The 288,358-nt window shown below is 42.3% G+C and overlaps 7 protein-coding genes across 15 annotated transcripts in view; 3 read left to right on the forward strand and 4 right to left on the reverse strand.

Moving 5' to 3' along the window:
- Positions 1-5,263: 5,263 nt before the first annotated feature.
- Positions 5,264-13,336, forward strand: hlfb (HLF transcription factor, PAR bZIP family member b). The gene is made up of 4 exons (XM_010899699.5): positions 5,264-6,236; positions 7,405-7,788; positions 9,495-9,706; positions 10,928-13,336. Exons 1-4 carry the CDS (start codon positions 6,104-6,106, stop codon positions 11,144-11,146), a joined length of 948 nt encoding a protein of 315 aa, XP_010898001.2. The 5' UTR covers positions 5,264-6,103; the 3' UTR covers positions 11,147-13,336.
- A 6,321-nt stretch (positions 13,337-19,657) lies between these two features.
- On the reverse strand, positions 19,658-28,182 carry si:ch73-256g18.2 (small integral membrane protein 36). 2 transcript variants are annotated; one of them, XM_034292575.1, is made up of 3 exons: positions 27,756-28,182; positions 23,249-23,959; positions 19,658-20,842 (listed from the first exon to the last, which is right to left on the reverse strand). In XM_034292575.1, exon 2 carries the CDS (start codon positions 23,818-23,820, stop codon positions 23,449-23,451), a length of 372 nt encoding a protein of 123 aa, XP_034148466.1. In that variant the 5' UTR covers positions 23,821-23,959; positions 27,756-28,182; the 3' UTR covers positions 19,658-20,842; positions 23,249-23,448. The 2 variants fall into 2 exon arrangements, with proteins under 2 accessions (XP_034148466.1, XP_034148467.1); XM_034292576.1 differs by lacking the exon at positions 27,756-28,182 and adding an exon at positions 26,247-26,375.
- Positions 28,183-36,877: 8,695 nt separating this feature from the next.
- On the reverse strand, positions 36,878-43,309 carry LOC105027562 (transmembrane protein 100). 2 transcript variants are annotated; one of them, XR_004575836.1, is made up of 3 exons: positions 42,965-43,309; positions 40,437-41,404; positions 36,878-40,373 (listed from the first exon to the last, which is right to left on the reverse strand). XR_004575836.1 is itself a non-coding variant. In XM_010899697.5 (2 exons), the coding sequence occupies exon 2, from the start codon at positions 41,365-41,367 to the stop codon at positions 40,900-40,902; it is 468 nt and encodes a 155-aa protein (XP_010897999.2). In that variant the 5' UTR covers positions 41,368-41,404; positions 42,965-43,309; the 3' UTR covers positions 36,878-40,899. The 2 variants fall into 2 exon arrangements, 1 of the variants encoding a protein (XP_010897999.2); XM_010899697.5 differs by having other exon boundaries at positions 36,878-41,404.
- An 8,590-nt stretch (positions 43,310-51,899) lies between these two features.
- ankfn1 (ankyrin repeat and fibronectin type III domain containing 1) lies at positions 51,900-232,637 on the forward strand. 4 transcript variants are annotated; one of them, XM_013132030.4, is made up of 25 exons: positions 51,900-52,247; positions 53,783-53,907; positions 54,083-54,244; positions 68,986-69,218; positions 86,499-86,758; positions 112,096-112,133; positions 150,941-151,063; positions 161,938-162,142; positions 165,619-165,829; positions 174,186-174,380; positions 181,204-181,317; positions 183,342-183,439; positions 186,869-186,959; positions 189,957-190,064; positions 198,223-198,322; positions 198,435-198,567; positions 198,762-198,878; positions 199,082-199,297; positions 200,104-200,270; positions 207,965-208,142; positions 209,083-209,251; positions 216,682-216,848; positions 229,605-229,821; positions 231,234-231,426; positions 231,544-232,637. In XM_013132030.4, the coding sequence occupies exons 1-25, from the start codon at positions 52,188-52,190 to the stop codon at positions 232,217-232,219; spliced, it is 4,356 nt and encodes a 1,451-aa protein (XP_012987484.3). In that variant the 5' UTR covers positions 51,900-52,187; the 3' UTR covers positions 232,220-232,637. The 4 variants fall into 4 exon arrangements, with proteins under 4 accessions (XP_012987484.3, XP_019899593.2, XP_028976449.2 ...); XM_020044034.3 differs by lacking the exon at positions 51,900-52,247 and adding an exon at positions 52,547-52,731; XM_029120616.2 differs by lacking the exons at positions 51,900-52,247; positions 53,783-53,907; positions 54,083-54,244; positions 68,986-69,218; positions 86,499-86,758 and adding an exon at positions 107,794-107,863.
- A 13,373-nt stretch (positions 232,638-246,010) lies between these two features.
- On the forward strand, positions 246,011-247,468 carry nog3 (noggin 3). The gene has a single exon (XM_010899695.2). The coding sequence runs from the start codon at positions 246,719-246,721 to the stop codon at positions 247,385-247,387; it is 669 nt and encodes a 222-aa protein (XP_010897997.1). The 5' UTR covers positions 246,011-246,718; the 3' UTR covers positions 247,388-247,468.
- A 22,005-nt stretch (positions 247,469-269,473) lies between these two features.
- On the reverse strand, positions 269,474-283,257 carry LOC105027558 (hormone-sensitive lipase). 4 transcript variants are annotated; one of them, XM_029120408.2, is made up of 16 exons: positions 282,511-283,253; positions 278,729-278,978; positions 277,913-278,197; positions 277,680-277,770; positions 277,258-277,403; positions 276,960-277,145; positions 276,716-276,871; positions 276,393-276,537; positions 275,998-276,225; positions 275,541-275,920; positions 275,095-275,274; positions 273,619-273,662; positions 272,817-272,882; positions 272,471-272,540; positions 271,654-272,233; positions 271,398-271,558 (listed from the first exon to the last, which is right to left on the reverse strand). In XM_029120408.2, the coding sequence occupies exons 2-16, from the start codon at positions 278,966-278,968 to the stop codon at positions 271,488-271,490; spliced, it is 2,868 nt and encodes a 955-aa protein (XP_028976241.2). In that variant the 5' UTR covers positions 278,969-278,978; positions 282,511-283,253; the 3' UTR covers positions 271,398-271,487. The 4 variants fall into 4 exon arrangements, with proteins under 4 accessions (XP_028976239.2, XP_028976238.2, XP_028976240.2 ...); XM_029120406.2 differs by having other exon boundaries at positions 269,474-272,233; positions 276,716-276,837; positions 276,929-277,145; positions 282,511-283,257; XM_029120405.2 differs by having other exon boundaries at positions 269,474-272,233; positions 282,511-283,256.
- Positions 283,258-286,380: 3,123 nt separating this feature from the next.
- LOC105027556 (ectonucleotide pyrophosphatase/phosphodiesterase family member 7) overlaps positions 286,381-288,358 on the reverse strand; it is a 9,980-nt gene continuing 8,002 nt past the window's right edge. Inside the window, exons 5-6 of the mRNA XM_034292597.1 lie at positions 287,862-287,973; positions 286,381-287,450 (exon numbers count right to left, since the gene is read on the reverse strand). Coding sequence (XP_034148488.1) covers positions 287,387-287,450; positions 287,862-287,973 — 176 coding nt within the window. The 3' untranslated portion in view covers positions 286,381-287,386. The remainder of the gene's footprint in view (positions 287,451-287,861; positions 287,974-288,358) is intronic.

The following is a 288,358-nucleotide window of genomic DNA, read 5'->3' on the forward strand; positions in this document are numbered from 1 at the left end:
TGTCATGTGACTCGTTAGTGTTACAAGGTCTCAGGTGTGAATGGGGAGCAGGTATGTTAAATTTGGTGTTATCGCTCTCACACTCCCTCATACTGGTCACTGGAAGTTCAAAATGGCACCTCATGGCAAAGAACTCGCTGAGTTAATTGTTGCTCTACATAAAGATGGCCTAGGCTATAAGAAGATTGCCAAGACCCTGAAACTGAGCTGCAGCACAATGGCCAAGACCATACAGCGGTTTAACAGGACAGGTTCCACTCAGAACAGGCCTCACCATGGTTGACCAAAGAAGTTAAGTGCACATGCTCATCGTCATATCCAGAGGTTGTCTTTGGGAAATAGACGTGAGTGCTACCAGCATTGTTGCAGAGGTTGAAGGGGTGGGGGGTCAGCCTGTCAGTGCTCAGACCATATGCCGCACACTGCATCAAATTGGTCTGCATGGCTGTCGTCCCAGAAGAAAGCCTCTTCTAAAGATGATGCACAAAAAAGCCCACAAACAGTTTGCTGAAGACAAGCAGACTAAGGACATGAATTACTGGAAGCATGTCCTGTGGTCTGATGAGACCAAGATAAACTTATTTGGTTCAGATGGTGTCAAGCGTGTTTTGCCGCAACCAGGTGAGGAGTACAAAGACAAGTGTGTCTTGCCTACAGTCAAGCATGGTGGTGGGAGTGTCATGGTCTGGGGCTGCATGAGTGCTGCCGGCACTGGGGAGCTACAGTTCATTGAGGGAACCATGAATGCCAACATGTACTGTGACATACTGAAGCAGAGCATGATCCCCTCCCTTCGGAGACTGGGCCGCAGGGCAGTATTCAAACATGATAATGACCCCAAACACTCCTCCAAGACGACCACTGCCTTGCTAAAGAAGCTGAGGGTGATGGACTGGCCAAGCATATCTCCAGACCTAAACCCTATTGAGCATCTGTGGGGCATCCTCAAACGGAAGGTGGAGGAGCGCAAGTTCTCTAACATCCACCAGCTCTGTGATGTCGTCATGGAGGAGTGGAAGAGGACTCCAGTGGCAACCTGTGAAGCTCTGGTGAACTCCATGCCCAATAGGTTTAAGGCAGTGCTAGAAAATAATGGTGGCCACATAAAATATTGACACTTGGGGCCCAATCTTGACATTTTCACTGAGGGCTGTACTCACTTTTGTTGCCAGTGGTTTGGCCATTAATGGCTGTGTTGTGTTATTTTGAGGGGACAGCAAATTTACAGTTATACAAGCTGTACACTCACTACTTTACATTGTAGCAAAGTGTCATTTCTTCAGTGTTGTCACATGAAAAGATTTATCAAATATTTACAAAAATGTGAGGGGTGTACTCACTTTTGTGAGATACTGTACATACAGTTAGGTCCGGAAACTATTTAGACCCATTCAGTTTCTCGATCAAAGAGTGTTTTGGGCATTCTTCTGCCAGGTTTGTGCACCTGAATTGGGGGAGTTTATTCCAATCCTTCCTTGTGGATCCTTTCTAGCTGTCAGATTGGATGGGGAGCATCAGGAACTGCAACCTTCAGGTGTCCCACAGATCAATCAATCAAATGTATTTATAAAGCCCTTTTTACATCGTCCAATCAACTTCATTGAATTTGTCCGAATCTGAGCAGACAATATATCCCTCTACACTTCAGAATTCATCCGGCTGCTTTTGTCTTCTGTCACATCTTCAATAAACACTAGTGACCTAGTGCTCACCAGTGTCTTCTTTTTTTCTCAGAATGTACCAAACTGTTGATTTGGCCACTCCTAATGTTCCTGTTATCTCTCTGATGTAGTTTTTTTGCAGCCTAAGGATGGCCTGTTTCACTTGCATTGAGAGCTCCTTTTGGTCCCTTGAAAAATAGGGGGCTACATATGAAAGAGCTGTAATTCCTAAACCCTTCCTCCAATTTGGATGTGATACCCTCAAAACTTAGAGACTGCACTTCAAGCCCATATTAATTATTTAACTGTAACTTGAATATATTTTGGTAAACAGACAAAATAACAAAATATATGTCAGTGTCCAATAATTTCCAGACCTAATTGTATATATGCACTGATGAGCCAAAACATTATGACCACTTACAGGTGAAGCGAATAACAACTGATCATCTCCTAACAAGGGCACATGTCAAGGTCTGTGTTGATTAGATGGTACGCAAACAATCAGATCACATAATCAATGTGTTGGATACAGGAGAAATGGGCAGGAGTAAACAGCTGAGAGACTTTGACAAGGGCGAAATTGTTATGGCCAGACAACTGGGTCAGAGCATGTCTGAAATGGCAGGGCTTGTGGGGTGCTCCCGGTCAGCAGTGGTGAGTACCCACCAACAGTGGTCTGAGCAGGGACAAACTACAAACTAGTGACAGGGTGTTGATGACTCATGGCTCATCGATGCGCAGGGGCAGTGAAGGGTATCCTGTCTGATCTGACCTGACAGAAGGTCTACTATGACACAAGTCACTGAAAATGTTAATGATTGTTACAGGAGGAATGTGTCACAACACACATTACAACTGCACCCTGATGCATAAGGGGATGCGTAGCCGCAGACGGGACAGAGTGCCCATGATGACCCCATGATGACCCCATGATGACCCCATGATGACCCCATGATGACCCCTGTCCACCGTTAATAGTGCCTTCAATGGCCACAAGAGAGTCGGAAATGGACCTTGGAGCAGTGGAAGAAGGTTGCCTGGTCCTGTGTGTCCCACGGCTGTGTATGGGAGTGCATTTACATGGAAGGTGATGGCACTTGTGATGTTCACAGTGCAACGCTCTGGGCAGTGTTTCTGCAGGGAAACCCTGGGTCTGGGCATTCATGTGGATGTTAATTTGACACATGCCACCTACTTTAACATCATTCCAGACCAGGTACACCCCTTCATGACAATGGTATACCCGATGGCAGTGGCCTCTCAGTGGGATAATGTGCCCTGCCACACTGCACACATGGTTCAGGAATGGTTTGAGGAACATGATGAAGAGTTCAAGGTGATGCCCTGGCCTCTAAATTCCTCAAATCTCAATCTGATTGAGCATCTGTGTGATGTGCTGGACCAACAAGTCTGATCCACGCTGGCTCCACCTTACAATTTACAGGACTTGAAGGATCTACTGCTAATGTTTTGGTACCAGATACCACAGCACATCTTCAGGGGTCTTGTAGAGTCCATGCCTCATCGGGTCGGTACTGTTTTTGCGGCACGCGGAGGACCAAAAGCAAAATAGGCAGGTGGTCAGAATGTTTTGGCTAATCAGTGTATATTAAACATTTATCAGCACTAAATACACTTTCAAATATAATTTGGTCTTCCATGTTCAATCGAAAGAGGTAAACAAGTTATAATATTAAGATTATAATCTTTATATTAAAATAATAAGGTTAGAGTAATATATTTACTCAATCAAACCTATAGAAATCATTGCGGCCAAAGCAATATTTTATAAATTAATCTCAAGGTCATGTAGCCTATTGAGTCTAAATAAGACCCAGTTAAAAGGCTACTTTTTTACAAGTCGTACAATCTATATAAGTCCTCTACATCTCAAGTCCATGAGAATCATGAATCAGAAGTGCAGACAGGCTTGCATGATGGATGGATGTGATGAGGAACATGCAGGAGATCTTCATGGTGGAGCGGCAGCTGGGGCTTTTTGTAGAATTAAATGTTCTCTAAAGTACCTGTGGATGGAAAAGGAGCACATGTGCAGCTGGTGGCTGGTTGGCCTGCAGGAGTAGGAACAGGAAGCAGGGCCATTGTGGAAGAGTCCATTAGGAGGAGGAGAGAAGAGGAGAGTTGAGGGTGAAGCCTGTCTTGGGTGGGGTGTTAGGAGTTCAGAGACTGATGCTGGGTAGCTGGCAGACCTAGGGAGGGAAGGAAAACCAATGGACAGGCATCAGTTGGGGTGACATTAAGCATACTAGATATCTAAAACCTAATTCATCCAATCTACATCTTTTAATACAACCTTAAATTTTATAATTTAAAAAACTGCCATAACAATCAAACACATGAATCAGTAATAAGGTCCTAGATTGTGTACTAGAGGTTCCTTGGAGTGGGTCAAACTCCAAAGCATCAGGAGAGCGGAAACAAAAATCAGGATATAAAAATCTTGATTATCTGCCTGTCTGTCCTGTGTCTATTTGAGTTTCTGAAGATTTTTGGGGGTACTTTATATTATAAGTAGGAAGTACATTTATAAGTAGGCAATTATAAGTAGGAAGTACATCTCAAGTCCATGAGAATCATGAATCAGAAGTGGGCATACTCTTTCGAAATAGAAGCAGCCTCATTTGTGCTGCCCTTGGTGGCATAATGGCATAGACACAATGACCAGAACTTTTTCTTTATGTGACAAATCTGTCAGAAGGTTGCACTTGAAGAGGTGGAGATTCAGGAAACCTTTTTTGGGTGCAATTTCACACAAGGATTTTAAGTGCTGCATATCTATTTTCAATAAAATAAATCAATTTTGTATAAAAATTTTTGTGTCATTCAAGTTCACTTGTTTGGTTAAAGTAATGTTTAGTTTTGGTTGGAGTTCTATTTGGACTCCCAATCGAAGTGTAGGTCAGGAGGCAATGTTGCCCTCTGGTCAAGAACAAGGAGGCAGTAAATGAAAGGCTGCTGGTTCTGAGATGACAGGAGGAAGAACCCATGTTGTTCTGTCACTGAGCAAGAAAGTTAAATTAAGTTAACTAAGTGCTTCCAAATCATTGCGTAAATAAGAACCTGTACTTAAAATACCTAACTGGTAAAATAACAGTTCTTATAGGTAAAAAAATGTGCACAAATCTGAAAGAGGGCAAATATGATCTCAAGTCAACGCCGGCCTAAACGCCTATGGCATTGTCCAAGGAATAGTAGACCCTTTCCCCCAGTGCCAATTGAGTTTGAGTTGTTTTCTCCCAGAGAAAGCACACGAGGTTCAATGTGAGAATCGCCCAGTAGGGGGTGAGCAGCGAGCACTGGAAATCTCGCTCTGCTATTGGACAAAAGTAGGTCAACCGCTCCCACTCACGTGACCCATCATTCCACTCAGCCAGGGTGAACAGGGTTCGTTCCAAGCTTGACAGACGAAAAAGCCCTAATAAAAAAAGCACTGTCATTTTTTTTTTGCATAGAACATGACGACGACGATTTAATTTAATTTGTCTCAGTAGGTCTATTCTCACATTTAACCTCGTATGTTGATGTTAATGTTTGCATTTTAGACTATTACAGTCATTTGTTATGTGTTTGTTTCCCATGGATGAGATTCACATATTGATCATTTACGATTTAACACGGATGCACCGTGTCCATATAAACAAGATCCAGTATTGGCTTAAACACTTTAGCCTCACAGTGTAATTGAACATGGATGTAATGCATTCGTGCAATGGCCTAAATGACCCACACTTTTTTGACTTACCCTTTCTACAGGATTTACATTTAAGTATCCACGTGTAACATATTACACTAACCATACTACGGGCTTTGTAATACTGTTTCCTTATTTGTCCTGTTTATTACAGCCCAAAGACCAGAATGGACTTCGGAGTTGTATTTCATCTCGAGAGGCTTCAATCATAGTAGCGTAACTATGAATTTTTCGGGAAACATGATAGGCCTAGCCTACTGTAAAGTGGACATGTTGTGGACTATCTATAATGTTTCTGTCCATAAAAGAATGTAGGCTGGGAGCGCGTGGTCTTTGCTTTAGTCAGCGACACGCACGCACGCTCGCACACGATAAAGAGCGAAAATAGGTGCGGTTTCTCATGGTTTGACGTCACACACATCAGTTCTCACACATGGTATGAATGGTTGAACAGGACTAGGCTATCTGTCTTCTACAGTAGACGACACCCCTGTTCGAATAGCCGGTGGCGCTGGGACCAGCTTTGCACGCAATCTTCCCACTGAGGTATTTTTTTCTCTCTACGGACATCGGCATATACCGGTAGGCTAATTTAACCGATCGAAACCGACATTTTCTTGTGTTTTCGATTTCTTGATAAATTTTTATGTTTGGTATATTTTATATTACCTGCGAGGAATAATAGCCCGACCCAGTCGTGGATAGTTTTTGACAGCTGAGAGAAGAGATGGAGAAAATAATGTACAGACACCTACCGATGAATCAAAGTTTTCTACCTACGTCTAATCACGGCGTACTTAAGTCTTTATTGGAGAACCCTATGAAACTACCTCTGCTTCAACGACATGAACATCATGACGGTAAGAAATAAACGTTTATTTTATTGTAAATTACATTTCAATTATTATATCTTATTCCCGTACACCATAGGGGGGAAGTACTTATCTCAAACTAAAATTGACACAATTGAAACTATTAGTTCATTTTTGTTTATACTTTGTAGCCAGTCAATAGTTTATAAGTTCAAATTTTTATGACGTCGATTATACAGGTAGTCTAAACCATGCATTGGAAATAACCGTCTAAGCCTGTATAGACCACATTCATTTGAGAAGCCAAAGTGATAATAACTGGATGTTCCTAAAACTTTACTTAATAATTTAACAACTTTTCAGAGTATGCAATTCATATTAATGCATGTGTGCGTGCGGGCATTACGCACAACAATAGCCAATAAATGTTTTCTGACAATAGTCATCATTTGACAAGTTCATTAGTAATTAACCAACACGTATTTTATTATTTCTAGTGAAGTATTCATTTAATACTGGTAACCAAAGTAAATTCCAGAAAAAGAATAAGGTGCCCCCCACGAGCTACTAAAAAGTGCTCGCTCCTCTGCTTATATTCTACAAGTGTCTGAACTTTATTAAAGAGTTGCGACTTTCTGGAGAACGTACATCATTTGGTGTTTTATTGATTCTGGTGGGAAACGTTATCTCAGGATCGCCTCCTCGTTGTCCGGTAAGTGTTCAGTTTGGTTGACATCTGGAAGAGACCACTCCCATCAAAATATACACTATTCACCATAACTTACCTGCCAAGCATATGGGGATGTTGTTGATGATGAAATTGCTTGTGTGAACGTAAATTAACGATGGGATGTTTATTGCTTAATTAACTCTGTGTGAATGCACCATCTTAATATACTTTCTCCCTAATTTACAAGTGTTTTTGGCTACTGTAACTGGTGGTGTTGAAAATGTTGAAAGGATGGATTAATTTGTCACTATGATTCTTCGGAGGAAAAGTAATGTAGTAGCAATACTGTCATTTCATATGAAGTAAATTTTTTTAAAGGAGGTATACAGTTTCATTTTTAAGATGGAAATTGTATGTTTTCACTCATAAAAACAGTTGCACATTAAATATTATAATCCATGTCTAATGATTAATGAACATTTATTTTTTAAGGTGTTTTTTAAATAATGACATTATACTACCTGTGGGCCCTAACATTCACTGTAGGTTTTGAGAAGGAGAGAGAGAAGGAGAAGAATTTGGATGAGGAGCGGAGCGCCCCACAGTTAGCTTTCCTGGGTCCCACACTGTGGAACAAGACTCTTCCCTACGATGGGGACAACTTCCAGCTGGAGTATATGGATCTGGACGAGTTCCTCTCGGAAAACGGCATTCCTTCTGACCTCCCTGCCTCCACCACCGTCCATCGTGACCAGCACCAGTCACACCAGTCACACCAGTCACAGGACAAGCACCAGACGTCAATCATGTCACAAGCCCCGCCCACACCATCAGCCTCTGTGATTGACCTCAGCAACCATGTCAGTGCATCATCGTCCGCACACACAACCATTGCAACACAGAACTGTCTCCCTGGCTTTGCCAGAGCAGGTGTGTAAAACACACGTTTGTTTTTTCATCCCCTACCCTAAACCTAAAAACCTAAACCTCAAACTAAACCCAGTTCTTTCACTGACCCCAACTTATATATTTACCCTAAACCAAACCCCTGTGCCGGAAATATCATTTTTCCTAGTGGGGAATGGCAAAGAAAAACTTGTCGGGAGAAAAGTTTCACATTTAGTTAAGGTTTTACCTGTAATTATTAATGACATGTCAAAATAACTTTTTTTTTTTTTATTAACCCTAAAAGTCACAATCAAAATGTTACTAGTTTAAAATTGAACAGCAACTACAGTGGTCATTCTTGAAATGATCTATTTTCTATTACATTGTGAGTCTTAATAATCGAATAAAAGCCCTTATGTTTATAAATAACAATTAATGCTTTATGAAATGATGCAAGTCTCTTAAAGTGTGCTCAACAACATGGAATCAATTCCTCTTCAATACTGTCTTGTTGGAAGCTGTTCTTCACTGTGTAGCATTTTTGTCAAAATTATTTTGTCAGTCTTTGTGCGATCATGCTGTAGGTGAGTTGTGTTTGATATATACCAGAGAATTAGCTTGTAGTTCATATCGAAAGTGGTCTTTCTTACTTGTAATTATTAAGGTGGTGGATAACTTTGATATCAATTAGTCAGAAAGTCCTTTTACTTGTAATTGAATTTAATCTAAGTGATGAGCATTAGTTGTAAGAGGATCCCTAGACGGTTCTAGCAAATGAGGTTACAGCAGCCTGTCATAGTAGAAATGCAAGAGGATATTGAATGACGGCAGATTACTTTCTCTGTGCCACATTGTCCTGTAACCTGCATAGAACAAAACACTGATGTCAAAGTCAGATTTGGAGCCACTTAGACCAATTATATGAAGCTACAATTGATGAACAGGAAAAAGGCACAAGGCTCACACTCACTGTTACCTATTGTTATCAGCCTCCATCATTAGTATTTGTGCCCCATAAAAAGGTAATTTCAATTCAAATTGTCTGTAGAACAGAATGGAAAGACACTTCCAGCTGAAATAATACTATAGCAGCCCACACTGTGAGCATAGAGGACCATTGGTTTGTCTTGACTGACAGCTTAATACTGTCCTGAAGGAATATGGAGGACTTGTCATGATCTCCAGCTCCTCCTAAATCAGATTGGAGCAGGTTGAGGGGAACATGTCGTTTCAGTGATGAGGAAGCAGGAGGTCTTATGCCATGATCTCTCCCCCATCTCCATCATCTCTCCCCGATCTCCACAATCTCTCCCCCATATCCCTCCCCCATTTCCCCAACATCTCTCCCCCATCTCTCCCCCACATCTCCCCCATCTCTCCCCCATCTCCCCCACGTCTCCCCATCTAACCCCATCTCCCCCACATCTGTCCCCATCTTTCACCATCTCCCCCACATCTCTCCCCATCTTTCACCATCTCCCCCATATCTCCCCATCAAACTTTAGTTTAGGTTTGTTTTCACATTGTGTCTGGTGCCCCCAAGTGGCTACCGTTTCTCACTACTCCTGGAACGTGTTTTAAGCAAATCTAACAATAGTAATAATAATGTTTAGTGTCCAGTTGAACTTTTATAATGCATTAATGTAACAAGACCAATGCCCAACCATCTTCCAAGGTCTTCTATAAAACCAATATTTATACTTCAATTTCTCCAACTGTGATATTATGCCCTTCTTTCCCCTGTCCAGCCCTGAATTCCAGAAACACTCCCAGTCCCATTGACCCAGAGTCCATCCACGTGCCTGTGAGCTATGAACCCGACCCTGCCGACTTGGCTTTGTCCAGCGTACCAGGACAGGAGATGTTCGACCCTCGCAAACACAAGTTTGCCCCAGAGGAGCTCAAACCACAACCCATGTTCAAGAAGGCTCGCAAAGTGTTGTTTCCTGACGACATGAAGGTGTGTGTGTGTCATGTTTCTCTCTATCTTGCAGATTATTTAGTGTTGCATTTTCCCTGATATTAAAACTTTTCTTTTGAGGAGTCGTTAGAAATGGTCAAATGTAAAACCTGAATCTGATATTTATCATATAAAATATATTTGGTATTGATCAGCATTGATAGAGCTTCCCCAATGTTGTGTTTTCACTGCGATGTAAAATTAGTTTTTTACACATATAATAATTTTTTTACCAAGTAAAAATAAAGCGTTACTGGGCGGAAAGCAATATAACTATGCTGTACTACCCTATACTCACATTAGCAATGTAACTACGCTGTACTCACGCTAGCAATATAACTATGCTGTACTACGCTGTACTCACGCTAGCAATATAACTACGCTGTACTCATGTTAGCAATATAACTTTGCTGTACTACACTGTACTCATGCTAGCTCGTGTGTGCATAGAGAGACAGTCCAAGAGAAGTGTGTGCATAGAGAGACAGTCCAACAATCACTTCTAGCAATTTGTCAACTTAGAGAAAGTGTAAATATTCATCGTCCTCCGTAGTTTTAAATGATTGGTCATCAGTAGTTTTAAATGATTGGTCATCAGTAGTTTTAAATGATTGGTCATCAGTAGTTTTAAATGATTGGTCATCAGTAGTTTTAAATGATTGGTCATCAGTAGTTTTAAATGATTGGTCATCAGTAGTTTTAAATGATTGGTCATCAGTAGTTTTAAATGATTGGTCATCAGTAGTTTTAAATGATTGGTCATCAGTAGTTTTAAATGATTGGTCATCAGTTGTTTTAAATGATTGGTCATCAGTAGTTTTAAATGATTGGTCATCAGTAGTTTTAAATGATTGGTCATCAGTAGTTTTAAATGATTGGTCATCAGTAGTTTTAAATGATTGGTCATCAGTTGTTTTAAATGATTGGTCATCAGTAGTTTTAAATGATTGGTCATCAGTAGTTTTAAATGATTGGTCATCAGTAGTTTTAAATGATTGGTCATCAGTAGTTTTAAATGATTGGTCATCAGTAGTTTTAAATGATTGGTCATCAGTAGTTTTAAATGATTGGTCATCAGTAGTTTTAAATGATTGGTCATCAGTAGTTTTAAATGATTGGTCATCAGTAGTTTTAAATGATTGGTCATCAGTAGTTTTAAATGATTGGTCATCAGTAGTTTTAAGTTTCTATCAACCCCATTCTTTCGTTTACCTGGTGCAGGATGACAGGTATTGGGTGAGGCGTAAGAAGAACAACGTGGCAGCCAAGAGGTCACGGGACGCCCGTCGGCTTAAAGAAAATCAGATTGCCATCCGAGCAGGTTTCCTGGAGAAGGAGAACTCAGCCCTGAGGATGGAAGTAGCCGACCTGAGGAGAGAGTTGGGACGGACCAAGAACATTGTGGCCAAGTACGAGGCTTCACACGGACCTCTGGAATGAGACAGAATACACACTCCGGCCGTTTGTGGTGCTGATTATTTATCACAAGACAGTAAAGAATGAGACTGAGAGTCTGATCTCAACCTGTCTGAGACCACCAACTGAACCATGTGTTCCACAACCTCCCGGTTCCCCACAGAACCTCAGAACTGCCTCTTACCGTCTCAGAATTGCCTCTTACCATCTCAGAACTGCCTCTTACCATCTCAGAACTGCCTCTTACCATCTCAGAACTGCCTCTTACCGTCTCAGAACTGCCTCTTACCATCTCAGAACTGCCCTGTACAAACAGGTTGAAAGACAGTACAACTCAGACTCAGAATGTACCACCCCATCTATCTGGGCTTTGTGTTATTAGTGCTTTTTATTAGTGTTTTTAATTTTGCTCTTCTATGTATCCACAAATACGTATATACACACACGCACATACACACACACACGCATATAAACACACACATACACACACACAGACATACATACATACACACACTCACACCCAAACACACACAGACATACATAAATACACACACACACAGACATACATAAAAAAAAATATATAAATTCATAACTAATGTCTTTGAAGTTTTTCTTTCCTTACTGATGGTTTGTACATAATGGCCATGCCTTTTACTGTGGCATTTTATTTGTCTCATGAATATGTACTGTTGAATGTTATGTTACCTGGCTACTCTCCATCCACTCTAAATCTGAATTTATCTGTAAATGATCTTAAAATCTGGATTTATCTGTAAATGATCTTAACATCTGGATTTATCAGTAAATTATCTTAACATCTGGATTTATCTGTAAATGATCGATAACATATGGATTTATCTGTAAATGATCGATAACATCTGGATTTATCAGTAAATGATCGATAACATCTGGATTTATCAGTAAATGGTCTATAACATCTGGATTTATCTGTAAATGATCTACAACATCTGGTATTGCCTGTAAATGTTATTGATATTGTGTCCATGGTTGCTATGGTTTTCAGTGGTTTCCTTACTGTACATATATTGTAGGTTATGTCACTTTACGTACAATTGGTTATGTCAGTTAACAGGTTATGTCAGATAACAGGTTATGTCAGTTGTGACGTTTCACTGTCCTCATTTCCGTTTTTGTTCCCATTTTTTCTTTTTCTCTGTCAGAAATGAAGTGCTTGGGATATGTAGTAGCAAAGGTGTAATGAAGTGCTTGGGATATGTAGTAGCAAAGGTGCAAAGAAGATCACTGATCAACTTTTCTAATTTCTCTTATTGTTAGCCTGGGTAAAGAACTGTCGATACATTCAGTAATGTTTCATCATTGCCTTAGTGTGGGACATGTCATCTGAGTCAGATAGATTTGCACCTAGGCTAGCAGGCTATAATGTCAACTTTCTCATTTGGTCTTATAGCACTGTTCCTTCAGTGGTAATGTGTATAACAAAGGTTGTTTCAAGTTACCTGTCAGAACATTGTATTATAACGCTGTTCTACAGAAGAATGGTCAGAAGCTAAGCTCTTGGTTTGCTCTGTAACAAACGTACTGTCACAGACACAAATGAAACTGCCATCCTTATTTCACCACATCTCATTTGCAATTACTTTATTTGATAATATTTAGCATATATACAGTATATCTTTTCATAAAAGTGTGCATGTTTCTATTTGCTCTTGATGCATTTAAATGTCAACATTATTACCATCCATACAATAGACAGTATCATTTTTCTCTTTCATTTTTCATGAGATTTCTCTGCTATTACCATCTGTACAGTAGATTTCAACACTAATACTATCCATACAATAGACAGTATTCTTTGTTTTCTTTTATTTTTCTCCAAGATTTCTCTGTTCTTGTAGAGGTGCAGTGGGTTCATATTAGGAAAGCCTCTCAGTCCAGCTGAGATGCAGGTAAACATTACAGGACACTATGTATATATATATATATATATATATGTGTGTGGGTGTGTGTGACTTCTTCTCCCTGTGAATTAATATAAGTCACAGGGAGAATAAGTCACACACACATATATATATATATATTCTGCCTGTGACTTAATGAGAAAAGAATGTAGCTCACAGTACAGTGATATATGCTGTCCTTCTAATCACTTTCCATATCTCTTTACTACAGACCAAAAGAAAACAGTAAACAAAGGATATATTGATATATTAAAGGTTTTATTGTTTATACAGAGCTATTCTTGTTTTTGTAAGATATTTTTTCATACATATGCTGGCTGCGTATTTTAATAATGGAGTATGTATTTTCAAAGCTCTAGCACTTCTACCAAATGCTGTTGTTCAGATAGTTTGCGTGGGCATTACTAATGACCAGCTGGCCTTCTTCCTAAATGGATGAAAAGGTAGCCCATCTCTCCAATCCAAAAAACCCTCAAAAACAGACAAACTCTGAACTGTTTGTTGTCTCAGTATTTGAAGTGTTTATCTTAAATGTTTTGTTGGATGATTTCTATCACAGAGTCAAATGTTTCAATTTGAAGGGAGGATTGATACTGGAATTACTTTAAATGTTTTTATCTACATAATGAATTATCCCAATGTCAAGCCTGTGTTGGCCTCATGCTCATATGTCCATTTTTGTGATTTCATTTTGTTATTTCCCAATGTTTTGGGGGTTCTCCAAAGCACTTCTTTGCTAATTTTTCTTAATCTTTGTTTTTCAAAACTATTTTCTTCTTGTAGTTTTGATCAAAATAAAACTGCTGAATTCTAAAATGTTAGTGTATGCGTGAGCGTTTGCATCATGCTGGTTTGGAATTGTATAAAATATAACTATTCTTCTTTCTGGAGCGTGCGTACATATTTGATATTTGCATTTGATTGGCTGTCTCTCTGCCTCTCTTGCCCTGCCCCTTTAATTTTCACTCCCGCTCTTTCATCCATTTTTGTCTGTGACTTCTCTCCCACTCTTCATGTCTGTAATAGGGTACACATAAATGAAGCCTACATGCATTCAAATTAAAATATCCATAGCAGTTTCCTGCAGCAATAGTGGAATGATAACAGTATTCGAACTGAAATTATTTTGGGTGCATACAAAACGGCAAATGCAAACATTCTTAGTAGTGTATGGAATCACTGTGTTATCTTGATATGACACACCTGTGAGGTGGATGGATTATCTCTGCAAAGGAGAAGTGCTCACTAACACAGATATGAGACGGATTTGTGAACAATATTTGAGAGAAATAGGCCTTTTGTGTACACAGAGGTCTTAGATCTTTGAGTTCAGCTCATGATAAATGGGGGCAAAAACCCAACGCAGTTCTACCTCATTGTCATGATCGAACATAATGTGATTTGTCTGCATCCCCTGGTTATCCTGAAATCTGGAAACGGTATGCTCACATTATGAGCCCTCCCTCCCTCCCTCCCTCCCTCCCTCCCTCCCTCCCTCCCTCCCTCCCTCCCTCCCTCCCTCCCTCCCTCCCTCCCTCCCTCCCTCCCTCCCTCTAAAGGTGTTGAGTAGAGTATTTTGGTTTGTGCTAGTAGATAGAACTCTTTGCATAGATTTATACCTACAACCGTATTGTCAGGACTCAGCCCTCCTGAGCTGTTTGTCTGTCATTACATCTCCCCGAGTACCAGTCTCCTTGTTCCCGGCTCTCCACGAAGGCACCCGTAATCACCACTGATCCTGAGCACCTGCACCAGTCTACACACCTGGGGGGCTGATTGCCACTCTCCCTATAAATAGGAGAGTTCTGCTTTCAGTCCCTGCCGGATTATTGTACAGCCACGTAATTATTACAGTGTTCTCTACCTAATTAATTAAAGCTATCCGAATTCCCAGAGTATCCTTTTTTTTGTTATCTTCTACTCACCGTGTCTTTTCCGTCGTTTCCAGACCCTTGTTCCGAGACCCGTCCTGCACCTCCCTCCCAACTACCTGGATCACCTATCTGCCTTCCGGTTATCGACCTTCCCCTGCATTGACTCCCCGCTCGGTTAACTGAACCCTGCCTGACCATTCGACCATTCTTGCCTCCCGGACTTCGTACCTCTGCTACCCACTATCCACCCTCCCACAATACATTCATACCCACCTACGTAATTCTTACGTATCTCCACTGTCATCTCAGACTACTACGATAAACATCATCATTGTCCTTTTACCCCGGTGTCTGTATCTGCTTCTGGATCCCACCTCTGTCCTGAGTCCCGGGAGTCCTGACACGTATGCTGTATGTAGAGTTTTTCATAAAAACCCCAGTATTTGGTTTTATCCAGAATCCTTTATGAAGGGTTCTGCCAAGAAGCCACTACAAGTGTTTCTACCAGGAACCCTTTATGTGTCTAAAGTTTACTCCTATAACTCTTAAATTATTAAAACATGTAATTAGGAATATTTTACTGTCCATCAATTAAAAAAATGTACATGTGTATGCTTCTTGAAGGTAGACATTGTTCATTTTTTTTGTTTAACTTCGAATGGTTTTTTTGAACTTCACAATGTGTAGTAACATGCAACTGACAAGAGACATACCTAAATAACCACTAGAGGGCAGTCTCCATCTATAGCTAAAATCAGTCCAATGGTCAAAGATTGTATCAGTCCAATGGTCAAATCAGTCCAATGGTCAAATTAACTATTTAATAAATTAAATAGTTAATTTGCATTCAGTAGATGAGGTGGCATGTCATCTCAGGGTGGAGGCAACAAGATGGAAAGCCCTTGACCATCCTTCACAGTTCTGAACATCTTGTTGCCTCCACCCTGAGATGGAAAGCCCTTAACCACCCTTCACAGTTCTGAACATCTTGTTGCCTCCACCCTGCATTGCATATGCAGTGCTGCTCTGGCCTTTTTAGGGGCCCTGAGAATAATTTGATTTGGGGCCCCCCCTCCCCTATGATGCCCCAGAGCGACACAAGACCAGAGGATTGGTGGTCCAGACAGAGGAGTGGTGGTCCAGACAGAGGAGTGGTGGTCTAAACAGAGGAGTGACGGTCCAGACAGAGGAATGGTGGTCCAGACAGAGGAGTGGTGGTCCAGACAGAGGAGTGGTGGTCCTGACAGAGGAGTGGTGGTCCAGACAGAGGAGTGGTGGTCCAGACAGAGAAGTGGTGGTCCAGACAGAGGAGTGGTGGTCCAGACAGAGGAGTGGCGGTCCAGACAGAGGAGTGATGGTCCAAACAGAGGAGTGGTGGTCCGGACAGAGGAGTGGTGGCCCAAACAGAGGAGTGGTGGTCCAAACAGAGGAGTGGTGGTCCAGACAGAGGAGTGGTGGTCCAAACAGAGGAGTGGTGGTCCAAACAGAGGAGTGGTGGTCCGGACAGAGGAGTGGTGGTCCGGACAGAGGAGTGGTGGTCCAGACAGAGGAGTGGTGGTCCAGACAGAGGAGTGGCGGTCCAGACAGAGGAGTGAAGGCCTGTGCCACGGTGGTTGTCACATTTCTATGTTAATTGTGTTGAAGTGTGTTTAGATGTGTTTAGATTTTTATCACTTGTGTTAATTAATTTCATCTGTCTTTAGTCTTCTCAACAAACAGTCTTGTTGTGTCCTCATCACCTCCCAGTTTAGTGTCTCCAGTTCCCTGCCCTTTATTGGTCATTGTGATATCTTCATGTTTTGAAGATATCACGTGAGTCTATGAATTAATACCTGTATTATGCTACTCAGTGACTGTGTCCTGCCTCATCCTTGGAAACGTTGAAATGTGTGTGTTTATGTTTGTGTGATTCCGTTTGTGGGTGTTATTTTATGTTTACACAATGGTGTGATTGTGTGTTGTGATGGTTCATTTTTTTTATGAATGCAGTTAGTAAATAAATATTTCTGTTCTCTATTTTCCCCTTTTTTCTCTGTTGTAGGGTAAATAAAAGCCTGTCCACAAACACATTAACTGCTTAATTTTTTTTTAATTAATCTTCTTTAATGCATTGTTATTTACAGGAATAGAGAAGAGTTGTAACTGGGCTGAGTGAGAGTTGTAACTGGGCTGAGTGAGAGTTGTAACTGGGCTGAGTGAGATTTGTGACTGGATTGAGTGAGTTGTGACTGGGTTGAGTGAGATTTGTGACTGGAATGAGTGAGAGTTGTGACTGGGCTGAGTGAGATTTGTGACTGGATTGAGTGAGAGTTGTGACTGGATTAAATGAGAGTTGTGACTGGGCTGAGTGAGAGTTCAGACTGGGCTGATTGAGAGTTCAGACTGGGCTTAATGAGATTCAAGTGGCCAAGACATTTGTGGCAGAATGAACTGCCTGGGTAGGGATGTAGAGTTTGAGCATTGCCTGTAGGTAGGGTGAGAGTATTTTCTTTGTCACCTTTCAATGTGTATGGTGTACTTACTGCTTCTGAGCTGAGTAGTTGTCCCATCCAGCTATCTTAAAATATATACACCAACTGTTGGCTAGCATCATAGTCTTGTTTTGGCTAGCATCATAGTCTTCTGTTGTTGCTAGCTTCAACTGGAAGTCTGTGGGCATTTCAAAGTACCATTGTCTTCTAACAATGAATCTTTGGATCAAAAATCTCCTGATGGAAACCTATCCCTCGACAAATAACGAATTTTGAACCTCTTTTTCAAAGACTGTGGCACCCCACTGCAAAATAAATCACTACAAACTAGGGTCAATTGTTTCTGATACATTATTGGGACCTAAAAAACTGACTTGGTGAACACCAGATCCGTAATTGCAAGTCTTTCACCCATTCACATTATTGGGCTTTACTACGTATTTGTGGACATATACACCTGTATAATTTAGTAGGAGGGCAAGTCAACACGTATCTGACAGGACGGGGTCTCAACAGGACGCAATGTGAGCAAACTTACAGTGGGGAGAACAAGTATGTGATACCCTGCCAATTTTCCAAGTTTCCCCACTTACAAAGCATGTAGAAATCTAAAACAAAAATCCAGAAAATCTCATTGTATGATTTTTAAGTAATTCATTAGCATTTTATTGCACAACATAAGTATTTCATCACCTACCAACCAGTAAGAATTCCGGCTCTCACAGACATTTTGTTTCATTTCTGTGACCTACAAGGCCCCCTCCTTTCCGCCTGAAAATGGGTACCTCATTTGCTCTCCAAGTGAATAGTACTCAACCTTATTGGGCTGTTCAGACACGACAATGGAGAAAACCAATCACAGACCGTGTTTTTTCAGAGTCATAGGTTACCAGAAAACCAATAGTACCACAGATACTAGAGAGACATTCTTTGTTGGCCAATCACAGATTATGTTTACTACACACGAATAGGTGGTCGCTAGTAATACAATTTTTTTTTTCTTCATACTGAAGCCTTGAGACCAGCGCGCGATCTCTCAGCAGAGAAATATATTTACGACTTAGCATTTGACTCAGAAAATAACATCTAAACATTCAGCAAAGCAAGCACTGGATTTCACAGATGTGGAGTCACCAATGCCATGTGCACTAATGCACCCCCATACCATCACAGATGCTTGCTTTTGGACAGTACATCGATAACAAGCCAGATGGTCCCTCTCCTCTTTAATCCAGAGGACAAATAATTTCAGATTTTGATTTGTCAGACCACAGGACAGTTTTCCACTTTGCCTCAGTCCATCTTAAATGAGCTTGGGCCCAGAGAAGGCGGCGGCGGTTCTGGATCTTGTTTATGTATGGTTTCTTCGCGTAGTAGAGTTTTAACTTGCATTTGTGGATGCAACGACGTGCTGTTTTCACAGACACTGGTTTTCCGAAGTGTTTATGAGCCCATTCAGTGATTTCCCCTACAGAATTATGTCTGTTTTAATGCAGTGCCCCCTGAGGATTTCTACGGATTGTCTGAATCTTTTAATGATATTATGCACCGTCGATGATGAGATCCCCAAACTCTTTGCAATTTTACATTGAGAAGCAATATTCTCAAATTGTTGCACTATTTGCCTGAATAGTATTTGACAGTGATTAACCCCTCCCCATCTTTACTTCTGAAAGACTCATCCTCTCAGGGATGCTCTTTTTAAACCCAATCATGTTACTGACCTGTTGCCAATTAACATAATTAGTTGTGAGATGTTCCATCAGTTTCTTTTTTAGCATTACACAATTTTTCCAGTCTTATGTTGCCTCTGTCCCAGCTTTTTTTAAACATGTTGCTGGCATCAAATTCAAAGTAGGCATATATTTTGAAGAAACAATAGACTTTCTCAGTTTCCACATTAGATATGTTTTCTTTTTACAATTTTCTACTGAATATAGGGTTTAAATGATTTGCACATCATTGCATTCTGTTTTTCTTTACATTTTACACAGCATCCCAACTTTTTTGGAAACAGTGTTGTAGTTAAGACATTCATATTCCTATGGCTCTAATCATCACTTAGTACAAATTATTTCTCCTCATAAAGAACCTCTGCCTTTCACAGTTGGTTCTTCAGATCAAAATGGTGGAACCCTATCCTGATGCCCATTATTTTTTCTAAGATTGTGCCACATCACACATAATATACTGTACATAATACATTTCTCTCATTTCAGATAATTCATGATATCAGATCGACCAGTTGACAGAATTGTGGTGCCATCTTTTATTACATACATCTGAAATGCTGGTGAAAATCTTGTTATCTTATTTTGATGATAATGTGATTAACTACAGTGAGCTAAGGAGGAACTATTTGACTATTTCATTTGTGTGAATTTTTTTTGAAGGAGAAATATGAAGTTTGAAATCAAGTAATTTGATCTTGTTAACAATCCTGTTGTTTATCATGAGCAGTTAAATGAGCTATCTTGGTGTGACTTTCCATCTTTGAGTGGACACAGTTCAGCCCTATAGACCCAGTGGTTACAGTGAAGCCTAAAGTTTCTCATCTGGAACTCCTAGTGAGATGGCTGGCGCTTCCTGACATCCACACTAGCAGATGTTTATTGATTTGACTCTATGAAGTTACACCTCCAAGACGTCAACAAAATAGCAGTCTAGTTGTTGGACACTCACCAGTTAATGCTTCAGCTGATTGAATCTGGCCTAAGTCCCTGAACTGATGTCTACTCCTCAGTAGTCCCGTTACCACTGACGTCAAACCCAGAATGTGACCACAATGTTTTTGGTCAGTTTACAAGCTAGCGTCTTATGCAACCCCCCAGTGGGAGCGAAGAAGGGCTGTCATCTGAAGTAATATATGACCCTTGTTCTCCCGTAATACTCTGTGGAGTTGAGTTGGACTTTAATCCCTCCAACATGAAAAATCCATTGGAAATATGATTTGTCTGCTACTCATATTGCAAATGGGGCTCTGTGATTGGTTGAATCATTGGTTGGTCTTAATGAGCACTGAGATGAGCAGGCGCTTGTCTTTTTAGATAAGAGGCTTTCGCATGTTGAATCCCCCGGTCGCTACGGCGACGACTATTGGTCCTTTCAAAGTTAGAGCAGATGACTTGTTGTGACTGAGCCTGGACGTAGAGGACAGTCACACGGTCTCCTGCTGGCCTAGAACAAAATATTCCCTATAATTCACATCACATTGCAAACACTGCTTTGTTTTTAATTACAGAAGAAAGGGGGTAAGATGGCATTGCGGGTATTGAAGTTCTCCATGAGTTCATTTTTCCTTCATCAAACATGATGGTGGTTGCTTTGTAGTGAGGTCTGACAGCTCATCATGGAGACACCCAGCAGCACAGAGAGGACTGTCTCCATGAAATGCAAGATCCTTTGGTTTCTGACGGATGTTGAACAGAGGCTGCCCTGGGGAAGATAGCCAGAGGTTACATTAACATCAGCACATTTGACCTAAACTCAACCAGATGTGTTTAGGTTAATAAAAGGACACAATTCACCTTGTTTATACTAACATTTATACACGAGTTCCAGTCAGATGGACCAGACAGTGCTCCTACAGCCTGGTGAGGGTTAACCAGGGGAACCAGGTTAACCAGGTTAACCAGGTTAAACTCCACAAGACAGGACATAGGCTTTATAGCTGACACTCTTTGATAGGCTTTCTCATGCCTCTGATCACTAAAACAGATGCTTCAAAATGTCTACATTCAGTTCCCCACCAGTGACCAATGAAAGTAATGTACTCCATTTGAAATATGGGGCCATTTAAAACACAAGCTGAGTCTGTTTATGTATATAAATGCACTTCTGTAAATCTTAATAATAATGTGCATCCGGCTTTAAATCTTTCACAATAGTAACCAATCTTTTACAGAGCTTTAACATTACACTAATATATATGTTTAGCCCAATATATATAACATGGATGGCGTGAGGCCGAACATCAAGTATTTCAATAGGAGGCTTTGTTCTGCTGAAGCACATCAATTTTGCTGATGGAGTTTGTGCTTGTGGGATAAAGCAGGATTTGGAAGGCCAAGCATGGATAGAGGTTTCAGTAGAAGAATAGAAGCTGCCAGAGTGGTGTGTATGTCTGTGTGTGTGTGTGTGTGTGTGTGTGTGTGTGTGTGTGTGTGTGTGCGTGTTGAGTTTCTGACATGCATGTGGGTGGTTCCTTAACTGGACCTTCCCTACTTACCATGTCCCACCTACAGGAAATAGACCAAATTAATATTTGCAAAGGTATTCCTGTTAGCTCTCTGTTGGCATTGCTAAAGGCATCTCCATTAAATAATTTTGCAGATGCTCTTACTGAGAACAACTTGCACAATTAATTGGATGTATGAGTTAATGTAATGAATGGATTTTCATAAATGTTTTAACTGTTTTGAACTGTTTTTCATGGTGGACAACCCAGCTCTGATGCTGATACTCAGTCTGATGATGATGATGATGACATCAGTCTCATTGACATCTCCATTAAGTCCATAATAACATATTTTGCAACTATACAAAGGCAATTTCTGGTTATTGATGCCAAGGCCTAAAGCAAGAACTTTACTGCATTTTTACATTCTCAAGATTTATACCCATGTCCAAATAGTGACAAAGCATTCCTTTTTGTGATGCCTTTTTGTGTGTTGTCTCTGAAGGCAAAGACTGTGAAACTGTTCTCCTCTCAGGTTGTCCCAAAAAAACATTAATAGATTAGAATTAATTCTGAAGGCATCAGTTAAAGTACTAACAAAGTAGGAGAGCTGAGAGCACACCATTTTTAAAAACTTGCACTGGCTGCCTGTTCATTTTTAGAATTTATTTTAAAATGTCTTCATTGACATGGAATTGATTTTAAACCGTCTTTGTTGACATGGAATTGATTTTAAACTGTCTTTGTTACTGTCTTTGTTGACATTGAATTGATTTTAAAATGTCTTTGTTAACATGGAATTGATTTTAAAATGTATTGTTACTGTCTTTGTTGACATGGAATTGATTTTAAACTGTCTTTGTTGACATGGAATTGATTTTAAAATGTCTTCATTGACATGGAATTGATTTTAAAATGTCTTGTTACTGTCTTTGTTGACATGGAATTGATTTTAAACTGTCTTTGTTGACATGGAATTGATTTTAAAATGTCTTCATTGACATGGAATTTATTTTAAAATGTCTTGTTACTGTCTTTGTTGACATGGAATAGATTTTAAACTGTCTTTGTTGACATGGAATAGATTTTAAACTGTCTTTGTTGACATGGAATTGATTTTAAAATTCTTAATTGATATGACTTTGTATCTGAATGTCTGCCATGATGAGGCCTTCCAGCCCATTTGGTCCTTGGAAAAGAAACTTTTTACATTAAAAAAGATATACCTTTTTTGTATTTCTTTTAAAATCTACTTTGTTTATTCTGGTCCCTTTCATTGTTTAAGACTTAGATGCATCAAACTCCCCCCTATGGGTTAGATTCTATAATTAAAGCTACATCTGACTACACATTCATTTTACCATTTTCTTTTCACATTAAATATACATTTGAATGCATTTTAATCAAGTTGGACATTTTCTTGTATGCAACCCACATTTTAAATATGCTTAATATATTGTTTCTCTATGTTATTTGGTTGTTTTTTCAAAAATCTCATAAAGGTATTAGACTTAATACAGAATGTATGCATAAAAACTATTATGTTCGACTAATCAGACAGATTGATGACTCATATCTTAATGCCTGGGACTGATTTGATTGTACAGGGAACCCAGTGCAAAACATTTACATAATATCAGCTCACAACCCCAGAACCTGCTTACCTTCTCAGCTTTCCCCCACAGTCACCAACATCACCATCCTCACCAACATCACCAATCAACCATCAAAATGTTAACATCTAAAACCATAGGAGGCCAGTCTCTGGGCTATAAAACCAAATCTCCACTCTGCTCATTTGTTGATTTTTCCTGTTCTTAGTTCCATCTATTCAGGGACCCTCCAGCTCACCCCTCTCCACTTGTTAGACCAGGGTGCTTCTCTTCTCCCTCGCCAGGTCCGGGGTGGGAGTCATTGTTGGAGGTTCGTAGTGGTTCCTACTGAGTTCCGGTTTCCTGCTGGGTTCCAGAGTGGTGGTGTTGTTCTGGGCGTGGCCGCTCTGCAGTTCATGGCGAGACGAGGTCGGTGAGTTCTGCATGACCACCAGGCGTATGGGCGACTGGCTGGGGGCGGGGGGTGGCTCAGGGGTGTACTCCTTGGTGGGATCTTTCCCCTGGCAGTCGTACAGGATGCAGGATATGAGGAAGACGAGGAGGAGAATGACGTAGCTGGCAACCAGGATGATGAGGTTCAGGGTCACAGGGTCAATCTCCAGGTAGAATTCCATGAAACCCATTGCGAAGCCTCATGTCCTGCTTTCACCCATGGAGAAAGACGGGCCACTGCCCAGAGAATCCTGAACAGGGGAAAGGACGCAGGACAAAGAGGGATGGACAGAACCAGAGATGGAGACAGCTATAACCAAAGCTGTTTCCCTGAGATCACGATTTATGGAGAGGAAGAGTGAGGAAGAGGAAGACAGTCAGATGGAGAGCAGATCGTCATCGTCATCAGACGGAAAGAGCAAATGACAGGAAAGTCCAGAGAGAGAGAAAGGGAGAGAAAGTGAGAAAGGGGGAGAGAGAGGGGAAGAGGGAGAGAGAGAGAGGAAGAGGGAGATTGTGAGTGACAGCAGGCTCAGACCCTCAGATCAGAGTGGATATGAAAGCTTTGTGCGTTGTGTTAATCCACACATCTCCACCAACCTTGAATCCTGCAGCCTATGATTAAAACTGCTCAGTTTAATAACTTAAGCCACCATTTTAATTTTGCTGACGGCACATGCAGTAACAGGACTGCAAGCCAAATTACACACAGGGTTAGAAGGAGATAATGATCTTTGAACTGCCAACATGCACACGCACGCTCATGTGTACTGGAATCTGTCAGCATGCCATGAACATGTCACTTTTAGGATTTTGGAAATCATGCAATATGTATTAAAAACTGAGTTATGGATTCATCATGTTGCTAGCAGTGATTAATATCTGGATATAGAAATTAGAATTAACTTAAAAGCACAAGAGGGCTACAGGCGTTGTATAACATTGCTTAAAAACAAATATCTAATTTTGTTAAAGGTCCATAACTGTCAACATGAAGCCTCCTGAAATGCCTCCTCTTTGGATCGAAGGTATATGGCCATCAAATCATAGTGATTTTCTTTTAATTCAATCAATTTATTTTAAATCTAACAAACTGTGAAAAAAGCTGTAGCATGTTGTCCTTTTCTGACCTCCAAAATAATATTCCCGCCTGAGTTGAAACGGTCTGCTAAAAGGTCTTTAGGTGTGTTTGGGGAACAGATGGGTTTGGTGTTAAAAGGAAGTGAAAGGGGAAAGTTCTTGCTGTAATCTGCAGACAGGCTTTATGTTCCAGTGACAGCTTCACACAAACGCACACACACACACATTTACTGGAAGAAGATTATGACTGGACACGGCCACCCCAACATATTGATTCTACACAAACACCAGCCAAAATGTTTATACACTGAGGAGTCCAGACATTTCAACATCATTTGGAAACTCTCCCACTGCCTGAGACATTATGTTTTATAGCTATGTTTAGGGATATCTTGGTTGCTCCTAGGAGCTGTAAAGCTTGGTTATATTAAAGAGCATTGTTGCATTATATGTTATGGTTTTGTGATTACATTAGTGTTCATATTTGTACATATTGCACTGTTTGGCACTTTGTGGCCAGATCAGTTCTAGAGCAGGACAGATGTGCTCCTACTTGTTAATACTGAAAATATTTGGGAATGTCTGAGTTTTATGACTGTCCTATTAGGCAAGCAGTGAGTCTTGCTTGCAGAGCTCTTTCTGTGTCTACACATAATATTTCTCTATGGGTTTGCAAAACAGGTGTAACTACTATCTATTCTGTTATGTAATTTATCTTGGACACATTTCTTATAGCCAACTATCAATTGTTTTATTAGTGACTAATAAAAGCATTTGTTGTTTAAAATACACTTGTAATAAAAGTGTATTTAAAATGCTTTTTGCTTTTGTAAAGTTTGTCCCGCTGCATATCCATTTGTTGAGCAAACTCTTTACTATTGTACTTGTAATGAAAAAACTCTGCTCGAAGTTCGGATCTGAATTTAAACAATCATGTTGAATGAACAATCTCTGCTGGAAGTGAGCTGAACTTGTTGGATTGAAACATGTTGAGTTTAAGTTTAGTGCTGTCAAAAGATATCAAAAGTATTTAATAACAATTAATGGCATCATTTTAGAACATGTTCAAATTTGGCAAAATAAATAAACCAATGCATTATGTTAAAATAATAAGATCTTGTGTTTTACATTATGGATATTGATTGACTTTATTTTGAATAACACCTAAGCCTTTCATGGCCTTTTGGTGTTTAGACTAAAACAAGGTTACAATGGAGTTCCGTTGGGGGCCTGCAAACATTTGAACATTTCTGATGGATGGTTGGCCACAACCAAACACTTGTTCTTTATTAAATAATTTAAAATTCAACCAATGCATTAGGTAGGGTACCTGGAAAATAGACAAAGGCATAGGTTTGGCAATGTGTCAAGAGATATTTATATATAACCATAAATCAGGAGATATTATTTATGTATGCAGAGCTTGGAAGTTGTTTGTTGATTCCTTTATATTATATGTTTTAGTGAAAAGTTTACTTCCGAAGACATTAAGGCTCAGCTTAGACTGATAATTTTTTTAATAATTATATAATCTTACCATGCTACAGTTAAGGTGTCCCAGTGTAAATTCTCACCCACACATCGTCTCGGGACCATTTGGAGAAGAAAGTCAGAGGGGAGGTGTTTGGAACTATATGCAGGCACTCTTGATGTCTTCCTCAATTACCTTGATATGATAGTTCAGTCCTCATGATGGCTCATCACTCTTTATTGGGTAACTTCAACTTTCCAACATCTGCCTTTGAGTAATTTCTTTCTCTTTTCCACATATTTCATTCTTTTTTCCCACTCTTTTGACTTCACCCTTCCCTTGTTAACTTCAACTCACAAAGCAGGCAATACACTTGATCTAATCTGTACTAGAGGGTGTGTGTCAACTAATCTGACCACTACACTGGTCCAGACAACTGACCACTTAACACTGTCAGCCCCTTCGATGTCTGACACCACTGTAGCACTCATTCACTTTCCCCAAGTGCTCTTTCCGCCTCAATCCTTTTATCCCTCCCATCTCCTAAATCCTTCTCCCTTCTATCTCCAGAGTCTCCCTCATCCACCCTGCACTCCGTGCTTTCTAAATCCTATGTCTCACATTCTCCCCTTTCCTCCTGTCCGACACGGCCATCACCTCCTGCTCTGTGGCTAAGTAACTCACTGCAAGCTCAGTGGGCTTCGGGGCAGCTGAGCAAAAATGTAGGAAAACAAATCTTCAGAATGACCTTCAGAATGACCTTCAGACTGACCTTCAGACTGATCTTCAGAATGACCTTCAGAATGACCTTCAGACTGACCTTCAGACTGATCTTCAGAATGACCTTCAGAATGACCTTCAGACTGACCTTCCAATCCATACTTGATACTTTTGTTGCTTGAAATTCCAGGCATCTTCCTCTAATCCCAGGAAATGTTTTCCTCCTCCTCCTTATTCCTTAACCCTCCACATCCTCCCTGGCCATCTCTGCAAAGGACTCTGTCATCCACTTTCAAAAGAATGTTGATGATATCCGTACCTAATTCACTCAGCCTTAACTGGTTGCTCATACGCTGAATTTGGCCACTCATTAACTGCCTTTTCCCTGCTCTTACCAGATGGTATCCTGCAGCTAGTGATGACTGGCCGCCCAACATCATGCCCTCTTGACCCAGTCCCCTCCTCCCTTCTCCAGAGCATCTCTGGAGACCTTCGCCCATTCCTCACCTCCCTCATTAACTCTTCAATGACCACTGGCTGTGTCCCAGCAGACTTCCAGATGGCCAGAGTGGCGCACCTCTTAAAGAAACCAACACTTGACCCCTCTGATTACAGAAAATACAGGTTGGTATCCCTCCTGTCTTTCCTTTCCAAGGCACTTAACCACACTGTCACCACCCAACTCTCTTCTTACCTGTCTAAGAACCATCTCCCTGTTCCTGAGCAGTCAGGATTTAAAACCTCTCTCCTCTGTGTAACAGAAGCTCTTCGTATATCCCCCTTCTACCCCCTGCCTTTGATACTGTGAACCACAGCATCCTACTTTCCGCTCTTATGACTTGGATTGCTCCTTACCTGGCAACCTGCTCCTACCAGGTGATGTGGAGAAGATCAGACAATCAGCTTATTTTCTCTCCCTTTCCCCCGACCCCCAGGTGACAGCATGCATCACTGTGTGCCTGGCTGACATCTCCACGTGGATGTCTGCCCACCACCTCAAGCTGAACCTTGACATGACTGAGCTATTCATCTTTTGTGGGAAACACAGTCCATCATGGTTGACAACTATGTTGTCTCCCCCTCCCAGGGTGCAAAGAAACCTGGCGTGACAATAAACAACAATCTGTCATTCTCTGCTTACATCAAGGCAATGATTCCCTCCTGCAGGTTCGTGTTCATCTACAGTCATACAATTTTAGCAAAGTCCAAAGATTATGGCAAAATGATTCTTCAGGAAAGGGTGACAGAAAAAAGCAGTCTGATATTCATTCTCAAAGCTGGTTCTAGAGACATGTGTATAATGCCTCTTTGGTGAAAAATGGACCAAATGTTGGATAGTGTTCCATTGGCTGAATTCCAGTACAAATAACCAACCACTCTGTAAACAACCTTGTGTTCTGCATGGACTCTATCGCTGTGTTTGCTAAAGAGCAACCCGTTGTCTTACAGCTGTATGTTGAATCAACACAGATGTTTATGACCTAGAAACATTACAAAAATAAAGCAGTTAAAATAGGTAAAAGGAATTATTTCTAATCTAAGCCATTTTTCTATATAACCACAGTTAGTTGCCATGACCAACCTTTTACTTCACTGCGCACACAAACACAGACAGTACACGTATGTGAACACACACAACCACGATGTGCTGTGTGGAGTGTACCACAAGGCTAGAATATTCAATAGTTTTGATGTTGAGCTGTAATGACGACCACAAAGGATTACAGAACAAAAATCATGTTGGTGATGGGGATCTCAGCTGATGGATGAAGGCCTGTTGGGGACAGAAAGTACAAACATCTGCTGGATCCTAATGATGGACCATACCTCACAGTGGAGGTTCCCATGAGACCTCATGTCGCCCTCTATTGGTCAGGAAGTGAAGTGTTACTGACGAAAGCAGTTGACGTGATCAACAGTTGTAGACTTCACACTGAATTGGTGCCCTGCATATTTTACACGGTCTGGTCTGGCTGCATACACCTGTTTCTTAATATTATTTAATTGGCCTCCATCAGAGGAAGCTACAGGGGAGGAGCTATGTTGCTGAAATTATTTTGTTGTGCAATTCTAGTTCTGCATGGTCCATACTAGTTCAGAATGAACCATACTAGTTCAGCATGCTCAATACTAGTTCAGCAGGATCCATAATAATTCAACATGGTCAGTACTAGTTCTGCATGATCAATATTAGTTCAGCATGATCCATTCTAGTTCATTATGATCCATACTAGTTCATTATGATCCATACTAGTTTATTATGGTCCATACTAGTTCAGCATGATCCATACTAGTTCAGCATGATCCATACTAGTTCATTATGATCCATACTAGTTCAGCATGATCCACACTAGTTCAGCATGATCCATACTAGTTCAGCATGATCCATTCTAGTTCAGCATGGTCCATAGAAGTTCTGCACAGTACATAAAAGTTCTGCACGGTCAGTAAATGTTCTACATGGTCCACAGTTGTCATGCAAAGTCCATATTGGTCCTGTATGGTCAGTATTAGCTCTGTATGAACAGTGACATTTCACAAATGAATGAACTGTTGTCTTTGGCAGAAGACCAGAATGTTCTACCTACACCTGAAGAACTGATGGTGATCACACAGTGTATACGCCATTCTTCCATAACACAATGTTTATTTCCTGACTCATTTGAATGCCAACCACTAACTCCACCCATCATACAGCAACACATACAATGAACCTTACAGGCCCCAGAGCTCATAAATATATCAACAGACTAATTTATTCAAAGGAAAGAAATAGATGAACAAAAATGATATGGTAAATGTTCGTATTGAAGGGAAAGGCCTCTCTCCTGTGAATAGGAGTTTCTACTGTGGCTCTAGGCCATTGTTGGGTTTGGATCTGAACACTTCCGTGATTTTAGATCAGATGTGTTCTGGGTGTGGTCCTCAGAATATGAATGCTGATGTAGGATCTCATTGGTAAGTAACTGAAAGGCCCCACAACAGACAGGTTGTGGATATGAGCCCAGGCCTTTTGCCTCCAAGCTTCAGTATGAAGAGTTATTCTTGGTTTAGTCTGGACAACTTTTGACAGGCTGACATTAGGCAATTAGAACTCTCCACACGCACTTGGAACTAGGAACAAAAGAAACCATTCCAACTCTGCCTCTTTTCTTCACGCCAAGGACGGATATCATTAACAAATGAGATGTGCAGCTTTACATGATTAGGCTAAACACAGATTGAAGAGAAAGCATTTGAAAAGGTATTTTTCTGTATGACTTCCAAGCTGTGGACATTCTTCAAATCCAATGTTAGAGGTATAAAGCTTGTTGGCCAGGATTCTCTGAGTCTCTGAGTAGATATGCTGATCCTACATCAGGATGGACGAAGAGCACCTGATCCAGAGCCATGGTCCTACTCTGACTCTGAAAACAGCTCCTGATACCTAAAGTATTACTCTTTCTATGTCATTGTGCTGTTTGTTTCTGAAGAGTTTAGTAACTCTGAATAAGAAAAGCTTTGCAGAAATGGTGTTTTAATATGGGATTTTAATAAAAGAGATGGACATGTCAGTGTGAATTCTGGCTGTCCCTCGTCCCAAACATTAAGAGGATTATTCCTGACCTAGACTGCTCGCTGACTAAATTAATAGAACCCACATACTGAAGTGCATTACAAATGGCACACTACCCCCTGCTAAAGTGTATTTCATTTGCACTGATGACTTCCCTCTAACAGCCATGACCTCCTCTCCCTCTTCCAAACCCCTCAATCCCTGCCTAAAACCTTTTTTTTTTTTTTTAAATGAACTCCCAACAAAATATACTTTTCAGCTAGAATGCAGATACAGAGACATATTGAAATGAAGTTATTGGGACACTCATTAAAAGTGCTTTCAAGTCCTCTCATGCTTCTTAAGTCCTCCAAATGTGGGTAGAGAGCCTTGACATCAACAGTCCTTAATCTATTTTAGGAACATTAATCCTCCCTTTCTCATAACTACCAGCTGACTGGCTAACCTCCTGTGATATAAACTCTGATCAACATCTGCTGAACTCTGAAACCTTAGAAAAGTACACAACACCAAACTTCTGCTATTCATCAGGATGTTGCTGCAAACCCATCCCTGCCCAAAAGTATATTTATCATACTGTATCTTTACTTTTGTTTTCTTAAATTAACTTAATCTGGGTGTTTTTCTCTTGTTTTGCCACTTAATGAATCAGGTTTTTAGAGAAACATAAGGGGTCTGAATCACCATGGTGACTGGAGTCTAAAAACAGGAACAGGAAGTTAATGAGAAGGACCTCTGATCTCTCAGGATGCACCCCAACTGATTCCGTGATAGGATGGATTACGATCAGCAGCCATTACAGTGAGCCACGGTCACACATACACACACACAGACATATATAATTGGCCAGTTAACTTACCAGACATTGTATGGACAGAAGAGGCTGATCAAAAGAAAGTGACTGACTCATTGCCTGGCAATGATCCTTCTTTATCCCTGTTTTCTGTTGCAAAAAATCAACCAACAGAACATAACAACACTACAGCTGCACCATCGCCGAAACCAATGTCAAATTTAGATTTTAGACATTTGTTGAATTGCAGATATCATGGTGTCATGGTTCTAGCCTTATATAACCAATGCTGACCTAGAATTGAGCTATTTTGGAGCCCATAGCACAGGTGTGAATTGATTTATTAAAGACAATATTAACTTCAATAAACAGACGGCTTCCCAGCCGCTCTGGGCGCTGACAATGGGCATCTGAGGGCCTTGGGGCGGAGCAGGGGGGCATTGTTTAAAGTTTTGGTAAAGGGTGTGTAGTCTTACAGTCTCACTAACCTTCTTCCTGTTCTTTCTCTGATCCCTCAGCCTTTTTAATAGTTAGTCCCCCATTATTCCCATTTCCATTTCCATCATGGTGTGCCAGGCCCTTTCCAAGCATGCGAGGTGTGTGTGTATGTATGTTTGTGTATTAATGTGTGTGTGTGTGTGTGTGTGTGTGTGTGTAAAACGGGTGGGGGACGATGGGGCACCTCTGGCTCCTGAATTTGACACCAACAAAGTTCTCTGGCAACACACACACACTTAGACACACACCCACACACACACACACACACACACACACAGACACACACCCACACACACACACACACACACAGACACACACACACACAGACACACACACACACAGACACACACCCACAGACACACAGACACACACACACACACACACACACACACTCATGTTCTTAAAAGTGATCTGCAAGACAATGGTTCAATAAGATTAACAACTCAAGTCAGTCAATAAATATGTCACTGATGTTGAGGAACTTCACACTACGGCTGTGGGGGGGGGGGGGCTTTTCCTGATGATGTGCACCAACTCTGTACTGAATAAGATGTGTGTAAGGGGACGCAGCATTGCATTTGTTAGAAGAGCCTCTGTTCAGCAGAATGCTAGCTTCTGAAGGTGTTGATATATTTTCAACATTTTCAATATATTTGGTATGGGACTGTATTACGGAAATCAAAATTCACCTTTGTAGTATAAAAAAATTAAATACAATTTCTAACTAATGTTTTAAATAAGTATTTCTGACTGCCTTGAAAACTAGAATACTACCATTTGTCCAAAATTTGTTAGCTAGCTAACGTTAGCTTATCTTGCTAACATAGCTGTGCTAGCTAATCAAAGTTAACATTGAAGAAAACATAAATTTGAGGCAGTATGAAATTTTATGAAAGAAAGTTGTTTGTGTCAGAAGAGGTATAGTTAGCTAGCTGACCTATCTAGTGAGTTAGCTTATGTCTGTAATGTCAGTAAAATGGGTCTGGAAACATCCTTGTCACTGCTCACATTATTATAATGCACATGATGTATTCACTCTGAGGGGTGACCAGTTCTCCTCTGGCTGTGCTGGGTGAACACTATAAGAGTACATGACATGTTTTTTCATGTTCAGATGACAATCAGGTCAATAAATCCATGTGGGTTGTGTCCAGACACTTAACAGTTTTATTTCGATTGCTAACAAGCATTGTTCAGTACTGTGGATACATGTGCAAAACTCCAAATACAGTTATCAAAACAATACTCTGGGACAACCTGTGGATACTTTGTTATTGCTTTGACACAAAATGTGTTCATTGACAACATCCTTCAAATTTCATAAAAACTATCTACAGACCATTTTGCAAATGTTAAGATGCCCTTATCAAAACTGTTTAACTTAAGTTCAAAAGCTACTCAAAATCGAATTTGATCACAATTTTAAATTTTCAGGAATCACCAGGCAGTAGCACAACCAGGAGGACTTTAGACAGGGACAGATAGGATTCTTCAAGGCAATATGGTCCTAAGGTGAGATCCAAAGGCTCATGGGCTACTTAGTTCGCCTAAGTTCAACAGAACACCAGGAAAGTTAATGAGAGCAATCTTTGGATTCCCAAGGATCCCTGTGCACACTTTCCAGACTGACACAGGTCCCCTGTCAAAATTACAACTAGAATGACTATAACGAGCATAATTGAACTTAGCTTTGGCTGGTCAGGGGTGAGTAGCTCCATTTATTATGTCCAAATAGAGTCCCGGTGTGGAAAAGTTACATTAGAAAAGTTGGATGAAGACGAAACTAACAAGTTGGTAAACTACTGAATTCAACCAAGCAAATAAAAAATAGACAAATGTTTGGCGGCTGGCCATGTAAATAAGACCAAGCTGGCCAGAGCATGTAGAAACACAGGGTGGCTCAACTAATCATTTAACACAGCCTTCTCTCACCTCCCTTTCAGTAACTGTGATGGTGCGAGAGCCAAGCATGCATACAAATGAGTGGAAAGAAAAAAAACCTGTAAAACGAAGACAATTCAGTACTTTGTTTTCTTATTTCTTACTCAAACAAACACAATATACACAACTAATGACTGAGTGAAAACAGGTGAACACAATATATGCACAACTAATGACTGAGTGAAAACAGGTGAACACAATATATACACAACTAATGACTGAGTGAAAACAATATATACACAACTATTGACTGAGTAAAACCAGGTGCGTCCTCAGGGTGCCCTGCTGCCATCACTCTCCAGCTGGTGGTTAGTACAGGTACCAGGTACTGGACCCGACCCCGCCATAGCAGAGAGTCCAGGATCGACTCCACTTAGTACGCCGGAACACCGACCAGAGGAGAGAGACAATGAAGGTGGGAGAGATGTTACAGAATGGAGGTCGCACGGAACGGCCCCACATACCAGATCTCAAGCTTACAGTAGGGCAGACTGAGACGAAGATCCCTCGTGCACAACCACACCTTGTCCCCTGGGCAGTACTCAGGGGTGGCACCCAGTCACCTGTCCGCTTGCTTTCTGATGTTGGATGGCCTCCTGCAGGCAGACGTGGGTGGCGAACCAGACCTTGTCGGACTTCCTGAGCCACTCCTCCATGGCCTGGATGTCATTGGAGATCCCCACCGAAGGGCACAGCAGAGGCTGGAACCCGAGCACCATCTGGAAGGAGGTCAGACCTGTGGAGGAATGGCACAGGGAGTTCTGAGCATACTCCGCCCAGGGGAGAAAGTGTGTCCACTCACCTGGATGGTCCATGCATTAGGACCGGAGGAACCTTCCCAGTTCCTGATTGGTACAATCTGCATGTCTCTGGGGAATTTGGCCCCCCAGTCGTGTTGACGGGGGAGCTGAAGAGGGTCCACTGGGCCTGGGGGTTTGAAGCGCAGCGCTGCCCTGCTGTACTCAAAGTTCTGGTGGATGGTCAGGAGCCCTCAAGCCTCCACTCCTCCAAGGCCAACTTCAACACCAGTAGCTCCCTGTCATCCACATCGTAGTTCCTCTCCGCAGCAGACAGTTCTTTGGAATAATAGGCGGTTGGGTGTAGCCGGGGGTGGGTTCCCGTGCTACTGGGAGAGGACCGCCCTCACCCCAACCTCGGATGCATCTACCTCGACCGTGATGGGCTTGAGGGGTCAGGGTGTTTGAGGAGAGGAGTGGTGGTGAACCAGTCCTTCAGGTTGAGAAACACCTTCTCCAGGTCCAGCAGAAACGTTGGCACAGTGATGGTGCTGAAGTCTCAGATGATCTGGCGGTAGAAGTTGGTAAACCTGATGAAGCTCTGGAGTTCCTTGATGTTCTTCGGGACTAGCCACAAACTCACCGCCTCCACCTTCAGCTCTTAGAATCCACACTCCCTCCGGAGCTGTATGGTATCCTAGGAAGGAGATGTTAGTGGTGTGGAATATACATTTCTCCCCTGTTTGCGTAACGGTGGTGTTTTTGGAGATGTTGCAGAACAGCACGGACATGGGCCACGTGATCCTGGTATGATGGGGAGTAAATCAGGATGTCATCAATGTAACCCACTACGTACTTCTCCAACATGTCCTGGAACACCTCATTTAGAAATGCCTGGAACACCGCAGGCATGTTGTCTAAACCGTACGGCATCACAACATATTCGTAGTGGCCCGACAACATGCTATGTTAGCTAGCAGTTAGATGACTTTTGCTAGCAAGCTACAGTAGCATCAACCAGTGTTTGCAGATGTTTGAATTTGTGTCAATGAGAGAAGCTTTCAATGCAATATATGTAGTTTCGTACCTGGCAAGGTGACATTGTTGGTGTCTACCGTCTGAAAGACACTCAATGCACATAGCTAACGTGAGGTTAATCCAGTAAGTTTGTTTTGTGTTTGTAGGATACACACACAATATCGGAATTTGCAGAGCTAGTGTGCAAACTGATGGCGCAAACTAAACAGTAATGTATTACAACACTACTATTGGTGTCTCCCTCAGGAATTGCTCTTGAGAAAGTTTGAAGGAATTGTCCTCCAAAGTTCAGATCAGATTTTCGCCTCTCCTCGCGGTACAGACATACAAACAATAGTCTGTGGTGCAGTGGAGAAACAAACGTAAATATACAACTAAATGGTGAATGGAAACAGGTGCGTCCTCAGGGAGCCCTGCTGCCATCACTCTCCAGCCAGTGGTTAGTACACCGTTGAGGTGGAGCACTGGAGAGGAGGGGGAGCTGCTGGGCCACGTGGAGCAGACGTCACAGTCTGGCCAGTTCTTTCTCTGACCTGATGCACTCTAGGTGTTAAGATCATGTCTCAGACTACACCCTACGCACCATCTAGTGCACTCCCCAATATGTAGGGCTCTATGGGAATAGGGTGCTGTTTGAGGTAGAGACACAGGGTTCACCCAGGCTGAAGGCCTGTCATCATGATTACTACCATATCATGTAACGTTTCATCACAGTCTGTTTTATGGTCCAGAGTTACATTAACCATGGGAACTGTTTAGGGGTTGTCTGTCATAGAATACTCCCCCAGTGCATTTACCCAGAACCCTTTTCAGTGCTGACTGTTGGATCTGTGGTTCCACTGTCAGGGTGATGCAACACTCCCTCTCACAGTCTCTTTCACTCTCTGCCCATCTCGTTGCTTCTCTATGTCTCTGTCTCCCTAAACCCCTTTATCTCTGCCACTCTCTCTCCTCTGCCTATACCCCTCTATACATGTATCTCTCTTTCTTTATATTTCTCTCAGTCCCACTCCCCCTCTGATCTCAGCCCCTCTCTTTCTCTCCTTCTACCTCTCTACTACTTCCTGTCTCCTCTGCTGTAGCTGCCTGTATGTCTCCCATGGCATTCCCCTCATGCTCCAGCTGAGGTAAAGTTAGCCCGGTTGGAGTGAAAACACGGTGGGTGTTGGCTCGACACTGATGTGACGGAGTGTATTATCCCCGCTGGTGCTGGGTGGTGCTAAGCAACATAAACACACTATAAACAACTCTCCACCCTTCTGCACAGACCTGGCACACACACACACACACACACACACACATACAGGACCTAGGAAGTAAAGGGAACGGCCTTGGTCTTAATAACTACTTCTTATATAGATTTACTGTATAAATAGTGTGACACTATGTCATTTGAATGGTTTATTAATTGATTTATTGGCAAATCCATTTAGCATTTACATTTTAGTGTTATTACAGTTTATTGTTGCTTTGGAACATTCACACAAGTATGTGGTAATATTTCACACTCATAATAAAAACTTTAAAAAAAGATCATCAAAAAATACGATTTTTTCAGTTCTAAGTATATTTAACATTGAAATTGAGAACAACAAACATCAGTGTGTCATCTAAAAAGATGTTTTTCACATTGAAATACATTATATTTGTACATGCATAACTTTTGATAAGACTTTCTTCTCTATTGTTAAAATACCTTTTAATATCACTATGCTCATTGTTCCTAATTGATCATCATTCAATTATTTTGGTGAATAAATAGTATGCATTTTACATTGTTTTGCCTACTACTTCCTGATTGAAAAGTACAGAGTCATCATCCCAAAACCATAGATTTGTATTTTGACCCACAACCTTGGTGTTGGTATTGTGGACCATAAAAGACCACTGGATTGCCTATGTACAACACCATACTGTCAACGACATGACTGCCATCCATAGTAGTAACCACAACTGGTAACCATATAACCATATAAACCATATAAACACTGTCAATGTCTTTCAACATGCAATATAATAGTCATCAAGGCAGAGGATTAAACCAGAGAGCCCCTGAACAGGATCTAAACTACAAACTGAGCAGCTGTGAACCATCACAAGTACATGTTTGTTGAAAAGCAGGCTTCTACCAGGACAAATGTCGACAATGTTGGTGCAATATCATTGGCCAATAAGCAACTGTCTTTCTTTCTTGCTTGGACGACGTGGGTGAAACACATCCGTGTGTGTAGTCATATCCAAAGATGGGATGGTGTGATACAAGCCCCTTCATGGGTCTCACAATGTTGGGGCTCCACAACTCATTCAAAGGTGATTCAGGAATGGTTTTGGGCCAATCCTTGATTCCTGAGCCTAGACCTGCCCCATAATCTCCTTTTCATAATGGAGGTGGAAGGTCTATGACTGCCATTGCTATGAGCATGTCACCCTCCTCCAGCTCATGGATAAGCCATGTCATGACATCACTGGTGACCAATGTTAGGGTTGGATTTGCCAAGCCGAAAGATTCTTACCGCAGTACATGAAAAATTAAGATATTCATAGTGATCCATGATTATAGAAGATGTCTTCATTGATCACACTTTTGATTATAGGATAGCAATCATGGAAATTACTTATGATCAGTTTGGAGTTTTGTACTAAGAGTTTTTAAAAACCACAACATAATATTGATAATTTCACCAAAGCAACTAAAACAGTTTTATATATCAATAGCTGTTTAATAATTTATATAGAATGAAAGTATAACAGATTACCTTTTATTAATATTTTATTCAGTTTTAGATGGGTGACAAAATGAATAACTGAGTGGAGGAACATAAAGAATGCAGATGCTTCCATACAGGTGTACTGCATGATACAAATTAAGCAATTACATCCAGTCATGCCATGTGGCATGTGATAAAATGTTGAGCAGGCCCAGTTGACCTTTATTTTGGATCAAGATGGCAAGAGGATAGGATGTAAGTTTTAGACAGCTCTCTCCCCAACCATCATCAAAAAACGTATTTGGATTAATGGTGTTCCATTCCTCCAGTAGAGATCCAGAGACTAGTAGAATCTATGCCAAGACATATTGAATCTGTTCTGGTGGCTCATGGACCAACACCTTACTGAGACTTTTCATGTTGGGATTTCCTTTAATTTGTCACCTGTCCATATATGACAATAAATACTGTATGTCATAAATATCAGGAAAATACAACTGAAACAGAGTGCAACCAAGCTACATGTCAAATCACAACTCATCACAGCTCTGGTTTTGAGTGATACTGGACTAGCAACTTCCCATTGAGCAGAATGTCAGAACATCAGCACAACATCCTTACAAGACAAGAACACATCAGCTCAACATCCTTACAAGACAAGAACACATCAGCTCAACATCCTTACAAGACAAGACAACATCAGCACAACATCCTTACAAGACAAGACAACATCCTCACAACATCCTTACAAGACAAGAACACATCAGCTCAACATCCTTACAAGACAAGACAACATCAGCACAACATCCTTACAAGACAAGACAACATCCTCACAACATTCTTACAAGACAAGACAACATCAGCACAACATCCTTACAAGACAAGACAACATCCTCACAATATCCTTACAAGACAAGAACACATCAGCTCAACATCCTTACAAGACAAGACAACATCAGCACAACATCCTTACAAGACAAGACAACATCCTTACAAGACAAGACAACATCAGAACAACATCCTTACAAGACAAGACAACATCAGCGCAACATCCTTACAAGACAAGACAACATCCTCACAACATTCTTACAAGACAAGACAACATCAGCACAACATCCTTACAAGACAAGACAACATCCTCACAATATCCTTACAAGACAAGAACACATCAGCTCAACATCCTTACAAGACAAGACAACATCAGCACAACATCCTTACAAGACAAGACAACATCCTTACAAGACAAGACAACATCAGAACAACATCCTTACAAGACAAGAACACATCAGCACAACATCCTTACAAGACAAGAACACATCAGCACAACATCCGCACGAGACAAGACAACATCAGCATAACATCATCAAAAGACAAGACAAGATCAGCAGAACATTCTTACACAACAAGACAATATCAGCACAACATCATCACAAGACAAGACACCATCAGCACAACATCAGTGTAATGTAATTAATCACTATTGTGCACTTGGCCGTTGCAAGACAATGTATTGTTATTTTAAATCACGTGTTTCAAAAAGAAGCTACTACCATGCGCATCAAACTTGGGATATACTGGGACTTTATTAGGAAAATATTTTCTATTTGTTTTATACTTTAAGGGAACTTGACTTTGTTTGGTCAACTAGTCAACTACTTATCTAAAACCTACCTTAATGTACCTATTAAATGTTCACTTGAAACTTCAACAGAGCAGCAACAGACACAATATACAGTGTGACCAGCATGGATGGATGGGACCCTCAACTGTCCTACTCTACTACAGACACAAGTGACAGTGTGACCAGCATGGATGGATGGGACCCTCTACTGTCCTACTCTACTACAGACACAATAAACAGTGTGACCAGCATGGATGGATGGGACCTTCTACTGTCCTACTCTACTACAGACACAAGTGACAGTGTGACCAGCATGGATGGATGGGATCCTCTACTGTCCTACTCTACTACAGACACAATAAACAGTGTGACCAGCATGGATGGATGGGACCTTCTACTGTCCTACTCTACTACAGACACAAGTGACAGTGTGACCAGCATGGATGGATGGGATCCTCTACTGTCCTACTCTACTACAGACACAATAAACAGTGTGACCAGCATGGATGGATGGGACCTTCTACTGTCCTACTCTACTACAGACACAAGTGACAGTGTGACCAGCATGGATGGATGGGATCCTCTACTGTCCTACTCTACTACAGACACAATAAACAGTGTGACCAGCATGGATGGATGGGAACCTCTACTGTCCTACTCTACTACAGACACAATAAACAGTGTGACCAGCATGGATGGATGGGACCCTCTACTGTTCTACTCAACTACAGACACAAGTGACAGCCGGTATGTTTGTTTAGCAATGTTTGACTTGACAATGACAGCATAAGACAAGATGAGAGAACAAATAAATCAAGGCAGAATCTGGGAGTTTCTCTCCATTCAGATAAACCACTGTTATGTCTCTGATCAGGCCTGATGTTTCCAAATGTACATGGAGACCAAGTCACCAGAACTCCTAATAGGATCTCCACTTCCTTACAGCAGGTCTTGCCACTCAAGTTGTTGTTAAACTATAGGCATCTGTTTTCCTTTTTAACCAACCATGCCAGTCAACCGTCTTTGTTCAAACTTCACATTTACCAAATCCACCACTGAGGCCACACAGGCAATGACTTCAAATCGTTCAAACTTCCTCTCTTCCCTTCAGGCCACACAGAGTCCATGGTTGGCCATAAGTGCTGTCTGGCTTTCCCTCCTCCGGTCCTTCTTCCTCCCCAGCCGAACTCTCCAGCAGACAGCGCTGGATCCCAGAAGGGCCAGACCGGACGACAGCAGAAACAGCCCCAGTACCGAAATTGTGGAGCCGTGGGAGTTGAAGGTGTATGCCACAGTCGTTACCACAATCCCTGCGATGAGCACCACCACACCAAACGGCACAGTGCATCGGTAGCATGAGATCTCCGCCCCTCCGGTCGCCGCCATCAGCTGCCCCTCATTTATTAATGGGCCTGTCGTCACAATGATGCTACGGTCTTTCTCTGTGTTGTTGTTGTTGGATTTCTCCAAGTTGGCAGTGGGCATTTTGAGAACGCTTTTGGGAACTTTTATGGCATTTTTGCTGGTTGGCTCGTCTGGAATGAAGACTTTGCTGGGTAGGAAAAGGTGGGCCATCTTAACTGTCAGTAGTCAACCTGTTCATCTGTGTGGCCTAAGGAAAGAGGACATTAACTTTAGTCATATTGAAAACAAAAACAAACATTGATTACACCTTATGGAACAACACAAGACAAGGAACACAGAGGTATGTCTCTGAATTGAAGTCTGTGACCACTGAAATGAATGAAGATCTCTTTTGCCTTGGCAGGAATATTTCCACTGGATGCATCACTGGCAGCTAGACACAAGGCCAAGACAGAGTCCAGCGTAACTGTTGAATTCCTGAGAGACCGGTGGGTAGTGTTTCAACACCTCAGAGAAACCCCAGACAATTTGATAAACAATCCGCTCTAAATGTTGAAATAGAAGATGTAGCCTAAAGCTATAAAAACTACTAGGACGTTGAATCTGTCATCAACACTTTAGGCAGGCTACTTCTCTGTCAATGTAACATTCAGACATCTAGACGCTAGATATTGCACTATTGCGCAATATGGAGATTATTATTTTGGATACAAACTCCTACCATTGGATGCTCACTGATTGTATAACCCATGCTTACATGGGTAGCTCTGCAGTAGTTTCTCTAGATAAAGGCTATGTAGATAATAAGGACTGATTGGAGATGTGTAATACATAAAGAGGCACCATTATTACGCACCAAAACATGATTCCATAGATTTTTTGATTTTACAGATTATCTGGAGCTTGCAAGCTAGCTAGTCTTTTTGAGATTGAGAAACAATGACTGCTTCTGATGACTGAAAATTGCTATGAAGTTGCTTAGGATTGTGAATATTATGGTTTCCTTACAACCAGGAAATGTAAATGGCTGATTCCAACCAGTGAAAGGCAGAAGTGTTGATGGCGCATGTGGTATGTTAACACTATTGTAATAGTGTGTAACGTCCCTTTAAAATGTTTTTTTACTAGTATAATTTGGGTTATGTGACTGGTGTTAGTGATTCTGATTCAAGCACTTGTCAAAAAGTAACGCTTCTAGAAATTGGAGCCCAATTCTCTCCAGTGGCAAACTGTTATCAGGGGACAGGTCAAATGTATAAATAAAAATAATCTCACCTTTTCAGTATGCCATTTTATAACTTCGTCTATGTAAATTTAAATGAAGTGAAATTATAATGTGAGCATAATGATTTAATCACATCACTTTAGTAAATCCGTTTTTAAGGGATCACAGATCTAAGGATGACTAGAACGTTGTTTCAGTTGGCCTACTGTATCCAGAATAAGATTTTGATATGAGTTTATTTAGAGCGTTTCGGAGCGTTTATTTGTATCAGATATTGTCATGCATTGCAGGAGCCATGCAAATGTGACAACCAATTTTCTCTTTAACAGAACACAATATAAAAAGTTGCGCTCAGGGGAAACAACACAAACATATAGGTCGACATGTAAACATACGTGCGAAAACCCTTACCTTAGTTGACTTGGGAGATTTGGGAAACGTACCCACATATTTTTATTTAAATCTAGTATTATATTTTTTTTCATGCCACCGTTATGTTACAGAATGAGACAAATTGTGATTTTCAATTCAAGAAATAATTGTGAATTTCCCAATAAGGTCAAATGAATCAGTTGGACTTACAATATTCTGGAGATGTCATTCTGTCACGTTCTCCACTACATCTTCGGAGAAGGCCTAGCGGCATGCAACCGCCAGCCTATTCACTCTCATCTCAATCTTTTTAAGTTGTCCGTCGTCCGTTCGTTATGTCCAATAACTGTTTTGTTTTTTTACTAATACCAACAGCAGCGTATGGAAACGTCTTAATATGCAGGGAGATTTATTCCAGAATTAGATGTTCAACTGTTTATTTCCATCATTCTATTGTAATACGATGTCCAGGCAGCCAGCGGGTGTTCTAAATGAGCGCATTCAGGTCTAGAATGCTGCTGCTCTTCGCCATGATCGGGTCTGCATCGTCTTGGGGAATCGGGCAGGGCGATATCAATAGGGGAGTGTCTGACACGACGCTCCTCTCCCCCTCACCTACTCCACAAGCAAGGAAACGTTTAACCCTTTCTACTCTAAGGACAGGGACAAGGTGGAACAGAAGATGCCAACACTAATCGATTACATACACCCACTATATAGCTTCAATTTTCCTTTTGAAAACACAATTTACCCTTCTATCGAAATACAAATACTGCAACTTCCAATATATCTTTGTGTGTGTTCAAGCATGCGAAAAAAATGTCAAAACAGCATTTGATGTTATGCGCTCTGATCTAGACCTACTTCGGCTTAACTTTCTTTGTAAAGGACACAACAACAGGTATTTGGTCTTGCCAACCTTTTTAGGTGGTGAGAAGTGCAATGTCCCTCACATCTTACATCTTAAATTATTCAGGTTCCTCAAACGTGTTTCCCATACTCTCAAACTCCATTCCAAATTAATAAGGGAACATATTTTTAATTAATCTTATGGGCAATTTTTGGCAACATATTTCAAATTAATGGATTGACCCCATTAGTAATACAATGTGATTTAACAAATGTCTGTTGTCTAATATATTGTGTTGTCAACCCTTAATCATAACTTTAACCAAAATATGTTTTCAATGATACCATGTTCGCTATTCTTAGTACAACACACTTTTTACAAAAATTGTTGATTCAATGTGTTACAAATCTGTACTTTTCATACAGCCCTTGAAGTGGCTGTATGAAACAGAACTAAACAGAACTAAAGTGGATACAACCCAGAATGGGACATGTTAATTGATATAGAAGTGCCAGGGGAGTTGACCAATCAAGTTCAATTGAATATTTGTGTGTATCCATCTATATCTCCTGTGAAAACAGGCTGTAAAAACCATTCAGTAATGGGATTACAGACTGTACCAACCATTCAGTAATGGGATTACAGACTGTACCAACCATTCAGTGATGGGATTAAAGACTGTACAAACCATTCAGTAATGGGATTACAGACTGTACAAACCATTCAGTAATGGGATTAAAGACTGTACCAACCATTCAGTAATGGGATTACAGACTGTACCAACCATTCAGTGATGGGATTAAAGACTGTACAAACCATTCAGTAATGGGATTACAGACTGTACAAACCATTCAGTAATGGGATTAAAGAATGTACCAACCATTCTGTAATGGGATTACAGACTGTACAAACCATTCAGTAATGGGATTAAGGGATTAGTATGCAAACTAAGGTGGTAGGCGCCTTCAAGAATGACCTTTTCATTTTTTGCATTTAAGGACTGGTAACTTTGGTAGAGTGTGTGTGTGTGTGTAATTGCTGTATTATTTTAATCCCTTGTTTCTGGGTCTTGTTCTCAGCCACATGGTCACACTCGATATGGGGAGTATTCCAGATCTCTTTCCTTCCTGGCCTCTATGCTTTCCTAACTGGTGTTGCATATTTCCACATAGGGATGTAAGTAACTCTTACCCTTCATTGTTGAACAATGTCATTACTTCATTGCTCCACTGGCTGTTTGGGATGTGCCTCACTTGTGACTCAAAGTGAAAAAAAATGTAAGTCATTTTCCCATCCCATACATTCCATACTTTACATTTCCACAAACTATCTTGATGCAGTCATAGATCAGATGCCAGAAAAACTGTAGATAATAATGCAAATAATATACATATTGGACACTCTACAATGAGGACCCATTTTAGTCCAGGAAAACGCAAAGGCTAACTTATTCTATTACCGGCATTATCATTTAAATCATTCTTACAACTACTCATGTGTAACACACTCAAAAAAACGTTGCAAAAGAGTTCTTTTGGGATGAGTTGGTTTCAACCATAATAATCTGAAGAACACTTCTTTAGACAATGTTGTTTTAAGCAAAGGGTTTTTTCAGGCAAGTCTGTAACCACCTAAAAGTCTTTCCATTGAAAGGCAAACTGATTTGACCCTTCCACAATCAAAATCACCTCTACACAGCATCAAAAAGGTTTGTATTAAAAAAATATCCTGTTTTCCATGCTGGTATTTCTCTAATTTGCAGAGCGTGAGAAGACGTGTCCAGCGCGACTTTGACATCTGCTGTGAGTTAGTTGGTTCAGCAGTGCTTCAATGTTGTGTTTATTGTCTTTTCCCTGTTTTCTGTCTAAAGTCAGTTTGGATTTGGAAACTCTCTCCAGTTCTAGGCTTCATACCAAATGGCACACTATTCCCTAAGTAGTACACTACCTTGCACCTGAACCCTACAGGATAAATGTTATGCTTTTTCCCATATAGTGCCCTTTTGACCAGAGTCCACAGGACCCAAAGACAAGGCACTCTAGGGTAATGGGTTAGAAGGCACAGTGTTTTCAGTGTGGGACTAGATGCTGTTGAATGAATGAGTTTGTCGTGTATTATGGTGCATAATGTTGTCTGAGCTCTACCCAGGGCCTTCTGCAGAACCCTAAACTGACCCAGCACATGGTGGTGGAGATGGGACCACCAGGGCCCAATGGGGGATGAGTGTTCCCGCAGCTGAGACCCAGCCTAGCAGCCCCACACAGCTACCCCCTCCCCCCACTCCCCTTTCATCCAGGGCAGAGGTTCCACCCCTGGGTCTTGATTCCACTGCCTGACCCTGTCCTGGGGCCTGGGACAGCCAGGAGCTACATGCCTTTCTGGAGCTGTGGATTCTTCTGAAGGGAGATGTGAGTCTTTGCTCTGTAACATCAATGTATGGATCCTGCAGTATGGAACTATTCAAGGGTATATATTATAGATTAGAAATGTTCCTCCTACTTCACTCCCAGGCATTCAGATTTCCTTAAAGATGTCCAAAAGGTTACCAAATGTATTGGTTCATCTTGAAGTAAAAAAAAAGATAAAAGCAAACAAGGTGCTTATTACACAGAACAAATATAACAGCTGTTTTTGTACTGACCAAGGAAATATTTAGCAATAGATAGGAACTTTACCTAACCACATTCATTTGGTTTGAATATGATTCTAAGATCATCTGGGTATTACCTCAGAGAGTGTTCTCAGAAAGCCACAATAACAAGCTGCTCAGAATCCAATTTATATTCAGAACAACAGACGGAGGAATCACATTGATTTAATTTCCTCCACTCAGCTCAAGCTTCCTTTCATATTTCCCTGAACGATTGTTCTAATTTGAAGTGAGGTACAACTCTCCAAACCAATAAACATGAAATGGGAAGTTAAAGAAATGGACCCGGTGTCACGTCTCCCCTGGATCTTCGTGTCAATTCTCCCTCTATAGGGCTGTGGGCCCTGGTCAGAAGTAATGACCATCATGTGAATATGGTTCAATTTGGGACTTTGAGACAGGGTTTTAACATTCACTGATTGATTTTCCTTTCCAGTGAGAAGGCATGAGGCACATGCTAACCCGGGGAATGTATGCTTAGTCATTACTGCCATCATCCTTGTCAATTTATCAGAGGATTTGGGGAGAGATTTCTTTTCTGTATTCGTAGCTGGGATACTCAATAATCAGTGAGGTATTTATCTGAGATATGTTGCTAAATGCATCATGTTATGGAGATAAATGTGCTAGTATCTATAATAAAATCAAAAGATCTAGCTGCAATTTGCAAAAGTACTTTCTAAATATCTTAAGGAGAAACATTTGCCTCATAGGAATGTTAGCTAAATGTTTTGGCCTTACTAGTTTACAGAATACCAAAAACTACCCTCAGTTGAGTTGAGCCATCAAGACAAGACACTTAACTTGGAGTGTTGAAACACATCATTCTGAGATGTTTTCAAACAGTAGATGGTGTGTTGCAACACAACTTAATAAGAGTTGTTCAGTACTCTGCCAGGGACTAGAAGCAATACTGGAGAAGTTTGAAAACACTATTTTGGTATTTGAAAACACTATTTAGTGGTTATGGTTTGATTCTTCAAGGGTACTTAATGTATAACATTGATTAACGTATCTGATCATAGCCTGTATGTCAAGGAGTAACAAACGCAATGCTCTGTTCAACAGTAATAAATCATCAAAATTATTGTACGACCAACTCATGTTTTCTCTCTCATAATGATCTTTTCAGTTTGACTTCAAGAATGATCAGTCAAATGTTCTCCCCTGTCATGTAGGCTCTTCAATCCATCAATGAATCAAATTAACAAATTAACTAAAAGCCCTTTTAACATCAGAGGTTATCATAATGTTATTATGCAGATACCCAGCTTAACCCCCAGTGCAAGCTACATGTTCACACAGCCAAAGTTCACACACCCATTACATCCTCTGTATCCACTGCTTAATCCACTGCCTTATCCACTGACTTATACACTGCTTTATTCACTGCCTTATCCACTGCTTTATTCACTGACTTATACCCTGCCTAATCCACTGCTTTATCCACTGCCTTATCCACTGCCTTATCCACTGACTTATACACTGACTTATACACTGCCTTATCCAGTAATTTCCCCTGGGGCTCAGTTCCAGGCCCTCTCTTCCCTCTGTAAGTAATATCTCCCAGGGCTCAGTTCCAGGCCCTCTCTTCCCTCTGTAAGTAATTTCCCCCAGGGCTCAGTTCCAGGCCATCTCTTCTCTTTCTAAGTCATTCCCCCCAGGGCTCAGTTCCAGCCCTACTCTTCTCATTCTAAGTCATTTCCCCCAGGGCTCAATTCCAGGCCCTCTCTTCCCTCTGTAAGTCATTTCTCCCAGGGCTCAGTTCCAGGCCCTCTCTTCGCTCTGTAAGTCATTTCCCCCAGGGCTCAGTTCCAGCCCTACTCTTCTCTTTCTAGGTCATTTCCCCCAGGGCTCAGTTCCCTCCCTCTCTTCTCTCTGTAAGTCATTTCCCCCAGGGCTCAGTTCCCTCCCTCTCTTCTCTCTGTAAGTCATTTCCCCCAGGGCTCAGTTCCCTCCCTCTCTTCTCTCTGTAAGTCATTTCCTCCAGGGCTCAGTTCCATATCAAATCACATCCTCACATGCTCTCTCTGATCATTGCAATGTGTATGACACTCAACTTCCTTTCTACTTTCCCCTTCTGACACCCAGGTGTTGACCTGCTTATCTGCATACCTGGCTGATATCTCTGCTTGTATGTTTGCCCCCCACCTCAAGCTCAACTCCGACAAGACGTAGTGGACGGAAATGGGTTTGGTGATTCTTCAGAAGGAAGATAATAATACAGGCATTTATCATCTCATGTCTGGACCTCTACAACTCTTTGGTGGTTGGGCTCCCTGCTTGTGCCATCAAAACCCTGCAACTGATCCTGAATGTGGCTGCCCGTCTGGTATTTGACCTTTCCAAGTTGTCTCATATCACGCTGCTCCTCTGCACACTCCACTGCCTTCCAGTTATAGCTGTCATCTAGCCCTGAGATGAGCAAGGGGAAACTGCCTCTCTACCTTCAAGCAATGATCAAGATTTACATACCTTTCCAAGCTCTGAAATGTAGCATCTCACTCCAGGGGTTTTCACTTCTGCCTTTCCCATTGTTAGCCCTACAGTGTCTTCCTGGTAATAATCTGTTTTAAATCTAAACATGGAAAAACATATCGAATAATTCAGACTGAAAATACCCTGTGCTTCCAAATGTGTCAATGTGGTTTTCGTAATATTTAGATCAGGTTTAAATTCAGTCTCCAGCTCACAGTTTTACTATTCATAGGTTGGACGAGTTGCATGTGGTTGTGTTGTCTAATCCAGTGTTTCTCAATCCAGCTCCTGGAGGGACCTCATCCTGCATGTTTTGGGTCTCTTCCTGCCCTAAGACACCTGATGTAGCTCATTAAGGACTTGATAATGAGCTGATCATTTGAATCAGTTGTGTTTGGGCAGGGATAGATCTTAGACATGCAGGGTGGGGTGCCTCCAGGAGCAGGGTTGAGAAACACCGGTCTAAACTATGAGCCAAACCCCTAAATGGACCCCTAGAAACAACTGCCTATGCGCTCGTATAGATCTAACAGGATCTGACTGGTCCTTCAAAGGGTAATAGCTTTTCTGACAGGCTAGGTGGCATGTTAACCATATTTGTTATATCAACCAAATTATTTCAGATCTCCACAAAATACCCAGTAAGTAGGGCACACATGTCAAACTCATTTCATTACGGAGAAATGATAAAAAAACAGACTTTCTCCTCTCCATGGAATATGTTTGACAGCTCTTAGTAGGGTAGGGGAAATTAGGCGCTAAGAGTCCAAGTCAGCCTACATATATGGAACATTTTATGGAGATAAATGTCATTTTTGAAAACCTGCAACATTAAGTAATGTAAATGTTTCTTAGTCCTGTTAGAAATTCATTTATTTGAATTATATATTTTTAGCAGCTCTATTCTTCATTGCACAGAGACACTTGGAGAGATCGAACCCATTCAACAGTGGTACATTAGAGGCAGCAGCTGAGACTACTATACCATCCCAGGCCATTGCTGATAGAAATTCTAGATAAATGCTTTTGCCTGGTGACCCATTAGATCACAAATGGTAACCTATTTCCTATTTTATGCACTACCTTGGAACAGGGCCCACAGGCTGCTGTAAGCAGGGGTCTACCTCTGTTCAGTGTCTCTTTGGCACAGTAACCTTTCACCCTGAACTCCTTCCTGTCTGTTCGCTGTCGGCCATGGTATATTTACTTTACATAGGCTAGGCAGGAAATGAGGTAATCCCATGTTGGCTGTGGTGGGATCCCCAATGGAAGCTATGAATTATGGGGACATTTCCTTTGCTGTCTTCACATCAGAGTTTTAAGGCTAGCTGTCTTCACCTCAAAGTTCTAAGGTTAGCTGTCTTCACCTCAGAATTCTAAGGCTGCTGTCGTTACCTCCGTGTTCTAAGGCTAGCTGTCTTCACCTCAGAGTTTTAAGGTTAGCTGTCTTCACCTCAGAGTTCTAAGGTTAGCTGTCTTCACCTCAGAGTTCTAAGGTTAGCTGTCTTCACCTCAGAGTTCTAAGGTTAGCTGTCTTCACCTCAGAGTTCTAAGGTTAGCTGTCTTCACCTCAGAGTTCTAAGGCTAGCTGTCTTTACCTCAAAGTTCTAAGCCTAGCTGTCTTTGCCTCACAGTTCTAAGGCTAGCAGTCCTTACCTCAGAGTTTACAGTTTCCTGGATACATATAGATAATATATTGAGGTTTAGGATCAGTTCCATTTCAATTCAGTCAATTCAGGAAGTAAGTTATTATTTTCTGGTATTAAATGGACTGTTATGAGGAGGGTGCAGACAGGTCTGCATTAACTATTTTTGAGGATCTGGAAATACAGGATCGGGAGATACAGGATCAGGAGAACCCGGATCAGGAGCTACTACAAGCAAGCTAAATTAATTAATGAATTGGTGGACAAAATGAGTCAAAGCAATAATATAGATATCCCCATATTCAGACCCAAGTCCTTTAATAAAATGTATACTTTTGCGATGTATGTGGTCAAAGAGCCCCTGTGTAAATTAAACTGAAGTTAGGTGTTGGCTCTCAAACATTCTGATCTGTAAATATCCATATTGTATATATATATAAAAGAAACCTATTCTGTTTACATTTCTAATTATAATTTAGTCTGTGGCTTATAATCAAATATATTTCAAACTAAAACAAAGGAATCAATGTATTACAGTTGATAATCTGGAGGGTGCACCCCACTACACACACACACACACACACACACACACACGCTCAAGTATGGCTATAGCACTCTCTTGTGGTCTTAATGGGAACTGACAGTATTAAAGCAAAACACCTCATTCAAAAGCAGAGGTCTCAAAAGACTTATTGCCAACCAAACATGTTTAAGAATGAATGACAGGTCACAGACATTGAAACATAAAACCATGTTAATCCAGGAAATTATGTCAAATATCTATATTGTTTCCTGAAGATAACATTTCCATAAAGTGAGTTTGAAAGCTCCCATAAAACCAACCGATACCCTATTTTTGTAGTGCACTCGCAAATCTGACTCTATTATTCTTGGGAATAGGCTTCAATTTGGGACAAGTACAAATCTCAACCGTTACTATTTGTTGAATGATAATGTTTAATAACCCTAAAACTGGAATGAATGATACACACACACAACCGCATGCACACACACAAACACACACACACACACACACATATGCACAAACACACACGCACACACACGTAGACAGATGCATACACACAAACCATTGTTATCACGTTCACCAGGCAACCTTGTCAGCCTACGGAGCAATATGTATCCTGGTCAGTAGTTTGTATTTATATGTTGCAATGCTAAACCTTTTATTATGTGCAAGACAAATCTTCTATATAGTAAGTGCAATTACAAGTTCCAACCACCCAGCGAGATGACAGGCCAACGATTCACACTTATGTGGTGGTTATTTAGAAAAGAAGACACTTTTTGTTGCAACCAACGATACCATGAAAGACGTTATCATCATCATAATTTCCATAGCTATGAATCTATTCCACGTTCCAGGCCAAGTTTAGGCCAGGTTTTTTTTATTAGACAGCATATTTTTATGTAGCTCGTTTATGTATGTGGTCACGTTGGTTACGTCAACAAGATGAGATGGACAGTTTGTCAAGATTGCTGCGATGGAGAGCCTAATTACAGTTCCCGAAATTTTGGGCGGATAGACTAACGACATAAATATTTCCTGCCCAAGTTATCTTTTTCCTCGTTCGGCTTTGAAGTGATGATGAAGGTCTCCACATAACTGTCTCAATCTATTTTGACATGAACTAAGAGCCAAGGGATGGTCAAAGTATTTTTGGAGCAGGACGTCGACTTGTGGCAACTAGCAAATTCTGAGTGAATAGTTTTCCTCTGCTATCGATTTGTATCCGCGGCTATCCGATGCTGTTACCCATCCTCATTCCGGGACGGTAGGCTAATTAACAGATGACTTCTGAGCGCTCTGCTATTCGACCTCCTCATGATGTCGAACTGGGCATTTGCGTGGTGAGTTATAGAAAATAAAGTATTTGCTGTGTTTTACTGTGGGCTATTTAGGTGTTTCATAGCATTGCTATACTAGGCAGCAAACTAAACACAATGGCAGAAAAAGAGGAAGACGGTGTTTGAGAGGAAGGAATGCTTCGGCAGAGCATATGACTTTGTTCCGAGAAACGCCGAACATACATTTTTTTTGGGGGGAAAAATCGGTTATATCCAACTTCAGGGTTTGGTGGAACGTTGAAGTTTAAACTTGACGGCGGCCTTTCGGTTACGCTACTGATTTCTGCTGCAACATTGTTTCATTCGAATTTAACGAGGCAAATCTAGCGTTCCTGCAAGAATGTGATGCTCTGGGGATTCACCATAGAAGCGGGATAGATGAAGACCGGGCTATTACGGTTATACAGAGATATTTGCTGGAATGTGCAGTATCTAATTAAAAATGGTCGAAATGAAGAAAGGAGAGGAATGGAGATCTACTATTGTGGTAGGCTGCTGCAGCTCAGACACTCAGATTTCGCTGAAAATATTTTTAGCCTTGTTAAATTCGCAACTGCTTTTGCAATTATTGTGCCCTTAACTTTTCTTTGACATAATATCAAGTAATTCAGGTATCTGTTTTTTATATGCTAGTACCAGGGTGTTGCCTATCTTACCGTAGCCCACAGGGTGACGCACAAGCCAAAACATTGGCCACGTGGAGGAAAATGACCATTGCTCTCACACATAATTCTGGTGTGAGCGTACACGTGTGTGCTTGTGCACGTTCATGTGTGCGTGTACTCGTAGTCCCTACGCTCTAGGTAAAGACGTATGGGAAAACATTTTGGTGGTTGTGCCATACCGGCAGAATATGGTTTCTCCGGGACCTCTGTGGAAATATTATATTGAAACTTCCGCATTTTCCCAAATAGGCTGCTTAAGACTATTTAACTATCAGGTTTGGCTACTTAAGGCTGCTTAACTATCATGTGTATCAGGCCACCCAATGCTCATCTGAAAAGGGTTAACAAAGAACCCATCTGTGACGGTTCAAACCGTAACCTATTGATAAAAAGGGTTACATTTGCGGAGTGAATGGGCGTGGCTTTATTGCTCTTTGATGACCCTAAATATAAATCATTTTATACAAATATTTATGCACATTGTACATTCTGATATAATTAAGAATTACGTTACTGTTTACTATAGTAATCAAGTGGTAACTATTCCAACTGTGAAATCTGCATAGATTGTTGAGAATTAATTTATGTATTGTATGGTTGTATACAACACTAAAGACTGTCTCAGCAGTTTAAAGAAGAACAGTGTGTTTTCCTCCCCTCTGTTTCTGTGAACAGCTGATGGATGGGGCTGGAGTTATGTAACCACTTTAAAATGCGTAACTACTCTAACCTCTAAGGCTAGCTGTCTTTACCCCCGAGTTATAAAGCAAGCTGTCTTTACCTCAGAGTAAAAAAAAAAAATGACCCCATAGTTTATCCACTACTGAATTAGACAATGAAACTAACTTGGCTCACTTCTAATCTTCCCTCCAGCTATGGCTGAAGATGTCTCTGGACTCTGATAAGGCATGTGGACTGCTGTCCCAGGAATCCAGGACATCCTGTGTCTTCCGAGCTGCAGACGAGAAGGATGACATTCCAGGGGTGGGGGAGGACAGGTACAGTTGAATAACATCTCCTTGTCTCCTTCACTCAGTGGGAAGTGAAGTGTTTTCTTCCCTTTCACTCCTATTCTTGTCCTTCTAACTGTCAATCTACATTGGCTTTTACACCAATTCTTGTCACATATTTTCATTTGAGTAGTTTATCTGTGTCTCTGTCTTTCCTCTGCAGTGTTCTGGAGATGCTCAGCTACTCCAAGTTCTCTGACCTGGAGACCTGGCTGTGCATGCCTTCTACTCTCCTCCCCAGGGCCCTAGAGACCCCCCGCTCCTCCCCCCCTACAACACGCCTCTCCACCTGCAGTGAAACTGGAGAGACAGACACAACACCCAGGTAACTACAGGTCACTATTTACAACACACATATGTCTATAGATAGCCCTTTTATCTACTCAGTTAATACTAACTCCATAGTCCAGTCCTCACTACTTACATAATACAGTCCTAACTATGTAGTTAATACAAAGTCTGTACTACCTAGTGTGATGGCAATTTCTAAAATTCCAAAGTTCTATGAAAATGGTAGGTAAGACAGGAGAAATCAATTGCGCAATAAACGGTTTTAATGAAACTTGCAAGGAGAAAGTATACAGGTTACAAAGTAACGGTGGATAGTTTCTAAATGAAAACAGGCAATCGACAGTATTTAAAGACAGGAGAGGGGTGTGACAAATCCTGGACATTCCAGATCAATCAGGACACATTCCCTTTGTTCTATAACACACGTCAAATGCTATCTTCCCCCACCTTATCCCTCCTGCCAGAATGTTTACTGTAGCGTTTACCCAAAGGTTCACACCAAGGACAGCTCTCCTTCCCGCCATAAATACCTTCTTCAACTTAAAGAGTTCTTACAGTATCTGGACAGACAATAGATGCCCTGGTGAGTTCAAACAGATAAGGAGATAAAGAGTAACCCTTTCATCAGCTGACACCAGTCAATGATGCCCCCTAAGCAAATGCCAGAACCCTCACATTCATCTATCTATCTAAACAGAGGGACTTAGTCCTTTAATCAGTAAAAAATACACTGTATTAAGAAATTTCCACAACAATCCGCCCTATATCATGAAAGATCATGTAGTTGTCACATGCAATTTTTAACCAATTTTATTCCTAAGACATAAATCATCAACTCATTAATCTTCAAACACAATCTTACACAACATGATTTTTTATGATATCATCATCCCAGTAGTTAGGGAACGGGAACACCTCCGAAATGTCTAACTCTCCATTAACACGTTCCTGGACCAATACCTGTGTGGCAAATTTAGAAACACATAGTTTGATTAAACAAGACAAGAATATACCACAAACAGCCAATAGGGCAATAGCGGCTAAGGCAGTAGTCAATAACTTGTATATTGTCATCCCCCAGGGACCAATCATAGAAGTCAACCCTGAGAATGGGTCCCATCCATGAACTGTATGAAGTATTTCTACACCTTCCTTAGTCTCTTGTACCAAATCATTTACCTTTTGTGATGCGTCTGAAATGTATGTACAACACTCGGATCCCACCACCTTACAGACACCGCCCTGAGAAGCCAAAATCAAATCTAATGCCATCCTATTCTGCAAAGCAACTGAGCGGGTTTCACTTAACTCCATGCCTATTGCTGCAATGGTATCACTGGTCAAATTCATGTGTTTCTCCAACACTTTGGACAGGGCCATTATCTCTGCCTGTGAGGTGTATGTGCCATATCCTGGGATCAATACACTGAATATACGTTGAGTTCTAGTAAGTGTTCGCTTACGGCGAGCTTGGGATAGATGTAAAGCTCCCATTTCCCCATGGTCAGCCCGCCTAATCAAAGGGACCAAGTACGCCATGTAACATACTCCACCTGTGTCCCTAGGAATGCAACTGTATGCATTCCCACCACAGACTATATAGACCTGCACCGGCAAAGCTCCTAGAGCCGTGAAGTTGGCTTGAGTCGTGGTGGGACAATCACTTTGTCCCAAACTCTGTGTGGCTCCTGGAGCTTCTGTAATACAGAGCGAGACATTATGCAATTCATAAACAGGTATTGATGGCCAAGTCTGGGCACAATCACGATACCTGAGCTTCTCGGATATCAAGGGAGCAGAACAGTCATGCAAATTGATGGTCATCGAATCTATATTCACGTATGTTTCCCATGGGATAGAGTTAACCACTGCATCAATACGAACAGAGAAACCTGAGGGTAAGGGAGTACAGGTCCTACCTGTTCTGATTCTATCCTCCTTAGTGCGACAGTCTGTCTGCACCAGGGTCATTTGTATCCTTACAATTAAGCCACCTTTTCCTATTCGCTCAGTGTAGGTTAACTTAAATAATTTGGAAATGTTTACCCCCATAGGACGACGGTGATTGTTAAATTCTGCTATCACCATATAGACCAAATCTAAATTAGCCCCACTCGGCTGGTCAGGAATGGCAGATGGGGTATAACAGTCCTTATCTGGTGGTATCATTTGGGCCGCCACATCCGCCCAACCATATTTCTGCCAGTCTGCTACTGAAAATGGGATAGGGGTTAACATAGGAGAACGTGAAGATGTTGGTATGTGTTGGCAAATCCAACAATTGGTCATGTTCTTGTGTTTTGCATAGTCAACCATTATCCTAAGGGCTATGTTGTCTGGCTCTAACAGTGCTCTCCTTACTCTACCTGGTTCAGAACAACATGGTGCAGGAGTAGGAACTACAATAGTACGTGCAACTGTTAAGGGACATATCATAGCGGGTCTACCTTTAGGGAAGTCAGGTGATCTGCAAGGGGTGGTACCCTCGATGGCACTGAAACACCAGTAATCCTGGATTACTCCTAGAGGTTTGGAAATGTTAACAGCACAATAATCACCATCATAACATCTCCACCTATTCACATCGTTGGGAAAATGGTGTGAGGGGAACATAGTGTTCCCTCCTGTATTCAGGTGAGTCCAATACCACTCATTATCCTTCAACACTGGGCTTGTCAGTACATAGCAATCCCCATCCGGGGGGCAGCTCATCATGTCACAAGAGATTAATAAAGTCTGTTCAAAATCAGACCCTGTCTGTATCTGTGGTTCGGGCCTCTTCTCATGGTGTACAAATGTCTCTTTCCTTGTTTCATTAGGTGTCATATTTACAATCTGTCCATGATCATCACAATGTGGTTTGGGAATCCACACTATCGGTATGACGATGATAATACTCAAAATCAGCAAGCACCCGATGGTGCATCTCATTCCTCCGAATCTCCTGAAGGGGTTCCATGGTCCTTGTCTCTCTGGCTCCATGGTTGCAGGATGTGTTGGAGTTGTTGGTTACTAGCACCACAACTCACGCCGCCCTTAGGTAACTTCAGTTTACCTATTCTTTCGCCGTATCTTCTAATGCTGGAGCCTTCTTACAGTGTGTGGAGTGGATCCAGGTACCTCGTTCAGCAACTTTGACCGCAGACTGGGTGACCAGTTGAACCTGGTATGGACCCAACCAGCGTGGCTTGCTCCAGCGCTTTCTCTTGCAGTCCTTGATGACTACCCAATCCCCAGGCTCGATGTCGTGCAGCGGGCCGTCAATGGGAGTTGGTAGAGCAGCTTTCACACTCCTGTGGATGTTGTTCAGAACCTTTGACAGATTAGTGCAGTATGTTAACATTGTATCATTCACATGTTCTGTGGTGAGGTCTATGTGAGTAGGGGCGCCTAGACCTGTGTTCATTGGTCTTCCAGTGATGACCTCATGAGGGGAGAGGCCTGTTTTCACCCTGGGCCTTCCTCTCATGTATGTAAGCACAAGGGGGAGTGCTTTAACCCAGTTCAACCCCGTCTCCTCACCCAACTTTGAGAGTTTCATTTTAATAGTCCCATTTTCTCTCTCCACTGCCCCCCCACTCTGCGGGTGGTAGGCACAGTGAGTCTTCAGATCAACTCCTAGATACTCAGACATCTTCTGAATGGCTTCGTTCACAAAGTGTGATCCATTGTCACTTGAAAGTTTCTTAGGAATGCCCCATCTGGGTACTATTTCAGTCAATAGTGCCTTAGCAACTGTTGTCGCGTCGGCCTTCCCAGCCGGGAAAGCCTCAACCCATTTGGAAAACATATCAACAAACACAACACAGTATTTCTTACCCTCGCAGGGGTTTAACTCAATGAAATCCATCATCAAATGGTCAAATGGGCCATCAGGGGGAGGATGGCTGGACTGGGGAACTGCTTGTCCCCGCCCTATATTAAACCTCAAACACACTAGGCATTTTGAACAAAAATGTTGAGCATAATTCGTAAAGCCCTGTGTGTACCAATACTTATTTACAATATTCACCATCCCCCCTTTTGAAGCGTGATCTCTGCCATGTGAGAGCACCGCATAGAAGTGGAAAAGACATTTAGGCAAACAGGGGTTACCGTTAGGACCAATCCAAACCGTATTTACATAAGACGCCCCCGCCTTTCTCCAGGCGGTTCTCTCCTTAGGTGAAGCCTGAGATTGCGCTTCAACAAGATCAGAGAGGGAAACCGTGGGGGTCAGATGGGTCATCTGCAGAGCAGAATGAGGAGGGGCCTGGGCAGCAGCTTTGGCAGCCGCATCTGCTCTGCGATTCCCAAGGGAAACAACATCTCTGCCAGTAGTATGGGCCTCACATTTACATATCGCCACTTCCCTAGGTAACAGGACAGCTTCTAACAGGTTACGAATAAGTTGCCCATGTTGGATCTGAGTACCAGTAGACGTAATAAACCCCCGCATTTTCCACAACGTACCGAAATCATGTACAACACCAAAGGCATATCTACTGTCCGTGTAAATGGTAACACTTAGACTCTCAGCCAGAATGCAAGCTCGAGTGAGAGCAAACAGCTCCGCTGCTTGAGCGGAGAGGTGATGTGGCAGTCTGTGACCCTCAATCACATCATGATCCGTGACAATGGCATAACCAACATGATTAACAGTGGAAATAGGAGATTTACTGGCAGACCCATCAACATAAAAAACAAGATCACAATTCGGCAGAGGTACATCAGACAAGTCATCACGAGGGGTACACTGTTGGTTAATAGCAGCAAGGCAGTCATGCGGCTCACCATCCACCTCCGTAGGGAGGAAAGTGGCCGGATTTAAAACAGGACTCCTTACAACAGTGAGATGGGGCAATGACAGCAAAATGTTATGGTAATGTAGAAACCTAGCCCCAGACAGATGACTAGTCTTGTGTTCCAACAAAATAGAGGCAACAGAATGAGGAACCCGTAGCTCAAGCGGCTGATAACACACCAGAGGTCGTGAACGTAGAACAGCATCAGCCGCCGCTGCCACAGCCTTCAGACAATAGGGAAGGCCTTGTGCTACAGCATCCAATTTAGAAGAAAAGTATGCAATTGGCCTCAGCTTATCCCCATGTTTCTGCATTAAGACAGAGGACATATAACCGTCCTTTTCACACACTGCTTGGATAAACTTCTTTTTAGGATCGGGGAGCCCTAAAGTAGGAGAGGTAGTTAGGGCCTGTTTCAGAGAAGTAAAGGAATCATCCCCCTCAGGAGTCCACACAACCCTATCATGTGAAGCAAGCTTCTGGCCATAGGCCATATCCTGCAAGGGCTGTACCAAACGGGCATATTCAGGAACCCATTGCCTACAGAAACCTGTCATGCCCAGAAAGGACAGGAGTTGAGTTTTAGTAAGAGGTTTTGGGATACCAACAATTGCTTCTATTCTATCTGTGCTGAGACATTTACCCTCCGGTGTAAGTTTATGGCCCAGAAAAATAACCTCCTTCTGGACAAACTGCAATTTATTCAAACTGGCTTTATGACCTTGCAAGGCCAAGTACTGTAACAACAGCACAGTGTCTTTTTCACACTTAACTTTATCTGGGGAACAGACAAGAAGATCATCAACGTATTGGATAAGGGTACTACCATGTTTAAATTGGAACCCCTCCAAGTTATCTTTTAGCGCGGCCGCAAACACGGCAGGAGATTCACAATAACCTTGAGGTAATCTCGTCCACGTGTATAATTGGCCTGAAAATTCAAATGCGAACCAAAATTGCGATTCCTTGTGCACAGGAATGCTAAAAAAAGCGTTAGCTAGGTCGACCACTGAGAAAAAATTACTATTGCTCGGAACCTGAGTCATAATCGTATATGGATCAGGTACAATCGGTGCGCGCGCATAAACTGCTTCATTAACTTTTTTAAGATCTTGTACAAATCGCCACGCCACAGGTTGTCCAGCAACCTTGGCTTTCTTAACTGGAAAAATAGGAGTGCGACAGGGGCTGCTTGGACATGAAACAATTATGCCTTTTTCTAACAATGCTTTAAACACGGGAGCTATCCCTTCAATAGCCTCCGCTTTCAGTGGATATTGAGCCTGGCATGGTCTATGGGGTCCTCTAGGTGTAACTACAAGAGGTTGTGCATTGTTAATTAACCCAACATCATATTTATGCTGTGCCCACAAGGAGGGTGGAACTTCCACTAACCTAGGATCTGTAGCAGCCACCTGGACTGCACAGACCTGGCGGACCCAGTCCTCATGCGGCATAAGATGTACTTCCCGTTTACCCAAAACGGTGCACCCAAACCTCTCTCTATAGGCCTGGGCTGCCGCGGAAAATTCCACTCCAACCATGTGACAAGGGACCCAGTCCACTACTGTATTGCACCCCTTCACCCAAGGACCCAGGCTATCCCATGTGCCAAACACAGGTTTAGCAAGGGGAACATGGGGGTCTGAACCCTCCATATCAAAAAAACGAGACACCTCTCTCGCATTCCGCACAGACCAGGCACAAAACCCCCCCAAAGACCAGTATACATATTCACCTGCCAAAAAATCACTTTTACCATTATCAAACCACACCTTCTCAAAACCAACATCCTGACTTTCTGAAACCTTCGCCGAGCAACGCAAGTCACTCACATCCATAAACAAAGCCAAACCAGTGTCTACTCTATTCATCGCCTTATTTACCAACTCATGTGAAACCGCTCTATGCCCTGTTCTTTCTAAATCCCATGAATAACAATAATCAACAGACTGAACACTATTTTGAACCGCTTGCAAAACAGTATGTTTAATTCGCATGCCTTTGTCTGAACATTCTAGTGTGATCCCTAACTGTGTCATCAAATCCCTAGCTAACAAATTAACTGGACAACAATTGGAAAACAGAAATGAATGTTTTGGATAATGCTTACCCTCGTCGTCTACAACCGACAGAGGGGTTGTAAATCGCTCAGTGGTCTGTCCCCCACTAGCCCCTACTGTAATTATAGTTCTACCACTTAATTTTGGAAGCGGGTCCCATTCCTGGGCTCTAAGGACAGAATATCCCGCTCCGGAGTCAACCAAAAATTCTATCTGTTTACCATTAATTGTTAGAAACATCGTGGGTTTAACCTGATACTCTACTTTCTCTCTAAAGGCTTGTACATTAAGTGTCTGCATAACATCAATATGTGCGGGGTCATGTAATGGGTCGATCTTACCGGCTGATGTGCTCTGGACCGCCCCGCCCGACCGTCAATACCCCTCACCCTGGTAATTTCCAGTCCTATGCGCTCTTGGGTTGTTCACCGTAAATCCACCGGAATTAAAATTGTCCCTATTCATTCGTCCATCCTCTCTTGGGTCTTTTTCAGGACAATCGCGAACCCAATGTTCAAGGGAACCGCAACGGAGGCAGGCATTGTCCGAATTTGAGCGGTTAACATAACCTCGTCCTCCGCCTCGAATCGGTGCCCGACCTCTAGCTCTACCACGTCCTCGGCCTCTCTGGTCATAGCCTTTGTAGAAACCTATTTGGGCCATCTGTAGTTTCGCTTCACGTTTCTCCCTGTCGTCTTTTTTCTTATCTTCTTGGTCCTCGTAGACTCTTTCGGCGTGCTTGATATACGGCCAAACGATTTCCATGCGGCCCTCGTCCAAGGCCACGCAGTGCTCCTTGACATGTTTCCGCAAATCTGGGAGCAACCCAGCCACCAGTCTTATCTTACACTGTTGTTCCCAGGGAGAATCATTAGCCCCGTCTGGTTTTTTGCCCATCCCGCTGTGAATTTCAAATTCTTTCTCAAGTCTATTACGATAGTCTGTGACTCTTTCCCCCAGCTTCTGTTTGCAGACAGAAATTTTCTCCCAGTTCATCCGTCTCGGGAAAAAGGCACCTATCCGTCCACACAGCGCCATGATGGTTATCCTGTATTGAGAACCAGCACCCCAATTATACGGGCCATTCTGCACGGGCCAGTCTCCTTTCACCCTTCCCCATCTGAGCTGTAAGGCTTTCATCATGACCATTTCGATTTCAACTATATTTGGTCTATATTGTTCAATCATCTGGAGAAAAACACGATTGAATTCTTCTCCTCCTTCCAATTCCGGGTTGGGTAGTGAGGCGGCCACGTCTTTAAGGTCGGCAGGCGACCATGGCCGGTAAACGAAAATAGTAGGGGGCCCCTGTACGTCACCTCCCACGGATGGATTAGCAACTTCTACCATCGGGAAGTGGCCTTCAGGCTTCCCAGACGACGTGACGCTCCTGGTTCTCCAGGCAATTGGGGATGTCGCACAAAAGTCGGCCGCGAGTGCAGGATAAGTCTCCCGAACAGGAGTGGGACTATCTCGCGACATTTCCGGCGACTTTTCTTCTTGTGGTTCAGGATCTGCTGTGGACCTTCGTGGTGAGGCAGCAGAATATGAAGGAGGGCGGCCAGACGGAGGGCAATCCAGATCCACATCAACCTTAGTAAGAGGAGCCAGAACACATTGATCAATAGTCCCTACACTACTCTGCCTAAATCTTTTATCAGTCTCTTCTTTCCACATACCATAAGCTTTCCAATCTACTTTCCGTCTCCCCTTCTGTATTTTCTTAATTTTCCCCAGCTCGTATTCCTCCAACTTCTCTTTCAACCCATGCAACTGTCTTTGGCTAAAGCTGCCATTCTTTGGAAAACCCAAAAACTCCCAGAGGTACAATTGTTCACATGTCCAAACACCATACTTATCCTTCATTACCTCAGCCGGGCCAACGTAACTATGAGGGACGTTCAATGGTTTACTGCCGCACTTTCCCATGTTCCCGATTTACCCAGTAAATCTAGTTTATCTCAACCGACCAGAAAGCGAAGTCAAGCTCGTCAGCCCACAAATGAGATATTATAAAAGGTCCAACCTTTTACTGCAGATTTTAAACTATAAAGTCCAACTTTAAGTTTTTAAACCGAATTGCGTTCTTACCTCCAAATATAATATCCGCAGGAAACCTGTACTGATCCGGCACGAGTCTCAGCTCCAGTCAGGTACTCTCTCTCAACTCCTCACAGGATAGCCTATTAGGAGGATAATAGAGTCCAGAGATTGTTCTCAGGCCGTGCACGGTAAACCTGCTGTGGAAAAAGACTCGAACCGATCAGGATTAGGATCCCGGACGAGCCCCCAAATTGTGATGGCAATTTCTAAAATTCCAAAGTTCTATGAAAATGGTAGGTAAGACAGGAGAAATCAATTGCGCAATAAACGGTTTTAATGAAACTTGCAAGGAGAAAGTATACAGGTTACAAAGTAACGGTGGATAGTTTCTAAATGAAAACAGGCAATCGACAGTATTTAAAGACAGGAGAGGGGTGTGACAAATCCTGGACATTCCAGATCAATCAGGACACATTCCCTTTGTTCTATAACACACGTCAAATGCTATCTTCCCCCACCTTATCCCTCCTGCCAGAATGTTTACTGTAGCGTTTACCCAAAGGTTCACACCAAGGACAGCTCTCCTTCCCGCCATAAATACCTTCTTCAACTTAAAGAGTTCTTACAGTATCTGGACAGACAATAGATGCCCTGGTGAGTTCAAACAGATAAGGAGATAAAGAGTAACCCTTTCATCAGCTGACACCAGTCAATGATGCCCCCTAAGCAAATGCCAGAACCCTCACATTCATCTATCTATCTAAACAGAGGGACTTAGTCCTTTAATCAGTAAAAAATACACTGTATTAAGAAATTTCCACAACACTAGTTAGTCCTGTCCTAACTTCCTAGTTAGTACAGACCCAGCTTCTTATTATGTCTAGTCCTAACTATCTTATAAATACAGAGTCCTTACTACTTAGTTAATACAGACCTAATTACCTAGTTAGTACAGTCCCAGCTTCCTATTTAGTCCAGCCTTAACCACCTAGTTAATTTAGTCATAACTACCTAGTTAATGTAGTCATAACTGCTTAGTTAATGTAATCACAACTAGTAGTCCTTACTACCTAGTTAATGTAGTTATAACTAGTCGTCCTTACTACTTAGTTAATGTAGTCATAACAGCTTAGTTAATGTATTCATAACTAGTAGTCCTTACTACCTAGTTAATACAGACACCTAACTAAATGCTCGAACCACCTGCCTCTTCATTTTCCACTTAGTGACATGAAGCACTTGATTCAACTAGTTCAGCTTGTTGAATGCAAATCATGTACTAGTGATGCGCACATGCACATGCACACACACTCAAAACACACACTCTCAAACACACACCCAGACCCACACAACCACACAAACACACACAATGGTAACTGTATGGTATACAGCCATTGGCCCTTGACTATGTGACTGACTAGCAACCTTTGTGGCACAAAGTGTGATATTTTGGCAGCCGACTTATTGTCCCACTGAGCTTTGACTGCCTATCAAGGAAGCCCATGAGAGTGGAGCAAAATGACCATGATCAAAAAGGACATTTATTGAAAAGTAGAGACGTTTTGACAATGTTCGATATTGTGTTATTGCGCTAAAGTTTTTTTGTGGAGAAGCCACAGTTACAATGTCACCAAAGTCAGGTACTGTCAAGGGAAAAACTAGGTAAAACATTAGTAACACAGACCTGCCAACATGCAAACATTTTCCATACCAACTATGCAATTCTCTGTCCATGTATGCAGGTACGAGATCCTAGTTAAAAGTATGCAAAGGGCCTAATTATTGTTATTGTTTTTACATTTTTATATAATCCGCTGAGTAAATCTAACATCCCGATTCTCGAGATGCAACACAGACGTGTACGGAGTTTGTGTCAATGAAATGAATGCATCATTATTCGACGTAGCCATGTCTGTCCCTCCTGTTTGTTGTGAGGCTGAGTTTGTCGACTGTTGGCGGTACTGTTGGTAAACACATGGATAAATCCCTTTTAGACTTGTATGTTTGAGGAAAGTTTGCATGTGCTTTAAACATTCGTTAACGTTGTGTATTTCTGGCTGACACGTGAGATAATTGTTTTTGTCTGCTTGTTGGCCATAAGTTAGGTAATTGTTTCCAGCTAACGGTAGCGAACATAAGTTGGACTTTCAGTGGGCTCTTAGATGCCAGGAGTTGACTCGCATTTGCTAGTTAAAGAAATGAAATGCAAATATGAAAAATAACAGTTTTTTTCCATTTGTGCTGACTGTGATACATTTATATTTTTCGCGTAACATTACGAGGACCACGCAACCTGATAGACTATAACTGTAATTTTGATCCACGTCACAAAACGTATAACATAAGTATAATCCAAAATAAATATGAACATCTTGGCATTAAATTGAGTCAGAGTTTAGAAGACTGTGTGATAAAGAATGAATAAGTGTCTGGTATTAGCTATAGAGGCAGTATTTTTAAAATGCCTTTGCACTAAATTAGAGATTTAATTAATCAATAAAAAAAATCTCAAATGATGTAATTGCTTCCAAGAAATACAATAGGCACCTTGACACAGGCTGAACCAGCGGACTCTTCAGATGTGTTCAGATTCCCTTTGTGGTAGCCTACAAAGCTTTGTGTCACTAGATTGCAGTCTGTGTCCATGCGATCATTCATTTTTATGTTTTCAAAATGATTTTACTTTTAGTATTGATTGGTTACCGTGTCTAAAAATTTACTACCTGTGATTGGCCCTGTTTGAGTGTTGACAAGCATTCATCTACTGTAGAGACTAAACCTGGGGGCATATCTTAAGAAAAACTTCATAGATAACTATCTCAATTATAAACTGTACATTAAATTGAATAAACATACAGGCAATCTGTGCTAATTTCACGAAAATGTATTTATATTATGTTTAGTAAATACCTTTACTGAGGACTGAACTGAACCAAATGTTATCCATAGTGTTTGTCAAAGCACATGTGCTCATAAAAGAAGTAAGCTTAGGTCCCATGCAAGAACAGAATTAGCAGCTAATCTTTGTTATTGCATCCAGTCAGTAGTGAGGAGACTGAGAGACTTTAATAAAAGACCAGGGATCTGGGTAGTTTTCAAAGTCTCCCTTTTTCAAAACACAAACCATATCAAAGTGGTTTATAATGTACAAAATTAATGGTATGTTGTGAAGGAAAACAGTTAGAGTGGGGGGGGGCAGTGTCTGGTAACCTGTTAATACTCAGATGGAGAACTACAACACATATTGTCATGTGCATGCTATTCCTATTGGCAGAGTAGACTTAGAGTTCTGTATTCCTTTGTACAGATTCTGCTGTAAAAAACCTGGAGCTGAGATTGTGCTTAATGTTTGAGGCTTTTATGGTATGTTTCATGGACGAAATTATTGGAAATGTATTACATTGTCTTCATTTTTCTCAAAGTTGATTTTCCATTCAGGAGACGTGTCATGCATGTTTTAGTTGACGCTAGTTGAGTACTTTATCTGCAGGTGTTCACATTGTCCCCCTGCCAATTCAAATTAGACACTATTAGTGTCACTCAAAAGCTCTTGTAGATACAGAGAACATTTAATGTATGACATATTCCACTAATTAGTGACATCATTATAATGGCACTTCAGGGAAAAAACAGTGTTTAACACAAGGTCAGTGTCTCAAATTGCTCCCTGTTCCCTGTAGTACACTCTTAGTACCTTATGTCCTGGTGGAAGGTAGTGCACAAAATATAGAATAGAGTGGCATTTATGAGCAACCAAATCAAGGCCATTGACAGTGTGACACCTCAGAGAATCAAGTGGAAGAGATGATTTAACGAAGTCATGCTGGGCTGGTTTATTGGAAGTTCTCATGTTTCATTCTAATTGCTGTTCAACTGCTCATAGAATTCCAGGGTTTTCTTGTCCACTGTTAAGGTTGAATATGTGCATTTATATTTTAGTGGATACATTTTTATAAAAGTACTACTTTTACTACCCTAACAGCATAATTAATTGTTTTAACATAGCTATTAGAAACAGTTTTGGAAACAGTTATATGATTACACTAAATATTTTGCCATTTGACTACTCACATAATGTTGCAAACACACCTGAACATGTTAAAGTAGGTAGACCAAATGGAAATCTAAATTATTTAGATGTATGTTTTTGCCGGACCGCAGAAGCGGAGCTGGCCAAGAAGAGCGAATGTCTCCTACTGAGTGGTGTTACTGAGTGAGTTAGTGACTGACTGACTACCCCTTGTTAAATAGCGTAGTGGTTAGAGATGATCGGTGTTGGAGCCTCGCCACAGTCAAAGCAAATTATGCATTAGGATTTGTTTAGAATAGATAATAACTTTGCAGGCTACAACCTACATTATACTAAGCCTAAAATTAAACTGTTTATGGTTATATTGCGACTATACACATCCGTGCATGCTTTATTGGGGTAATGTAGATCATAACCCCCTGTGCAGTAAATTGATAGTTATTGTATCAATGTCATCCAAGAATGAAAAAAACAACAACATTGTTGTGCCATGAAATTAAATAGCACAAAACAAATTATGCTTTAGGATTTGTTCAGGTTAGACAAAAACTAAGCTGACTACAATCCTCAGTAGCTACGTTATCGTAAGCCTAAAATAATACTTTTTACCATTTTATTGCGACTATTTCAGGTGGATTTTCAAAGTACGCATCTGTGCATGCTTTTTGGGGTAAGATCACAACCCCATGCGCAATAAACGAGGAAGGGTTTCCACGATTCCCTTGTCTTTTCACTTGATGGAAAAGTCAGTTATTGTCACCTATATTGATATTTATTGTATCAATGTCAATTATGAATGAAAGAAAAACAAACATTTTTGTGCCATGAAATGAAATAGCTTTGGCAGTGTCAAGTTCATCCTTCAGTCTTGCTAGCAATTGCTCAGTTCTTATAACTATTCCAAGTAGTAAGATAGTAAACTATATTAGAACCTTCCTACTGTTTACCTACTATATTAGAACCTTCCTACTGTTTACCTACTATATTAGAACCTTCCTACTGTTTACCTACTATATTAGAACCTTCCTACTATTTTCCTACTATATTAGAACCTTCCTACTGTTTACCTACTATATTAGAACCTTCCTACTGTTTACCTACTATATTAGAACCTTCCTACTGTTTACATACTATATTAGAACCTTCCTACTATTTTCCTACTATATTATAACCTTCTTACTGTTTACCTACTATATTAGAACCTTCCTACTGTTTACCTACTATATTAGAACCTTCCTACTGTTTACCTACTATATTAGAACCTTCCTACTATTTTCCTACTATATTAGAACCTTCCTACTGTTTACCTACTATATTAGAACCTTCCTACTGTTTACCTACTATATTAGAACCTTCCTACTGTTTACATACTATATTAGAACCTTCCTACTATTTTCCTACTATATTATAACCTTCTTACTGTTTACCTACTATATTAGAACCTTCCTACTGTTTACCTACTATATTAGAACCTTCCTACTATTTTCGTACAATATTAGAACCTTCCTACTGTTTACCTACTATATTAGAACCTTCCTACTATTTTCCTACTATATTAGAACCTTTCTACTGTTTTCCTTCTACTTTCCACTAGATTCCATCTGAGCTTAGGACACCACAAAAAAGGTCTAACTCAGATTTCATTGGGAAGTCCAGATGTAGACAAGTTTGAATTGGTCAGTACAGAAATAGACTAATTTTCAGATATATACCCATTTTAATTGGTCAGTTCAGAAATAGAGCCATTTTCCGAAATATACCCATTTTGATTGTTCAGTCCAAAGGTAAACCAGTGACATTTTAGAAACTGATCACTTTTAATTGATTGTTTCCTACTTCTTGTGTTGATTTATAGGCCTCTGGAGAAGGAAGCCATGACCCAGACCCTTGCTGTAGTACGGGAAACCCCATTCCTGGCCACACCCCTGACCCCCATCCTGTCCTCTACACCATGCAACCAAATCCCAGTTTCCCTAACAATGACTTCTGTGACCTCATCAGGAGACTCTGCCTCCCAGGGCGGGGTTAGTGTCAGGAAGCGCAGGCGGCTGGCTGCCAGTCCTGGGGGACTGCACTGGAATTCTAGAGGTACCCCTTTACTCATTCATCTATATCTTATCCCTCTGTAACTCATCCATTTATATTTTATTCCTCTGTAACTCATCCATTTACAGTCATATGAAAAAGTTTGGGCACCCCTGACAATTTCCATGATTTTCTTTTATAAATAATTGGGTGTTTGGATCAGCAATTTCATTGATCTGTCAAATAACTGATGGACACAGTAATATTTCAGTAGTGAAATTAGGTTTATTGGATGAACAGAACATTTGCAATATGCATCAAAATGAAATAAGACAGATTCATAAATCTGGGCATCCCAACTGAAAAATCACATCAATATTAAGTAGAGCCTCCTTTTGCAAAAATAACAGCCTCTAGACGCTTCCTATAGCCTCAAATGAGTGTCTGGATTCTGGATGAAGGTATTTTGGACCATTCCTCCTTACAACACATCTGCAGTTCAGTTAGGTTTGATGGTTGCTGAGCATTGACAGCCCGCTTCAAATCATCCCACAGATTCTCAATGGTATTCAGGTCTGGGGACTGGGATGGCCATTCCAGAACATTGTACTTGTTCCTCTGCATAAATGCCCGGGTAGATTTTGAGCAGTGTTTTGGGTCGTTGTCTTGTTGAAATATCCAGCCCCGGCATAACTTCAACTTAGTGACTGATTCTTCAACATTATTCTCAATAATCTGTTGATATTGAGTGGAATCCATGCAACCCTCAACTTTAACAAGATTCTCAGTACCGGCACTGGCTACACAGCCCCACAGCATGATGGAACCTCCACCAAATTTTACAGTGGGTGGCAAGTGTTTTTCTTGGAACTCTGTGTTCTTTTGCCGCAATGCATAACGCCCCTTGTTACGACCAAATAACTCAATCTTTGTTTCATCAGTCCACAGCACCTTGTTCCAAAATGAAGCTGGCTTGTCCAAATGTGCATTTACATACCTCAAGCAACTCTGTTTGTAGCGTGTGTGCAGAAAAGGCTTCTTCCGCATCACTCTCCCGTACAGCTTCTTGTGCAAAGTGCGCTGAATTGTAGAAGGATGCACAGTGACACCATCTGCAGCAAGATGATGTTGTAGGTCTTTGGAGGTGGTCTGTGGGCTGTTTTTGACCGTTCTCACCATCCTTCGCCTTTGCCTCTCCGATATTTTACTTGGCCTGCCACTTCTGGCCTTAACAAGAACGGTGCCTGTGGTCTTCCATTTCCTCACTATGTCCCTCACAGTGGACACTGACAGCTTACATCTCTGCGATAGCTTTCTGTAGACTTCCTCTAAACCATAATGTTGAATAATCTTTGTTTTCAGGTCATTTGAGAGTTATATTGAGGCCCCCATGTTGCCACGCTTCAGAGGAGAGTCAAAGAGAACAACAACTGGTAATTGGCCACCTTAAATACCTTTTCTCATGATTGGATGCACTTGAAGTTCTATGAAGTTCAAGGCTTAATGAGCTCACCAAACCAATTGTGTGTTCCAATTAATCAGTGCTCAGTAGTTAAAGGTATTCAAATCAACAAAATGACAAGGGTGCCCACATTTTTGCATAGCCTATTGTTCACATCTGATTTAATTTCATACAACTTAATATTGCTACACTAAAACTCTTTGTCTGGAAAATACCCCAGTACTCAGCTTTTATTAGAAAATGAATGGCATGCCACTGTAATAATTTTCTGTGACGTAAATTATTATGCAGCCTCAGAGGGGTGCCTAAAACTTTTTCATTCCACTGTATTCCTCTGTAACTCATCCATCTATATCTTATCCCTCTGTAACTCATCCAATTATATCTTATCCCTCTATAACTCATCCAGTTATATCTTATTCCTCTGTAACTCATCCATCTATATCTTATCCCTCTGGAACTCATCCATCGATATCTTATTCTACTGTAAATCATCCATATATATCTTGTACCTCTGTAACTCATCCATCGATATCTTATTCCTCTGTAACTCGTCCATTTATATACACTCACCTAAAAGATTATTAGGAACACCATACTAATACTGTGTTTGACCCCCTTTCGCCTTCAGAACTGCCTTAATTTTACGTGGCATTGATTCAACAAGGTGTTGAAAGCATTCTTTAGAAATGTTGGCCCATATTGATAGGATAGCATCTTGCAGTTCATGGAGACTTGTGGGATGCACATCCAGGGCACGAAGCTCCCGTTCCACCACATCCAAAAGATGCTCTATTGGGTTGAGATCTGGTGACTGTTGGGGCCATTTCAGTACAGTGAACTCATTGTCATGTTCAAGAAACGAATTTGAAATTATTCAAGCTTTGTGACATGGTGCATTATCCTGCTGGAAGTAGCCATCAGAGGATGGGTACATGGTGGTCATAAATGGATGGACACGGTCAGAAACAATGCTCAGGTAGGCCGTGGCATTTAAACAATGCCCAATTGGCACTAAGGGGCCTAAAGTGTGCCAAGAAAACATCCCCCATACCATTACACCACCACCACCAGCCTGCACAGTGGTAACAAGGCATGATGGATCCATGTTCTCATTCTGTTTACGCCAAATTCTGACTCTACCATCTGAATGTCTCAACAGAAATCGAGATTCATCAGACCAGGTAACATTCTTCCAGTCTTCAACTGTCCAATTGTTGTGAGCTCGTGCAAATTGTAGCCTCTTTTTTTCCTATTTGTAGTGGAGATGAGTGGTACCCGGTGGGGTATTCTGCTGTTGTAGCCCATCCGCCTCAAGGTTGTGCGTGTTGTGGCTTCACAAATGCTTTGCTGCATACCTCGGTTGTAACGAGTGGTTATTTCAGTCAAAGTTGCACTTCTATCAGCTTGAATCAGTCGGCCCATTCTCCTCTGACCTCTAGCATCAACAAGGCATTTTCGCCCACAGGACTGCCGCATACTGGATGTTTTTCCCTTTTCACACCATTCTTTGTAAACCCTAGAAATGGTTGTGCGTGAAAATCCCAGTAACTGAACAGATTGTGAAATACTCAGACCAGCCCGTCTGGCACCAACAACCAGGCCACGCTCAAAATTGCTTAAATCACCTTTCTTTCCCATTCTGACATTTAGTTTGGAGTTCAGGAGATTGTCTTGACCAGGACCACACCCCTAAATGCATTGAAGCAAATGCCATGTGATTGGTTGATTAGATAATTGCATTAATGAGAAATTGAACAGGTGTTAATAATCCTTTAGGTGAGTGTATTATACTTCTGGAACTCATCCATTTATATCTTATCCCTCTATAATTTGTCCATTTATATATTATACTTCTGTAACTCATCCATTTATATCTTATCCCTCTGTAAAACTGTCCCTAAACTGGTTAACTTAGCCAAACACAGCTGAGAACGTTTACCCTGTACTTTTTACACCTCTGCCTATCTCTCCATCTCTGCCTCTGTCACTACTCCCTCTCTCTCTCTCTCTCTCTCTCTCTGTCTCTCTATCTTTCCCTCAGTTTCTTTACAGTGTGTTACTTCCCAGCCTCTGTTTTGCATCTTTGGTGGAGAGAGTATGTGCTCATCTCAGTGACATATGTCTTTGGTAGTGGACGTGCTGATTGACCTCTCACACACACTGGTGGTCCTGCTGTACACTGCTATGTTTCCTATGTGTTTGTGTGTGTGTGTGATTGTGTGTCTGAGTTCCACCCTTCTTGAGAATGATAATTACTTCTTCCTGTTAGACAGATGAAACTCCTCTCCACTTCTCCCCCCTGCTCCCCAGTTAGCTGTCAGAAGTCTAACCGAAGTATTCTAACTACCAGTTTTCACTTTACGCCACTAGAGAGCGCTCTAGTCTATTACAAGATTTTTGTTACCCAGTAGGACCTAAGGAAACTGTCACCAGACAGTCCAACTACACTACACACATATAGTCCAGCTACACTACACACAAAACAGTCCAGCTACACTACACACTTACAGTCCAACTACACTACACATGAACAGTCCAGCTACACTACACACGAACAGTCCAGCTACACTACACACGAACAGTCCAGCTACACTACGCACTTACAGTCCAGCTACACTACACATGAACAGTCCAGCTACACTACACACGAACAGTCCAGCTACACAACACACATACAGTCCAGCTACACTACGCACATACAATCCAGCTACACTACACACATACAGTCCAGCTACACTGAACACGTACAGTCCAGCTACACTACACACAAACAGTCCAAATAATTTAAACCCTATATTCAATAAAAAGAATAGCACAAAGACAACATATCAAATGTTGTAACTGAAGATTTTTATTGTTCAGTTTATTGTTCTGAACAAGATATGCCTACTTTGAATTTGATGCCAGCAACATGTTTCAGAAAAGCAAGGACCGTGGGAACAAAAGACTGGAAAAGGTTTTTAATGCTAAAAAACCTGAACTAATTAGGTTGATTGGCAACAGATCAGTAACATAATTGGGTATAAAAAGAGCATCCCAGAGAGGATAGGTCTTTCAGAAGTAAAGATGGGGAGGTGTTCACCACTCTATGAAAGATCACGCATGCAAATAGTGCAACAATTTAAGAATAATGTTTCTCAATGTAAAATTGCCACGAGTTTGGGGATCTCATCTTCTACAGTGCATAACGTAATTACACAAATTAAAAAAATCTGTAGAAATCTCTGTTAACAAGGGACAAGGCCGAAACCCAATATTGGGTGGCCATGATCTTCGGGCCCTCAGACGGCACTGCATTGAAAACAGACACAATTATTTAGTGGAAATCACTGCATGTGCTCAGCAATGTTTCCGAAATCCATTGTCTGTCACAGTTGTCACAGTTTGGCACCATTAATGCTGAAAAATATATACAGGTTTTGGAGCAACATACGCTGCCATCCAGATTACTTTTTCAGGGAAGTCCTTGATTATTTCAGCAAGACAATGCCAAACCACATTCTGCACTTTTGCTAAACTGGCCTGCCTGCAATCCGGACCTGTCCAAACACAATGTGTTGTTAAAAGAAGAGGTGATGCAAAATAGTTATACACATGCCACTGTTCTTTTTCTAAATGTGTTGCAGACATTAAATTCAAAATAGGCATATATTTTTCCAATAACACTAACATTTCTTTGGTTCAACAATTGATATGTATGTCTCTGTCCTATTTTAAATCATTGCATTCTGTTTTCGTTTGCATTTTACGCAGCATCCCAACTTTTTTGGAAACAGTGTTGTATATTTGAAGGTCAAGAAATGCAATGGATATTGATTGAAATTCTTTAGATATGGAAATTATACACATACAGTGGTGAGAACAAGTATTTGATACACTGCCAATTTTGCAGGTTTTACCACATACAAAGCATGTAGAGGTCTGTAATTTTTATCATAGGTACACTTCAACTGTGAGAGACGGAATCTAAAACAAAAATCCAGAAAATCATATTGTAAAATGGTTCCCTTGGCAATTCTGCCATACATTTAAGATCCCCCTTTTCACTGACAAAGCCCTCTACAACTTCCCCTTTATATCTGTATGGTTTGGTCTAGTCTTTTTACTTATTGATCAATGTAGTGCAGTTTTCAGTCAATGTTCAGTGGTTATTGTAAAGTGGACTTAACTTTCTGGATCGTTCTGACCGCTATATGTGTGTGTTGTTTTGTGTGTGTGTGTTTATATATTTTTTAACACAACCCTTCTGTGATGTTAAAGCTAAACATGTTTAAAAGTAAAGACATTTTGGACTCAGTAGAAGCTTTATTGCAATATTGGAACCTAGGCCATCTGAGAGGAAAATAATCTGCAAAAGGTTTGCAGAAATTAAACAAAAATAAGCTATTAAATATCAGAATCATAACATGACTCATTTACTTCATGGGGCCAGCATTTGTTCTAGCTCTAATACAAGAAAATAAATGCTTTTTAATGACATTACAAACTTTATGAAGCCGATCTGAGCCAGAATATGTGCCGAGTGGATCTAGGGAGGAGCTAAGAGCAGAGTGAAGAGCAGAGGGAAGAGCAGAGGGAAGAGCAGAGGGAAATGCAGAGGGAAGAGCAGAGGGAAGAGCAGAGGGAAGAGCAGAGGGAAATGCAGAGGGAAGAGCAGAGGGAAGAGCAGAGGGAAGAGCAGAGGGAAGAGCAGAGGGAAGAGCAGAGGGAAATGCAGAGGGAAGAGCAGAGGGAAATGCAGAGGGAAATGCAGAGGGAAGAGCAGAGGGAAGAGCAGAGGGAAGAGCAGAGGGAAATGCAGAGGGAAGAGCAGAGGGAAGAGCAGAGGGAAGAGCAGAGGGAAATGCAGAGGGAAGAGCAGAGGGAAGAGCAGAGGGAAGGGCTGAAGGAAGGGCAGAGGGAAGGGTAGCATCTTTTGTTTGCTTCATAACCCTTCTTTAGCCATAGTCAATGACATGAGGTACGGAACATCTGTTGGATGGGGAACCCACAGGAAATGATATTAACCTAACCACACTTGGACTATGTGTCCACACTTGTTATCGCATACAGGTATTAGATTAGAAGGAGCTGAGTTCTAGAGCTTATTGACTGTAAACTTCTCATTATAAACCTGCTTATGTTTTAATTTCAGATCCCTCGCTTGATAAGTGTGTGTTTGTTTATTTGCTATTATTTTGAGGTATTCCTCTCACATCCTGTATGTGTGAATGTTTTTCAGATAAAGCTGTACACTAATAAGGAGATATGGCTGTTAGCTTCCTTCTCCCCTGGTGATGCCTCAAGCACAGGCCCATTACATTCTACTGCTGTGGCACTTAATGTCTGTCTTTCTGCACAGCAGGAGAGAAGGAAACGAGAGAGATGGAGGGAGGGAAAGAAGGGGGGATTGGGGGAAGAGTGGGTGCAGAGGGATGGAGGAGAGGAAGGATGTATAGAAGGAGAATGAGAAATACAAAAGAGACGGCAGACAGATGGAAGGGTTGCAGAGGAAGATGAGATTCAGGTGGAGTAGAGGAATGGTGTCAGAGATAAGAGGCCCAGAGAGATGCTGACTGTCCACCCATATCACCTCCCTCTTACTGCTGCACTTCTGTCATGTCACACTTTCAGTTCTCTATTGCCTGTCAGCAACTTGACTGTCTGTTTCTCCTCCTGTCAGCATCTTGACTGTCTGTGTCTCCTTCTGTCAGCATCTTGACTGTCTGTTTCTCCTCCTGTCAGCAACTTGATTGTCTGTTTCTCCTCTTCTGTCAGCATCTTGACTGTCTGTTTCTCCTCCTGTCAGCATCTTGACTGTCTGTTTCTCCTCCTGTCAGCATCTTGACTGTCTGTGTCTCCTTCTGTCAGCATCTTGACTGTCTGTTTCTCCTCCTGTCAGAAACTTGATTGTCTGTTTCTCCTCTCCTGTCAGCATCTTGATTGTCTGTTTCTCCTCCTGTCAGCATCTTGACTGTCTGTTTATCCTCCTGTCAGCATCTTGACTGTCTGTTTCTCCTCCTGTCAGCAACTTGATTGTCTGTTTCTCCTCTCCTGTTAGTAACTTGACTGTCTGTTCTCGTCTACTGTCAGCATTTGTACTGTCTGTTTCACCTCTCCTCTCAGCATCTTTACTGTCTGTTTCTCCTCTCCTGTTAGCATATTGACTGTCTGTTCTCGTCTCCTGTCAGCATCTTTACTGTCTGTTCCACCTCTCCTGTCAGCATCTCTTATTCCCTCTGCTCCTTATTCTTTTGTCAGCATTTGCCTTCTCACTCACCTCCCTCTCCTCGCACTCCTTTTTCATGTTTTATTTTTTAATCTCTGCTCCTTATCTCTGTTCCTCCTTCCTCTCTTCCCATTTTTTATCTACTCCTCGTTCTCCCCTGTCTCTCTCCCCTTTTTCTTCCCTATTAAGTGTGTTTCTAAGGGTTCTTCCTCCACCACATCCCTGTCTTCCCTGCCAAAACCCAGCTGTGATGGCTCCGGTGCGGCAACAGTTGTCATGGAAACTGTCCTCTTAGCTCGTTACAATGCAGCAGATTTTGTTTTTATTGTTTTTACTTCCTGTTTCACCCTAATTATACAGCAGTATATTAAGTGTTCTGGTGTTCTGGAACTGGGCTCCGTAATCTACTGCCAGGGACACATGATGTTATGTCAGATACATGCAGACGACAGCAGCATAACTGGTGATGCATAATTGGAAAAGCATTTTATCAGATTTAATTATAATTTAGACAAAAAAAAAATCTGAATGTCCTAAAGGTTTTCTTAACAATTTCATTGATAAATTAATATTATTTCCAATCTGAATTATTTCCAGGTTCCATTCACAATAAACATGAATACAAAGGAAGCGTACATACCTTAAGGTAGGCAGGTGAGGCAATCAGACATCACAGTCAGAGGTATTCAGAGGTTAGGGCTAAGTGATTTCATACACGTGTTTTAATAATGATTGGGGGACCCTAACCCGTAACCCTAACACTGTTACTTTATCATCTAAATGGTTACTCACAGTAGGACCCCTAACCCTAATCCCGATTCCTAACTCTGAACCCTAACCCCAAACTAACCCCTACCTCTTTTTGTATGTTGTACTCTGTGTTCTCTATGTGTCACTGTATGTTGTCTTGCACATCTTTGCTTTGTCTTGAATCCCAAACCCTGAACCTGAGCCCAAACTCTGAATCCCGAACCTTAACCCTGAACCCCTAACTCCAAACCCGTACCCTGAATCCCAAACTCTAACCCCTAACCCCAAACCACAACCCTGTTCCTGAACCCCTAACTCCAAACCCGTACCCTGAATCCCAAACTCTAACCCCTAACCCCAAACCACAACCCTAAATCCCAAACCCTGAACCTGAGCCCAAACTCTGAATCCCGAACCCTGAACCCCTAACCCCAAGCCCCAACCCTGAATCCCAAACTCTAACCCCGAACATGAACCTCTAAACCCAAACCACTAACCCTTTACCACTAACTCTGAACCCTAACCCCCTAACCATTTATCCCAAAACACTAACCCCAAACCACTAACTCTGAAACCTAACCCCTTAACCCTGAATCCCAAACTCTAACCCCGAACATGAACCTCTAAACCCAAACCACTAACCCTTTACCACTAACTCTGAACCCTAACCCCCTAACCCTTTATCCCAAAACACTAACCCCAAACCACTAACTCTGAAACCTAACTCCTTAACCCTGAATCCCAAACCACTAACCCCAAACCCTAATCACATCATCCATCACCTTATTGTAAGCAGCTCTTGCTAGGAGTATGGTTTCCTGTGATGATGAGTAAATGGAGGATATTGTGAATAATCTTGACGGCTCGTGTTTCTAGGGTTGGCGACGACCTTGTCCTGGAAAACCACAGAGTTGGATTTAACTAACTAACCAATGGTTTGACAGTTTAATTTAGTTAGACCAGGTGTGTTCATTGCTGTGCTGGAAAAAAAGCCTTGTGCACCTGAAGATACTTGTCATATGTGTGAAATTCTTCAGTCAGTCCCCTGTTCTCTGCATGGGTGGACTATGTTTTGTCCACAGCTGTGTACTTTATATGGAATCAGTGTCTCCAGACATTACCCTGACTTCTCATGCTGCCTGGCCTATTCTGAAACACAAGAATAGATCATCTGGGAATTGTTATGTGAGGACGTCTTGGGCCTTCTGATAAATGTCTTGCTTGCCAGTAGCAGTCTAGTCTGGAGAGATCTCTGAAAGCGAACGACGGATGTCTAAAACTAGCAGGGGGCCATGGTGGGTCATTGATCACCTGCTGTGCTTCAGAGTGCTGGTGAGTCACCTTCACTGTGCGTAAGTTAACTATAATGATTCTGTGATGACCACATGTTGCCTTTACCATTAGAAGTTTCAGTGTATTTTTTCCTTTTATGAACTTTGTTGTACTTCAGCATAAAGCACATGAAAGTCAGTATCCAGTAGAAACCTTGAGTATATATACTGTATTACCACCAGGATCAGTGTTGTCTTATTAACACTAGGACCGCTAAATGCCTACGCCAATTGCCTTTTGAGTTTGTAATTAAAATTAAACTGCCATTTTGAAAGCTGCACACTCCTTCTTCCATGACTTTTCCTAAATAGGCCTACATTACATTGTTTCGTTGTCAGAATTCTAAACTCACAAACGGAAATCTATTTAGAGACTATTTACCTGCTTTTATTTACCGTTTTCTGACTTTATCGGCCCACGCCCCTTAGAGTTGGTACCCAGGCAGCCACTAATAGTACCCAGGCGCTAATCATCCCTCACTGAATGCATGATACTCCCAGATGAATGATCAGACTTGGGTTGACTTTCAGTGCAATTTCAATTGAAACACAAGATTTGCATGACCATTCAACAATTAAATTTGAAACATAATACAAATTATATAGTCTACTTGACAATTCAACATACACCTCCTGAAAAAATTAAGAGACCACTGCACCTTTTTCTTTCCTTTCCAAAAAAAGGAAGGTTTTGAGTGAGGAACAGAAGGGTTAAAATTAAGAGACCACTGCAAATTGAACGCTTCTGTTCCTCTCTCAAAACTTTCCTTTTCAACTTTTTTGGAAAGGAAAGAAAAAGGTGCAGTGGTCGCGTTATTCTTTCCGGAGCTGTATGTATCACACATTACCATTTTTCAATGGGAGATTCAGCTTTTTGTGTGGGCTAATTCATCAAATTTAAATTTAAACTGTAAATCTAAATAATTATTCACGAAACGAAATAGCAGAAGTTCTTTACAAATCACCAATTACCTATTCAACAAACGTATTACGCTTTACTGTTTTTGCTGGACCGCGTAAGTGGAGGCGGCCTAGAAGAGCGAATGTCTCTTTCTGAGTGACTGACTGATCCTTGTTAAATAGCGTCGTGGTTAGAGACTCCGGAACAACAGGTCCGTAACAGTCTTAATGCATGATGCCTGAGGTTCAGGACAGACGAAAACTTTGCTGGCTACAACTTTACGTAGCTACTTAATAGGAAGCCTAAAATAAAACCGTTCTGGTGGATATTAGGATTTGTTCAGGATAGACAAACACTTTGCTGGCTTCACGATTCTCTCTCTTGTATCAATGTCATTCACTAATGGCTAATAAGCTGTTAAAACGGCCTGTGGCAAAAGCCATAAAGTTCATAGATGCTATTTGTGGTGGAGGTATATGTAATAAGAAACATTACTCATCATCATCATCATCTTCCGCTTATCCGGGGCCGGGTCGCGGGGGCAGCAGTTTAAGCAGGGATGCCCAGACTTCCCTCTCCCTAGACACTTCCTCCAGCTCTTCCTGGGGGACACTGAGGCGTTCCCAGGCCAGCCTCATAGTCCCTCCAGCGTGTCCTAGGTCTTCCCCGGGGTCTCCTCCCGGAGGGATGCTTGGGCATCCAAAACAGATGCCCAAGCCACCTCAGCTGACCCCTCTCGATGTGGAGGAGCAGCGGCTCTACTCTGAGCTCCTCCCGGGTGACCGAGCTTCTCACCCTATCTCTAAGGGATCGCCCAGCCACCCTGCGGAGAAAGCTTATTTCGGCCGCCTGTGTCCGGGATCTTGTCCTTTCGGTCATGACCCTAAGCTCATGACCATAGGTGAGAGTAGGAACTTAGATTGACCGGTAAATTGACCGGTAAATGCCTTCTCCAAATCCACAAAACACAGAACCCTCCAACATCCCATAGAGGGATTTTCTGATAGTCATTCAGCAGCAGTTCAATTTGATGAGAGAGGCTGTATAAAAATGGCAAGAATTGTGCAGGTTAACATTTGGCAACTCATTGGGTCAGTGGGGTGTGAACCTTCTCTTGGACCTAACAACTAGTTGGTCACAGATGAAATGTTGCCGCAGATTCCTGTCAGATAAAAACCAGAAGAGATTCCAGTGGGCAGATGATTACCAACGCTGGAAAACTGAGGGAGTGGAAAAACACTTCTTTATAGACACCAAGACAAAACTCAAAGACTTTCCATCAGTTAGGGTAGTGGTCCAAACAGTTTTACCTAATTCTGAATAAACCTGTCATAACATTTGGTAACTCATTGTGTTCGGGTCAGTGGTGTGTGAACTGTCTTTTGAACTTGACAACTAGTTGGTCATAGATGAAATGTTGCAGCAGATTCCTGTCAGATTAAAGCCAGCAGGTGGTCACCAGGGATCTAATTCCTTCTGGATGTGAGGGAGTCCCAGTTATCTGTGGTGTATAAAAAAGCGATAGGAATCTTCCCACCAACAATAGAGCACATGACAGACTAACTTCAGAAGATTCAATAAATTTACTGAAGCATGCATGTATAGATCATCTATATAGAACCCTTGGGACCACCTTTTCTGGACCTGAAAAAGAACCCTTGGGAACTTTGTGAAATGCTGTAACAAATTAAGATTCAACCCCATTTGTTACAGTCACTTGTTGAGAAAATTCTGAAATAACAAGCATGTGTCAATATCCAAGCACAATGAGGTCAACTTGAGTGATCACCTGTATTGAAGGCCTTTTTGCAGTCAGTGAATGTTTCAGAGGCCTACAGATGACCTGAGCAGCACTGTCCAGCAAACCTGGATCCAGTAATAGGTCCAGTAACAGGTCCAGTAATTGGTCCAGTATTAGGTCCAGTAATTGGTCCAGTATTAGGTCCAATAATTGGTCCAGTAATTGGTCCAGTAATAAGTCCAGTGACAGTTCTAGTAACAGGTCCAGCAATATGTCCAGTAATTGGTCCAGTAATATGTCCAGTAATTGGTCCAGTATTAGGTCCAATAATTGGTCCAGTAATTGGTCCAGTAATAAGTCCAGTGACAGGTCCAGTAGCAGGTCCAGCAATATGTCCAGTAATTGGTCCAGTAATATGTTCAGTAATTGGTCCAGTATTAGGTCCAATAATTGGTCCAGTAATTGGTCCAGTAATAAGTCCAGTGACAGGTCCAGTAGCAGGTCCAGCAATATGTCCAGTAATTGGTCCAGTAATATGTTCAGTAATTGGTCCAGTGACAGGTCCAGTGACAGGTCCAGTAACATGTCCAGCAATATGTCCAGTAATTGGTCAAGTAATAGGTCCAGTAATCGGTCCAGTAATTGGTCCTGTAATTGGTCCAGTAATCAGTCCAGTACTTGGTCCTGTAATTGGTCCAGTAATTGGTCCAGTAATTGGTCCAGTAATTGGTCCAGTAATTGGTTCAGTAATAGGTCCAGAGTCCAAAACCATATGTTGTGGCAGTGAAAGGGAGGCACTGGGTTTTTTTGTTTTCCAGAATTTGATTGGTTTTCTATTGCATGTTTATGTACATAGTAGTCAGATTTTACTTAAACTTTTTCATAGGTTTCTTAATTGCTTAAATGTCTGTCAGTCAGAATTAAAGCTGTGTTTGTAGCCTTAGCCCATACCACATTCTACATTATTTTTCTTCTGTATGGAGCATGTTGAGTGCAGGGTTACAAAACTCTTACCCTACGAGGTCCAGAGCCTACTGGTTTTTTGTTCTACCATGTCATTAATTGTAACCACCTAAATGACCTGCTAGTCATCTGAACATGCAAAAACATTGATGTGGCCCAAAAGTATGTATACTCTCATAATGAAGAGGACTGGCCACCTTTCAGAGCCTGGTTCCTTTCTAGGTTGCTTCCTAGTTTTTGAACATACAAGCGTCTGACTTCCTAACCACTGTGAATCAATTCTTGCTGTTGCTTGCTCATTTGGATTTCAGGCTGGGTATTTGTAAAAGCATTTTATGACAACTGCTGATATAAAATTAGCTGTATAAAATACACTTGATTGATTGATTCATGTGTCTGTTGGTTTTCATTCATATTATTGTCAATGGAGTATCTGTCTGTGGCCTGTCATTAAGTCTGTGCTGATATTGACTGTGAGCGATAGTGCTAATATTACTGAGCGGTATAAAGGCTGCTTGGGCCTTCATGCAGTTTTAATAGGCTTGCAGTTAGGCCTTCTGTCATTCCGCTGCTACAATGCTGCTCTCAGGTACTCAGCTACCCTGTAGGATGAACCTGATACATTGTAGCGGGGACACACAACACACACATACCTAGACACAACCACATGCACACACATCCCACCTCCTGACACACGCACACATCCCACCTCCTGACACACGCACACGCACACACACACACACACACACACACACACACACGCACACACACACACACATGCACACACATCCCACCAGCTGACCCACACACACATCCCACCTTCCTGACACACGCACACACACACACACACACATGCACACACATCCCACCAGCTGACACACACACACATCCCACCTGCAGACACACACGCGCACACACACACACACATACAGTGATCCGAAACATTACCAATGTGTGTTTCCTGTAGGTGTCTCCAATGTGTGTTTCCTGTAGGTGTCTCCAATGTGTGTTTCCTGTAGGTGTCTCCAATGTGTGTTTCCTGTAGGTGTCTCCAATGTGTACTTGCTGTAGGTGTTTCTTAGGTGACCGGAGAACAGTTCTTAAAGGATTGGGTGACAGTTGTTTCTTCACTTGGTGGATGGCACTAAAAGAGAGGATGAAATGACTATGTTTTCATGGTAGTGTCTACAAGTCTGGACTGACCATTGTTTTGGTAGTGAGTATTCTATAATATAATGGGTGTGTCAATTGTTTTGGTAGCAAATATTTTATAATGTAATGGGTGTCAATTGTTTTGGTAGCGAGTATTTTATAATATAATTGGTGTGTGAATTGTTTTGGTAGCGAGTATTCTGTAATATAATGAGTGTGTCAATAGTTTTTTCATACATACTGTATCAAATGATACATCTGATGCCATGAAATTGGTAGATGAGATATATATATATGTCAATATTTGTTCCCAATATTGACTTAGTTTCGACACAAATTAATTAACCTTTTGAATTCAAATTAATCTGGTTAATATTGCTAATTTGCCCCATGACTGTTTTATTTAATGGAAAACTAATTTGATGTTCCCCTTGCCCCTAATTTGGGTAAACAATTATGGCAGGAAGGAGAAGGAACAAATGTTGTCTTTAGAGAATTAATAAGTAGCCTTTTTAACTGTAATAAATACTGACTGTTCATGTATTTTCCTCAAAGGTTTATTTTGTAAGCTTTTGACGAGTCTCTCTATTTGCAAATAAACTGCTAATTATGCCTAGAGAATTTTGTCTCTGTATTTACTTCCATTAAGAGTTCCTATCTGTAACACTTGGTGGTGTAGTGTTGGAGGAACCAGGCGCAGGCAGAGATCACGTTCGTTGGTTTATTAAAACAACAAACAACAAACCGAACACGAACGGAAAACAATAACTACTCTACTGAATGAAAATAAAAGTGCGCAACAATGCGACTTAACAACTAACATACAAACAGTAGCACAAACAACACTCACCAGCATACAGACAGCAACAATGACAGCGACAGCAACAATGATCCACAATGTGGGGAGCAGAGGGGAAACATATATACACATACAAATGATACAAATTGGGACCTGGTGTGGAAGATTGGAAACATGTGACAGTCCGGGATGTGTTTGTGAGGTATGGGAACTCAGGAACTATGGCACGGTGGCGCTGCTGCTCACCGCACCATGACACTATCAATGGAATTACCATCACATGCTACATTCAGGATGAAGGACACTAAACAGGGATTCCTTTTCAATACAGCAAACGTGTCCATTTGTGTTGTATTACACCCAGGTGTCCTTTTTTTAGACATTGGATGTGCCTCTCTTGGTGTCGTCTGTGGGTTTCAGCATATATTATACAAAGTGATTGATTAATACAGTGTCTCTACAAGTTTTCATCCCCATGGACTTTTCCACATTTTCTTGTGTTAAAACATAGAATTAAAATGGACGTTGGTTTTGGATTCTGGTGTATTTGCCACTGATAAATACAAAAAGTCCATGATATCTAAGTGAAAAATGAAATATGTTCTAAATACAGTGGGGAGAAGTATTTGATACACTGCCGATTTTGCAGGTTTTCCTACTTACAAAGCATGTAGAGGTCTGTAATTGTTATCATAGGTACACTTCAACTGTAAGAGACGGAATCAGTCTGGGGCTCCCTGCAAGATCGCACCTCGTGGGGCATCAATGATCATGAGGAAGGTGAGGGATCAGCCCAGAACTACACGGCAGGACCTGGTCAATGACTTGAAGGGAGCTGGGACCACAGTCTTAAAGAAAACTATTAGTAACAAACTACGCTGTCATGGAATAAAATCCTGCAGCGCACGCAAGGTCCCCCTGCTCAAGCCAGCCCATGTCCAGGCCCGTCTGAAGTTGACCATCTGGATGATCCAGAGGAGGAATGAGAGAAGGTCATGTGGTCTGATGAGATAAAAATAGAGCTTTTTGGTCTAAACTCCACTCGCCGTGTTTGGAGGAGGAAGAAGGATGAGTACAACCCCAAGAACACCATCCTAACCGTGAAACATGGAGGTGGAAACATCATTCTTTGGGGATACTTTTCTGCAAAGAGAACAGGACGACTGCACCATATTGAGGGGAGGATGGATGGTGCCATGTATAGCGAGATCTTGGCCAACAACCTCCTTCCCTCAGTAAGAGCATTGAAGATGGGTCGTGGCTGGGTCTACCAGCATGACAACTACCCGAAACACACAGCCAGGGCAACTAAGGAGTTGCTCCGTAAGAAGCATCTCAAGGTCCTGGAGTGGCCTAACCAATCTCCAGACCTGAACCCAATAGAAAATCTTTGGAGGGAGCTGAAAGTCCTTATTGCCCAGCGACAGCCCCGAAACCTGAAGGATCTGGAGAAGGTCTGTATGGAGGAGTGGGCCAAAATCCCTGCTGCAGTGTGTGCAAACCTGGTCAAGAACTACAGGAAACGTATGATCTCTGTAATTGCAAACAAAGGTTTCTGTACCAAATAATAAGTTCTGCTTTTCTGATGTATCATATAATACTTATGTCATGCAATAAAATGCAAATTAATTACTTAAAAATCATACAATGTGATTTTCTGGATTTTGTTTTAGATTCCGTCTCTCACAGTTGAAGAGTACCTATGATACAAATTACAGACTTCTACATGCTTTGTAAGTGGGAAAACCTGCAAAATCGACAGTGTATCAAATACTTGTTCACCCCACTGTAGGTCATAGTTGTGTTTATGACCTGGGAAGCTTGAGAAATGATCCAGTCATTTGTGTGATTCCTTACATTTGCTGTCCATTTCTCTCTTTTCCTCTTTCTGTCTATTTTTCTTTGGATCCTGCTGTTCTATTAATCAGTTGTTTTAGTGTTTGTGTGTGCATGTGCATGTGGTTTTGATTGTGTTTATTGTATTTCTGATGGTATTGGATATCAGTGGTGTGTCTCTGGTTTCCCTTGTCCAGGCTCAGTGCAGCGAGACTTTGACAGAAAAGAGTCATCTCCCATATCATCAGCTGGAGGCCCCACGCCAGCAGGGGTGAGGAGCCTTTCCCTGGGAAACACAGCACCAGTGGGTGAGGTGGGGGGGGGGTGGCGCGAGCGGGAGGCTCTGAGGAAGATGGTATCTGTTGACGACCGTCTGATGCAGCCTTCGTCCAGAGAACAACATATCAGAGTTGTCAGCAGACTGGAGAGAAGCAAAAATAAACTCAGAAACATACATGTGAGTAGTAGATGGAATTCAGTGGAGATGTATGAGACGGTGTGTGTTTGTTTTATACTGAGTTTGTGTGTGTGTCAGCGTGTGTGTGTGTGTGTGTGTGTGAGATAGTGAGTGAGACAGGTGTACTTTGTAATGTATGTTTGGGAGTCTATTTATTAATGTCTGTAGTGTCTCTGTTTGTTTTGACATCCTTAAATTCATAATGATTATTTTAATTGAAAATGAATATGTTTCTACGCCATGTCTCTTTGGCATTACTCAGATACCTCTAGAGTTTGGTTCAAAGTGTTTTATATAACTCTGCTATTGAAAACCTCACTTCACCTTCTTCATATGCAGTGTTGGTTATGACTGTTCTGAGTAGTACATCCTGTATAACCTTCCCACGGTGCTATGAGTCAGTTAGTCAGTCATTCTGTCAGTCTGTCAACACTCATTCTGTCAGTCATTCTGTCAGTCATTCTGTCAGTCATTCTGTCAGTCAGTAAACACTCATTCCCAAAACTTCCTCTCATTAGGTGCTGGAAAAGAGGATGACTATTTGAAAACATTAACCCATACTACAGTAGTAGTTAATCATATAGTTGTGGTTGTTATGTGTTGTTAGTAGTGATGGGACACAGTAGTAGTTAGACATGTAGTTGTGGTTGCTATGTGTTGTTAGTAGTGATGGGACACAGTAGTAGTTAGACATGTAGTTGTGGTTGCTATGTGTTGGTTGTAGTGATGGGACACAGTAGTAGTTAGTCATGTAGTTGTGGTTGCTGTGTGTTGTTAGTAGTGATGGGACACAGTAGTAGTTAGACATGTAGTTGTGGTTGCTATGTGTTGTTAGTAGTGATGGGACACAGTAGTAGTTAGTCATGTAGTTGTGGTTGCTATGTGTTGGTTGTAGTGATGGGACACAGTAGTAGTTAATCATGTAGTTGTGGTTGCTATGTGTTGTTAGTAGTGATGGGACACAGTAGTAGTTAGTCATGTAGTTGTGGTTGCTATGTGTTGTTAGTAGTGATGGGACACAGTAGTAGTTAGACATGTAGTTGTGGTTGCTATGTGCTGTTAGTAGTGATGGGACACAGTAGTAGTTAATCATGTAGTTGTGGTTGCTATGTGTTGTTAGTAGTGATGGGACACAGTAGTAGTTAGTCATGTAGTTGTGGTTGCTATGTGTTGTTAGTAGTGATGGGACACAGTAGTAGTTAGTCATGTAGTTGTGGTTGCTATGTGTTGGTTGTAGTGATGGGACACAGTAGTAGTTAGTCATGTAGTTGTGGTTGCTGTGTGTTGTTAGTAGTGATGGGACACAGTAGTAGTTAGTCATGTAGTTGTGGTTGCTATGTGTTGTTAGTAGTGATGGGACACAGTAGTAGTTAGTCATGTAGTTGTGGTTGCTATGTGTTGTTAGTAGTGATGGGACACAATAGTAGTTAGTCATGTAGTTGTGGTTGCTATGTGTTGTTAGTAGTGATGGGACACAGTAGTAGTTAGTCATGTAGTTGTGGTTGCTATGTGTTGTTAGTAGTGATGGGACACAGTAGTAGTTAATCATGTAGTTGTGGTTGCTATGTGTTGTTAGTAGTGATGGGACACAGTAGTAGTTAGTCATGTAGTTGTGGTTGCTATGTGTTGTTAGTAGTGATGGGACACAGTAGTAGTTAGTCATGTAGTTGTGGTTGCTATGTGTTGTTAGTAGTGATGGGACACAGTAGTAGTTAGTCATGTAGTTGTGGTTGCTATGTGTTGTTAGTAGTGATGGGACACAGTAGTAGTTAGTCATGTAGTTGTGGTTGCTATGTGTTGTTAGTAGTGATGGGACACAGTAGTAGTTAGTCATGTAGTTGTGGTTGCTATGTGCTGTTAGTAGTGATGGGACACAGTAGTAGTTAGTCATGTAGTTGTGGTTGCTATGTGTTGTTTGTAGTGATGGGACACACATCCCCAACACTCCGAGGCTTGCATCGGTGTACAGATGTCGCTAATCTAATGACAGCCCTTTCTTCTTCCGTGGTAAGATCAGGTAGATTGCATCGACATGCAGAGCATTGCGTCAAGCTGTTATTGCACTATTCCAAAGCATGCAGGAGCTAGAATGCAGAAAATGCTATTATTTCTCGACCATTTTTTTCTGAACAATAGTTCCACACTATGTTTACATTGTTCCTAACATTACAGCTCCTAACATGACAGGTTTCATTTGAAAGTGACATTTTCCAGTTGCGTCTTCGTCACTCCTATAATTACTATGTGTTTTGGTAAAGAAACACTAATAGTCTACACAGAAATAAATACTAATTATTTATAGCTATTAGCTTAGATTATTGTTTTGAAGTAGAGTATGCTAGAAGAACGCATCTTATCACAATTGGCGAATTTACTTTACAACCGGCAGTAGGCTTCTAATTGGTCAGACTATCTTGCAATTTCTCCTCCAGTTTTTTCATTCTACAATACTGAATAAAGCTTAAAAATTAGAGTTCAGTTGTGGAGAAAATTTTGTGTTATATCCTTATTATGACTGGCTTTTCTCTGTTGACTTGGGCAACCTGTAAAACCCAGCACAAACTATAAATCCAAGCACAAACTATAGAACCAAATATATGATACTGCATTTTCTGCTTCAACACCTATACAACTATATTTTACTAAAAATGATGTCGACATAACCAACTCCAGGATTTACACTAGTCTAAAACCGCCAGGCCTTCTGACCCACTGTATCCGTGTGGTTTAACATAATTAGCATTCAGGAGTCTAAAAAATAATTAATTACAGGATTTATTTGTATTAAATGTAAAATTAGTTTTTCAGGTCTTATGATTGGAATACAATAAAAACAATAACTTCAAAGAACACACACTATAGCATGTTCAATCGTTTATTAGGCTCTAAAAATGAATTACATTAAAATACACCACACATAAATTATTCACATTAAATCCAATAGTGTTGTTTTTATTTTTAATTTATTTTGATGATGTGCACAGGAGGGGCTATCTTGAGGGATGGAGTTGCTGACATAAATGGATTTAAAGAGCACTGACGCGAGCTGTGCCATCTCCTGCTACTTCTATAGCAGATAATGAAACGAGATTTCACAATCTCAAACATCTAGGCCTCAGCAAGGACTCATGGACCATTGTCCGAAAATGCGGTTAAATGGCTTAACCGGTTTTTAGAGCCTGCACTCCACTCTAATTAACATCTATATAATCTATTCCATTACGAGAATTGTGAATGAATGTTTTATATTTCAGGAATTATGCAATACATCATGTGGAGTTTATTTAGGCTTAAGGTCAAATTGGCCAATTCATTTATTGAATAAAGGTCTGATAGTCATAAATGACTGCCTTATTGAACAACATAATAGCATACGGAGAACAGACTGTACATAAAGTAGACCTTTTCAACAACAAAAAATAACTACATTACATGAAGTCTAGGCCTATAATTTGTATATGTAAAATTATTTATTAAATACGAGAGCAAAATATAAAGCGTTTCCGGATACACATGGCCTATTGTCTGCCAAGAGAATTAAGTGCTCAGCATTTTTAGTGAACATTTTGCCTATAAAATGTATAAAATAAAATAGTAAATGTACTTGATTGGAATTAAGTTTAACAAAATAAGCCTTATCATCATGCAGCCAGAAATAAACAAAAAATGTATATTATTTCAATGTGCTACATTGCAAATATGGTGCTTTCAAATATTAGGTGCTCGGCTTTTAACCAACTAATACAATGCTCAAACAATGAAAGGCTGAAGATGAATAATGCAATTATATTGCCAGTTCTTTTCCATGTTGTTTTATTCATAGAAGGATGATGCGCTTGTTTTTGTGGTTCACATTGAACACATTTATTATTTTCTTGGTGTCCAAGACTTTGTAGAGTTCAGTGAATCATGAGCGCCAACTTTTTGTATTCAGCATTGTGGAAAACCCAACTTGGGTTGACCTGAGAACATTTAGTGCAAATTGTGCGAAGGAGGGTGCAACCATTTAGAAGAGCAAACCTATGTGTTCTATTAAAAATAATGCAATATTTTTTGTATTAAAATATGGAAAAATTAAAAAATAATAATAATTTTGACATGCTGCTGCCATATTTTTCATCATTACACCTCTTCATCCTCATGTTTGAATTAATTCCAATTCACCCTATGCTCTGATCTTTTATCTGGGAGTATCTCCCATTCATACATTGAAATAACAGATAAAAAGTCTCTAAAGGTTGTCAGTTTGTGAGTTTTGAAGTTTGTCTAAAAACCCGATTCCAAAAAAGTTGGGACACTGTACAAATTGTGAGTAAAAAAGGAATGGAATAATTTACAAATCTCATAAACTTATATTTAATTCACAATAGAATATAGATAACATATCAAATGTTGAAAGTGAGACATTTTGTAATGTCATGCCAAATATTGGCTCATTTTGGATTTCATGAGAGCTACACAGGTAGCAATAAGAGGCTGGAAAAGTTAAATGTACAGATAAGGAACAGCTGGAGGACCAATTTGCAACTTATTATGTCAATTGGCAACATGATTGGGTATAAAAAGAGCCTCTCAAAATGGCAGTGTCTCTCAGAAGTCAAGATGGGCAGAGGATTACCAATTCCCCCAATGCTGCGGCGAAAAATTGTGGAGCAATATCAGAAAGGAGTTTCTCAGAGAAAAATTGCAAAGAGTTTGAAGTTATCATCATCTACAGTACATAATATCATCCGAAGATTCAGATAATCTGGAACAATCTCTGTGCGTAAGGGTCAAGGCCGGAAAACCATACTGGATGCCCGTGATATTCGGGTCCTCAGACGGCACTGCATCACTTACAGGAATGTTACTATAATGGAAATCACAACATGGGCTCAGGAATACTTCCAGAAAACATTGTCGGTGAACACAATCCAGCGTGCCATTCGCCGTTGCCGGCTAAAACTCTATAGGTCAAAAAAGAAACCGTATCTAAACAGGATCCAGAAGCGCAGGCGTTTTCTCTGGGCCAAGGATCATAAAAAATGTGGTCCTGCTGCTCAAACTTTTGCCTCTTGCTGCTGGATGGCCAATCAGAGATTGTGTGTTTATCTCTGTCGCAACAATGGAGGATTTATTAATGCTGGTATCAGAGTACCCTGAGTTAAATTACACAGTGTACAAGAATTATAATGATTGTAACAAAACTAATTGGCCATAATTCCCTGAACGAAGCCACATGAAGGTTTGGCTTGTCGTTTGCATTTGTCATATTTACGATGCTGCATCAAGTCTGCTACACTACTTCGGTAGCTATCGTTATGGCTCCAAGTTCCATTCCGGGGGAAACTCATAGTTTACAATTTTAGTTCCACTCACAAAAAAGTTATGGGCGTGATTAAACTAGACTATATTCATTTGGATTACAACACGTACCAAACCGATGTTTTATATTCAGTTTAGTTTCAGTTGTACATATTACTAACTGAAATTATAATATTGACATACTTGGTGAACTGATAAGACAAGGCAGAGTAGATGTTAACCAAAACGTGAATGACTTCACAGTGACTCGAACCCCAGAAAAACGCTCAACATTTCTGCCCCTTTGCATGCCGCCCTAATTGCCGCCGATGATTAATAAAAACTAGGCGTTTTCGGACAGCGGTTGCCAGTTCCGGTGTGTTAGCCCCTAGAAAGAAAATCCATGTAATAAAGCAAGCTAATTCCAGCACAGATAAGAGGTTATAGAAGTCCCCTGTTTGAAGCAGTGCCAATTGTTGCTACATTGAAGGTTGTTGCTACATTGAAGGTTGTTGCTACATTGTCCTGTTACTCTGTTAATTTCATAATGATGTGGACTGTAACAGGAGCCCAAGGACAAGTGGATACACAACATCCTCATGACATCAGTATAGTATAGGTATGTGGTTATTTTCTTGTTATGCATCTTTCTTTCTAATCCAAATCTATCTGTGCCGGATCATTCAACAAATGTAAATGCCTTATGTTTGCTGAACAGATTTGGCACTTGGATTGGATGACATCAAAGTGTAGCTCTCCTTATCCCATTACTGACTGGCTACTAATGACAGATCTATTTGTCAGGATCAACCAGTGATTCATCTCAACACATCAATCTGACAATAAGATACCTACAGTGGGGAGAACAAGTATTTGATTTGACATCAGAAAAGCAGAACTTAATATTTGGTACAGAAACCTGTTTGCAATTACAGAGATCATACGTTTCCTGTAGTTCTTGACCAGGTTTGCACACACTGCAGCAGGGATTTTGGCCCACTCCTCCATACAGACCTTCACCAGATCGTTCAGGTTTTGGAGCTGTCGCGGGGCAATAAGGACTTTCAGCTCCCTCCAAAGATTTTCTATTGGGTTCAGGTCTGGAGACTGGCTAGGCCACTCCAGGACCTTGAGATGCTTCTTACGGAGCAACTCCTTAGTTGCCCTGGCTGTGTGTTTCGGGTCGTTGTCATGCTGGAAGACCCAGTCACGACCCATCTTCAATGCTCTTACTGAGAGAAGGAGGTTGTTGGCCAAGATCTCGCTATACATGGCCCCATCCATCCTCCCTTCAATACAGTGCAGTCGTCCTGTCCCCTTTGCAGAAAAGCATCCCCAAAGAATGATGTTTCCACCTGCATGCTTCACGGTTGGGATGGTGTTCTTGGGGTTGTACTCATCCTTCTTCCTTCAAACACGGCGAGTGGAGTTTAGACCAAAAAGCTCTATTTATGTCTCATCAGACCACATGACCTTCTCCCATTCCTCCTCTGGATCATCCAGACGGTCATTGGCAAACTTCAGATGGGCCTGGTCATGCGCTGGCTTGAGCAGGGGGACCTGGCGTGCGCTGCAGGATTTTAATCCATAACGTTTTTCATTGAGACTGTGGTCCCAGATCTCTTCAGGTCATTGACCAGGTCCTGCCGTGTAGTTCTGGGCTGATCCCTCACCTTCCTCATGATCATTGATGCCCCACGAGGGGAGATCTTGCATGGAGCCCCAGACCGAGGGAGATTGACCATCATCTTGAACTCCTTCCATTTTCTAATAATTGCACCAACAGTTGTTGGCTTCTCACCAAGCTGCTTGCCTATTGTCCTGTAGCCCATCCCAGCCTTGTGCAGGTCTACAATTTTATCCCTGATGTCCTTACACAGCTCTCTGGTCTTGGCCATTGTGGAAAGGTTGGAGTCTGTTTGACTGAGTGTGTGGACAGGTGTCTTTTATACAGGTAACGAGTTCAAACAGGTGCAGTTAATACAGGTATTGAGTGGAGAACAGTCCACATGTGTTTTGTGGATTTGGAGAAGGCATTCGACTGTGTCCCTCGCGGCGTCCTGTGGAGGGTGCTTCGGGAATATGGGGTCCTGGGTCCTTTGCTAAGGGCTGTCAGGTCCCTATACGACCGAAGCAGGAGCTTGGTCCGCATTGCCGGCAGTAAGTCAGACTTGTTCCCAGGGCATGTTGGACTCCGGCAGGGCTGCCCTTTGTCACTGGTTCTGTTCATAATTTTTATGGACATAATTTCTAGGCGCAGCCAGGGGCCGGAGGGTGTCAGGTTTGGGGACCACACAATTTCGTCTTTGCTCTTTGCGGATGATGTTGTGTTGGCCCCTTCAAACCAGGACCTTCAGCATGCGCTGGGACGGTTTGCAGCCGAGTGTGAAGCGGTGGGGATGAAAATCAGTACCTCCAAATCCGAGGCCATGGTCCTCAGTCGGAAAAGGGTGGCTTGCCCACTTCAGGTTGGTGGAGAGTGCTTGCCTCAAGTGGAGGAGTTTAAGTATCTAGGGATCTTGTTCACGAGTGAGGGAAGGATGGAACGGGAGATTGACAGACGGATCGGTGCAGCTTCTGCAGTAATGCGGTCGATGTATCGGTCTGTCGTGGTGAAGAAAGAGCTGAGCCTCAAGGCGAAGCTCTCATGCCCGAAAGGACAAGATCCCGGATACATGCGGCCGAAATGAGCTTTCTCCGCAGGGTGGCTGGGCGATCCCTTAGAGATAGGGTGAGAAGCTCGGTCACCCGGGAGGAGCTTGGAGTAGAGCCGCTGCTCCTCCACATCGAGAGGGGTCAGCTGAGGTGGCTTGGGCATCTGTTACGGATGCCTCCGGAACGCCTTCCTGGGAAGGTGTTCCGGTCCCGTCCCACCGGGAGGAGACCCCGGGGAAGACCTAGGACACGCTGGAGGGACTATGTCTCCCGGCTGGCCTGGGAACGCCTCGGTGTCCCCCCGGAAGAGCTGGAGGAAGTGTCTGGGGAGAGGGAAGTCTGGGCATCCCTGCTTAGACTGCTGCCCCCGCGACCCGGCCCCGGATGAAGCGGAAGAAGATGAATGAATGAAAAATCATACAATGTGATTTTCTGGACTATTGTCTTCCGTCTCTCACAGTTGAAGTGTACCTATGATACAAATTACAGACTTCTACATGCTTTGTAAATAGGAAAATCTGCAAAATCGGCAGTGTATCAAATACTTGTTCTCCCCACTATATATCTCTTGTCCTCTGACATTTCCATTTCCAGTGTTCTGACCTTCCCTCTGGACACACAAGCAGGATCAAACAGTTAGGATTAGGTTTGGTGTGTGTCAGGAAAGGGTTTGGCCTGTGACTGTGTGATTTAACACTGAAAATCCTTGATATCAGTTATCTGCTAAGTGTCAGTGGGTGAAAGGAAGAGAGAGTGGAGAGAGAGAACATTATTCCTATTGCTCTGCCTTGAGGAAGAGGTCCTGTGTGGGTGTAGATTCCAGACACATATGGTGACTTCTATGGGTGTAGGTTTCCACAATGGGCTTCAGTACATACTCAGTTTAGAGGAGTGTTATTCAAAAATATTTATTATTATTTTTTTCCCTCCAGAATTGTTGCCAACTCCATTGGGGGTGGGGGGCAATATCAAGAGTGATATTTTTATGCAGGTGAACTAGGGCTGCAACAACCTCTCAGTTAACATTCAATGCTGATAAAAACAATTCGCGATTAATTACGTCTACGCGAGACCAAGCTGACTAGGTTTTGGAGCTCAGCAAGGCAACCTAGTCTAAAACAAGTGTCTGCTTTTCAATAAGTGCTGTATTAGTTTGGCATCATGCGGTATGTTTCTTCTCGGATGCATTGTTTAGTAGTACATTAACATAACATTTGGATTAGCATCAAACTGGTGGGCTAGTTGTGTGGGTGGAGTTGGTTTACAGTTGAGCATGCATTACCCACATTACTGATGTAATGGATCATGCCATGAATGTCACAGTCACTTAGAGCAAATTGCATTCCCAGTCAACCTCCATTTATTTAATTATAGCAAAGTTTTCTGTGTACTTTGGGCTTTACTTCAGCTATTTTTAAAGCTGCCTCTTACAAGATACTCAGTAATGTCTCATCTTTCCTCCTAACTGCAATTCTGAATAATTTCCAACATATTGTTGTTTTTATTATTTATAATTTATCAAAGAAGTTTAGAATAGCATATTCCAAACGTAAGAGTAAATAGCTTTGTAAATATCTGTTGCTCATAAAACCTTTTATACTTGTTTCATTACGAGTAGCTAGTTGTTTTAAAGGGAACATTATGCAAGACCCATTTATTATATACTGCTCCAAAAAAATAAGGGAACTCTTAAAATTAAGGGAACCCATCGGGTCTCGATAAACAAAATATATTGAAGATTAAAATATTACTGTACATTGTGTAATTTGTTAAGAACAAAATTACGTAACAGCAGTCAATGGAAACCCAATTTGTCGATTGAGGGCTGGGTTCAAAGTAAACAATTTAAATCACAGGCTGTTCCAATTTGCGTGATTTTCATCATGGCAACTCCTAATGTGACTCAGTAGTGTGTATGGCCCTTACGTACCTGTAGGCACTCCGGACAACGTCTGGGCATGCTCCTGATGAAATGGCGGTTGGTGTCGTGGGGGATCTCCTCCCAGACCTGGATCAGGGAATCTGTGTTCTCCTGGACAGTCTGTGTTGCTACTTGGCAGCGTTGGATGCACCAATACATAACATCCCAGAGGTTCTAAATTGGATTCTGGTCTGGGGAACGTGAGGGCCTTCAATGGCATCAATATATTGCATTGAATAGATACTAGTTGTTATTCCGATCTTAGATATCAACTTTCTGCTGCTGACTAGTAACTTTTCCAAAAGCTACTAGTATCTATTCCTGTTTTACTAGTAACTATTCTCTTTGAATATTTACTAGTACCTATTTCACTTTTACTAGTAACTATTCTTTAGATACTAGTAACTATTTATTTATTTAGTAAATTTGTATTCTTACTAGTAACAATTGCTTTTTTACTCGTCATCGGTAATGACTAGTCAAAATGAAAACCTGATATTTGAATTAAAAAAGATACTAGTTACAATAAATCTTTTTCTAGTATTAATTGGGAAAGATACTAGTAACTAATGAATAAGTACTAGTAACTTTAAAATAGTTATTAGTTCATTTCTTGGATTAAATGTTAAAACTGCTTGCCATATATACCAAGTACCGATACCAAGTACTCAAAGCTGCACTAGGTAGAATTTTCTCAGTACAAAAACGAAGGTTTTGTCCCTATAAACATGTTGTTGACCGGGTTCTGGTGTTTCCATGGTTCTCTCGTCTTTTCACTGGATGAAAAAGTCAGTTATTGTCACCAATATTGATAGTTATTGTATGTTATTCACAAATGAAAGAAAAACAAACGTTGTTGTGCCATGAAATGAAATAGCTTTGTTAGTGTAAAGTTCATATTCAGTCTCGCTAGCAATTGCTCAATTCTCATGACTATTCCAAGTAGTAAGATAGTAGGCCTATTTCAGGCTAATATGCTGTTAAAACGAGCAGTGGCAAAAGTCATACAGTTCATAGATGCTATTTGTGGTGGATGTAAACTTGTCAGTAATGCCTAGTGGGGTCTAGCTAAATATTCCAACTTGGCTTGATGTTAATGCGTGACAAAATGATCTAATGTTGAGACACAATTTTATGACAAGTTAACATGTCTCAATCGGTCTCAATACTGGAGTACTAGCTTACTATACACTAAATAGTACATACTTCATCATTCACAAAGTATACTTGTAGTATGTAGTTTGCGATTTGGCTGATATATATAGCATTAGTACGCAATTGGGAGCAGGTAGAGACCAGGACGACAAACAGCCAATTATTCCCATGTCTATTACAGCATACAGGATGAAAACTGCAAAGAAGCAGAAGAAATAAACTATCTCTCTATAGCTAGCAACCAGAAACCCTAAGCTAAAATTAGCAAGGCTAAGAATAACATCGAACTTTGAGTTAACGCTGTTTTTTTGGAACATGTAATTCTATTTTTCATATTGTTATTATTCTGGACCTTATTCTCGATTGGAAATTGGTGCAGAACTTCATTCTCGACTAGGCATTGGTGCAGAACTGCTTTCTGAGCGGTGAGTAATTGCAAAATGCTGTTATTGGTTTTTACTGAATTTTTTTAAACAATTTTCCCTAAAATAATTATTATTACCGTAGAAATTCCACATTATCAACAACTGACAATGCCTGGTCATCAAGTGCAGCAAGAACCTCTGCTCCTTAATTTGTTTCTGCCCGCGGGATGTCTCTGGACAATTGATTTCGCTTCTCCAGTAGGGATGTCAATGATTAATTGAAGATCGCTTATTTTTATATGAATTTGATTGACACCCATTTATTTGATCGATATAGGCAATTTCAGTTTCGTATTAATTGAGAACACAATGTAAGTAGTTGGGCGGTGAACCCTCTGAATAATCTACAGCGGTATAATCCAATGAAAGATTAAGCGAGCAAAATTAAGTGTGGCTTGTGATCATTTCAATTAAAAAAGTTATTTTGTTCACTGCAAATACTACACTCATTCACTATTTCTTATGCTTCCTAACTGGACAGATTGATATCCCTTAAGGTTAATTGATTTGGTGTTATACTGTGATGATTAAATGTTCCTTTAATTTTTTGAGCAGTGTATAATATATTACACACTTTTATTTTGTTCTGGTATGTACTTTTATTCGCTTAATCAGTTATTTTAAAATGTACAGTTGTGGTCATAAGTTTGCATATCCTGGCAGAAATTGTGACATTTTGGCATTGATTTAAAAAAAAAAGACTGGTCATGCAAAAAATAAATTCGCAATTAAAGGAGAATTTCCCACACCTGTGGCTTTTTAAATTGCAATTAGTGTCTGTGTAGAAACAGTCAATTAGTTTGTTAGCTCTCACGTGGATGCACTGAGCAGGCTAGATACTGAGCCATGGGGATCAGAAAAGAACTGTCAAAAGACAGTTGACAATGACCCCTAAGCCCAAGGCCAAGTTGACCTTCCAGTGGTTACAGCAGAAAAAGGTGAAGGTTCTGGAGTGGCCATCACAGTCTTCTGACCTTAATATCAGAGTCACTCTGGGGAGATCTCAAATATCTGGTTCATGCAAGACAACCAAAGACTTTGCATGACCTGGAGTCATTTTGCCAAGATGAATGGGCAGCTTTAACACCTGCAAGAATTCTGGGGCCCATAGACAACTATTACAAAAGACTGCACGCTGTCATTGATGTTAAAGGGGGCAATGCACAGTATTAAGAACTAAGGGTATGCAGAATTTTGAACAGGGGTCAGGTCATTTTTTTTCTTTGTTGCTATGTTTTGTTTTATGATTGTGCCATTCTGTTATGACCTACAGTTGAATGTGAATCCCATAAGAAATAAAAGACATGTTTTTCTAGCTCGCTCATGTTTTTTTTTACAAATGTTACATATATCACCAGTTCTCCAAAGGTATGCAAACTTTTGAGCACAACTGTATATATTCACTAAATGTAAGTGTCTCTGTATAAGAGTGCTTAATGACTAACATGTTAATATTCACTGACCGATAAACTCTCGTATTCTGTTTCTGTGTCTTCAAAACATTGCTTCCAAATATTATTATCTGGTCAAAGTCTCTCAATGAATTTCTGACTCTCTGAGGATGTCGTAAAAAACAATTCCCACACAGCCCTTCGCAATTTCCCTAGTCATTAATTCTAGGAATAATATAATTCTTAGTTAATATTATTCATTCTCCTAAAGAATGTTGAAAACAATTGCTGTATTTGGAGGTAGAGAGTTTCATTTGAGTTAATGCCAGTTTTTCTTGCCTCTAGCTAGCTATAGCAGGGAGGTCATTCTGGATGAGTTAGTCAGGTAAAAATAAAGCTAATGGCTCCAAGGTAAGAAATGGAGAGAGAAAGAGAGAGAAAGACAGCTTAGTGACACATCTATTCCACAGTTTTCCTCCCAGCTCCATCACTTAGGCTCCCAATGGAAAATTCACAGCTCTGTTTGCCGTCGGTGTCATAAAAGAGGAACGAAGCAGCCTTTGTTTTCGTGGAAATTTTAGGTCAGTTCTGAGACAGTTGGCAGTTGAGTTGCTGAAATGGCCTTGAGGCTGTCTGACTGAAGCCTGTTTTGAGAAGCAAGTGAGCTAATTTGTAGATAGAACAAGGCAAGAAAAAGCGTGTCCCCCAAATATTAAGCTGTGCCACCCTGTGGTATTTTAGCCCAATTTTGTAAATAAGGGATCTCTTTTGCTAGACTTATTGTGCAGGTTAATTAGACACGTATCCTGGAGCATGTCTGCCAGATTTCTCCTGAGTCGAAACCTTAAGGTTGTGTTTAAACTTGTGATTACAGTGAACACTGAGACTGTACCCACTTGAAGTTAGTTTTAGACAGAAGCCAATATGCTTTTGTGGCTATTTGTGCATAATGAGGGCTTGTAGATCAGTTTGGAGTGGACGTCATGGTTACGTCACTGCAGTTTGGACTGGACTGATGAAATCAGCTCGTGTCTGCACTGTTCATTTCATATCAGGCAAAGTTTAGTCCACTGTTTATCACACACTGGCAAAATCACTGATGTAGTGATAATAATAACCATGAATTGGTAAGAGCAGCAACCACAAAGCTGGCATTCTCAGTAGGCGGTTTCATAATGGTAAACACAGTGTTTACACGCTAGCGTGTAAGCAGAATTAGCTTGCAAACCAAATTGCTTTGCTTACCTCTCCAAGTATTTATACAAGCATTTAATGAATTAATGGGATATACGGTAATATTATATTTGTGATATGACATTTTCTTTACATAATAATTGGAGACGGCGTAAGGGTGATCCATATTCCTATATGTTGTAAAGAGGTTACTGTCACTTTCTGCCACCAGTTTGGCTCCAGTTTGCATGTGTTCCACGTGTAAGACGTGGTGAAAGCTGACAGGAGGGTTTTTTTCAGGGGGCAACTACAAATGACTATTGGGTGAATAGAGAGTGCTTTAAAGCAAGTGTATTATATTACATTTTGCCCATATGTTTATGCAAATTAGTTGTTATTTTGATGAACATAATTGAGTACCTTTCTCCATTATGAAGATGTTACATCTATCTGAACTGTACTTTTTTCAATCTTAATTTGTTATAGTAACTGATGCTGAAGTACAGAGAGGAGAGGCTCTATGTTTCATTGGATCACTGGTTAAATGCAGTCTGCATAATGCACCTTTCATCCTCACACCTCCCCTCACACCTCCCTTCACACCTCCCCTCACACCTCTTCTCCCCTCTTCTCCCTTTCTCTTTTCTTTTCCCCTCTCATCCCCTTTTTTCCCCCCCTAAAATCCTCTTTTCTTCTCTCCTTTCTCATTCTGGCACTGAGGGTGAATTCCTCTGTGTCTGCCACAGCCGTCAGGAATCCAGGCCCAATGTCAGGCTGTCTGTTATTTAAACACCCCAGCAAGAAACACGCACACGCACACACACACACACACACACACACAGCCGTACACACACATTTTCTCCACAGACATCAGACTAGTTCTTTGCACGTATTTTCATTAGTCACCTTTTGGAAAGGTCTCAGTTTTAGTAATTTTAAGTATTTTTTAGAAAACCTGTTTCAAATATTATTTCTGGTGTTTCAATTACATTTGAAGAGAATAGTTGAATACTTCTATTGAATGTATTGATAGGTATTTAAGATAACTTCAGATACACCGTTCTTTTCAAATAAATATTTATTTTGAGTTGTTTAGGTGAACTTACTAACAATCAGCTTAACATGTATTGGTCTTATTTAGCTTTCTATTGCAATAATGAGCTCAGACTTTACATTGGCGTCTCACCAAAAAGGACAACCTGCAATGACATATACAAATGGAAAAATAAGGGTTTGAAAAGGTAAATTGACATTTAGCCATAGTCTGGTGTTAGGACACCCCTATTAAAGAGCAGATCACAGATTGAACTTGGGTATGTGTTCATCATGTTTTCCTGAATTAACGAAGATGATCAGTAGTTTGTGGAATGATGATTTCACTCTTAATTAGGTGACGATCAGTAGTTGGTGGAATGATGAGGTCATTATTAATTAGATGATGATCGGTAGTTGGTGGAATGATGATGTCATTCTTAATTAGGGGATGATCGGTAGTTGGTGGAATGATGACGTCACTCTTATTTTGATTTTGATCAGTAGTTGGTGGAATGATGATGTCATTCTTAATTAGTGATGAGGTCGGTTTGAACAGGACTGTCCATACAGACATAAGATTTTTACTTTTATGAATAGCTACTCAAATTCTCAAAATAAATATATTTTTTGGTGCATTTTAAAGTTTTAACATACTGAAATGCACATCAGAAAGTATTTTTAATAAAATTCTAAAATACATATGTATCGAATCACATTGAATTTTACTTTAATGTAGTAAAAAAAAATTCTCTACAGTTATGAAAAAATCTGCTCTTATGTCTGTTTGACCAAATTGTAAAACTTTTTCTCCTAAGGGCCAAAAGGGGGCAAGCTTGTCCTCCTCCTCTAAAATCTCCTTTAGGACCTGTTTTTTCTTCATGTTTTCTTGAGGTGACCGTGGTTACCAACGGTATTTACTGCTTCATCTCTAACACCATGTTTCTGTCGTTCTCTGTCACAATCACTATGACTGACTGTCTAGATAACAGAACCATGTTGCAGACTCTCTGCCTTCCTGCTGTTATGCAGTAGTTTAGACTTCGGAGACAAGCCTCTCAACATGTAACAGAACAAAATGCCTGTTGTTTGCAGCTTCCAGAGAGCTATACAATTGTTGAATCCTGTGAATAGTGTTACTGTTTACCGCAGGCAAGCTTGATGGTTAAGGTAAAAGACCATTGTTGCTACAGGTTGTGAAAACACTAGCAGCTTCAGAGGTCTGTTCAGGAGAACTCAGGAGAACAGTTCAGGAGGTTCTAGACTGCTGATGCAGTTGTTTATGTTTTGTATAATTATACGATTTGTATAATTGTAGTTGTATTTGTGTTTGTAATGATTTGTATGATTGTAGTTGTATTTGTGTTTGTAATGAGGTGTATAATTGTAGTTGTATTTGTGTTTGTAATGATTTGTATAATTGTATTTGTGTTTGTAATGAGTTGTATAATTGTAGTTGTATTTGTGTTTGTAATGAGTTGTAGCTCTCCTGCTGATTCAGCAGCAGGTGCACTTAATGGATAATTATGGGAAGATTACACACACACAGACATACACACACACACCGACACACACGACACACACACAGACACACACACACATAGACACACACACCCAGACACAGACAGACAGACACACAGACAGACATACACACACAGACATACACACACAGATACACACACAGACATACACACACAGACATACACACACATACACAGACAGACACACACACAGACAGACACACAGAGACATACACACACAGAAACCCACACACACACACAGACAGACACACACAGACACACACAAAGACACACACACACAGACAGACAAACACACACAGACACACACACACACACAGACACACTCATACACAGACAGACAGACACGTGTACACACACAGACACACACATACATACACACATACACACACACAGACACCCACACAGACACACATACACACACACAGGACACACAGACATATACACACACAGACACTTTTGATACCTGTGAGTCAGTAGTAATGCACTATATATAGAATAGGGTCTCATTTGCATGGCGTCTTCATGTTTTTTTCATTTTTAAAGACAACATGATTAGTGAATGTTCCCTACTTATGTTGTTCTTCATGTACTACATTATAAAGCCTACATAACCTATATATAAAACATCATATAACCTTCAATAACCTATGTACATTTATAGTTTTGGTATTGTTATTAATGATTGGCCACTATGTTTCTCTATAGGCAGTCATGTGGCCAGTCCCACACACACACACACACATGCGCACACACACGCGCACACGCCACACACACAGTTACACCCATGCCTGGCACAGTTCTGCACAGTAGAGAGGTTGTATGAAGCAGCTTATTCCCTGTGGGCTAATCATATGACGGCACCAGTCAAGCAGGCTGTTCAGAACATCCATTAAAGTGTTGTGCTGCTCCAAAGCCTTCATGCATTACCCATCAGGAAATATTGGCTGATGAATCCAAAGCCTTCATGCATTACCCAGCATGAAATATTGGCTGATGAATCCAAGGTCTTCATGCATTACCCAGCATGAAATATTAGCTTTAGGCATTCAAAGCCTTCATTCATTACCCTGCATGAAATATTACCAGATTAATTCAAAGCATTCATTCATTACCCAGCATGAAATATTACCTGATGAATCCAAGGTCTTCATGCATTACCCTGCATTAAATATTGTTGGATGAATCCAAGGTCTTCATGCATTACCCAGCATTAAATATTACCTGCTGAATTCAAGGTCTTCATACATTACCCAGCATGAAATATTACCTGGGACAGTACATGTTTGGGACAGTGCGTGTGGGTGGGACAGTGTGTGTGTGTGTGTGGGACAGTGCATGTATGTGGGACAGTGTGTGTGTGTGGGACAGTGCATGTGTGGGACAGTGCATGTGTGGGACAGTGCGTGCGTGTGGGACAGTGCATGTATGGGACAGTGCGTGTGTGGGACAGTGCATGTTCGGGACAGTGCGTGTGTGAGACAGTGCGTGTGTGGGACAGTGCGTGTGTGTGGGACAGTGCATGTTTGGAACAGTACGTGTGTGGGACAGTGCGTGTGTGTGAGAGTGCGTGTGTGTGGGACAGTGCGTGTGTGTTGGACAGTGCGTGTGTAGGACAGTGCGTGTGTGTGGGACAGTGCATGTTTGGGACAGTGCATGTTTGGGACAGTGCGTGTGTGTTGGACAGTGCATGTATGTGGGACAGTGCATGTTTGGGACAGTGCATGTGTGGGAGAGTGCGTGTGTGTTGGACAGTGCGTGTGTGTGGGACAGTGCATGTTTGGGACAGTGCATGTGTGGGACAGTGCATTTGTGTTGGACAGTGCGTGTGTGTGGGACAGTGCGTGCGTGTGGGACAGTGCATGTGTTTGGGACAATGCATGTTCGGGACAGTGTGTGTGTGGGACAGTGCATGTTCGGGACAGTGCGTGTGTGAGACAGTGCGTGTGTGTGAGACAGTGCGTGTGTGTGGGACAGTGCGTGTGTGTTGGACAGTGCGTGTGTGTGGGACAGTGCGTGTGTGTGGGACAGTGCATGTTTGGGACAGTGCGTGTGTGTGGGACAGTGCATGTTTGGGACAGTGCATGTTTGGGACAGTGCATGTGTGTGGGACAGTGCGTGTGTGTGGGACAGTGCAGGTGTATGGGACAGTGCGTGTGTGTTGGACAGTGTGTGTGTGTGGGACAGTGCATGTATGTGGGACAGTGCATGTTTGGGACAGTGCATGTGTGGGACAGTGCGTGTGTGTTGGACAGTGCGTGTGTGTGGGACAGTGCATGTGTGTTGGACAGTGCATGTTTGTGGGACAGTGCATGTTTGGGACAGTGCGTCTGTGGGACAGTGTGTGTGTTGGACAGTGCATGTTTGGGACAGTGCGTCTGTGGGACAGTGTGTGTGTGTGGGACAGTGCGTGTGTATGGGACATTGCGTGTGTGTTGGACAGTGTGTGTGCGTATGTGGGACAGTGCGTGTGTATGGGACATTGCGTGTGTGTTGGACAGTGTGTGTGCGTGTGTGGGACAGTGCATGTTTGGGACAGTGCGTGTGTGGGACAGTGCATGTGTGTGCTGTAGATATACCGCAGGTTCATATTCACAGATGTAAACATACACACAGACATGGAAATACACACGCACACACATGCTGCCCCTTTCCCAGACTACAGACTACTGTAATGCCTCAGCTCCCAGCAATGCACAAAAAAACAGACGAGTAACAGTATTCACTAGTGTGTGGGACATGGAGAATACATAATACAATAGACAATAGTATTCACTTGTGTGGTGAACATGTTCTGGAGTAATACAAAAATAAAGGCCACAGTATTCACTAGTGAATTGCCTCACACGCAAGCACACATACACCAATAGCAACGAACACACAAACCTCCGAACCCTGGACAGTCCATCCAGCAGGCAGACATGCAGGCAGGCAGACTGACAAACAGGCAGACAGACAGATAGACTGGCAGACAGAAAGACAGACAGACTGGCAGAGAGGCAAGCAGGGCCTTGGAGGTACCAGGAACTGGCTGCCAGGAGGGACAGTGTGGCCGCGGCCTTCCCCCGGAACGGGGCTCTGAGCTGGGCCATGAATGCCACTATTGGTCCCCTAATTAGCCCTGGGAGAGGCCTAACAACCCTGCTACAGTTCAGCTACTGACAAACAGCAAAATAAAGCCTTGTTCAAATTAGCAAAGGAAGAGTACTGCATGGAGGACTGACTGGGACACAGAGAGGGTGTTTGGGTGTGTGTGTGTGTGTGTGTTTGTGTTTGTGTGTGTGTTTGTGTGTGTGTGTGTGTGTGGGGGGGTGTGTGTGTGTGTGTGTGTGTGTGTGTGTGTGTGTGTGTGAGAGTCTGCAGAAACATTTCTTTCCTCTTGAGTGAAATGTTGTGTGTTTAGTCTGTGGGTGTTTATGTGCATGTTCACACACACACTCATGTTCACATGGTGTGTGTGTGTGATCAATTGGTCGTCCACATCATTTACTCTGCTGCATATAGTTTTAAATGTACAGGAAGTTGAATTGCAGTTGCAACCATCTATATGAAACAAAATTATTCTTGAAGTGTTATAGCAGGGGTTATGTAATATTTCAGTATGAAATCATCAAACAATGAAACTTTCAACTGAGTTACCCAACAGCTGAGACAGAAAGGTTTTACAGCTGCAGGAGAGGCAGTGGCATGTCAGAGTTCAAATGTGTTCTGTGTGTGTGTCTGTGTGTGTGTGTTGATTTGTGTGTAGATCTTGGTCCACATGTTTGTAGGGTACGTTACTGTATGAAGGAGATCCCAAAGGACAGCTTATTAGCCTGCAGGTAGCTTCTTTACCTACAGAGAGAACACTGTTTTAGCATTATGTAAGTGTACACTCATACGGCACACACACACACTCAAACACAGTTTAATGATAAATAAGGGTGTATTATGCTTGTTTATATAAATCCTACACTGCCTAGCGCTTTATAGAAACAGCTAGTGTTTCCCTGTCTGACAAAAACCTCTACTGGTCTGCACACACTTTTCTACTTATTATCTAAATCTCACTTTTCATATTATTTATATCCTCAATAAGATTATTGTTATTAATTTTATTTTTGGTATGTCATTTGTTAGTATTTAATTTCCTTCTAGTTCTTAAGATCCTGGTTTGACTGACCGGATGACCTTGATTGACCTCTGCTGAAGTAAAACCCTGCAGCTATGTGAACAAACATTACCCAACATTACCCAACATTACTTAGAATTACCCAACATACAAAACATTACTCAGAATAACTCAACATACAAAAAAATTCTCAGAATTACCCAACATACAAAACATTACTGTAATGAACACCAAGACCAGAGTAGTGTGGGTCCAATTGCAGAAGTGCAGTTGTGGATTTATTTTTCGTCAGACAAGGGAGTAGGCTAGCACAAGAACGATAAAGACAGGCAGATAGTTCGGTAACCGGGAGATCAGTCTTCGAAGGCAAAAGCACAGGCAGGAATGGACAGGGGCGAGGAACCCAGAAGCAGGCAAGCAGGTCAGTCCGCGGAGGCAACAGCACGCCATACAGAGCGAGCATGCAGCGCCATACAGAGCGACTGTCACAATTACTAAACATTACTCTACACAATATAACACAAATACGACTGGGGATGTTCTGTATCAGAGTGGTGAAGGGATGACGACTGGGGATGTTCTGTATCAGAGTGGGGAAGGGATGACGACTGGGGATGTTCTGTATCAGAGTGGTGAAGGGATGACGACTGGGGATGTTCTGTATCAGAGTGGTGAAGGGATGACGACTGGGGATGTTCTGTATCAGAGTGGTGAAGGGATGACGACTGGGGATGTTCTGTATCAGAGTGGGGAAGGGATGACGACTGGGGATGTTCTGTATCAGAGTGGTGAAGGGATGACGACTGGGGATGTTCTGTATCAGAGTGGGGAAGGGATGACGACTGGGGATGTTCTGTATCAGAGTGGTGAAGGGATGACGACTGGGGATGTTCTGTATCAGAGTGGGGAAGGGATGACGACTGGGGATGTTCTGTATCAGAGTGGTGAAGGGATGACGACTGGGGATGTTCTGTATCAGAGTGGTGAAGGGATGACGACTGGGGATGTTCTCTATCAGAGTGGTGAAGGGATGACGACTGGGGATGTTCTGTATCAGAGTGGTGAAGGGATGACGACTGGGGATGTTCTCTATCAGAGTGGTGAAGGGATGACGACTGGGGATGTTCTGTATCAGAGTGGTGAAGGGATGACGACTGGGGATGTTCTGTATCAGAGTGGTGAAGGGATGACGACTGGGGATGTTCTCTATCAGAGTGGTGAAGGGATGACGACTGGGGATGTTCTGTATCAGAGTGGTGAAGGGATGACGACTGGGGATTTAATCACCCACTTCTCCCCCTCACTCACTCCTAACCATGTCTCTCTCTATCTTTATCACCCACCTGTTTCTGTTTCCCACCCCTCACCCTCTCTCACCCCTCACCCTCTCTCACCCCTCACCCTCTCTCACCCCTCACCCTCTCTCTGTTTATCATCCTTCTCTCTCACTCCTGTTTCTCTTTCTCCCTCTCTAATTCTTAACCATTTATTTCACTCTCTCTCCCTTTAAAGGTCAGTGTTCTATCTCTGTTCAGTAATTACAGACCTGTAGGAGGTGAACCTGAAGCTGTCATTTCTGTCACACACACACTGTGGCTGAGATAGTAAACAGAGAGGTTCTCAGACATTGAAGTGACAGAGAGGAGCATTGTACCAAACAGCCCAGAGAGAATAACATTCACCAAATATCAATAGACTAGTCAAAAATCCCAGATTAAAATGACAGACCTGTACTGTGACTGATAGGCTGGGCTGTTTAATTGCTTTACATCATCTATAATGGGGGGAATTTCACTATGAATTAGTACTCAAAGTGATTTACTATTGAACAACTTAGGGGACTCTTGGGGTATTAAACGTACCCCTCACTTTTACGATGCAGTCCTTGATTTCTGGCCTGGTTGTAAAAGTGGAGCTGTCGAGCCCCAAAGGGTCCCCAGAAATGTTATACTACATCATATATGTGCCTTTGTTTGCCCCATGTCATTAATGTTACTGGTAGCCTCATGCCTCTGCTGGGACAGACAGACAGATGGACAACATTACAGTTAGGTTGCACTACCATCACCTGTCACCTGGTCTAACTGTTTAGCTTTAGCTACTCTGCGCAAAGGTCTGTAGGACAGACGGAGGCTGTCTGATACACTTCACACCTTCTTGATAAAGTGTGTCTAGATAAAATCAATATGTGAAATGGGAGATAAATAATTTGGGCTATGACCATGATAATGGGACAAACTTGGACAGGTAGAACAGTGAAGGTTGAGAGGAGTATTTGACCCCAGTTTGTGTTACTCCCTAAACCTCTCCAGGGAGATACTTCCTAAACAAGTGAGATGAAGATTTGTTCACCTTATTGACCTGGTTATGTAATTGTATAACAATACCATTTCATCTTAGTATAATGCCTCAAATGTATTTATTTGCTGTGTTTTTGGGGGTATTTATGGCTGTCTTTGTTTTCACTCTTACAGTACAGGGACATATGGCCAACAGTTAAGTGAGAGGGGCATTGAGTGTTTTCATGATTAGAGAGTCACGATTGTCTCCTGTGAGAGCTTTGTGTGCACGGGGGGGGGGGGGGGGGGGGGCTGTAGCGGCATGTAGCTGCTGGCTTGATGTTGGATTGTCAACAGTACTTTTTACTGCCGCTGCTCAAACACACTGATACAGCACACAGCATTATACTTCTACTGATCAAACACACTGATGCAGAACACTGCATTATACTTCTACTGTTCAAACACACTGATGCAGAACACTGCATTATACTTCTACTGATCAAACACACTGATGCAGAACACTGCATTATACTTCTACTGATCAAACACTGATGCAGAACACTGGATTATACTTCTACTGATCAAACACACTGATGCAGAACACTGCATTATACTTCTACTGTTCAAACACACTGATGCAGAACACTGCATTATACTAGTACGAGCCACTGATACAGAACACTGCATTATACTGCTACAATACAGTGATACAGAGCACTGAATTAGACTGCTACAATGCAGTGATACAGAGCACTGAATTATACTGCTACAAGCCACTGGTACAAGCAAGCAAGCAGGTTTATTTATATAGCACAATTCCTACAAAGAAGCAATTCAATGTGCTTTACAAAGAAAAAGATTAAAAAAAATACAAAAGCATAAAAACAAATACTCAAATGAAAACATCAAAACAACATAATAATTATAGAAAATAGAATAAGAAAATAAAAACGGGATAAAAACATAGGAAGCTATAAAAGCTGTAAGGCTGAACAGTGCGGTTAAGTTTAAGTGCTTAGTCATCGGCACGTGAAAAGAGAAATGTTTTTAACCTGGATTTTAAAATTGATACGTTTGGGGCACGTCTAAGATATTTTGGTAGTTTACTCCAGTTTTGTACAGCATAACTGCAAAACGCAGCTTCTCCATATTTAGTTTGGACTCTGGGCTCTATTAGCTGACCTTTGTTCATGGATCTAAGAGCCCTGCTCGGTTTATATTCTTCAAACATATCAGAAATATAAACCATTCAGAAATGTATGAACTAAAAGCACCACTTTAAAATATATTCTGTAAGTGACTGGAAGCCAATGCAAAGATTTAAGAACCGGAGTGATGTACTCTGTTCTCTTGGTCCTGGTTAACATTCTAGCAGCAGCATTCTAAATGAGCTGCAGTTGTTTTACAGTCTTTTTGGGGAGTCCAGTTAAGAGGCCATTACAGTATTCAACCCTACTAGAGATAAAAGCATGGATAAGCTTCTCTTGGTCTTCTCTTGGTATGATCATAAACATCCAGGTGTGTTGTGTGTTTTTATGTATGATCTAAAAACCTACTCCATCAAAAACATATTCCTTGCAAATAACTAATGATGAGAAAACAAAGGCTAGAATTAAGAAAGAAAATATTGGCCAACTGGATGAAATGTTGAAACAAGACAGAAAGATCTGACGAGAACCCATATAGTCTAAAGGACAGGCCAGATATTCTTGTTTTCAGATTTTACAAATATTCTAAGACAAGAAAATTTTTCTCACCCGCTGGGTTTTCATGGCTCAGGCATTTTGATTTTCAGTGTTTTTTGCAGTGCACAAGAAAAGGCGGTTTCAGCCTTAGGGGTTAAGTTTAGTGTAAATCTTTAACAATAATAATAATTGAGGTCAGCGTTCGAAATAGGGTTTGTTTTATGTAAGAAAAAAAATTGTGTACATTTTAAGATATGCCCCGAAAGAAGAAATTAATGTAATATATTGTTGGATAATGTTTAAGGTTAGGGTTATTTAAGGGTTAAGTTTAGGGTAAGAGTTAGGGTTAAAGTTAAGATTTAAGGTAAGAAAGTGTCTAATGTTCTCATAATCCCATTCGCAATGCAAAGTCTGTCCTCCTCCTGATTGAAATGCAAGTCGGTCAACCAATCACATGGCTTTCTTCCAGTACCTGAGTTTACTGGAAGCTGTCTTTTTGCCATTTTGTAGGTTGTACTCAGTGCATCTTTTCCTAATAACTAATTTAATAAAATCTCTTTTAATCTGTTTTCTTCTCTGTCAATCCCTTCTCTAGAGAAATAGTGAACATACTGTATCTTCTGGCTTTCCCTAAAGTGCCCCCAGCTCAAACATACACACTGATGATTTTCTCTCACCATCCACAGAGTCTTGGATTGACAGGCAGATACGAGCCCAGGAAGAAGTAAGTGCTCTTTTGTTTGTTTGTTCCGTCTCTCAGTTTGTAAGCTACACAACAGAGACACTATCCAAGGGGTACCTTATTCCTTGTGGTGTTTAAACCCTCCAGCCAACTGTCCAACCAACTCCGTCATTTTGACCCCAGAGCAGAGTTCAGCAGCGCTGGCGCTATGCAAAATGGTGGTTGTTATAGGGGGTTGATGGTTGTTATAGGGGGCAATGGAGACTAAGATCACTGTGATGATGGTTGTAATAGGGGGCAATGGTGACAAATATCACACTGATGGTTGTTATAGGGGGCAATGGTGACAAATATCACACTGATGGTTGTTATAGGGGGCAATGGTGACAAATATCACACTGATGGTTGTTATAGGGGGCAATGGTGACAAATATCACACTGATGGTTTTTATAGGGGGCAATGGTGACAAAGATCACTGTGATGGTATGTTATAGGGGGCAGTGGGGACAAATTACAGTGATGATGTGTTGTAGTGTGCAGTGGTGAAAAACGTCACAGTGATGGTTGTTGTAGGGGGCAATGGTGACAAAGATCACAAAGATGAGTGTTTTATGAGGCAATGGTGACAAAGATCACAGTAATGAGTGTTGTAGGGGGCAGTAGTGACAAAGATCACAGTGGTAGCTGTTGTAGAGGGCAATTGTGAGGAAGATCACAGTGATGGGTTTTGTAGGGGGCAATAGTGAAGAAGATCACAGTAATGACTTAAAGGTGGTAAGGTATTAAGGTATCAATTAAATGCAAGCCTATACATTACATTGCCTGTCCAAGACTGGTAGGATGGTCTTTTTTACAACAGTACCGTGTGTTTTGCAGTGTGGGTTAAATATATTATGATGTGAAATAGGAAAGACTTAAAGTTTCTGAAATACTGTAGGACTTAAAGATGAGTGAACAGTCTAACTGAATACCCAGATAATTGTTGGTATTTACATGTCCTAACACATACTTTTCTGTTTAACTTGTTTGCAGGGCAGTCAGGTAGATTTTCTGTTTGACATGTTTGAAGGGCAGCCAGGTAGAGGGAGTATCTGACTGAAGAGAATGCATTTTGTTTTGATGGATTATAGTAGTGCTTGGAGATCAAGGAAGGTGTGTTTTATTTTATTGAAGATATGTTGAAGGTTGATCTACACAGACTTCATGTGTAGATGACTACAGAGTCATCTGCATTAAAGTGGATAAAAGAGCACCCAGTGCAATGGTGTTGATGAATACAGAAGCCTGGCTTAGGGTTAGAGGTATGCTTAGGGTTAGAGGTAGGGCTAGGGTTAGAGGTATGCTTAGGGTTAGAGGTATGCTTAGGGTTAGAGGTATGCTTAGGGTTAGAGGTAGGGCTAGGGTTAGAGGTATGCTTAGGGTTAGAGGTATGCTTAGGGTTAGAGGTAGGGCTAGGGTTAGAGGTATGCTTAGGGTTAGAGGTATGCTTAGGGTTAGAGGTATGCTTAGGGTTAGAGGTAGGGTTAGGGTTAGAGGTAGGGCTAGGGTTAGAGGTAGGGTTAGGGTTAGAGGTAGGGCTAGGGTTAGAGGTAGGGTTAGGGTTAGAGGTATGCTTAGGGTTAGAGGTAGGGTTAGGGTTAGAGGTATGCTTAGGGTTAGAGGTAGGGTTAGGGTTAGAGGTAGGCTTAGGGTTAGAGGTAGGGTTAGGGTTAGAGGTAGGGTTAGGGTTAGGGTTAGGGTTAGGGTTAGAGGTATGCTTAGGGTTAGAGGTAGGGTTAGGGTTAGAGGTATGCTTAGGGTTAGAGGTAGGGTTAGGGTTAGAGGTAGGCTTAGGGTTAGAGGTAGGGTTAGGGTTAGAGGTAGGCTTAGGGTTAGAGGTAGGGTTAGGGTTAGAGGTAGGGCTAGGGTTAGAGGTATGCTTAGGGTTAGAGGTATGCTTAGGGTTAGAGGTATGCTTAGGGTTAGAGGTAGGGCTAGGGTTAGAGGTATGCTTAGGGTTAGAGGTATGCTTAGGGTTAGAGGTATGCTTAGGGTTAGAGGTAGGGCTAGGGTTAGAGGTATGCTTAGGGTTAGAGGTATGCTTAGGGTTAGAGGTAGGGCTAGGGTTAGAGGTAGGGTTAGGGTTAGAGGTAGGGCTAGGGTTAGAGGTAGGGTTAGGGTTAGAGGTAGGGCTAGGGTTAGAGGTAGGGTTAGGGTTAGAGGTATGCTTAGGGTTAGAGGTAGGGTTAGGGTTAGAGGTATGCTTAGGGTTAGAGGTAGGGTTAGGGTTAGAGGTAGGCTTAGGGTTAGAGGTAGGGTTAGGGTTAGAGGTAGGCTTAGGGTTAGAGGTAGGGTTAGGGTTAGAGGTAGGCTTAGGGTTAGAGGTAGGGTTAGGGTTAGAGGTATGCTTAGGGTTAGAGGTAGGGTTAGAGGTAGGCTTAGGGTTAGAGGTATGGGTAGGCTTAGGGTTAGAGGTAGGGTTAGAGGTAGGCTTAGGGTTAGAGGTATGGGTAGGCTTAGGGTTAGAGGTAGGGTTAGCGGTAGGTTTAGTGTTAGGGTTAGTGTTAGAGGTAGGTTTATTTTAGACAGTACACCTTCTGAATTACACAGTACATGGTCAGATAGCTCACCTTTCAACCTGGTTAGGAAGTTCTCTGAGAACCTGAGGTTGTTCAGTCTGTTGAATTGGATGAGTGCTGAGTAAAAGGCTTTTTTCGCAGACATACTTTTGGACCTTCTATGTGGCTCTGAAACCTGACTACACCTCAGAGAGAAGATGGTGGGTCATCTGTTGATTTATAAGACAGTTCAAACTTGAGATAGGATAGAAATCAGCCAATTTAACACTTTTATTTTAACTTGTTGTCCCCTTTGAAGTGAAACAGCCAAAGCTTTCCAGTCCCTGGGTATTTCAGAAGATACGAGAGCGAGTTGTACAGGCAGGCAATTTGGGCTGAAATAATAAAAACTATAATAATCTGGCTTCATGTACAGCATTTTGAAGGAACAGTACGGTAGAAACACAATGGGCTATTAGTTAGGTGAAGTAGGTATGGGATCTAAGTTAGGTGGAGTAGGTGTATGCTGTGAGTTAGATGGAGTAGGTATGGGATGTGAGTTAGGTGGAGTAGGTATGGGCTGTGAGTTAGATGGAGTAGGTATGGATCTAAGTTAAGTGGAGTAGGTATGGGCTGTGAGTTAGATGGAGTAGGTATTGGATCTAAGTTAAGTGGAGTAGGTATGGGCTGTGAGTTAAATGGAGTAGGTATGGATCTAAGTTAAGTGGAGTAGGTATGGGCTGTGAGTTAAATGGAGTAGGTATGGGATTTAAGTTAAGTGGAGTAGGTATGGGCTGTGAGTTAGAAGGAGTAAGTATGGGATGTAAGTTAAGTGGAGTAGGTATGAGCTGTGAGTTAGAAGGAGTAAGTATGGGATGTAAGTTAAGTGGAGTAGGTATGGGCTGTGGCTGTTTTTTTTAATTTACACTTAAGTAATTGAGCAGAGGTTAACATGCACTGCTCCAGTTTGGAAGTCAAACCCACAAACTTTGTTTCAAGTGACATTTTTTTATAAATAAATAGTTTTCTTTTCATTCTGAATTAGTTTTCTTCCATTCTGAATTAGTTTTGTCTCAAGAGACTTTGATTTGTATTTCAGTGCCCAAATTAGCATTGCCATTTGGTAGTTAATGAGTCTGTCGTGTTTGGGGATGGAGTTGTTATGTAACAGTCTCTGGCCTTGGTGGCTCACTGGTCTCTACCTAGGCCATGTTGTTAGAATATTAGAGTTCTGTGTTGGGATGCTCAAGGGCTTTCATTACCATGGAGATTAATTGAGTTATTATCAGGATGTCCTTGGATGTGGGATCCATTGTCGGTGGAGGTGGGGCTTCTGTGTATGAGCTGTGGGTCTGTATGTACGCATGCATGCCAGGGTCATGGAAGGGCTGCAGGTCTGTGCCAAAACCATTGGACTGGCTGGATTTATGTTAGTTATTTACTGGACGTCCTGTCTGAAGATGTCTTTTGGAAGTGTTTGGTTCAGATGTACCAGGTAGCCGCTCTACAGTTTGCTTTTAAATCAACTCTTTTCAGTGGCCAATAATTAAATTAGAAAACAATGTAGTACTGATTAGCTACATCTAGTTCACATGGCAGACCTAAAGACTTGGTCAGATTGAGCCCAGTATGGTTATCAGCTGTCACCACATGAACGGGAACATGGTTATCAGCTGTCATCACGTGAACTGAAACATGGTTATCAGCTGTCACCACGTGAACTGAAACATGGTTATCAGCTGTCACCACGTGAACTGAAACATGGTTATCAGCTGTCACCACGTGAATGGGAACATGGTTATCAGCTGTCACCACATGAACGGAAACATGGTTATCAGTTGTCACCACGTGAATGGGAACATGGTTATCAGCTGTGACCACGTGAACGGAAACATGGTTATCAGCTGTGACCACGTGAACAGGAACATGGTTATCAGCTGTCACCACGTGAATGGGAACATGGTTATCATCTGTCACCACGTGAACGGGAACATGGTTATCAGCTGTCACCATGTGAATGGGAACATGGTTATCATCTGTCACCACGTGAACGGGAACATGGTTATCATCTGTCACCACGTGAATGGGAACATGGTTATCAGCTGTCACCACATGAACGGAAACATGGTTATCAGCTGTCACCACGTGAACGGGAACATGGTTATCAGTTGTCACCACGTGAATGGGAACATGGTTATCAGCTGTGACCACGTGAACGGAAACATGGTTATCAGCTGTGACCACGTGAACGGGAACATGGTTATCAGCTGTCACCACGTGAATGGGAACATGGTTATCATCTGTCACCACGTGAACGGGAACATGGTTATCAGCTGTCACCACGTGAATGGGAACATGGTTATCATCTGTCACCGCGTGAATGGGAACATGGTTATCATCTGTCACCACGTGAATGGGAACATGGTTATCAGCTGTGACCACGTGAACGGGAACATGGTTATCAGCTGTGACCACGTGAACGGAAACATGGTTATCAGCTGTGACCACGTGAACAGGAACATGGTTATCAGCTGTCACCACGTGAATGGGAACATGGTTATCATCTGTCACCACGTGAACGGGAACATGGTTATCAGCTGTCACCACGTGAACGGGAACATGGTTATCATCTGTCACCGCGTGAACGGGAACATGGTTATCAGCTGTCACCACGTGAACGGGAACATGGTTATCAGCTGTCACCACGTGAATGGGAACATGGTTATCAGCTGTCACCTCGTGAACGGGAACATGGTTATCAGCTGTGACCACGTGAACAATTTCACATAAATGCGCATTCCTTCAGGAAAACCCTAAACTAGTCTTCTGCCTGAGAACAGTAAAACTTTCAAATGACTTTGCAAGACACAGATGGATTCTGGGTCAGGCCCGACTGAGCATGCTTAGACTCGCGTTTGAGCGGAGCGAAATTGGAGCGGGAAATAGGGCGCTCGCTCCGTCCTTTTAAAAATGCCGCTCTGCGCTCTGTCCAAAATCCACCCGCTCCCGCTCAACTCCGCTCACATGCTCTGGCTGTCACCACGTGAACGGAAACATGGTTATCAGCTGTCACCACGTGAACAATTTCACATAAATGCGCATTCCTTCAGGAAAACCCTAAACTAGTCTTCTACCTGAGAACAGTAAAATCCTAAACTAAACTGCTGTCTGAGTGGATATTTTGATTGGTGCTTTTTAGAATTATAGTGTATTTACATAAGAAAGAGATTCTACCGCTCTTAAAATCTGATGGATTTTTTAGCAAGGTCACTACAATGTGAACATGACCTTCCTCACTAACTGGATCAAGACACAGCTGTGCTTTATTTGGTTTATCATTCAACCATCACTCAGCGCCAACGAGCAGAGAATGGAATGCATTTAAACTGGCGACATCTGTGGGGACATCACAAAAGTAAATTGATATTTTCAGGGTTGAAAGTCGATATTTTATAATGAATAGTAAGAGCTATCCTGTCACGTTGTACTCGTCCTGTATTGTGTAGATCAAAAGACAGCCGACCAAGTTATTTGGCATATGCAAATTATGTTCTATTTGTCTGTTCTGTCTCACCCTAACCCTAACCCTAGCACTATTGTGTAAATAACACCTATGTTGCAAAGAAACCTGGCTTGGGCGTCAACCCAACTGATACATTGATTCAAACTCAGAATGCCTTGGAGTAGTTGAATACAATGTTAAACATCCACAGCCAAAGGCAGAGACCTCATTTTAGCTGTGTCCAAGCAAGGTTCTTATTACAAAATAAAAAACCAGACATTAGCAGACAGACATTTACAGCTTTTGGGAGAAATCTGAACAGCACCCTGGGGCTGAAATCCATGTGCCCGGGTGAACATAAACAAAACTATTAAGATAATAGGTGCTTTACATGGCTTGTCGTATGAAGAGAGAAAAGCGAATTCCATTCAAGTCATCAATGTTCTACTCAAATCATCCAATTGAAATTATTATTGCTGTTTTCAAAGGCATTTCCAGAGTGAAGCACAGAAACCACCATCCTCTTCTCTACATCTTGTCCTACTAGTGGTGGAACTATCACCTGATGGGGTTGGTGAAATAGGGGGTGGTTAAGAGGATGTGGAGGTCAGTGAGGATGGTGTTCGGGGGACTAAACTTGCCCTCAAAGTTAACATTGTGTCCACTGCCGGAAGAAGTGGCTTCAGGTAGGTCACATGACTGGAACTCCACAAAGCCCAGATATGCATCATGCTTAACCAGGCGTAGCCTGGATCTCCTCTTCCCCGAACCAGGGGGTTTCTTCTTCCCAACTTGCTGGGTCCAGAACAGTCAGCTGCTGAATGACCGTTAGGTATTCTTCCATGCTTCTCTCAGTCATTCCTCTGTTGGCCTTTTTGGACACAGTAGTGAATAATTTAAGCCCCAATGTTTCCACCATGACCTGATGAATGCAGAAGGGTTGATGTCGGAACTCCTTCACATTTCTCTCCATTCAGAGCTTCTAAATACTTTTATGGCCGGCAATGCTATTTTCACATGTTCTTCAGCTTGGTAAACATGTCGAGCATCCACCCTAAGTTGTTGACAAAGTTTCAAGAACAGAGTTTGGAGAACATTCCCTGGAACTTTGCCCTCTCTTTTCCCTCGCTGTATCCTGGGCGGCCTCTGCAATTTTCTTTGTGAGAGTGGGGAAGAATCTCCAGACTGTGCGCGCGGCTGTCCATAACGATGCCTCCCTACACGTGCTGAATACCCGTGCTCTGTTTTGGTTGATATCCGGTTCCTCTCCAATGGCAGCTGTCTCCCTGTTGTTTTGTGGGATTGAAGGTACATTTTATAAAGGGTTGTGGAGGAATGACTGGAAGTCACAGGTTCCCCCTGTACCCTCCAAGGCCTGGCCCTCTGCCAGCTCCAGCCTCTCGTTCAGACAGTGCCACTGGATGATGTGCAGGAAGTCAATTTGGAGGAGCTTCCCCAGCCGGCCTTCACACCCAGCATGTCGTTGGCTGCGTCATTACAGAATCCAACCAGCATCTCCCTCAATAACTCTTCATGGAAGCAATTGCACATTAGACAGGTGTCTATAGGGTCTTTGATGTGGGATGCGCTCATGTTCTGGAGCTCTACCAGGTCCAGGGAGGAAAGCAAGGGGCTCCATGATTCATCAATACTAGCTCTTAAGACCATGATAAGGGTGGACCCATCAGCTATCAAAGTGATCTTCAAATTATTCTGAATTATCTGCTGCTCTACTTCCTTTGTATATGATTTCCAGGAACCCTCGCTACAGCCCACACCACTGGGACTACTTGGCCATCCCGGTACTGGTTGTTGCCTCTTCAAACACTTAGGCCTTTTTGTTTGATGGAGGTGGCCCATCTCGCCCTCCTAGCTTCACCATATCGATAATGCTTCTTTGCATGTCTCCTCTCTGTAGCTATATATTAAAATGTGAAATTGTCAGCATTTGGGGTGTCGTGATATACCAGTATTGATGATAACCGTGATATTTAAAAAAAGAAATATTGACATTATGTTAATAATACACATAACGATAATATCGTATTCACTAGGCAAAACTGAAGTTCTATTTTTCTCGGTTTTTCTCGGTTTTTCGATACCTTATTCATGTCAGCTAGAAACAAACATGGTTAAACAAGGAGAAGGGACATATGCACTGGCGTTGAAATAAACTCGTTAGCCCCACTAGAACCCCTGGGAGAGATCCGGAAAGACGCACCGTTTAAGTATCCCATTCACATGTAAAAAGGACGTCATATTTCTCCAAAAACTCCACTCGGTTTTTCGATACCTTATTTATGTCACCTATAGACAAACAATGTATGTGCTTAAACAAGGACACTGGATCTAAGCCCCACTAGAAACCCTGGCAGAGATCCGCAAAGACACATTGTTTTTGCCTATTCACATGGAAAAAATTACGTGGTATTTTTCCAAAAACCCCTCTCTGTTTTTTCATAGCATGTTGATGGACAAATGATTAATTTTCTTAAACTATGAGGCTGGACCTATACACTGGATTTATACACTGGACCTATACACTGGAGCTATACACTGGATCTATACACTGGATCTATACACTAGTGTTTGAATTAACACCTTTTCATAACCCATTCATTTTTATTTTATTTTTTTCCTCGGTGTGAATCTTTTGTTTATCAGTTCATCTGGTTCCTTTTCACTATTAATTAAGTGTATTGTTCTTTTTGTATGCTTTTATTTTTTTATTTGTACAGTTTTTTATTTTTTATTTGTACAATATGGTTACAGACTCTCCACCTCCATGGACTCATATTTTGAGTGTAATACATATGCCAAAAAAAAAAAAAAAAAAACACATTGAAAAAAGTTGAAGATGTATTTTTTTTCTTCAGAATTTCTATACATACCGCGATAATATCGTTACCGTGAATTATGTTGCCCACGATAATCGTGTAGTGAAAATCTGATAGCATGACAGCCCTAGTTAGCATAACACCTCACCAGGCAAATGAAGCTAGCTAGCTGGCTAGTGCATGTTAGTCAACTGGACAGCACATTCTATTGGGGAATATTTTGGGCGAGACTTTGTGTGTGAAGTGACAGTGACCATGAGGACCGTGAAGCAAATTCACAACACCCATGAAAGGGTGCTCAGACGCTTTTATGACGTCAAGTATGAATACAATCCTTTGCTGTTGCAATCAGTTACTCTTGTTTAGTTTCATTGCTTGACCCCGAATCCCTTATGATTTTATTCTCACAGAGGCTGTCATACATAGTCAGGCTACACACCATCACCTACAGTTATGTGACATTTTGACATTTTTAGAAACCCTCTGGGAGAGAATTTATACCTGAACGTATCCTTAAGTGAGACCCAAAACCTTAGCAAATTGTCAGTCCAATTCAATCTTACAGCCGTCCATAACAACCATCTAACAGTCAACCTGTTTCAATCTAACATCAGTCCACAACACCCTAGATAACCGTCAATATATTTAAATCTAACATTCGTCCACAATACCCCAGCTAACCGTCAATCTATTTAAATCTAACATCCGTCCACAACACCCCAGCTAACCATCAATATATTTAAATCTAACATCCGTCCACAACACCCCAGCTAACCGTCAATCTATTTAAATCTAACATCCGTCCACAACAACCAAGCTAACCGTCAATCTATTTAAATCTAACATCCGTCCACAACACCCCAGCTAACCGTCAATATATTTAAATCTAACATCCGTCCACAACACCCCAGCTAACCGTCAATCTATTTAAATCTAACATCCGTCCACAACAACCAAGCTAACCGTCAATCTATTTAAATCTAACATCCGTCCACAACACCCCAGCTAACCGTCAATCTATTTAAATCTAACATCCGTCCACAACACCCCAGCTAACCGTCAATATATTTAAATCTAACATCCGTCCACAACAACCAAGCTAACCGTCAATCTATTTAAATCTAACATCCGTCCACAACACCCCAGCTAACCGTCAATATATTTAAATCTAACATCCGTCCACAACACCCCAGCTAACCGTCAATATATTTAAATCTAACATCCGTCCACAACACCCCAGCTAACCGTCAATATATTTAAATCTAACATCCGTCCACAACACCCTAGCTAACCGTCTTCGGTTCCTTTGCAAGGGCCACGATCCTAAACCTAGAGAAATTTGCTTTCATTTTTAATTTTTTACGCCTCAGGAGAAACACTTAATATTGACATGAGAATGTTAAAGAGAGTGTGTCTGTGTATGTGTGTATGTTATAGAGGGTTTTTCTTTCTGCCTGTTGACATTTCTGAATTTGTGTGTTGCAGTCAGCCAGAAGGCTTTAGCCGTCAGTCTTCTAGATTGGACACTGGGTCAATACCACCACCCACATTGACATCCTCACACTCACTCAGTCAGTCACACACATAAGAGCACACACATACACGCACACCCTCACCCTCACACACACAGAGACACACACATCCTTGTATTTCTATCCTTTTGGGTACCAGAACGCAATTTTTTTTCCATAACCTTAAAGCTTAACCCTAACCTTAACCTTACTTTTACCCTAACCTTAACCTATCTTTATCCTTAACCTTACTTTAACCTTAACCTAACTTTAACCCTAACCTTAACCTAACTTATCCTTAACCTAATTTGAACCCTAACCTTAACCTAACTTTATCCCTAATGCCTAAACTTAACTTAGACCTAATGCTAATATTAAACCTATGCCTAACCCATAATGCCTAAATATGTAACTGCAATTCCAGCACTATTGTAAGTGTGACCCTAAAATGTACTCCAAATCAAGGACTTTGTCTTTGTGGGGACCGACAGAAGCTCCTGTATTACTATCTTTGTGAGGACCTGATTTTATTTGTGAAACGAAAACAGGCACTCACACACATACACACACTTAGGCACAGACATTTCCAGTTTACCCCATTTCTCTGGACGTCCATCATGTCAATGAGCCAATATTCCTGTAGACTACAGGCATTCCTCACACTCTGGCCGACACATGATGGACTGACAGATTAACAGACACAGCCCTGTTCTCAGAGCTGCCCTGGAAAGGCATGTTGCTCCATCTCAGACGTTAGCTACTGCATCACCAAGGACAGACCAGTATGATCATATCACAGCATGTGTGTGAGTGGGTGTGACGTTCCACAGCGTCTGCAGTGACAGTCAGTGGGCCTACAGCGACCATTAAGAACAACTGTGGTTTCTGTCAATGGGTTTCCATGGTGACAGATCTAGTGGAGTAAGAGTGTCAGCACTAGGCAGACATAAGATATACAAAACTGATAGACATAAGATATATGTAACTATTAGACATAAGACATACATTACAAAGAAAAAGGAATCCTAGTTCTGCCGGCCCGGAATTAGAAGGGATGAATGTTGTTGTCATTTGTTGGATTTGATCTGTGGTTTCCTATGTGGAAGACTGTGTCTTTAACCATTACGGTATATTAACCTTGAACAAAATTATAAACGCAACACTTTTGTTTTTGCCCCCATTTATCATTAGCTGAACTCAAAGATCTAAGACCTTCTCTATGTACACAAAAGGCCTATTTCTCTCAATTATTGTTCACAAATCTGTCTAAATCTGTGTTAGTGAGCACTTCTCCTTGGCCGAGATAATCCATCCACCTCACAGGTGTGGCATATCAAGATGCTGATTAGACAGCATGATTATTGCACAGGTGTGCCTTAGGCTGGCCACAATAAAAGGCCACTCTAAAATGTGCAGTTTTACTGTATTGGGGGGGTCCGGGGGGGTCCGAAAACCAGTCAGTATCTGGTGTGACCACCATTTGCCTAATGCAGTGCAACACATCTCCTTCACATAGAGTTGATGAGGTTGTTGATTGTGGCCTGTGGAATGTTGGTCCACTCCTTCAATGGCTGTGCGAAGTTGCTGGATATTATATATAAACAACGTGATACGTCTGTAGAGATGTGGAGTCTTTAAGTCTGCATTGTTAAACAAATTAGTCGAAACTACCCTGTCCTCCAAACTAGTTACCTGCATTAGCTAACATCCAAACCAACAACAGGTATAAGAGGGTTGCTACACTACATTCAACACGTTACATTAGAAAGAGATTACTGTAGATGGCTAGCTAATAGCTATACAGTAATGAAAACAATGACTCCAATAACTCCATGGATGGTTCCACTACACTATGTGAACTACGCTATGTGAACTACGCTGTGTCAACTATGCTATGTTAATCAAAATCAAGACCAATATATTTCTTGACGGTGCAGTTCGTCCATCCCAGTTTTATTTTAGGGTTACTATAATGTAGCTACTGAAGCTTGTAGCCAGCAAAGATTTAGTCTATCCTGAACAAATCCTAATGCCTAATTTGGTTTGTGGCGAGGATTGAACACCTATGTCAAATAAATGTATTCATAAATCAAATCAAATTTATTTATAAAGCCCTTTATACATCAGCAGATGTCACAAAGTGCTTTTACAAAACACATTCCACTGCTATGTGGCAGTTCGTGTCTCTAACCACTACGCTATTTAACAATGGGTAATCAGTCAGTCAGTCACTCAGTAAGAGACATTTGCTCTTTATGGCCAGCTCCGCTTACGCGGTCTGGCAAAAATTAGATATAGATTAGATTAGATTCGACTTTATTGTCATTGAACAATACAAGTACAGTACAACGAAATGCAGTTAGCATCTAAACAGAAGTGCAAATAGAGGAGGGCAGAAATTACAGGTATTCACAAGAATTAAGTATATATTTATTACCAGTGGAATGTGTAGATTAGCAATACTAAATCTGCAATGAGGCAAATGGAGGAGGTCAGAACATTTATACATGTATTAGGTATAGTCCAGTTGGGTGCCGTCAGGGCCAGCAAGCCCTTCTCTGCTGGCCTATAGACTGTCAGAATCAGAAAATTATATTTTTGCCAGACCGTGTAAGCGTTGTCGGCCTAGAAGAGTGAATGTCTCTTACTGAGCCCAGCTGTCTGTCCCTGACTGACTGTCTGATTGACTACCCATTGTTAAGCGTGGTGGTTCGAGACACGTGCTACGGAACAACAGGTCCTGCGTTCCACTCCTGTAGCAGTCAGCACCCATGATGCCTGAGGTTCAGGACAGACAAAAACTTAACTGGCTATAACTTTATGTAGCTACGTAATAGGAAGCTTAAAATAAAACACTTCTTGTGGACATTAGGATTTGTTCAGGAAAGACAAACACTTCGCTGCCTACACGGTTCTCTCATCTTTTCTCTTGACATCACCTATATTGATAGATAATGTCATTCACAAATGGCTAATTAGCTGTTAAAACGGCCAGTGGTAAAAGAGAATTTGTTCAGAATAGACAATCACTTTGCAGGCTACAACTTTCTGTAGCTACGGGAAGCATAAAATGAAACTTTTTACTGTACTGATAGCCAAACGAGGCTTCATTAGCGTTATTTTAGCAGCATGATATTATGCTGGCAGCACTCAGATTTTCATTATCACAATAAAAGCCATCATTGACATTTAGAAGGCTGTATAGTTAACAATCTAGTATGTAAAAAAAGAACAGGCAAGAACAACATTGGAACGGACATTAAACATAAAATGACAGACTATATTGACAGAATAGATTGTTAACTATATCAATTTATATAATTCAATTATGGCTTTTATTTTGAAAAAGAAAATCTGAGTTAGCACTGCTAGCATAATATCCTGCTGTTTGAAGAATGGCCATCACTAGTTTACTTTAATATTTTGACTATTTCTGGTGGATTTTTGAATTATGTCTTAACGTTTCTTCAGGATAGTCAGACACTTCCCTGACTACATGATTCTCTCGTCTTTTCACTTGACGTAAAAGTCTGTTATCGTCACCTATATTGATACAGTAGTTATTGTATCAGTGTCATTCTTGTTTTTTGGTTTCTTGTTAATATTTAAAGTTTGTTTTCATTAACGGTATATGTATTTTACAAAGTTCATTCTCATCAGTCTATTAACGTAATTTCAATGCTGCTCTCTCCCTCAGCTTTTAGTGCAGCACATATAAATTAAAGCATCCAATCAGATTTTTCAACTGTGCTGTCTCCGGGTATACTGATTGTCATAATAATTAACCAATCAGATTTCAAGTTTGCCATGTTGGGTGTATTATTTGACACACAAGAGCCTACTAGCTGTGCTAGCTTTAAGTCAGCATTTTTCATCTTGCTGATAGGAGTTGCAGTTAGATAACTGAAGAAAACTAGCTGACACCTTAACTAGCATTATCTCCGGTTGTTTGAGACTTTATAGCTGCTTTAGAGTTGTTGTGAAGATCGAGGAGAATAAACAGATTTGGTGGGGAATTTTCAAATAAAATAGTATTTTTCATAAAAAGAAGGGAGGATGGAATTTGTCTTCATACAATAAGCAGCTTTGGTAAGTTTGATGGATTTTTAAGGATTTTTACTAGCAGGTGGGCGCCATGATGGGTCTCAATGGGGCTTAGTGTTTTTGTATTCAGTTGTATTTACGACTGAAACACAGCAGGAGCAGATCAATCCTGGCGCCGGGACTGTTAATAGCTAATTATTATTATTGCTTTAATTATTATTATTGCTTTAATTGTTATTATTGCTTTAAATATTATTATTGCTTTAGATCGTTGCTGCTGGTGTGAAGCATGTTCAGTTTCAGTTTCCTAGCTGGCAGTTCCTTTGCGTGGTGGCATAGATGTGCGTTTAGGTCCAGCAGCTTGGCTAAAATTTCTGGGAAAGCCTGTTGAATCCTGATTGTGTTGGTCCTCCTGCCATTTTTGCTTGCTTCTTTGTCATATGTGTAAGTGTGACTGGTTGTTTTGTGTTTGTTCTTGTTTATTTGGTGAGGACATTGATTTGCTCTATGTGATGGCTATGTGTGATGCAGCATCCTGTCATACTCAATTATACTGGTACATTCTTGATGGCTTGGATGCCCTGCCAGATGCATCTGTTAGTTATATACATGCCTAACAGACACAAGATGTACCCAATTAACACACATAAGATATACATAATGAATAGACATAAGATATATGTAGACATAAGATATACATAACAAACAGACATAAGATATACATAACTAACAGACAGAAGATATACTTAGCTAACAGACATAAGATATACATAACTAACAGACATATGATATATGTAACTAACAGACATAAGATATACATTACTAACAGACATAAGATATACATAACTTACACACATAATATGTATAGAACTAATTAAAATAAGATATACTTAACCAACACACATACGATATATATAACTAATAGACACAAGATATACATTGCTAATAGACATAAGATAGGTAACTAAGACATACGATATACGTAACTAATCAACATAACTAATAGATGTAACGTATGCGTAACTAATAGACAGTTTGGTAAAATCACAGAGAATTAGTTACATTACACACACACACATAAACAAAAACACACACAGACACATACACCGATCAGCCATTACATTATGACTACTGACAGGTGAAGTGAATAACACTGATACACCAATCAGCCATAACATTATGACTACTGACAGGTGAAGTGAATAACACTGATACACCGATCAGCCATAACATTATGACTACTGACAGGTGAAGTGAATAACACTGATACACCGATCAGCCATAGCATTATGACCCCTGACATGTGAATTGAATAACACTGATACTCTCGTTATCATGGCACCTGTCAGTGGGTGGGAAGTATTAGGCAGCAATGTGTTAGAAGCAGGAAAAACAGGCAAGCGTAAGTATCTGAGCGACTTTGTGATGGGTAGACGACTGGGTCAGCGCTTCTGCAGAAATGCAGCCTTTGTGAGGTGTTCCCAGTCTGCAGTGGCCAGCACCTATCAAAAGTGGTCCAAGGAAGGAAAAGCGGTTGCATATGGGGCTGCGTAGCCGCAGTCCAGTCAGGGTGCCCATGCTGACCCCAGTCCACTGCCCAAAGCGCCTACAATGGGCACCTGAGCATCAGAACTGGACCTTGGAGCAATGGAAGAAGGTGGCCTGGTCTGATGAATCACTTTTTCTTTTATATCAACTGGATGGCCGTGTGCATGTGCGTCGCTTACCTGTAGAACACATAGCACCAGAAAGCACTATGGGAAGGAGGCAAGCCAGTGGAGGCAGTGTGATGCTTTGGGCAATGTTCTGCTGGGAAACCTTGGGTCCTGCCATTCATGTGGATGTTACTTTGACACATATCACCTACCTACCATTGTTGCAGACCATGTGCACCCTTTCATGGCAACGGTATTTCCTGATGGCATTGGTCTCTTTCAGCAGGATAATGCGCCTGCCACAAAGCAAAAATGGTTGAGGGATGTTTTGATTAACACAACAATGAGTTCGAGGTGTTGACTTGGCCTCCAAATTCACCAGATCTCAATACAATCGAGCATCAGTGGGATGTGCTGGGCAAACAGATCAGATCCATGGAGTCCCAACCTCGCTACTTACAGGACTTAAAGGATCTGCTGCTAACGTCTTGGTGCCAGATACCACAGCACTCCTTAGAGGTCTAGTAGAGTCCATGCCTCGACGGGTCAGGGCTGTTATGGGGGTTAAAGGGGGACCTACACAACATTAGGCAGCTGGTCATAATGTTATGACAGATCAGTGTACTGTATAAGAACACACACGTTAACAAACACACACAGACACACGTATATGAACCCACACACATTAACAAACACACACAGACACACATATATGAACACACACACATTAACAAACACACACAGACACACATAGCAGTGGGGAGAACAAGTATTTGATACACTGCCGATTTTGCAGGTTTTCCCACTTACAAAGCATGTAGAAGTCTGTAATTTTTACCATAGGTACTCTTCAACTGTCAGTGACGGACTTTAAAACAAAAATCCAGAAAACGACACTGTATGATTTTTAAGTAATTAATTTGCATTTTTTTGCATGACATAAGTATTGGATACATCAGACAAGCAGAACTTAATATTTGGTACAGAAACCTTTGTTTGCAATTACAGAGATCATAGGTTTCCTGTAGTTCTTGACCAGGTTTGCACACACTGCAGCAGGGATTTTGGTCCACTCCTCCATACACACCTTCTCCAGATCCTTCAGGTTTCGGTGCTATCACTGGGCAATACAGACTTTCAGCTCCCTCCAAAGATTTTTATTGGGTTCAGGTCTGGAGACTGGCTAGGCCACTCCAGGACCTTGAGATGCTTCTTACGGAGCCACTCCTTAGTTGCCCTGGCTGTGTGTTTCGGGTCGTTTTCATGCTGGAAGACTTAGCTATGACCCATCTTCAATGCTCTTACTGAGGGAAGGAGGTTGTTGGCCAAGATACATGGCCCCATCCATCCTCCCCTCAATACAGTGCAGTCGTCCTGTCCCCCTTTGCAGAAAAGCATCCCCAAAGAATGATGTTTCCATCTCCATGTTTCACGGTTGGGATGGTGTTCTTGGGGTTGTACTCATCCTTCTTCTTCCTCCAAACACAGCGAGTGGAGTTTAGACCTAAAAGCAAAATTTTTGTCTCATCAGACCACATGACCTTTTCCCATTCCTCCTCTGGATCATCCAGATGGTCATTGGCAAACATCAGATGGGCCTGGACATGCGCTGGCTTGAGCAGGGGGACCTTGCGTGCGCTGCAGGATTTTAATCCATGACAGCGTAGTGTGTTACTAATGGTTTTCTTTGAGACTGTGGTCCCAGCTCTCTTCAGGTCATTGACCAGGTCCTGCCGTGTAGTTCTGGGCTGATCCCTCACCTTCCTCATGATCATAGATGGCCCACGAGGTGAGATCTTGCCTGGAGCCCCAGACCGAGGGAGATTTACCATAATCTTGAACTTCTTCCATTTTTTAATAATTGCGCCAACAATTTTTGCCTTCTCACCAAGCTGCTTGCTTATTGTCCTGTTGCCCATCCCAGCCTTGTGCAGGTCTACAATTTTATCCCTGATGTCCTTACACAGCTCTCTGGTCTTGGCCATTGTGGAGAGGTTGGAGTCTGTTTGATTGAGTGTGTGGACAGGTGTCTTTTATACAGGTAACAAGTTCAAACAGGTGCAGTTAATACCGGTAATGAGTGGCCCCGGTGGGGTCTTCTGCTGTTGTAGCACATCCGCCTCAATGTTGTGCGTGTTTTGGCTTCACAAATGCTTTGCTGCATACCTCGGTTGTAACGAGTGGTTATTTCAGTCAAAGTTGCTCTTCTATCAGCTTGAATCAGTCATACTGGATGTTTTTCCCTTTTCACACCATTCTTTGTAAACCCTAGAAATGGTTGTGCGTGAAAATCCCAGTAACTGAGCAGATTGTGAAATACTCAGAACGGCCCGTCTGGCACCAACAACCATGCCACGCTCAAAATTGCTTAAATCACCTTTCTTTCCCATTCTGACATTCAGTTTGGAGTTCAGGAGATTGTCTTTACCAGGACCACACCCCTAAATGCATTGAAGCAACAGCCATGTGATTGGTTGATTAGATAATTGCATTAATGAGAAATTGAACAGGTGTTCCTAATAATCCTTTAGGTGAGTGTATATGACACACATATAATGAACACACACCGACACACATATATGAGCACACACACATATAATGAACACACACAGACACACATATATGAACGCATACACATAATGAACACACACAGACACACATATATGAACACACACATAAAATGAACACACACAGACACCCACATATATGAACACACACACATAATGAACACACACATATATGAACACAAACACACATGTTATGAACACAGACACATATAACGAACACACACAGACACACATGTTTGAACACACACACATATAACGAACACACAAACATATAACGAACACACACACATATATGAACACAAACACATATTTTATGAACACACACACATATAACGAACACACACAGACACACATATATGAACACACACACATGGCATTTCTCTGTAGAAAACAGAAGTGGATGAGTTCTTGTCATGATGCAGTTGGAACGGGGGAGAGTGGTCCTCTCATCTGCTATCCGTTATCATCCAACTCTTTTCATCCTTGATCTTTCCCCTTCATCTTCTCCTCTCCTGTCTCCCTCCTTCATCCTCCTCTGTCCCAACCTTTCATTTTCCTTGTTTAATGTCTGGTTTGCCAATGTGACATCTCCTGACCTTGAACCGCAGTATGTTGAAGACTTGATTGTCTGACAAGGGGACAATTGAATGCCAGCTGGGGAAAAGGCTTTAACTGAGAACCTGAAAAAGGCCCACAACTCTGTGTGCGCGCGCGCACCTGTCTGTTGGTTTGTGTGTGTGTCTGTGTATTTTTGCCTGTGTCTATGTATGTTTGTGTGTATTTGTTGTGATCAGCACACTGATCAGTCTGACCAACCAAAGATATGCACAGTGATTAGTCTGACCAACCAGAGATCTGCACATTGATCAGGCTGACCAACCAGAGATCTGCACAGTGATTAGTCTGACCAACCAGAGATCTGCACAGTGATTAGTCTGACCAACCAGAGATCTGCACATTGATCAGGCTGACCAACCAGAGATCTGCACAGTGGTCAGTCTGACCAACCAGAGACGAGCACAGTGATCAGTCTGACCAACCAGAGACAAGCACAGTGATCAGTCTGCCCACCCAGAGACGAGCAGACTGATCATACTGACAAAACAGCTATTGTAAAACATCTTATTGTAAAATATATTCTTTATCCAAAATAAATATACAAAAATATAATACATACATATCAATAATGCACAATGTGTATTATTATAACTGTCTACAGTCTACCTAAATAAAACAAAGTAAAATATCTGGTCTGGTTCAGTGTCCATTGCTATCCCCTCCCACCCTGACTGTGTCCCTGCGTGTAGGTATACTGTACTGACACTCTAAATGCGGACATCCACTTTAAATCCATTTATATGTAAATACCACACATTTATATAAATACTTTTATTTTGGTTTTGTGTAGACTTTGTGTATTCTGTTTCAATGGTGTCTGCCTCTAGTAACACCATTACAGTGTAATGTTGATTACGTGCACCAGAGATGATTCCAAAAATTATTATTATTAATGTTCAATGAAAAGAGAACATTTTCCCACAATGTTCATTTTCTGTCGTTTTCTCTGAGTTTCTTTCCCGTCTCGTACACTCAAACACTTTCACTTTATTACTTTTTAAGATTTTTCTCTTAACCTAACCTCTCTGTTCAATCTTCTTTTTAAACCTTGCTCTCTCTCTCCGTTAGGAAATGCTGACACCTTTCTACATGTGTGACTGTACCCCTGCCCACTTCCATTCCCCATCCTCATTTGTCTTTCACCCCACTTTGACTGGTAGAAGTGCTTTACTCACAATACTCAGTTACACCACTGATTGTGTGATGTTCTCTATGTGGGCTTTCAGGTGTAATAGTATGGTTGTCAGTTATTATCTGGTGCATTGAAACCTCTTTCTGAAATTACCACAGGACACTCTGGGTCTTGGAAGTGGTCTGTGAATTCAGTGCTCTATCCTGTCTCTCCATTTAATTTTCAAAAAGACAGTCAACGAATGTGTTCTATCTTTCTTTTGCTCTTTCTGATGATTTCTTGAGAGATTTGATTTGTTGGCTACAAAGTGGATTTATTCTATGTATTTATTGTATTTATGTTCTCCATGTTACGGACTCCACGTACAGAAGATTATGCATTTTAAAGTGATTACGTAATTAATATTCATGAATGAATGCAAATAAATGCGTTAACATTGCTTCTGAAAAGATCATGGTAACTTTCTCCAGACTGAGTGAGATTGTAGAAGGTGTAATGATAGAGACACAAAGTGTGTGTCTGTGCAATTGTTTTATGTGCATGTCTTCTGCTAATCAATGGCAGTCATTCCTCTGCCTCCCAGAAAGACTCCATTAAATCCACCCACACATACAATGCCTGTATCACATTCTGGGAATCCAGTGTGTAGTTATACCACCCAAAACCTCAAAAAAACCAACAGAGAGAAACAAAGTTAGAAGAGTCTTAGATGAAAAGTTGGAAAGGTGAAAATATAGACAACATAGGAGCGGGAAGGAAATTCAGTGATAGAGACATAACCCATATTCATGGCTGAGACATAACCCATATTCATGACTGAGACATAACCCATATTCATGGCTGAGACATAACCCATATTCATGGCTGAGACATAACCCATATTCATGGCTGAGACATAACCCATATTCATGGCTGAGACATAACCCATATTCATAGCTGAGACATAACCCATATTCATGGCTGAGACATAACCCATATTCATAGCTGAGACATAACCCATATTCATGGCTAACACATGTTCTTTTTTTTTCGCTCGCCACTTGTTACTATTTGCACATTTATGCAATACTTTACCTAAAACATCACAATCATAATTTATTTCTCTCTTTTCAAACTTGTGTGTAATGTTTATTTAGCATTTCAGATTTACTGTATTTCATTTTATTTTTCATGTATGTTGTTATGCTATTTTTATTTCCCAATGACTTTGGCAATGTAAACACATAGAAAAGACGAGAACATGTGGGGAAGGTGAACTAGGATGAAAAAAGAACAGGACTTATCAGATTAGAAAGAATCAGAAAGAGTTACCATGATCTTTTCAGAAGCAATGTTAATGCATTTATTTGCATTCATTCATGAATATTAATTACGTAATCACTTTAAAATGCATAATCTTCTGTAAATTATATAACAAACAAGGAATTGTTCTGGTTGTTGTTCCAACAATCAATACAAAAGGAATAAGGGAATTAAAAACAAAGAAGAACAGTGGACTGAGCATAAAAATAGTAGACTGTGCATTAATAAATTACTAAAATAACTAAAAAGTATATGTAAGCTGCAAGATATTGTCCAGTTTAGAGTTGTTTTTTGTACAAACCCAATTCCAAAAATGTTGGGATACTGTACAATTGTGAATAAAAACAGAATGCAATGATGTGGAAGTTTCATATTTCAATATTTTATTCAGAATACAACATAGATGACATATCAAATGTTTAAACTGAGAACATTTATCACTTTAAGGAAAAAATAAGTTGATTTAAAATTTCATGGCATCAACACATCTCAAAAAAGTTGGGACAAGGCCATGTTTACCACTGTGTGGCATCCCCTCTTCTTTTTATAACAGACTGGGGACTGAGGAGACAAGTTTCTCAAGTTTATGAATAGGAATGTTGTCCCATTCTTGTCTAATACAGGCTTCTAGTTGCTCAACTGTCTTAGGTCTTCTTTGTCGTACCTTCCTCTTTATGATGCGACCAAATGTTTTCTATGGGTGAAAGATCTGGACTGTAAGCTGGCCATTTCAGTACCCGGATCCTTCTTCTATGCAGCCATGACATTGTAATTGCTGCAATATGTGGTCTGGCATTGTCATGTTGGAAAATGCAAGGTCTTCCCTGAAAGAGACAACGTCTGGATGGGAGCATATGTTGTTCTAGAACTTGGATATGTCAGCATTGATGGTGCCTTTCCAGATGTGTAGGCTGCCCATGCCACACGCACTCATGCAACCCCATACCATCAGAGATGCAGGCTTCTGAACTGAGCGCTGATAACAACTTGGGTTGTCCTTGTCCTCTTTAGTCCGGATGACATGTCGTCCCAGTTTTCCAAAATGAAATTCAAATTTTGATTAGTCTGACCACAGAACACTTTTCCACTTTGCCACAGTCCATTTTAAATTATCCTTGGCCCAGAGAAAACGCCTGCGCTTCTGGATCCTGTTTAGATATGGTTTATTTTTTGACCTATAGAGTTTTATCTGTTATTTCAATGTATGAATGGGAGATACTCCCAGATAAAAGTTCAGAGCATAGGGTGAATTGGAATAAATTCAAACGTGAGGATGAAGAGGTGTAATGATGAAAAATATGGCAGCATGTCACAATTATAATAATTTTTTAATGATTCCATATTTTAATTGAAAATATATTGCATTATTTTTAATAGAACACATAGGTTTGCACTTCTAAATGGTTGCACCCTCCTTCGCACAGTTTGCACTAAATGTTCTCAGGTCAACCCAAGTTGGGTTTCCCACAATGCTGAATAAAAAAAATTGGCGCTCATGATTCACTGAACTCTACAAAGTCTTGGACACCAAGGAAATAATAAATGTGTTCAATGTCAACCACAAAAACATGCGCATCATCCTTCTATGAATAAAACAACATGGAAAAGAACTGGCAATATAATTGCATTGTTAATCTTCAGCCTTTCATTGTTTGAGCATTGTATTAGTTGGTTAAAAGCCGAGCACCTAATATTTGAAAGCACCATATTTGCAATGTAACACATTGAAATAATATACATTTTTTGTTTATTTCTGGCTGCATGATGATAAGGCTTATTTTATTTTTTGGAATCGGGTTTGTATGTGGGGAGGGGTTATAGATTTTGGTCCTGATAGGAGAGCCCTGAATAGTCAATTTCCAGGGTGACAGAGATCAGCCCCAATTTTTGCCGCTTGCCTCTGTGTACTGGAGGTGTGTAGGTCTTGTAGAGACGGCAGATTGTAGCCAATCACCCTCTCTGCAGAGCAGATGATGCGTTGCAACCTGCCCTTGTCCTTGGCAGTGGCTGCAATGTACCAGACGGTGATGGAGGAGGTCAGGATGGACTCTATGATGGCAGTGTACCAGACGGTGATGGAGGAGGTCAGGATGGACTCTATGATGGCAGTGTACCAGACAGTGATGGAGGTCAGGATGGACTCTATGATGGCAGTGTACCAGACAGTGATGGAGGTCAGGATGGACTCTATGATGGCAGTGTACCAGACGGTGATGGAGGTCAGGATGGACTCTATGATGGCAGTGTACCAGACAGTGATGGAGGTCAGGATGGACTCTATGATGGCAGTGTACCAGACGGTGATGGAGGAGGTCAGGATGGACTCTATGATGGCAGTGTACCAGACGGTGATGGAGGTCAGGATGGACTCTATGATGGCAGTGTACCAGACGGTGATGGAGGTCAGGATGGACTCTATGATGGCAGTGTACCAGACGGTGATGGAGGTCAGGATGGACTCTATGATGGCAGTGTACCAGACGGTGATGGAGGAGGTCAGGATGGACTCTATGATGGCAGTGTACCAGACAGTGATGGAGGAGGTCAGGATGGACTCTATGATGGCAGTGTACCAGACTGTGATGGAGGAGGTCAGGATGGACTCTATGATGGCAGTGTACCAGACAGTGATGGAGGAGGTCAGGATGGACTCTATGATGGCAGTGTACCAGACGGTGATGGAGGAGGTCAGGATGGACTCTATGATGGCAGTGTACCAGACAGTGATGGAGGAGGTCAGGATGGACTCTATGATGGCAGTGTACCAGACGGTGATGGAGGAGGTCAGGATGGACTCTATGATGGCAGTGTAGAAGTGCACCATCATGTTCTTTGGCAGATTTAACTTTTTCAGCTGCGACAGGAAGTACATCCTCTGCTGGGCACTTCCTGGGCAATGATGGTGTCCAGAAAGTAAAAGGACTCTACAGAGTTGACTGGGGAGCCACCCACGGTGATGGGGGGAAGGACAGCTGGGCTTCTCCTGAACTCCACTATCATCTCCAATGTTTTTAGGGCATTGAGCTCCAAGTTTTTCTGACTGCACCAGGACACCAGAGTGTCAATCTCCCACCTGTAGGAAGACTTGTCTTCATCAGAAATACTGTAAGTCTGATGAGCGTGGTGTCATACGCAACTTCAGGAGCTTGACAGAGTGGTGACTGGAGGTTCAGCTGTTGGTGTACAGGGAGTAGAGTAGGGGGGACAGGACACAGCCTTGAGGGGAGCCAGTGTTGATGGTCAGGGGGTCGGATAGGTGCTTCCCCAGCCTCACATGCTGCTTCCTGTTGGACAGGAATTCTGTGATCCACTTGCTTGTGAACACGGGCACTCCCAGTTGAAATAGCTTGTCTTGGAGAAAAAGGGAAATGATGGTGTTGAAAGCGGATCTGAAGTCCACAAACAGGATTCTGGTGTAGGTTCCAGTGGAGTCCAGATGCTGGAGGATGGAGTGAAGAGCCATGTTGATCGCGTTGTCCACAGACCTGTTGGCTCTGTAGGCAAACTGCAGTGGGTCTAGTAGAGGGTTGTGATGGTCTTGAGGTGGGACAGTGCAAGGCCCTCAGATGACTTCATAACCATTGAAGTCAGCCTGACGGGTCGGTAGTTGTTAAGTCCTGTGATCCTTGGCTTCTTGGGGACTAGGATGATGATGGAGGACCTAAAACATGCCGATGTGCTGCATGTCTCCAGTGAGGTGTTGAAGATGTCAGTAAACATAGCTGAAAGCTGATCTGCACAGTGCCTAAAGGTGGATGGGGAGACACTGTCAGGCCCTGCTGCTTTGCAGGGGTTCTGTCTCTTGAATAGTCCTTTTCAGGGGTTCTGTCTCTTGAATAGTCCTTTTCATGGGTTCTGTCTCTTGAATAGTCCTTTCCGGGGGTTCTGTCTCTTGAATTGTCATGAATGTACTATAACTAAAATTAGACGTGAATATTGCTGAAAGGTCTCACCTTCCATAATATCAAATTATTTACTGTTATCTTATCAGAAAAGTCAAGTAAGAACACATTCTTATTTACAACAGTGATCTGGGAGAGTTTTGGGTTAAATGTCTAACTCTCATCTTGTCAGCGCTGGGATTGGAACCAGAAGCCTTGTGTTGCCTGTCCTGTGTTAATGCAATTTAGTACAATACCAACCTTTACCATCACATGATGTGGCTACAATTAGAATCAGGTGCCACAAAACAGGTGAAAAGTACAAAAAAATCATTACAATGTAACTTAAGGATAAGTAACTTGGTCTGGTTTGGTCTTAACCATATGTGTGTGTGTGTGGTGACATCATCCCAAGATCCTATTACAGAGGACCTCAGAAGAAAGATTGTGGGTGCCCGGGAGTCATTGCAAAGCCATATTCCAGCATTGAATTGAATCATTCCACTGATCATCTATAAATGGAGAAAAGATGCCCATAGAATTCTCTAAGAACCTCAGGGTATCATCAGGGATCTACAGGACTCTTTTGCCACAATCACTGTCAAAGTGCATGAGTCAACTGTCAGAAAGAGACTGCACGTACTTAGCCTATATGTTTGAGGTCAGGAAGGAATAAATCTCTGCAATGAAAGTTAAATATCAAGACACAACTGACGTCTGTTTGAAAGCACCTGTCTCAATGTCAAAAACAGCCTTTAAACAGAAAATCCTCATACCAACCTTAAATCATGGAGGCATGGCATTTTAGTTTGGGGCTGCTTTGATACCTCATGCTGCCAACTTGCCATCATTGAGGCAACCAAGAATTCCATATTACACCAGATCATTCTTGAGGAGAATGTGAGGGCATCTGTCAAAAAGCTGAAGCTGAAACAAAGCACACAAGCAAAGCTACAACAGAATGGACCAAAACGAAGAAATTGAGGGTTATGTAATGGCCGAGTCAAAGCCAGACCTCAATCCTATCAAAATACTGTGGGGGGTATTGAAGCGAGAAAGTTAATGAACATCACGCAGATGAAGTAATATTGTAGAGTGGGCAAAAAGTCCTCCCTTTTTTAACTGAAAGACAGTTACAAGAAACAGCAGCAACAGGTACTGAAGCTCGTGGTGTACTTATTTTTTATACCCTATGAAAATGCATTGTGTTGAAGTGAAGCTTTAATATCCATACTGTCAAAATATGTATTTTTCATACAACCGTACATATTAATAATGATTAATGTAAGAGAAAATACATGTTCTCATTAACATTATCAAACATATGGAAATCATTTAGTGAATCATCTTTAAGCTTAACAAGCTCTGAATGGCATTTGAAGAGGGAAGCCTGGTACCACTTATTTTCTTCAGCGTCTGCAATTAGTTAAGACATTTATAATGTGTTCGTATAGTTTATTGTAAGTTGTTAAATTCTCTACTACATATTAGTCATGAAGGGAAGAGCCCTTCAGCTGTTACTGGGTGAATGGCATTATTCAGCCTCCCAAACAGAACACTGTCCCCTTCATAGGGCGCTTGGTTCACTACAGAGGGGACATGGATACAGTTTGGGATACATCCGTTATGCGTGAGTAATTAATGCCTCATCTTGAAGTGTTTCGTCTGCAAATCAAGACGGGCTAAAAGCTTTGTTCTGTTCATGATCTGAACCCAATCTTGCGTGCCAAGTGCTCAGATGAGCTCTCAGTTTGTGTGTGTGTGTGTGTGTGTGTGTGTGTATGTGTGTGTTTGTATGTGTGTAGAGATGGTGTGTGTACAGAGATGTGTAGGAAGGACAAGAGACAGACTTGGGGGGAGCCAATGCTGATTTTTGTGTGTGTGTGTGTGTGTGTGTGCGTGCTTGTGTGTGCTATATGGATGTATGTATAAAGATGGTATGTGTGTGTGTGTGTGTGTGTGTGTGTGTGTGTGCTATATGGATGTATGTATAAAGATGGTGTGTGTGTGTGTGTGTGCTGCTATATGGATATGGATGTATGTATAAAGATGGTGTGTGTGCGTGCGTGCGTCTGTGTGTGTAGAGATGGTGTGTGTAGCCATGAATATGACCTCTGAATTATTCCAAACCCATCTGTGGATCAGAAGTTCCTTTACACTTTGTCTCCTTGGCCCAGAATGTCTGTACCTCTATCTGTCATGTTACTTTATATTTTGCACTTGGGCATTAGTTTTTAGGTAACAGTTTGTTTATTAACTTTAGGTTCAGGTTTTGCTGATGACAGATTGTTTTGGTGATGATGGACTGTTTCGGTGACGACAGATTATTGTGGTGATGACAGATTTTTTCGGTGATGACAAATTTTGCTGCTGTTCCATTTGCAAATGGAGCATAACCATTTTTTCAACACTGGCAACTAAAGTGCAGAACTAAAATGCTAAAGCGCTATTTTGAATCTACACATTGTTCTATTGAACAGAGAGACACATTTAGCAGTTTTGTACATTCCTGGAAGATGCCCTTTTAATTTAATTATTTAAAGCGCTACTGCAAATCTCATGCTTTTTTACACAAGGATTTTGAAGATTGACTGGAAACATGAATGGAGGCTATTCATATCTTACTGAGTAACCAGGACGGGTGACGCCTGAAATACATCTTATAACCACACTGGGTGATGTCTAGCACGTTTTGGAGGTGACTATGGCAACTGTCATTTCTGCTGTTTTGTTCCAAATGAGGCCAGACTGTACTGCTCCTTTTTCCCACTCACTGAGATCAATCGCTCTCTCTCTTGCTTTTTATGAATACAACTTCATTATAACAGGTTTGTCTAATTAAGATTTAGAATATGTTTTAAAAGTGAGGCTTTGACCAAAATATACCATGCGGTATACAACATTGCTTTTTCCAGTCATTGACATTTTCCTTGTCTTTGACATACTCAGCAAAACACAGTCATTTTAGTGCAGATGATAGTTTTCATCTGCTGGACAAAGTAGCTGTCCTAAAGTATAAATAAAATGGAGTCATTATTTAATCTTTGAAGAGCACGCCCACTGTTATATAAGGGCTGCAGTGATGAGTAAGGGCGTGTAACTAGGCTCAACGTGCCGTGGGACACAGAGTTCAGCATAATGAAGGTATCACGACACAGTAAGAGCATAAACAACCCCTTTTCTTGTTTTAAAAAAGAAACATGACTTATTACACCAAAGAACTGAAGCCTGAGCTATTTCACAGCACCTTCAAGGTGAGCCAGTCCTCTATCAAGAAACCAAGTAAATGTACTTTTTCTGTGTGCTTGTTTGTCATAGTGACTAAGAATCCAAGGTTTCCTCAGATATTTTGTGAAAACCGTCAACGCTGGCAATACACTTCGTGCTCTACAGATCTGAGGGCAACACCCTTCATGCTCTACAGATCTGAGGGCAACACACTCCGTAATCTATAGATTTGTGGGCAAGACGTTCCGTAATCTATAGATCTGAGGGCAACACATTTTGGACTCCACAGATCTGAGGGCAACACACTTCATGCTCTACAGATCTGAGGGCAACACACTTCATGCTCTACAGATCTGAGGGCAACACACTTCATGCTCTACAGATCCGAGGGCAACACACTTCGTGCTCTACAGATCTGAGGGCAACACACTTCGTGCTCTACAGATCTGAGGGCAACACACTTCGTGCTCTACAGATCTGAGGGCAACACGCTCCGTAATCTATAGATTTGAGGGCAAGACGTTCCGTAATCTATAGATCTGAGGGCAACATGCTCTGTAATCCACAAGTCTGAGGGCAACATTCTCTGTAATCTACATGTCTGAGGGCAACATGCTCTGTAATCTATAGATCTGAGGGCAATACACTCCGTAATGTACAGATTTTCCATATTCTATTCCATGCTTTCCTTCAGCTAATTAATCTCTGTCAGCTGCTGTCCTTGGGGAAGCTCTGTAGGGCCAGATTAGGGCTTCAGCCAGTGCCACTGCTCATTATCTAGAAGTGTCTGTTCCCATGAGATATAGGCATTCCCCTAAAGATCAATATAACTGCTATTTGAAACCTCTGGACTGTGTGTGTGACAGATTGAATGTGCAGCAGGACTGTTTTGGGGTCAGCACACACATCAAACTAAAGTGTACGTCTGGGGACATCAAAATCCATTACCCATAAAAAATATATGCCAGCATTCACCCTAAACATATACTCAATGCCATATGCCTTCAATTTACGCTACCATTCAAGTGTTGGGGTCACTTAGACATTTCTTTGTTTTCGTAGGACAAGCACAATTGTGTCCATTAGAATAACAGAAATACAATGTAGACATCTATATAGTTGTACAGAGGCCCATTATCAGCAGTCTTGTGTTCCAATGGCACATTGTGTTTGCTAATCCAAGTGTATAATTTAAAAAGGCTAATTATTAATTATAAACCTTTTGCAATTATGTTAGCACAGTTGTGCTGATTAAAGGTACAATAAAACAGGTGCTCTTTAGACTTGGTGAGTATCTGGAGCATCAGCAAATGTGGGTTTTTCGTTCAGTTAATCAATCACATTTATTCATGAAGCCCTTTTAACATCTGCAGTTGTCACAAACTGCTTTTACAAAACACCCAGCCTGAAACGCAAAGGAGCAAGTAACAACAGTGTTGAAGCACAGTGACTGTGACACTGTGGCCCTATCCAGAGGAGGCACCGGACAGCGTCCAACATGCAGGAAGTAAATCCACCCACATTGCCAAGCACCAACCAAAGGGACACCAACCAGCCTCAACCACCCTAACTGAGGGCAGAATATTGCCAACAGGAGTGCAACGGAGAGTGACTCCGCAAAGCCAGTGACTCCACCCCCAAATGCCATTGGAGGGAGGGTATCCCACCTGGCAAGACAGCAAGGGTGGGCATTAACAAGCCTTTCTGGTCACCTTCATGCCCTTGGGCCAGACTGCACTTAATCAATGACCATGCTGCAGTTTACATTGAGTCTACATCTCGCACCAAAAGGTGCACCATTGAATCATTTGCAGCCATCTCACTTTGGTGCAAGGCATCTACCATAAACAATGCTTTAGGAAAGCACGGAACATCATCAAAGATCACAGCCACCCAGGCTATGGTCTGTTTACACTGCTCCCGTCTGGTAGACGCTACCGGAGCATCAGGACACACACTTCCAGACTCAAAAACATACAGTCCATATTCCCATTTCTACATTATTTGAAATAGCTTCTAGTCACTTTTGTTTTGTATATTTTGTATTTCATGTCATTGTTTTGCTTTATATATTTCTTATTTACTACGTCGATGTTGCGTGCCATGTCACAAGAATCTCATTGTTCAGAATGACGCATGTTATTCGGTGTTCTTGACAAATCATTTTTTTGGACATTTCTAACCTTGATTGGCAGATCATTCCACAGTAGTGGAGCTCTATGAGAAAAGGGCCTGCCTCCGGCTGTTTGTTTAGAAATTCTAGGTACAATTAAAAGGCCTGCATCTTGCGATCGTAGGTTAAGTGTAGGTATGTATGGCTGGATCATTTCAGCAGGGTAAGTAGGAGCTTTATAGGTTAACAATATAATCTTAAAATCATCCCTAACCCTAACAGGCAGCCTGTGTAGAGAGGCTAATACTGGAGTAATGTGTCCAAAGTCTATCGTTCTAGTTAAAATTCTAGCAGCCGTGTTCAGCGCTAATTGAAGTTTATTTATTGATTTATTGGGGTAACCGGAGAGAAGAGCATTGCAGTAATCTAATCTAGAAGTGACAGAAGCATGGATTTGTTTTTCTGAATAAATTTTTGATAAAATGTTTCAGATTTTTGCAATGTTCCGAAGACGGAAAAATGCAGCTCTTGGGATATACTTTATATGTTCATCAAAAGACAGGTCAGAGTCGAGGGTTACATCAAAGTTTCTCACAGTTTTTTGGGATACGACCATATAATTTTTGAATTACAGGTTTAAAATGTCCAGAAACAAAGACATTTCTTTTGAAAGTCGTCAGCCTAGTGTTTTTCTGCGAAATGAGGGCTATTCCATGCGAAGAGTTGCCTAGAAATTAAAGCTCTTACAACGCTGTGTACTACTCTCTTCACCAAACAGCGCAAACTGTCTCTAACAAGAATGGAAAGAGGTGTTGGAGGCCCCAGTGCACAACTGAGCAAGAGGACTAATACATCAGAGTTTCTAGTTTAAGAAACAGACATCTCACAGGTCTTCAACTGGCAGCTTCATTATAGTACAAACACTAGTTTCAATGTCAACAGTGAAGTGTTGAATCCGGGATGCTGGACTTCTAGCCGGAGTTGCAAAGAAAAAGACACATCAGACTGGCCAATAAAAAGACAAGATTCAGACAATGTAAGAAGTGCCCGTTAAGCCAGTCCAACTTGTGGGAGGTGCTTCAGGAAGCATGGGGTGAAATCTCCTCAGATTCCCTAAACAAATTGACAACCAGAATGCCAAAGGTCTGCAAGGCTGTAATTGTTTAAAATTGAGGATTCTTTGACAAATGCAACATTTGAAGGACACAATTATAATTTTAATGAAAAATAATTTCTAATCTTGTCAATTAGATAGATAGTTAGAACTTTATTGATCCCGAGGGGAAATTGCGATGTTGCAGCAGCAAAATTCACACAGATTACAAAAACTCACAGATTAGACATATATACACAAACTGATGTGAGGTTGATTGAAATGTACAGAATTACTATATTTCCTGTTCAAACTCATTTCATCCATGGAAAACAAGGATGTTTTTAAGTGACCCCAAACCTTTGAACAATAGTGTGTATGAACCAGTGAATAGGGCTCTATCAAAATAGGGGCAGAATTTTACATTGTATCCATAGTTTGGGGAGATGTTTGTCCCCATGGACAGTAAATTGTAAAATACAATTACAAACTCACAAATACATTTTGCAAACTTGCGTCCTTCCTGTTGTACCTTTCCACCCATTCTTCTATTCATCTACACCCCCACTCTTCATCTACATCCCCACACTTCATCTACATCCCCCACTCTTCATCTACACCCCCCACTCTTCATCTACATCCCCCACTCTTCATCTACATCCCCCACACTTCATCTACACCCCCCACTCTTCATCTACATCCCCCACTCTTCATCTACATCCCCCACTCTTCATCTACATCCCCCACTCTTCATCTACATCCCCCACTCTTCATCTACATCCCCCACTCTTCATCTACATCCCCACTCTTCATCTACACCCCCCACTCTTCATCTACATCCCCCACTCTTCATCTACATCCCCCACTCTTCATCTACATCCCCCACTCTTCATCTACATCCCCCACTCTTCATCTACATCCCCCACTCTTCATCTACATCCCCCACTCTTCATCTACACCCCTCACACTTCATCTACATCCCCCACTCTTCATCTACATCCCCCACTCTTCATCTACATCCCCCACTCTTCATCTACATCCCCCACACTTCATCTCCCCCCACTCTTTTCTTCATCTACACCCCCCACTCTTCTCTTCACCCCCCCCCCACTTTTCTCTTGATCTCCCCCCACCTGTTGCATTTCAATGGGAACCATGGAAACAGTGCAATCCAGAGGTGTTGTGAAAGCATTACACATCCAGAGGTGTGACTGGCTGTGTCCGTGTGTGTGTGCTTGTCTTTATGTGTGTAAGTGCATCACTTATACCAGGAACTGTGAAAGAAATTTTACACAGAATGTTAATCATAGGACGAATGTTGACCTTCACAGCTACAATATTTCTGTTTTCCCCTGTTGCTGTAATGATAAACTGGCTTAAATTGGTAAGCCATTGAACGGTGAAACAGGGGGTTTTCTGGCTCTTATTCCTGAAATGGAGGCTCAATGAAGAGGGAATTGGAGGGAGTTAACACACATTTCTCTCATGTTGTCGTTGTAAATGTGAATGTGCCAACTCTCACCACTGGGTGGCTGCTTAGACATCTTAAAAGGAACTTGAAGTAAGGGACCCTGAAGGAAGGGACCCTGAACGATGGGACCCTGAAGGAAGGGACCCTGAAGGAAGGGACCCTGAATGATGGGACCCTGAAGGAAAGGACCCTGAAGGAAGGGACCCTGAACGATGGGACCCTGAAAGAACGGACCCTGAATGATGGGACCCTGAAGGAAGGGACCCTGAAGGAAGGGACCCTGAATGATGGGACCCTGAAGGAAGGGACCCTGAAGGATGCCCTTAACCCTCTTAGGACCCTGCTTTGATGACAGAACGGATGGTATGTGTGTCTGTGTGTGTGTGTGTCTGTGTGTAAGTGTGTCTGTGTGTCTGGGTGTGTGCCTGTCTGGGTGTGTGTGTGTCTGTGTGTATGTGTGTCTGTGTGTATGTGTGTCTGGGTGTGTGTGTGTCTGTATGTCTGGGTGTGTGCCTGTCTGGGTGTGTGTGTGTCTGGTTGTGTGTGTGTCTGGATGTGTGTGTCTGGGTGTGTGTGTGTCTGTGTCTGTGTGTGTCTGGGTGTGTGTGTCTGAGTGTGTGTGTGTCGGTGTGTCTGGGTGTGTGTGTCTGTGTGTGTGTCTGGGTGTGTGTGTGTGTCTGTGTGTGTGTGTGTCTGTGTGTGTGTGTGTGTGTCTGGGTGTGTGTGTGTGTGTGTGTGTACACAACCCCTTTTCTTTGTCTTCCTAGATTATACCTCTTTGTCAGTGATATTGTACTGCATGTCAAATCCAATGAACATCCTATTCTATATGAGTCATATGTAGAAACCTGTTGGAAGCAGACTTGAAGAATCTTTAGTGAAAAATGCTCAGAGACATCAGTAAACGTGTTAATACTGCTTAGAATGCTGTTGTCTTGTTCTTATGATAATATTGGATCTATTTTGGTTAAGCCGGTTCCGTTCTCTTTGTGTTATTGATCTAGTTCTTGCCTGTTGATCTGTTCCCTGCCTGTTGATGTTGTTCCCTTCTGTTGATCTGGTTTCTGTTTGTTGATCTGGTTTCTGTCTGTTGATCTGGTTACGGTCTGTTGATCTGGTGCCTGCCTGTTGATTTGGTCCCTGTCTGTTCAAGAGCTAGCTTTTTAATGGTGCGGATGGTGGAGATGCTTTAAGGATATTTGTCTTGTTTGGTTATCATATCTTCTGGGTTCAAACATAGACTGAGTATGGAAATGTGTGTACATGTATTACTACTGAATTATTCAACAGGGGACCAGTCTGTTGAGTTTGGTTTGCATGGGCTCTGCTCTCAACTAAACAGGTAGTGCTTCCCTAAAATTCTGTCGTCTGAACTCTGGAGAAATAACTGATCCCAGAACAGGACAAAAAAGATCAGGAAAAGAGAAAGGGCGAAAAAGCACAGCCCATTTATTTAAATGTACATTTACTAGACACTCTTATCCTGAGTGACTTACATTGTTGAGGGAATGCAGTGGAGGGCTGAGATCCTCACTGTGGTCAATGTTTTCCTGAGATTAAAGGGTGACTGTAAAACAGAAATGTCCATGTTTGTTTAAAAACCTGAAGGGAAATTTAAGGGAGGACAGTTGTGTGTTTCTGAGATGGAGACAGGGGCCACTCAGGAGGAAGATGCATTAGATTCTTAACACATGTGCTGTGTGTGTGTCTACCTGCATATGTTTGTGTGTGTGTGTGTGTCTACCTGCATATTTGTGTGTGTGTGTGTGTGTGTGTGTGTGTGTGTTTGTGCGGTGTCAGATGTCTGTCCTGAGTGTGTGAAGACAGAGAGGGTGCCCGCTTGTCGGTAATTTTCCATGGTTAGCTCAGGACCATAAATATTAGTTGATGGTATAAAGCACACAGATGGTGTGGACCTTACTGCCTGGCTTTCAACCTGTTGATGTTGTGGACCTTACTGCCTGGCTATCAACCTGTTGATGTGTGTGTTTTGGTTGTTTATTTAGTCTTTTATTGAGGGTGTCGTTACTAAACTGACATGGTGTTGGCTGGCTGCTCACTGAATTACACCGCATTCACACACACACACTGTGGGTAACTCTATTATTACAAATTAGGCAGCTGTTTCTACAGAGGGGAGATAATTTAGATGACTGTGAGAATAACAGATACCTTCTCCTCTCCTCCCATTTCCTCCACTCTTCTTTCCTCACCTTTCCTCCTCTCTTCTCCTCTTCGTCTCCTCTCCTCTTTGTAGCCTCTCCTCCAATCAGGAGTCCCATTCATTGCCCTCTATATATCACTTTAAACGTTTAAATATTTTATTGGTCCAAAATAGTATTACAGCATTGAAGTTAAATGTTTGTTTATCTGCTTCTAAACAATGAAGTCGGTAAATTGACAGAACATTATAATAAATAACGAAAAAGGAGAAAAATAAGGTAAACGCACAAAACTACATTTACATTACATTTTAGTAATTTAGCTGATGCCATAATACAGAGCCTTTTACAGTAGTGAGTGCACTCCAAAAAATACACTAGTACTGAATTCCTAGACAGGATTCAGTACTAGTGTTAATCGCCAGTTTTCAGTATCAGTGTTCAGGACCAGTGTTCAAATACCAGTGCAAAGCACCAGTGTTCAATGCCAGTGTTCAGTGGCAGTGTTCAGTACCTGTATTCACAATGAACATGGTACAACCGCATGGACTGAGTATGTGTGTATCTATGAGAATGTGTATATTGACTCAGTGTGAGTGTGTTTTTGAGTGAAACTGATTGTCTGTGAGTTTTGGTGGTTGAGGTTGTTAATGTTAGGGGTCCATAAAGTCAGAGTGCAGGATACTGAGGGCATAGTCCAGTCTGTTTCTGGTTATGATGTTACAGAGAAAGACAGTGCAGAACAGTCCACCCTCCAGAACCCAACACCCTACAGAACCCAACACCCTACAGAACCCTACACCCTCCAGAACCCAACACCCTCCAGAGCTGTCCAGCCTCCAGATCCCTACACCCTCCAGTTCCCAATGCCCTTCAGAACCCAACACCCTACAGAACCCAACACTCTCCAGAGCTGTCCACCCTCCAGAACCCAACACTCCCCAGAACTCTACACCCTCCAGAACCCAACACCCTCCAGAGCTGTCCACCCTCCAAAACTATACACCCTTCAGAACCCTACACCCTCCAGAACTCTACACCCTCCATAACCCAACACACTCCAGAGCTGTCCACCCTCAAGAACCCTACACCCTCCAGAACCCAATACCCTCCAGAACCCAACACCCTCCAGAACCCAACACCCTCCAGAACCCCTATTTGCGGCAAGGTTGCTATACCCAGCAGAGCAACAGGCTGTGAGCGGTTGACAGGCTGTGAACGGTTGACAGGCTGTGAGCGGTTGACAGGCTGTGAGCGGTTGACAGGCTGTGAACGGTTGACAGGCTGTGAACGGTTGACAGGCTGTGAGCGGTTGACAGGCTGTGAACGGTTGACAGGCTGTGAATGGTTGACAGGCTGTGAATGGTTGACAGGCTGTGAGCGGTTGACAGGCTGTGAACGGTTGACAGGCTGTGAGCGGTTGACAGGCTGTGAACGGTTGACAGGCTGTGAACGGTTAACAGGCTGTGAGCGGTTGACAGGCTGTGAACGGTTGACAGGCTGTGAGCGGTTTACAGGCTGTGAGCGGTTGACAGGCTGTGAGCGGTTGACAGGCTGTGAATGGTTGACAGGCTGTGAACAGTTAACAGGCTGTGAGCGGTTGACAGGCTGTGAACGGTTGACAGGCTGTGAGCGGTTGACAGGCTGTGAACGGTTGACAGGCTGTGAACAGTTAACAGGCTGTGAGTGGTTGACAGGCTGTGAACGGTTGACAGGCTGTGAGCGGTTGACAGGCTGTGAACGGTTGACAGGCTGTGAACAGTTAACAGGCTGTGAGCGGTTGACAGGCTGTGAACGGTTGACAGGCTGTGAGCGGTTGACAGGCTGTGAACGGTTGACAGGCTGTGAGCGGTTGACAGGCTGTGAGCGGTTGACAGGCTGTGAACGGTTAACAGGCTGTGAGCGGTTGACAGGCTGTGAACGGTTGACAGGCTGTGAGCGGTTGACAGGCTGTGAGCGGTTGACAGGCTGTGAACGGTTGACAGGCTGTGAACGGTTGACAGGCTGTGAGCGGTTGACAGGCTGTGAACGGTTGACAGGCTGTGAGCGGTTGACAGGCTGTGAACGGTTGACAGGCTGTGAACGGTTGCTCATTATGGTTCCTTCTGTAGATATTTGGGAGAGTTCTGCGCGTTTCTTCACACTCCTGGGGTTATAGATATGCCGCCCCTCAGTGATGTGAAAACAAATTACCCTGAAGGTTTTAACCCCATAGATGAGTGTTTTCTCTTCAGCTCCTCTGTTTTGTCCTCCTGTTAAACACAGGTCATCACCATTCTAGCGCATCTCTCTCCTTCTCCTCACATCTCCTCATGTCTCCTCACATCTCCTTCCCCCCGTCCAATGATAAGACCCTATCCTCCTCTCCATGGCTGTTTCCCCGGGGTCAGTACAGTGTGTGTAACAGCTGGCGACAGTGTGTCTTTGTGTCGTGTGTGTGAGTCTGCGTGTCTGCTCAGTGTTTTCTTCCCCAACCCCCCTCTCACATCATCCTCTGTCTCTCTCCTCCCCTCTTCCTCTCTTCTCTCTCAACCTCTGCCAGGCTTTATCTCACGCCCCTTCTCCATTCACTCTGCTCCTGTCTTTGTGTGTGTGCCGCCTCTAGGTGTGTGTGTGCAGTTAAAGCGAGATTCGCTTGCTTACACAGAGCTTCGTTTAACAGGTGTTCAGTGCTCTCAGCCCGGAGAGCCAGAGATAAATACAGAGCCTCCATAGTAGGAACCTGAGAGGGCCATGCTGCTGCGTACTCTGACCCAGGACAGAGCACTACTCTGGGATACAGTTGTCTGAGAGACCCTTGGAGAATAAAGCTTTGGAACTGGGTAGTTTAAGACATAAAAGAAGGACTACATGTGGAGAGAGCTCCAGGGAGTGGCTGCACTGGCCACGCAGATCCCCAGGATTGAATCTCCAGAGGTGGGACACTCGGCCATACTCAGCAGGCTTTCCTAGAGGTTCCACAACTAAATGGACTTGATGTAGATTGACTGATGTACTGTGGACATCTCCAGCGCTAGACACTGTGTTACTGAGAAGGCCAGGTGATCTGGGATACATTTACCTGTTTCACAGACAGAGACATTTACATTTTGATTTACATCTGGACTTCTGGACCTCTAAACTGAAGGACAACGTTCAGGATTGACCTTTCTGTACTCTTTTCTGTCTCTTCTTTTCTCTCGTCTCTTCTGTCAGATCAGATAGTAAGATATCTCGCCTGGCTCAGAGGTTGAACCAGAGACCAGGGGATGATCTGATAAAAGACTTCAGCCCTCTGCTCTACACTGGCGTACCTCGCTCCGCTCACAGCCTAGACAGGTAAGACTGCAGCCACACACGCATGTGAACACACACACACACACACAAGTGTAATCACAGACACACACACACACACACACGTGTTTATATACACAAAAACATAAATATATTTATAGACACACATGTTTGTAGACACAAACGCATACACAGATGTGAATATACACAAACACACATATTATATGCATTGCATCAGTATTTGTGGGTTTTGAGGTCAGTATAACTGTCTGCAGATAACGGATCTGTTTAACCTGTTGGATGAGAGCTGTTACATAAACACTACCTGCTAGTTAATGCATGTTAGCTATTATTTGATTGGAATGTATTTTAGCTACTGAATGACTGGTATGTAGTTGATGTATTTAGCTACAATGTGACTGGTAGACAGTTAATGTTACTGTAACTACTATATGACAGGTAGACAGTTAATGTTAGCTACTAGATGACTAGTAGACTGTCAATGTTAGCTACTAAATGACTGGTAGACAGTTAATGTTAGCTACTAAATGACTGGTAGACAGTTAATGTTAGCTACTAGATGACTTGTAAACTGTTAATGTTAGCTACAATATGACTGGTAGGTAGTTAATGTTAGCTACTATGTGACTGGTAGGTAGTTAATGTTAGCTACTAAATGACTGGTAGGTAGTTAATGTTAGCTACTAGATGACTGGTAGGTAGGTAATAGATGTTAGCTACTAAATCATTGATGGGTAGGTAATGTATGTTAGCTACTATTTGACTGGTAGGTATTAAATGTATGTTAGCTTCTAGGTGACTGGTAGGTAGTTAATGTATGTTAGCTACTATATGAATGGTAGGTAATTAATATATGTTAGCTACTAGATGATTGGTGGGGACTTAATATATGTTAGCTACTATTTGACTGGTAGGTAGCTAATATATTTAATGAGTGCTGCAGCTTTCTTCATGGTAAAGGATCTGCTGGTGTTATGTGTTGCAACAAGTGATGTGTTGTAGTAAGGGATGTGTAGCTGTAAGAGAGGTGATGTTAAAAGGGATGTGTTGCTATAAGGGATGTGTTGCTATAAGGAATATGTTGCTATAAGGGGTGTGCTGTTATATGGGATGTGTCGTTATATGGAATGTGTTGTTATATGGGATGTGTTGCTATAAGGAATATGTTGCTATAAGGGATGTGTTGCTCTAAGGGTTGTGTTGTTACAAGGAATGTGAAGTTATAAGGGATGTGTTGCTTTAAGGGATGTGTTGCTTTAAGGGATGTGTTGCTTTAAGGGATGTGTCGATATAAGGGATGTGATGTTATAAGGGATGTGATGTTATAAGGGATGTGTTGCTTTAAGGGTTGTGTCGTTATAAGGGATGTGTTGCTTTAAGGGATGTTTTGCTTTAAGGGATGTGTTGCTTTAAGGGTTGTGTCGATATAAGGGATGTGATGTTATAAGGGATGTGTTGCTTTAAGGGTTGTGTCGATATAAGGGATGTGATGTTATAAGGGATGTGTTGCTTTAAGGGTTGTGTCGTTATAAGGGATGTGATGTTATAAGGGATGTGTTGCTTTAAGGGTTGTGTTGTTATAAGGGATCTGATTTTATAAGGGTTGTGTTGCTACGCTTGAGATAAGCTTGATTTTATATTATGAGACATATGTTGTTATAAGGGATGTGTTGTATTGTATATACTGAATTTCATATTTTACACATTCAGAATTAATTTAAGCTGGAGTTATCCTCATCTCTTCCCGTTTTCTCTCCTTTATTGTCTCTTTCTTTATTATTTTTGCCTTTCTATTTCTCTGTCTGTCTCTTTCCTTTATTTCTGTCTCTTGCTTCTCTCTCAGCAGCTCTCACTCCTTCGTTCTTGTACACAGCAACATATTAGTCTGACTGCAATTCTTTTGCTGTTGCTTTGCCTTTTTCGTTATCTTTGTTTTCCTGTCTTTCTGTTTCTGTGTCTGCCACTTATCTGTCTCTCTTTTTTCCTCCCCCCACGTCTCTTGGTCTCTGTCTTCTATCGTTCTTCCTCTGTGTATATGTATACTCTCATCTTGTCCTGAAGGCTGTTTCGTTAGTGATGCCTGAATGCTTTATTGAGGCAGAATGTGCATTGTACGTTTTTCTGAGTGATTGAATAATGATGTAACGCAACGCATGTGGTTGCTCGCTCTCTCAGGAACACACAGTACATCATCACGTCTAGCACTAGCTGGCCACGCCTCCTCATTTAGCACTAGCTGGCCACGCCTCCACATCTAGCACTCGCTGGCCATGCCTCCATAGAAATGCATTGCAACGTTCATTGCGTCTTGTACAACATTTAGAGCCAGGATAATATATTCACCTCAGCTTTAATCCAGTACAATTTCCTGAATACTATAGAGGAAGAGAAGCATCTTCTCATATCAATTTGTAATTAACTGCTGATTATCAACATAATGAAAATGAATACAGTGGAAAACAGTGCAACAATGCATTAGACAGTGCACTGTAGGTATGGATAGACTATGTTTGTTTGCTTTCTGTATAATCTTGTACTAAACTGTATATTCTAAAAAGTATATTCCACATTTTATGTTCTATGCTTTAGATCTAAACAGAATGTTCTGAAAGTATGTTCAAAAATGTTTGATCTAAACATTATTTATTAATATGTATTTTCTAAACAGTATAATTGAAATAGTATATTATTAAAGGTGTGTTGTAAACTGTATTTTCTGAACAATATGTTCTAAACAGTATATTCTAAACGGTAGATCCTAAAAGGATATATGGAACAGTATTTAGTATGGAATCTGATTAAATACAGTGTACGTGATATTCTATGCAGTGCTCTGCTTTGAATTCTAGATTTCTTCTTTCGCATTTTATTTTAAGCTTTATTCTAATATCTCCTGCTTTTATCTTTCTCTACTTCTGTAGTTCTGATCTCTCTTCCTGTAGTTCTCTTCTACTCTCTCGTTTCCTTTAGTTCTGTACTTCTATTCTCTTTCTCTTCTATTTCTCTTTTGTAGATCTCTACATATGTCTCCCCTTGCTCTAGTTCTCACCCGAAATCTAGCACTGTGTTACCTTTTTATACCTTGTCAAATAGCGATTTTTTAGTCTTGAAAAAAAACGTTAACATAGTAATGGTGTGTCTGGGAAATGGGGTGATTTCTATGTATGGTTTAAGTGGACAATGACATTTCAACAAGAGGAGATTTGGGAGCTTAGGAGTTGATGCTAAAACAGCCTGCATATTCATAACCATACTGTCTACACAGTTTGCGCGTGATCCCAAATGAATACATTTTAAAACATTTTTGAAAATGGGTAGCTACCCTACGTTAAATGCCTCTTGAATAAAAATGATTGAGCTGGAAAAAAACAAGATATTAGGGTATTTATTTTAAATGGGAGGATTTGTGCTCGTTGTTTGCTCTTTTCAGACTGTCATGTTCAATAGCATTTTTCAAACTGTTACATAGTCAGAACAATGGGATGTGTAGTCACAGAATAGAGGGTCACATAGTCACAGGACAGACAGCTATATATTCACAGAAGAGAGGGTTACAGTGTTATAGTACAAACAGTCAAATAGTCACAGAACAGAGGGTTATATAGTCATATGGCAAACTGTCAAATAGTCACAGAGCAATGGGTTATATAGTCACAGAAAAAACTGTCATCTAGTCACAGAAAAATGGGTTATGTAGTCACAGAATAGAGGATCATATAGTCAAATAGCTATACTACTGTGACTACTATACTGTCACATAACAGAGGGTCATATAGTCACAGAGCAGAAGGTCATATAGTCACAGAACAAAGGAGTTAGATAGTCACATGACGAATGGTAATATAGTCACAGAACAGAGGGTTGTATAGTCACAGAATGGAGGGTTGTATAGTCACTGAAAAGAGGGTTATATAGTCACAGAACGGAGGGTTGTACAGTCACTGAATAGAGGGTTGTACAGTCACTGAACGGAGGGTTGTACAGTCACTGAAAAGAGGGTTATATAGTCACTAAATAGAGGGTTGTATAGTCACAGAACGGAGGGTTGTACAGTCACAGAACGGAGGGTTGTACAGTCACTGAATGGAGGGTTGTATAGTCACTGAATAGATAGTTGTACAGTCACAGAACGGAGGGTTGTACAGTCACTGAATAGAGAGTTGTATAGTCACAGAACGGAGGGTTGTACAGTCACAGAACGGAGGGTTGTACAGTCACTGAATGGAGGGTTGTATAGTCACTGAATAGATAGTTGTATAGTCACAGAACGGAGGGTTGTACAGTCACTGAATAGAGAGTTGTATAGTCACAGAACGGAGGGTTGTACAGTCACAGAACGGAGGGTTGTACAGTCACTGAATGGAGGGTTGTATAGTCACTGAATAGATAGTTGTATAGTCACAGAACGGAGGGTTGTATAGTCACTGAATAGAGGGTTGTATAGTCACTGAATGGAGGGTTGTATAGTCACTGAATGGAGAGTTGTATAGTCACTGAATGGAGGGTTGTACAGTCACTGAATGGAGGGTTGTATAGTCACTGAATAGATAGTTGTATAGTCACAGAATGGAGGGTTGTATAGTCACTGAATAGAGGGTTGTATAGTCACTGAATGGAGGGTTGTATAGTCACTGAATGGAGAGTTGTATAGTCACTGAATGGAGAGTTGTATAGTCACTGAATGGAGGGTTGTATAGTCACTGAATGGAGGGTTGTATAGTCACAGAACGGAGGGTTGTACAGTCAATGAAAAGAGGGTTATATAATCACAGAACGGAGGGTTGTATAGTCACTGAATGGAGGGTTATATATTCAGTTTGGAAGTTCGGGAGACTGCTTTTTGTGGATATTTTTGTTATGCCACCTCATAGTGGACATACATTTAGACACACAATTACAGTATACACACAGACTGACATGCACACACACTTTGCCTTAATGCAACACTAAATGGTCATGTAATGTGATACATCATGTCATTCAGGCTCCATGTGACATTTGGTCATTTCTTCATGTAATGTGATACGTCATGTCATTCAGGCTCCACATGACACTTGGTCATTTCTTCATGTAATGTGATACGTCATGTCATTCAGGCTCCACATGACACTTGGTCATTTCTTCATGTAATGTGATACGTCAGGTCATTCAGGCTCCACATGACACTTGGTCATTTCTTCATGTAATGTGATACGTCAGGTCATTCAGGCTCTACATGGCACTTGGTCATTTCTTCATGTAATGTGATACGTCAGGTCATTCAGGCTCCACATGACACTTGGTCATTTCTTCATGTAATGTGATACGTCAGGTCATTCAGGCTCTACATGGCACTTGGTCATTTCTTCATGTAATGTGATACGTCATGTCATTCAGGCTCCACATGACACTTGGTCATTTCTTCATGTAATGTGATACGTCAGGTCATTCAGGCTCCACATGACACTTGGTCATTTCTTCATGTAATGTGATACGTCAGGTCATTCAGGCTCTACATGGCACTTGGTCATTTCTTCAACATGAACCACAAAATACAAATAAATTGAGGCTCTACATGACACTTGGTCATTTCTTCAACGTGAACCACAAAATACAAATAAATTGAACTTTGACATGGTGAACTTTGACATGGTGAACTTTGACATGGTGAACTTTGACATGGTGAACTTTGACATGGTGAAGTTGGCAACCACCCAGTGGACTACCAATCATTTAATAAAGAAAATTGAAAAGAAACATATTCATACCTTGCTTTATTACTTATCGCTTTTTATGTGAATCCCCTTTTAATTAATATTTAACACTTACTGTTGATAGCGTAAAGGACCAAAGTGAAACCTATTTATAATCATTAATTTGTTTTAGTATTTCTGAACCTTAGAGTGGTTTTACAAAGGCAGCCTACATCGGTTAATTTGACAAATTATTGACAAAAGATCTGATCTCATTGGTCTAAAGTTGAATTAGTGGAAAATTACCAGAATTGGTCTGATTTTGTATAATCCCTTTCCAAAAAAGTTGGGATGCTACATAAAATGCAAATAAAAACAGAATGCAAAGATGTGCATATCATTCTCTGAATCTTTTAATGATTTTATGTACCGTAGATGATGAGATAAATTGTTGCACTATTTGCCCGTGCAGTCTTTCACAATGTGGTGAACTCGTCCCCATCCTCAATTCTGACATACCCATCCTTTCTGGAACGATCCATCCTCTTGTTTTGCCTCTGTCCCAACTTGTTGAAATGTGTTGCCTGCATCAAATTCAAAGTGGGCATACATTTTTCTAGGAACAATAACATTTCTCAGTTTCACCATTAGATATGTTGTCTTTGTACTATTTTCTATTGAATATAGGGTTTAAATTATTTGAGGATCATAGCAAGATGTTTTTCTTTACATACATCACAGCATGCCAACTTTTTTGGAAACACACCTTTTCCATTGGAAACCTGCAGTTTGTGTGCACTCTCTGTGTCAGTGTAAAAGACCTTGGTTTTTAAAAGACAGAAAATGGTGGTGTTTGTTGGTTGACGTTAGCAAGGCTCGTCAGAATGTGAGGAGATGATACATAGTGGAATGTTCTAGAATGTCCATTGTTCAATAAACGCTTTCTGAAGAGTGCTCCTCTAAACTGAGACCCCCACGCTCTCTCCCAGCTGAATGGCTTTCAAAATAGATGATTTTGGCTACCGAACAACTGCTATTTATTTGAACTACAAATGAACTCTACTCACGGAATTCAGGATTGTATGTTCATTTTATTCATTTTTTTGACAGGAAGTCTACAGTATAATGAGACCAAGGTGTATTTTTCAGATTAGTCATGTATAATATAAAAATATTTACTGTTGCCTCGTTTCTTTGCTAGGTCATTAACATGGTTTTTCATAGCCTTTCATCAATCCAGATGCCCAGATATTTATAAGCAGAAGCAAGATCAATGAGGGTACCATCCAACTTATGTATGAATATATAATTAGATTATTTCTTATGAGATTTGAAAAATAATGCATTGTTGATTTTACCTGTATGAATGACCAATTTCAGATCCACAAAGGCTTTCTGCAAGGCAATCAAGGCAGATGGAAGTTCTAACAGAGCCCATAACCATTTGGGCAATAGTTTACAAAACAGTGCATATTAACATTTTCTTTTATTTTTTTAGGGACTAAAACATTCTCTTTTTTGAGAGTTCCCTGTTCACGTAGATTTTTTATTATAATTATAATTTTTTATTCAACATTTATTTAACCAGGTAAGCCAATTGAGAACTAATTTGTTTTCAATGACGGACTGACCAAAAGCATAACTATTTCAAGATAAAACTTAGTTACACATAAAAATGATTATAACAATCAAACATTATGTACAATGGAGTAAGCAAGAGGTTACAGTTTGTATCTTAAAAATGTATATCCCAGTTTTTCAAAGTTTCTGTGCTTTGTAGGTAAGCCAAAAACAATGTATCTGTCTTTTTAGAGACACATTTTGATGCAAAACACAAAATCAACTCCTAAAGTTGCCACCAGCAATAAAATTAATTTTGATTAGATGCATCATTGATATTGTTTTTATCCATAATAAGGCTAGGTTGGAGCAGATAGGGTACACTATTTCTCAAATACTGTATTTGACTGTTTCTATGATTGTAATCAATTATATAAAATACAGTCAGTTTGGGTTGATGGATCTTTTAGCTTTGGCTGTGTGAGTTTGGAATTTACCTGGGTCGAATTAAAATAATATTCTTCACGTAGACAGACGAATCTAAGTTTGATCTAAGTGTTCGGATCTCAGATAAGGACATTCGTGAGGCGCAGAAGAAATGATGCAGTCAAGCATGGTGGAGGCAATGTGATGTTCTGGGGGTGCCTTGTTGGTGGAAAGTGGGAGATTTGTAAAGTGTAAAAGGGATCTTGAAGAAGGAAGGCTATCACTCCATTTTGCAACACCATGCCATACCCTGTAGATGGCTCTTGATCCGAGCCAATTCCCTCCTATAACAGGACAATTACCCAAAGCACAGATCCATACTATGCAAGAACTATTTAGGGAAGAAACAGTCAGCTGGTATTCTGTCTATAATGTAGTGACCAGCACAGTCACCGGGAGATCAAGCAGTCAGCTGGTATTCTGTCAATGAAAATATTTGCTTTTCAAACTCATATGTTGTATGTTTTCATGGAAAACAAGGACATTTCAAAGTCACCCCAAACTTTTGAATCCTCTTTTGAAAGAGGGTGACAGGTTTGACGTCAACATGCACAATTCTGTGCTGTTCTGTTTGAATGCCTGGTCAACAAACAGTTTTGCCGTCACAAGTCTCTTAGTACGGTTTGGTCAGGCTTCAGAACTGGCCATGTGTGTATGTCAGCATCATGTGAAGTCCTAAATTACTTCATATCTGCTTTAGACAGTAAGGTGTTTTTATATTTATTCATTTGAATAAAGCCTGAGATTGAAAAGGGGCATCTTTATTGAGTGACTCTTAGGATCACTTTCATGCACACAGATTAAGCCTAGTCTAGGACAAGCAAGTCATGATCAGTGGGGAACTATGTTCTATACAACTGCAACATAGCTCCACCATACACCAACTGAACATGGCACTGAACACGGCACTGAACATGGCACTGAGCACTGCACTGAACAGGGCACTGAACACTGCACTGAACAGGGCACTAAACACTGCACTGAACACTGCACCGAACATGGCACTGAGCACTGCACTGAACATGGCACTGAACACTGCACTGAACACAGCACTGATCACGGCACTGAACACTGCACTGAACACGGCACTGAACAGGGCACTGAACACTGCACTGAACAGGGCACTGAACACTGCACTGAACAGGTCACTAACACTGCACTGAATGTTACATTGAACACGGCACTGAACACAAGGCCATTCTTTTACGAAGCGCTCCCCAGATGACTCTGTCTAGTTGGAAATCTGTAATTGTGTGAAATTAATGCTGTGATATAATGGCACATGGGGTTACCTGAGACAGATATGATTTCTACTACTATAGGGAAGGCTGGTCGATCCACTGCATGGCTTGGGCAGTTAGAATGTCACTGAGTCAGCAAATATTTAATGCTTGGAGAGAACCTCTGCGCTCTGTATTAGTTGTGATGAATTCTGGCCTCACTGAAGCAGTCCCTTCACTTCCACATCCTGTCTACATTTATATATAGGCTATACCACTTCTGCCTCAGGCACATTTTTAATATAGACTATACCATTGCTACCTCAGGAACATTTTTAATGTAGACTATACCACTTCTGCCTCAGGAACATTTTTATATAGACTATATCACTTCTGGTTTGAGAATATTTTTAATATAGACTATATCACTTCTGGTTTGGGAACAAATTTAATATATACGATATCACTTCTGGTTTGGGAAAATTTTTAATATAGACTATTTCACTTCTGCCTCAGGAACATTTTTAATATAGACTATTTCACTTCTGCTGTGGAACATTTTTAATATAGACTATATCACTTCTGGTTTGGGAACAAATTTAATATATACGATATCACTTCTGGTTTGGGAACATTTTTAATATAGACTATTTCACTTCTGCCTTAGGAATTTTTTTTATATAGACTATATCACTTCTGCTGTGGAACATTTTTAATATAGACTATATCACTTCTGCTGTGTAATTTTTTTATATAGACTATATCACTTCTGCTGTGGAACATTTTTAATATAGACTAAAAGTACATTTTCAGCCACTGATGTGTTTGGAAAAGTCAGCTGAAGCGTTTGGACCCATTCTGGGTAGTGGACTGGACATAAGGAATTATGCTTTGCAGCATCTCTCAGGTCCATAAAGTACTGTTTCAGGTTTTATGTTGATTGATCCAAAGTGGATCACCAGAGAACCATTCCCAAATAGCTGTTTTGGACCGTGGGAAGCATCCCCTAACATAACATGAAATATTTTCTGGTTAAATGCTCTTGCTTCTAGTACACAATCATTTGAGACATAATTTGACAAAGGAATTCATCACCAACCTTGAACTGTAGTAGGTGGTCACAGTATGTGTTGTTTTCATTTGGGACATCTTATAAAAGATCTACAGATTATGCACATGTGCTTTAGCAAAAGCTTTATTATTTCACCACGATCACTGATTTATTCTACCATTCTTTCAATCTGTGGACATCTGGGTCTGTCCGGTCTCTCTTGTCATTTCCCTGAGTGCCAAATGAAATATGTTCAACCCAAGAGGAAATGGATTAGATGGAGCCCGTGGGTCAGGGGGGACTCTATAATTTGTGACATGGTGACATAGCGAGCTGGCTAGAAGTAGTCAAGTAATTGGGTGGGTTTCTTGGAAATACAATGACCAGATCATTATGTATTGTTAAACCATTATGGCTTTCAATACATTCTGTTCCACTGCTCAAATCAGCCATGTTAGTCGTAGCATATCATTCAAAGGGAGACCCATAAATTAACCCACTGCCATCGATCATGGTAGTTAGCCCAGAATTAGAGATGATAGCTGTCCCCAACAGACTTTTTTTGGCACATTTTAATAAAAATATTCTTCAAACAAAAGGACTAGAATGCATGAATTTGTCATTTTTTTGTCCTTCATGACATGTTAAGATAATAACAATATTTTACCCTGGAACTCAAGAAATATCTATTTTAGATATTATTGATATTACAATACAGTATATTTGTAATAAATGTTTCTACTCCTGTGTTCCCTCCATTGCGCCCTCCTTTCTCTTTGTTACTTTTATAAGAAATTATTTAGTTATGACTCAACAGCCGACAGGCTGTCAATCATCAGTGACTTCATGGTAGAAATGTAGAAGATGATTTTCCACAAATGTCATTTCTCCTCTCCTTTTCTTCTTTAGAAACTTCTGTTCGGTCAGCATGACTCAACAGATGCAGAACCTGCAACTGTCCCAAACCAGGAAATGCCCGGTTGGCCCCACCTCCCCCAACGCTGCCAAGCGTCTATACAGGAACCTATCAGAGAAGCTAAAGGGTGGCCACTCCTCCTTTGAAGATGCCTACTTCTTCGGCCGTGGAGACCGCCACGGTCATCGTAAAGGCTCGGTAAGTTGGGGACCGTGTTTGTTTTGGTGCCTCTTTCTAAAACCATGTCCTCATCATATTATATAGAATTATAGCAGCCTGCCCAGAGGCTGTCTCCCATCAATCTTCAGACAGCTAGGGTGGAAGTGTCTGTGTGTCTGGGACAGTGGGATCAATACAGATTGGGTTGGTGTGTGTTGTCCTGTTACCTGTAATTAGGTTAAATTGTCTAATCTGTTTAGAATCGGGGACAGCCCCTCTTATTGCGAGCCAGGGTCAGGGGTCACTGTAAACAAGGCTGTTTACAAATGGAACCCAATGATGATTTCCTTCAAATATCTTATTTAATACTGGTCCTTTATCTGTTTTTCTCTTTCATCTTTTTTTCTCCTTCTCTCTTTTTCTCACTCTTTCTTTCAGTCAGGTTGTGTGTGTGTGTGTGTGTGTGTGTTTTTCTGTGTGTGTGAGCTTGAAGTGTGTTTTTCACATCTTATTCTGAATCTCAATATTGCAACATTTTATCTGACATAGGCTCTGAATCTGTCATGTCTCTCTCTATCTCCCTCTGACTCTCTGAATCTGTCCTGTCTGTCTCTGACTCTGAATCTGTCCTATCTCTTTCACTCTCCCTCTGACTCTGCATCTGTCCTGTCTCTCTCTAATTCTGCCTCTGAATCTGTCCTGTCTCTCTCTCTCTAATTCTGACTCTGAATCTGTCCTTTTATCTCTCTCTTTCTGTCTAATTCTGAATCTGTCCCTCTCTTTCTTTCTGACTCTCTAAATCTGTCCTGTCTCTCTCTAATTTTGACTCTCTGAATCTGACCTGTCTCTCTCTCTCTCCCTCTGACTCTGAATCTATCCAATCTCTCTCTCTCTCCCTCTAACTCTGAATCTATCCTGTCTCTCACTCTCCCTCTGACTCTGCATCTGTCCTGTCTCTCTAATTCTGCCTCTGAATATGTCCTGTCTCTCTCTAATCCTGACTCTCTGAATCTGTCCTGTCTCTCTATTTCTGACTCTCTGAATATGTCCTGTCTCTCTCTCTCTAATTCTGACTCTGAATGTGTCCTTTATCTCTCTCTTTCTGACTCTGAATCTGTCCCTCTCTTTCTTTCTGACTCTCTAAATCTGTCATGTCTCTCTCTAATTTTGACTCTCTGAATCTGACCTGTCTCTCTCTCTCTCTCCCTCTGACTCTGAATCTATCCTGTCTCTCTCTCTCCTTCTGACTCTGAATCTGTCCTATCCCTCTCTCTCTCCCTCTGACTCTGAATCTATCCTATCTCTCTCTCTCTCCCTCTGACTCTGAATCTGTCCCCTCCTGTCTGTCTCTGACTCTGAATCTGTCCTATCTCTCTCTCTCTCCCTCTAACTCTGAATCTATCCTGTCTCTCTCTCTCTCCCTCTGACTCTGCATCTGTCCCGTCTCTCTCTAATTCTGCCTCTGAATATGTCCTGTCTCTCTCTAATTCTGACTCCCTGAATCTGTCCTTTATCTCACTCAATTCAATTCAAACGGGCTTTATTGGCATGAAAGTTACAACTGAACAATGTTGTAACTTTGTTGCTAAATGTAACAATAATCATAAAAGAAAGTACATACAATTATTAACTAATACTATCTCTCTCTCCTTCTCTCTCTTTCTATATACATATCCTGTCTCTCTCCCTCTGACTCTCTTAATCTGTCCTGTCTCTCTCTCCCTCTAACTTTGAATCTGTCCTGTCTCTCTCCCTCTGACTCTCTGCATCTCTACTGTCTCTCCTTCCCACTCTCTCTTTGCGCCTCTCTTCTTTTTTCCCTTTGTTCTTTCTAAACTGGTTATGTTGGAGACAGTTTCTAAATGTCACCGCTTTAGGACACAATGTTGTAAATTGCTTTTCATTACACAGATATATTTGTCTTGTCTAACTTGTATGTACAGTATGTGGATTGTTATAACTGAGCAGCAACTGGCACTTGCTTTCTCACACAACAAACATTCTCTTTCACAGAAATGAAGGCACAGTGTAATGTTAATTAAATGTGGAATGATTCATATTATATTGATTGGGCTGATCGATCACATAGGCTGATGTTGTTCTGATTTGTAGGGCGTTTAATAATGAGAGTTACATGGGCAGAACGATCTCGCTGTGTCACCATGGTGGTCCAATTATCACACATCAATTATTTACATTTTACTCAATTAGCAGTAGTTTTTTTTTTCTAGAGTGACTTACAGGGTTAAGTGCCTTCCTCAAAGGCACAACATTAAGATTAGTATTTGTTTACTTTGTCACAAGGCCGTTGCCTTGGAGTCAACACTGGGGGCCAAATCTGCCAGGGGTCATTATTTAAAGAATAAAAAATGATCTTAACCAGCGTAGGAGTTTCATGACAGAAACAACGGCCATTGCTGTCAATGTCCTTCGCTCTGGCTATGAAGCCCCAAAAATCATTGTACACCCTACGGCCACCATGGCCTTTGTGCCCCTGCTACTGTCAAAATCTCACGGTATGTTCGTAAGTTTGTTTGAAGTTGAGAACAACCACAAGATCAGCTGCCAGACTTCTTAAAAGGACTAAATCAAGGTCTCATATAACCCCAGTGTTGGCGGCTTTACATTGGTTACCGAAATTTAGAGTAGATTTTTTTATTCTACTTAGCACTTTTAAGGCCCTACATGGTCTGGCACCTGATTACATTAGTAACATACTAAACTCATACTGCACTGTTAGGCCTCTCACATCAGCGGAAAAAGGACCTCTGGCTGTTCTGGAGTCTACACTGAAAACTAAAGGAACCGGGCCTTTGCTATAGGGCCCCTAGACTCTGGAACAGCCTACCACAGGATGTCAGAGATGCTCTGTCAGTGCATTCTGTTAAATCTTATCTAGAAACTCATTTTTAGAACATGGCTTTCACTAATCATTTTATCATTGTGATTTTATTTTCTTTTCCCTTCCTTTACATTTTTTAAATGTATGTATTTTATTATTTTTATGTATTTTTAAGGTGTCTTCAATATTGACCCTTTCCACAATATTCAAATGTTCTGAAATACTGAATTTGGGGTTTTCATTAGTTGTCAGTTATAATCATCGAAATAAACATTTGAAATATATCTGTCTGTGTGTAATGAATGAATATAATATACAAGTTTCACTTTTTGAATGGAATTACTGAAATAAATCAACTTTTTGATGATATTTTAATTATATGACCAGCACCTGTAATGGCAATTTGTTGAGTTTAGTTATGATTATAATTAGATTTGCTAATGATTATTTTGGATGGCGGTGGGTGTTTGCCTGTTGTAGCATAAGACATTTTTATTTTATTGATATTTTATATATAAATATATGGGGGGGCATTTTGAGCATACTATATTTGAATATTGGGCGGGATGTGTCCCTCTGAATGTCTGTCATAATTACAGCCTTGGTTTGTCAGCTGAGGGACTGAAACTGGAGACATGATGATGATGGTTGTATTCTGTGTGTGTGTGTCCAGAACATGCAGGGTAATGAGTGTCTGTTTGAGGCTGTGGAACAGCAGGATCTGGATTCAGTCCAGATCCTCCTTTACCAATACAACACTGAAGAGCTCGACCTCAACACACCCAACAGCGAAGGGTTAACCCCGCTGGACATCGCCATCATGACCAACAACACTCCCATTGCCAAACTCCTCCTGAAGGCTGGCGCCAAAGAGAGCCCTCATTGTGAGTATACACTACATAGAGCATACTGAGTCTACACTTATGTAGTGTACATTAGTGCCCACTCTTAGGCTGCCTGTTGACCCTGTTAGTCCATTGGTCATTTTGTCTCACGGTCTCTGCTCATATACTGTTAATTTTTCACACTGACAAAGAAGTGGGTGGAGGACGGTTGGAGTAGAGGGTGGAGAATGGGGGAGATTAGAGGGTGGAAGACGGGAGGAGATTTGAGTGTGGAGGATGGGGGAGCAGAGGGTGATGGATGGGGGGAGATTAGAAGGGGGTGACGGGGGAGATTAGAGGGTGGAGGGCAGGGAGAGATTAGAGGGTGGAGAATGGGGGAGATTAGAGGGTGAAGAGGAGATTAGAGGGGTGAGTGGGTGGAGGTTAGATGGTGAAGGATGGGGGAGATTAGAGGATGGGGGAGATTAGAGGTTGGAGGACAGGGGAGTAGAGAGTGGTGGATGCATGTAGATTAGAGGATAGAGGATGGGATAGTAGAGGGTGGAGGACAGGGGGAGTAGAGAGTGGAGGACGGGGGGAGTAGAGAGTGGAGGACGGGGGGAGTAGAGAGTGGAGGATGGGGGGAGTTGAGGGTGGAAGACGGGAGGAGATTAGAGGGTGGAGGATGGGGGGAGTTTAGGGTGGAGGACGTGGGGAGATTAGAGGGTGGAGGACAGGGGAGTAGAGGGAGGAGGACGTTGGGAGATTAGAGGGTGGAGGACGGGGGGAGTACAGGGGGAGGACCCGTGGAGATTAGAGGGTGGAGGACGTGGGGAGATTAGGGGGTGGAGGACAGGGGGAGATTAGAGGGTGGAGGACGGGGGGAGATTAGAGGGTGGAGGACGTGGGGAGATTAGAGGGTGGAGGACGGGGGGGAGATTAGAGGGTGGAGGACGGGGGGAGATTAGAGGGTGGAGGACGGGGGGAGATTAGAGGGTGGAGGACGGGGGGAGATTAGAGGGTGGAGGACGGGGGGAGATTAGAGGGTGGAGGACGGGGGGAGATTAGAGGGTGGAGGACGGGGAGATTAGAGGGTGGAGGACGTGGGGAGATTAGAGGGTGGAGGACAGGGAGAGTAGAGGGTGGAGGACGGGGAGAGATTAGAGGGTGGAGGACGGGGAGAGTAGAGGGTGGAGGACGGGGAGATTAGAGGGTGGAGGACGGGGAGAGTAGAGGGTGGAGGACGTTGGGAGATTAGAGGGTGGAGGACGTGGGGAGATTAGAGGGTGGAGGACGGGGAGAGTAGAGGGTGGAGGACAGGGAGAGTAGAGGGTGGAGGACGGGGAGAGTAGAGGGTGGAGGACAGGGAGAGTAGAGGGTGGAGGACAGGGAGAGTAGAGGGTGGAGGATGGGGGGAGATTAGGCAAGGCTAGGCTAAGCAAGTTTATCAGCTTTCCAGTCAGTCTTGCAGTACTGTAATGTCAACTGTGTCGAAAGCTGTACTAAAGTCCAATAACACTAGGGCCGTTTCACTGCTGTGCTGGGTCCGAAATCCTGATTGGTACATGTCAAAGTGACGATTTGAGTTTAAGAAATAGCTCATTTGTTTAAGATTTATTATTTTCATGATTTTATTTATGATTGCAACATTTTATAAAGATCTGTAGTTACTGACAATGTTAGGGCATAGGCCTTTTAACTGAAGTTTATTGGCTGCCATTTTCTGAACCTTTGGAAATTGCCAGAAAAGAGGGAGCTGTTTTCAGCAGCTCAAAACATTTTTAAAATAGTTTGTAGGCAGAGCATCAAGGCAGCAGCTGGACAGCTTAAGCATTTTGTAGTCATGAGTGCCTTTTCTAGAGCAGGAACCCAAGGACATCAGTTTCGGTCTCCTTTGGCAGTGCTAGCAATACACAATGTTCTTGACACACAGTCTGGTGTGATGGGGAGGTGGGTTCAGTTGCTGGATGATGTTTTCACCTTCATGGGAGGAATGCCACCAGCGTTGATACTGGTAGTGGGATATGCTGTCCTTGGCACAGAAAAAAACATTTGAGTAAATCTGATGCCTGTCATTAATCAGCTGTTCCATTTTGTCTGAGAACATCAAATGTGGGGAGACAGGGGAGAGAGACCAGGGTGATGGTGACCTTGAGGGCTGGAGAGACTACAACTGAAATTGAGGTTCTGTGGGTGAAAGGTCGTCCAAGCTCTGAAGTGTCTCAGAACGTTTAACCTGAGACTGCCATGTATAAGAGTGGTGGGGTGCAGAAGGTTAACAGTCTGAATAGAGAAGATTGTCCAATAGTAGTCTCTGTTCATCCCTGTTGGGAAGGAGGTCATTGGCTCTGTAAAGAGAGTCTCCACCCCCAGAACAGATCCAATAAAGATCCGTCTTTTTAAACTGCAGGTTTTGGAAAGCCATGTGCTCTATCCAAGTAGTCTGCTAAACGTATTGATTCCCCTGTCAACTGATGGTAGCGGTCAACTGATAAATTACTGAATTTATAGTTTGCCAAACTTGTTTAAAGGTTTGGTGTTAACTGTTCTGATTGCTCTCTACAAATGTCATTGGTTTCATTTACTATTTGAGGATTTCTTTTCATAGATATCACAGACCAATGCACCTGGGAAACATAATCATCATCATTAATCATCTTACCACTGATGTTTTATGTAGCGGTCTCCTAATAACCGGCTGATGGCTCAACATCTACAGTAACACGCTAACCAGTAAATCACACACATGGTGGATTGGTGGATTTCAAGTCTAACTCTTGATGATTTTTTGTTTTGGATCACTTAGAAATGTTCTTGTTTTCAAAGGAAAATGTTTTTTAGTCTATTTAAAAAGCATCAAATTGATCAGAAATATAGTGTTGATATTGTTAATGTTGGAAATTACGGTTGTAGCTGGGAAAGATTTTAGTTTTTTTATGGAATATCTACACAGGTGACTCCAGGACGCTGGCTTTCTAGACAAAGTTCTTCCACCAGTATCTTTGTTCTTTTGCCCATTTTAATATTTTCTTTTAATTGGCCAGTCTGAGATAAGTCTTTTTGTTTGCAACTCTGCCTAGGCCAGCATCCTCGGGTCGCCTCTTCACTGTTGATGTTGATACTGGAATTTTGCAGGTATTATGTAATGAAGCTGACGGTTGAGGATCTGTGAGGTGTCTGTTTCTCAAATTAAAAACTCTAATGTATTTGTCCTCTTGCTCAGTTGTGCACCGGGGCCTCCCACTCCTCTTTCTATTCTGGTTAAAACCAGTTTGCACTGTGAAGGGAGTAGTAAAAACATAATTGTACACGATCTTCAGTTTCTTGGCAATTTCTCGCATGGAATAGCCTTCATTTTTCAGAACAAAAAGAGTTTCAAAAGAGTTTCAGATGAGAGTTCTTTGTTTTTGCCCATTTGAGCCTGTAAACCCAAAAAGGCTGATGCTGAAGATATTGAACTAGTCTAAAGGCAATTTTTATGGCTTCTTTCATCAGCACAGCAGTTTTCAGCAGTGCTAACATAACAGCAAAAGGGTTTTCTAATCATCAATTAGCCTTTGTAAATACTTACTGTAACTTGGATTAACAAACACAACGTGCCACTGGAACGCAGGACTGATGGCTGGAACAAAGGACTGATGGCGGGAACACAGGACTGATGGCGTGAACACAGGACTGAAGGCTGGAACACTGGACTGACGGCTGGAACACAGGACTGACGGCTGGAACACAGGACTGACGGCTGGAACACAGGACTGACGGCTGGAACACAGGACTGACGGCTGGAACACAGGACTGATGGCTGGAACACAGGACTGATGGCTGGAACACAGGACTGACAGCTGCAGATCATGGTCCTCTGTACACCTACATGGATATTCCATTATTATTTCCTGCTACAATAGTAATTTACAGCATCAACAATGTCTTCACTGTATTTCCGATCAATTGGATGTTATTTTAATGGGGAAAAAAGACAAGGACATTTTGAAGTGACCCCAAACCTTTGAATGGTAGGGTAGGCTTGTGAGGATTTTAACTTAAGTCATTCATCAACTATATGTAAAACATCAATATTTGCACAATGACATTAATTTTTTAGTACTCTGGGTCCCCAGGCTCAGAGTTCAGAACCACTGTACTAGAACTACAAACCCTCTGGAATGAACCACCCTACTAGTAACATATACCCCCTGGAATGAACCACCCTACTAGTAACATATACCCCCTGGAATGAACCACCCTACTAGTAACATATACCCCCTGGAATGAACCACCCTACTAGTAACATATACCCCCTGGAATGAACCACCCTACTAGTAACATATACCCCCTGGAATGAACCACCCTACTAGTAACATATACCCCCTGGAATGAACCACCCTACTAGTAACATATACCCCCTGTATTGACCCACCCTACTAGTAACATATACCCCCTGGAATCAACCACCATACTAGTAACATATACCCCCTGTATTGACCCACCCTACTAGTAACATATACCCCCTGGAATGAACCACCCTACTAGTAACATATACCCCCTGTATTGACCCACCCTACTAGTAACATATACCTCCTGGAATGAACCACCATACTGAAATCATACTCCCCTCACCCCTTTTCCATCTCCCCCTCCAACCTCGCCTCCCCCTTTTCTTCCTTCTAAATCCCTTCACCCCTCCTCCCTCTCCCCATGTTTACCCCCTCACACCTCACCCCTTAAGTCCCTTCAAGCTATCATCACCCCTTCTCAAACCTCCTCCTTTCTCCCCTCACACCTTCTCCAACTCTCCCCCACCAACCTCCCCTCACCCCATCTCCCTTCCAACTCACCTCACCCCTTCTGCACTTCCATCCTTCTATCTTTCCTCCTTCCTCCATCCTTCCTCTACCCATTGTTGACATGTGCATCTTACCTTTAAAGCATCTTACCTTTAAACATCCTTGGACAGAAAATCATTTAATGTCCCACAAGCCCTCTGTGATTGAGTTGAGTGTGTTTGTCTGTGTGTGTGTCAGTGAGTGGTGTGACAGTGTGTGTATGTATGTCAGTGTTTGTATCTGTGTGTGTGTGTGTGTGTCAGTGAGTGGTGTGACAGTGTGTGTATGTATGTCAGTGTTTGTATCTGTGTGTGTGTGTGTGTGTGTGTGTGTCAGTGAGTGCATGTGTGTGTGAGTATGTTTGCTCCACTCCATGGTAGTAACGGCTCTGTCTGGTTAAAACAGTGGCCACTTCAGAAACAGCCTCTCCTAGTCTAGAGCTGTAGGCTGCCGGGTTCCCCATGTCCCCACTTTACAGTCCTAACAAAGCTGCTGGGTTCCTGATGTCCCCACTGTAAAGTCCCGACAAGGCTGCTGGTTTCCCCATGTCCCCTCTGTAAAGTCCTAAAAAAGCTGCTGGGTTCCCCATGTCCCCACTGTAAAGTCCTAACAAAGCTGCTGGGTTCCCCATGTCCCCACTGTAAAGTCCTAACTAGGCTGCTGGGTTCCCCATGTCCCTACTGTGAAGTCCCAACAAGGCTGCTGGGTTCCCCTTGTCCCCACTGTAAAGTCCCAACAAGGCTGCTGGGTTCCCCATGTCCTCACTGTAAAGTCCTAACAAAGCTGCTGGGTTCCCCATGTCCCCACTGTAAAGTCCCAACAAGACTGCTGGGTTCCTCTTGTCCCCACTGTAAAGTCCCAACAAGGCTGCTGGGTTCCAGATGTCCCCACTGTAAAGTCCCAACAAGGCTGCTGGGTTCCCCATGTCCCCTCAGTAAAGTCCTAAAAAAGCTTCTGGGTTCCTAATGTCCCTACTGTAAAGTCCTAACAAAGCTGCTGGGTTCCCCATGTCCCCACTGTAAAGTCTTAACAAGGCTGCTGGGTTCCTAATGTCCCTACTGTAAAGTCTTAACAAAGCTGCTGGGTTCCCCATGTCCCCACTGTAAAGTCCTAACAAGGCTGCTGGGTTCCTAATGTCCCTACTGTAAAGTCTTAACAAAGCTGCTGGGTTCCCCATGTCCCCACTGTAAAGTCCTAACAAGACTTGGCGTTTAATGGTTTAACTTTTCCAATGATGCATGTAACGCTGCCAATTATACCTAAGTGATTTATTGTCCTCTGGGGCAGAGAGAGCCAGCGTTATTATAAACACAAGCTCAAACACACCAGCACACACTTCCATTTCTCCCCCCTTCTCTCCCTTTCTTTCTCTCCTTCTCTCTCCCTCGCTTCTCAGTGTGGTGCAGTCCAATCCTTGTAAACAGACGGTGATGTAAACACAGGTCAGTTTGTCCTCCCTGGGCGTTATGCTTTATGTTGCTGTCAGGTAAATCCATCACCCAGGGTCTTGACAGGCTAGGTAGCCCCGCCATGGAGAGGCACAGTAGAGGTAGAGGGGGTGGGGGGGTAGAGGTAGAGGGCGGTGGTGGGGGTAGAGGTAGAGGGGGGTGGTGGGGATAGAGGTAGAGTGGGTGGTGGGGGTAGAGGTAGAGGGAGTGGTGGGGGTAGAGGTAGAGGGGGGTGGTGGGGGTAGAGGTAGAGGGGGGTGGTGGGGGTAGAGGTAGAGGGGGTGGTGGGGGTAGAGGTAGAGGGGGGGGGGTGGGGGTAGAGGTAGAGGGAGTGGTGGGGGTAGAGGTAGAGGGGGGTGGTGGGGGTAGAGGTAGAGGGGGTGGTGGGGGTAGAGGTAGAGGGGGGTGGTGGGGGTAGAGGTAGAGGGAGTGGTGGGGGTAGAGGTAGAGGGAGTGGTGGGGGTAGAGGTAGAGGGGGGTGGTGGGGGTAGAGGTAGAGGGGGTGGTGGGGGTAGAGGTAGAGGGGGGGGTGGGGATAGAGGTAGAGGGAGTGGTGGGGATAGAGGTAGAGGGGGTGGTGGGGGTAGAGGTAGAGGGGGGGGTGGGGGTAGAGGTAGAGAGGGGTGGTGGGGGTAGAGGTAGATGGTGGGATAATTCCCCAGTAGGGGACTGTGTTTACTGTAGCCTCACTCCTCCTGGTCCTGCTGTAGCTCAGACTGCCCTGTAGGCTGACCACACAATGGGCCAGTGTCTGAATGTCTGGGTGTGTTCATATGTCTGAGTACCTGAATAGAAAACTCTGAATGATCATTTACAGGCCCATCAATTAACCACAGCCTGAGTTGGCCTGTCACTCCAGACGAGGCACCTTGTCATGGCCCACTCTCCTTTTCACTGCTACTCAGTAGGAGTTCTAAAGGATCCCTAATAATGTGTTGTTCTGGTGATGAGGGCGCTTCATGGGGAATACGGTGCCACACAGATTCAGAAAGAGATGGAGGGATCACTGCACTGTCCCCCCCGAATAGAATACCACAATGTCAACCTTTTTCTCTGCCTCCCTTCACCAACCCCACCCCTTCATCCTCAGGTGCTGAGAGTGCTGTGAAAAGGGTCTTCTCCGGTAGACATGTTTATTTGTTTATGTTGCTGTCATGGTTGGTGACTGAGGCTGGGTCCCAGCAAGAGAGAGGGGGAGAGAGGGGGGGAGAGACAGGGGGAGAGAGAGGGGGAGAGAGAGGGGGAAGGGTGGGTCTGAGGTAAACGTACAGCAGTTTTTTTTATTGCCGAAGGAGGAAAAGAGGCCTGGCTAATTGGCTTTAGGTTTTACCATGACACATCTCTCTCAATTGTGTGTGTGTGTGGCAGGATGCCTTGTGTTGTACCATGACAGGTCTGGGAGGCCAAACACACATTTTGTATGGTCTAGTGGACAGACAGCTGTGTGACTAGTATCTGTTCTTGCTCTTTTTTCACATTGAACTATGCAGGACAATGTCAGGTATCATTCTCTCTAAAACATGGGCTCTTCTCAGTTTATAGCAGTAACCATGTATTCTTCTTCCCATATTAAGTGGTATTCTGTCCTCTGATCCATGTTTCTTTAATCTGCACGCTGGCCTGTGTTTTAACTGTGGACTGTAATGAGCAGTGGAGCTCAAAGGGTTTGGCCTTTTCCTTTGTAAGTGGCCCTTGATTAGGGAAAACACCACTCAGATTAAGGTTTTTACCTGCACCTGGTTTACAGAGCAAGTTGAAACGGACTGGAGTTCTCCCGCTGAGGGTTTAAAGGGCAGAAGTGTGTTGCTGAGGTCAGTCCACTGTCCTAATAACCTGGCTGAACCACAGCTACTGGGCCCACTCCCAGGGCTCCAGGGGACATGGCTGGACAAGGCAGCTCCAGGGGACATGGCAGCTCCAGGGGACATGGCTGGACAAGGCAGCTCCAGGGGACATGGCAGCTCCAGGGGACATGGCTGGACAAGGCAGCTCCAGGGGACGTGGCTGGACATGTTCATTATTAACTGCTGTACTGTGTGTGTGTGTGTGGGGGGATCAGCTTGTTGTTAGTGGAGGCTGAAATGAGAGATCTCTGGTATTACTAGGTAGGTCTAGACGTTCATGTGTGTTATGTTCCTGTTGTAGTTGTACGTGTGGAGAGTCGTGAGGCCCATCTGAACAGCTTGGTGAAGGAGGCGGAGAGGAGGGTAGAGGAGCTGGCGTCCCAGGCCCAGAGGGAGGGTCTCAGTCTGGATGCCTGTGACAAGAACAAGCAGCTCCGAGCCTGGGAGTGGAAGAGCAAACTGTACCAACGCATGAGGACTGGCTTCCAGCAATCACGTCAGTACCCTTTATACTGTTACGCTAACCTTCATATGTAACCCTAACTTTGACCTGAACCCCAACAATAATACAGTTGTGCTCATAAGTTTGCACACCCTGGCAGAAACTGTGAAATGATGACATTGATTGTCGGACAGCGTAAGTGGAGCCAGCCAAGAAGAGCGAATGTCTCTTACTGACTGACTGACAGACTGACTGACTGACTGGCTGACCCTTGTTAAATAGCGTAGTGGTTAGAGAAGTGGACTTGTAAACTATACCAAGTTCGTATCTCCGCATTATAAATTATTCCATATAGACGAAAACTTTGCTGGCTAAAACCATTAGTATGTACATTATGGAAAGCCTGAAATAAAACAGTTTTCGGTTATAATGCAACTGTTTCTGGCATGGAAATCATCTTCAGTCTCGCCAGTATATTGCTCAATTCTTATGATTATTCCTAGGAAGTTAGTAGATACTAGTAAGCTTATTACTGGCTAATACGCTGTTAAAAAAGCCAGTAGCAAACGCCATACATAGACGCTACAATTGGTTGAGGTAATCTTAGTAAGAAACGTTAGTCAGTTTAACTGTATCAATACCATTCACGAATGGACAATTTACTGTTGCAACGGCCAGTGGCCAAACAGTGTAGTGGTTGACCACACTGCCTTTCACATGGGTGACCCGGTTTCAAATCTTGAGATGGCAACCTGTTCTACTGCGGGCCTGCCTGGTTTCTTGTTTTGAAATTGACTGATCATGCTTTTATTTAAGCATAGTGATCATATAAAGCCATTTATTATCACATGGTTGTTTGGCTACTTCTTTAAATTGTAATGATAACAGAAATGTGTATTAATAGTCAATGAGTTTGTTAGCTTTCACGTGGCTGCACTGAGCCATGGGAAGCAGAAAAGATCTGTCAAAAGAGCTGCGTAACAAGGTAATGGAACTTTATAAAGATGGAAAAGGATATAAAAAGATATCCAAAGCCTTGCAAATGCCAGTCAGTAGTGTTTGGGGATCTCTTGATACCAAGCAAAGGTCAGGTAGAACAAGAAAGATTTCAGTCAAAAGTGCTAGAAGAATTGTTCGGGATACAATAGTTTTTTTGTTTCAGTGGTAGTTTCTTTTTAATCAATACCATATTTCTGTGTAGTGGAGGGCCTGGAAAGCAACATGTCATGTAGTTGAACAGTTTGCTAAAGTCATCTGAAAATGTGCATCTTCATTCTTTATTTTTGTAGTAAATGTGTCATTGCTGATGGAGTGTTGGGCTGTGGATAAGTACCTAGGAATTAGGCTTGTTCCACAAGAACCTCCTACTGGGTTCAATTCTGTCTAGGTTGGTACATTGCTTTCATACTGCCTGTATTGAAATCAAAATGGCTTTGTGTTGGAACTATATTCTATATTTTCTACATCTTGTCCTTTTGCAACTGCACCACATGATTTTTTGAGTGAACCCAGCAAATGTAATTTACACAAACAAGAAGCTGTAATGGCAAAGACAAACATGTTCATAAAAGCACACAAACACACACACACACACACGTGCCTCCCTGTCTTTTGTAAGTTTAGGCAAACTAGACAGTCCCAACATCATGGTAATGTAGAGCACAGCTTCTGTCCTACAACTAGACAGTCCCTACATCATGGTAATGTAGAGCACAGCTTCAGTCCTAAAACTAGACAGTCCCAACATCATGGTAATGTAGAGCACAGCTTCAGTCTTACAACTAGACAGTCTTTACATCATGGTAATGTAGAGCACAGCTTCAGTCCTACAACTAGACTGTCTCTACATCATGGTAATGTAGAGCACAGCTTTAGTCCTACAACTAGACAGTCCCTACATCATGGTAATGTAGAGCACAGCTTCAGTTCTAAAACTTGACAGTCCCAACATCATGGTAATGTAGAGCACAGCTTCAGTCTTACAACTAGACTGTCCCTACATCATGGTAATGTAGAGCACAGCTTCAGTCCTACAACTAGACAGTCCCTACATCATGGTAATGTAGAGCACAGCTTCAGTCCTACAACTAGACAGTCCCTACATCATGGTAATGTAGAGCACAGCTTCAGTCTTACAACTAGACAGTCCCTACATCATGGTAATGTAGATCACAGCTTCAGTCCTAAAACTAGACAGTCCCAACATCATGGTAATGTAGAGCACAGCTTCAGTCTTACAACTAGACAGTCTTTACATCATGGTAATGTAGAGCACAGCTTCAGTCCTACAACTAGACTGTCTCTACATCATGGTAATGTAGAGCACAGCTTTAGTCCTACAACTAGACAGTCCCTACATCATGGTAATGTAGAGCACAGCTTCAGTCCTAAAACTTGACAGTCCCAACATCATGGTAATGTAGAGCACAGCTTCAGTCTTACAACTAGACTGTCCCTACATCATGGTAATGTAGAGCACAGCTTCAGTCCTACAACTAGACAGTCCCTACATCATGGTAATGTAGAGCACAGCTTCAGTCCTACAACTAGACAGTCCCTACATCATGGTAATGTAGAGCACAGCTTCAGTCCTAAAACTAGACAGTCCCAACATCATGGTAATGTAGAGCACAGCTTCAGTCTTACAACTAGACAGTCTTTACATCATGGTAATGTAGAGCACAGCTTCAGTCCTACAACTAGACTGTCTCTACATCATGGTAATGTAGAGCACAGCTTCAGTCCTACAACTAGACAGTCCCTACATCATGGTAATGTAGAGCACAGCTTCAGTCCTACAACTAGACAGTCCCTACATCATGGTAATGTAGAGCACAGCTTCAGTCCTAAAACTAGACAGTCCCAACATCATGGTAATGTAGAGCACAGCTTCAGTCTTACAACTAGACAGTCTTTACATCATGGTAATGTAGAGCACAGCTTCAGTCCTACAACTAGACTGTCTCTACATCATGGTAATGTAGAGCACAGCTTCAGTCTTACAACTAGACAGTCCCTACATCATGGTAATGTAGAGCACAGCTTCAGTCCTACAACTAGACAGTCTTTACATCATGGTAATGTAGAGCACAGCTTCAGTCCTACAACTAGACTGTCTCTACATCATGGTAATGTAGAGCACAGCTTTAGTCCTACAACTAGACAGTCCCTACATCATGGTAATGTAGAGCACAGCTTCAGTCCTAAAACTTGACAGTCCCAACATCATGGTAATGTAGAGCACAGCTTCAGTCTTACAACTAGACTGTCCCTACATCATGGTAATGTAGAGCACAGCTTCAGTCCTACAACTAGACAGTCCCTACATCATGGTAATGTAGAGCACAGCTTCAGTCCTACAACTAGACAGTCCCTACATCATGGTAATGTAGAGCACAGCTTCAGTCTTACAACTAGACAGTCCCTACATCATGGTAATGTAGAGCACAGCTTCAGTCTTACAACTAGACAGTCTTTACATCATGGTAATGTAGAGCACAGCTTCAATCCTACAACTAGACAGTCCCTACATCATGGTAATGTAGAGCACAGCTTCAGTCCTACAACTAGACAGTCCCTACATCATGGTAATGTAGAGCACAGCTTCAGTCCTACAACTAGACAGTCCCTACATCATGGTAATGTAGAGCACAGCTTCAGTCTTACAACTAGACAGTCCCTACATCATGGTAATGTAGAGCACAGCTTCAGTCCTACAACTAGACAGTCTTTACATCATGGTAATGTAGAGCACAGCTTCAGTCCTACAACTAGACTGTCCCTACATCATGGTAATGTAGAGCAGTAATGTCCTTATATACCAGTAATGTCGTTATATATTAATTGTATTTAACAATCTCAGCGCAGCACCCAGACCACATCACTATATTTTCCTGTCACAATTAAATTATGTATGTTTATGATTCTAGAATATTTATTGAGTGTGTTGTTGCAAATTCCCCTTCTTATGTGGACAGTAAGTCTTTGTTTATAGTCTCACCGGCTTTAGGTGACAGACAGGTTTGGTGTTTGGACCCTGCAGGACTTTTATTTACAAAAAAATTACTCAGTTATGAAAAATTCATAACACTGTGAAGGGTGAGGCGATGCCGACTTCCTAACAAAACATGTTGCTCATAACTACAGGATGACAAGGTGTCACCATGTCTTGAGTTAATGAGAATCTAAAAACACCAAAGTACATATTAGTGTTGTTTTCCCTGGAAGGTCAATATCAGAATTTGACTGCATGTATAAACACACCCATGGACACCATCACATCCAAAACCAGTACTGGGGGTCTGTACTTGGCTGGGAAATCTTGTTCTGTGTTCACTGTGTTGCTTTGTTAGTACATCTTTTTTAGTGTTTATTGTGTTGCTGTGCAGGAAGTCTTTTTTAGTGTTCATTGTGTTGCTCTGCTGGAAGTGTTGTTTAGTGTTTATTGTGTTGCTCTGCAATAGGTATTTTTTTTTGTGTTCATTGTGTTGCTCTGCAGGAAGTGTTGTTTAGTGTTTATTGTGTTACTCTGCAATAGGTATTCTTTTAGAGTGCATTGTGTTGCTCTGCAGGAAGTCTTGTTTAGTGTTTTTTGTGTTGCTCTGCAGTAAGTCTTGTTTAGTGTTCATTGCGTACAGATTTGCATAACCATATAACTGAAAGTTATGGAATGCATTCTAATACTATATCTCTGTCATATTTCTGGTGAATATATACAGCAGTGGTTTAAATTATTCATTATTATAAACAGATTTTTCTACCTTAATAACACAAAAACTCCCTCCAACGTGTTCCATCCTACGGACACTAACTCTCTACAAATTAGCATAACCAGATTAGCCACCCACCACTCCTGCCTCCATCTGTTTGGTTCTGTTTCCTTTTTAATGGGATCGGTAGTAGGTCCCTTGCTCATTACCTATGGGGATTGCTATTAATGATATTGGGGTCTTGATATTGTTATTAGTAGTGTTGTATACACAATCATGCGATGGCTGAGAGTTACCCCAGAGGAGCAGAACCTGATGCCAAGATATTGTATTTACATTGCTGTGCCTACTTCCTCAATCAATGGTTAAACTAATACATGGTGTTTTCTGTCTGAATTATACTTCCTTTGTTGTTGATGTAACCTGATCTGTTACTTAAATCAGTACTGAACAGCGATCTAATTTGCAATGATGCAAAACATGATCTGTATATAAAATACTTTTAAATTGTTCTGTAGTTTATAAAAATGAAAAACTGTGTTAAACTCCAACATCTCTGCTGAAATATTACCAGTGAGTGTGAGTGGGGGGCGGTGGGTGGGTCATGTAGATGTGTGTAAATATGAGACACAATGGAAAAAAACTAAGTGGAAATCCATGCTTGGCTAGCAAATGATGTACAGTAGCTGCTTTTTGTAGCTGTCCTGTGAAACACTTGTTTACCACAGTTGCTAGGCTAGAGAGAGGAGCGCAGAAGACTGGGAAACAGTTTGGTTAGGGTATCTTTACGATTAAAGTTAGGGTAACTTCTTCAGGATATCTTCATGGTTAGGGTTAGGGTATATTCAGGGTTATAGTATATTCAGTTTTAGGGTATCTTCAGGGTTAGGCTATATTCAGTGTTAGGATATCTTCAGGGTTAGGGTATATTCAGTGTTAGGATATCTTCAGGGTTATGGTATATTCAGTGTTAGGATATCTTTAGGGTTCGGGTATCTTCAGGGTTATGGTATATTCAGTGTTAGGATATCTTTAGGGTTCGGGTATCTTCAGGGTTATGGTATATTCAGTGTTAGGATATCTTTAGGGTTCGGGTATCTTCAGGGTTATGGTATATTCAGTGTTAGGATATCTTTAGGGTTCGGGTATCTTCAGGGTTATGGTATATTCAGTGTTAGGATATCTTTAGGGTTCGGGTATCTTCAGGGTTATGGTATATTCAGTGTTAGGATATCTTTAGGGTTCGGGTATCTTCAGGGTTATGGTATATTCAGTGTTAGGGTAAAAATTCAGGGTTAGTGTATCTTCAGGGTTAGTGTATATTCAGGGATAGGGTATCTTCCGGGTTAGGGTATCTGCAGGGTTATGGTATATTCAGTGTTAGTATATTTTCAGGGTTAGGGTTATGGTATATTCAGTGTTACGGTATCTTCAGGGTTAGGGTATATTTAGAGTTAGAGTATCTTCAGGGCTAGGGTATCTTCAGGGTTAAGATATTTTCAGGGTTCGTGTTAGGGTATATTCAGGATTATGGTATATTTAGTGTTAGGATATTTTCAGGGTTAGGATTATGGTATATTCAGGGTTCGGGTATCTTCAGGGTTATGGTATATTCAGTGTTAGGATATCTTTAGGGTTCGGGTATCTTCAGGGTTATGGTATATTCAGTGTTAGGATATCTTTAGGGTTCGGGTATCTTCAGGGTTATGGTATATTCAGTGTTAGGATATCTTTAGGGTTCGGGTATCTTCAGGGTTATGGTATATTCAGTGTTAGGGTAAAAATTCAGGGTTAGTGTATCTTCAGGGTTAGTGTATATTCAGGGATAGGGTATCTTCCGGGTTAGGGTATCTGCAGGGTTATGGTATATTCAGTGTTAGTATATTTTCAGGGTTAGGGTTATGGTATATTCAGTGTTACGGTATCTTCAGGGTTAGGGTATATTTAGAGTTAGAGTATCTTCAGGGCTAGGGTATCTTCAGGGTTAAGATATTTTCAGGGTTCGTGTTAGGGTATATTCAGGATTATGGTATATTTAGTGTTAGGATATTTTCAGGGTTAGGATTATGGTATATTCAGGGTTAGGGTATCTTCAGGGTTATGGTTGTGGTTTCTGTAATGTGTAACTAACAGTTTATAAAATGCCTGTGATGTGATTTTATTTGCAGGTGTCCCAGAAGCTCCATCTGCAGTGTGTTTGACTGTGGCCAGCAGCTCCTCCTTGACTGTTACCTTCCAGGAACCCCACTTTCTCAATTCAGCTGTAGTGACCAAGTACAGAGGTACACCCATATACACACACACACACACACATATACAAACACACACACATACACAAATACACACACATTCTCGCACACACATACACACACACATACACACAAACACACACACACAAAAGAAGGGTATCTAAATGTGTAGGAAAAATAGATTATTGCTTGTTTGCTGTATCTCTGCTTTCTATTTTATCTCTCTGTTTCTGTTCCTTTTCTTTCCTCTATTTTCCTTCTGCAACATCTTCCCTGCCTGTGTGTCTTCTGTTCTGACAGGAAGCTGCTTGCCTCAGGTCCTGAGGGATGATACATTCATTTTATGAAGCCCTTTTTACATCAGCATTTGCCACAAAGTTATTTTACCAAAACACCCAGCCTGAAACCCCAAAGAGCACTCAGAAAAAGAAATTACATCTAATCCACTATTATTATGCCGTGACTGATATTGACTTATTCCCCCCATTCCCATCCCTTCTCCGGCTCCTCCTTCCCACCCATTCTCCGGCTCCTCCTTCCCATCCCTTCTCCGGCTCCTCCTTCCCATCCCTTTTCCGGCTCCTCCTTCCCATCCCTTCTCCGGCTCCTCCTTCCCACCCCTTCTCTGGCTCCTCTTTCCCACCCCTTCTCCGGCTGCTCCTTCCCACCCCTTTTCCGGCTCCTCCTTCCCATCCCTTCTCCGGCTGCTCCTTCCCACCCCTTCTCCGGCTCCTCCTTCCCATCCCTTCTCCGGCTGCTCCTTCCCATCCCTTCTCCGGCTCCTCCTTCCCATCCCTTCTCCGGCTCCTCCTTCCCATCCCTTCTCCGGCTCCTCCTTCCCATCCCTTCTCCGGGTCCTCCTTCCCATCCCTTCTCCGGCTCCTACTTCCCATTCCCCCTAGCTACAATTACAAGGGTAACAGTGAAACAACTGTGTGCCATCCTCCCCTCTAGCTTTTTCTCTCACCTTTATCCTTCCCTCTCTCTCATTCCCTCCCTCCTTTCCTCTATCTTTCTTTATCTGTCACTCTCTTTTTCTCTGTCTCTCCCTCAGTTTCCCCCTTTCTGTATCTCACTGTCTTGTTTTCCTCTCCCTCAATTTACTCTTTTCATTCCTTCCAGCTACAATTAGAGGCCAGAGTTCTGGAAGCCCAGTAGAGGCAGGTACCTTGTGGAGGGGCAGTATATTAAACTGGAACAGCCAATAGGCAGATGTAGCATGCAGATCACAACAATAATGAAGTGATACAGTTAGTGCACATGGTTTCAGGTATAAAAGTCTTTAAAACCTCTTAGGGGTTCTGTTTAAATTGCTTAGAAAGCTAGAGCAAAGGAGAGAGAAAGAAATTAGAGAAAGAGGGAGAAGAGAGAAGGAAAGATAAAGCAGGAGGGAGTAAGACATTAGGTACGAATAGCCTGGCACAGCAGACTTTTAGGGAAATGCCTGAAACTGCATCCCCCACATGACAGTCTTCTGTTCAGCCAATCCAGTAAATTTAGAGGAGGAAGGACTTAATATTAGGTGGTACGATGCCATTGACTCAATAGAAGGTGGTACGATGCCATTGACTCAATAGAAGGTGGTACGATGTCATTGACTCAATAGAAGGTGGTACGATGCCATTGACTCAATAGAAGGTGGTACGATGTCATTGACTCAATACAAGGTGGTACGATGCCATTGACTCAATAGAAGGTGGTACGATGTCATTGACTCAATACAAGGTGGTACGATGCCATTGACTCAATAGAAGGTGGTACGATGTCATTGACTCAATACAAGGTGGTACAATGTCATTGACTCAATAGAAGGTGGTACGATGCCGTTGACTCAGTAGAAGTACGGAGCTGTAAGACTTTGTGTTATAAACAAACTGAACATGGCGTTATTGTTTTGTTTTTTTACTAACAAAAACCTTTGCCTTTTTTTTTTGTAACCAGAAAGCCAAAAGCAGACATTCACAAGCACACACAGGTAGCCTGTAGTATTTGTAATTACGTGTGTGTGTGTGTGTGTGTGTGTGTGTGTGTGTGTGTGTGCGGGTATGTTCCCATAGTGGAGTGGAGCTGTCTCAAGGACTTCTCATTGCTGGCTGGAGACATGGTGTTGGAAAACCTACAGACTCTGAAGTGTACCATCAATGGCCTTACAACGGTAATATACTACACTGACCAAACACAGACATGCAGAGAGAGACAGATAGAGACTGAGACTGAGAGACAGAGAGAGACAGAGAGACTGATAGACAGAGAGAGACAGAGAGACTGAGAGACAGAGAGAGAGACTGAGACTGAGAGACAGAGAGAGACAGAGAGACTGATAGACAGAGAGAGACTGAGAGACAGAGAGAGACAGACAGAGAGACTGAGAGACTGAGACTGAGAGACAGTGAGAGAGACTGAGAGACAGAGACTGAGCTAGACAGACAGCTAGACAGACAGAGACAGACAGACATATTTTAAAAAGCATTTCATTCAATTTGGCATGAAGGACTTTATCTTAAATGAATAGAAAGTGGTGTTGGAGGCAGAACGTATGATTAAATTAAAACCATGTATGAAAACAACAAATGTGACGTCAGAATTGGAAATAAACCAAGTGCCTTCTTCCCCCAATGGCGAGGTGTTCGACAGGGTTGCACTTTGAGTCCCTGTTTATTCAATATCTATATAAATGAACTGGCAAAAGAATTTGAGGAATCAGCAGCACCCAGCATTGCTCTAAGTAACATGGAGATTAAGGCCTTATTTTTTGCGGATGATCACTTGTTGGTCTCAAATAATACCAAAATACCAAAGAGGGACTACAACAACACCTAGACAATCTGCACTTATTCTGTCAAACCCAGGCCCTGACAGTTAATACAAAAAATACAAGAATTATGATATTTCAGAAAAGGTCCAGATTTCAGGAAAACAGATACACCTTTACCTTGGGGCACACTAATATTGAACATGCACAAACCTACACATACCTTAGTCTCAAAACAAGTTCCACAGGTAATTTCAATATGGCTGTTAATGAGCTGAAAGACAAGGCTAGGAGGGCTTTTTATGCCATAAAAAGATCTGTCCAATTCGCCCAATACCACCTAAAACATTTTGAAGTCAAACATAGAACCACTTGCACTGTTTTGACAAATGGGATAAACACCCTATAGAAATGTTACATACTGAACAAAAACCTCCTCCAAGTGCAGAGGGGAATAGTCTTTGCAGAGCTGAATTAGTCCAATTTACCCTCCTTATAAATATTTAGAAAAGTGCACTAAAATACCACATCCATTTGGAATAAAGTGACCCTAAATCCTACCACCCCCTAGCACTGAACAGCCAAGAGAACATACAACAGAGTCCCCTAAAACAGCTGGTCCTGAGACCTAACCACTCCAGCACCAGACGGCAACAAGACAGCTGCACTCAGGCAATCAGGCCCAACCAAGTCATCACTAAACAGAAAGAAAAATATAATGATCTTAGAAGAAATGTTACAAAAACACTAAGTAAACTTGAATGCTATTTGGATCTAAATCGACAGTCCAAAGTGGAAGTCTACCTGACTACCTATATAGCTCTGGAAAAAATTAAGAGACCACTCCTAAATCAGCATCTCTACATGTATGGGAGCCATTCCATTCCAGTGTCTGTTAAATTCCAACACAGGCACATCTCATTTTACTTAATGAGGTACTGATTAGGTGATTACCTGAACCAAATCTAATTTAACAAGGAAATGTCTAAAAACCACTGCTGTGGTCATCACTATCCTCTTGGAATATGACCAGCTAGATGGCAAAAACAGTGCAAGTAGTACCTCAAAGGTAATTTGATCAAAAAAGTGTTATTCAGCATGAAAAAAGAGTTCAAATTAAAAGCTTTGAGTGAGGAAAAGAAGGGTTAAATTCTGGCTTTACTGGTAGAGGGATAAAGTGAGCTTCAGGTTACTTCCATCCTGAAAATTTCTAAGACGGCGGTTCATAAGAACAAGGTCAAGCCATTGGGGACAACAAAGCTACAGACTGGCAGAGGGCGAAAACAACTGTCCCCTGACCGAGATGACCGTCAAATCATTTGAATGTTGCTCAACAACCGTAGGATGACATCAAGTGACCTACAAAAAGAATGGCAAACAGCAGCTGGGATGAACGGTTTGAAACAGGCTCTTAGGGGCAGGGCTAAAGTCGCCCAAAGCTAGAAAAAAGCCCTTCATTAATGAGAAGCAAAGAAGAGCCAGGCTGAAGTTTGCAAAAGACCATAAGGATTGGACCGTAAAGGAGTTGAGTAAGGTAAACTTCTATGATGAGTCCAATTTTCAGCTTTGCCCAACACCTGGTCGTCTAATGGTTAGATGGAGACCTGGAGAGGCCTACAAGCCACAGAGTTTCACACCCACTGTGAAATTTGGTGGAGGATCAGTGATGATCTGGGGATGCTTCAGCAAGGCTCGAATCTGGCAGATTAGTCTTTGTGAAGGACACATGAATCAAGCCAAGTACGAGGTTATCCTGGAAGAACACACACTCCTTCTGCTCTGACAGTGTTCCCCAACTCTGAGAATTGATTTTTCCAGCGGGATAATGCTCCATGCCACACAGCCAGGTCAGTCAAGGTGTGAACGGAGGACCACCAGATCAAGACCCTGTCATGGCCAGCCCAATCACCAGACCTGAACCACATTGAAAACCTTTGGAATTTGATCAAGAGGAAGATGGATGGTCACAAGTCTTCAAACAAAGCCGAGCTACTAGAATTTGTGCCAGGAGTGGCATAAAGTCACCCAACAGCCATGTGACTGACTGGTGGAGAGCATGCCAAGATGCATGAAAGCTGTGATTAAATCAGGGTTATTCCACCCAATATTGATTTCTGAACTCTTCCTAAGTTAAAACATTAGTATTGTTGTTGAAAAATGCATTTTTTATATTTATATTTATATTGTATATGCATTTAGGTGTTTATATTGTATATACATTTAGGTGTTTATATTGTCTATGCATTTAGGTGTTTATATTGTATATGCATTTAGGGGTTTATATTGTATATGCATTTAGGTGTTTATATTCTGTATGCATTTAGGTGTTTATATTGTATATGCATTTAGGTGTTTATATTTATATGCATTTAGGGGTTTATATTGTCTATGCATTTAGGGGTTTATATTGTTTATGCATTTTGGGGTTTATATTGTCTATGCATTTAGGGGTTTATATTTATATGCATTTAGGGGTTTATATTGTCTATGCATTTAGGTGTTTATATTTATATGCATTTAGGGGTTTATATTGTCTATGCATTTAGGTTAATAGAGGGAAGGTGTCAGTCTGCCCCTGCAATATTGGCTCATCCATTGCAGGTTTTAATCTACAAGATATTGCTATGATACATTTAGTGATGACTGGAAGGATTATACCAACTTGTCTGCTGAGACCAGGTCTTCTGAGTGTTTTGTTCAGCCTTCCCTGGCAAACACTTATTTTGTGTGTATCTTTGTGTGTGTGTATCTGTGTTTGTGTGTGTGTATCTGTGTGTATGTGCATTTGTGTGTATTTGTGTGTATCTGTGTGTCTGTGTGTGTGTGTTCCAGGGGAGGCAGTACTATGTCCAGGTGTCGGCCTACAACATGAAGGGTTGGGGAGCCCCCCAGCAGTCTCTACCCGCCTCCGCAGTTCCCTCCAGTGAGTCCACTTTATTATGTTGAACATCCATGGAAATTACCTTCACACAGAATGGAAGAATGAATAGAAAAATAAAGGACAGCACTGTACTGTAAAGATAGGTCAGTACTGTACTATGAAGGTAGGACAGCACTGTACTATGAAGGTAGGACAGCACTGTACTATAAAGATAGGACAGCACAGTACTATAAAGATTGGACAGCACAGAGTTATAAAGATTGGACAGCAGAGTACTATAAAGATAGGACAGCACAGTACTATAAAGATTGGACAGCAGAGTACTATAAAGATAGGACAGCAGAGTACTATAAAGATAGGACAGCACTGTACTATAAAGATTGGACAGCAGAGTACTATAAAGATAGGACAGCACAGTACTATAAAGATAGGACAGCACTGTACTATAAAGATAGGACAGCACAGTTCTATAAAGATAGGACAGCACTGTACTATAAAGATAGGACAGCACTGTACTATAAAGATTGGACACCAGAGTACTTTAAAGATTGGACAGCAGAGTACTTTAAAGATAGGACAGCACAGTACTATAAAGATTGGACAGCAGAGTACTATAAAGATTGGACAGCACAGTAATAATAAAGATAGGACAGCACAGTACTATAAAGATAGGACAGCACATTACTATAAAGATGGGACGGCACAGTACTAAAAAGATTGGACAGCAAAGTACTAAGAAGATAGGACAGCACAGTACTATGAAGATGGGACAGCACAGTACTATGAAAATGGGACGGCACTGGCGTTGAAATCAACTCGTTATCCCTGTGAGACCCACAGAGACGCGCTGTTTTTGTAACCTACAAAAGGACCTTGTCTTTTTCCTCCTCTGTGTTTTTCTATTGGCTATCTGGCATACATTGCACTGGTCAAAGTAGTAATGTCAAGCCAAACAGAAGCAGCCTACTAAGCTTTCCAACCATTTTTGCAGTCTGCAATGTATTAAGACCAAAGTTACTGCTCACGTGTGCTTCCTCGTTACTACCAGTATAAACACTGCCTTGTGTACAGTAGGCTACTACCGGTATAAATGCTGCCTTGTGTACAGTAGGCTACTACCGGTATAAATGCTGCCTTGTGTACAGTAGGCTACTACCAGTATAAATGCTGCCTTGTGTACAGTAGGCTACTACCAGTATAAATGCTGCCTTGTGTACAGTAGGCTACTACCAGTATAAATGCTGCCTTGTGTACTGGAGGCTACTACCAGTATAAATGCTGCCTTGTGTACAGTAGGCTACTACCAGTATAAACGCTGCCTTGTGTACAGTAGGCTACTACCAGTATAAACGCTGCCTTGTGTACAGTAGGCTACTACCATTATAAACGCTGCCTTGTGTACAGTAGGCTACTACCAGTATAAACACTGCCTTGTGTACAGTAGGCTACTACCAGTATAAATGCTGCCTTGTGTACAGTAGGCTACTACCAGAATAAACGCTGCCTTGTGTACAGTAGGCTACTACCAGTATAATTGCTGCCTTGTGTACAGTAGGCTACTACCAGTATAAACGCTGCCTTGTGTACAGTAGGCTACTACCGGTATAAACGCTACTCTTGAGTCAGTCAGTGGTATTATAGCTGGAAATTAATAAGGGAATTATTTATACTTTTTAATCGAGGTGGAGGGGTTATATAGGTTGTTTTGAATGTGTTGGCATTGAAATGTTGGGTGTATACTCTTAAATCTAACAGGAAATTGCAGTTACGTCATTTTTATATTGCAGGGCGATCATTCTATTCAACTTTTGGTCTGTGACCATTTAGTCAGATTTAGTTTACTTTTGATTTGACACTTTCCGTTCAAAGCTTGTTAATTTAACAGAAAGTTGGAGTTCATTCAATAGGTGTTTCTGTTCACTGCAGGGTTTATGGTAGTTGGTGAATGCTGGTTTTTCACCGGTATCAGGGGCACGATATCTCCATTGTTGTTCCTGTGTGTGTTGCTTTGGAGGTGGAGTCATGGCAGTTTTTCTGTGATGTCACTATGGGCGGGGACAGGGTACTATCTGCAGTGGAAAACCAACCGAGGCGAAGCGTGTAGAGTTGAGTCGAGCCGGTACCATGCAGTGGAAAAGCGCCATAAGATCCCTATGTGTTCTCCAAAGTCCAGAAAACACCGGGTCTAATGGGCAACAGGACATTTTTGGGGACTGTGTATTTATTTTTTCCCTTAATGAAGTACAGTACTTCTTTACTCTACAGTACCTTTCATATGTTGGAAGAATTACAGTATAGCTTATTTGTGCAGTTTATTTTATGTAGCCTTTCTGGCTCATCAAGGGTGCTTGATCATTCTGGAGCTGACTGAAGGAAGGCTGATATTTGTTATGAAGATAAGATTTTCATCAGTTACTTAGTAAACCATTTTCTTTTAGAAGAGATGTCAGAATACTAAACAAAACAAATTGCCCCTGAACATCAATTGCACTCGACAGTCACGACACTTCCCCAGTCACGACAGTAAAAAGGTGACATGTAAAAGAAAAAGGTTAAATAGATTGTAGGAGAGAGATCAAGTGAAAGGATTTTCAAGACATGTTTTGTAGGATGTAGAAAATAAAGGAATCAAATCTCTGCGATGAGGAATCAGTGTATTTAATCAAATTCAATGTATTTTTCTTTTAACTCAAGGACGGAATACATAACAGGAAACACATGACCTCCCACTGCTGTGACAGTAGTCTGCAGGGATGTTGAGTGCTGGGAGAAAAAACCTTGAGGCCAAACCTGCAACTTCATAGAAATTAAATCGGGTTACCTAGTAAGACCCTAGTAAAGAACCTGAAGAGGAACAAAACACATTACTCTTCATAAATATCAGTCACAAATCATAAGTGCATTCTTTGATTCTCCTGAAATGACATGTATGATTAGCATTAGGTAATTGATTTACCCATTTCTGTTCATAAGGTTCATAGGGTTTATTTACTACTTAGGAACATTGTACACAATATCTGCCTGACCTCTAACCCCTAGACTGGAGGGAGAGTGAAGGCCGGGAACCCAGGAGAAGAGGCTACATAGAAGCTATGGAACGCCTGCTCCAACAGGTCCGCGCTACACACACACATTACAGCTGTGGAGGTAAGTACACACACACACACACTACACCTCTGTGGGGGTTAGTACACACCACACACACACTACACCTCTGTGGGGGTTAGTACACACACACACACTACAGCTCTGTGGGGGTTAGTACACACACACACACACACACACTACAGCTCTGTGGAGGTTAGTACACACACACACTACACCTCTGTGGGGGTTAGTACACACCACACACACACACACATACTACAGCTGTTTTGAGTTGGTACCACTAGTTCGGTAACCTTGGCAGCAGGCTATTGAGCACATCGCAGATCAGCCTGTTACAGCTTCCATTCGATGTTGGTCTATTAGCAAATATTAACACTGTGGGAAGTGTGTCCAAAAGGAAGCAGTACTCCTTAAACAGACTGATAATCAAGTAGACTGAGCAGGACACCGCTGCAGAGGTTTTACACTTGGAACCCTAACTCTGCAGTAATTACCTTTTGATATAGTCTCTGCAGTTCAGTTTCTGTGTGAAGGTATAAGTACATAGTGATCTATAACAAAGCAACATTGATTTGTTTCAGCATATTATATAATTGTATTTTTTTGTACTATTGTTAATTCACCTGCCCTTGCCGTTTTGAAGCAACTGCCTGATGTGGCCAATTACTGTAATTGCTGTAAAATTCAGTTTCCAAAGATTTAACATTTACATGTATATTTAACAATTGTATTTAACATTTACATTTATGTTTAACATTCCACATTTTTATATTATACATTAAAATGTATATTTAACATTTACATTTAACAGTTTATTTTATACATTTGCGTTACTGCAGATCACTACTCTTGGAAAACTGATTGCATGAATTTACATTAATTTCTCTGTAATAGTTTGAAAAAGTGAGAGTTGGAAATTGTAATGCTTTTTTTCTTGTTGACATTTGGCAATGCAAAATCTGCAAAAACCTGAGCAGGATTACAGAATGTGCAACATTTTACAAATGGCACCTCAAATACCAGATCCTCCACTAACCTGGACAGAAGTGTCTGTGAACAAGATCACTTTTCTTGTGAAAACTAATAGTTTAATAGTTTGCTATCAAAAAATGGCCTTAACTCTGATTTTGTTTGTGAGTCCCGGACAACTATTCTCCCATTACGCCATTCTCCTTGTTTTGCCCAACCTCAGTTTACCTCAATGCAGAAAGGCTGCTATACACAGATGGAAACCAGCTCTCACATCCCTTATATGTGTGTATTTGTGTGTGTATGTGTGGGTTTGTTTATGTGTGTGTGTGTGTGTGTGTGTCAGTGGGTGGGTGTCGCTTTAAGACCACACTTCTTCCAGTAGATTAACTTTGTATTAAAGTGATTAAATGAAGCATAGTAAAAGTGTTTTTACTCCAGTACACTAACCCTAGAGAGGCATGAATGTCATCTTAAAGTAACTCTCTCCCCACAGACAACACCCTCTCTCACATACACCTCTCTCTTACACACTCACACACAAACACACACACACAGACCGTAGACACTCCTCTTGTCAGCACCTCCGTCACACCACAGGGGAACACCAGTACATAAATACAGTTTCATACCTTCATCCATTCTGGATTATACACATTTATATGTCTTAGCATGTCAACCATGCTGCGTTGCTTTGGAAACCATCATGCTGGGAGAGAAAACAACAGAGGAATTTTGAGGTTGAGAGTGATGGAGAGAGATGGAGACGGGGTTTGTGGGAGGTATAGAGAGATGGAGAGGGGGTTTGTGGGAGGTATAGAGAGATGGAGAGGGGATTTGTGGGAGGTATAGAGAGATGGAGAGGGGGTTTGTGGGAGGTATAGAGAGATGGAGAGGGGGTTTGTGGGAGGTGTAGAGAGATGGAGAGGGTTTGTGGGAGGTGTAGAGAGATGGAGAGGGGGATTGTGGGAGGTGTAGAGAGATGGAGAGGGGGATTGTGGGAGGTGTAGAGAGATGGAGAGGGGCTTTGTGGGAGGTATAGAGAGATGGAGAGGGGGTTTGTGGGAGGTATAGAGAGATGGAGAGGGTTTGTGGGAGGTATAGAGAGATGGAGAGGGGGTTTGTGGGAGGTATAGAGAGATGGAGAGCATTTGTGGGAGGTGTAGAGAGATGGAGAGGGGGTTTGTGGGAGGTGTAGAGAGATGGAGAGGGGCTTTGTGGGAGGTATAGAGAGATGGAGAGGGGCTTTGTGGAAGGTATAGAGAGATGGAGAGGGGGTTTGTGGGAGGTATAGAGAGATGGAGAGGGGGTTTGTGGGAGGTATAGAGAGATGGAGAGGGGGATTGTGGGAGGTATAGAGAGATGGAGAGGGGGATTGTGGGAGGTGTAGAGAGATGGAGAGGGGGATTGTGGGAGGTATAGAGAGATGGAGAGGGGGATTGTGGGAGGTGTAGAGTGATGGAGAGGGGGATTGTGGGAGATGTAGAGTGATGGAGAGGGGGATTGTGGGAGGTGTAGAGTGATGGAGAGGGGGTTTGTGGGAGGTATAGAGAGATGGAGAGGGGGTTTGTGGGAGGTATAGAGAGATGGAGAGGGTTTGTGGGAGGTGTAGAGAGATGGAAAGGGGGATTGTGGGAGGTATAGAGAGATGGAGAGGGGCTTTGTGGGAGGTATAGAGAGATGGAGAGGGGCTTTGTGGGAGGTATAGAGAGATGGAGAGGGGGTTTGTGGGAGGTATAGAGAGATGGAGAGGGGGATTGTGGGAGGTATAGAGAGATGGAGAGGGGGATTGTGGGAGGTGTAGAGAGATGGAGAGGGGGATTGTGGGAGGTATAGAGAGATGGAGAGGGGGATTGTGGGAGGTGTAGAGTGATGGAGAGGGGGATTGTGGGAGATGTAGAGTGATGGAGAGGGGGATTGTGGGAGGTATAGAGAGATGGAGAGGGGGTTTGTGGGAGGTATAGAGAGATGGAGAGGGGGTTTGTGGGAGGTATAGAGAGATGGAGAGGGGGTTTGTGGGAGGTATAGAGAGATGGAGAGGGTTTGTGGGAGGTATAGAGAGATGGAGAGGGTTTGTGGGAGGTATAGAGAGATGGAAAGGGGGATTGTGGGAGGTATAGAGAGATGGAGAGGGTTTGTGGGAGGTGTAGAGAGATGGAGAGGGGGATTGTGGGAGGTGTAGAGAGATGGAGAGGGGGATTGTGGGAGGTATAGAGAGATGGAGAGGGGGATTGTGGGAGGTATAGAGAGATGGAGAGGGTTTGTGGGAGGTATAGAGAGATGGAGAGGGTTTGTGGGAGGTATAGAGAGATGGAGAGGGTTTGTGGGAGGTATAGAGAGATGGAGAGGGGGTTTGTGGGAGGTGTAGAGAGAGGGGTGGTAAAAGAGACCGTAGGCCACCATGAGTGGGGGGCGGGGCTTAAGGTACAAGGGGTTCTGATGCCTGATCAGGTGATTTCCCTGATCTCAACCAGTAGGAGGGAAAACGTGTCTCGACCCAGCACGGGGTTGTGATGTGGCGTGAGGAAGGGAGTGTGTGTGTGTGTGTGTGCGCAGGGCGGCCGTGCAGGCAGGGTGCTAACACTTCCTTTGCATGCACAAACAGCAGTTTCATGACCTTCACTAATGGGGGACGCCCCCAGTGGGAGTGTGTCGGAGTGTGTGTGTGTGTGTCTCAGTGTGTGTGAATGTGTGTATTGGGGGGAGGAGGGTAAAAAAAAACACTGTCACTCACCTGCTTAGGACTTAACACCCATGATGTCAGCTGGTTCCTGCCAACACACACAGATACACACAGACACACACAGATACACACAACACACACACAGACACACACACTCAGACACACACAGAGAATAGCCAGAGGGAGATGGTGTGAGAATGTTTGTCAAAGTTGTTTCTGAACAGACACAAAACAACTGTCAAGTTTTTGTTAAAACGTTAAAACGAGAAAAGTTCTATAGGCATTTATTTTTAATTGTTTAAATTATGGTTGGAGGTTTCAGTTAATTACTAAACGAGTGTGTTTGTGTGTGTGTGTGCCTCTCTTTTTGGGGCTGATGTTTATTTTTGGAGAGTCAGTTTTCAGAGGTTAGTATGGCAATATAAAGGCCTTCATTTTCTGAGCAGGTAATCTGACCAGGTAATCTGATCAAGTAATCTGACCAGGTAATCTGACCAGCTAATCTGAGCAGGTAATCTGAGCAGGTAATCTGAGCAGGTAATCTGATCAAGTAATCTGACCAGGTAATCTGACCAGGTAATCTGAGCAGGTAATCTGACCAGGTAATCTGATCAAGTAATCTGACCAGGTAATCTGACCAGGTAATCTGACCAGGTAATCTGACCAGGTAATCTGACCAGGTAATCTGATCAAGTAATCTGATCAAGTAATCTTCATTTATGAGGTGATGCTGATAGGGCCGACTTCAGGACACCCCAGACATAAAGACAGAGACAGAGTGGTTTGGCCCACACTGCACCATGTGTCCACACACACACACACACACACACAGCCAGTCCCAAATAGATCACCAGCACACAGTTGCCTTTACTGTCAATCTCTGCTCAAGTAATCTGACCAGGTAATCTGACCAGGTAATCTGACCATGTAATCTGACCATGTAATCTGACCAGGTAATCTGACCCGGTAATCTGACCCGGTAATCTGACCCGGTAATCTGACCATGTAATCTGACCAGGTAATCTGACCCGGTAATCTGACCAAGTAATCTGACCCGGTAATCTGACCAGGTAATCTGACCATGTAATCTGACCCGGTAATCTGACCAAGTAATCTGACCAAGTAATCTGACCCGGTAATCTGACCAGGTAATCTGACCATGTAATCTGACCCGGTAATCTCATGTACATGCATACTCTCTACCTCTCTGTGCATCTATCTCCTTTCTCCTTTTTCATCCCTTGTTTTTTTGCCAGCAGTAGGACTTAAACCAAATGGAGTGGTCTTCAACTCATTAATCATTACCAATTCTGTTTTTCACTATTTCTTTCTTTCCCTTCTCTCTCTCTCAGTCTCTCTTCTGTGTTTACTTTCTGTGACATGAGGGCTATACAGAAGGCCAAGCCGCCCATGTCATTTTATCCACCTGTCAGAAGCAGTTAACCTTGGAAAAACAGAAATGCATGTTGACTTTGAGCATAGCAAGTCACCAACACCTACGTCTGTTATGAAAATAATAAAGTCTTCCCAAAAATACACACCTTTTAACTCTATCACTGCTGGATCAAATGGGCTTTACTGGATACATATAATGTTCAATAAGAAAATCTAAATGTTGTAGTGGAAGTTTGTAGGTAGTAGTTAGTAATGAGAGATAGAGAAGGATAGAGAGAGGATGAGGAGACAGAGAGAGAGAGACAGAGAGAGAGAGGTGGAGACAGAGAGAGGTGGAGACAGAGAGAGAGGTGGAGACAGAGAGAGGTGGAGACAGAGAAAGAGAGGTGGAGACAGAGAGAGAGAGGTGGAGACAGGGAGGGGTGGAGACAGAGAGAGAGAGGTGGAGACAGAGAGAGGTGGAGACAGGGAGGGGTGGAGACAGAGAGAGAGAGGTGGAGACAGAGAGATTGAGGTGGAGACAGAGAGAGAGAGGTGGAAACAGAGGTGGAGACAGAGAGAGAGAGACTCAGTATTTAGTTTCATTATGATTATACATCAGATCCTGATCAAACACTTAGTTTGGTAGTTAGGGGCTTCATAGGGATTATTCTCTCCCATTCTTTTATTATCTATCCTTCCCTCCCACCATTCCTTCACAAATCCCTCCATTTTCTATTCTTTCTATCCCAGGGGAGGGCCATTACCAGACCAGAGCATGGGCACATTTCATTTCTCTTTCCCTCTCTCCTTTCCTCCGTCCATCCTGAGGCCAATGACCACAGCATGGGCACATTTCATTTCTCTTTCCCTCCCTCCTTTCCTCCATCCATCCATCCATCCATCCTAAGGCCAATGATACTTTGACTGAAATGGTGCCTAAAGCAACTCATGTCTGAATCGTATATCTGCCAGGAATGTCTGCAGGGGCTGTCTGCCTGGATTTTCTGCCGGGGCTGTCTGCCGGTGCTGTCTGCCGGGACTGTCTGCCTGGATTTTCTGCCGGGACCCCCTGCCGGCCCGGTCACATGGCCCCTGAGTTAGCTACCAGCTTGGCTGTACTGTGGTCAGTCTGTGTGCTGTATGTTTACACACTGCCATTATGTATTTAATTATCCGGCAGAGTCCCGGGGGCTTGAGATTGGCATCACAGTGGCTAGGGGTCCCGGGGGGCTGGAGATTGGCATCACAGTGGCTAGGGGTCCCGGTGCAGATAGCTGGGTGAGTGGGTCTGCGGAGGACAGACCTGAACGCAAGGAGATAACACCACATAGAATGTCAGCGAACCTTGTCAGGTGACTCTGTGAACTTCTTATCTGTGACTCATTCCTGCCAGCCTGTTGGGTTTCGTCCCATGGATTTGAGTGCAGAAATAAAGGACAGAACATTATTCACAGTCAACAAGGTCATTCACTAATCTCTCTCTCAGTGTCTGTTCCTTTCTTTTCACAGTCAGGTGAGTCATGTACAACAGCCCTGAACATAATTACAACACTAATTAAAGCAGAATAGAACATTTGTAAATGAATGGTAATGTAGGAAGTAATGATGATAGCTAATGTAGGAAGCCTGGTTCTGGAATGAGTGGTAACGTAGAAAGCCTGGTTCTGAAATGAGCGGTAACGTAGGAAAACCAGTTCTGGAATTGATGGTAATGATGAGAGCTAATGTAAGAAGCCTGGTTCTGGAATGAGTGGTAACGTGGGAAGCCTGGTTCTGGAATGAGTGGTAACGTGGGAAGCCTGGTTCTGGAATGAGTGGTAACGTGGGAAGACTGGTTCTGGAATGAGTGGTAACGTAGGAAAACCGGTTCTGGAATGAGTGGTAACGTGGGAAGACTGGTTCTGGAATGAGTGGTAACGTGGGAAGCCTGGTTCTGGAATGAGCGGTAACGTGGGAAGACTGGTTCTGGAATGAGTGGTAATGTAGGAAGACTGGTTCTGGAATGAGTGGTAATGTAGGAAGACTGGTTCTGGAATGAGTGGTAATGTAGGAAGACTGGTTCTGGAATGAGTGGTAACGTGGGAAGACTGGTTCTGGAATGAGTGGTAACGTGGGAAGCCTGGTTCTGGAATGAGCGCTTATGTAAGATCAACCCCTGATGTTGATGACACTCTGGCCTTTCCCAAACTGAGATGTCACACCGTAATGCCTTGAACCTTGAAATGTCCTTGGCTGTCCATGGAGGTCCACGGAGGATCTCTGCGTTAGCATTCCCTTATGGACGTGTAGCCTCACTAGGCAGCAATTTCCTGGTTCAGAATTCCCTCTCCGCCTCCTTTCTGCTGGTTATAAGGGTGCACATTTTGTTTTGGAAAGTTGGTGGTGATTTTGTGAATCAATTTCCTTTTTGTGCTTGTTCTATTTCTTTTATACTGTTGTGACGGTGGTTTATTTTTTTCTTTCACATTTTTCTTAACTACAATGATCTGACAATTTGTTGTTCAATATGAAAGGTTAGGGTTAGGGCCCTCCTCCATGTGTCCAAGGCTCACCCAGCTTTGTTGCGCTCCTTAAACGGTGTAGAATGAGTTGATATCTTTGCAACAGAAAGCAACACATTTGGCTGTGATCCCTGTTTAGGCTTTGGTCAGGATTTATTATTGGAAAGAGAGAAGCCTCTTTCTGTGCTTGTTGCCAGTCAGCCTCTGTGTCCCGGTCAAGAAGATGCTGGGGAGAGAAGCAGCTAGTTATCTGGCTGTCATTCTTCAACATTGTGGGAAAAGGTTATATTTTTCACATTTCCAGTGGACATCTCTTTTCCAGTCCCAACTAAATCAAAAGATTTCCACACGGCAACTTTTCTCACTTCAGTGCCCGGCTTTGCGTCTCTGTGGAGACAGAACTTGGCTTCACAGAAACTGTAACAGTAGTGTGTCAGTGTGTGTGTGTTAGGTACTGTCTGCCCACATGTTGTATATAGTATATTCATTACCATCCATTTCATCCAGGTGTACGTGGTGTTCATGTGACCCGGGGTGGTTCTCAGCTGGTACTGTATTTCCTTTCAGAAAGCAGGAAGTATGTCAGTGCAAAGCAAAGAGACAATCTGTACAGCAAGTCCAGTGCTAACCCATTCCTCTCTCTTACTCTCTGCCCAACGACTCGCAGACACATCAAAGCTTCAGAACCCCAGCCGAAAGCAGTCCGTCTCAAGAAGTCTCAAGCACCTCTTTAACTCGTCCAACAAGTTTGTCAAGACTCTCAAAAGGTGCGAAGCGTGGAAGAGTACTCTCTTGAGTGAATGACACCCCTCTTTATTGACATAATACCCATTTCCATTGTGAAACGGAGCCAGACTATTCCACTGTGCTGCTCTCTAGGGGGGTGTACCTGGCGGCAGTGTTCTACCACAAAGACAGTGTGCTGGTGACCACAGAGGACCACATCCCTATTGTGGAGGTGGATGACTCTTATGGCAGCTCTCTGATGCAGGACTTCCTCTGGTTTACTAAGGTATTTTGGGTACTTAAATCAGGGACTGTGGTCATGTTAAGTAGATGTATTTTGTACTAAATGGCATTAAGTACTGTAGTATCCTGCTTTTGGATTCACACTCGTTTTACTGTGATGGTTTTTTTTAGCATTTTGTTAATGGTATAGATCCTCTGTTTATCTTTATTTCTGTCTGTCTCTCCTCTCCGCTGTAGTTGTCCTGTATGTGGGAAGATGTGCGGTGGTTGAGACAGAGTATGTGTGTCTCCATGTCCTCGTCCTCCACTCTGCAGGCCAGGCAGAAGATGTTGTCTGCTGCTGGACAACTACAGGTACACCACTATGAGTGTGTGTGTGTGTGTGCGTTTGTGTGTGTGACATTACCAGACAACCAGACATCTCAATCAAGATGATTTGTAGAATGATTGCTTGAATGTTTGATTGAATTATCGAATAATTTATTTATTGAATAAATCATTGTGTAAATGATTGATTCTTTCCATTATTTATTAAATGATGCATGGATTTTTATCAGAACATTTTGGGGACACACAATCTGGGGCGTGTCCACTATGAGCCCATCAAGGATCGTCATGGCAACGTGTTGCTAGTGACGATCCGGGACATGGACAACCAGTCATCTTTCTTCACTGGGAGGTGGATGCAAGTGACCAAGCTCCAGAGCCAGAGGAAGAGTTTGTCCACCCCGGAGGAACCCTATGCCTTGGACATACTACTGATCACCATACAGGTAGAACACACACCACTCATCCCCCTACTGATCACCATACAGGTAGAACACACACCACTCATCCCCCTACTGATCACCATACAAGTAGAACACACACCACTCATCCCCCTACTGATCACCATACAGGTAGAACACACACCACTCATCCCCCTACTGATCACCATACAGGTAGATCACACACCACTCATCCCCCTACTGATCACCATACAGGTAGAACAAACACCACTCATCCCCCTACTGATCACCATACAGGTAGAACACACACCACTCATCCCCTCCTGATCACCATACAGGTAGAACACACACACCACTCATCCCCCTACTGATCACCATACAGGTAGAACACACACACCACTCATCCCCCTACTGATCACCATACAGGTAGAACACCCACCACTCATCCCCTTACTGATCACCATACAGGTAGAACACACACACCACTCATCCCCCTACTGATCACCATACAGGTAGAACACCCACCACTCATCCCCTTACTGATCACCATACAGATAGAACACACACCACTCATCCCCTCCTGATCACCATACAGGTAGAACACACACACCACTCATCCCCCTACTGATCACCATACAGGTAGAACACACACACCACTCATCCCCCTACTGATCACCATACAGGTAGAACACCCACCACTCATCCCCTTACTGATCACCATACAGATAGAACACACACCACTCATCCCCTCCTGATCACCATACAGGTAGAACACACACCCCTCATCCCCCTCTCCATCCCTCCACCTCTCCCTCATCCACCTGTTCCATTCCTCCCTTCTTTTGTCCCAGGACATATTGGCCTTCCAGCGGCGGAGCCAGCATCGCCTCTCGCATGGATTGTACCTGGGTTACCTGAAGCTCAGCAGTTCTGTGGACCAGATCAGGGTGCTGGTGCCACAGAGAATACCCAACATGCTGTGTCATGTACGTGTTCGAGACAACGCCAACGTCTCCAGGTAACCAAATACTTTAACTGGATCCATGATTACTTCTTTACACACTATCCCCTTTACAGTACATTGCTGGCGACCCAATCAGTTAAGTCAGTATATTAGGTGATTTTGGTCTACTTTGTGTTGTAGGTGGTTGGTCTTTATTATAGGTGGTCTAAGGGTGGGTCTGTATTTTATTCGAGGTTTTATTAGGGTTGGTCTGTATTTTATTGTAGGTGGTATTAGGGTTGGTCTGTATTTTATTGTAGGTGGTATTAGGGTTGGTCTGTATTTTATTGTAGGTGGTATTAGGGTTGGTCTGTATTTTATTATCGACTGTATTGCGGTGGGTCTGTATTTTATTCAAGGTTTTATTAGGGTTGGTCTGTATTTTATTGTAGGTGGTATTAGGGTTGGTCTGTATTTTATTGTAGGTGGTATTAGGGTTGGTCTGTATTTTATTGTAGGTGGTATTAGGGTTGGTCTGTATTTTATTATAGGTGGTCTAAGGGTTGGTCTGTATTTTATTATCGACTGTATTGCGGTGGGTCTGTATTTTATTTGAGGTTTTATTAGGGTCGGTCTGTATTTTATTGTAGGTGGTATTAGGGTTGGTCTGTATTTTATTATAGGTGGTCTAAGGGTTGGTCTGTATTTTATTATAGGTGGTCTAAGGGTTGGTCTGTATTTTATTATCGACTGTATTGCGGTAGGTCTGTATTTTATTTGAGGTTTTATTAGGGTCGGTCTGTATTTTATTGTAGGTGGTATTAGGGTTGGTCTGTATTTTATTATAGGTGGTCTAAGGGTTGGTCTGTATTTTATTATAGGTGGTCTAAGGGTTGGTCTGTATTTTATTATCGACTGTATTGCGGTAGGTCTGTATTTTATTTGAGGTTTTATTAGGGTCGGTCTGTATTTTATTGTAGGTGGTATTAGGGTTGGTCTGTATTTTATTATAGGTGGTCTAAGGGTTGGTCTGTATTTTATTATAGGTGGTCTAAGGGTTGGTCTGTATTTTATTATCGACTGTATTGCGGTAGGTCTGTATTTTATTTGAGGTTTTATTAGGGTCGGTCTGTATTTTATTGTAGGTGGTATTAGGGTTGGTCTGTATTTTATTATAGGTGGTCTAAGGGTTGGTCTGTATTTTATTATCGACTGTATTGCGGTGGGTCTGTATTTTATTTGAGGTTTTATTAGGGTTGGTCTGTATTTTATTGTAGGTGGTATTAGGGTCATTCTGTATTTTATTGTAGATGGTATTAGGGTTGGTCTGTATTTTATTGTAGGTGGTATTAGGGTTGGTCTGTATTTTATTATAGGTGGTCTAAGGGTTGGTCTGTATTTTATTATCGACTGTTTTGCGGTGGGTCTGTATTTTATTTGAGGTTTTATTAGGGTTGGTCTGTATTTTATTGTAGGTGGTATTAGGGTCGTTCTGTATTTTATTGTAGATGGTATTAGGGTTGGTCTGTATTTTATTATAGGTGGTCTAAGGGTTGGTCTGTATTTTATTATCGACTGTATTGTGGTGGGTCTGTATTTTATTTGAGGTTTTATTAGGGTCGGTCTGTATTTTATTGTAGGTGGTATTAGGGTTGGTCTGTATTTTATTATAGGTGGTCTAAGGGTTGGTCTGTATTTTATTATAGGTGGTCTAAGGGTTGGTCTGTATTTTATTATCGACTGTATTGCGGTAGGTCTGTATTTTATTTGAGGTTTTATTAGGGTCGGTCTGTATTTTATTGTAGGTGGTATTAGGGTTGGTCTGTATTTTATTATAGGTGGTCTAAGGGTTGGTCTGTATTTTATTATAGGTGGTCTAAGGGTTGGTCTGTATTTTATTATCGACTGTATTGCGGTAGGTCTGTATTTTATTTGAGGTTTTATTAGGGTCAGTCTGTATTTTATTGTAGGTGGTATTAGGGTTGGTCTGTATTTTATTATAGGTGGTCTAAGGGTTGGTCTGTATTTTATTATAGGTGGTCTAAGGGTTGGTCTGTATTTTATTATTGACTGTATTGCGGTGGGTCTGTATTTTATTTGAGGTTTTATTAGGGTTGGTCTGTATTTTATTGTAGGTGGTATTAGGGTCATTCTGTATTTTATTGTAGATGGTATTAGGGTTGGTCTGTATTTTATTATAGGTGGTCTAAGGGTTGGTCTGTATTTTATTATAAGTGTATTGGTGGTCTTAGGGATGTTCTGTACTTTATTATACAGCTCTGGAAAAAATTAAGAGACCACTTTACCTTTTTCTTTCCTTTTCAAAAAAGTTGAAAGGAAGATTTTGAGTTAGGAACAGAAGGGTTAAAGTTAAGAGACCACTGCAAATTGAATGCTTCTGTTCCTCACTCAAAACCTTCCTTTTCAACTTTTTTAGAAAGGAAAGAAAAAGGTAAAGTGGTCTCTTAATTTTTTCCGGAGCTGTAGGTGGTCTTAAGGTTGGTCTTTACTTAAGGCATAAGTTTCAAGACTTTTCACATAACACATGACTTTACACATAACACCTTACTTTACACATAACACATTACTTTACACAACACTTTACACATAACATGTGACTTTACACATAACACATTACTTTACACATAACATTACTTTACACAACACTAGACTTTACACATAACGCATGACTTTACACATAACACATTACTTTACACATAACGCATGACTTTACACATAACACATGACTTTACACATAACGCATAACTTTACACATAACACAAGACTTTACACATAACACATTTCTTTACACATAACACAAGACTTTACAAATAACGCATGTTAGAATTTCAGTGTTCTACACTTCCTGGCAGCTAGTCAGCTCCGTACTACAACCCTAGGCTCACCATGGGAACAAATGACTGTTTTGCTCCTTATCTCCAAAAACACTGCATTCTTTTATCTCTTCCACTCTCTCTGTCAAAATGTGTCTCTTTTTTCTCTTTCTCTTTTTCTTTTTCCGTGTCTTTCCTTCTTTCTCAGGTTGTCATTGATTGCCATCTCTGTCTCCTTTTCTCTGTGAATGTGTGAGAGATTGAGTGGTTACAAGGTTGTGTTGGTCTCTGAGAGTTAAAGACATTACTACAGACACTGTTACAAAACCTCTTGTATATTCAGACAGATCATGAAACATATCTTGGCTCTGAAACTGGGGGATGTTGGGACCACAATCAGGTGAGGACAAAGGAAAAAGAGAAGAATGAGAGGGGGATTGTATGAGGTTTTAGGAAGAAGAGAGAGGGCTGAGGAGAGGTGGGGGTGGAGATATCAAGTGGAGATGGAGAGGAGAGGAGAGGGATGAGGAGTAGAGGTCTGTCTGTCTGTGTGTGTTGTGGCTCTCTGTCTGTCTGTGTGTGTGTGTGGCTCTCTGTCTGTCTGTGTGTGGCTCTCTGTCTGTCTGTGTGTGTGTGGCTCTCTGTCTGTCTGTGTGTGTGTGTGGCTCTCTGTCTGTCTGTGTGTGTGTGGCTCTCTGTCTGTCTGTGTGTGTGTGGCTCTCTGTCTGTCTGTGTGTGTGTGGCTCTCTGTCTGTCTGTGTGTGTGTGGCTCTCTGTCTGTCTGTGTGTGTGGCTCTCTGTCTGTCTGTGTGTTGTGGCTCTCTGTCTGTCTGTCTGTGTGTGTGGCTCTCTGTCTGTCTGTGTGTTGTGGCTCTCTGTCTGTCTGTCTGAGTGTTGTGGCTCTCTGTCTGTCTGTGTGTTGTGGCTCTCTGTCTGTCTGTATGTGTGTGTGGCTCTCTGTCTGTCTGTGTGTTGTGGCTCTCTGTCTGTCTGTATGTGTGTGTGGCTCTCTGTCTGTCTGTGTGTTGTGGCTCTCTGTCTGTCTGTCTGAGTGTTGTGGCTCTCTGTCTGTCTGTGTGTGTGTGGCTCTCTGTCTGTCTTTGTTTTGTGTGTGTGTCTAAATGTTTCTGTATGTCTTTCTGTTTCTGTGTGTATGTGTGTGTTTCTGTAAGTGTGTTTGTGTGTGTGTCAGTCTGCTTCCATATGTATGTGTGTGTTTCTGTCAGTGTGTGTGTGTGTGTGTGTGTGTGTGTGTGTGTGTAAATTGGTTGGTTGTTTATGTTGGTCTGAGGTGACAGAGGTGACCTCACTGGTGGGTTAGACACAGGGAGTATTATTCGGTATGTACACCCATGTGCAACTTTCACACACACAAACACACACACAGACACACACGCTCTTTAGGTTTTAGGTAAAGATCATTTATATTCACAGGTAGACAAGTACACAAACACATTTTGTGTTGCTATGGCAATAATAATCTCAGACACAGACATCCACTGAGCAGTTTAAAATCTTTACCCCTGACCCTAACCCCCAAACCCTAACCCCTAACTCTATCCCCTAACTCGCACATAGTACATAGCACATAGTACAAGACCACATAGTACACTGACTAGTCCAATACTACTAGTACACTTGGTGTCTCTTGGTGTCTAGAGAAGTGGATAGGGCCAAGTAGGGTTAGGGTTACTTACATCTGGATTACTACAACTCACCCTTGGTGGGGCTTCTGGCATGAGCAACCAAACCTCTGCAATTTATTCAGAAGGGGGTTCAACCCCCTGGTGTTCAACCTTCTGCCATGTCACCCCAATACTTGAAACCCTCCATTGGCTTCCAGTTGAAGCTTGTATCCCACCCTACTTGCCTACCCAGGCTCTTCTATCTGCCACTTCTGTGTTCTTGGCTTTCCCGCCCCTTCAGGGGCAGTTTCCAATCCACACAGTCAAAACTCTTCTCTGTCCTGGCAGTTCAGTTGTGGAACCAGCTTCTCTTGGAGGATAGGTTAGGTGAAAGGTTTTTCATAATATTAATTAAAATAGTTCCAGAGCCACAACACCTGTCTGTTTTATGTAAACTTTTATGTTTAATGTTTATTATTTGTATGTTTCTTTCTACAGTACAACTACTACATATCTGTGTGGTTGTATCATTTTTCTCTTAAAATGTATGCACTTACTGTAAGTCACTCTGGATACAAGCCTGACACTCCTAGTCTGATACAAGCCTGACACTCCTAGTCTGATATGAGCCTGACACTCCTAGTCTGATATGAACCTGACACTCCTAGTCTGATACAAGCCTGACACTCCTAGTCTGATACAAGCCTGACTCTCCTAGTCTGATACAAGCCTGACACTCCTAGTCTGATATGAGCCTGACACTCCTAGTCTGATACTGAAAGTGGTCCAAGGAAGGTAAAGCGGTGAACCGGTTACAGGGTCATGGGTGGCCAAGCCTCATTGATGCACATGGGGAGCAAAGGCTGGCCCTTGTGGTCCGATCCTACCGACAAGCTACTGTAGCTCAAATGACTGAAAACGTTAATGCTGGTACTGATAGAAAGGTCTCAGAACACACAATGCATTGCAGTTTGTTGCATATGGGGCTGCGTAGCCGCAGAGCAGTCAGGGTGTCCATGCTGACCCCTGTCCAATACTGAAAGCACCTACAATGGGCACGTAGGCATCAGAACTGGACCACAGACCAATGGAAGAAGATGGCCTGTTCTGATGAATCACATTTTCTTTTACATCACATGGATGGCCAGGTCTGTATGCGTTGCTAACCTGGAGAACACATGGCACCAGGATGCACTATGGGAAGAAGGCAAGCCAGCGGAGGCAGTTTGATGCTTTGGGCAATGTTCTGCTGGGAAATCATGGGTCCTGCCATTCATGTGGATGTTACTTTGACACATAACATCTAAGCATTGTTGCTGACCATGTGCACCCTTTCATGGCAACGGTATTCCCTGATGGCATTGGCCTCTTTCAGCAGGATAATGTGCCCTGCCACAAAGCAAAAATGGTTCAGGAATGATTTAAGGAACACAACAACAGGTTCAAGTTGTTGACTTGGCCTCCAAATTCCCCAGATCTCAATCCAATTAAGTATATGTGGGATGTGCTGGACAAACAAATCCGATCCATGGAGGCCCCACCTTGCAACTTACAGGACTTAAAGGATCTGCTGCTAACGTCTTGGTGCCAGATACCACAGCACACCTTCAGAGGTCTAGTGGAGTCCATGCCTCGCCGGGCCAGGGCTGTTTTGGCGGCAAAAGGGGGACCCTTTACACACATATGCAGCTCAAAAGTTTTCATACCCTTGGAGAATTGGTAATGAATGTACCATTTGTACAGAAAACATGAATGAGCAGGCAGAACACGTTTTTTATTTGTTATGGGATTTACATTCAAATGTAAGTTATAACAGAATGGCACCATCATAAAACAAAACATGGCAACAAAGTTTTTTTTTACTGACCCCTGTTCAAAAGTCTGCATACCCTTAGTTCTTAATACTGTGTATTGTCCCCTATAGCATCAATGACAGCATGCAGTCTTTTGTAATAGTTGTCTATGAGGCCCCCGAATTCTTGCAGGTGGTATAGCTGCCCATTCATCTTGGCAAAATGCCTGGAGGTCATGCAAAGTCTTTGGTCATCTTGCATGAACTGCCTGTTTGAGATCTCCCCAGAGTGGCTCGATGATATTAAGGTCAGGAGACTGTGATGGCCACTCCAGAACCTTCACCTTTTTCTGCTGTAACCAATTGAGAGTCAACTTGGCCTTGTGCTTAGGAGTCATTGTCGTGCTGGAAAGTCCAAGAGTGTCCCATGCGTAGCTTTCATGCAGAAGAATGCAAATTGTCTGCCAGTATTTTCTGATAACATGCTGCATTCATCTTGCCATCAATTTTCACAAGATTCCCCATGCCTTTAGAGCTCCCCAAAACCTCAGTGAGCCACCACCATGCTTTACAGTGGGGATGGTATTCTGTTCACTATAGGCCTTGTTGATCCCTCTCCATATATAGTGCTTATGGTTGTGACCATAAAGCTCTATTTTGGTATCGTCACCCCAAATTACGGTGTGCCAGAAGCTGTGAGACATGTCATGGGGTTTTCCGGCATATTGTAACCAGGCTTTTTTGTGGCATTGGCGCAGTAAAGGCTTCTTTCTGGCAACTCAACCATGCAGCTCATTTTTGTTCAAGTATCGTCGTATTGTGCTCCTTAAAACAATCACTATCACATTCCAGAGCAGCCTGTATTTCTCCTGAGGTTACCTGTGGGTTTTTCTTTGTACCCCCGAACAATTCTGCAGACACTTTTGGCTGAAATCTTTCTTGGTCTACCTGACCTTGGCTTGGTATCAACCTGAATTTTCCACTTTTTAATAAGTGACTGAACAGTACTGACTGTCATTTGCAAGGCTTTGTATATCTTTTTATATATTTTTCCATCTTTAAGTTCCATTACCTTGTTACGTAGTTCTTTTCTGCTTCCCATGGCTCATTATCTAACCTGCTCATTGCATCCATGTGAGAGCTACCAAACACATTGACTATTTATACACAGACACTAATTGCAATTTAAAAAGCCACATGGGGATTTCACCTTTAATTGCCATTTTCACCTGTGTGTGTCACCTTGTGTGTCTGTAACAAGGCCAAACATTCAAGGGTATGTTAACTTTTGATCAGGGACATTTTGGTGTTTTCATTATGATTTAAAAAGGAGCCAAACAACTATGTGATAATAAATGGCTTCATATGATACTATCCTTAATTCTTTTTTTTTTCAGTCATATTATATAGAAAATCAATGCCATAATTTCACAATACCTGCCAGGGTATGCAAACTTATGAGCACAACTGTGTATATATATATATATATATATATGTGTGTATGTCTCTCTCTCATAGGGAGGAGTGGGATTGGCTCCAGAGGCTGTCAACCCCAGAGGATGGAGAGAAGGACACAATGGAGGGAGAGAGAGAGGAAGTGCATCATAAAACCGACAGTAACACCCCACTGCTTTACTATGAACTGCAGATGTCCCTCAGGGCCCTGCTGAAACTCATCAACCTACCTCTGCACCAGGTACACACCACTGTTTGGCAATGTGCAAAAACGACTGTTCTAAAACGATTTTCCCTAAACTTAACTTTAAATGACCCTTAAACTAATCCTTACACTAGCCTTAAACCCAAACTAAACCTTTACCTAACCCTAATTCTATGTCTTATTATGACCACAACTGTAAGGTTTACTCTAACCTTAACCCCTAAGCCACAATTAGCCTTTTTCTATATTGACAACATATATAATTTATTGAAGGTTGAAATTCTGGTCTGTGAACACACACACATACACACACATGATCTGTCTCCACAGTAGCTCTGCGCCAAATTGGCAACAGCATCAGATAGCAATCCGACAGAAGCCATGCTGGATGTTGTACTTTAAAAATATATATATTTATTAAATGTTTTTAATTTGTACAAATTATTGATCATATACATCCATACTTAAACAACAAAACATACACATTATACACACTATTACAATTTCAATGTTGACCATTTCAGCTTCTGTGTGGTTTGCTTGGACGGTTTACAGTAGCCTCCCAATCAGGTTCTAGGTTCTGTAATTTCCAACACACATCACTGGCCTTTCCCTACAGGCTCCATTTTCAAACCATCTGTCTCTCTCTGTCTGTCTCTCAATTAAGTTGAATTTCCAATTTCCTATATATATATTATATTTTATATATTATAATTATAATATAATGAAAATAAATATCATTCATGTATGTCTCTGTCTGTCTCCCTCTGTCTTTCTCTCTTTGTCTGTTTGTCTCTGTCTTTCAGTCTCTCTTTGTCCGTCTGTCTTTCTATTGATGATCGAAGTGGGATTATCGAGGAATGAAGAGGGATTGTTATATATGTACTCATCACTATATGTGTGTCTGCGTGTGTGTGTACCCTGTTCATCTTTTCTCCTGTTCTTATTTTCACTGTGTGTTCATGTGTGGTTTCAGGCCAAACACTTCCGTATCTACACTCAGGAGGTTCTGGAGCTGGGTCACAATGTTTCTTTCCTGCTGCTGCTTCCAGCTGCTGATGATGTGTGCACAGCTCCTGGTCAGATCAACCCATACACACCTCACAGCGGGTTCCTCAACTTGCCTCTTCAGATGTTTGAGCTAGGTAAGTGCACACAGCCAGTGACAGTCTTTATCTCCATCTTTGTCTCTCTCTGTGTCTCTGTCTCTACCTTTCAATTGGTCTCTACCTGGCTCTACCAGTCTCTTTTTCTCTATCTGGCTCTACCAGTCTCTCTTTCTTTAACTGTCTCTGTCGTTCTCTATTGGTCTCTCTTTCTCTACCTGTATCTATCTGTCTCTGTATGTCTCTACCGGTCTCTCTTTTCCTACCTGTTTCTACCTGTCTCTACTGGTCTCTCGTTCTCTACCAATCTCTACTTGTCTCTACCGGTCTCTCTTTCTCTACCTGTCTCTACTTTTCTCTTCCTGTCTCTATCTGTCTCTACTGTTAACCTGTCTCTAGCTGTCTATTTTGTCTCTACTGATGCTGATGCTTCTGGGCCAACTACTTTAAATGGTCACTCACAGGGTTGTTGTGCAGCTGTCATGGATTATTGATGAAAAGACGTGTGACAAAATCAGGAAAAACCTACATAAAGTGTCTCAGTAAGGTGTTGGGCCACAAGCCTCCAGGACAGGTTCACTGTTTCTTGGTATAGATTCTACTAGTCTCTGGAACTCTACTGGAGGGATGGAACCCCACTCATCCAAAAGATATTCCCTCATTTGGTGTTTTTATGATGGTGGTGAAGAGAGTTGTAAAATCTCCCATAGGTGTTTCATTGGGTGGAGATCTGTTGTTGAGATCTAGCAGATGACTTGCATCATTTTCATAGTCATCAAACCATTCAGTGATCCCTTGGGCCCTGTGGTTGGGGACATTGCCTTCCGGAAGTGAACCAATAATGAACCCTCTTTCAAAGTCACTTAGATCCTTTCTTCATGTCTTCTTGATCCAGAATGGAGGTCACCTGGGCCTGCTCAGCATTTTATCACATGTCACATGGCATGACAGGATGTTAATTGCTTAATTGTATCATGCGGTACACCTGTATGGAAGCATCTGCATTCGTTATGTTTCTCCACTCATTTATTCCTTTTTTCCATTTGTCACCCATCTGAAAGTTCTTTATGTGGATATTTTAGTTGCAATTGTTTAAGATTTATAAACATAAAAACACCTGGAAATTATGATTTTAAAATACGTATGAGTACTTCACAAAAAGTTATAGTACTCGTGCTCATGATTTTTTACAGTGAAAAGATACTGCATGTTATTTATATAGACATCAAAGTGCTGAGTGAAATAATATTTATATAGACTTTAATCTGTGTGGAGTGAAAATATTTGTTATTTTGTGACCAATTTTAACACAACATTTATTTTCCTTGTACACAGAATTAATACCATTACAGATCATTCTTCTAATTTGTCTTTGGATGATATTCAGGTAGAGTTAATAAAGCAAGCAAATACTTTACCTTTCTTGGACTGATCAACTCAGCCTGGCCGTTTAATTAAGGACGAATTGTTTTTTTTTAAACAATCGGTGTTGCTGTCAACATAGAAACACATAATATCATATAAAGACAGATATAGTGCTGCCGCCGGTGAAGTTCAGAAGGGGCCCAAAAACCTGCCACCCACAACCAATTTTCTCCTGCAACATTGTTTGAAAAGTAGCCTAATTCGTGTGAAAACCGATATGGCCAGATATGGCAACCCCGATTGCATTGTCAGTGTCACTCAACAGCATATAACATTATCAGTCATTATACAGCAACAGTGACCAATCCTATTATCTCAAGTAATCATAAACCATAATGCCAAATAATATTTTCATTTCGATTATTGATTAAGTGATTAAATCAAATATTTTTTATACCGTATCGCTCGACACATTCACATAATTTGTAATGAGTTGTGAACCCACAAACTGTCAGCTAGACCCGATTCCAACAAAATTATTTCCTGTGCTAGGTCAGCCAATGTTGAACATAATAAATTGCTCCCTATCCTCCAGATGTGTACCAAACTCTCAATAAATTGCGGAAATTAAGCTTCTTCAAAAAAATCTGATCTGGACCCTGATGTATATAGGCAGATATCGAACCTCCCGTTCCTCTCAAAAATCTTAGAAAAATTTATTTCCCAACAACTGAATGCCTTCCTAAAGACAAATAACATTTATGAAATACTCCAGTCCGGTTTCAGATCCCATCGTAGTACTGACACTGCACTCGTTAAGGTAACAAATGACATTCTAATGGCCTCAGACAAAGGTTCCGCATCCATCCTGTTGCTTCTTGATTTTAGTGCTGCTTTTGACTTTATTGATCACTCCCTTCTCATGGAGAGACTGGAAACTCATATTGGGCTACATGGACATGTTCTAGCCTGGTTTAAATCTTATTTATCTGTAAGATATCAGTTTGTATGTTTGGATGGCATATCCTCTGACAAATCAAAGGTATGTTTTGGTGTTCCTCAAGACTCGGTTCTGGGCCCATTATTGTTCTCACTATGTATGCTGCCTCTGGGTGATGTCATCTGGAATCACAATGTCAACTTTCACTGTTATGCTGATGACACACAGTTCTATATTTCAATGAAGCATGGAGAAACCCCAAAATTAGCTACTTTGGAAGCATGCGTTTCAGATATTAGGAAGTGGATGACAGAGAACTTCTTGCTTTTAAACTCAAGGAAAACAGAAATGCTTGTTTTAGGACCCAAGAAACAAAGAGCGTTGTTAGCAGATCTCACTGTGAACCTCGACGGCTGCATGGTCGTATCCCAAAAAACTGTAAAAAACCTTGGCGTTACCCTTGACCCTGACCTCTCCTTTGATGAACATATAAAATATGTCTCAAGAGTTGCTTATTTTCATCTTCAAAAAATAGCAAAAATCTGAAACTTTTTATCAAAAACTGATGCAGAAAAACTAATCCATGCTTTTGTTACTTCTAGATTAGATAACAGCAATGCTCTTCTTTCCGGTCACCCTGACAAATCAATAAATAAACTTCAATTAGTGCTGCACACGGCTGCTAGAATCCTAACTAGAACAAAAAAATTTGTACAAGCATCCTTACACTGGCTGCCTGTTAGGGTTAGGGCTGATTTTAAGGTTTTACTCTTAACCTATAAATCAATACATGGATTTGCTCCTACTTACCTTGCTGAAATGATCCAGCCATACATACCTACACGTAACCTACGATCGTAAGATGCAGGCCTTTTAATTGTACCTAGAATCTCTAAACAAACAGCTGGAGGCAGGGCCTTTTCTCATAGAACTCCACGACTGTGGAATGATTTGTCAATTAAGGTTAGAAATGCAAACTCAGTGCAAACTTTCAAGTGTCTACTAAAGACTCATCTCTACAGCACGGTCTATGATTAGGTGTAGTCTGGCCCGGGGGCGTGAAGGTGACCAGAAAGGCTTGTTACTGTCCACCCTTGCGGTCTTGCCAGGTGGGCTCTCATCCACTGTGATGCCCTCCCTCCAATGCCTTTGTTGTCTCTCTGTTGGCAATACTCTGCCCTCCTTCGGGGTGGTTGCCTACATGCATTTATTCATTATTCCAATTGGACTCTTAATATCTCACCCGGCACAGCCAGAACAGGACTGGTCACCCCTCTGAGCCTGGGTCCTCTCTAGGTTTCTTCCTAAATTTCTTCCTTCTTAGGGAGTTTTTCCTAGCCACTGAAATTCAACACTACTGTTGTTTGCACCTTGGGGTTTAAGGCCATGTGTTTTTTAAAGGCATTTTGTGACAACTGCTGATGTAAAACGGGCTTTATAAATACATTTGGTTGATTGATTGATTGATAAAACATAGCAAAATAGAATAACAATAAAATAATAAAACATTGATTCCAAGAAAGAGTGAAATATATAACACCAACTAAATGTTTTTGGCTCAAATGAACGTGGCATGAATTGCACGCACTTTGTTTTTACATTTTGTTTTGCATTATTTAAACGATATTGAACATATTTATTTATTTGTGAACAAATGGATTTCATTGATCTATTATGTTAGGAAGTTACATTAAAAGTGTTCATTGTTCATTCAGCAATGTGTTCATTGTTAGGAATCCAAAGCTCAGGGTTCCATTGGGAAATGATAATCATTTCAGCTTATGGTTCTCTCCAAAGACTGTCTCAGCAGAGCTCATTAGTTAGAAATTATGGCTTATATAATGCATCCTAACTAATGAGATACACCAAAAAAACTGTACACAATAAGATATGCCAAATAATTACGTTTAAATTGACTCCTTGTTTAAAGCATAAAGATACAGTGTTCCAACCCAGAGCCACATTTTTGGTATAAGACGTTTATCTCGTCTGTTTTAGCAAGCTGATCTAGCCTTTTATAATAGTCTGAAATTATAATCCTCCCAAACATAGACAGTTACTAGACTGAAAAAAGAGAACTAAAACAATGTTTATTGAAGGAAACCAGGTGACTCACTTTTCAAATGTCTTTCATGTTAAACATACACCAGCCATTTAAGTCCACAAATCAAAATGCACCCAGTGGAAGTTAACTAATGGTCAGTATGTGGTTGTTTAAGTTCCTTGTTATGTCACACACACCTCATGGGTTATTGTGTTTTCCCTCTGTGTTGAAATTGTGTGGTGCTGCGTTATAATTTTTTTAAGAGATAAAAGTATGAATTACATTTTTGCCTCACTTTTGTGTACACACTGCCCTCCCGCCTCCCAGTTATCATATCAGAAACGTGTATTGTTCTTCCACCACGGATGTCATCTGTAGGTCCTTGTCTGTTTCTAGTCCAGGTTGGAGTCAACATTTCTGTTGACTGCTTAGCTCTTCTCTCTTGTTGCTGCCTGTGTGCTCTGCCGGCGCAGGGAGCAGTCTGGTACATGGGAGGCCGATGCCACTGGGCATGGGAGGCTGAGGCCACTGGGCATGGGAGGTCGAGGCCACTGGGCATGGGAGGCTGAGGGCACTGGGCATGGGAGGTCGAGGCCACTGGGCATGGGAGGTCGAGGCCACTGGGCATGGGAGGCCGAGGCCACTGGGCATGGGAGGTCGAGGCCACTGGGCATGGGAGGTCAAGGCCACTGGGCATGGGAGGCAGAGACCACTTGGCATGGGAGGCCAAGGCCACTGGGCATGGGAGGTCGAGGCCACTGGGGATGGGAGGCCGAGGCCACTGGGCATGGGAGGCAGAGGCCACTGGGCATGGGAGGCCGAGGCCACTGGGCATGGGAGGTCAAGGCCACTGGGCATGGGAGGCAGAGACCACTTGGCATGGGAGGCCAAGGCCACTGGGCATGGGAGGTCGAGGCCACTGGGGATGGGAGGCCGAGGCCACTGGGCATGGGAGGCCGAGGCCACTGGGCATGGGAGGTCAAGGCCACTGGGCATGGGAGGCAGAGACCACTTGGCATGGGAGGCCAAGGCCACTGGGCATGGGAGGCCAAGGCCACTGGGGATGGGAGGCCGAGGCCACTGGGCATGGGAGGCCGAGGCCACTGGGCATGGGAGGTCAAGGCCACTGGGCATGAGAGGCAGAGACCACTTGGCATGGGAGGCCAAGGCCACTGGGCATGGGAGGCCAAGGCCACTGGGGATGGGAGGCCGTGCTCCTCTTGTGGTCTTGGTTTTGACCCAGGCTTTGGGCCCGGCGTCGATATTGAGGGTCTTGTCCAGGGCTCTTTCAGGACTTTTTCATGGAAGTCACGTTGTCATAGAAGTGTTGCGTCTCACTCACCCAGTGAAACATGTTTTCACAGATATTTGGTGCCTTTTTTTGTGCTATTAGCTACAGCTTCCTTATAAACAAACCATTATTGTGCCACTGTAATGCAAACTCAGTGCAAACATTCAAGTGTCTACTAAAACCTCATCTCTACAGCACGGTCTATAATTAGGTGTAGCCTGGCCCAGGGGCGTGAAGGTGAACAGTAGGCTTGATACTGACCACCCTTGCTGTCTTGCCAGGTGGGCTCTCGTCGCCACTGGGATGCCCTCCCTCCAATGCCTTTCGGGGGAAGAGTCACTGGCTTGTTGTTGACTCTGTGTTGCGCACTTGTGCAATTGGGCTGTACGCTGCTGGCAATACTCGGCCCTCATTCAGGGGGGTTGTGGTTGGTGGGTGTCCCTTTGGTTGATGCCTGGAAATGTGGGTGGATTGATTTCCTGCCTGTTGGGCCCTGTGTCGCCGGACCCCCCTGTCTCAGTTACAAGGTGTTACGCTGCTATATTATTGTGCTGGGGGATATGAGGAATGCACTTTCTAACTTTTCTCAGTCTCCTCCAGTTTTACATTTTAGGAGGAGATGAGGTCCTGGTCCACACCTGCGGAGTACCTGGTTTGGGGGTCCCGTTGCTGTCCCTGTCCTTGTCCACCTGGTCATACTAAAATTAAATAGACTCTGGATTTAGCCCAGAGACATTTATAAATTATTCCAATTGGACTCACCTGGCACAGCCAGAAGAGGACTGGTCACCCCTCTGAGCCTGGGTCCTCTCTAGGTTTCTTCCTAAAATTCGGCCTTCTTAGGGAGTTTTTCCTAGCCACTGAAATCCAACACTACTGTTGGTCCTTGGGGTTTAAGGCCAGGTGTTATTGTAAAGCACTTTGTGACAACAAATATGTAAGCCTCTGACCGTCTTAGAATTTATTAGCTTTTCCTTCAGGTCCTTACTACTAATGGAAACACTATTTTCTTTCTTTGGTTGTTGATATGAAGTCTGTTATTTTTACGTATTTTCATCAGGTGTGTCCTTTTGCTGTTGTCACTGCTTCATAATTAAAGTATTTTACTATCATCTCTGTCTCTTTTCTCTGTGTCTCTTGCTCTTGCTTTCTCTGTTAGTTCAGATAGGAATTCCCAGAGTCCTCTCAGTTCCTCAGGTCCTGGGGGACACATTAAATCAGTCTGTCAAAGGGTCCCACGGCGGTGCCTTACCAACCTGGCTTTTGACCTCCCTCTGATTAGCCCCACACACTCAGAACGTGCATGCATAGATTGTACTGTTTGAAACTGGGTGGCTGGAACCCAGAGTGGTGATTTGTCAAAGTTACAGTATATCAGAACAGTTACCATGGGTCAGAAACCAAAGATGACGTCTCTTAGCAGTTTATAATAAGGTTTTTTGGTGGAAAAAATAATTAAATCAGTCAAATGTATTTTACAAAGCCCTTTTCAACATCAGCAGTTGTCCCTAAGTGCTTTTACCGTCAGTCCATGTTAGCCTGGGTTTTGGACGATGCCTGCTGTTGCACTCTTGTAGAAATGTGCTTCTCCCAGGTTACAACCCCCCTGAGACACATGCAGCCAGTGGGCTCATGGCCAGCACCCCTGGAAAAGTACTGGTTAAGTGTATTGCTCAAGTGCACAGTAGCAGATTATTTTTTAATCTTGTTGTCTTTTGAATTCCAAGCAGCACACTCTTATTTTGAAGATTCCTGCCACCCCAACATGTCCTGTTATACAGTATAAAATGGCACATTATGATGAATGTTTTATGTATTTCTTTCTCCAGTTCATTTCAGTGCATACAAGGAGAAGTGCATCAGTCTGTACTGCCGCATGTCCTCTGTTCTGGACCTGGATTCACTGATTACCCAGCAGGCTCTGCGAGAGGCTATCACAGACACAGAAGTGGCCACTGCCAAACAGAGACACCAGCATATACTAGAGTATACACAGGTAAGACTGGCAGCTAATCCATCTTCTGGTTGGCTTAGGCTTTACTCATAGGGAACAAGCTATTCTGGTGAGTCTACTAAAGGTGGATCAAAACTGATCCATCCTCAGTCACATCATGATTACAGTATTCTAGCCTACATAACAGGACGGAATATTATGGCGTAGTATAACATTACTATAAGACAAATACACAACTGCACTGAATCAAATATTCAGTCAAACTTATCAAGATAGTCAAACTATAGCAATCTTTTATACCCCTCTATTCTAGCCAGTAGGCTAACCTGATGCCAGTAGGCTAACCTGATGCCAGTAGGCTAACCTAATGCCAGTAGGCTAACCTGATGCCAGTAGGCTAACCTAATGCCAGTAGGCTAACCTAATGCCAGTAGGCTAACCTTCTGCGTTCATTTCTCTTCACTTATTTTCCAAATGCATCAGTAAACCCAATGAAAGGGTTGGTTTGGCCATTCACCCTGTTGAAATAGCCTGTGAGAAAAGCAGCGCTTTTGTTGCAATTTCACTCCTAAACTGACTTTTCCCCAAACTTCTGCCAGATAACAACTACTCTTTTAGCACCTTGTTAAATGTGTGCAACACCTTTTTCAGAATAATTTAGGAATGACTTCCCCCTCCTTAATGGCACCCAGTTCTCTCCTCAGTACTAGTGTCAGTTCTCTCCTCAGTACTTGTGTCAGTTCTCTCCTCAGTACTAGTGTCAGTTCTCTCCTCAGTACTAATGTCAGTTCTCTCCTCAGTACTAATGTCAGTTCTCTCCTCAGTACTAATGTCAGTTCTCTCCTCAGTACTAGTGTCAGTTCTCTCCTCAGTACTTGTGTCAGTTCTCTCCTCAGTACTTGTGTCAGTTCTCTCCTCAGTACTAATGTCAGTTCTCTCCTCAGTACTTGTGTCAGTTCTCTCCTCAGTACTAATGTCAGTTCTCTCCTCAGTACTTGTGTCAGTTCTCTCCTCAGTACTAATGTCAGTTCTCTCCTCAGTACTAGTGTCAGTTCTCTCCTCAGTACTTGTGTCAGTTCTCTCCTCAGTACTAATGTCAGTTCTCTCCTCAGTACTTGTGTCAGTTCTCTCCTCAGTACTAGTGTCAGTTCTCTCCTCAGTACTAATGTCAGTTCTCTCCTCAGTACTTGTGTCAGTTCTCTCCTCAGTACTAGTGTCAGTTCTCTCCTCAGTACTAATGTCAGTTCTCTCCTCAGTACTTGTGTCAGTTCTCTCCTCAGTACTAGTGTCAGTTCTCTCCTCAGTACTAATGTCAGTTCTCTCCTCAGTACTTGTGTCAGTTCTCTCCTCAGTACTAATGTCAGTTCTCTCCTCAGTACTTGTGTCAGTTCTCTCCTCAGTACTAGTGTCAGTTCTCTCCTCAGTACTAATGTCAGTTCTCTCCTCAGTACTAGTGTCAGTTCTCTCCTCAGTACTAATGTCAGTTCTCTCCTCAATACTTGTGTCAGTTCTCTCCTCAGTACTAGTGTCAGTTCTCTCCTCAGTACTAATGTCAGTTCTCTCCTCAGTACTTGTGTCAGTTCTCTCCTCAGTACTAGTGTCAGTTCTCTCCTCAGTACTAATGTCAGTTCTCTCCTCAGTACTTGTGTCAGTTCTCTCCTCAGTACTAGTGTCAGTTCTCTCCTCAGTACTAGTGTCAGTTCTCTCCTCAGTACTAGTGTCAGTTCTCTCCTCAGTACTAGTGTCAGTTCTCTCCTCAGTACTTGTGTCAGTTCTCTCCTCAGTACTAGTGTCAGTTCTCTCCTCAGTACTAGTGTCAGTTCTCTCCTCAGTACTAGTGTCAGTTCTCTACTCAGTACTTGTGTCAGTTCTCTCCTCAGTACTTGTGTCAGTTCTCTCCTCAGTACTAGTGTCAGTTCTCTCCTCAGTACTTGTGTCAGTTCTCTCCTCAGTACTAGCGTCAGTTCTCTCCTCAGTACTAGCGTCAGTTTTCTCCTCAGTACTAGCGTCAGTTTTCTCCTCAGTACTTGTGTCAGTTCTCTCCTCAGTACTAGCGTCAGTTTTCTCCTCAGTACTAGCGTCAGTTTTCTCCTCAGTACTAGTGTCAGTTCTCTCCTCAGTACTAGTGTCAGTTCTCTCCTCAGTACTAGCATCAGTTTTCTCCTCAGTACTAGTGTCAGTTCTCTCCTCAGTACTAGATTCAGTTCTCTCCTCAGTACTAGTGTCAGTTCTCTCCTCAGTACTAGTGTCAGTTCTCTCCTCAGTACTAGTGTCAGTTCTCTCCTCAGTACTTGTGTCAGTTCTCTTCTCAGTACTAGCGTCAGTTTTCTCCTCAGTACTAGCGTCAGTTTTCTCCTCAGTACTAGCGTCAGTTCTCTCCTCAGTACTAGTGTCAGTTCTCTCCTCAGTACTAGCGTCAGTTTTCTCCTCAGTACTAGTGTCAGTTCTCTCCTCAGTACTAGTGTCAGTTCTCTCCTCAGTACTAGATTCAGTTCTCTCCTCAGTACTTGTGTCAGTTCTCTCCTCAGTACTTGTGTCAGTTCTCTCCTCAGTACTAGTGTCAGTTCTCTCCTCAGTACTTGTGTCAGTTCTCTCCTCAGTACTAGTGTCAGTTCTCTCCTCAGTACTAGTGTCAGTTCTCTCCTCAGTACTAGTGTCAGTTCTCTCCTCAGTACTAGCGTCAGTTTTCTCCTCAGTACTAGCGTCAGTTCTCTCCTCAGTACTAGTGTCAGTTCTCTCCTCAGTACTAGTGTCAGTTCTCTCCTCAGTACTAGATTCAGTTCTCTCCTCAGTACTTGTGTCAGTTCTCTCCTCAGTACTAGTGTCAGTTCTCTCCTCAGTACTAGTGTCAGTTCTCTCCTCAGTACTTGTGTCAGTTCTCTCCTCAGTACTAGCGTCAGTTTTCTCCTCAGTACTAGCGTCAGTTTTCTCCTCAGTACTAGTGTCAGTTCTCTCCTCAGTACTAGTGTCAGTTCTCTCCTCAGTACTAGTGTCAGTTTTCTCCTCAGTACTAGTGTCAGTTCTCTCCTCAGTACTTGTGTCAGTTCTCTCCTCAGTACTAGTGTCAGTTCTCTCCTCAGTACTAATGTCAGTTCTCTCCTCAGTACTAATGTCAGTTCTCTCCTCAGTACTAATGTCAGTTCTCTCCTCAGTACTAGTGTCAGTTCTCTCCTCAGTACTTGTGTCAGTTCTCTCCTCAGTACTTGTGTCAGTTCTCTCCTCAGTACTAATGTCAGTTCTCTCCTCAGTACTTGTGTCAGTTCTCTCCTCAGTACTAATGTCAGTTCTCTCCTCAGTACTTGTGTCAGTTCTCTCCTCAGTACTAATGTCAGTTCTCTCCTCAGTACTTGTGTCAGTTCTCTCCTCAGTACTTGTGTCAGTTCTCTCCTCAGTACTAATGTCAGTTCTCTCCTCAGTACTTGTGTCAGTTCTCTCCTCAGTACTAGTGTCAGTTCTCTCCTCAGTACTAATGTCAGTTCTCTCCTCAGTACTAGTGTCAGTTCTCTCCTCAGTACTAATGTCAGTTCTCTCCTCAGTACTTGTGTCAGTTCTCTCCTCAGTACTAATGTCAGTTCTCTCCTCAGTACTTGTGTCAGTTCTCTCCTCAGTACTAGTGTCAGTTCTCTCCTCAGTACTAATGTCAGTTCTCTCCTCAGTACTTGTGTCAGTTCTCTCCTCAGTACTAGTGTCAGTTCTCTCCTCAGTACTAATGTCAGTTCTCTCCTCAGTACTTGTGTCAGTTCTCTCCTCAGTACTAGTGTCAGTTTCTCTCCTCAGTACTAGTGTCAGTTCTCTCCTCAGTACTAGTGTCAGTTTTCTCCTCAGTACTAGTGTCAGTTCTCTCCTCAGTACTAGTGTCAGTTCTCTCCTCAGTACTAGTGTCAGTTCTCTCCTCAGTACTTGTGTCAGTTCTCTCCTCAGTACTAGTGTCAGTTCTCTCCTCAGTACTAGTGTCAGTTCTCTCCTCAGTACTAGTGTCAGTTCTCTCCTCAGTACTTGTGTCAGTTCTCTCCTCAGTACTTGTGTCAGTTCTCTCCTCAGTACTAGTGTCAGTTCTCTCCTCAGTACTTGTGTCAGTTCTCTCCTCAGTACTAGCGTCAGTTTTCTCCTCAGTACTAGCGTCAGTTTTCTCCTCAGTACTAGCGTCAGTTTTCTCCTCAGTACTTGTGTCAGTTCTCTCCTCAGTACTAGCGTCAGTTTTCTCCTCAGTACTAGCGTCAGTTTTCTCCTCAGTACTAGTGTCAGTTCTCTCCTCAGTACTAGTGTCAGTTCTTCTCCTCAGTACTAGCATCAGTTTTCTCCTCAGTACTAGTGTCAGTTCTCTCCTCAGTACTAGATTCAGTTCTCTCCTCAGTACTAGTGTCAGTTCTCTCCTCAGTACTAGTGTCAGTTCTCTCCTCAGTACTAGTGTCAGTTCTCTCCTCAGTACTTGTGTCAGTTCTCTTCTCAGTACTAGCGTCAGTTTTCTCCTCAGTACTAGCGTCAGTTTTCTCCTCAGTACTAGCGTCAGTTCTCTCCTCAGTACTAGTGTCAGTTCTCTCCTCAGTACTAGCGTCAGTTTTCTCCTCAGTACTAGTGTCAGTTCTCTCCTCAGTACTAGATTCAGTTCTCTCCTCAGTACTTGTGTCAGTTCTCTCCTCAGTACTAGTGTCAGTTCTCTCCTCAGTACTTGTGTCAGTTCTCTCCTCAGTACTAGTGTCAGTTCTCTCCTCAGTACTTGTGTCAGTTCTCTCCTCAGTACTAGTGTCAGTTCTCTCCTCAGTACTAGTGTCAGTTCTCTCCTCAGTACTAGTGTCAGTTCTCTCCTCAGTACTAGCGTCAGTTTTCTCCTCAGTACTAGCGTCAGTTCTCTCCTCAGTACTAGTGTCAGTTCTCTCCTCAGTACTAGTGTCAGTTCTCTCCTCAGTACTAGATTCAGTTCTCTCCTCAGTACTTGTGTCAGTTCTCTCCTCAGTACTAGTGTCAGTTCTCTCCTCAGTACTAGTGTCAGTTCTCTCCTCAGTACTTGTGTCAGTTCTCTCCTCAGTACTAGCGTCAGTTTTCTCCTCAGTACTAGCGTCAGTTTTCTCCTCAGTACTAGTGTCAGTTCTCTCCTCAGTACTAGTGTCAGTTCTCTCCTCAGTACTAGTGTCAGTTTTCTCCTCAGTACTAGTGTCAGTTCTCTCCTCAGTACTAGTGTCAGTTCCCTCCTCAGTACTAGTGTCAGTTCTCTCCTCAGTACTTGTGTCAGTTCTCTCCTCAGTACTAGTGTCAGTTCTCTCCTCAGTACTAGTGTCATTTCTCTCCTCAGTACTAGTGTCAGTTCTCTCCTCAGTACTAGATTCAGTTCTCTCCTCAGTACTTGTGTCAGTTCTCTCCTCAGTACTAATGTCAGTTCTCTCCTCAGTACTTGTGTCAGTTCTCTCCTCAGTACTAGTGTCAGTTCTCTCCTCAGTACTAGTGTCAGTTCTCTCCTCAGTACTTGTGTCAGTTCTCTCCTCAGTACTAGATTCAGTTCTCTCCTCAGTACTTGTGTCAGTTCTCTCCTCAGTACTAGTGTCAGTTCTCTCCTCAGTACTAGTGTCAGTTCTCTCCTCAGTACTAGCATCAGTTTTCTCCTCAGTACTAGTGTCAGTTCTCTCCTCAGTACTAGTGTCAGTTCTCTCCTCAGTACTTGTGTCAGTTCTCTCCTCAGTACTAGTGTCAGTTCTCTCCTCAGTACTAGTGTCAGTTCTCTCCTCAGTACTAGATTCAGTTCTCTCCTCAGTACTAGTGTCAGTTCTCTCCTCAGTACTAGTGTCAGTTCTCTCCTCAGTACTTGTGTCAGTTCTCTCCTCAGTACTAGTGTCAGTTCTCTCCTCAGTACTAGTGTCAGTTCTCTCCTCAGTACTAGATTCAGTTCTCTCCTCAGTACTTGTGTCAGTTCTCTCCTCAGTACTAGTGTCAGTTCTCTCCTCAGTACTAGTGTCTTGCATAACTTATATGTCCAAGTTCACGCATATGAGGAAGTCTTATTAGGATAGCTTCCTCTCTAAATGAGATACAAATGTACCACATTGTGAAGGGGCGGTCTTCTCAGTGAGGCCATTAGCTAGCTCCTGTAGTTCTGGTAGCTTTGTCCTTTGCTAATTAGGTAGCTGGAAAATAGGGCTTTTTTCTCACTTGGGGGCCAGCGGGAATGTTTTTGCTATTACACTGCCAGCTCCAGCCAGAGTCCCGCCTCCTTTTGGAGCCACGCCTCACAGTATTGTTATTCGCTACAATGAAATTATGACAAAACTTTACTTTACCAACTGAATGGAAGCTGTTCCAGGCTCATATTTATAATGCAAAAGCATAAGGCTGGTGTCTTGTTTTAAGTTAGTTACCAAACTGTGATTGGTGCCTGGGTGCAAAGGACGTGAGGGAAGGTGTTGTGGAAGGTGGTTGGTTGACTAAATCCATTAAGCCAATGTCTTTCGCTCTGAAAATGAAGATGGGTCTTTGTATTTTTGTTAAAGTGTCTGGAAACAAGATTAATTAAATCCCATGGGTGTGAAATATTATGTTTTAATCAATTTCAATCAATACAAATGTGTTATTTATACTTTTTAATTTTGTTTATAGGATTTTTATAAATATATTTGTCTAACACCTCAAATCGAAGAGGCAGTAATAACAACCTCTCTAATAATCTAGTCCATTTATTGATGCTATAATGTCTAACTGTTGTGAGTCCTCGCTGTTCAACAGCTTGTTTTTCTAATGTTAAAGAACTCCATAACTGGCCCGCTTGCTCTCTCATGTCACAAAGTTGACAGCATGAAAGCAAACCCATCTGGTGTTTTCTCTGAAGAACTAATCCAGCTTTTGCCACCATGGTCTCTGCTGGTAATCCAAACCAACCACAAAACCTCACGTGTGTTTCTGGAATCTGAGCGGTGTGTGTGTGTGCGTGTGCGTGTGTGTGTGTGTGAGAGATCGCAGCTCAGAGAGGCATGGAAAAATGTGGCCCCAAAACCACAGAATACACACTACTCTCAAGAGCGACAGGGGAAAAAATAATACAGATCATGAGTGACTGAGAGGGAGAGAGTGTGTGTGTGCGTGTGTGTGTGTGTGTGTGTGTGTGTTTGTTTGTATGTATATACAAGTATCAATATCTGCATCTTTGTCTGCCTATAGTGTGTGTTAGTGAATGTGTGTTAGTGTGTGTGTGTGTGTGTGTGTGTGTGTCAGTGCTCCGTAACGTGTGCTGCATTAGGGAGAGTGAAGTATTAATGCAAAACAATTTGAAAAGAGCCTTGTCTGTCAGAAAGCTCTTAGTGCATGCCTGTCAGACCACAGACAGTCTACAGTCTGGGAGGTCTTGTGTTTGGGTGTGTGTGTGTCTGTTTGTTTGGATGTGTGGGTGTGTTTGGATGTGTTTGGGTGTGTGTGTGTGTGTTGGTGTGTGTGTGTATGGATGTGTTTGGATGTGTGTGGGTGTGTGTGTGTGTGTGTGTGTGTATGGGTGGCTGAACTGTTAGTGCAGAAAGGATGATGTTGCCCTGTCATTGTACAGTTTATTTAGACTTCTGATTTCGTGATGGGGAAGATATTTCTTACTGTGGTGTTATGGTTAAAGACACAAGGCTGTCAGCACTGTGCTGAAGGGAATCAGACTAAGGTTGGCTGGGTCTTCTGGACATCTTCTCTGGTCATGTGTACCCTGAGGGAAGAGACAGGGAAACAGGACTCATTTATCTCTGATGATCCTCTTGTCTGCAGTATCCAGACCCGTTTATCAGTGTTAGAAACTATCCTGTGTTGGTTCTTAATACCAAATTAAGAAGGATCGTACGCATTTTAAATGAGATTCATAAAACACATGTATTAGGGAAACCATGTAACATATGATGTAGCCTGGTTACAAATGGCATCTGTGTTGTTCTGCTGTGTCATGTGTTTCATCTGCAACCCTGGCGTCCCCATCATCATCTTTACACAACATTCATTACTGGCACTTTAATCCAGTGGTTCCCAACCAGGGGTACTAGGACCCCTGGGGGTACTTGGCCTCTCCACAGGGGGTACTTGAAAACATGACACCATAGACTTACTAGTGAAATTAACATGAGGGGGTACTTCAGGGGTACAGTAACTGAAAGCAGTGCAAAAACATTTTGGGGGTACAGTAACTGAAAAAGGTTGGGAGACACTGCTTTAGTCGGCCGAGGCTGTTCTGTTCACTAGTCTCGGGATGGTGCTCTCGTGTCTTCTTATCATCTATTCCTCTGGTCGTTTTTTGGACTCCATTAATGTTAAATAAACGTATAAACTGGTCACGACTTGACCTGCTGAGCGACACTGTGTGTTAAATGTGTGAAACCTTTTTTACCCACTTGTTGGCCCCTCATCCTGGCTGAGATGTGTGACTGATTTGGTCCTTTTGAAAAGTCACCATTGCAGTAAACCTGAGAGGAGATTTATTATCTTTTTTGCCTCTCTAAAATCTGTTTATGTTCTATTCCAAAACGATGTCTGCTGAGCCCCAGTACTTTCTACATAAAGGTCCCATATGTCTGTAAAAATGCCCTGGAATGCAGTGGATGACAAATCTTCCATTGAAGGATCAGCCTCCCATTCCCATTATCTCAGTCTGTTATATTAATTAAACAGTGGTTTTACAACTTTGCAATATTATTATTACAAATTTACTGACATGGTCAAGTTACATAAAATACCAAAGCCTGTTGAGTAACGTTGCATGAAGTCACAATGGAAAAACAATGAAATCCAGGCCTTATTTCATTATTTTTCTGACATTTTTAATTCATATATTGAAAGATATATTTTCCAGATTTCAGAAGCCCTTCCCTTATTCCTCCACTTGGCAGTGTGTAGGCATGATCATGGATTTGTGAACATTTACATCCAAATGTGCATTTTGATGAATCCTGAACCCACATGTGATTTCTACCCACACATGCGTGATACATGAGACCCTGTTGTGTTTACCCGATCTCAGAGTATCCTGAGGGTGCTGGACGAGTGGAACCTCACATCAGTTTCCTCATTTGTGTCAGAAATGGCGCCCTATTCCTTATGTAGTGGCCTCTTCTATATGGGCATAGGTTAGAGATAGTGCCCTAAATAAGGAATAGGACGCCATTTCTGACACAAATGAGGAAACTGATGTGAGATTCCACTGGTCTAAAGAGCCCCTTCATTCAGAGTAGCAGAGGAAGAAATACCCTCGTAAACCCTCCAGCCGTCACGTGTCACTCCGATTACAGTCCCCCTCTCTGGTTCTCATCTGCGTGTCGCGCTGAATACCGTCCCCCTCTGGCTCCAGGCCCCAGCTCCAGTGCAGGCTAATGGAATCTAAAGATGTCTGGTCAAATTGGCAATTTCCTGTTCCAGTGGTGCAGTGTTCCAGGAGGAAGTCCTTTTGTCTGGAGCTGTTATAGTCCTCTGGAGTCTACTTACCTGTCCCCTTCACTTAGACTCAGTGGGGCCAGTGCTCCGTCTCCTGACTGGCTCCTACCTGTCCCCTTCACTTAGACTCAGTGGGGCCAGTGCTCCGTCTCCTGACTGGCTCCTACCTGTCCCCTTCACTTAGACTCAGTGGGGCCAGTGCTCCGTCTCCTGACTGGCTCCTACCTGTCCCCTTCACTTAGACTCAGTGGGACCAGTGCTCCGTCTCCTGACTGGCTCCTACCTGTCCCCTTCACTTAGACTCAGTGGGGCCAGTGCTCCGTCTCCTGACTGGCTCCTACCTGTCCCCTTCACTTAGACTCAGTGGGGCCAGTGCTCCGTCTCCTGACTGGCTCCTACCTGTCCCCTTCACTTAGACTCAGTGGGGCCAGTGCTCCGTCTCCTGACTGGCTCCTACCTGTCCCCTTCACTTAGACTCAGTGGGACCAGTGCTCCGTCTCCTGACTGGCTCCTACCTGTCCCCTTCACTTAGACTCAGTGGGACCAGTGCTCCGTCTCCTGACTGGCTCCTACCTGTCCCCTTCACTTAGACTCAGTGGGGCCAGTGCTCCGTCTCCTGACTGGCTCCTACCTGTCCCCTTCACTTAGACTCAGTGGGGCCAGTGCTCCGTCTCCTGACTGGCTCCTACCTGTCCCCTTCACTTAGACTCAGTGGGGCCAGTGCTCAGGGGTCCCTGTTGTCTCTGAGGTGATTCTTCCTCCTGGCTGGTGTTTCATGATCGCTCGCTGACGGGAAATGGTGTGTGTATTCGCATAGACACACACATACACACACTCACACACACACATACACACACGCACATACACACACACGCACATTCACACACACGCACATACACACACATACACACACACACACACACACAGGTATAGGGTGATACTTGAGTCAGCAGGGAGATGGATGAGTGGTGAGGGTTAGTGAATGCTACCTCTCTAGCGGCTACAGCAGGTCTTCTCTTCTCATTAGGACCAGACACAGTCCGTGCAGATTGAATTTCCTCAACCTGCAGAAATCATTGGCAATCAACATTTTAAGTAACCAGAACGAAGGAAATACCTTGACAGTAAAAAAAAAGTTTAGCAAGGAGCTTTTTAATGATCAAACCCCCAAAGCCTTTTCATGGAATCCATATCAGTGGAAACAGATCCACTCTCTGGCCCTACACCGTAAGTCAGCCAGATTCTGTGGACAAAACGGAGGAGCATTTCATACTGCATGTTCCACTGTTCTATGGCACATGGACATCTGGGGGGGGGCTGTAACTTTGTTGTTGTAATATCCAGATCAAATATGTCATCATTATGAAGAATGATTCTGCTAGGCTGTGACTACTGTACACTGGAATAACATGTAGAATTCTTCTCCCCATATGCAATCTCAGATATATTACATGTCAAGTATATGCATAATCCCTTTTACCTGAAATATAGCCCACCTCTCAAAACCATTATAATTCCATATTATGTATATTTTCACATTTGGCATTAAAAGAGTAATGTGATATTATAACTAGTTTGTCTGTCCCTCTCTCTCCCTCTTCTTTCACTCTGTCTCTTCATCTCTGCCTCTTTCATTCTATTTTCAACACCCCCTTTAGCTGTGTGCCCTACTGCCTCTCGCTCACTCTTCTTTCTCTCTCTTTCTCTGCCATCTGATGCATGACATTCTTTCCAGCAAAATCATTCTCTGGTGTATTTTTATTCTATGTGCTCTTATACTGTCTCTCAAACAGACACCTAATTGCTGTTTATTATTTGTCATTCTTGTTTGACCAAACAAAGGGCCTGTACAACAGTGTTAAACTGACCAGACACAGGGCCAGTACAACAGTATTAACCTGACCAGACACAGGGCCAGTACAGCAGTATTACCCTGACAAGACACAGGGCCAGTACAGCAGTATTACCCTGACAAGACACAGGGCCAGTACAGCAGTATTAACCTGACCAGACACAGGGTCAGTACAACAGTATTAACCCTGACCAGACACAGGGCCAGTACAACAGTATTAACCCTGACCAGACACAGGGCCTGTACAACAGTATTAACCTGACCAGACACAGGGCCAGTACAACAGTATTAAACTGACCAGACACAGGGCCAGTACAACAGTATTAACCCTGACCAGACACAGGGTCAGTACAACAGTATTAACCCTGACCAGACACAGGGCCAGTACAACAGTATTAACCTGACCAGACACAGGGCCAGTACAACAGTATTAACCCTGACCAGACACAGGGTCAGTACAACAGTATTAACCCTGACCAGACACAGGGCCAGTACAGCAGTGTTAACCTGACCAGACACAGGGCCAGTACAACAGTATTAAACTGACCAGACACAGGGCCAGTACAACAGTATTAACCCTGACCAGACACAGGGTCAGTACAACTGTATTAACCCTGACCAGACACAGGGCCAGTACAGCAGTATTAACCCTGACCAGACACAGGGCCAGTACAGCAGTATTAACCCTGACCAGACACAGGGCCAGTACAGCAGTATTAACCCTGACCAGACACAGGGCCAGTACAACAGTATTAACCCTGACCAGACACAGGGCCAGTACAACAGTATTAACCCTGACCAGACACAGGGCCAGTACAGCAGTATTAAACCTGACTAGACACAGGGCCAGTACAGCAGTATTAACCCTGACCAGACACAGGGCCAGTACAGCAGTATTAACCTGACCAGACACAGGGCCAGTACAGCAGTATTAACCTGACCAGACTCAGGGTCAGTACAACAGTATTAACCCTGACCAGACACAGGGTCAGTACAACTGTATTAACCCTGACCAGACACAGGGCCAGTACAGCAGTATTAACCTGACCAGACACAGGGCCAGTACAGCAGTATTAACCCTGACCAGACACAGGGCCAGTACAGCAGTATTAACCCTGACCAGACACAGGGCCAGTACAGCAGTATTAACCCTGACCAGACACAGGGCCAGTACAACAGTATTAACCCTGACCAGACACAGGGCCAGTACAACAGTATTAACCCTGACCAGACACAGGGCCAGTACAACTCTATTAACCCTGACCAGACACAGGGCCAGAACAACAATGTTGTGTGTTCATATTGTTTTGTGTTATGTTCATAGTGTGTTGTGTTCATAGTGTTTTGTGTTATGTTCATAGTGTGTTGGGTTCATAGTGTTTTGTGTCATGTTCATAGTGTGTTGGGTTCATAGTGTTTTGTGTCATGTTCATAGTGTGTTGGGTTCATAGTGTTTTGTGTTGTGTTCATAGTGTGTTGGGTTCATAGTGTTTTGTGTCATGTTCATAGTGTGTTGGGTTCATAGTGTTTTGTGTTGTGTTCATAGTGTATTGTGTTTTCTATTGCAGCAGCTGGATGAGATGTGGCGTGAGCTGCGCTGGATCACGGATGCCCTCCAGTATGCCCGCTACAAGCATCCCCGTGGTGGCGTGCCCATCACCAACCTGGTGACTGCTGGCGAGTCTGAACCGGGAGCACAGAAGAGTGACTCAGCATCTTCTACCATGGAGTACCTACCTTCACCGTCACCCTCACCTGAGCTGAGACGCAGGAAGCCTGTTACAGGTCAGAACCAACACACCTTCTTTTAAGTTAATTAAAAGCCATCGGATGTGTTGGGTCTATGTGGATAGACTGTCAGGGGTGTGTTGGGTCTATGTGGATAGACTGTCAGGGGTATGTTGGGTCTATGTGGATAGACTGTCAGGGGTGTGTTGGGTCTACGTGGATAGACTGTCAGGGGTGAGTTGGGTCTATGTGGATACACTGTCACGGGTGTTATGGGTCTATGTGGATAGACTGTCAGGGGTGTGTTGGGTCTATGTGGATAGACTGTCAGGGGTGTGTTGGGTCTATGTGGATAGACTGTCAGGGGTATGTTGGGTCTATGTGGATAGACTGTCAGGGGTGTGTTGGGTCTACGTGGATAGACTGTCAGGGGTGTGTTGGGTCTATGTGGATAGACTGTCAGGGGTGTGTTGGGTCTATGTGGATAGACTGTCAGGGGTGTGTTGGGTCTATGTGGATAGACTGTCAGGGGTGTGTTGGGTCTATGTGGATACACTGTCACGGGTGTTTTGGGTCTATGTGGATAGACTGTCAGGGGTGTGTTGGGTCTATGTGGATAGACTGTCAGGGGTGTGTTGGGTCTATGTGGATAGACTGTCAGGGGTGAGTTGGGTCTATGTGGATACACTGTCAGGGTTGTGTTGGGTCTATGTGGATAGACTGTCAGGGGTGTGTTGGGTCTATGTGGATAGACTGTCAGGGGTGTGTTGGGTCTATGTGGATAGACTGTCAGGGGTGTGTTGGGTCTATGTGGATAGACTGTCAGGGGTGAGTTGGGTCTATGTGGATAGACTGTCAGGGGTGTGTTGGGTCTATGTGGATAGACTGTCAGGGGTGTGTTGGGTCTATGTGGATAGACTGTCAGGGGTGTGTTGGGTCTATGTGGATAGACTGTCAGGGGTGAGTTGGGTCTATGTGGATAGACTGTCAGGGGTGTGTTGGGTCTATGTGGATAGACTGTCAGGGGTTTGTTGGGTCTATGTGGATAGACTGTCAGGGGTGTGTTGGGTCTATGTGGATAGACTGTCAGGGTTGTGTTGGGTCTAGGTGGATAGACTGTCAGGGGTGTGTTGGGTCTATGTGGATAGACTGTCAGGGGTGTGTTGGGTCTATGTGGATAGACTGTCAGGGGTGAGTTGGGTCTATGTGGATACACTGTCAGGGGTGTGTTGGGTCTATGTGGATAGACTGTCAGGGGTGTGTTGAGTCTATGTGGATATACTGTCAGGGTTGTGTTGGGTCTAGGTGGATAGAAACCTACAAACAGTTCACCTTAAACCTACAACCAGTTCACCTTAAACCTACAACCAGTTCACCTTAAACCTACAACCAGTCTTCCATTTCTATGCATTATCATATCATAAATGGTCTGTTTTGGGTTTTCTAACGCCGTCTATCTCCTCTGTCAGACTCTCAGCTGGGGTCAGATGAGGATGGCTGTTCTGAGGTGTTTTTGCCGACAGACAGTGACTATGACTCCAGCGAAGCCTTGTCCCCCCGTGAGCTCGACCTGCTTTACTCACCTCCACAGGACCTTTCCCAGCAGGCTGTGCATGCCCTGGGAGGCAGTGCTCCCGACGTACTGCAGATCCAAGACCTCAGGTAGAGAACGACCTATAACCCCTGAACACTAGAAGGAAGACAAATGCTTTCCCTACATTGTCACTTTTTTATTTAGCCATTAACCTAATATAAGTTGTTGGATAATTGTATTTCCAGGTACACCATCTGTCCATCCAAAGATGTCCCGCTCTCTGCAGCCCCTTTCCTCACCCAAATGGTCCCTTCACCACTCTCCCCTGCCCTTACCCTCCCTGAGACAACCCTATCCTGCGCCAAAACCCTGGAGGGACTGTCCCTCACCAAGGACAAGCACACCTCCATCCCCCTCTGGCCCCTAGCCAACCCTCCAACCAAGCGGAAGATGCTTTCCCGGAGCCACGGGGCCTCAGTGGCCCAGCAGGGCTTCTTCACTGGGCCCCAACGCTGGCTAAAAGGCCACAGCGACAGCCACATGGGGTCCCTGTCGGAGGGAGTCTACACCAGGCATCGGGAGTCAAACCTGCCCCTGGACCTCCCATCCCTTCAGGGGGAGATCATTAGTCAGGCTCCCTGTGTTTTGGAGGGGCGGAGGGGTGGGCAGAGAGAACCCAGGCCCCATGTCAGAAGGATCTTTGTGGAACCATGTAAAGAAACATCCCCTGAGACATGGGGCTGGGTAGAGGAGGAGAGAGGAATGGAGGAGAAGGGAGGGATGGAGAGAGAGGAGGAGAGAGGAGTAAGGGTTACAGAGGAGGTGGCAGAGAAGGGGCATGCAGGGGCACCCTCCCAGGACGTGGACTCAGATGACCAAACAAACAGTCAGATGTCAGACATCCTCAGCAGTACACTGTAGAAAGACACTCCAGACTTGGACAGAAGAAGCTCTGGCCCATGTAGCAGTATGCAAACAGTAGAGCTGCTACAACATCATCTGGGATTGGACAGTACTGAGTGACATCATCTGGGATTGGACAGTGCCGAGTGACATCATGATGGATTGGACAGTCCTGAGTGAAATCTAGGATCGGATAGTACCAAGTGACATCATCTAGGATCGGATAGTACTGAATGACATCATCTAGGATTGAATAGTACTGAGTGACATCATCTAGGATTGGATAGTACCAAGTGACATCATCTAGGATTGGATAGTACTGAGTGACATCATCTAGGATTGGACAGTACTGAGTAGGGTTGCTCAATATTGGAAATAACTGACATTGCAAGAGCTTTGGCTATCAACCTGACAGTCTGTATCCTTCATTCGTCCCCAGCCCCATCCTCTACAATTAAAATGTATGAAACTCAAGAAAAAATGTCTATTTCAGAACAGGTTGCTAGGTAACAATATGTAACAGTAATAGTATAGCAATAGCAACAGTAGTAAAATAGAATGTGCAATTGGGCATAATTTACCACCTGCAAGATGCAGTCTGTGGCCAAAGCACTGCAATCTGTTCCACTTGTTCAGGTGCAGCCTTCACCATATTTCGTGGCATTGTCTGTTGTTATACAGACTAGATGATTGTCATCTAGGCCCCAATCAGCTAAAGCTTCTCTCATCCCTGTTGCGATGTTCTCACTGTTTGCAGTTTGCAAACAGCGACTTTTCAGATGGAAGTCCTCATTAATAAAGTGTATGGTCAAACTTATGTAGGGCTCCGTGTGTCCGGCTGGACCACAAGTCCGTTGTTGCTGTATAATATTCCACTTGTGACAGCTCTGTTTCAACTTGTGCCTTGCATTTCTCGTACAGCTCTGGGATGGCAACTTTAGAAAAATAGTTGCGTGATGGCATTACATACCGCTTGTCAAGCGACCGGATCATGTTTTTAAAACCCTCTTTGGTAACCGTTTTAATTGGTACCATGTCTTTGGCGACATATTTTTTTTTTGAATCTGTTATTTCTCTCTGCTGGTTGGAACCTTTCTCGTATGGTATAAAACTGACAAATGCATCCGAAATAGATTTTTGCTTTGGACGGCATTGAGATGCTTTGCAGTCGTCATACGAAGATTAGTGGTGCCGCCTTAAATGATCGAACAAATTGGTCGTGTTGCGTCGTGTTGTGGCAACAATTGCAAGGCACTCTCGACAAAGTACCTGTTTATGGTCAACATCATCCTGTCTGTAGCTGAAATATTTCCCTATTATTGACGATGCATTTCTTTTTGCAACCAAATTCTCAATTTCTGTCTTTTTTGCATGTTCCTTGCATATCATTTCGTCACGCGCAAGCAGAGCCTGCATGTCAACTAAATGCAGCAACGAACCGTGTTTGAAATAATAATAATAAACTGTGTATCCAATAACGCATAAATCAGAGTAAATTACCTTATATCAGACAGATATAATGCTGGTGTTTTCCATTTGAAAAAAATATATATTGTAGACTGATATATGTTTACTTACTAAATTGCACGTTCTGCGATGTGACTTTTGCAGATGCGTACATCGCAATGTCGATGCTGAAACGATAAATCGTGCAGCCCTAGTGCTGAGGTCAATTTGACTACAGGTGGTAAGATCTCTATTGTTTGGGCATATTGAATAAAGCACCAGTCCCTCATCCTCATCCCCAAACTGCCATGAATGCTCTTTTTCCTTTCAGTTTGTCTTTGGACGTCTGTTTCTATTTTCCTCTGTCCTTCATGTCCCTGTGGACATTCAGGCTGAACTGTACTGACTTTGAGCTCGTGTACATTTCTTTCTGAGCTCGTGCACGTGTGTAGCTCAGAGTGTGTGCTTGTGTTTGTAGCTCAGAGGCTGAATGATCTAGAGACTCAAGTTGCTGGCCAACTCTCTGAACTGTAGAACTCAGAACCAAGCCAAGGCTCCAGCTGTTATGACCTATAGCCAATGAAACATGAACTAAAACACTGCTCTACCTTTGCACTTGAATCTGTGTTGATGACAAAGAGTGACTAGAATTTGCAATTTAATTTGGTGAGTATTCATTGTACATTGGTCAAATTATATATTAGAGTATGGACACACAATACAAGCCTTATGTTTCACTGCACAGCAAATTAGCCAATGTTAATCAGTGTTGATTGTTCAGTGTAATATTTGTAGTGTTGATTCAGGAGTTAAATTAACAGAGTAAAACTTTGGTAAGTTGAACCAAAACCTTGTCTGTCATTATCGCATTTGGCATGCTCTGTTTTGCAGAATTTTAGGATAGTTTGTTTCAGTATCCATGTTTGGCATGTACATTGATTGATTGATTAAATATAAATGACATATATTTCAAAAAACAAATTAAATATCTTATTCTGACTGATGGTAGTCCCAATTCAGTGTTGGGTCTCATATCTTACATTTTGTATTATATTTTCTTAAATCATTTAAAGAATAACATATTCACTTAGGATCTCACTTGATGACGGCCACAGGACTGCAAATTAATGAATGCCACAACAGGTCTCACTGGGAAATATGCAAAAAATGTGACACTAAGAAGTGTTAATACAAGTCCCTGTATGGCTCTTGGAACGTGTTAAATGTAATACTCAGTGTTGAGTCAACACTGGTGCATTTGCTGTGTAGGTTTCTTGCAGTGAATGTACTAAAATAGTTTGCTCTGTTAATTCTGTCATTCCAGTCAAGCTGCTTGATTAAGAAACATGTTGTGGTTCTGTTGCAAGTCAGTGGGAGTATCATTAATGATAGCATGTTACTCATAAACTGAATCTTATTTCCCACACTAAGAGCATAATCTGAAAATCCATCATTTTAAAAACTGATAATGATGTTGAGACAATAAAGCATTCCTGTCCAAGCTGCAGTGAATTCAAACCACAGCCCATATATCCCTAGAGTTATTTTTGTACTCTCAAAACAAAAGATTTAAATCTAGCTACAGTTACTCCATTCATCTGGTACTTAGGTCAAATGGAAATGCATGAACATGTTTTTGCCCATGTGGACTGCAGCTTGTTTCCAGTTCCAGTTTGTACTCTCTTGGTTTGGTGTGACAGGTCAAAGGTTAGCTGTTTGTGGTTGTTCAGGTTAGGGATCAGAGCATAGACAAAACAACTGTCTGTACTTTGCATCCAGGACTGCTGTGTTGTCTTTAGCCTGACAGTGATTTTTGGTGTGTAGTGATATTTGTAAGCATTGTTTTGAAATATGTAACTGTGTTCTCACCTTGTTTTCTGGTGCAGAGTTTTTATGTTCTGTAGAATTATTACTGACCAGCAAAGGGTCATGATCATATCAGAGGTTTACTACAAAAAGGACAGTATCCAACTAAATTGCACTTTGAACATTTGTCTTGTTTTTCATTTAATTTCTGTCATATAAACAATGTCTATTGTTTTATCAAAACACCATTGTGTGGGTAAGAGGGACACCTGATTGGTGATTATATAACCTGACTTAAATCGAATGGACCAAACAAGGGCAGCTTTATGGGTAAAACAAACTGTTGCATTGTTGGAGTAGTAATATCACTTGTTGACGTTTACGTTTATTCTGACTTCAGTAGGGTGATTTGTTTTCTCTTAAAAACGTCTGGTCTAGTGATAATTTTTTCCTCTTTTGACAGTGTGCAAGCTGCCTTTATATGCTGTTGTAACGAGTTCTGACCTGTTATAAATGCTTATGGCAAGTTTTATATGGCATTATATTACACGTTTTTATTATTGTGGATGCATTGCATTCATAGTTACGGTGGTTGTTATAAGGAGTTCCAAGCTCTTATGAATTCTTATAGATATTCTTATAATGTTGTACGAGTGTTCTGGAAGACATAATGAATGCATTATTACACAGGGGGTTCTAATACTGTGCTACTCTCACTTGTTTTATTTACAGTTATGTTGTCTTTAAACCGCACACCAAATTACCAAATGCACTAATGTTCTTGTCTTAGGTGTTTTGGTGGTGGGTCTTCTACCAAATTCACCAGTCAATGTACATTTTCTCAGGAGTTAAACATAATCTGTTTATCGGAATTATCAAATATTACTATTTTAATTATACTATTTATTTTGCTAAGTCTCTACTTCCACCCATTTTGACCAGTCATTAGTAGTCTGTACTTTCTCAAGACATTTTTCATGTAGTGGGGTCATCATATCTGTATATGTTTGCATTTCCTGATAAAATTGATGAAGTGTCATCATTTCCTACATCAAAGTAAGGACATTGATGGTTTTTTTTCCCTGGCTGTTGCAGTGCCATATCTGTCTAACCAGAACAATTATGTCTGACCAGAACAGTTATGTCTGTCTGACCAGAATGGCTGGCAGGTGAATGTCTGACCAGGTGAAGTAATAAACCTTTTCCATGTGGATGTTGTGCACAAATCTGCCTCTGTCTGTCTCACTTCACATTGTCCTGTTTCAGACCTTTATTCATGGTTACACTTCATTGCAAACCGTGAGGAACATTGTGTCAACCTGGACCTTGCCTTCACAACCTCACATTGTAGTGACTTCACATAACATTCTCTATGTTTGAGTGGTGCTCCCACCTTCTCTTAGCCCAATCCCCTTGAACCCTCTCCTCCTCCCTTCGCTCCTCTTCTCCCCCAAAACCTCCTCCCCTGACTCTACTCCGCTCCTTCTCACCCCCTTCATCCCCAGACTCCTCCCCTCCAACCCCCCTCACCCCATGACCCTGCTCTTCCCCTCCAACCCCCCTCACCCCCTGATGATGCTCCTCCCCTCCAACCCCCCTCACCCCCTGATGCTGCTCCTCCCCTCCAACCCCCCTCATCCCTGATGCTCCTCCTCCCCTCCTACCCCCCTCACCCCCTGATGATGCTCCTCCTCCCCTCCTACCCCCCTCACCCCCTGATGATGCTCCTCCCCAAGTAAACATTTATTGTATATTTAGGTTTATATACATTTAGGTAGTGGTAGCAGATAGATAATGAACAGTGTCAGTATATTTAGGTTTCAATACATATACAGTGGGGAGAACAAGTATTTTATACACTGCTGATTTTGCAGGTTTTCCTTCTTACAAAGCATGTAGAAGTCTGTAATTACATTACATCACATTGTATGATTTTTAAGTAATTCATTTGCATTTTATTGCATGACATAAGTATTTGAGACATCAGAAAAGCTAAACTAAATATTTGGTACAGAAACCTTTGTTTGAAATTACAGAGATCATACGTTTCCTGTAGTTCTTAACCAGGTTTGCACACACTGCAGCAGGGATTTTGGTCCACTCCTCCATACAGACCTTCTCCAGATCCTTCAGGTTTCGGTGCTGTCACTGGGCAATACAGACTTTCAGCTCCCTCCAAAGATTTTTATTGGGTTCAGGTCTGGAGACTGGCTAGGCCACTCCAGGACCTTGAGATGCTTCTTACGGAGCCACTCCTTAGTTGCCCTGGCTGTGTGTTTCGGGTCTTTGTCATGCTGGAAGACCCAGCCACGACCCATGTTCAGTGCTCTTACTGAGGGAAGGAGGTTGTTGGCCAAGATCTTGTGATACATGGCCCCATCCATCCTCCCCTCAATACGGTGCAGTCGTCCTGTCCCCTTTGCAGAAAAGCATCCCCAAAGAGTGATGTTTCCACCTCCATGCTTCACGGTTGGGATGGTGTTCTTGGGGTTGTACTCATCCTTCTTCTTCCTCCAAACACGGCGTGTGGAGTTTAGACCAAAAAGTTCTATTTTTGTCTCAACAGACCACATGACCTTCTCCCATTCCTCCTCTGGATCATCCAGATGGTCATTGGCAAACTTCAGATGGGCCTGGACATGTGCTGGCTTGAGCAGGGGGACCTTGCGTGCGCTGCGGGATTTTATTCCACAACGGCGTAGTGTGTTACTAATGTTTTTTTTTTAGACTATGGTCCCAGCTCTCTTCAGGTCATTGACCAGGTCCTGCGGTGTAGTTCTGGGCTGATCCCTCACCTTCCTCATGATCATTGATGCCCCACGAGGTGAGATCTTCCATGGAGCCCCAGACTGAGGGAGATTGACCATCATCTTGAACTTCTTCCATTTTCTAATAATTGCGCCAACAGTTGTTGCCTTCTCACCAAGCTGCTTGCCTATTGTCCTGTAGCCCATCCCCGCCTTGTGCAGGTCTACTATTTTATCCCTGATGTCCTTACACAGCTCTCTGGTCTTGGCCATTGTGGAGAGTTTGGAGTCTGTTTGATTGAGTGTGTGGACAGGTGTCTTTTATACAGGTAACGAGTTCGAACAGGTGCAGTTAATACAGGTAATGAGTGGAGAACAGGAGGGCTTCTTAAAGAAAAACTAACAGGTCTTTGAGAGATGGAATTCTTACTGGTTGGTAGGTGATCAAATACTTATGTCATGCAATATAATGCAAATTAATTATTTAAAAATCATATTGAGGGGAGGATGGATGGGGCCATGTATCGCAAGATCTTGGCCAACAACCTCCTTCCCACAGTAAGAGCATTGAAGATGGGTCGTGGCTGGGTCATGACAATGACCCGAAACATACAGCCAGGGCAACTAAGTAGTGGCTCCGTAAGAAGCATCTCAAGGTGCTGGAATGGCCTAGCCAGTCTCCGGATCTGAACCCAATAGAAAATCTTTGGAGGGAGCTGAAAGTCCGTATTACCCAGCGACAGCCTCGAAACCTGAAGGATCTGGAGAAGGTCTGTATGGAGGAGTGGGCCAAAATCCCTGCTGCAGTGTGTGCAAACCTGGTCAAGAACTACAGGAAACGTATGATCTCTGTAATTGCAAACAAAGGTTTCTGTACCAAATATTAAGTTTTGCTTTTCTGATGTATCAAATACTTATGTCATGCAATAAAATGCAAATTAATTACTTAAAAATCATACAATGTGGATTTCTGGATTTTTGTCTCACAGTTGAAGTGTACTTATGATAAAAGACCTCCACATGCTTTGTAAGTAGGAAAACCTGCAAAATCAGCAGTGTATCAAAAAAAATTCCCCACCGTGATTATTGTGGATTGGTAGATAATAAACAGTAACAGTATATCAATGGAAAAGCATCCTCTTTTACTGTTCAAGGGGTTGTGATCTATAGGCTATTACCCCAAAAGGCATGCATGGATGTGTAGTTTGAAAATACACCAGAAATATTCACAATATAACCATAAACAGTTTTCTTTTAGGTTTACTATAACGTAGCTACTGAAAGTTGTAGCCAGTGAGGTTTTTGTCTATCCTGAACAAATTCTAATGCATACTTTGTTCTGTCAGATGTGCAGGACGAACACTGGCCGCCCACATGGAGGTCCATGTCTCTAATCACTACGCAATTTAACAAGGGATTGTCTGTCAGTCAGTCAGTAAGAGACATTCACTCTTCTTGGCCTGAGGTAGAATCTATGCAGAGTCCTGATGATTACAGACCTGAGGCCTGAAGTAGAAGCTATGCAGAGTCCTGGTGATGTTAGATTTGAGGCCTGGGATTGAAGCTATGCAGAGTCCTGATGATGTTAGATTTGAGGCCTGGGGTAGAAGCTATGCAGAGTCCTGATGATGTTAGACTAATGTGTCTTTGGCAAACTTGTTGCTGGTGTTTAAGTGGGGCACAGCCAGGCAGTCATGGGTGAACGAGGGATACAGGATCACCCATGTTGAGGGTCCGTGTGATGGATATGTTGTTGTCCTCACCACCTGAGGGATGTGGTTGTACAGCATCCAGTTGGTGCAGGAACAGGTGTTCAGTCCCATGGTCCTGACCTCAGTGGAGAGCTTGGAGGATATGACATTGTTTAATCCCACGTAGGGATTCCTCCTGTCCAGAAAATCGAAGGCAGTGTCCAGTTGCTACTGATTTCTCTGTGAATCTGTAGGGGTAGTGTATTCTATTTGATTTGGTCCTGCAAGTCCAGGATGATGGTATTAATGTGAGCCATGACAAGCCTTTCAAAGCGTTTCAGGGCTATCTATGAGTGCTATGGAACTATTTTGTGTTCTTGGCCCAGGAGTTATGGGGCCCAGGGGTCCCAGGGGTTATTGGGTTTATTGGCCCAGGGGTCCCACGGGTTATGGGGTTTATTGTGGTCTGCTTGAATCCGTTGGTGTAACGGATTGGAGGGACGAGTTGAAGACGTCCATGACAACCCCTGTCAACAACCTTGCTCATTGTAACCTACTTAAATGCTTTAATTACATCATCTTCAGAGAGTGACATTAATTGACCGTCCGGAAGCCTGGTTTATTTTCATTAAAATGACCATTGAAGGAATTTAAATCCTCTGCCAGATTTATGTCACTGGGCTGCTTGCAGCTGGGTGTCCATTGGTAATCTCTGATCGTTTGCTAGCCCTGCTGTATCTGACCAGTGTCCCCGCCAGCTTTGACAGTTTTATTGCTCATTGGAAAACATTGCAGGATTTCTTGAAAGCAACTTGATTTTTGTTGCGCGCCTTGAAAGCTGCTTCTCTGACATTTAACTCAGTGCAGATGTTGCTTTCAATCAGAGACTGCTAATTAGGGTTATGTAGTTATGATAACTGTGAGAACAACATTATCAGTGAGTTGATTAACAACGTCAGTCACTGTTGTTGCAAACTTGGGAGTGTTAATTCATTAAGTCTGGAACATGATTTAGTCTGTGTTTGAGTTGTGTACATTAACAAAAGCTTCTTTCAACCATGTCTTAATTGAATGCATCAATACAGGTAGTTTAACGAAGGGTGTTAATTAAGTAATGAACATCCCATCAAGATTCAGATCGTACAAAAAACACTGAACAGGCCTAGTTAACAATTAGTTTGAAAGAAATGGTTGTCGCTAATGATCATGTTTCATGTAAAAAATGTTGGGTTGTAGAGGGCAGGCCAAGCTGAACAGTTTAAACCTGAGGTTCAGAGTGAATTATTGGGTTGCAAGAGCGCAGGCCAAGCTGAACAGTTTAAACCTGAGGTTCCCAGTTAATTGTTGGGTTCTAAGAACGCAGGCCAAGCTGAACAGTTTAAACCAGAGAATCACAGTAAATCATGGGTTGTCTTCATCACTCACTTGTTACAACCCAGTGCAAACAAGAGTCCACATGTTTTCTAGGAACACCAAATTAATTTAATAAATAACAAACAAAACATTCCCCAAATAATGAAACATGAGCTACGAGGCGGATAATTAGTCATATAAGGAGTGTAGAAAAGTGGATGAATGAGCGTAAAATGCATTGAGTTTTCAAGGTTGTGCTTAATGAAAAGCTGTATCAAAACCAATCAAAAACAAAAGGTGCTAATGAAGAAAAGAAAGAACCAGGTGAGGAAACCAAGAACATTTATTCTATCAAAAGTGCAGCTTGTCACTTTAACGACCCAAACAGCTCTGGCTGCCATCAACATGCAGAAAACAAACACAAAACAGTTGAGTAACACTGGAGATCTTATGGTCTGGTGAAAGCCAGCCACTCTAGGTTTTGAACTACACACTCTGAAAATGGAAGTCTTCTACCCCCTCATGTTAATCCTCAATTTCATTATATTTCCTTTGTAAAGGACCTTCTTAACTGAATAAACTCCTATCAGTTGTCCTAGGCAAACCTAATGCTATTATGGTTCTTCTCAAGCTGCTCACTCAACCAGGAAGTCCTTAGAACCTTTACATAAGGAAGAACACACATTCTGGCCTTTTGCATTGACTGAACTCACAGGTGCCACAAGGAAACTGAAATTTCAGCAAAAAAAGTATTTACCTTTATTATTTACCTGAGGGAAGAAAGGCTTAGTTACACATTATGTAACTACTGTAGAAGACCTTAAAACGCAGAGTTACTATACTCATACTTGTTGATAAAGAAGGGTTCAAATCGTAATCTACAAGAATGCCACCACACCCACTCCCTGCTGGCCAGTGGCATGGTGCTCTGTAGGTAGGCGCTGGTGTGGGAGTGTCTGAGCAGTCTGGAATCTCACACCCCTGATGGCAGGGAGTATTCCCATTGGAGCACTCTGAGCGGCCAGCGGGGACCTTCCAAGCCACAGAATCGTGATCCTGCAGCTGCCCTCGCCAGCCGCAGAGCCGACGGGGGTTGGCACTCTCACAGTGGCCTGTCAGAAGGAGGACTGTATTCTCTCTATCCATTTATATATTTAATCATCCCTTCATCAGTCTATCTCTATCTGTTTGTATCTCTCCCTTTTAAAGTCATGGGCCTTGCAGCAGACGTCTGTACACCGTTGATGTAATTCTCCTTCTCTCACGTTTACCATCATTTCATCTCAATACAAGACAATATATGACAACATTATGAATTTATGCTCATAAACCTTTTTGAGATAACCCTATTGTGAAATACTCACATGTATTTATACTATTTAATTTAGTTTTTATGTGTGTTTAAATTACTGTGAAATTGTGTAGTGTAAATCCAATGTTTTTTTTGTTTGGTTTGAGTGGGAGGGAAAACAGAATGAGAGACTGCTACTCTTTATTTGTGTCTGTGCGTGTGTTCATGTGTGTGTGTGTTCATGTGTGTGTGTGTATATGAGCTGACCTCTGGCTGCCACCTGGAAGCCTTCACACCCAAATGGACCGTCCAAATTGCCCTGTTGTCTGATGATCAAAGGTCTTTGAGGGGAATTACAAAAAACACAAACAAATTACATTTCTATCTTTATCTAGCTGGGTCATGAAAGTAGCAAGTGACTTTCTCTCAACCTGGGAGGCCTACAGATACTCCATTGAGATTAACAAGACTTTGAATTTCAACATCAGAGCACACGTATCTTATTCTGGTGCGGGTGTGTGTGTGTGTGTGGCATTATGGCGTGTGAGTGTGTGTGTGTGTGGCATTAATGTGTGTGTGTGTGGCATTATGGCGTGTGAGTGTGTGTGTGTGTGGCATTAATGTGTGTGTGTGTGGCATTATTGTGTGTGTGTGTGTGTGTGTGTGTGTGGCATTATTGCGGGTATGTGTGTGTGTTTGTATGTGTGTCTGTGGCACTATTGTGTGTGTGGTATTATTGTGTGTGTGTGGAATTATTGTGTGTGTGTGTGGCATTATTGTGTATGTGTGGCATTATTGTGTGTGTGTGTGTGTGTGTGTGTGTAGCATTATTGCCAGCCACTGCTTCAGATGACGTCTCCTCAGAAGAACAGCCAGTGATCTATTGTGCCGGGTGGTATCACAGTAATTTTCTAGAAAATCAAAGGAAAATCTGATTAAAAACATGTGGATCTCTGTTCATAGTGGAAAGAAAACGGAAAAACACTCAATGAGCAAATGGGAATTTACAGAGTCCTTATGGCTAACGGTGCGTCATTTACCTTAACTGAAGCTGATTCTGACACAGTTAATGCTTATACTTCAACACAATGATAAAAACCCTCAAATGTGTTGGATCATCACAACATTTTGACTTCCAGAAGAAACAGATAAACACATGGATTCAGAAGTGTCGCAGAAGTTAGAATGCCTGTCCCAGAGAGCTATACAGAATGGTCAATTTACTGGGTTTTGCAATGCTCAGTATGGTTATAGAAGTTGAAGATTCGATCATGGGTTGAATCTTGTAGGCTACTGCAAATACCAGGCCTTGACTCCTTCCCAAAGCATAGCGTGCAAAGAACCTTGTAAGTCCATATATACTAATTGCTTTCACATACAGTATATTAACTGTAGACACTCCTGTCAATGTAGAATCTAGGGCCAACAAAGATTACTTCAAAAAGCTACTAAAGTAATATCATCATACGGCAGTCAATTGTAAGATATGGTCATTGTTGTTCACTTCATGAAAACTGGCTTTTTAGGGATAAGAGACAGCGATGGAAGGCAATAAACAAACATACATTTTCCTCTTGGGGTCAGAGGGTTTTGTGAGATGCTTGGCCTGTTTTTCAGGGTGGCATAGACAGAGTCCTTTTGCAGTCTGATAGGAAATACCTTATCTGACCATCACCATTTTGCCCTTAACTTCCTCTGTACAGATATTTAGATAGGCTATCACTGGCGCCTGTCGCCTTCCTCATACTGTCACACTACTAGGCCAGAAAATTAGGCCAAGGTCCATTTAAAAAAGTGAAAAAGGAAGAGAGTGTGGTAACAAGAAACCATTTTTAAGAAGAACAAAAGGCAGAACTTTAAACATTGGTAGATGTGGTTCCCAAGATCTTCCTGTAGGAAATAAGGCAGACAAATCCAATTAAATCAAGCTCTATTTACATAGCACATTTCTTACATTAAAAATGATTAATGTTAAGGTCTATATGTACATGCCCTAGTCAACTGTTTTTAAACAGCTGAGGGGAAGCAGCACTACAACAGTTCTTCCTTTATGTTACATTACAGTGCAACATCTTTACCTTTATTTTATTTACAGTTGATTACTTGAGAGAGTATGATGTAATTTAGATGCAATTCACTTAGATGCAATTCACTTAGATGCACTTCAATAAGATATGTATATATATATATATATATATATATATATATATAAAATTAAAAATCCAGGATGTTTACGCCTATACAGTTACTCCACTCCCAAAACTGCCAGTGAAGTAGGGACAGCCTAGCTGTCTTTCCCCGTGGTCAGATCGCTGCATGCAGCCCTAGTGGAGAACTCGCAGCTGGAATTAAAACAAGTTCCCGGCATTCTAGGGCTTATTTGTCTCTGTCTCGTGCGGTCGGGCCGAGGGAACACAGTCTCCCCTTTATCTAGGCGCTGGACTTTTCAGCATTAGCGTCGTAGACAAGAGTTGTTTTTTATCTGGGCCATAATTCAACCTTTACTACATGCGCAAACATTCCAATGGTTTGCCTTCTGGCGGGAGAGGACAGCGCGCGCCAGGGCAGGCGCGTAGCTCGTGGACGTCGTTTGACTAATTGAATTGTGACCGTTTAAGTACTTTTCTATGCGTCTACCGTTCGTTCATTACATCCTGGAATTAACTAGCTGACAATAACAAGCTGACATCACGATATATATATATATATATATATATATATATATATATATATATATATATATGCAATTTCAAGATGACATATATATGTCAGCTTGTTATCTTTGTTATCTTTATAGGTCTAGTATATATATATATCAGCTTGTTGTACGTTGTCATCTTTTCCTTCTTCTTTGAAAGTGTTTACCTGACCCTAATTAATTGATTTTTGCTTGTCAATTAAAACCATATGTCCACTTTGTATCCTGGACAGAAAAAAAACTATAGATGCTTCTTTGTCCAATAAAATAATTAATAATATTCTTAATGAAAAGGAGCACTTTGCTCACTCTCCCTCCGTCCTGGATAAATCTAAACACACGTTGAGGGCATCTAACTGGAGAGAAAGTTATAAAATAAACATCACTCTGGCACCAGTCGTATTCAGGATAGGCGCCCTCGTAAAAATCCCACTCGCAGTTTGTCTGTGGCTCTCCGCACCTCCGCTGTTGAACTTGAACTGTCGCTTGATTTATGACATTGCTGGTATTAAATCTAAAAGACGAATCTACCAACTTTTACATATTGTATGTTATTGCAGAATTTATTGCGCAAGATTTGGGTGCATTAGTGATTTATTTATTTATAATGAAATCCATTAGCCTATTATAGTTTGTGTAAGTCAGAGATACGGGATACTTGTGTCTGCGTTTTAGGAGTGCTGGGGAGCCAGACCTCTAAATCCCTCGCCCCTCTTGGGGAAGAGGGAGATGGAGAGAGGGAGTGAGAGGTGTCGGGTCTTTTTGGCCCACAATCTCTGTACGCTGCAGAGACTGAGAGGGAGCTAGAGAGGGAGTGAGAGAGAGGTGTAGTCTGAAGGATTACATCACGACAGTTGTAGATATATCGTCAAAGCCAGATGTGGCTCAGTTTGGCGTCCGGTACCGGCCAGTCCAACGCCTAACTCTAGACAACATGCGGACACCCAGAAACCAACAGGACCCAACGCTGAGACTAGTGAGGAACAAGGAACTGACGCGTTTTACGCACGGGAAAGCCCAGGGGAAATACCGCCAGGTCGGCTCGTGCTTTTGACACAGCTGGGATTGATAAGACGTATTTAACTGAAAGTGCTTTAAAATTGCGTTTTGGGGTGTTTTTTGGAAAATGTATTATAGTCTATCTATATAGAAGCGTGTCATGGACTCTAAAGGTACGCAGCGAAACTATCACCTGGCTCCGCGAACTTACTTTTCCCCTGTCAAAACGCTGTCGCCGGTTGCTATGGTTAAAAGGTTCCAGTCAACTTTTTGAAAGCAAGTTTTTCGTGGAGTTTGAGGAAGAGATCACCGGGTGGAGTGCGTGAGAGAAAACGTGCGCTGGACCACTGTGCGTGTTGGGAGTCCTCCACACGCACTCTCTCACTCACACCGACCCCTGGGGGAAACGGATGATCGTTTCAAACCTCTTAAGGATTACAAGTTGTATATTCTACTGTCTTGGAACTATTGTAACCCGACGGAGATATGGATAACTCGTATTATTTCCTGGCGATGTCCATGCTAGTTCTTTCTCTCGGGTTTAGAATAGAGGAGGGCATGTGTCAACACTACTACCTCCTTCGTCCCATCCCCAGCGACACTCTCCCCATAGTGGATCTTAAAGAGGATCCAGACACCGTTCTGGACCCGAAAGAAAGGGACCTGAACGAGACTGAACTGAAAGCTACCATGGGAAGTCACTTCGATCCTCACTTCATGTCAATCACCCCGCCCGAGGACAAGTACTCGGGCAATGAGGACTTGAGCGACTCGGAGACGCGTCAAAAGCCGTCCGGCGTAATGCCCAAGGAGATCAAAGCCATGGAGTTCGACATCCCGCCCAAGATTCACAAGCCCAGTACCAGACTCAGAAGAAAGCTACAACTGTGGCTGTGGTCTTACACCTTCTGTCCAGTTGTTTATACATGGAACGACCTCGGGAACAGATTCTGGCCGCGTTACGTTAAGGTGGGGAGCTGCTACAATAAGCGTTCTTGTTCGATGCCTGTAGGGATGGTTTGCAAACCTGCCAAATCTGCCTATATTACGATCTTACGATGGAGGTGCCTGCAGAGAAAGGGAGGTCTGAAATGCGCTTGGATAACAGTTCAGTACCCCATTATATCTGAGTGCAAATGTGCCTGCTCGAACTGAAATAAACTGAAATGAACGTTTTGTTATTATTGTTTCTAAAGAAGATTAATTAAAAAAAATCATGGTTATGATTATTTTTATATGCACTGCCAAGTGTAAGAATGTATATTTTATGTATATGGTGTCATTTTATTTTATGACAAACTTTGTAAAAAAAAAAAAGGTCAGTATTATTATTGTAACATAACCAGCCTCTACTGTATTTCTTAAGCATATCTTGGATGTGATGTATCTTTATATTTATATTGAATAACACTTCGCACTGCGAAGCATTAAAATACAGATATTGAAGGACTTTCCAGCTATTTTCCATTATTTGGGAAGAAAACAAATGGTTTTATCAACCTCTGATGTGGCACAATTAGCCAAAATGTATATTCAGTATGTGATGCAGGATTATGGGACCGTTGGTGAGTAGACCATGTAAAATAAGAATAACTGCCAGCCTATTCATTCTTTATGTTCATGTAGTTACTGCCAGTTAAAATAAAACCACTCAAATGACACTTGGGAAGGATTTTGTGTTCCAGCTTTGATTTCCATCTCCTTTGTCCTCAGATTGCAAACTCTGATTTGCCAGGTTTTGTTGGACTATTTCAGCACAAGAAGAAACAGGCCTTAGGCACCATGCAGGCCTGTGGTTATAGTGAACGTTTAGGGAAAGTTTTAGCGTAGTGTGTTTGATTATTCAGCTGTTGACCACACACATATAGATGTCTTGCATGGCACCTTTCTCTAAACAACTGGCCTGATGGCTCCAGATACTGGCACCTCTTGGTCCTCTTCTCTTGTTATTTCTGTCGGTAGATCAGGGCAAACCAGTCCTGTTCCTGAAGAGCTACTCTTCTTGTCCCAAAAAAAAAAAAAATGGTTATTTGGACTCATTTGTATAACTATTTTAGTTTCTGTGTAGACTGGAAACCAAAGGTTTTTTTCAGAGGGTTCTCCCACAGGGACATGTTACCCTTTTGGACCACAGTCTTCCCACATTGAAGACTCTTAGAATCATAGTGGTCACCTCAGGATTCCATGTAAAAGGTGCAAACTCTTAGTAACTCTTAGAAAAGGTATTTTACTAAGAGTTATCGGAGGGTAGCTCTGCAGAAACAGGTTGGAAGTGTAGCTCTCCAGAAACAGGTTGGAAGGGTAGCTCTCCAGAAATAGGGTGGACACTATCCCTCCAGATACAGGGATCGAGTTAAGCTCTCCTGGAACAGAATTGGATGGTTTCTCTCCAAGAACAGCATTTAGGATCATGTTTGAGTTTAAGATCCAGAAAAGACCCAAACTCAAACCTGGAAGCTAGCTCTCCAGGAACAGGGTTGGAAGGTAACGCTCTAAGAACAGCATTCAGGAACAGGTTTGAAGAGCCATGGAGTAGATAGTCTGGGTGTATAGTGTTGATTCACATTCCGTTATTCTTTTCAAAATGTTGCTTTCCTTTAAAATTAATCTTCATAAGCCCTGAACCAACAATCCTACAGTTATAGGGCAAGGTCACTAGCTCCTGTGGTCTACACATTGTGGCCTCCTCTCAGTCATTGTATCCTAATAGAGGTTAGTATTGAAGTATTGCACGGTTCAGTCCAAATGGTCATTCTCATAGCACATAAAATATACATTTTCTGATCATACACTAAATGAACACCTTCTTTTCACGTGTGATTTGTGACCCCTTGTGCCTCTTTTTAATTAATAACATGTTTAGAGGATGCTTTCGGTAAGTGTGAATTACATTAGGATAAGCCCAAGTGTGATGAAAATGCCAATAAGGGAAAACCCACCCCCTTGACATGATCTGGTTATTTCTAGATACAGATTGACTAGAATATAACAATGTTATTTTCAGTGGATATGGACTTTTCTTTTCCCTGCTGTAATACATGTCCTTACGTGCAGCACCCTGGGACCCACTTTTCTTTTCCCTGCTTTAATATATGTCCTTACCTGCAGCACCCTGGGACCCTCTTTTCTTTTCCCTCCTGAATGTATGTCCTTACTTGCAGCACCCTGGGACCCTCTTTTCTTTTCCCTGCTGTAATATGTCCTTACCTGCAGCACCCTGGGACCCTCTTTTCTTTTCCCTGCTGTAATGTATGTCCTTACCTGCAGTACCCTGGGACCCTCTTTTCTTTTCCTTGCTGTAATATATGTCCTTATCTGCAGCACCCAGGGACTCTTTTCTTTTCCTTGCTGTAATGTGTTTTTACCTGCAGCACCCCAGGGTCCCTCATTTTTTTTTTTGTACTGTAACATGTGTCCTTACCCGCAACATCCCAGGGACCCTCTTTTCTTTTCCCTGCTGTAATGTGTCCTTACCTGCAACGCCCCAGGGACCCTCTTTTCCCTGCTGTAATGTGTGTCCTTACCTGCCGCATCCCAGGGACCCTCTTTTCTTTTCCCTGCTGTAATATGTGTCCACCGCAGGGACACTCTGAAAAAACACAAATCAGATAAGCACACCAAACTCATTCAATCATGTTTTTAAATTCACTGTTAAAATACAGGTCTACTGTGTGCGAAAGGAGGCAAGAATGGAAGCCAGCAATAAGCAGGCCAGAAATACAGCTCATAACCTGCTGTCGGACAGAGCTGGACCTAGTCTGGTCAACACTGCCTTATTTCATTAACCCTCTGGATGGAAGCTATGGCTGGAGCCATGCACTAATTCAATATACTGTATATTTTATGGTTAAAGTGGTTAATTTAATTAGCTGTCTGTGAAGGCACTAGCGGCCCACCAGAAGCGTGGGTATGTTTCTATATGACAGTGTGCTTAGCTATGACTTCAGGAGGTGTTGAAATCCCAGACGAACCTTTTAATATATCTAACAAGCGATACTGAAGTTTTCAAGCTTTCATGCAGGTATTTCTTAGTCTTGTTCATCTTCTTCTATTCCTTCTTCTTTCAGTATTTTTCTGCAACTGATACAAATCCTATGAGTTGACTTTTGGAGCCATGGCCCAAAGTAATCAAACATATTCCATAGTATGTTGTAATACTACACTCCTGTATTAATTAATGTCCTCAGATTGATATCATTTTCACTACATGATTATATGATTTTTAATATGGACTACAGCACCAATATTGTCCCAACTGCAACACTGTATTAGTGAATCAACTTCCCTGGACCACAGAAAAAGCAGCTGCACCTTGTGAAATAGCTAATTGAGGATTGTAATAAAGTGCTTGTTTATAATATTGTAGAGATTGTACCTGGATTTCCCAGCGCAGTGAATCCATAGTCTGGCCTTCTTTATTCCAACTCACTGCCATCTCCATGTCTGTGGCTCAAATTGCACACTATTCCCTATATAACCTCAGGACTTCAGTCAAAACATGTGCGCTACATGGGGAGTAGAGTAGAATTTGGGATGCAGATGATGCTGCCATGCCCTGACAGTCGGAAAGCTTCTTTGTGAAAGGATTAAAAGTTAAAGACCTTAATTTTCAGATTCCTTCATATAAGCTGCATGGCGCCTCTATATACTGGGTCTGGGAGATTATCACATACAAAAACACTCTTGCTGCTTGCAGTAATGTCAGGTCCGAGAGACAGGGACTGAGAGACTGATGGAGAGAGACAAAAACATAGACAGAGAAAGGGACAGAGAGACTGAGAAAGAGGGAGACAAAAAGAGACAGAGAGTTAAAAAACAGAGAGACAAAGGGACAAAATGAGAAACACAGACTGAGACAAAGAGAAACAGAGGGGAAGAAAAAAGACTCCAGTCACCCAACCAACCAGACAGAAAAAGTGTTGGGTTTTTCTTATCTGTGTCAATTATGTTGAGTACTTTTCAGATTATTATGGAATATTAGATCTCAGTGCTCTAACAGTTCTGGTTCTACATATTTTCAACAACTTGTCATAATCATTAGGATTATTAACTTTTTTCTATCTTCCACTGGATCAAATCTCATACAATTTCCATGGACAGAAATGAATGCCATTTATTTATACATTTGCAGGATAAAAACTATTGAGATCCACCATCTCATTTTCAAGAGTGTACAAATAATTTTATTTGAATGAAAACAAGCCATTCCTCCATGTTAACCGCAACCTCACCCACACTGAGAAACATATACCCAGCCATAATCATGCTAGCTAAGTAAACTAAAAATACCATCTAATAAGACAAATACCAATTAAAGGATCTGGATTTTTTTCTTCCTGTAATTCCCTCCTCAATGTTCAAAGGCTCTTTTATCCCAAACTTCACCTTGATTAGCAGTTTAAAAGAGTTACAGGGATTTCATAGATGATAGCTTGTAAATGTCCACAAAGTTATGTCCACAAATTTTAATGAGGTTCCCAAGCCAAAGAAATTCTCACAATGTATGCTATTTGGAATGTTATTTCCCTAATCAATAATATCTAACCCTTCCATGTGGAATAAATTCCCTTCTCATTAAACTGTTTTTACACATTTAATTTACAAAATAAACTATTGATATCGCCCTTTCTCTTAGGCTTAACTTACATTTGCCTCTCTCTTCCCACATCCAAACAGGTTATTGGCCAACTGGTTATTTTACTTTTTTTGAGACTGAGTCATTGAGGATGATGAGAGGAGAGAAAAGCCTAAAGTAAAAGAAGAGAAGAAGATAGTAGCGTGTAGAGGTGAATGGAGGACATGGGTATTCCGGGGTTAAAGATGGATGCTAATCAGTGCACAAGTCACACCAGACTGATTGTGTGTGTGTTTGATGTGTGTGTTTTTGTGTGTGAGACATGTGCAAATGTGTGTGAGAAGTGTGTATGTGTGTATATGTGAAATATATCTTACATACACACATCACATATCTTAAAATGTTTAAGATAATTGATTGGAATGTAATTTGAAGATCCCAATAAACTATTTAAACTGTGTATGTTTGGTACATCAGACCAGCACATCCGGAAATGCAACATGTTCCCGCACCTTTTTGGGTGACAAAAAATGACACTCGCCATAGAAATAGAAATTCAGTTTATAAATGACCCAAAACATCTTTATGTCATGTCAATATATGTCTACTATGCCTGCCAATACATAGAAAACATTAATTTGGTCCATCTTAAATCATGTCTCCCAGCATCATTCAGTCTCCCAGCATCTAACTGGTGTAATAAGCCCACTCTATGGCCAGAGGAGTCCTACCCGGACATCAGAGTCTCCAGGTAAGCAAATTACCAGTGAAATAGTTTACTTTTCATTCCTGCTCTACAAATAGTATGCATGCTACAGTGAGGGAAAAAATTATTTGATCCCCCACTGATTTTGTAAGTTTGCCCACTGACAAAGAAATTATCAGTCTATAATTTTTAGGGTAGGTTTATTTGAACAGTGAGAAAACAGAAAAAGAAAAAAAAATAGAAAAATGCAATTAAAATGTTTATATATTTACTTGGGTTTTAACCCTTTGGCGCGTACGATCACACCAGTGTGATCAATCTTGAGTGGTCCCTGGAGCGTACGATCACACCGGTGTGATTAGAACGTCATGTTTAGAACGCACCATTAGCATACCTAGCTACAAGTAACGTAACAATGGCTGGTAAAACCGCGCTATTATTTACTCACATTTAGCTCAAACAGTGTTTATAACTTTATTTCCTGATTGTAATTGTTTCAAGACCATACTATGATATTAACCAGGTAGAAAGCATTCAAATCGGGACAAGAAGTGTTAGTTACGTACCAACAGACAGCCAACACTAATGCACAAAAACTAATTATATTAGCGACTACTACCGATCAAAACCATTGCAAAAACTTTCTAGAAGTTACGTTCCCCGTTGTATGCATTTTATATAGTTTATTCATTTTCACTGCATTGAATAACTGGTCACGATTTGTTAGCTAGCGGGCAGCTGACGTTTGCTAGCGGTTAGCTGACGTTTTCTAGCTAGCTACAGTAATAAATCAACCAACTTTTGTAGCTCTTAGAATTCGAGTCAACGAGAGAAGCTTGCAATGCAATGCATGTAGTGTTCCTTACCTAGCAAGGTGACTGTTCAAAGGCTGGCATGAGTTCAAATGCTGGAGAGTACTGAAGTCACGCGCAAAAACTCACGCTGGGGGGTCGGTAAGGAATATTTGAAACTCACGCGTGAAAAGGTTAATGAGCAAAATAAGTATTTGACCCCTCTGCAAAACATGACTTAGTATTTGGTGGCAAAACCCTTGTTGGCACTCACAGAGGTCAGATGTTTCTTGTAGATGGCCACCAGGTTTGAACACATCCCAGGAGGGATTTTGTCCCACTCCTCTATGCAGATCTTCTCCAAGTCATTAAGGTTTCAAGGCTGACGTTTGGCAACTCGAACCTTCAGCTCCCTCCACAGATTTTCTATGGGATTAAGGTCTGGAGACTGGCTAGGCCACTCCAGGACCTTAATGTGCTTCTTCATGAGCCACTCCTTTGTTGCCTTGGCCATGTGTTTTGGGTCATTGCCATGCTGGAATACCAATCCACGACCCATTTTCAATGCCCTGGCTGAGGGAAGGAGGTTCTCACCCAAGATTTGACGGTACATGGCCCCGCCCATTGTCCCTTTGGTGTGGTGAAGTTGTCCTGTCCCCTCAGCAGAAAAACACCCCCAAAGCATAATGTTTCCACCTCCATGTTTGTCGGTGGGGATGGTGTTCTTGGGGTCATAGGCAGCATTCCTCCTCCTCCAAACACAGCAAGTTGAGTTGATGCCAAAGAGATCCATTTTGGTCTCATCTGACCACAACACTTTTACCCAGTTCTCCTCTGAATCATTCAGATGTTCATTGGCAAACTCCAGACGGGCCTGTACATGTGCGTTCTTGAGCAGGGGGACCTTGCAGGCTCTGCAGGATTTGAGTACTTCACAGCGTAGTGTGTTACCAATTGTTTTCTTGGTGACTATGGTCCCCCCTGCCTTGAGATCATTGATAAGATCCTCCCATGTAGTTCTGGGCTGATTCCTCACCGTTCTCATGATGATTGCAACTCCACGAGGTGAGATCTTGCATGGAGCCCCAGACCGAGGGAGATTGACAGTTCTTTTGTGTTTCTAACTGTTGTCAGCTTCTCACCAAGCTGCTTGGTGATGGTTTTGTAGCCCATTCCAGTCTTGTGTAGGTCTACAATCTTGTCCCTGATATCCTTGGACAGCTCTTTGATCTTGGCCATGGTGGAGAGTTTGGAATCTAAATTGATTGATTGCTTCTGTGGACAGGTGTCTTTTATATAGGTAACAAGCTGAGATTAGGAGCATTCCCTTTAAGAGTGTGCTCCTAATCTCAGCTCCTTACCTGTATAAAAGACACCTGGGAGCCAGAAATATTTCTGATTGAGAGGGGATCAAATACTTATTTCACTCATTAAAACGCAAATCAATTTATATAATTTTCGATTTTTCTGGATTTGTTTGTTGTTATTCTGTCTCTCACTGTTCAAATAAAACTACCACTAAAATTACAGAATGATCTCTTCTTTGTCAGTGGGCAAATGTACAAATGTACCAAGGATCAAATAATATTTTCCCCTGACTGTAGCTGTAGCAATGTACTCTGACAACTGACCTAGCAAACTACGTGTACCTGGCCAGTGTTTAACACCTGTCAGCTAATATGTTGAGTAAATGACACTGACAGCATGACAACAAAAGTAGTAGATGCAAAACAGAATGGCAAGAGGGACAACTAATCAGCTACACAGCAACTCTGGCGTTATTAATTTAAGCCAGTTTGTTTTGTTTACGCTGTTGTAGAATACGCAGGATTCAGTTGTTTTTCCGCCTCAACAGCATAATACATTATCCACTCTGGATTACCGGACTGACGTCTATCCTAGAATTCCCTAGAAATATATAATCTGACAAATTGGTCCCTACAAAGATTTTTAGATGGTCTTTACTAGGAAAAGGTACAGTTATGTCCCAACGTAACTGGACACCAACACAAGTTTTGCTCTTTTGACTGTTTACCAAAATATATTCAAGTTCCAGTTAAATAATGAATAGTGGAGTGCAGTCTTTCAGCTTTAATTTGAGGGTGTTCACATCCAAATTGGATGAAGGGTTTAGGAATTAGACCTCTTTTTCAGGGGACCAAAAGTAATTGGACAACTGACACAATAGCGGTCTCTTGGACAGGTGTGGGATATTCCTTCGTTATTTCTTCATCAATTTTGGCATTGATTTTGAAAATATGACTGATCATAAAAATGTTAATAAATCTATTTAGGATAGTGATCATATGAAATCATTTATTATCACATTGTTGATTTGCTCCTTTTTAAATCACAATGATAAAAGAAATCACCCAAATGGCCCTGATCAAAAGTTTACATATCCTTGAATGTTTGGCCTTGTTACAGACACACAAGGTGACACCCAGGTGAAAATGTCAATTAAAGGTGAATTTCCCACACCTTTGGCTTTTTAAAATACAATTAGTGTTTGTGTACAAATAGTCAATGATTTTGTTAGCTCTCAGGTGGATGCACTGAGCAGGCTAGATACTGAGCCATGGGGAGCAGAAAAGAACTGTCAAAAGACCTGTGTAACGAGGTAATGGAACTTATGATATCATGAAGCCACTCTGGGGAGATTTCAAACATGTGGTTCATGCAAGACGACCACAGACTTTGCATGACCTGGAGGCATTTTGCCAAAATGAATGAGCAACTATACCACCTTCAAGATTTAGGGTCTCACAGACAACTATTACAAAAGACTGCACGCTGTCATTGATGCTAAAGGGGGCAATACACAGTTTGGGTTTGCAGTCTTTTCAACAGGGTCAGTTCATTTTCTTCTTTGTTGCCATGTTTTGTTTTATGATTGTGCCATTCTGTTATGACCTACAGTGGAATGTGAATCCCTTAAGAAATAAAAGACGTGTGTTTTGTCTGCTCACTCATGTTTTCTTTACAAATGGTACATAAATGATCAATTCTCCAAGGGTATGCAAACTTTTGAGCACAACTGTACCATATAATCTGTATAACATGGTGGAGGCAGTGTGATGGCATGGGCATGCATGGCTTCCAATGGCATTGTGTCACTAGTGTTTATTGATGATGTGACAGAAGACAGAAGCAGCCGGATTAATTCTGAAGTGTATAGGGATATATTGTCTGCTCAGATTCAGACAAATTCTGCGCAGTTGATTTGACGGCGCTTCACTTTACAGATGGACAATTGCCCAAAATATACTGCGAAAGCAACCCAGGAGTTTTTTATAAGGCAAAAAAGTGGAATATTCTGCAATGGCCGAGTCAATCACTTGATCTCAACCCAATCGAGTATGCATTTCAATTGCTGAAGACAAAACTTCAGAAAGTCAGAAAGACCCATGAACAAACAACAACTGAAGACAGCTGCAGCATGGCCTAACAAAGCATCACAAAGGATGAAACCCTTGTCCATGCATTCCAGACTTCAAGCAGTCATTTTCTGCAAAGGATTCTCGACAAAGTATAAAGATGAAAATTTAATGTATGATTGTGTTAATTTGTCCAATACATTTGACCCCGTGAAAGAAGGGGACTGTGTAAGAAAATGGTTGCAATTCAAAACGTTTCATACGATATTTTTGTTAAACCCCTTGGATTAAAGCTGAAAGTCTGCACTTCAATTGCATCTCGGTTGTTTCATTTGAAATCCCTTGTAGTGGCATACAGAGCCAAAATTATAAAAATTGTCTCAGTGTCCAAATATTTCCGGACCTAACTGTATCTTTCTGGTATAGGGATGAGTTTAAGGATTAGATTTAGGGGTAGGTTTAGGGATGAGGTTTAGGGATGAGGTTTTGGGATGATGTCATGAGCCTGGGTGTGGAAGGACACAGGCGCAGAATTAAAGAAACTGAGGTAATCCATGTTTAATGGAAAAGGAAAAGACTCAAACAAAAACAAAACCAAACAAAGGCAGCAACCGGTGACATGGGATATTCCATACAGGAAGAAAACCAAAATGAACCACCCTGGCATGGCAAAACAAAGAACTTAAATAGGGTCCCCAACTGGAGGCAACGAACGACACCTGCCTCCAATTGGGGAGACCAAAAGGATTGGAGGTGGCTAGATGTGCCAGTACCCCCCCCCCCCAAAGGCGCAGGCTTCCGACCACAAGACTGGGACGACAACAACCGGACAGGTGGAGGCTCAGCACCCGGAGCTGCCGGTACAGGCCGGGGAGACGGAGGGCCAGGAGACGGGAGAGCCGGCAGAGGGTCAGGAGCCGGCGGAGGAGCAGGAGCGAAAACAGGGCAGCGGGAGGAGATAGTGGCTGTGGCCACTGGGCAGCGGGAGGAGCTGGCGGCTGTGGCCACTGGGCAGTGGGAGGAGCTGGCGGCGCTGGCTGCAGCTCCTGGGCAGCAGGGGGCGCTGGCGGCGCTGGCTGCGGCTCCTGGGCAGTCCTGACTATGGCCCTCCTGTCCTGTCCTGACTATGCCCCGAGCCCAGCGCAGAGATGGCTAGGGGCATAGCCAGGATGTGACAGATGATTTTTAGGGGTTAGGTTTGGGGATGAGGTATAAAGTTTCTGTTTAAGAGTTGGGTTTAGGAATGAGATTTAGGTTTGGCTTAAAAACATAGCATTGGTGAAAATTAGGATTTCTTTTAGGTTTAGGTATTATGGGTGAGGTTAAGGTAAGGGTTAGAGTTGAGGTTAGCCTTATGCTTAGGGTTAGTGTTGAGGAACGGATTTCTGTTTTTATGGTCCTCACAAATTTAGCAAAAAAAACGTGCGTGTGTATGTGCATGCACATCTGAGTGAGTGTGTATGCGTATGCACTACGTGGGTGTGTGTATGTGCATGCACAAACCTTGGTGTGTGTGTCGTGATATGCGGTGCTTGGCACTGCCTTGGTTGAGAGGGATTGATGCTTCACAGTAACTTCTGTTTGAGGATTTTCCGCATTATATTCAGACAGCAGATACCAGACAGACAACAGCCTTCTGAAGCTTTTGAACAGTGAGACGCCTTTCAGCTCTGTAAAGGTATCAAAATGTTTTCTGTAACAAAAATACATTTTTTAACCACTCAGCCATTCATGCAATGGCAACACTGCATTTCAACTGAATTGTCAACATGACAGTTGATGAAGCATATCTCACACTAATTATTTTCACCTTTATTTAATCTACCAGGTTAAGGTCAAGTTGTCTTTTTAGAATAATTGTGTGTACATAAACTAAAAAAGAGAATATAAATACTTGACATGAAAACACAAAATATAAAAAAATACATTAGTAATACTAATTATATTAGTATTTCAAAAATATACAACACATAAAAAAGAATACAAACAAACAAATACAGGAAGTGATCTGTAGATGCTATGTTTCAGCAAGACAGTGCAGTGACAACACAGAAGATCTTTCTTCACTTTAATTGTGTTGTAGCTAGCTGTCACATTCTGAGGTCCTGGAGGAAGTTACAGAGAAAAATAAACACACACAGTTCTTACACACACACGGACACACACACACATATGCACTCATACAAGTCCTTTTCGACTTTTTTGGAATGGAAAGAAAAAGCAGTTTACTCTTCATCCGGGGAGCTGTATACCTTTCCTAGAGAGTTCCTGATCTATCAGACAGTTTTTTTTTTATTTAAGAAATTGCGTGTTCTGTGGTCTACTAAGTTATTGGCCATTGCTGAGCTCACCAGTGCTTGACCTGTCTATTTTTGCACTCCTAATATTTTGTCTAAGTTTCTTATTGATTCATCTGATGGCTTGCATCGATTATTCTGGTGGGCCTCATCTTGTCAGACACCAGCAACCGTCTCCAAATGCAAATTCAAAGCCTAGAGTCATTTACAGCACTAACACTGCAAGCCAACATAACTGGGCAGTAAGAGACAGCTTTGTAGTTGTCCAAATACATTTGAAGCCCAAAAATAGGGGCATTATGTAAAAAAGTTGTAACTACTAAATATTGAACCCGATATGGATGAGAATACTCTCAAATTAAAGCTGACAGTCTATGCTTAAACATTATAGTCATTGTATCATTTCAAATTCAGTGCTGGAAGTGCTGGAATACAGAGCAAAAGTGTCACTGTCCAACTACTTTTGAAGTACTTGGACTCTGTACCATTGTGTGGATTGCCTGCATATTTAGTGGATATCATGGCTGCCATTTTATTTCTGTGACCTTTCTCTTAGTCCCAGTCCACCATCCATCACCCCAGACTCCGTCGCATCTATCGCCTCAATGGCTGTTATCGGCAGACCTTTAACTCCAACATATTTGCTTACTAAACACGTTTTTTTGAATAATCTTTATGGAGAAGAAAAGCTGCCGTTGCTTCTCTTTGCACAAAGCTGGAGGAACGTAGAGCAATTATATGTTCAGAACATTAATATGAGGGTGAGTCTCTCTGGACAGTCTGCTTTTTCCCTGACACAGACAGACCCAGCTAGGTCTCTACAAATTAGTTTTGTAAAGTTTTTTTGTTTGTAAAATACAATCTATTTCATAATGTGTCATCCAGGCGGTTGCCAGAGCAGATGACAATGGAGGACACATGTTTTCCAATATACATAGATAGAAAGGCACACATGTCTAGGGAGAATTTCTCTCAGAGAAGGTATATGGGTCCTATAAACCCACAAGAAGCTCCTGGACATGTGAGGTTAGTCTCAGCATGGTCCTTTTTCAACCCCTGGGGGGCTGGAGGAGATTGGATTTCATGGTGACGCTAAACTGCTAAAACCCGATGTTGTTCTTTTCCCACAACTACCGGCAAGGTGACTCTACTGTTATCTCCCAAAATCAACACACACACACACACACACACAACATGAACGTATACAAACACAAACACGATGAGAACATTGACGAGAACAAACACTGGCACACACAAACATAGCTATGCATTTAAACACACACACTTGTCCATCACATTTGCCAGTTTCCAGTTTTCTGTTACGCTGACAAACAGCACAGCCAATAACACTTTGCCTTCAGTCTGGCTCTACCTGAAGTTAACGTAGTGTCTAATAAACATTGTGGGTAGAGATCCTAGTGACAAATTTAGCACAGGGGCCCATGATGATGCTGTTTGCCATTGGTTCTAACAGTCTGAAGGTCTGGAGGTAGAAGCTTCTCTCCAGGCTGTTCTTGTTGTGATGTTACATAACCATCTCTCTCTGCTATTTGGTAGCAGCAGTAACAGCCCATGTCACTGGTGGCTGAGGTTCATGTTGATCTCTAGCCATTGGTGGAATCAATGTCCTGGAGGTAGGCAATGTGCCCCGATGTTGAACGGGGCCGACTTCACTAACCCCTGAAGGGCCATTCCACCAGGCCATCACAGTTGCCATACCAGGGCCTGATGCAGCCTGTGAATATGCTCCCAGTGACAACGGTAGAAGTTAGTCAGGGTTGTTTAGGACATCTTCTCAGCTGCCAGACATTGAGCTATTGTGCATTTTTCACCACAGTGTTGGTGTCTAGACTCGTGCCTCTACACACCTCCCTTTGAAATCCTCCAAACTCATCCCTCTAAACTTCTCTCTCCAAACTCCTCCCTGCAAACTCATCCCTCTAAACTCCCCTCTCCAAACTCCTCCCTCTAAACTTCTCTCTCTGAACTCATCCCAGGAGTCATTTGTGGCCACACAGTCACTGTTGAAAAGGAGGTACAGAACAGGAATGAGCAGACATTCTTGGGGGCCCCCCATGTTATGGGTCAAGTGTGGAGGAGTTGGAGTTGCTCATCATTACTGCCAGGGGCAAGGCCCAGACCTGCTACACACCACCTTTGAGAAAATACAAAGGCTTTTAAGTTTGAGCTGTAGTCCACTTAGATATTCCACCGGTCCAGTTGTGGTGGCCATATCATCCCAGGCACAGTTGACAAGGTATGATGGCATATATGATGGCAGATATGATGGCAGATATGATGGCAGGTATGATGGCAGATATGATGGCAGGTATGATGGCAGATATGATGGCAGATATAATGGCCGATATGATGGCAGATATGATTGATGGTAGGTATGATGTCAAGTATGATGGCAGGTATGATGGCAGGTATGATGGCAGGTATGATTGATGGCAGATATGACGACAGGTATGATGGCAGGTATGATTGATGGCAGATATAATGGCAGATATGATGGCAGGTATGATGGCAGATATTATGGCAGATATGATGGCAGGTATGATGGCAGATATTATGGCAGATATGATGGCAGGTATGATGGCAGGTATGATAGCAGATTTGATGGCAGATATGATTGATGGCAGATATAATGGCAGATATTAATGGCAGGTATGATGGCAGATATGATGGCAGGTAAGATGGCAGATATAATGGCAGATATGAGGGCAAGTATGATGGCAGGTATGATTGATGGCAGACATAATGGCAGGTATGATGGCAGATATTATGGCAGATATGATTGATGGCTGATATGATTGATGGCAGGTATGATGGCAGGTATGATGGCAGGTATGATTGATGGCAGATATAATGGCACATATGATGGCAGGTATGATGGCAGATATTATGGCAGATATGATGGCAGGTATGATGGCAGATATTATGGCAGGTATGATGGCAGGTATGATGGCAGATTTGATGGCAGATATGATTAATGCAGGTATGATGGCAGATATGATGGCAGATATGATGGCAGGTATAATGGCAGATATGATGGCAGGTATGATGGCAGATATGATGGCAGATATAATGGCCGATATGATGGCAGATATGATTGATGGTAGGTATGATGTCAAGTATGATGGCAGGTATGATGGCAGGTATGATGGCAGGTATGATTGATGGCAGATATGACGACAGGTATGATGGCAGGTATGATTGATGGCAGATATAATGGCAGATATGATGGCAGGTATGATGGCAGATATTATGGCAGATATGATGGCAGGTATGATGGCAGATATTATGGCAGATATGATGGCAGGTATGATGGCAGGTATGATAGCAGATTTGATGGCAGATATGATTGATGGCAGATATAATGGCAGGTATGATGGCAGATATGATGGCAGGTAAGATGGCAGATATAATGGCAGATATGAGGGCAAGTATGATGGCAGGTATGATTGATGGCAGACATAATGGCAGGTATGATGGCAGATATTATGGCAGATATGATTGATGGCTGATATGATTGATGGCAGGTATGATGGCAGGTATGATGGCAGGTATGATTGATGGCAGATATAATGGCACATATGATGGCAGGTATGATGGCAGATATTATGGCAGATATGATGGCAGGTATGATGGCAGATATTATGGCAGGTATGATGGCAGGTATGATGGCAGATTTGATGGCAGATATGATTAATGCAGGTATGATGGCAGGTATGATGGCAGATATGATGACAGGTATGATGGCAGGTATGATTGATGGCAGATATAATGGCAGATATGATGGCAGATATAATGGCAGATGTGATTGATGGCAGATATGATGGCAGGTATGATGGCAGGTATAATGGCAAGTATGATGGCAGATATGATGGAGGAAAGACAGAGAGAAGGTGAGGAAAAGATAAAGAGACAAAATTATAGAGAGATGATGAATGAAGGGAGAGGATGAAGGGAGAGTGAGAGAGGTTTGTGTCTTGATCTGCTTTATCTGTTTGGGCTGTGAGCTCCAATCAGTGTATGCATGCACGCACACACACACCACACACACAGACACACACAAACACACACACACACACACCACACACATACACACACATACTTGCACACACACCACACACACACTTCTGGTAGCGGGACCTGAGAACTGTCTGCTTCCAATCGATTGGCTGTCAGATTCTGACATCTATCATGCCCTGCAACTAAACAAGCTTTAGACTGTGTGTGTGTGGGTGTGTGTATGTATGTTTGTGTCATATGTGTGTGTGTGTGTGTGTGTGAAAGTGTGTCTATGTGTATGTATGTGTGTGTGTGTGTGTGTGTGTGTGTGTGTGTGAGTGTGGTGTGTGTGTGGTGTGTGTGTGTGTGTATGGTGTGTGTGTGTGCGTGTGTGTGTGTATGTATGTGTGTGTGTGTGAGTGTATATATGTGTGCGTATGTGTATATATGTATGTATATGTATGTATGTGTGTGTGTGTGTGTGTGTCCCATCATGCTTGTCTGGAGCCTTGGGCTTTGGGCTCTAAAGTAGAGTTAGTGAGGAGGGTCCAGCCATAAGCCACAAGTATGTGAATCCACATACATGCGACATGCGTGTGTGTTTGTGTGCATGCACAGTAATAGGATGTGTTTAGATATTAGGGCCATCGCTTCTCATCAGTGGTTCTGATTAATGGTTAGCCACAAGCCAATCATTTTCAGAAAATGCATTAAGTAATTAAACTCTCTAAATTGCAATGGTAATTCCTGGGTCAAGTTGATTTTAAGATTGCTGTTTCGGTCACCGTAAGGCATGAACAAAAGTGTATAAAGTTATCAACTGTAAGAGGGACGTGTATTTGTTAGAATGGTTTAAGATAACATATAAAGGTACAGTTAAAAAACATTCTGATTTCTTCAAGACATTCTTGAAGGAGGTTCCCATAGTTCACCATTGTTACTCCCTCTAGTGTTGGAGAGTCAGAAGACCTGCTCTCAACCTCCACACAGATCAGACAGAAAGCTGTTCCCATCACTTGAACAAGGTTTGTTGATAAAATATCAAATAGATGCTCTCTGCTATTTCCTCTATTTTAATCTTTTTCTATGATTGTCTCTCTGACACATTGACAGACAGATTCATTAAGGGTAAATAAACAGGCAGAAATATATGAAGAATGTAGAGAGGAAAAGAGATGGGAAAGGAGAGTCTCCGGGAACCTGTGTTTTTTTTAAATATACCAAACCACATACACACTGAACCCTCAGTCTATACAAAACATTTTTAAAGATAAATGGAATCGGGATAGTAGCAATTACTGTGTTTTGCTGATTATTCCATCACACCAGTGGTGTGTATCAATCAAATCAATCAAATGCATTAATAAAGCAGTGCTTTTACAAAACACACAGTATGAAACCTCAAGGAGCAAACAACAACAGTGTTGAAGCAAAGTGGCTAGGAAAAACTCCTTAAGAAGGGCCGAAATTAAGGAAGAAACCTAGAGAGGAACCAGGCTCAGAGGGGTGACACTTTGTAATACAGTCAATAAAACCTAATCCATGTCAGAAGCATGACCACATGGACAAGGACTGGGACAACTGGGGGGAGGGATTTTGGTTTCCATTGACCATTGTTACGTAATTTTGTTCTCAACGAATCACACAATGTACAGTAAAGATTTTGATCTTTAATATATATCGTTCATCGAGACCCAATGTGTGATTGAAGTGTTTCCTTGATATTTTTGAGCAGTGTATAAACATGTAAATAGAGCACCCGCACAATGTCCATTAAAGAGAATTGATTGTGCCTTTTTTGGGAAGAGAAGAGCAGTGGAAAGGAGATGGGAGATTGGGAGGGTGTTCAAGAAGCAGTTTGAGATTTGAATGTTAAACATCTGTTAAGACGGAAATCTTTAACTTCACTCAAAACCTGTCTCCCATCCACCTCACCAGAGTGTAAATATCTTAGCAGGTATTTTTCAAGGACCCATCTGCTGTGAGAAACACAGGGGAGAAAGGTCATATACTTTAAAAAGCTGATTACAAATTGGCGAGCTGCTCTAAGAATGCGTTCATGTCCCAAATGGTAAACTGTTCTCTAAATAGGGCACTACTTTAGTCCAGATCCAGGAGTTAAATGATATTCTACCAATGTGAGGTACAACTCAGATCTGTGGGTGATGTCTGACCAGTAGGCAGGCAGGGCTGTGAAACAATGTGAGGTACAACTCAGATCTGTGGGTGATGTCTGACCAGTGGGCAGGCAGGGCTGTGAAACCATAAGCAGTACAACTCAGATCTGTGGGTGATGTCTGACCAGTGGGCAGGCAGGGCTGTGAAACTATAAGCAGTACAACTCAGATCTGTGGGTGATGTCTGACCAGTGGGCAGGCAGGGATGTGAAACAATGTGAGGTACAACTCAGATCTGTGGGTGATGTCTAACCAGTGAGCAGGCAGGGCTGTGAAACAATGTGAGGTACAACTCAGATCTGTGGGTGATGTCTGACCAGTGGGCAGGCAGGGCTGTGAAACAATAAGCAGTACAACTCAGATCTGTGGGTGATGTCTGACCAGTGGGCAGGCAGGGATGTGAAACAATGTGAGGAATGTGGAGAGAGCTGCATAGACACCAGCACCTGGCAGTACTGCTGCAAACACAGTGTGTGAAGCTGCCACAAGCTGCTCAGGCTGTATGTGTGTGTGCTTGCCTGCCAGCGTTCAAGGGTGTGTGTGTGTGTGTGTATCAAGTGAGTGAGTTTTGGCGGCAGACTGGCTTGGCTACGGGTGGGTGGAGATGCTGGCTGTCTCCTCACATTGAAGTGAAAACCCTGGAACATATCTCTGTGACATCCGACTACCCCTCAAACTCAGACTCACTGTCATCCCCACTGCCCAATACCTGTCAAGAGGGTGTCATAACCTGTCACAGGTGTGTCATAAGAGTGGTGGAGTCAGTCGGTGTATGCATGTCTGTGTCTGTTAATGGAAGGACTCAGTGTTTCCATATCAGCAGTGTTATAAAAGCTTCACAATCAGACAAGACGTCCACTATGGACGGCATTACTGAATACTGGAAGAAGCAATCCTCCACTATGGACGGCATTCCTGGATACTGGAAGAAGCAATCCTCCACTATGGACGGCATTCCTGGATACTGGAAGAAGCAATCCTCCACTATGGGTGGCATTTCTGGATACTGGAAGAAGCAATCCTCCACTATGGACGGCATTCCTGGATACTGGAAGAAGCAATCCTCCACTATGGACGGCATTCCTGGATACTGGAAGAAGCAATCCTCCACTATGGACGGGATTACTGAATACTGGAAGAAGCAATCCTCCACTGTGGACGGCATTCCTGGATACTGGAAGAAGCAATCCTCCACTGTGGACGGCATTCCTGGATACTGGAAGAAGCAATCCTCCACTATGGACGGCATTCCTGAATACTGGAAGAAGCAATCCTCCACTATGGACGGCATTCCTGGATACTGGAAGAAGCAATCCTCCACTATGGACGGCATTCTTGGATACTGGAAGAAGCAATCCTCCACTATGGACGGCATTCCTGGATACTGGAAGAAGCAATCCTCCACTATGAGCTTTCTGTATGTGCAACAACGGGCAAGACGTCGTGGTTTATATGTATTTGTCCTTTTGCTCAGCTGTGCACCGGGCCCTCAGCTCCTGTTTCTATTCTGGTTAGAGACAATTTGTGATGTTCTGTGAATGGAATAGTACACATTGTTGTACGGGATCTTTAATTTCTTGGCAATTTCTTGCATGAAATAGCCATCATTTCTTAGAACAGAATAGACTGTTCCGGAAGAAAGTTCTTAATTTCTGGCCATTTTGAGCCTGTAATCAAACCCACAAATGCTGATGCTGAAGGTATTGAACTAGTCTAAAGAAGGACTGTTTTATTGCTTCATTAATCAGCACAACAGTTTTCTGCTGTGCTAACTATTGCAAAAGGGTTTTCTAATGATCAATTAGCCTTTTAAAATTATACACTTGGATTAGCAAAGACAATGTGCCATTGGAACACAGGACTGATGGTTGCTGATAATGGGTCTCAGAACGCCTTTGTAGATGTTCCATTTGAAAATCTGCCGTTTCCAGCTACAATATTCTTTTACAACATTAACAATGTCTACACTGTATTTCTGATCAATTTGGTGTTATTTTAATGGAAATAAAATTTGCATTTCTTTCAAAAACAAGGACATTTCTAAGTGACCCCAGCATTTTGAATGGTAGTGTATGCGTGTGTGTATGTACGTATGAGCTGGTGTGTGAGCTGGAAAGAATGACAGAGCGAGTGATGCGAGTGATGCGAGTGATAGCGAGTGAAGCGAGTGATAGCGAGTGAAGCGAGTGATAGCGAGTGAAGCGAGTGATAGCGAGAAAAGAGGAATAGAAGATATTGACGGAAAGAGCAGGAAAGAGACTGAGAAAATGAGTAAGAGAGAAACTGATAAGTTTAGGGGAAAAAAATTAGGAAAGGAGAGGAAGTGTGGTGTCCGATTGCAGAGGAACATGGATGGTAGTTTTTGTGTTTCTCCAAACCAGACAAAAAGACTTGACAGTTCCTGATAGAGCGCATGTCCAGGTAAATGTCTGTCTCTGTGTCCATTAGCTCCACCTAGTGCTCTGTCTGTCTGTGTTGAGTGTTATGGCTGATAGAGCGCATTGGTACTTACTACTACTGTGTATTGCGTTTATGTGTTTTATGTCTATATGAGTATTGTCTATTTGGTCTATATGAGTATTATGACTATTTGTGTATTATCTCTATATGAGAATTATGACTAAATGTGTATTATGTCCATATGAGTATTATGTATAGATGTGTATCATATCTATATGAGTATTATGTCTATATGAGTATTATTTCTATATGTGTATTATGTCCATATGAGTATTATGGATAGATGTGTATCATATCTATATGAGTATTATGTCTATATGAGTATTATTTCTATATGTGTATTATGTCTATATGAGTATTATGTCTATGTGTATTATGTTTGTATGAGAATTATGTCTATATGGGTATTATGTCTAGATGAGTATTATGTCCATATGAGAATTATGTCTATATGAGAATTATGTCTATATGGGCATTATGTCTAGATGAGTATTATGTCCACATGTGTATCATGTCTATTTAAGTATTATGTCTATATGTGTATTATGTCTATATGAGAATCATGTCTATATGGGTATTATGACTATATGAGTATTATGTCTATATGAGTATTATATCTATATGAGAATCATGTCTATATGAGTATTATGTCGATATGATTATTATGTCCAGATCTGTATCATGTCTATATGAGTATTATGTCTAGAAGTGTATCATATTTAGATGTGTATCATGTCTAGACGTTATTATGTCTATTTGTGTATTATTTCTAGATTGGTATTGTCTATGTGTTTTATGTCTATATGAGTTTTATGTCTATATGTGTATTATTCTTAGATTAGTATTATGTCTATATGTGTATTATGTCTAGATGAGAATGATGTCTATATGAGTATTATCTATAGATGAGTATTATGTCTATATGTGTATAAGGTCTTTATGAGTATTTTGTGTATATGAGTATTATTTCTATATGTGTATTATATTTATATGTGTATTATGTCTAGATGAGTATTATGTCTATATGACTTGTGTTTGTGTGTGTTGCCTAGGTCTCTGCATGACTGCTAAGGTGCATGACTGTGTCTCCGTGTCTACTCAGATGTGTGTTGTGAGCTCTCAGGCGTGTGTGTAGACTGGGGAGTAGGGTGTGGGGAGGTGGGGATACACTGCCCCTCACTGTTCAAACTGTTTATGCATACCAGTCTGCTCTGAGGGGCTCTCTGTCGCACTCTGTTTAGACAAACTTATTTTGGGAAAATTCCACGGCGCTGGACAGGCGCTGGCCATAAATCACGAAATCTGCAGCTTTGTGGAATGATAGCTTCTGTCACTCACAAACTCCTCAACACACTTTCTCTCCTCAAACCATAACAGTCCGAGTGGCCAAAGACACTGCACGTGTGGTGAATATGTATAAACAAATTTAATAAGAGCAGGCGTGTCCATTGAGATAACAAATAAGTAGATGTGTGACTACAAAGGTAATTAATATCCATGTAATATACAGCAGGGCTACAGCACGGCTTTTGATAGGCACTAAGAGAGACTGCAGGCGTCTTGTGGGACATTTCTATACAACAGTGACATCTGCTGGTAGCTGCGTGTACTACTCTCCAGGAAAAAGAAAACATCTCTGGGACCACAAAGTTGGACCACAGATGTTCACCCACCAATCACAAAACAACACCAACTATACTAAGCACAGCCCGAAGAAACCGCAGCAAAACCAGAGTCTCTGGGTTTAGCCAGGGTGTCTGGGCAACATATCTGTAAATCACTTGACAAGAGCTTATTTAAAATAACTTTACAAAATGTCATTGATTTACAGATAAAAGTAACAAAGTTTTCGACATTTGTTTTTTATTGAAGAGACAGAACGGTGTGTGAAGGAGGGGAAGAGGCAGTGTCAAGCTAATGTCAAGTCATACATAACATAGAGTCAGAGGTTTAGACTGCTAGACCACCATAGGCCACATTGATTAAATAACAACAGTGTTTTGGCATATTTAAGCACCCTTATGTAAGCACTCACATTTTATTCCAATACCTTAGAAATGGCAGGAGGCACATAGCTTCAGAGACATGAGCCTATGAAACCAGAGTAAGCACCAGAGATACAGATATAGAATAATATCAACAGGAGAGTAACATATGTACAACTATAAATAAATACACAAACTAGTATGAGGCTCTTACTGTCAACAACTTTGTCTTTGACTGTATTTAAATGGTCATGAACACAGCTCGGTACATAGGGATAACACTGAAAAATAACTGACCAACATTTGAATGCCTGGTTGAGATGAGTAGGTAGGTTTCAGAGTCGGATATATTCCACTAACATAAAATACCATAGTGCAAGAGAAATACTGACAAGATAAAAAATAAAACTATTTTTTTTTTTAAATACACAATTCACATTCATGACTCATTTGGTCCAAAAAGAGCAGAGAAATATTGTAAAATGATGATGGTATGTCAACACTTGTCAGCCAATAATTTGATAATTCTATGTACATGCGGGCATAGCTAAACACAAGGGCAGCCATGTCTTTCCAAAGTCCTTAATGGACAACGACCAATTACCTAACATTCCCTCCCTTGTAGACATCCCTCCGCAGATGTAATAGATACTCGTGAGAAACATATCCCTAAACTGAAGAGCGTACCGCTAGATAAAGAGGTTGTGTTGGATTCAAACCTTGCTGCTCTTCAAGGGACAACACATTCACTCTGTTCCTTAGCACCCACAGTATTGGCTGACCTCAGATCCACAATCTGCTTAGTGAACTTAACGTCCCTTCAGATCATTAAAGGGAAATTTCAAATGTTCTCAGACCTCAAAAATGTGTTTAATAAAACCGCACCACATGACACAGGTAGTGTAGATGCAGCAATGGTCGTTTTTTTTTCTTGACATCAGAATATATTTGGGCTGGAAATGTCTGTCAAACTTCAATTTGAAAGCCCAGTTTTCCTTTTACCGTCGGCAGGAGAAGTGGCCAACACAGAAACATCGACGTACGGTTCATAGACCAGCTTCACTGATCGCGAACGTTGAAGAAGCCAACGCTAGTGGGCGATTCCTTCACTGTTACTGTTACAAAGTTGGCCGTGACATCCGTAACGAACACGTGTTCTAGAAGGCTCCGCGCCGGGCGCCAGTCTGTCTCCGTTTCCATTTCCAAGGAGACCAGACGAGGCCCATTGGTGTTCTCGTTATACGGAGATGAATCATGCTCTTCCGACTCGCTGCTGCTGGTGTCGTCCGAGTCGCCGGTGCTGAGCTCGTTAAGGGTCCGGGAGTTCCGCTCATTAAGGCCCTGTCCAGACATCCTGTCCTCTGGTCTCACCACACCTGCTCCACCAACCCTGGCTGAGGACACGCCTCCTGCTGCACCCTTCTCCACTTTTCCATTTCCCCTTCCTACACCCCCTGCCCCCATGCTCTTCCCTCTCCCTCCCCGGTCCTCTCTGGCTGATGGGACGCTTCCAAGGTGCTGCGCCCCTCCTGGTGCCAGGTTCTGGTTCAGCCCAGACAAGGGGTGGGTCTCTTTAATGCTTCCCACCGCTGGGCCGGCACTGCTTCGCAGGCTAGACCTTGAAACTGCCACTCCGGTGACACCGGAGGTTCCGTTTCCATGGACGCCGTTGCCGGGCGTGGTTTTGTTGACGCTCTGCAGGTTGAGAGCTCGGAGGCTGAGGGCTTGACTGACACGGTCCCTGACTGAGGAAGGGGGAGGGGAGGCTGGTTTGGTACCCCCAGACCTCTGCGGCTGAACCGCAAGCGCCCCCTGACCTCCATAGCCTTCCTGCTGCCTCCTCGGCCCAGCCGGTGAACGCTGGGTTGGGCTACATGCCGCCAGACCCCCCCCGAACCCACTGGAAGTCTTGGAGCTGTGCAGATGTGATGTAGAGCCGCCCTGTTTGAGAGAAGATGACACTTTTAGCCCTTCTGCTCGGGTACCGCCGATGTCAGAAGCAGAGATGGAGCGCTTCAGATCCGACAATCCCTTACTGTGAAGCCTGCCGAGAGAGGAAGAGGAGGGTGGAGAGGAGTGGGTGGTGGTAGTGGATGACATGGACCGGCCTGACCACATGGAGTTCAGCTGCCCTGGTTTGGAGGTCCCTGCCTGGAAGAAAGCCCCTCCTGCCACCTCCTGGGGCACCTCCTCATCTCTGGAGGTCCGGCTGGAGCTCAGGCCAGTGTAGGTGAAACTAGCTGGCTGTAGAGGCTTCTTCACCCCCCCTCTGGGTTCCTCTCTGGATGGCTCGCGGGGGGGTCTGAGGACCTGGTGGTGCCGAGAAGGAGGTGGGGGAAGCAGGGGCGACCGTGTCTTTGCCTGCCTCAAAGCCCTTAGCTCTGGGAGCAGCGGTTTCCTGCCTCGTTTTTTCCTGACAGGCTCCTGCTTGGCCACCACGATCTGGGGCCTTTTCAAGGGCATGGGGTGGAGGTTGCGAAGCTGAGGACCTGGTTTGGCTTTTTTCCCGTGATCTTCATCTTCCTCTTCTTCTGATGAAGAGCAGGAGGGAGAGGAGGACAGATCAGATGAAGACGAAGATGAGCGGTCAGATTTGGTTTCATTTGGCTCTGGTTCCTAAAGACATGGACAAAGGAGGTTTTGTACTGTAAAGATGTGATGTCAAAAGTCATTCCTCAACCCAAAACACACAGATTCCTGTTACTTATCAATATAATGGAAGCAATCCTTAAGGAGGATTAGGAATCACAAATACCATCAACATGAATAGCAGGAGCTTTATTGTTGAATGTTTGTTAGTGACTACGTCTTATAGGATTCCATAAGCAGCAACATTGTGCTGGCGAAGATTACCAGAACTTTCCGTGGACGTCCCCGTGGCCTCTTTCCTCTCTTACGGAACAGTAGCTCTCTCTCTTGCTCTCTGCGAAATGTACACAAACACACACATACAGCTGGACAGTCAACATCAACATCCTGCTACTTTGAAAATACATCCTCTCTTTGTAGAATTTACGATGGCTCTGTCAGCTGCATTATACAGTTGTTTCACCAACGTGCTGTCAGACAGAAGTGTTGGGTTCAAGGACAAAATGACCACGGCGTCTAACATACTTCATGTAGACCATTAAATACGAATGTTTTTTTCATGCCAAACCACTGGGAGTGAACCTAAGCAAGATATTCTGATAACACACACCTCTTATGGAAGGCTGCCAGTAATCTGGGGTCCAGTATATTCTCTTCAGGCTCCCAACTGTTATGCCTGTAAAGAGAACCCATATTTAACCAGTTAAAATGACATTAAAATGAAAACAGACCCATGATTGTTGGTAGACCTGAGCGGGGGGGGGGGGGGATATGGATAAGTCTGCTGAAATATAAATGTGTATTAGAAAACAGTGAGTGAACAGTGAGGATAGTGAAGAAACACTTCAAGTTTTTTTCTCTCATTTCTGATTTATTGCGGCCATAAAATGTTAGCAGCATCAATTTAAAAAGCATCTATTTACAATCTTTCAAGTTGTAAATAGTACAAACACATGGTTGACAATACTAGCTCATTAATTTGTTAGACAAATTGCAACATTTTATTTTGATAATTAAGTGTTTAGGTTCACATTATATTATAAACGTGGTAAACTACCACGACAAAAAGCACAGTGCATGAAATTGTGGGCGTTCCGTATTCCGGTGCTTCAGTTCGCTAACGTAGTAGGATGCCTGCTCAAGTTACGGTGTACCGATTTAGTACCATAACATCAGCTGCTCCGGCTAAAGTCAAGAAAACAAAACAAGAAACGGCTAACATCATCTTCTTCCTTGCATGCGTCGTGCAGTCTACCCAAAACCACATCCTCAGAAATGTGCTGCTGACTGAATATATTACAGACCTAGCAATCAAGAAGAAATACGAGATTGCAGAAAAATACATTAATACATTATTGTCATTGTTTAGCTCAGCCAGCTGCTTGCTAACGTAAAATATGCTAGCTACTCACTTAGAAGACCAGCCTCTCCACTTCACCAAATACTCAAACTTCCCCTGCAAAGGAGAAGAGCGGACACTAGTAAAGCGATTGTAAATGGTGTAATGTTTTCATATTAGGACAACATACGCTATTTCATACCTTTCGTGGGCGTTTATTGAGGATGCATTCAGCGTCAAATACCTGCCCTACAGTTACCCCCTCCATAGCTACAGCCCCTCTCTCCCTTTTGAGAGGAAAAGCGGAACAGGGGGAAAGATTGTCCTCCCGCGACATCCGTAGTTCAGCGCCCTGCATCTCATTCGTCTTTTTCCTTCTTTCCCTCACTGGCGCCTGTAACTAGATGTTGCAACCGACGGTTCCCAACCTTTTTTTTTGCTCGGGGACCACCACAACTTAAAGCTCTTCAGAACCATCATTCACAGTTGCAGCATATATTAACATTAATATCATATAGCTCAAATATAATAAATTTTATCAGTGAATGTATACACCTTAGGTTGAAAACACAGACGAAGTTGTCGAACAAATCACGGCACTGATGACATAAGTAATTTTAAAGGTTTTATTATTTTGCCGATTTCACAGACGCAGACAAACCTAGTGTAGGCCGAGACTCGAGACTAGGCTTGACCAGTGTACGTGAAACCAGCACATAATGTTCATCCGGTAGGCCTATTGGATAGGCTCTTTAAGATACATAAAAGTAAATTACAAAACAAATACGTTGACGATACAGAAAGTTATTATTGCATCATTTAACATCTCACATGCAAGCCAGTATATAAACATAACATTTTTAAGCACACATAATTACAATTAGAGGTGAGTCATTTAAAGAAGTTAGTGCATTTAACATAGTCAGAGGTATGAGGTTTATAGGTAGAACAACCACATATCACAGTCATTCAAACTTTCTTCACATAGGCAACAATGAAAATGTCATCCACCGCGAATGATTTTGAGTGACTAACACATTTCAGTTGATTCATAGTGGTCCCTGTTGTGCCAATCTGTGTAACTATGTAAACACAGGGTATCTACCTCTGACCAATGAGAGTTGAGTACTTTGCAAATCTACATGTTTTTGAATACTGTATCTCTATGGAAAATAATTCACCAAGGTTTCGTCAAAAGGCCAGTGATATATGAGCTGGGATGTGACGGACAGAAGGGCAGACTTCAGACCAATCCAGATCATCTGATTTTATTGTGGCGGACAACATAGCAGCAATCAGTAATCAGTGCTAGTAAGACAATACAAATGTTAGGGCTAGTGCCACCTGGTCAAGAGTTTAGCTGTTCTCCCTCAGTTTTATAAGTTTACTGTCACTTACCAGTTCAGTAAGCGAAGGACCCATTCATATTCTCAGCGACAACTAATTAGGCAGCTTGCCAATCCCTTCGTTTGACCGGTCAACCTTTTGATCGGTCCTTTTAAACTTGTCGCATGCGAGTACAGGAGGGGGGAGTTTGGTGCTGAAATACCTTCCTGATTCGTTCTACGCAGATGTCTGAGGCCACCTGTATCTCCTTAGCCAGTCCTGATAGACTAAGGAAGCCATGTGGGAGGTCCTCCACCACAACTAAGGTCACCGGTTGGCCCATGTCCCGCAGTTTCTTGGCAAACATCACAGAGTCATCCAACAGGGCGTCCAGGGCCGAGGCCTGTGGGGACAGAGAGGATTACATATCATATACAACTCTGAGACCCATCAACAGGGCAGTGAACAGACATACTAGGGCCACTGACATTGGAGGTCTACCTGTGGCGTGTTCAATCTGGTAGTTTCTATTGGACAAATTCAAGTTGACAAACTCCTGGTTTATTCCTTTTAAAAAGTTATTTTAACTTTTTCTGCTACAGAATGAGCAGAATGAACACACCCAACGACATGACTCCACCCCAACCCCCCCCGGCAGACTCTCCTCACCACTAGGTGAACAGGGGGTAGTCCTCTGAGGAGGTCTTCTGGAGCGAGGAGAGGGGATACAAACGGGTTCTTGGCGACAGGACAGCAAGGTGCCTGAATCACAGCCAGGCTCTTAGAGCGTAGGGGCTTAAAGCCTTCTGGGTAATTCATGGGACCTTGGGAGGAGTCGGATGAAGGCGGCAGGACGGCTCTCTGGTGGGCCAAGTTACCCAGGGATCTCCGGTAAGATGAGGATGGCCCTACCACCTCCACCGGAAAGAATGACTGGACCCAGCTGGACGCCCCTTGTGTGAGCTGACTGATGAGCAACACAGTGTCTCTGCCCAGAGCCCTCAGCGTACTGGTCCCCTCCGTGGGCTGGACCCACTCAGAACCCTCACCTGGAGAGGAAGACAAAATCATTAGAGAAAAGCCACTTGGGAAATTCAGTGAACTCCGTTAGGTAACTGCCCCTCACCTGTGTAGGCGTTGATGCACTTGGACAGAACCCCCAAGGGCAACAGAAGGTCAATGGAGCAGAGGAGGCGGGAGGGCGAGGCGTCCGTGGTGAGCAGGGTTGCCGGGTATGCAGCCATGATACCGTCCGGGACGCGGACGCCGTAGGATAGGGCCCTCATGGACACGGTGATGCATAGGTTTCCCCCGGCGCTGTCCCCGGCCAGACACACACGCTCTGCTGTGGAACCTGGAAACACGGACAGAGAGGTTAGAACCGGCCAGACACACACGCTCTGCTGTGGAACCTGGAAACACGGACAGAGAGGTTAGAACCGGCCAGACACACACGCTCTGCTGTGGAAACTGGAAACACAGACAGAGAGGTTAGAACCGGCTGGGCTAAAATATACTGACCCAGAAGGCGGCAGTTCTTCAGGGCCCAACAGTAGGAGTAGAAGCATTCCTCCAGGGCTCGGGGGAACGGGGCATCCGGAGCCAGGGAGTAGTCCACAGACAGGATGGGGACATTCAGGTCCTTGGACCAGCCCTTCAGATAGTTCTGGAAGATGAAAGAGAGATGGAGGGAAAAGGAGGAGTGGTAAAGAAAAAAGAAAGAAAACCTCAGTGGTAAGTGCTGAACCACAAGGATACTTTTATTAACTGGTGTGAGTCTAGGGTTCTTCAATAATTTCAGGCACCAACCCGGCCTACCTGGTCGCAGCGCCACCCCTGCCTACCTCATGGGATTTGGAAGTCTGGGCCACAAAGCCTCCTCCATGGAAGTGGATCAGCAACCAAGGAGAAGGAGGCAGTTTCTGGGCACCGAACGGGACTAAAGACACTGAGATGGGGGCAGCTTCTGTACGAGAGAACACCATCAGCTCCTTGCTGTCCTGAAGGTAGACAGAAGAGTGCATTTCCACTGACAATGACACTTCCTGTTAACTGACCTACAACACTGAGGGAAAGATGGAGGATCACCTGTCCTTCTCGAAGCTCATGGGAGATGAGACGCATATGGACTGGACCAGGGCCCAGATGGGCCAGTGGGGGGGGGACACTGGTACTGAGACGTGGGTCTGAGGCCAGCGGGAGAAACAGGGGCTCTGGTGGTATGGTCAGGGTGAGGTTGACCTGCACAAGGTTGGATCCCAAACTGGTCAAACCCTGTGGAAGGGAGGACAAAGGAGCAAACAGAACAATGGAGAGAAAAACAACAGTAAGAAGGAGATACAGACACCAGTAGGGAAGACATCCAGGATAAGGAGGAGACACTGACAGATAGGAGCTCGGATTCTGTGAGGTTCCAGAATGACTTCCAGAATCTAATGTCCAGGTTCTGAGTTATCCGCTCGTATTCCTCTCCTCTCAGTTCTGGATCAATGACATACTTCCCCGAGGTGAGGAGGGAGAACGCAGCCATTCCTGAGGGAAAGGCAGTAGGGGAAAGGTCAAGGCAGGGCTTGGCACAAATTTGGGCAAAGGAGTTACTTTTTGATAGTCTTTTCAGGGGGGAAATGCCTTGGATATGTTTAGACATTTCAGACGTTTTCTTGTTTTATTTACAAGCCAATCCAAAAATCACACAACACAAATGTCAATCTGGAACACAATAATTGATAACAAAACCTCCAAAAGAAGACTGATGCAGTCTCTGGTGATTGAGTATGAAAAGCTAGACAGGATATTTCTCTGACTGACCTAACCCAGAGTGTTGTTTGTCATAGCTCTCCCCAAATGACACCATGCTGATGACGATGGACTGCAGGATCGGACGAAGAGAAGGAGAGAACTGGAGGGAAGATCAGACCTTCAGAATCACACACAGGCTTTCTCCAGCTTTCCTAACAACCAGCAGGATCTATAAGTACAGCCTCAACATATTTGGTTACTGTACCAACAAACATTTGTTCATCTTCCCTGTGGAGACTCACCTGAAAGCCCAGGCAGCGGCCATAGAAGCAGGCCTTGTACATGGATGTGTACTCCCTGACCAGCCCTCTGCTCAGATCCCCCCCCGGCTCCCCGTACAGCTGCCCGGGGCTGGTCTCTTGGAGCAGGCGCTGGGCGGTGTAGAGGAGGGCCCGCAGCTGACACAGCACGCTGCCATAGGCCTCCATCTCCGAGGCGTTGTGGTCGGCACGGAACAAGGCCCTGCCACAGTTTGAGGCGACGTAGCGGCCCTTCTGGATGATGTGCTGAAGGCAAGACTGCAACACCTAAGAGATGACATCACACTCATGTTGGCCTGGAAATCCGAAAAAAGAAATGTAAAACTGATTTATTTAGATTTGGCACAACATCTCTCTCTTCTTCTCCTGGCCGTCTGTGGCTCGCTCCCCCTAACAGTGTGATTCATTCTGCTGCCCATCAGAGGGTGTTCGTCGTCATGTCAGCCCATCAGAGGGTGTTCGTCGTCATGTCAGCCCATCAGAGGGTGTTCGTCGTCATGTCAGCCCATCAGAGGGTGTTCGTCGTCATGTCAGCCCATCAGAGGGTGTTCGTCGTCATGTCAGCCCATCAGAGGGTGTTCGTCGTCATGTCAGCCCATCAGAGGGTGTTCGTCGTCATGTCAGCCCATCAGAGGGTGTTCGTCGTCATGTCAGCCCATCAGAGGGTGTTCGTCGTCATGTCAGCCCATCAGAGGGTGTTCGTCGTCATGTCAGCCCATCAGAGGGTGTTCATCGTCATGTCAGCCCATCAGAGGGTGTTCGTCGTCATGTCAGCCCATCAGTGGGTGTTCCGCCTACCTTGACCAGGGTACGATAGCCATTCCCAGGGGTATCGGAGTCAAAGTCGTAGTGGTGATAGACCGCAGTGATGCCCGAAACCACTGGTTCTAAGGCACGACCGTGTTCCAGAATCTTCCCCATGCACGTCACCAAGCGCCTGGATGGGTCACCATATGGCAAATCCGCAGGTGCAGACAGAACAGAGATGTTTTCCTCACACACTTCTTCCAAAGCTGTGAACACAGCTCTCCAGTCCATATCGAAGAACCTGGAGAGAACAGACAGAAACATGTACCAACGAGGCCAGTCTCCTGCATAGTCTACAGTCTGAGAATTATAAAGACCAATTCTTATACTGGTGTAAAATAAGGATGGATTCATTGCTTGTCTTCACACCCCAGAAGAGATGTAAACACAGCTAACCACAGATTTTAAAAGTAACCTAAATTTGGACCAATCAACAATGTCAGTATTGCCAAATGAAGGTTAGTTGAAAGATCTCTGACTGCATCTTATAAAGGCTCACCCTGAGGGAATAGAGAATCAGACATACAGAATCTCACAAAAGTTAGAACACCCCTCACATTTTTGTAAATATTTGATTATATCTTTTCATGTGACAACACTGAAGAAAATGTTGTTACAATGTAAAGTAGTGAGTGTACAGCTTGCATAACAGTGTACATTTGCTGTCCCCTCAAAATAACTCAACACACAGCCATTCATGTCTAAACCGCTGGCAACCAAAGGGAGTACACCCCTAAGTGAAAATGTGTGTTAGCAATTTTTCATTCCCAGTGTCATGTGACTCATTAGTGTTACAAGGTCTCAGGTGTGAATGGGGAGCAGGTGTGTTAAATTTGGTGCCATCGCTCTCACACTCCCTCATACTGGTCACTGGAAGTTCAACATGGCACCTCAAAGAACTCTCTGAGGATCTGAAAAAAAGAATTGTTGCTCTACACAAAGATGGCATAGACTATAAGAAGATTGCCAAGACACTGAAACTGAGCTGCAGCACAGTGGCCAAGACCATACAGCGGTTTAACAGGACAGGTTCCACTCAGAACAGGCCTCACCGTGGTCCACCAAAAAAGCTGAGTGCACATGCTCAACATCATATCCAGAGGTTGTCTTTGGGAAAAAGACGTACGAGTGCTGCCAGCATTGCTGCAGAGGTTGAAGGGGTGGGGGTCAGCCTGTCAGTGCTCAAACCATACACCGCACACTGCATTAAATTGGTTTGCATGGCTGTCGTCCCAAAAGGAAGCCTCTTCTAAAGATGATGCACAAGAAAGCCCGCAAACAGATTACTGGAACCATGTCCTGTGGTCTGATGAGACCAATATAAACTTATTTGGTTCAGATGTTGTCAAGCGTGTGTGGCAGCAACCAGGTGAGGAGTACAAAGACAAGTGTGTCTTGCCTACAGTCTAGCATGGTGGTGGGAGTGTCATGTTCTGGGGCTGCATGAGTGCTGCCGGCACTGGGGAGCTACAGTTCATTGAGGGAACCATGAATGCCAACATGTACTGTGACATACTGAAGCAGAGCATGATCCCCTCCCTTCTGAGACTGGGCCGCAGGGCAGTATTCCAACATGATAGTGACCCCAAACACACCTCCAAGACGACCACTGCCTTGATGAAGAAGCTGAGGGTAAAGGTGATCGAGTGGCCAAGCATGTCTCCAGACCTAAACCCTATTGAGCATCTGTGGGGCATCCTCAAATGGAAGGTGGAGGAGCGCAAGGTCTCTAACATCCACCAGCTCTGATGTCATCATGGAGGATTGGAAGAGGACTTCAGTGGCAACCTGTGAGGCTCTGGTGAACTCCATGCCCAAGAGGGTTAAGGCAGTGCTGGAAAATGATGGTGGCCAAACAAAATATTGACACTTTTGGCCCAATTTGGACATTTTCACTTAGGGGTGTACTCACTTTTGTTGCCAGCGGTTATTTTGAGGGGACAGCAAATCTACACTGCTAAAATGCAAAGTAGTGAGTGTACAGCTTGTATAACAGTGTCATTTCTTCAGTGTTGTCACATGAAGATATACATTTTTTTCTTACAAAAATGGGGTGTACTCACTTTCGTGAGATACTGTACCTCTGTTTTAAACAGTACACAGTTTGTGTAGATCTGCAGAAAACACAAAAACGTGAACAACCAAACATGAACCGAACAAAGATTTCTATACAGCAATACTACAGTATGCAGCATTGACAGATGAAAAGCAATATCTTATCTGACTAACCACTGATGTTTGTGTGACTAATGTCATAGCCTAAAACAGTGAACTATCCCAGGACTATTTGTGCAAACTAACTAAAATAATAAGATGACAGTATCTGTCATCAGATTGCCTGGTCAAGTGTTTCGACTAATAACAATCAAAACCACAAACAAAACCAACCTTGCTCCCACAGAAACACTGGTGAAATAGGCTATGATGTCCTCAGCCTGACTGCCTACCTAACAGTTAATTTGTCTTTTCATTTAGTCACATTTCATCTAATTACTCAAGATTTTCCAACATTCCTACAACCATCTGATTGATGAAATCACCAAATTCATCAACTCCATTGGGAATCTGACCCGGTTCTGCTCAGGGTGAAAGTTGACTGCTTTTGTTTTGAAATCGCACTGACTGCCTGGCAGAATCAAGTTCAGGGATGGGCCAACTCTGAACAAATGTACCGAATGTCAGCTCCAGACAAATGTACCGAATGTCAGCTCCAAACAAATGTGACACATGAAGCACTTGGAGTCATGATTAGGTCTTGTGTTCACATTCAAATGTGACACATGAAGCACAAACTAATGGCTCATAGTCTGACCTCACTGAATTGGCCCAATGATTACACAGCAGCCGCGTTCCTCTGCTCAGACGTCTATCATGCCTGACAGATCTTCCAATGTCTGGATGACCAGATCATGTTTTATAGCAATCGATCTGTCAATAACACTGTCAAATGACGTTACACACCTGGGGTGTGGGTTAACATCACCTAGGAAACAGTTTTAAGTTCACTACTGACTCTCAGAAACAACCACGTTTCCTTCAGACTCTCTGACTAAGATTTTGTATTACATGACTTAAGTGTCAGTTGAAATTCAAATCGACCTCTGCACATTGGTCGCACCAGGAGCATACAGTCCTGTCTTGGTCAAAGTCTGAATGACCGACGTCTCACCTTGTCTTCTGAAATTCGATCTATCAACCAGTATAGTTAATTGTCACATACAAGAAAATAATCAATGACATTGACAGAAAATTATTCACCAATACTGCCTGATGACCTTTCTGAATTTCTAACATTTGTTACTTCACATATAAATATTACTCCAAACATGCCAAAGAACACATTTGGTCAATGAAGCTATATCACTTAATCATCGGAGTGTTGCGAATTTGGGCGGAAGTATAAGAGAACATACGCAGTGAAAACAAACTGATCAAACATACTCATAAAATGGTTCGTTTAAGTAGGTTAGTTTGTTACAGAGATATCGTTTGACAGCATAAAACATCAGAATAAATTGCAATACTAGAAACATATTAATTAATATTCTACTTTAGATGGCGTATTTTTAGCCACTTCTTTTTTTCCTGATCGAGGAAAGGCCACGGATAAACTGGGAGATATTCCCCGGCAGAAAACAAAAACGAGGCAGTGACGCAGTAATCAAGAAAGTGAAGAAAGCGACCAAACGGAGACACACTGCTGCATTAATGTAAAATATACATATTTGCCATAATTAAATGTCAGGCTTAGTCTGTATCGCCCAAAGACTTACCAATACACATCCTCTCTTCTGCTGACAGTTTTCTCTTTCGCCCACAAAACTAATGGGTCATTCGGTTTGTTCAACGTTTTTCTTGAGTGTTCTGTAAATTATCGTTCTTTTGGGGCACCGCTCACCAAGCAGTAATAGCTAATACAACTCAGTTTCAATTCAAAAAACGTTACCCAGAGTTATATCTTACTCAACGTCCTACTCGACAAACGCTATATCAAGTAGCCAATTAGAGCTGCTCTCGAGGCTTCGACAACTGCTTTCGTAACTACGTAGGACATGGGAATTTACGGGTTGTATTCATTTTCACCAGACCAAACCTTGTAGTTGCGAATGTTTTGTCAAGTAGTTTCCCTGTTGGACAAATTCAGTCAGGTCCGTCTCCATTTCGTTCGGTTTTGCAATAAGATACTTTTGTTGAGCAGAATGCATACATAATTTTTGAGCACTTTCAATATGGAGTATGGAGTTAGATATCTGCCAAAAGTTTAAGGGTACGTATTGTTAGGATCGGAAGTAAATACATTTCGTAAATTGGTATGATCGTAAAACATGAAACGTACGCGTGGAATTCAATCTGGAATTCAAACACCCTTTTACGACTTTCCACACGTTCAATTCTTACTTAGCCATACGTAGCCATTTATTTGTTTACAAATCGTTTTCTACATACACATTTTTGTCAGTAATCTGGCATCTGCAGAGATAAGACCCAAACGTAGCTCTTCGAAACTGTAAAGCTAGCAACAATAAGTTGGACAACTAGCCCAGTGTTCAACCATAGCATTGCCATTCCGGATATCTTGTTCAAAATAAAAGTAAAATAAAAGCGTTTTTTTAAGGCTGCTTAACAACATTACACCAGTAGGCTTTCAAGCATTTGGTACAGGGCTTGACATTGGCACCCGCCCACCCACCAAATGCGAGTGGAATTCGGCTGTGGCGGGTAACGCAGTCACTCTTACTAGCCACTTTGGCGGGTGGCATTCTATATCTATACACAGGGTTTTTCCAGCTTTCAAAAATCTTAGTTTTCTTTTACACCCAAGCATGTCAAAATATTTAAATAAAACATAATCTCAAACTACATCCAAGCTGCATAAAGGTTTTTAAACATTTCAGGTGACTTCTAGTATAGCCTACAATTACAGATGTATTTAAAGAGAGCTCGTGAGACAAATTAAGATTACTGTTGAAAAGATAATCAGATTAGGGTGTGTACTGTCACCAAAAACATTGGGCTATATATGCAATATACAGTGAAAAAAATATAGAATTAACATATTTAAGTAACTAAGAATATAAATATATGAATGTGAAGAAGACTTAGGATCAGCGGCAGCAACAGAGTCTAGTGCAGATAGAGGTTGAGAGAGGGGGAGATTAATGATGTGGCGTCAAGGCAAGGATGGAGTAAAAAATAACGTGACAAAGCTGTAATATATACAGCTCTGTTTCGTTTTTATATATTAATAAGAATATTGGCTGCTATTTAGCTGATGAGTGATTTCATATTTCTTTTTAAATAACATGCTTTTAGGTCTATGTTAAGAATAAATATATTGCTTATATATTTTGGTTGATATTAGGGGAGGACATTGCAGCGTGCATTAGCTGCTCACGTGGACATGGACAACAGGGCAGATTTAACACAAGGCAGATTTAATAGTTGTCTTTTTCAAGTGTCTAGCCATATATTATATAAAGTATTTCGGTGCAAGAGTTGGGGTACCACATTTGACAAATTTTGAGCCAGGAAAACCTCTGTGTGTGTGTGTGTGTGTATATATATATATATATATATATTTATACATACACACAGTGTTTGATTCTGGTCCATTTGTGTTAGGCCTATTGCCTTGCACACCAGTGACCAACAGTGTGAACTAGACAGGCTATTATGTAGCACTGATAAACAAATAAAACATAATTTCCCAACAACAAAATGGTGGCTAGTGAAAATGCTGAGTGGCTAGTAACTTTGGAAAACCACTAGCCACAATGGTTAATGTCAAGCACTGATTAAGTAAAAATACTTGTGTGAAAATAGCATACCATTGCATAGAATATCCTTCTGAGCTTAAAAATATAATTAATTGATTTAGGTCAAGATATTCTTTAAATATTAGTCTGGCATGTGCTATTTAATTGCTGTGTTCTGATCATACTATTTATGATGGCTGTATGTGGCCTGTAACCTCAGTAGTAATTGCTTAACCTTTCGTTTTTGTTATTCAGTATTTTAACAAATTCTCATTTTACAGCAACAACCCATGGGGAAAAAACAAAGACCCATGAAGTAACGTTGATTGAGTATTTGGGACCACAACAATAATAGGCCTACACAATAATAAAATTTCTATAAGTTTGAGTGATTTTTATTACACATGAAACCTATGCACAAAGAGCAGTTACGCACATGAAAATCAGCATTCACTACGCGTGCATGAAGAAAGAAGAGACTTTTAAATTGAAATCTTGGAGGATACCTATTTCCAGTTTCCCAGATTTCCTGTTGGTCACACTGCCTCTGCTTGTTATATTAGCACTCATCCCGGAAAGTTTCGGTAATGTTTTTTAGGAGGATGAGATGAGACTGCCAAAACTCCAGATTGTGATGCTGTATTTTAGAATTCTAAAACTAGATTAGTAAAGCAACACATATTTGTCCGTCTTCGTAACAGTGTGTTTGTATGTTCACAGATCTAATTTCACACGTACGTTTCATGTTTTGCGTATTACTTTTTTTACGATCAACTAACGGATGGATTTTCTTACAATCTCATCAATACGTACGCTTAACCTTTTGGCAGATATCTAACTCCATACAAAGGGGTCACAATCATTAGCTTAGATGACATGTCTAGTGACATTATTGAAGCACACACGTTTGAATGGGTCATCTATGTATTTGTAAAATATATATACTAATTAAAATTAATGTTCTAAATCTTTTACCCACAAATTGTTACTTTCAATCACAGACAACAGTGAATTCGTTTTTGAGCTAATGACTGATCGTATATAGGCCTAGAAGATTGTTATTCTATTACATTACAAAATATATTGTTCTACGAAACTCAAAATGAATTAAATGATCCGGTTTCCCATAGTTTCCCCCCCCATAACCACTGGTTCTATTGGGTTAAAACAATTATTCCATGTGGCAACACGGTTTAATTATGAACCAAATAATTCATTCTACTGATAACATTATGCTAGATGTACACTGCTGAAAGGACAGTGTCAACCGAAAACAGCAGAGGGAGCGATTAACATTTAGACAAGAATCATATGTCTTGTGCTGTTAAAAAACACTGATAAACAGTGTCATATATAGCAAGAGAAAATTGGAAAGAAGAAAAATCGACAATTTGCCATCTTGTTTATGTGGCTTAAACGTTTTTAACCTCTTAGTGCATGATCATTATAAAAGAGGCTGGCTTACTATAACGTAGCTTCTGAAGGTTGTGGCTAGGGAAGTTTTTGTCTATCCTGAACAAATCCTAAGGCATAATTTGCTTTGACTGCAGCCACTACGCTGTTTTACAAAGGGTAGTCTGACAGTCACTCACTCACTAAAGAGACATTCGCTATTCTTGGCTGGCTCCACTTAACGCGGTCCAGCAAAAATAAATAGTAATAACTTGGATGTAATGTTTTGATGTTATATTTAGCTAGAACAAATGCTATCATCAATCATGTTCTTCATCATGTTCTTGTTAATAATGTGTGATCAAGCCTTTTTTTCTACCAGCGGTTGCTACAAAATGCTAATACAGATACCCAGCTTAAAACCCCACAAAAAGCAGGCACCAGCAAGAAAGTAAAGTACAATGGCTAGTGAAATCTTACTAGTCTACTAAATACTTAATTTGCCTGCAATAGTTTATTTTCAAATTCTTCAACAGATACAATTTTAGCTAGCTTAATACATTTGCTCACATTGCTAAAGCTACATTGATACTGAACAGTGATCAATCTAGTGAATTCATCGATATTAATAAAACAAATTGCTGTGGTCTTTTAATTGAAATGTTAAAGGTCAGCGTTGAAATGTCACCCCTCAGAAATAACATTTGCAATTCAAGTCTCTCTTCCCTCTTAGTTATTATTGTGCCATAAAGGTCAGTAGAGAACCACTAGAGTGATTTAAAATGACTTCTATAAAGCCTGGGGCTGACATGATTCATCTCTTGCCCTGTACATATTCTGATTATATACATATTCTGCTTATGTTGCATTGACTAGATTTCCTGGTCCCACTCTCAGAGTTGTACTAGTCTTTGTGGGCCTGAGGGCCACAGCACAGGGAGATAAACCATTCAGGTGACAGGATTTGTTTTTTGATTGACCTGCACTGCCTACCGGATATCTTTTTTGGAATGTAGGTGTCCGGGGTGGGAGGGGCCAGCAGAGTGGGAGGGGTCAGCAGGATGGGAAGGGTCCGCAGTGTGGGAGGGGCCAGCAGGGCGGGAGGGCTCAGCAGTGATCTGCTCAATTCCTTGTCCTTGATGTAGCACTTCGATGGAGGGCAGGTGGCAGCAAGGGAATAATAATTCAATTTTACATTTTTGTCATTTAGCAGATCTTATCCAGAGAGACTTTCAATTTCAGATGGTTTGCATTTTACATTTGCAGCTGGCAGATTCAGACCCAAACCAGACAGTGACGGACCGTGTGAGGTTGGACTCTAACATTCATTTATCAATGTTTTCTTAGGGTTAGAGTTAGTTACGGTGTCAGTGAGAAATATGTAAGTAAGGATAACAACAAAATGAAAATTTAATTGGAATATTAACAATCAAGTTAGAATATTTATCAGGAGCCCAAAATCTACAGCTATCCAAATGACTGCCCATAAAGTGTGTGGCTTTCAGAATGAGGTGTGTTTAATCTCTGCCTTTTCTGCAGTGAGTTCCTCCTTGGTGACATCAGATCTGTAAGACGGAGTAAGAGAGGAATACTAGTCAGTACTTTTTTAAAGGTTCATGTGCCACACAGAATCCATCACTCAATGGGTCCAAACTCCAGCGGTTGAAGAATAGTTTAGACAGTTATTTTGGGGAAATGTACTGTAGGAGTGTGCTCCATTGGAATGGAATTTCAGTAATAAAAACATGTTGATAGATAGGACACATTTACTTATGCAGTGTTATAGTTTCATCATTAGGCTACAAAGGCAAAAAATTATGCTATTTGAGGAAATGTGTTCACTATAAACATTTGATGAACAGCGCCCCAAGAATTACAATTATTCTGACATGCTAATATACAATAATAATAAATGATACAATATAACAGAAGTAGACATATCGTCCTCTTATAAGAACACTTTAATATTACTATACCTTCTGCTATTTCTTTTAAACAGTGAGTAAGCTGTGGTTACAACAAATACCACAGCCAGGAAGCCAGCGACAGATGCCAGTCCAATGAAGACATCTTTCTTGATATCCCTGTCTGGAAGATAGTCACAGATATGACAGGCTCTCACAGTACACTGTCAGAAGGAGCTTGAAGGGGTTGAATGCAGACTGAATATCACAGAGGGTACCAGAGAGGTTATCAGAGGGGGCAACAGAAGGGTTATCAGAGGGGGTATCAGAAGGGTTATCAGAGGGGGTAACAGAAGGGTTATCAGAGGGGGTTTACAGAAGAGTTATCAGAGGGGGTATCAGAGTGGGTTTTTGAGGGGTTATCAGAAAGGTTATCAGAGGGGGTAACAGAAGGGTTATTAGAGGGGGTATCAGATTGGGTTTTTGAGGGGGTATCAGACGTATTATCAGAGGGGGTATCAGACGTATTATCAGAGGGGGTAACAGAAGTATTATCAGAGGAGATAACA

This window comes from Esox lucius, chromosome 6 (genome assembly GCF_011004845.1).
Source record: "Esox lucius isolate fEsoLuc1 chromosome 6, fEsoLuc1.pri, whole genome shotgun sequence".
In the NCBI taxonomy this organism is placed as follows: domain Eukaryota; kingdom Metazoa; phylum Chordata; class Actinopteri; order Esociformes; family Esocidae; genus Esox; species Esox lucius.

Excerpts from the sequence above, each read along its gene's own strand:
- si:ch73-256g18.2 (XM_034292575.1), bottom strand. The coding sequence starts at position 23,820 with ATGGGTTTCATGGAATTCTACCTGGAGATTGACCCTGTGACCCTGAAC.
- nog3 (XM_010899695.2), top strand. The coding sequence starts at position 246,719 with ATGGATAACTCGTATTATTTCCTGGCGATGTCCATGCTAGTTCTTTCT.
- hlfb (XM_010899699.5), top strand. The coding sequence starts at position 6,104 with ATGGAGAAAATAATGTACAGACACCTACCGATGAATCAAAGTTTTCTA. Across the intron at positions 6,237-7,404 it reads ACGACATGAACATCATGACG|GTTTTGAGAAGGAGAGAGAG; the intron begins GTAAGAAATAAA and ends CATTCACTGTAG. Across the intron at positions 9,707-10,927 it reads TGTTTCCTGACGACATGAAG|GATGACAGGTATTGGGTGAG; the intron begins GTGTGTGTGTGT and ends TACCTGGTGCAG.
- LOC105027558 (XM_029120405.2), bottom strand. The coding sequence starts at position 278,968 with ATGGACTGGAGAGCTGTGTTCACAGCTTTGGAAGAAGTGTGTGAGGAA. Across the intron at positions 275,275-275,540 it reads TACCCCCTGTTCACCTAGTG|GCCTCGGCCCTGGACGCCCT; the intron begins GTGAGGAGAGTC and ends CTGTCCCCACAG. Across the intron at positions 272,541-272,816 it reads CTGGCAGCCTTCCATAAGAG|AGAGCAAGAGAGAGAGCTAC; the intron begins GTGTGTGTTATC and ends TACATTTCGCAG.
- LOC105027562 (XM_010899697.5), bottom strand. The coding sequence starts at position 41,367 with ATGGCCCACCTTTTCCTACCCAGCAAAGTCTTCATTCCAGACGAGCCA.
- ankfn1 (XM_013132030.4), top strand. The coding sequence starts at position 52,188 with ATGACTTCTGAGCGCTCTGCTATTCGACCTCCTCATGATGTCGAACTG. Across the intron at positions 209,252-216,681 it reads TCTTCAGATGTTTGAGCTAG|TTCATTTCAGTGCATACAAG; the intron begins GTAAGTGCACAC and ends TTCTTTCTCCAG. Across the intron at positions 216,849-229,604 it reads ATATACTAGAGTATACACAG|CAGCTGGATGAGATGTGGCG; the intron begins GTAAGACTGGCA and ends TTTCTATTGCAG.